This window comes from Euleptes europaea, chromosome 13 (assembly GCF_029931775.1).
Source record: "Euleptes europaea isolate rEulEur1 chromosome 13, rEulEur1.hap1, whole genome shotgun sequence".
NCBI lineage: Eukaryota > Metazoa > Chordata > Lepidosauria > Squamata > Sphaerodactylidae > Euleptes > Euleptes europaea.
In genome coordinates, this window is record NC_079324.1 from 10,565,483 (window position 1) to 10,802,031 (window position 236,549).

The following is a 236,549-nucleotide window of genomic DNA, read 5'->3' on the forward strand; positions in this document are numbered from 1 at the left end:
CTACTGCCTGGAAGTCTCAAAAGGTCTCGTGTTGGTGAGACCGAAGATGTAAAGCTAGGCTGCAGACTAACAGGCACTTAAACCAGGGGCTGATGACACATTTTGTGCTAATGCATGTCAGACCGCATTGATGCTGGGGGGTTTGCTCCAAGAGCAGAGCTTCAGCACGGGGATTTAGAGGGGAGAGCTGGCAGTGGACAGAGAGACGTTTATGCCTCATAAGCAGGAGTCTGAAACCCTACAATGAAGATGCAGCTGAAGGAGGTGATTTTGATTGGAGAAATGGCTGGGTGCGAAATTAAGGGTTAAGCACGCTTCCCCCCCCCCCCCGCCCCAGTGCTTTTCTGCTGTCCATTCTCCTCTGCCTAAAGCTGTTCTGTTTCTTTAAAAAATGACATTGGGGTACCGTTACACCCCTGAACATATATTGTGCTGTTATCCCCTTAACTGCTGGAAAGCCGAAAGCACAGAGCAGCATGAGGAAGAAAGTACTCTATTTTTCTAGTCACGGGAAGGCGAACTTCATTTTTTAAAGGGTTTTCTCTTTGTGTGCCTCTGGCATATCCCGGGAATGAAACCCGACAGGGCAGCCTGAGTCAGCTAGCCCAAAGCTGCGCGCTTGGGGTCCCTGCTGGCATGCCTCTTGGTTAACAGCTTCCGCTATGAAGCAACTTAATGGTAGACCTTAGCATGGTTTACAATCCTCTGCTGTCATTAATAAGGTAACCGTCATCTGTCGCAGCAGTCGAAGGCCACACGTTCACACCAGTCATTTCAATGGCCCCCACCCAGTTCCTGGTTCCTCTGTTCATCTATATGAATGGCTTTTCAGCTGGACCATTTCGTAGACATTTCCCTGCTGTCGAATTCTGCACATGCTTTATCCCCCATGCCGCTCGCATTCCAACCGGCTGTGCAGACAAGAGGGGAGGACAGGATGTTCATCAGGCCACACTGGGAAGTTGCTTACATACATTAGTGCCTTCAAGTTGCAACCGACTTACGGTGACCCCTGCAAGGGGCTTTCTAGGGATGTGAGAAATAGGGGTGGTTTGCCATTGCCTTCCCACCCAAGTACCAACCCTGCTTAGCTTCCGAGATCTGATGAGACCAGGCTGTACCATGCTGCCTTCCCTCCCATGGAGCAGTTCATCCCCTAGGAAATAAGGCATTTCATGTTTTAATACATACGTAAGTGCTGTCAAATCGCAACAGACTTATAGGTCATTTATGCATGGCTGTTTCATTGCGGTCACCCTGCCGATTACTTCAATTACTTCGCACATTTCCCTCGCATTTTCTGGATGATGGCTAAACGCGAATCCAGAAAACAAGGGCAAAACGTGCGGAAACATGCGAGGAGAATGAGGCAACCTCTGACAGTCAGAAAATGCATGCATAATCCAAGCAAAGCCCTGAAGTAGTTGGTAGGGTGACCGTGAGGAAACAGCCATGCATAAATGGCCATACAGACCCCAGCAAGGGCAAAGCAGAGGTGGTTTGCCAGTGCCTTTCTCTGCACAGAGCCTTCCTTGTGGGTCTCCCTTCCAAGTACCAACCCTGCTTAGCTTCTGAGATCTGATGAGACCAGGCTGTACCATGCCACGTTCCCTCCCATGAAGTAGTTTATTCCTTAGGAAATAAGGCATTTATCATTTTAATACATACGCAAGTGCTGTCAAATCACAACAGACTTATAGAGATGCCAGCAAGGGGCTTTTAAGGCAACTGAGAAGCAGAGGTGGTTTGCCATTGCCTTCTTCTGCAGAGTTTTCCTTGGAGGTCCCCCTTCCCAGTACTGACCCTGCTTAGCTACCAAGATCTGAGAAGCTCTGGTTGTACCATGCCGCCTCCCACCCCCCAATAAGTAGTTTATTCCCTAGGACAGGAATGGGGAACCTCAGGCCTGGGGGCCCTCGGGAGCGCCGGGGCCCTGCTGCGGAGGCGGGGAGCAGGGCAGCCCTCCCCGAGGGTGTTCCTGGGGCCGCAGCTTACAGGGGCGCTGCGGTGCCCTTTGGACCTCCTCTTGCCAACTGTCGGCTGTTGGTCGGCGAGGGGGGAGGGATGCTTCCCCCAAGGGTGCCCCCTACAGCTGCGGCGTGCAGGAATGCCGTGGCACATTGTAAGCCCCTCTCGCTGACTGTCGGCTGTTGAGCAGCAAGAGGCGGGGAAGAGGCCGGCGGCTCCCGGCGGCAGAGCATGCATGCGGGAGCCAATCGGGCAAATGGCCCCTGGCAGGAAAAAGGTTCCCCACTCCTGCCCTAGGAAATAAGGCATTTCCTGTTTTAACAGACACCAGCAAGGGGCTTTCAAGGCAAGTGAGAAGCAGAGGTGGTTTGCCATTACCTGCCTCTGCAGAGATTTCCTTGGTGGTCTCCCTTCCAAGTACCAACCCTGCTTAGCTTCTGAGATCTGACGAGATTGGGCTATACCATGCCGCCTTGCCTCCCTTCACATTTTAATAGGGGAAAACAATAACACGGGTTAGTGTTTAGTTGGATTGCAGCACACTGGTTAATCAAGACCTTGCCAGCACAAGCAGAGATAGCCCAATACCAGCAAGATGACACATCAGACGCTCAGTGGTGAACTGTGACATGGCCTTCTCTGCCCGGCATAATGGGAGATGCTAATGCAGACACAGCCAGAGTTATCTTTGGGTTCTGCTTTGTCATTTGTTTTTCAGGTGTAGAAAGCGTTCCTCAAGCAGCACGAATCTCTCTAGCAGTAACTTAACAAGTACTTGGATCTCTTCCCAGAAACCGCCAGGACCCTGTTCAGTTATAACAATTTTGGTATTCCAGCCTCACATAGGGAGAGAACACTCTAACCATGACACCATTGTGTGTGAATAGGATAACATGCATGTTTTTCAGTTTTGGTGTGGGCGAATGCATACCCTCAAAAATCTGGGTTTTAGACTACATGCACCGAAGCTGGACAATACACACATTTTCCTATTCACTCAAAATGGCAGCCAGATGTTTAGGGAACATTGTGCATGCTACAAACTCCCCTTACACACATTGGATTGCCAAAATTGTAATGACAAATCAGGACTGATGAGAAAGTAAACTTTTCCCCCAAAAATGTACCTCTGCAGCTGTTGGGTATCTAGTATAGAGAAAACTCTCTCAGTCTGTGATGTGATCACAGCTTATTAAGTTAGGACACCATTGACACTGACGCAAAAAAAATCACACCTAAAGTACACACTTTAATGATGCGCACAAAGATGTATACAATCCAGTAGATCAAGAAAAGGTATCTATCACTCTATTACATTGTTATCCTACCCTTTCTCCAAGGAGTTTGGAGCAGCATACATGATTCTTTCTTCCCTAGTTTATCCTCGCAACAATCCTATGAAGTAGATTAGGTTGAGAGACAGGGCAAAACGCATGGTAGCTTTAGCCTTCTTTAGTCCCTGTTTCAGCCAGGATTGAACGCACGTTCGGCGAAAATACATGTGTTCGATCCTGGCTGAATCCTGGCTGAAACAGAATAAAGGAGGCTAAAGAGACCATGCATTTTGCCCACAGTGTAGGGCCTATAGTTGCCAAGGACAAAACTTCTCTCTACAGGAAATGTTAGCAATTGCCCTGGTTAAAGACTAACAAAAATATTTTCTGGTAGGGTATGAGCTTTCGTGAGCCACAGCTCACTTCTTCAGATGCCCTGGTTAAAGACACTGGGAATCTGGGCACAGGCCTTATGTGGCTGTCCACTTCTTGATGGCCTCTACGTCAGGGGTTCCCCTGGGTGTCATGACAGGCACCTTTCCTGGTGCCTGCCAAGTGTTTTTATAAAGTGGGCCTGGCCGGATGGGCTTTTGCCCAGCAGGGCTTCTGGTTGGCCATTGGAAATCTGAATGGCTTTGCAACAGCACTGCCTGGCTGAAGATAAGCTGTGCATAAGCAAGAAAATACTGCTATACGCTATGTTCATTTAAAAAGGCGTCCTGTCAAACACAACTTCTGCCTGAAGCGTTGGAGAGTTACTATTAGAGTTATGCACAGCCTCGCTACTTGGCAATTTTTTGTGGGTGGTTCTACCTCCTCCAGCAGCCATTGTGCGGTTGGGCCCACCACCCTGTGTCAGAATTCCACAGGTACCAGCAAGCTCACAGAGATTGGGGGCCCCCACCCTACATCAGTGGCAGATGTGTGGCTCAATGGTAGAGCATCCGTTTGCATCCAGCTTCAGTCCCCGGCATCTCCATTTAAAAGGATCCGGTAGTCGGTGATATTAAAGATCTCTTCCTGAGACTCCAGAGAGCCACTGCTAGTTGGAGCGCACAGTAATGGCCCCGATAGACAAATAGCCGGACCCAGTGGAAGGCAGCTTAAGTAAGGGCACGGTTTAGCGGCAGAGCCATCTGCGTTGCGTGTAAATGGTCCCAGTTTCATTGCCAGTGTTTACAGATAAAAGGACCAGGTAGCAGGTGATGGGAAAGACCTCTGCCTGAGACCCTGGAGAGCCAAATCCAGTTAGGTAGACCACAGACTCAGTGCAAGGCAACTTCCTGTGTTCATCACGGATACAGATTAAGGGTTCTGCTAAAAAGCAGTAAGTGAAGAACAGGAACTTTTTGTGTGGGTTCTCATTATTTCTTTACCAGTCTTCTAACAGTGCATTTATTTACCTGAATGTGCCTCTGACAAAGGTGGGTAATTGTGAGGGGCAGCTCCAAGGCCCTGCGGGTAAGCCTTAATGTGGCTCTCTCCACTGGCCACATCTCCTGAGTCCAGCATCTCACTGAGCAGATTCGTGGCTTTTCAGAAAAGAGGTGGTCATTACTGTCATCATGGCAGCCACCAGGTCACATGGCTAACCTCTCCCACGAACTGAGACCGCCACCATGGGGACACATTACAAGAGTCCGGCTGTAGTACTTGGCAGAGGTTTAGGCCCGAGTTGGATACATGTTTGTTAAGGGATGCTCTTCAATGAAGCAGATGATAGGGAAGGCAGGGAAGTCGGGTTGCCAACCTCCAGGTGGGGCCTGCAAATCTCCTGGAATGCCAAATGATCTCCATACTACAGAGGTCAGTTCCCCTGCTGGAGAACATGGCGGCTCTGGAGGGTGGACCCTTTGGTATTTTACCCCACTGAGGGTCTTCCTCTTCCCAAACTGCCCTTCACAGGCTCTACCTGCAAATCTCCAGGAATTTTCCAAGCCAGAGTTGGCAACCTACAGAGAAGGCGGTTGAAAAATGTACATTGTTCGAATAATATTTTTAGTTTGACAGAATGATGAACAGCCTTTTGTCTTTGTGAAAAGTCAGGTCGGATGCCAGTTGTGTATTCATTTGTATGGTACCTTTGTAAGAAAAAACAGCATGTAGTGAGGTGGTTTCATATGAACAAAAACATACAGTCCCCTGGGTTGGCTTTTTTTAGGTGGGGGAGTGAGGGATCCACTCTTCCCAAGAGACACTCTTATAATCATTATTTATGTAACTTGTTCTATCACTTTTATAAATTAATAAATTTGAAGTTGTTCAGACAGGAAACTTTCTAACCTGTTTCATTCATATCCCTGTTTCTTGTATTTAAATGGATTGGCTGGTTCATTCCATAATTTGCTTCCAAGATGGCTGATTATTAAAACAACCATAATGGCAATTAAGCATATAAAATTGCAAAAATAATTCAACAGCAGCAACAAAAAACAGCAACAATTTCAAAGGAACAGCAGCATGAATATACCAAGAAGGCAAAAGCAGGCATGGTGTAGAGGTTAGAATGATGAGGATCTGGAAGACCCAGGGTCGAATACCCACGCTTGTTAGGTTGCCAACCTCCAGGTGGTGGCTAGATATCACCACCTGGGATTACAAGTGATCTCCAGGTGATAGAGATCAATTCCCCTGGAGAAAATGGCTGCTTTGGAATGTGGACTCTGTGGCATTATACCTCACTGTTCTCCCTCTCCTCCCCAAACCCCACCCTTCCCAGATTCCACCCCGCAAAATCCCCAGGAATTTCCCAACCTGGAACTGGCAATCCTATTGCTGGGTGACCTTCTGCCAGTCACACTTGCAAAGCCTAACATACCTTACAGGGTTGTTTTGAGGGGGCGAAAGAGGAGAGGAGAACGATGTCAACTGTTTTATGTCTCCTTTGGGGAGAAAGTTGCAGTACAAATGAAGTAAATAAATAAATAAAAACATTTTAAAAAACAGCCAGTGTAGGAAGAACCATAAAACATACTATTCTCAAGATGAGAATATCATGGGGATGAACCATGTATATCCATCCTAAGCTTCTTTTTGGGTGGGTGGGTGAAACAAGAAAAAAAATTGTTTCTCAATAAAGCAGCATGCATCAGTATCACAATTAAATTCAGGGATACCATGGGGGGGGGCGTGGATCCAACTATCCTCCAAAGAACCCTCCTCTGCCCTAAGGTGACTTTCTCCAACGTAAGTGGCTCTTCCTCTAATGGAAGAGGCCCTTAAGTCACCTTAGGCTGGAGAAAGGCCTCAAACCTGGGTTGCCAGGTCCCCCCCCCCCCGGCTACCAGCAGGGGATGGGGGATAGGGTTGCAACCTCCAGGTGGTGGCTGGCGATCTGCTATTAAAACGTATCTCCAAGTGACAGAGATCAGTTCACCTGGAGAAAATTGCCGCTTTGGCAATTGGACTATGGCATTGAAGTCCCTCCCCTCTCCAAACCCCACCTTCCTCAGGCTCCACCCCCCAATCTCTCCCCAATTTCCCAACCTGGAGCTGGCAACCCTATGGGAGGGGGAGAGGAAACCCCTGAAGATTTGGGAGGACAGGGACTTCAGTGGGGTACAATGCCCTAGAGTCCACCCTCCAAATCATCCATTTTCTTCAGGGGAACTGATCTCTGTGTTCTGGAGATGAGCTGTAATTCTGGGGGATCCCCAGGTCCCACCTGGAGGCTGGCACGCCTACCTCAGACTTTGCTCTGGGAGGATGGAGTAGAATCCACCCCAATATTGGGGACATGAGAATGCATCTCAGCAGCTTTTAAGACCAGACTCCAGCTGATTTCAGAGTCAGCTTCGCCGTCTATGACGTATTCGTCATTGTTCTGTCCCTTACTCATTCCAGCATTTGTAAAGGGCAGCTTATTTCCCGCTGTTGCAACTGGACATTTCTCATGACCTCAGCTCGCAGAGAGCTTCTAAGTTCTTCCCAGTCAGCATGTGTTGGGCATGATTTGCTAAGTCCAAATGGTTTTGTTGATGAGATCAGCTCTGAACAAAGTCACCAAACATGCCAAGATTAACAGGAGACTGAAGTTTGTGCTGACGGAGAGGGAAAGGTTAGTAGGAAATTTGTATCTAGTAATGATCAGATAAAGGGCAGTGTGTAGACAGGCCATTTTTTTCAGGCCCAAGGATGTAGGGTCCACCTCCCTGAATTTCCAACTTTTAAGACTTCACCCAGTTTATTTATTATTTATTTACAACATTTATATCCTTCCTTTCTGCCCCATCTCCCTTTCTTAAAAACGTAATCCCCTCCCCCTTTACCTTCCACTACCAAGAGACCACTATGATCTATCTAGAGTTGTCAGGTCCCTCTTTGCCACCGGTGGGAGGTTTTGGGGGCAGAGCCCGAGGAGGGCAGGGTTTGGGTAGGGGAGGGACTTCTATGCTATAGAGTCCAATTGCCAAAGCGGCCATTTTCTCCAGGTGAACTGATCTCTATCGGCTGGAGATCAGTTGTAATAGCAGGAGATATCCAGCTACCACCTGGAGGTTGGCAACCCTAGATCTATCCCTTGATAACTTCATGGTGGGAAGACTCTACCACTCTGTGTAGGATGCCTTTGAAGAGCATTTTGGAAATGGCTGGTAGCGTAGAATGCAGCAGCCAGGCTGCTAACAAGCACTGCAGAAGTAGGCATGTCAGCCTCCAATGGGACCTAGGTACCCTCCCCTCCCCCCCCCCCCCGGAATTACACCTCATCTCCAGACTACAGAGCTCAGTTCCCCTGGAGAAAAGGGATGCTTTGGGGAGTGATCTCAATGACATTGTACCCCATTGAGGTCCCTGTCCTCCCTGGGCTCCATACCAAAATCTCCAGGAGTTTCCCAAGCTGGATCTGGCAACCTTACCCCGCTGGTAGCCAGGGTAGACCTGGTCAACCTCCAGGTGGTGGCTGGAGATCTCTTCTATTAAAACTTATCTCCAGGTGACAGAGATCAGCTCACCTGGAGAAAATGGCCGCTTTGGCAATTGGACTCTATGACATTGAAGTCCCTCCCTTCTCCAAACCCCACCCTCCTCAGGTTCCATCCCCCAAGCAGAAGAGATCACAATACTAGGGTTGCCAACCCCCAGGTACTAGCTGGAGATCTCCTGCTATTACAACTGATCTTCAGCCGATAGAGATCAGTTCACCTGGAGAAAATGGCCACTTTGGCAATTGGACTCTATGGCATTGAAGTCCCTCCCCTCTCCAAACCCTGCCCTCCTCAGGCTCCACCCCAAAAACCTCCCGCCGGTGGCAAAGAGGGACCTGGCAACCCTACACAAAACAACTTCACTTAAGGAATGGCCTTGATTAGCAGAGTAGTCCTCAATACTGTTCCTTATACTGTTCCTTAATACTGTTTAAAAACGGTTTTTAAAAACCGTTGATATAGACAAGCTGAAACCTTTGCGTTAACAAGAGCAGTAACATCTATCAAAATCTGAATGCACTCATCCTAGAGATATGACAGAGCTCCATCTTTTCCCTGTTGTTTGTTTGACCAAAGCAACAGCGAGATGAAAAAAAAATGTTGCTTTGAAATTAAGCTAGGATGGGCCTTTGTAGTGAGATGAATAGCGCTCATCCTTTTCATTGCTTTCTAACATTGTAATTACATCTCTAGCAAAGAGGGAACTAGTTTACTTGAGCTTAATTATTTTGCTCAGGAAGACAATGGGCCTCTGTCGGAGGAGGCAACGGCATTTTCATTGGCTAGATTCCCTCGAATGTTCTAAGGCAGATGTGATCTGTGGCCCGGATGAGCTGCTTCACACCTCTTCCTTTCTGATCTGAGCCTCTTTGAATCTGTTCCATTTTGGTGGGAAACCTCCATCAGGGGGATGAGAACTGCTCATTAGAAGGGGTCCGGCCATGTCATTTTATGAGATGCGCATTAGGCGATGTCTCTCTTAATGAGATTTATGCTAGGAATTGCACTTTCTACTTTTATCTAGCTCACTGAGCTGCTTTTGGGGTGCTGGAATTATGAACGAGCCCCAGGTGTTGACACGTGATGCGCCATGCAAGGGTCCCATATTGACAATTAAGCAGTCCGTGGTGCAGTCACATGAAGCTGCCTTATACTGAATCCGCTCCTTAGTCCATCAAGGTCAGTACTGTCTACTCAGACTGGCAACAGCTCTCCAGGGTCTCAAGTAAAGATTTATCACATCACCTACAACCTGATCCTTTTAACTGGAGGTGCTGGGGATTGAATCTGGGACCTTCTGCATGCAAAGAAGATGCTCTTCCACTGAGCCACATAATTGACAATGACACAAATGAGGTACAGACCTATGCAGAAGACACAGAGGTCTAATTGGACAAGAAGGGTGGATAGAGGACCATCAGCTAATTTAAGACATCTTTATTTAGCTCTGTCCTCCCCCAACGGCCACCCCCAAATCTCCAGGAATTTCCCAAGCCAGAGTGGGCAATCCTCCCTGTGGGCACTTTTTAAATTTGGCCAAAAAAGTATTGGATGCCCTCACAAAATGGCTGCCACAGAGGCAGAGTTAGGGTTGCCAGTAGGGTTGCCATGTCCCCCTTCTCCTCTGGTGGGAGATTTTGGCCAGGGATCACGCGCGCTGCCACAAGAAATGTGATCCCGTCACTTCTGGTTTATTTCCAGAAGCACCGCAGCACAACGGGAAGATTTACCACTCAAACCCCCATTTGAGTGGTAAATCATCCCATCATGCTGCAGTTTTCCAGAAATAAACCAGGGCCGTGTCCGAACTTACCATTTGCGGTGCCGGCTTCCGCGGGCTTTCCTTGCATGTTCCCACTGCAACTCACCCTAAGGATTCCCAGGACGTCTCCAGAGCGCAGTTTCTCCGCGGTAAGAGGAGCCGCTGATAAGGCGAGTTAAAAAAATAAAGCGTCCTCCACACTCGGTGCCTTGAAGTGGGAACATGCAATGCGTCCTCAATCCTGCTGCCAGCCAACCCCTGCACTCGCCCCGCCTCCCTTACTAAAGCTGAACCAATCGCAACCCTTGCTTGGAGCGCCGACTGGGCATGCCTGGAAGCTTGCCGGTCTGGGATTTTCAAGTGCGGCGGGGAAAGGAGGCACAGTGGGAACAGGAATTTAAAAGCGGTCTGGATTCTTGTGTACTGGATGCGAGTAATTTGCGAGGTAAGTTGCTAGTGCGTCAACGGGCCAGAAGTGACGGGATCGCGTTGCTCGCAGCTGCACACACATGCAATCCATGCTGTCAGCCAGCAGATGGATTGGTGGGCAATTGCCTGCCATTCCAAGCCACCTGGCAACCCCCCCCCCCTTGCCTCTTGGGGGGTCTGTGAGGGCAAGCGCCCCGGGAACAAGGAAGAGGGATACCAGCGCAGGCATGGAGGAGTGTTGCTGCCGCCACGCTGCTGCACAGCTGCCAGCCAGCGGCTCGGCTGGTGCATGTGCCACCATCCAGGATGTAGCTGCCTGCCCTTCTTTGTCGCCTTTACTGTGCCTACAGCAGCTGCGCACAAGGCAAGGGGGCGGGTGAGCAGTGGCGGCATTGTGGCGACTGCCCCTGGGGACACCAGCACCTGGCTCCAGCACGTGCGCAGTACACCCCCTCTCTCCCTCCCCCCTGCCCCAGGGGCTCCTTCACTGAGCTCCGTGCCTGGATGGCTAGAGATTTCCTGGGATTGCGACTTATCTCCAGACTAGAGATCAGTTGACCTGGAGAAAATGGCCCCTTTTTAAGGTGGACTCTATGGCATTAAACCCAATTGAAGTCCCTCCCCTTCCTAAGCCCTGCCCTCTTCAGGCTCCACCTCCAAAATTCCCCAGGTATTTCCCAACCCAGAGCTGGCAACTCTAGCCTGTAGGGTTAGCACAACCCTGCTATTCAGATTCTAGAATTCAGAAACTGGCACCATCTGCAGTAAGGTTTAACCCACTCATTTGACCCTCTAAGCATTTGCAGAGCCATTTCTCTCTTTCACCCTAGACCAGCCCTCCTCAAACCTTCAGCAGACCTGGGGCCTCAGCCCAGTTGCAGGGAATGTTGGGGCAACGATAGCTCCACTATGAGGTGGAAATGGAAGCGCTTTGCCACTGAAGTCGTCAAACACAAAGCCTCTCTCGGGGCAAGAGTTTTATGTGCCAGACCCGGCCTACGCTACAAAAAGCAAAGACCAATTTCACAACATAAAAGAGCTTAATGTGTCAAGCCACTAAAAGCACAGGGTTTCCAGTACAGAGGCCCTTTTCCAGACTGGTTTATGATGAAGGAGAAACAGATTTATTACCCATTAGGCAGGAGGGGAGAAAGCCACAGCCCTAAACAAAACCAAGGGTGTGTTTTTTTAAAACCCTAGCAGCAGTTTGCTTAATTGCACATGAGCTGCCACAAGCGAATTAACCAATTTCTGCTGCAGCCGCCCAAAAGGTGACTGTTTATTTGTAGATTAACTTCTTTCTGGCTTTGATCAGGTTCCTTACAGAGATCTAAGGGGTTCCTGGCTGCTCTTCTTGCCAGCCCAGCTGCAGTTTCATGGTCCAACAAATAAAGCCATCAGTTCCCCAGAACTAAGACCCGAAGAATTAGAGAACTCCAGAGCCAGCAACAAGAAACCCACCAGACTCTTATCTTGGCTCCTCCCTCAACTTTCTGGCTGACTATAGGCTCTACTTAGGGTTGCCAACCTCCAGGTACTATCTGGAAATCTCCTGCTATTACAACTGATCTCCAGCTGATAGAGATCTGTTCACCTGGAGCAAATGGCCACTTTGGCAATTGAACTCTATGGCATTGAAGTCCCCTCCCCAAACCCCACCCTCCTCAGGCTCCGCCCCATAAACCTCCTGCCAGTGGTGAAGAGGGACCCAGCGACCCTAGCTCTACCCCTGACCTGTTAGTTTCCTACAGCCCCCACCGCTGACTCTCCAGGTTTTGTATAAGCTCTGCCTCCCCTAGCTCAGCTCAGGCAATGATTAAAGGACCAGTATTCTTTATTTGGGGGAGGGAAGGCAGCATGGTATAGCCTGATCTCGTCCGGTCTCAGAAGCTAAGCAGGGTCAATACTTGGATGGGAGACCACCAAGGAACACTGCAGAGGAAGGCGATGGCAAACCACCTCTGCTTCTTGAAAGTAGGGCTGTCGATTCGGTTCGTCCCGAACCGAAAAACAGCCGAATTTTCCCCGATTTGGCGGTTTCTAGTTCGGTTGGAACGGAATTTAAAAAAGGCAGGAAAACAACGAGCCGAATTCGGCAAGTTTGGGGCGATCACCAAATAAATTCAGCAAATTCGGGGGCTCCAAATCAGCAGCATAACCATAAAGGCATTGTCAGGCATGGGTCTGAGAAAGGAATGTTGTGGTTTCCCCAGGTGCTGGCCAAGGCCAACTTCGTGCCCTGCAAACAGTGTATTTAGACTTCTTTATGTGGAAACTCTCCTAGCCTCCTGACAGCTCCAAGGAGGGGGGTTGCCATGGGATCCAGATCTACCCAGATTTGCCCTTTGCTCTTCTATATATGCCCTGTACTGTACCCATAGCTTTTACTAGTGTCCATTTGACTCCTGACTTCTGTTACCTGTGGATTTTCTAATAAATCAGCTTTCTTTGGACTGTCTGTCTGCTGAAGTCTGTTTATGGGATTATCACGGGACTAGAGTTTACAGGCATTAAAAACACATTCGCGCCTTTCCGCAGCTCTGGGGGGGGGAAGGATTATAGGGGTTGTCTGTGTACCACGTACCCATGTCTCAAAGTGCCACCAGCATTAACACATGATAGCATTTAACAAGGATTGGGAGTTTGCTGGAATTTTTTTTTTTTAATCGAAGGCAATAAACGATGCCCCCACTCTTCTTTTCCTAAACAAAGAGAGACCCTAAAACAAGTTTGACCATCACAAGGACACAACAAGACTAAATGTTAGGAAAAACCTTGCATAAAACCTAATGACTTCTATTTGCTCATTCACGTACATGATACTGATATATTTTTTAAAGGACATTACCGAATGTTGTGACTTCTCTGGTTCAGTTCCAAAGGTGGCGTTTTTGCATGGTTTCTCAGCACTTAGGAGAGAATTGCGGTCATTTCACCATCAAAATGATTCTATTCAAAAAGGACATGAAGATTAATGTCTGTTTGGGCAGATAAAGGGTGTGAAGATGATGGCTAATTCTACATGTCACAAAAATGGTGAACTGTATACAAACAATGAACAAAGCAAAGACTCTAGCAAAGAAATTGTTCTCAGTGAATATGCATGAAAACTGAAGGCATTTGTATTTCTACATCCTCACAATAAGCAAACAATTTCACTAATCTTTCCAACTGTACCCTCATTCATAAATTTAAAAAATTAAGTTTTTATTGGCTCTGATCACATTTCTGTTAATGATAAAAGGTTCTTTTTGTTATCTATATTTGCAGGAGAGCTGCTTTTCTTCAAGCAATCAAGCCAGATTTTAAGCTTCATTTTTAGTGAAAACGTAAGTGGTCATACAAGGATTTAAATTCTGTTTAACACACAAACAAAGATTGATGCCCTGATCCAGAATTGTACACTAACAAATTCAGACAAGGAACACTTGTGTATGTTTGGGTGGGGGACATATTCATGTTAATAAAGGGAAGCCACCTGCATAAACTAAAGACCGTCCCTCTATGTCAAATAAACATGAGATTGTTAAAAGATCATCCCATGCATGGTTTGGACTTTGCTCCGAGGATCCTTCTAAAATTCATTCTGCCATCACACACACACACACACACACACACACTATGCTAAAGTTGCCACTTGTGAAATGTAAAGTGAATTTCAGGGTTCCTCCTGCTCAGGTAAAGAGCAAGATTCAAGTACAGTATTACCTTAAAGACCAACAAGATTCCCAGCATATAAGCTTTCAAGAGTCAAAGATCGCTTTGTCAGTTAGCTGGCGCTACTGGATTTGAATCTTGCTCTTCTACTGCAGATGGCTGCCCACCTGAAACTTCTGTCTCAGATGAAACATCAGAGGAATTAATGGGGTTTTATTGTATTTAGTATGTTTCCAATCTTGAAATTGTAAGTCACTTTGAGCAGCATGTGATAGGAGGGATAGTTTACTTAAATAAAAAATTTAAGTAATCCAAATACTACATCAACACCATAAATCTCTCCCTTCCCAAAAGGAACGCTTAACAGTATTATTTAAATAACTATGAATGTTGACTTGACTAACTGCTGAGATTTTTAAATGCATCACTATTTTCAATGGGTTATATTACGTCCAGATTTTTCCCCATTGTTTTTGCTTGAATTTTTATTGATGCTGAAAATGTGATTGCTACTGAAGCTTTATTATTTCTGTATGAAGGCTGGTATTTTAAATTGTTCAGATATGGCTTCTAAGTACTGTGCAAACCACCTGGGGAGCCCTTGGTCTGCAACGGAGGCCTAGAAATCAGTCTAATAATTTTAGTTATGCTAAAGCACGCCGTAATTAAGCCAGCCTCTGGGGCTAGTCATGGCAAGACCCCGTATAACCTCTACTGATGTGTGTTCTCTCTCAAGGACTTCTAACAAGAAAAATGAGATGCAATTACAAAATCATATAGAATCACGTAAACCAGTGGTTCACAGCCTTGGGTTACACATACCCCCAGGGGTACGAACCAGGACATTTAGGGGTATGCGAAAAAAATTGAATAATGGTGGTAAAAGGCATTTGAAATAACAGCAACTATATTAATTACAAACATTTTGTTAATATGAGGGGTACAATTTATGGAAATGGGCTGCCCAGGGGTACACAAGTGAAAAAATGTTGGCAACCACTGTAAACAATAAATGTTTTTATATGTATATCTATAGGAGCTCTGTGGCGCAGAGTGTTAAGCTGCAGTACTGCAGTCAAAAGCTCTGCTCACGACCTGAGTTCGATCCTGACGGAAGTCGGTTTCAGGTAGCCGGCTCAAGGTTGACTCAGCCTTCCTTCCTTCCGAGGTCGGTGAAATGAGTACCCAGCTTGCTGGGGGTAAAGGGAAGATGACTGGGGAAGGCACTGGCAAACCACCCCATTAAAACAAAGTCTGCCTTGGAAACGTCGGGATGTGACATCACCCCATGGGTCAGGAATGACCCAGTGCTTGCACAGAGGATCTTTACCTTTATAGGCATAAGGATATATTAGGGCGCAATCATACCCCTCATTCTGTTTACAGTCCACAATCCCTGCTGCTCACTGAGATAGCCTCTTGAACTGAAGTAAACCTTTAGCTCACAAGTCTTCAGTAGGGTTGCCAGGTCTTCCCAGGTAACCAGCGGAAGACTTACTCACTTGGGGGGTCCTTGCCAATGACCCAGTGAAATCACCCCCCTGCCCCCAGAAATGACATTAGTGTCTCACTGAGGACAATCTGGTATTTGGGCAAAATACCTGACATTATTTCCAGGTGCTCAGGGAGTGGCATCAACACAATGGGATGCTGCCAGTGCCAACCCAGGTTGCCCACCATTTCCCCCCTCCACCAGCCATCTGAGATAGGGTTGCCAGGTTCCTCTTCACCACTAGCAGGAGGTTTTTGGGGTGGAATCTGAGGAGGGTGGGGTTTGGGGAGGGGAGGGACTTCAATGCCATAGAGTCCTATTGCCAAAGCGGCCATTTTCTCCAGGTGAACTCATCTCTATCGGCTGGAGATCAGTTGTAATAGCAGGAGATCTCCAGCTAGTACCTGGAGGTTGGCAACCCTAATCTCAGAGGTGGTGGGAGGCACGCTCTGGCAGCAAGAGAACCAGACCCACCAGCAGGGGCTTGGCAAATCTAGTTTTCAGCCTTGGTCCCAACTTAAAACCCTGTTGCAGAATGAAACAAACCAGTGTCAGGTCCATGCTACCTACTAGAATATAGGCTCTGAACATATGCAGGCCACACAGTCCAAAGATGACAAATGACCCAGAATGAAGCAGTCACGGGTCAGACACACCATGGTCAGTGTGCCCCATCATCTTTCTATCCTTTATGATGGCAGCAGAAAATCTTGCCATTTGGAAAGTAATGAATTTGTCTATATCTTTCAGTAACACAACTAATTTCTTTTGATCTGATCTCCCTGGGAAGTGGGATATCATGGTCCGCAAAAATCTGTTACGTTCAACCTCATATCTTTGACATTGGAATGTGATGTGGGATAGATCCTCAATAGACTTTTGATCACAGGAACAGTTTCTTTTCCTATATGAGATCCCATTAAAACGGCCTTCCAAGACTGCAAGCACTAAAATATCTGAGCATGCCCTGGATTCCATTCTGTATTGAAATGCACCACAGATCTATATTAACTATCCTTGTGACAACTCTGTAAATATGTTAATTTTATTGTCCCCCCTCCCCCATACTACAGATGGGGGTAAGAGAAATTGAGAAGGCCCAGGGTTGCCACTCTCCAAGTGCGGTCTGGCAGTTTCCCAAAATAACAACTGATCTTCAGACTACAGAGATCACTTCCCATTACGGTTGCCAACCTCCAGGTGGTGCCTGGAGATCTCCCGCTATTACAACTGATCTCCAGGCAACTGAGATCAGTTCTCCTGGAGAAAATGGCTGCTATGGCATTGAAGTCCCTCCCCTCTCCAAGCCCCACTTTCTTCAGGCTTCCCTGGGTATAGGGAAAATGTAAACATTTGGGATCAGAACACAATGGAATGCCAGAGGTACACTCTACAACATTTCTGTGCAAAGCTCAAATGTCTTCACGATAGGGTTCCCAACCTCCAGGTGGGGCCCGAAGTCCTCCTAGAATTACAACTAATCTCCAGACTGCAGAGATCAGTTCCTCTGGTGAAAATGGCAGCTTCAGAGGGTAGACTCTATGGAATCACATTCCTGCTTGTGTTCCTTTCCCTCCCAAAACTGTGCCCTCCCCAGGTTCTGCCCCCAGATCTCCAGGAATGTCCCAAGTTAGAGTTGGCAACCCTAATACAAGATGGCACTTCCCTGCAAAAACAGAAAATTGCATATGCTTGATTTGAAAAGAACATCAGTCCCTCTGTAAACCAATGCAAAGAACATCAATTACAAACATCTTCTTCTGTAAATCAGTGCATCTTGAAGTTGCTTTCTTGCATATGCCTTCATTGTATATATTGTCTATTTAGAAATAAACAAATAAATAAACAGACTTAATTTTACAAAAGCATTCTGGAAAGCCAAGAGTGGAAACAGGCGGCCGATCCCTGTGTGCTGAAAATTGCCGTTACTTTCCTAAACACCCTTGTGCATTCCAGAACATTGGTTCCTCTTACGCTAAACAAAAGTAAGTATTTAATTTGGCTCTCCCTTGTTTATGTTTCTGCCACAAAAATGAAGCATAATTGGGCTTATTCAGTATTGTGTATCCTTGGCTGCATTTATGCTTCTCAGAGGAATGTAAAAAAAGAAGAAGAAGTCTGAATGTGTTTTTGTTTGTAAAGCTGAAACTATAAAAACAAGCAAAAGAAACGTCTTGCAGGGAGTCTGCAAATCAAGCAACAGTTTAAAACACTTGCTCTAGTGGAGGCAGCCAGAAAGTTCGCTGTGGAGAATACCACTCCATCCCCCCCCCCTCCAGAGGAATTCCCTTTCTGGTTCCTCTTGCCAAATATCCTCTTTCCAGCCTGAGCAGGAGTCCTTGGACAACAGCTGCCATCTTCCCACAAAGGTTTTCTCCTAATCCTCAAAAAAAATACCCCCATTCAGAATGCTGTGTACACTGCAAAAGGCAACAAAATGCAAAAGGCAACAAAATGCCTGTTCTCATCCCCAATCCCCTGTCCTCGAGAAATTGAGAAGCAGAAAAAGTGGCTTCCATAGTGATGCTCTAGAAAATTCCCTATGTCTCTATTGGCTTTACCATAGAGACTGGGGGAAATTCCTAGCGTATCACCAGGAAGTGATGTCACATCCTCCTCAAGCTCCACCCGCCACAGGCATCACCCTCAAAATCGCCTGGCATTTGCCAAAGTAGTGCTGTTAATGTTACTATACGCTGATTAGTTCCTTAGAATGAAATAGAGTCCTACATTAGGAGCACTCACAGTATATGACAGAATGGGGGCATAAGATCCTGAAGATGAATCTCTTCCTGTTGCAAATAACGGATCAATGGCTAAATGATCAGCCATGCCATTATAGTGAATACCACCAAGATGGCCCTATAGAAACATATGACTGGGCTCACTGGCTTGAATCATCTGGAGCTAACTGACACTCAGCTATAATCCACCTCCCTACTGTATAGGGTTGCCAGACACCAGGTGGTTTGGAAATCAAACTATAGGTCTAGTGCCCAGAAGTAGGGGTTACAACAGAAATTAGGCACTTATGGCAAACAAGCACAAGGCTGCTGAAACTTACACAAGAGTCAATATATTGTGAACACAAGAAACAAATACAATGGCAAAATTTAAGAACTTGTACAAATAGGGACTGAATCAAAAGAACCATTCGGTTCACAAGAGTCCTGGGTGCCGAAAGAAAGAAGATAGGCTTCCGGTAAGGTATCCTATTTCGCTGAAGCTTTTTCGATTCAGGGAATCCCACGTAGTTCAGTCATTGTCCGCAGAACATATGTTCTATAAAATGTTTCTCAATTAGCCATAGAATAAGTATAAAGGGTGAGACACATAACTGACAACATTAGAAATACAAAAAATATATATACATACCCGGGAAGTGAGGCTGGTAGCCTCTCACTGTTAGCAGATGACGGATCTATGTCATCTGCTAAAGTGCGTGTGTGCCAATGATTTAAAGAGAAACACACTTATTACATACAGCTGATATCAGAACAAGTGTAAAACAAGATATGTAATTACTACAGAAAGGATGGATAATGTTATCAATAAAAATGAAACAAGTATTCCAAAATAATACTATACAGACAGTTTTTGACTAGTTGTTAAATATTCAAAAAAGCCGATAGCAAATCTGCTGTTTCTATTAAGGTGCGTCTGTACCAGAAATTTAAAGGGGAATACACTTATTGAGTACAGCTCTGTCTGAATGGGTGTGACATTGAATATATAGCTATTACTGCAAGAAAAACAATACAATAATAAATTGAGGCTTATATTCCTACAGAATATATTTACAAGAAACTGGATAATTCAAAACCTGTTTTTAATCCGTTTGGACAAAGTGTGTCAAAAAGAAATATGAATCGGGCCTCTTGCTGGGCCAAAATACGGTCCACATCTTGTTTATGGAAAGGTTTACCTCGATATATCCAAACAACAAAAAATTGCATCTCATGATCTGCATGTTTCATCTGTTTGTAGTGATCTGTCAACGGAGCTTCCAAATTGTTGTTGCGCACACATGACCTGTGCTCACCGATCCTTGGGTTCTATAGCATTGAAGTCCTTCCCCTCTCCAAACCCCACCCTCCTCAGGCTCCACTCCCCAAATCTCCAGGTATTTTCCAACCCAGAGCTGGCAACCCTACTAAATGGTAGGGTTGCCAACTCCAGGTTGGGAAATACCTGGAGATTTGGGGGTGGAGCCTGAGGACAGAGGGGTTTAGGATGAGGAGGTACTTCAATGGGGTACAATACCATAGAGTCCACCTTCCAAAACAGCCATTTTCTCCAGGTGAATTGATCTCTGTCTCCTGGAGATCAGTTGTGCTAGCAGGAGATCTCCAGCCACTAGGGTTGCTAGGTCCCTCCTCGCCACTGGCAGGAGCTTCTTGGAGGTGAGGCTGGGGATGGTGATCAGCACCGGGGGGGGGGGAGCACATGCAGCATGATGACCTCACTTCCAGGTTTACCCCGGAAGCGCTGGCATCGTGCGGGATAATCTTGCACTGTCCTGCAAAAACTCTATGGAAACCATACAGTTTTGGAGGGAGAATGCTACAACTTCCACCCATCGACCAGCTGAAGGTCAGTGGGCAGCCCGGTTAATTGGTGGGCAATTGCCTGCCGTAACCAGGTAAATGAGAAGCCTACCAGCCACCACTTGGAGGTTGGCAACCCTACTAAGTGGAGATGGTCTTTGACTGTGGGCTGGACACTGCTGCTGTTAGTTGGATTGGTAATTGGTTGACCAACCGAACCCAAAGGGTGCTCATTAATGGCACAACTTCATCCTGGAGAGGAGTGACCAGTGGGGTACCACATAGGTCTGTCCTGGGATCGGTACTATTTAATATTTTTATAAATGACTTGGATGATGGAATAGAGAGCATGCTAATCAAATTTGCAGAGGACACCAAGTTAGGAGGGGTAGTTAATACCCCAGAGGGTAGGGTCAGAGTTCAGAATGACCTTGATAGACTGGAGAGCTGGGCCATAAGCAATAAAATGGATTTCAATAGGGTACTTCACCTAGGCAGAAACAACATGAGGCACAGGTACAGTATGGGAGATAGTTGGCTTGACAACAGTACATGTGAAAGAGATCTGGGAGTCTTAGTGGACCACAAACTGAACATGAGTCAACAGTGTGATATGGCGGCTAAGAAGGCCAATGCAATTCTAGGCTGCATGAATAGGAGTATTGTGTCTAGATCAAGGGACGATACTACCACTGTATTCTGCACTGGTCAGACCTCACTTGGAATACTGTGTCCAGTTTTGGGCTCCACAATTTAAGAAGGATGTTGACAAGTTGGAGCGTGTCCAGAGAAGGGCGACCAGAATGGTCAGAGGTCTGGAATCCATGCCCTATGAGGAGAGACTTAGCGAGTTGGGTTTGTTTAGTTTGGAGAAGAGAAGGTTGAGGGGAGACATGATAGCCATGTTTAAATATTTGAAGGGATGTCATGTTGATGAGGGAGCTAGCTTGTTCTCGGTTGCTCCAGAGACTAGGACACAGAGTAATGGATTTAAACTAAGAGAAAAGCGATTCCACCTGAACATTAGGAAGAACTTTCTGATGGTGAGGGCTGTTCGAGGGTGGAATGCGCTGCCTGGGGGCGGGGTGTGTGGAGTCCCTGTCTTTGGAGGTCTTTAAGCAGAGGCTAGCTGGCCATCTGTCGGGAGTGCTTTGATTGTGGGATCCTGCATGGCGGGGGGAGGGTTGGGGTCACTGGGGATGTGGGGGGAGGTAGTTGTTAATTTCCTGCATTGTGCAGCGGGTTAGACTAGATGACCCTGGTGGTCCCTTCCAACTCTATGATTCCATGAAGAAACAGTTGACGGGGAATCCTGGAGGGAGGCGAGGAAAGACTGACAGCCCTGCTCAATGTTTTCAGGGGTGGACTGGTCTTTTAAAATGTCCCAGGAGCAAGCTGAACCCCAGTGGCAGTACCAAGAGAGGGAAGAAGACATGGTTGGGCTCCCTCCCCCATTTTTGGTGAAGTTTTCATGCCTGCTAGTGTTCTGTTCACACAGATTGAGCGACAATTTAATATCAGCTTGTTAAAGTTTAGATGACTTGGTGCATTAATTGCAAATCTGCAGGGTATGAACATGGTGTATAAACAGAAAACTCAGACATCATAGAGTTTGTTTTCGTTTTTATTTATTTTGCAGTGTGATAGTGGAGGACCCCCTCGCCTTATAAGGTTGCCATCCTCCAGGTGGGGCTTGAGGGTCTTCCAGAATGACAACTGATCTCAGGATAGCAGAGATCAGTTCCCCTGGAGACAATGGCAGTTTCAGAGGGTAGACTGCATGGAATCACAGCCCTGCTGAGCTCCCTCCCAGCCCCAAATTCTGTCCTCCCCAAGCTCCACTCCCAAATATCCAGGAATTTCCCAAGCCAGAGTTGGCAACAGCACCCAGTGGGTACCGGCTGTTCCTAATTGGAGGCGGTATGGAGACCTAACCTTAATTTCAACTCCATGAAAGCAAAGCTGACCTTGATTGTTTATACAATGCTGCCACCTAGCAACAGACACCCAGAACAGCGCCTGCGTAAGAGATGGCAACATTCCTCTAAAGCCCAAAGCAACAGTCCATTTTTAGAACTTCTTCTTTAATTGTTCACTTCTGTCTGATGGAGGCCCTTTCTAAATTTCTGAATGTGAGGCTGGGCAGCTGCTTAGATGTAACTTCCAGTGTTCTCTGCATCCCAGAGATCATCCCTGTTTTCTCACCACCGGCGCTAGTAAATCTATGTGCCAACTTCATCCTGATTTTGTCCCTTTTCCAGTTGTTGCTAGTGGACTTTCAGGTGTACTAGTGCCAAGGCACCCATGGTATTTTCTCCATGTGTACTTACAGGCACCAGTGGGTGTCGTGCCCATCTCTACAAGCCAATGTTGCATACATGTTCTCTCTGGTTCTCATGGTCATGGTGGTACTCTGATCACACCCCCAGATGTGCATTGCTTTTATACCTGTAGTTCACTGATCCTGAAGGGCAGAGCATCAGCTTTGCAGAAGAACAAAACTCGAGTCCAGTAGCACCTTGTGCGGTGGAAAGTGCCATCAAGTCGCAACCAACTTATATAGGCAACCCTGTAGGGTTTTCAAGGTAGGAGATGAACAGGGTGGTTTGCTGTTGCCTTCCTCTGCATAGTGACCTGGGACTTCCTTGGTGGTCTCCCATCCAAGTACTAACCATGGCTGACCCTGCTCAGCTTCTGACATCTGATGAGATTGGGCCATCCAGATTAGGGCAGTAGCATATTAAAGACAAACAAACATTTCCCAGGTATAAGCTTTTGTAAGTCATAGCTTACTTCATCAGATAGCACCACCTTGGTGAGCCAAAGTCAAAGCACTTTGACTCGCAGAAAACTGCGTTGTTCTCTAAGGTGCTGTTGGACTCGAATTTCACTCTGCTGCTACCGACTAACAGCTACCCATCCGAAATTAGATTTAGAGTAGATTTGCTATGGTAAATTTACAGGGGTGGAGGGTTGTCCTCCCTTCCTGCATTTCACATCAGGCACTGCAGGGGGAGCAGTGTGGCAGGCACGTGTTCTCTTTTCTCCCTATCTGGGTGGCTTTTAGTGTTCCTTTTGTTCACACTGGCACACAAGACTGGCGTAATTAGTCTGGTTAGTGGATGAAGAAAAGAGGTGGGGGGTAGCTAGCGTCTGCTGGCATCCCATCCCTGTTTGCCTCTGAGGGTCCCAAGACACTGGGCCTTCCTGGGCCGCCTCTGCAGAGATCATTCATGCTCACAGCTGCAACAAAAAATTATGTCCCCCTTCTCTGTCTGGGGGACCACTTAGAGTAGGCAGGTGCATGTAGGGCCAGTTATTATATAGTCAGGGTCCATCTAATATTTTGCATCTGGTAACTCTTCCAAAGTTGTCAGTATGGAAAATTCTTGTGTTTGTGGTGATTGTTAATTTGGTCACGATCTGTCATGTACATACAGGGGTCACTAGAGATGCCAACCTTCAGGTGGAGCCTGGACATCTCCCAGAATTACGTCCAGTCTCCAGACTAAGGAGAGCAACTCCCCTGGAGAAAATGGCTGCTCTGAAGGTTGGACTCTATGGTATTATGCTCCACTTAAGTCCTTCCCCTCATCAAACCCCACCCACCCCAAGCTCCACCCCCACATCTCCAGGAATTTCCCAACCTGGAGTTGGCAACCCTAGGGGCACTGAGCGCTTTTTGAATGAATAAATTTATTTGTATAGGGCCACAGGCAATTACAAAACACCATCAACAAATATTACACATTATAACATAAATATGCATAATAAAAGTCAGACTATAAAATTCAAATTACAATAATTAATTTTAATTAAAATAATTAATTTTGAAAGAACAATACAAACAACCACAAACAAAATCAGTTTTACAAAACTGCTCTTGAAGAGACAGCCTTGGCCCTTATTTTCTTTGCTGCCAGGGCATACGGTGCCATTCTGTAATATATATGATCATCAACATCTGTTAGCAGAATTACCATTTTTCTTTATCAGAATAAAGGCTTAAACTAGCTAATATCCCAGTGAGAAACTTGCTCCTGGGTTATACATACATTGGGCAATCAAGTATATAATGGGCTAAATCCTCCAGCGCTGGCATACCACGAATGCATAAGCGTTTCAAAGTCTGTAAAGGTTCTCATCGTGCCAGTCTTCAAACAATCCTCTTTAAAATATTGTCGAAGGCTTTCATGGTCAGAGTTCATATTGGGATATGATTAATGAAGATGGTTAAGTCAAAAGTCTGCAAATGCTCAAAAAAGAAATCAAAGATTTGAACTGGCTAACTTACCTCCAATTAAAGTCTAAACTTAAAGAGGATTGGTTCTTGTGGGTTATCCGGGCTGTGTAACTGTGCTCTTGGTATTTTCTTTCCTGACGTTTCGCCAGCAGCTGTGGCAGGCATCTTCAGAGGAGTAACACTGAAAGACAGTGTCTCTCAGTGTCAAGTGTGTAGGAAGGGTAATATATAGTCAGAAAGGGGTTGGGTTGAGCTGAATCATTGTCCTGCAAAAAGTATCAAAGGTAATGTGCTAATCATTGTCCTGTAGGTATCAAGATAATGTGCTAATGAGGGTGTGATATGTTAATATGGAACCATTGTATCCTGAAGTGATCTGTAAATGTGTGAAATCCAAAGCTAATCTGCATGGCTATTGTTGACTGTAGTCTTTGTTAGTCTGGAGGTTTTCAGGACAGGAAACCAAGCCTTATTCATTCTTAAACTCTCTTCTTTTCTGTTAAAGTTGTGCTGAAAGACTGGACAATTCTACCAACTATTTTGTCAGATTGCACAGAGAAGCCATTGAAATTCATAAACATCAGCACAACTTTAACAGAAAAGAAGAGAGTTTAAGAATGAATAAGGCTTGGCTTCCTGTCCTGAAAACCTCCAGACTAACAAAGACTACAGTCAACAATAGCCATGTAGATTAGCTTTGGATTTCACACATTAACAGATCACTTCAGGATACAATGGTTCCATATTAACATACCACACCCTCATTAGCACATGATTAGCACATTACCTTTGATACTTTTTGCAGGACAATGATTCAGCTCAAATACAACCCCTTTCTGACTATATATTACCCTTCCTACACACTTGACACTGAGAGACACTGTCCTTCAGTGTTACTCCTCTGAAGATGCCTGTCACAGCTGCTGGCGAAACGGCAGGAAAGAAAATACCAAGAGCACGGTTACACAGCCCGGATAACCCACAAGAACCAATCCTCTTTAAGTTTAGACTTTAATTGGAGGTAAGTTAGCCAGTTCAAATCTTTGATTTCTTTTTTGAGCATTTGCAGACTTTTGACTTAACCATCTTCATTAATCATATCCCGATATGTAAGATAAGAACCACTCTTCCAGGCAAGATCTTCATAATATGCTTCAATCGATGACATTATAGATGGTGGAGAGGGACTAATTCTCTTCTTGTAGCTATCCCATACTTTTAATAATGCTGGTTTAATATCGCAGTCTTCCTGAATTTGTCTTGGAGTCTTTGGTGTTTTAGAATTCCATAAAACTTTGTGAAACCCAGACCAAAGATCGGCTCTTTCTAAAACAAGATTCCTATTTTTTGGAAATTTGATCCATTCTGAGATCCAACTCAAACAGGAAGCACGGTAATACAGCTTAAACTTAGGCAGCCCTAAGCCACCTCTTTTCTTATTGTCTTGTAGTGTTTTAAGTCGGACTCTAGGTTTCTTTCTGTTCCAGATGAATCGTTTACCTTTCTTTGCCAACCATCTATCACTTTTTCGTTTAGGGCCATTGGCAGAAATTGAAACAGAAAGTTTAATCTCGGAATCACCTTCATTTTTACAGTCGATATTCTGCCCAACCAGGAAATGTTGTCTCGACTAACAATTCAGGTCTTTTTCTATTTCTTTCTATACCATTAGATAATTTGCTTTAAAGAGTGTATTATTCTGTGATGATATAAAGATGCCTAAATATCTCACTGGGTCTTTGGTTACTTAGCATCTGGTTATCTCTTTGATTTGCGTTTGCTCTGCTTCCGTAAGATTAAAAGTTAAAATTTTAGTTTTGGCCTTATTGAGCTTGACTTTGAGACAATAATAACTAAGAATGATGATCATTTGCTTGGAAAAATTTACAAGTTGTTGCTAAGATACGAGACCGAAATGGAACAGTAAAGACGAACATGATTAAATGGATGCAGAACCTTGGAGAAATGGTCAGAATGGATACCTAGGAGAAACTATGCACAAAGGACTTGAAGTTCACCGCCAGTCAAGAAATCAGAGAAAACTGGTATAAGATGTTCTAAAGGTGGTATCTTACTCCCAATATGATACAGAAGATGAGCAACACAAAAGAAAAACAGGGAGCCTGTTGGAAGTGCCAAGCAGCTGATGGTTCTCATTTTCACCTATGGTGGACCTGTTCGAAGATGCAACAATATTGGAAAATGATTCACAGTGAGTTGCAAAAAAATGTTTCAGCAAAAATTTCAACTGACTCCCAAAACCCTGCTTCTTGGGATAATGCCACCTAAACTGTCTATACAATTAAAAGTCTTCCAGGGGTGTCTTGCACCCCTTTGAAAGTCTCATCCTACCATCTAGTACTTGTCCTGGAATTAATCTCTTCTGGATACACCCTTATAGTGGTGAATATTTATAGCCCCCCATTGTCAACAGAAAGGGAGATTGAGGACCATTGGAAAGAATTTGGGGAGACTGTAGAGGACCTCCAGCGGACCTATCCGGCTGCAATAATGCTTATTGGCGGGGATTTGAATGCTAGGATAGGCGTCTCCGATGCACACCTGCTTCCCACAATAGTAGACATAGACGAACTGGCACTTCCTCTGCCCTGGTTTCAGCGTTCGTCAAAGGATTCGAAGATCAACCAGGCAGGGAAGTGGTTAGCTGCCTTGGCACTTGCACAGAATTTTGTCTTTTGGAATGGTGTAGTCTCCCCAGATAAACCAGGGGACTTTACATGTTACACACCAAGGGGCACTAGTGCCATAGACCCTTTTCTGATTTCCCGCGAATTTTTCCCTCTGGCACAAGATCTCCATGTGGGGGAGTATATGGGGGGCGACCACCTCCCAGTACACCTCACTCTCAAAATAGACGCAGATCTGGAAAGCCGGCAGTGTGGATGGAGAAAGAAGATATAAAATGGATTAGAAGTGGTCGTAAGAATCTCCCAGTTGTATCTACGCGGGTGGCAGAAATTCAAAACATTTTAGACACCGGAAGTTCTCCTGAATCGCCTCCCTCTATGGATTCCGCATTGCCTCAATCCACACTTTACTCTGATCTACTCAATCCCTTCGTGGACTACTACACACTAGTAAGGAGAATTACAAGGGAGCATCTGACAAGAGCAAAGAACTGCCGGCAGTCAAATCTTTGGTATGATGCTGATTGTCATTTGGCCAAGAGATCCATCCAAGCTAAACCACGGTGCTACAGGCGCCTGGGGAAGCGAGAAGACCTGATGGAATTCTTCCGCCATAAAAAAGCCTACAAAGACCTAATTAAGAGGAAGAAGGAGATTGAGATCACCCAGAACTGGGAAAAGCTTGTGGCCATTGTGAAGGCTGGAGATGTGAACGCCTTTCGGGAACTTGTTAGACCGGTTCGCCAATTTGATTTATCTATGGGTATCCCCCCAATGAGATGGATGGAACATTTTTCAGCCCTGTACCGGTCCTCTGAGTGCCCAGCGGAGGAGAAGGAAACTAAGGAATTGCTGGCCTTAACACCAGACTGGCCCCAAAAACCGTGTTGGAGCAACTTAACCGAATGAAGCGAGGAAAAGCAGAGGGTCTAGATCTGATTCCCTTGGAGCTTTTTCTAGTAAACCCCGAATGGTGGGCTGCTCGTTTGGCCCCCTTCTTCTTGGATATTAACCAAACAGCTATCATTCCGGAGATTTGGAGGACAGCTACAATCGTGCCAATCCACAAAAGCGGTGATGCCAGCAACCCTGGGAAGTATAGGCCGATTAGTCTTATTGCCATCCCGTGTAAGATCTACTCAGCACTCCTCTTGGAGAGGCTACAGGATTGGCTTGACAAAGAGGCCTATCTCCACCCTGAACAGTGTGGTTTCTGTCGAGGTACCTGTACCACAGACCATTGTCTGACCTTCCTTCAGTTGGCCTCTAAGTATTCGAGTCGCCCGAGGGAATGTTTATATGTGGCCTTTATGGACCTAAGGGCTGCATTTGATTCTGTCTCCCGACATAGACTTTGGAAGAAACTGATGAACACCAGTATAGACCGCAGACTCCTGGTTTTGATTATGGCCCTTTACTCTAGAACAACTGCCTCAGTGCGGGTCGATCCCAGTGGTACACTGACAGATTCTTTCCCAGTTCAAAAGGGGGTAAGACAGGGATGCCTGCTTGCTCCCTCTCTGTTTAACATCTTTATCAACGATTTGGTACTGCATATCAAAGAGGGAGCAAAACACCCCCCGTATCTGGCCGGTCAGCCCATACCACTTTTATTATATGCGGACGATGCGGTTTTGTTGGCGACATCAGAAGTGGGGCTGAGGTCCACTATCAATCTCTTCTTGGAATATTGTGATCAAGAAGCACTCACTGTGAATTACGCCAAGTCAAAGGTACTTCGCTTTTCTGCCACCAAGAGAAGAGGCTCACAGTTTTTCAAGGTCAAAAATGGACAACTCGAATGGGTTTCCACCTTCCGCTACTTGGGCATTGTCTTCAGTTACAACCTATCTTGGTCTGCCCATCTGGACCATGTGAAGAAGACAGCAAGATCCACCACTGTAATGGTAGAGAGATTTTTTCGAACCAAGGGGGCCAAGCACATCCCGTCTGCCATTGATGTCTTTAACGCGAAGGTGGTTTCCCAGATTCTGTATGGAGCAGACATTTGGATTTCTGGCGTGGATGAGAAGCTAGACTGCCTTTTGAATAATTTTCTCAGGAGAATTACTGGAACTCCAAGGTGTGTTGCTGGGCCTCCGTATGGAATTGGCCCAACCCTCACTTGAGGCACGTGCGTGGAGGAGAGCAATTAAGCTTAGGTTTAAGTTGCCGGACGACAATCTCCTGTCCCAGGCGGGGTTTCTCCATCTTACTCTTAAGGACCCGGCCCCCAACCCCTGGCTGAATCTGTTAGCCGAAAAACTAAAAGTACTGGGATTCCCAATCTCTACTCCCTCTGCCAACCTGGTTCCATCTCATTTAGCGGCAATCTTGAAGAGATTGAAGGAGTTAGATTGGGCCAATACGGTTGGGAGGGCCAGACGTACTTGCTCCGGTCGGGTCTTGGGACTCCCCCCACCAGAGAAGCTTCCAGAGTTCCACTCTACGGTTTCAATCTTCTCACATCGTCGGGCTCTCCTTTTAGCTCGTTTAAATGCCTTTCCATCCATGGTCATGTTGGGCAGATATACCAGGATACCTTTTCCGGACCGTCTCTGCCCATGTAACATGGGCGAAATTGAAACGTTGGACCATTTGATGCTCCGCTGTCCTCGCTGGTCTCAAGATAGAGATGCTCTTATTGCTCCAATCCTCACCAGCTTGAACCTCCCTCTACATGCCTGGGTGTTGCCTTTTTTGCTTGGCGACTCAACTAATGGTGCAGCCACATCAAATGTTGCCCGCTTTTTGGCCAGAGTGTCTGCTCTTAAGAAGAAAGAACTCTCAACGCCTACCTCTGGCAACTTTTAGTCAGTTCACTCCACCCCCAGTTTATTTTAGTTAGGAATTTTACTTATTGGGCTGACACCTAATTTTTAGCATTGTTAACTTAAGATTGTATTATACTATGTATTATGCTTCCCAGCCTCCCTCGACTTCCCCTCCCTTCCTTTCTTCCTCCCTTGGTCCAAGACTGTGGTCATAGACCTAATAATAAATTATTATTATTATTTACTCACAATTAAAAGATTTATTTTAGTATGCTACAACGGCTGCAAGAGTAGTTCTTGCAAGAAGTTGGAAGCAATCAACTTTACCTGACGTGGAAGAATGGAAAGATGAAATTATGGAATACGCCACAATGGCCAAAATGACTCACATGATGAATATAACTGATAAGGAAACGTTTGATCAGTTTACTGATAAATAGAAACTGTTTTATAGATACATAGAAACTGGTGGCTGAGGAAGGGAAATACGCACAAGGAAAAACAGTGATTATGACCATTATATGTAAGCCTTTTCTGTGCTTAGTAAAGTCAAAGTTATAACAATGGGTTAACTAGTTTTATGGAACTAAAATTTTGTAGAATTGAAGTTAAAATGTTGAAAGATAGTCTGCTTACTTAGTTGGAAAAGCTGGCTCAAGGTTGACTCAGCCTTCTATCCTTCCGAGGTTGGTGAAATAAGTACCCAGCTTGCTGGGGGTAAAGGGAAGATGACTGGGGAAGGCACTGGCAAACCACCCCGCAAACAAAGTCTGCCTTGGAAACATCGGGATGTGACGTCACCCCATTGGTCAGGAATGACCTGGTGCTTGCACAGGGGACCTTTACAGATATCTATATCTATATATCTATATCTATATCCATATATAGAAGAAGAAGAAGAAGAAGAAGAAGAAGAAGAAGAAGAAGAAGAAGAAGAAGAAGAAGAAGAAGAAGAAGAAGAAGAAGAAGAAGAGTTGGTTTTTATATGCCGACTTTCTCTGCCACTTAAGGGAGAATTAAACCGGCTTACAATCACCTTCCCTTCCCCTCCCAACAACAGACACCCTGTGAGGTAGGTGAGGCTGAGAGAGAATGACTTGCCTAAGGTCACCCAGATGGCCTTGAGTGTAGGAGTGGGGAAACAAATCCAGTTCACCAGATTAGCCTCTGCCACTCATGTGGAGGAGTGGGGAATCAAACCTGGTTCTCCAGATCAGACTCCAGCGCTCCAAACCACCGTTCTTAACCACTACACTATGCTGGCTCTCTTTTTATATATATATAAAAAGGTAAAGGTCCCCTGTGGAAGCATTGGGTCATTCCTGACCCATGGGATGACGTCACATCCCGACATTTACTAGGCAGACTTTTTTTGCGGGGTGGTTTGCCAGTGCCTTCCCCAGTCATCTTCCTTTTACCCCCAGCAAGCTGGGTACTCATTTTACCGACCTCGGAAGGATGGAAGGCTGAGTCAACCTTGAGCCGGCTACCTGAAACCAACTTCTGTTGGGATCGAACTCAGGTTGTGAGCAGAGCTTGGACTGCAGTACTGCAACTTACCACTCTGCGCCACGGGGCTCTGTTGATGTGTGTGTATCTATATCTATATCTATATCTATATCTAGATAGATAGATAGATAGATAGATAGATAGATAGATAGATAGATAGATAGATAGATAGATATTATTTGCAGATGGACCTCTACCCTCTTTCCTTCTGTATCCCTATGTAAATAAATAAATAAATTTGAAAAATATATCCCTTGGCTTTTGTTTATAATGTCCCTCCAAGATGGTCGTAGGCATAGGTTCAAAGCGCAGTGACGTGAAAGCTGCTCCGAGGTTATGATTTAAAATCTTACGATAATTGTCTAAACGAACTAGATTTATCGGTTCTAGTTTTTCCCCAACGTTTTAGAACAGCAAGATGAACACGAGCCCTGAGAGAAGGTAGACCAGTTTCTGCTCACATCAGGGCAACCGAAGTCCCCTTAGGGAAGACCAGAATACGCCTTAGAAATATATTTTGAATTGTTTCTGTGTTAGATATAATGTCATCTTTCCAACCCCACACTTTGGCTCCATATAACATATGGGAGATGACCTTACTTTTAAATAATTTTAGGGCTGTGTCTATAAGAAAGCCTCCCTTTGTGAAATAAAACCTCAAAATGGACCCCACAATCCTTGTCGCAGAGGCCCTAATAGCTGCCAAATGGTAATCCCAATTTAGAGTCTCTCTAAATGTAATTCCAAGGTATTTAAAGGAACAACACTGTTGAATTGGGTTTCCAAGTATACTCCAAGAAGATATTTACCCCTTTTCCTGAAGACCACCACTTTTGATCTGCACTTTGGGTTCGTCTTTGGGTGTAGGGCATGAGCAGGTCACCAGCTCCGGGTTGGGGAAATACCTGGAGATTTGGGGGGTGGAGCCTGAGGAGGATGGGTTTTGGGAGGGGAGGGACATCAATAAGGTATAATGTCATAGGCCGTTTATGCTTGGTAATTAGCTGCGCATTCCAGGCTGAAGTGCCCCGCATATTTTTTTTATTTCTTTAATGCGACCTTTTGTATTTGTTCCACCCCCACATCGAAGCATTTCCTGAAGGAACCATAAAAAATCACCGCCGCAGCTTAGCTATGCAAATGACCATTGCTAACGGCTATGCAAACGAAGGAGCAGGTGAGTGGGGGTGGAATTTGTTTGACTTTCTCCTCTTGTATAGGGACTATTAATAGTCATGTTAAAGGTCGGATTTAAAAAATCAGCATTGAAAAAGGAGCAGAATCGACCCTGCATAAATGGACATTGAGTCTACCTTCCAAAGCCATTTTCTCTAGGTGAACTGATTTCTGTCACCTGGAGATCAGGTGTAATAGAAGGAGATCTCCAGCTATTACCTGGAGGTTGGCAACTCTAGACTTTCATAGAATCATAGAGTTGGAAGGTACCATCAGGGTCATCTAGTCCAACCCCCTGCACAATGCAGGAAATCCACAACTACCTCCCCCCCTAAACCCCCAGTGACCCCTACATGCCCAGAAGATGGCCAAGATGCACTCCCTTTCATCATTTGCTTAAGGTCATAGAATCAGCATTGCTGACAGATGGCCATCTAACCTCTGCTTAAAAAAACACCAGGGAAGGAGAGCTTACCACCTCCCGTGGTAGCCTGTTCCACTGAGGAATCGCTTTAACTGTTAGAAAATTCTTCCTAATGTCTAGATGGAAACTCTTTTGATTTAATTTCAACCCATTGGTTCTGGGGCAACAGAAAACAACTCGGCACCATCCTCTATATGACAGCCCTTCAAGTACTTGAAGATGGCTATCATATCCCCTCTCAGTCTTCTCCCCTTCAGGCTAAACATACTCAGCTCCTTCAGCCTTTCCTCATAGGACTTGGTCTCCAGACCCCTCAGCATCTTTGTTGCCCTCCTCTGGACACTTTCTTATGTTCTGGCCCACTGTCAGTGGTGCCTCAGCAATAAATGAAAAGTCTTCTTTTCCTTTGACTTGGGGCACTGGCCCCCCTGCACTTGCCACACCTAGTGCTGCCCTGGGACCAGAGGGGGAAGCTGTGGCCATTTATGCCTGGCTTTTCCCTCAAGGTCATCCCACCAAATACTTTGGGGCTTTGCCTTGATTATGCATGCATTTTCTGACTGTTAGAGGTCGCCCTGCTCTCCCTTTGAGTTTCCACACATTTTGCCCATGTTTTCTGGTTTGTGTGTAGCCAGCATCCAGAAAACCCAGGCAAAATGTGCGGAAAAGAGTGGGGAAAGCGAGGCAACCTCTGACAGTTGGAAAATGCATGCATAATCCAGCCAAAGCCCCAAAGTAGTCAGCGGGGTGACTGTGAGAAAACAGCCAAGCATAAATGGCCTGTGACTCTCAGCAAATGTCCCCACATGCAGCCCTTCTACCACATTTGCATGAACTGTGACTAGGGTTGCCAACCTCCAGGTAGTAGCAGGAGCTCTCCTGCTATTTCAACTGATCTCCAGCTGATAGAGATCAGTTCACCTGGAGAAAATGGCCACTTTGGCAATTGGACTCTATGGCATTTAAGTCCCTCCCCTCCCCAAACCCCACCCTCCTCAGGCTCCACCCCAAAAACCTCCCGCCGGTGGTGAAGAGGGGCCTGGCAGTCCTAACTGTGACCCACCCACCCAAACCCCTGACTGAATTTAGGATTTTTATCTCACTATGGCTTGGATCCAGTGGTAAATAATACAAAAGCCTCTGGGGTGACTTGTATTTTATTGATGGAACAGACTCTACCCAAGTAAGAAGGGACTTTTCCTTCCAGTGGGGGGAGGGGAGGGGAGGACTGAGGGGGCTGGGAGCAAACAGAGGGGGAAGGCCGATAGGGCCGCTTTTCCATTCAACTGTTCAAACCCTGGTGGTAGTGGAAAGTGCTGTCAAGTCGCAGCTGACTTCTGGCAACCCTGTAGGGTTTTCAAGGCAAGAGACACTCAGGGGTGGTTTGCCGTTGCCTGCCTCTGCATAGCATAGGGTTGCCAGTTCTGGGTTGGAAAATACCTGGGGCTTCAATGCCATAGAGTCCAATTGCCAAATCCACCATTTTCTCCAGGTGAATTGATCTCCATCAGCTGGAGATCAGTTGTAATAGCAGGAGATCTCCAGCTACTACCTGGAGGTTGGCAACCCTAGCATTGCAACTCTGGACTTCCTTGGTGGTTTCCCATCCAAGCACTAACCAGGGCCCACCCTGCTTAACTTCTGAGATCAGGCTAGTCTGAGACATCAAGATCAGGATGTTCAAAACCTGCACTTCCCGTTATTGTTGCTGTTATTTCACAAGAATCCATTTATACTCCAACCTCCCTAAGGGTATTCTTCCGAGCACTATTTTTGGTACAGTGCAGAGGGTTAAAGGAATATAATAATGGAATCTTAGAACTGGAAGGGGCCATACAGGCCATCTAGTCCAACCTCCTGCTCAATGCAGGATCAGCCTAAACTCACTCCTTCCTCAAGGGCAGGAATTCCTTAGTGCCCAGGCAAGCCGTGGCTCTCCTATTTTGTAAGGAGATCGACTGCACAGATCAGCTCTGATGTATTCTCCTTTCTGACAAACCCTCCATCTCTGCACAGGCCCAGCTCTCTGATATGGAAGATTATTCCTGTGCTTTATTTTCCATGATGACATGAGAGGGGTCGTAGTTCAATGGCTGAGCATATGTATTGCATGCAGAAGACCTCTGGTTCCAGGTAAATGGTACCAGGTAGCAGATATTGGGGAAGGCCTTTCTCTACTTGACAGCCACTGCTATTCCGAGTGGATGACACCAGAGCTAGACAGAACAACCTGGCAACTCCGTCGCCACGGTGCCTACCTCTGTCTTCACAGTAGCAATGAAAGCAATGCAGAGAATCCTTGCCAGGTGGAAGCAAGAGGCTGTTTCACACATTTAAAAATTTCTTTTTGGGTATCTCAGTCTCATGTGCCTTTATACATAGAAGAATCATAGAATCATATAGTTGGAAGGTACCACCAGGGTCATCTAGTCCAACCCCCTGCACAATGCAGGAAATTCACAACTACCTCCCCCCACACCCCCAGTGACCCCTACTTCATGCCCAGAAGATGGCCAAGATGCCCTCATGATTTGCCTAAGAAAGCAAAGTCACCTTCTGCACCACTGCAGAGAGAAAAACTAGATCTAAAGGTCTTAAGTAACAAGAGGGTAGGCGCTGGTAGAACATCAGGAGAAACTCCCTAATTGAAAGAGCAGTTGTAAAATGTAGCCAGTTATGGGGAGTGGGGGCTCTCTTTCACTGGAGGCCTTCAAGCAAAAACTGTCTGGCCATCGGTCAGGGATGCTCTAGCTTGGGATTTTCTGCATTAGAGGATTGGACTGGATGGCCTCTAAGGCCCCTTCCAACTCTATGATTCTATGTATTGTAAAGTTTTCATCTGAATTAAGGTAAGAGGTATATTTTGGATTCTGATGAAGGTTGCCAACTCCTGTTTTGAACATTCCTGGAGATTTGGGGGGGGTAGAGCCTGGAAAGGGTGGGCTTAAGGAAGGGGAAAGATCTCAGCAGGGTATAATGCCAAAGAGCCCTCCCTGAAATGCAGCCGTTTTCTCCAGCGGAACTGATCTCTGTCATCTGAAGATCAGTAGTAATTCCAGGGGATCTCCAGGCTCCACCTGGAGGTTGGCAACCCTAATTCTGTGGAATCCTAAACAGCATTACACCCGTCTATGTCTGTTGAAGCAAATGGCCTTAAAAGTCTATATGGACCGCAGTGTAATTTCTCAGGATTAACATTATTAATATTATCATCCTCGGGATAGGGTCTTGCCATTTTTGTCTAGTTTCTCTGGTAAAGTGCCATTTGTATTTCTTATGAGTAGAAATAATATAATTAGTAAATCCAATAACAAGCCCACCTTCAACAGGTAACTCTTGGGTGCTCTCCCCCGCGCGCCTATTTGCTCTTCAAATTTTCCTGCCTCGTTCCACTTGTGCCCAGGACTGGTGCAAGCATGACCCGTGCCCTTTTGGAATGCCGCTTTTACGAGGAACTTCGATCGCACTATATTTCCCCCCTTTTAATATACAAATCTAATGCCTCTGTGACTGACATAATGCCTTTTTTACTAAGCGGTAGGGACCCCAAGGCTACATTGTCAGCGGCAAGATTTGTTTCAGTCCTTATATCCCTCCAACACTAGATATAGGCTGCTCAAGATCAATTGATCAAGGAGCTTCTAAGGGATAAAAGGAAAAAAGGAAGGTGCAAGAATGAGGCGAACTAGGCGGCCGCCTTGGGCACAGACCTCAGAGGGGTGCAGAACTGGCCTGAGGGGCACCGTTTTTAAACAAATTAGTTTCTTGAAAAACTAATATAAATATATAGAGATAGATAGATAGATAGATAGATAGATAGATAGATAGATAGATAGATAGATAGATAGATAGATAGATAGATAGATAGATAGATAGATAGATAGATAGATAGATATTACAACAGTGCCCTGGAACAGAATTAATGATACCATCTTACACAACATTTTGCGCTTTGATGTTTTTCTACAAGACCCCTGCGTTTCAAAATTGGTTAGCAGTGGGGCAGGGTGGGGGGCAGAAGTAGTTCGCCTTGCCCAGGGCGCAAAACGACCGGGCCTTGCCCCGGCCCTCCTTTCAAGGCAACCCTTGGTTTTGCAAGGCGAGTCCTTCGGCAGGCTCTTTGGTCAGTTTCAGCCCCCGATGGCTTGGGTTGCTCAGCTGCCCGGCGCGTCCTGGGGCGGGATGGCTTGGGGCTGGCCGGAGGATGGGCGTCGCCTCTGGCCAGCAGCATCTCCCTCCCAGGCCGGGCTCCTCTCCGGGGGGAACCTGGAGGGGGCGGTGGGTGGGGAGAAGCGCCGGCCGGCTCGTGCGCTGAGCCCGGGGGAGATGATTATTTCTACTATTCTATTATTATTTCTATTATTATTTCCACTCCAGCCCTGGCTCCCTTCAGTCGCACGCCCACCGCGGCGGCGGCAGCAGCAGCAGCAGCCCCTTCTGCGCCTTTTGCTCCGCTTTCCGCCAGGCCCGGGCAGCCTGGGCTGCTTTTTGGGGGGGGGTCGGGTTTTCCCCCCCCCCTGCCCTTCTGGACCGCGGATGCCGCTGCAGGGCGAGGCGGGCGGCATGCTCCAGAGCTGCGGCTCCCTGCCGTGCGCCTTGTGCTCCTTGCTCTTCGCGTCGCCCTTCTCCTGCGCCGAGCCCCCCCAGGACAGCCGCGCCTGCAGAGCCAAGCCCCCCGGCCGGGCCAGCGGCACCGACGCCCCCCGCACCCGGATCGCCCGCCAGCCGCAGCACGGTAAGGAGGGGGGACCCTGGCGGCTCGGACGGGGGACCGGGGGGGCGCGCCTCCCTCCCTCTTAGGCAGCCCCTGCCTCCCCGTCTCCATCTTTCATCCCCTTGCCAAGTCATCCTGCGGTCCTTGTAGGTTATCCGGGCTGTGCGACCGTGGCCTTGGTCTTTTCTTTCCTGACGTTTGGCCAGCAGCTGTGGCGGGCATCTTCAGAGGAGGAACACTGAAGGACAGTGTCGAAGACACTGTCCTTCAGTGTTACCCCTCGGAAGATGCCCGCCACAGCTGCTGGCCAAACGTCAGGAAAGAAAAGACCAAGGCCACGGGGTCTTCGACACTGTCCTTCAGTGTTCCTCCTCGGAAGATGCCCGCCATAGCTGCTGGCGAAACCTCAGGAAAGAAAAGACCAAGGCCACGGTGTCTTCGACACTGTCCTTCAGTGCTCCTCCTCGGAAGATGCCTGCCACAGCTGCTGGCGAAACGTCAGGAAAGAAAAGACCAAGACCACGGTCGCACCGCCCGGATAACCTACAAGAACCAATGAGCTCTGACCGTGAAAGCCTTCGACAACATCCTACGGTCTTTGCTCCTTCCTGGAAAGGGCCCCCGCGGGTGCCAGCCTGGCGGCTCGACCAGCGTGCCAGGAATCCGGGGGGGGGGCGTGGTTGGGTCGTCGCCGTCGCCCTGATAAAATTGTGGCTGTTTGCTCCGCCGGGTGTGAGGAAGGAGGCTGACCGCATCTCTTGCCTTGCTCAGGTCCGATTGTGCGGGCCTAGTAAAAGCAGAGTTTGGGATGTGTCGCGGCGGGGTGCGTGGCCTCCCTCTGGCGTTGTCCGGCAGCTTCTTGGTGTCGTTTTAGGGCTTCTTCGTGACGCTGAATTGCAAAGAAGAGAAAAGAAGCCGGAAAATACCCACAGATCCTTTCACGCATTACATAGCAGCAAAACCAGAGTTGTCGCTTGGTGTAAACGCAACAGAAAGATGCAACAGATTCTGACTCCTGGCTGAGCACACCTGTGTGAGAAGTGTTGGCACAGCCGTGGCTATTACCATCTCCTTTCTAGTGGGTATATCTCAAGCGGATGCATGCCTGGAAAAAGTAATGTGTGAATGGGCTGTGGCTGATGCTGGTTGGGCTGCTGGCTCTCATGGGGCTAAGAGAATGGCCATCTGTCACTGGTTAGGAGATGGTCGCTCTTCAGGTTTCCAGCAAAGGTGAAGGTGCAGGAAGCAGGCAAAGGTTTGTGTGTATGTGTGGAGAAACAGAGAGAGTATGTGGGCAGCTGTGAGTTGGCTAAAGGGAAAGTACCTGGCAGGGCAAAGCAGGGTTTCTCTCACCTCTCTGACTCTGGGGAAGTGGATCTGTCCCCTTCTAGGTGGGCCTCCTTGCCTCTACTTTTCCTCTGCCTGTAGAACTGTAAGGAAAGCAAATGTCACAAAAACATATTACAAAACATCCCAAAGAAGCCAGATCCTGGAGTTTCCTAGCCCCTTAGGGAAGAGGGGAGTGAGGTTTTGCCCTGCTTCATCTACCCCACATGCTTAAAGAAATGGGAGAATTGCTGCAGTTTGCTTCAGACTGTCAGCAAAACGCTTAAATATCCCAGCTCCTTCACACACACACACACACACACACTTTTTGTCTCTCAGATCACTCCAGGCATTTAAAAATGGGATTTCGATAAGTGTGCAAAGCCCCTGTGATTGATCAGTGAGGTGAAGGATATGTTTCATGCCCCCGCCCCCAGGGTGGGGGTCTAACTGTTACTTGCTAACACAAGTAAACGGTGCCCTGACATTTTGTAAAAATGAGAAGCAGGTTTGGGAGAGTGGAAATTAGAGTGAAGAAGTAGAGAGGGGGGTGTCCTAACCCTTTCTCTACTCATCATTTCTTTGCTGCAAATCCCCACCCCCATGACACTTGGGCGCACCCCAGCACCAAAAATTGAACACACAATTTGCAATCCAGCTGTATCAAGCTGTTATAAAAGGCGCAGGCGCAAGCCAACGTTGTTTCTTTCCGATCAGTTGGCCACCTCAGCCTATCCCTGGCCTTAGGGTTTCACATCTGGAAGAAATTCTTTCTAATTAATCTTTTTTACCTGAATATATTTACTTAAATTATATTGCTTAAACAGCCAAAAGGCCACAAGCAGCATCACACTAAAATAATCCCCCAAATTAACCCTTTTTACATTAAATTACCGCTCGCAAAAATCTAGCCACTAATAATGTGACTCTTTTATCGGTACTAAATAACAACCATACCTGAATATATATTTTCACATAGTGATTTTTGACCACCACCACCCCTAAAAAGAACATCAGAAAAGATGTGGGAAGAAAATTTGATGCCTACAGAGAGAGAAAGGATTATCCTAGACCCCACCTCTCCTTTCTGAGATCCCCACATCAGTCCAAAAAGTGCCTTATTTGATAGATATTCCCTCTTCCCGAGGAACCATAAACTGTTCTTTGTGGAGAAGGTAGATTATGGGTTTACAACAGAAATCCCAACAAACTACAATTCCCAGGATTCTTTGGTGGAAAATCTGCGCCAGTTAAAATGGTATAAATCCACAGAATGAAGAAAGCACACAGGGAAATCTTGTCCCTGGCCCCTTCCAGAATGCTAGAAGGCACTCAGGGAAGTTGAATGGCAGTCAGTTCAGGACAGAGACAGGGCAGCACCTATGGTTTCCAACTCTGGTTTGGGAAATTCCTGGGGATTTGGTAGCATTGCCTGGGGCAGGAGCTCAGCAAGGATGTGACACCATAGAATCTGTCCTCCAAAGCTGCCATTTCTTCCAGGGGAACTGATCTCTGTAGTCTGGCGATCAGTAATTCTGGGAAAATTCCAGGCCCTACCTGGAGGTTGGTAACCATAGCAATATCACAATACAGCATTAATTTAGGGAATTCAACTGTGATGGTCACTGGCTTAGATGGCATTTAAAAAGGAGATAAGACAAATTCATCGAGCAAAGTCCCATTAAGAGATTAATTATGATAGCTAAATAGAACCTCCAGGTGCAGAGGCACTCTTCCTTAATATAGGATGCGAAGGACACTGATAGAGAAGGAAGCTTTTGCCTCTGTGCCCTGCTTGTATGCAATTGAGGCTCATGTCTTCAACCACTGCAGGAAACAGGATGTTTTAACACTGAGCTAATCCAACAGGGGTTTTCTTATCTAGTATAAATTTGTAACTTACATTTTTTTAAAAACCTGCAGTTTTCCTCATCTTGTGTTTGCAGAGGAGCTGTTTTATAGGTCATTTTGATGGTTGCCAGCTCTAGGTTGGGAAATACCTGGAGATTTTGGGAGTGGAGCCTGAGGAGGGCAGGGTTTGAGGAGGGGCGGGACTTCAGTGGTGTATAATACCATAGGGCCCACCCTCCAAAGCAGCCATTTTCTTCAGGTGAACTAATCTCTGTCGCCTGGAGATCACTTGTAATAGCAGGAGATCTCCAGCCACCCCCTGGAGGCTGGCAACCCTAATCGTTTTCATTTGAAGCAGTTATTGCTGGAGACTTACAATGCTTGCATAATCCTCTGTGAATGTATACACTGAGCAGGTATTGTATAGCATTCAGAGGCAGTGTTCTATTAGTTTATTTACTTCATTTACATCCGCCTTTTCCCCCGCTGGAGACCCAAAGCAGGTCACATTGTTTTCCTCTTCTCCATTTTCTCTCCTTGCAACAAACCTGTGGGGCTGAGAGGGTGCAACTGACCCAAGATCACCCGTGAGCTTTCATGGCTGAGTGGGGATTTGAACCTGGGTCTTCCAGATCCTAGTGAAACACACTAACCACTACACCACACCAGCCCTCAGTCGGAGAGCACCGTCATTTAAAGCCTGAATTGACTGATCATGGGGCAGGGCCTGTAGCTTTAGTGCACCTGATGCTTTTACTAGTGAATATTTTAAATTATTTTTGTTTTAATGTCAGCGTACTATTGTACTTTTCTCATTTTATTGTTAGCTTCCTTGGGGGCATTTTTGGCCACAAGGAACATATAAAAGCACTAAATAAGTAAAACGCAGGTCTGTTCCAGGAAGTAAAGGATACAAGAGATGTTAAGAGCCTCTTGTTGTTGTGTACCACCTAATTCGCACTGGCTGATGTCCAACGAGATCTGCTCCTGGAACAGAGCTTGCAAAGCAGATTTCCCCTGAGTCTGCTGAGCCCCCCCCCCAAAAAAAAAATTATTGGGGCCAGCAGACTCTCAGAAGAAGCAGCATAGCAGGAAAGAGGGAATCTGCAGCGGGAGGAGAATTAGCCAAAAAAAAAAAAAGGCTCATGACCTACCTGCTGTTTTAAAAGACACCATAAGGAAAAGGCTACCTGAAGAATGTAGCTGGCAAATTGGAGTGTACAGGGAGATTCTGTTTCCTCCACGCAGACACCCCCCCCCCTTGTTATTCAACAGACATGCTGGACAACGAATGAAAAGCTGTCTCGCATATCCATCAGTGTTTTACGTAGGCTGACCATCTTTGGAATTTTAAAATGGATTGGTACATTGATTCAATGAAATATACATCTTTGTCCCTGTTTAAAAACAAGTGCAATCTGTTTTTTTAAAAGAAAGATTGCCAACCTGCTTTGTGGAGGAGGGGAGAAGTGGGTTAGTGACTGCACTGGTCTGGAGCCAGTTGGTGCTATGCGCCACACAGTTTTGGCTGTGCACGGGAAAAGAAATTCTGAAGAATCCTGCACAGAGTTTGTTTCTCTTGCAAAATCTGATATGATCTTTCTGCAGTGACTCCACCCTGGATAAAGCTCTCTTTTCACTCTCCAGTTCTCTTTTTATCATATCTATCTAGCTATGTATCTTTATCTATTTATATATCTACATATAGATATACATATATATCTTTTATGTTTCCATGTTTTATAGCCCACCTTTAAGAGGGTAACTGTGTTGGTCTGCAGTAGAACAGCTAGATTTGAGTCCAGTAAAGCCCAACAAGATTTTTGGGGTATAAGCTTTTGAGAATGAGAACTCCCTTCGTCAGATATTGTCCACCTCTATCCCTAGGGGCTGGATCCACTAGAGATATTTCTTTCTGTACTGCAACCTCATACTGGCTCTGGGGTCAATTCTTCCCATGTTACACATGAGGAAACAATGAACAGAGTGAAACTGGCTTATGGGAGAACTGTGATATTCTCTAGGTTTGTTTTTAAAAAACAGGAAATAGCAACTATCCTACCCAACAGCTACTTGTAAATCAGGTGTTGACCGCTGACAGTTCTGAAGGCTTCCACAGGTGGTGCCTGGCGATCTCCCAGAATTACAACTCATCTCCAGAATACAGAGATCAGTTCCCCTGTTGGAAATGGCTGCTTTGGAGGGTGGACTGTACGGCATTGTGCCCCACTGAGGTCCCTCCCCTCTCCAAACCCAGCTGTCCCAAGACTGCACCCCCAAAACTCCAGGAATTTCCCAACCTGGACTTGGCAACCCTACCACTAGAGACAGGCAAGGAAAACGGGGGAGGGGTAGATGGTAGAGCTGGTGTCTGCCTTTGTATCTCTCCTTTTGTGGCTAATTTTCCGTGGGGTTGGAAAGAAGAAAAGGGACAGTTAGCTATCAGGAGAAATCAGAAGCAACGGAGAAAGGCAGCTCTCCAACTTTCTCTGCCTGCCCCTAAAGATAACCCCGCTTATCTTTTTTTAGCACCTGATTTCCCCGGCGATTTGAAGGAGACAAGGACTGTTAAGGAGAGAGAAGAATCCCTGGAGAAAAGTTCTTGGGGGTCATTCTACAACCCCCTCCAACCTTTCCTGCTTGTCTGAAAAGATCAGCCTAGCTTCTTTATTTTGTCTATCCTTCAGGGGTCGGGAGGGGAAGCATCAAGCACAATTAGCCATTAAAGTGAAATAAGAGAAGGCTAAAGGCAGCTGGCAACTCCACAGACTACTCCAAGTCCCCCTGAGGAGACTTCCAAATGCTCAGCAGTCTGTGCCTGCCCCGACACATGGCTCCTTTGACACATCATAAGCATATCCGGCAGCCAGACTGTGTGGCTTCTGCTGAGATGCATGGCCAGTTGGAGGGTGCCTCGACGTTCAAAGATGCAGAGCGGTTTGACATCGGGTCAGCCATAGGGTTGCCAGCCCTGGGTTGGGAAATACCTGGAGATTTGGGAGTGGAGCTTGAGGAAGGTGGGGCTAGGGGGCAGGAGGAACTTCACTGGGATATATAACGCCATAGGCTATAACCTTCCAAAGGGGCCATTTTCTCCAGGGGAACTGATCTCCATTATGATCCCAGGAGAACTCTAGCTACCACCTGGAGATTGGCACCCCTAGTCAGCAGCCACAGGTTCCTCTGGCAGGGACCTTTTTGAAGGTGTGCACTTCTGTTCTTAATTGTCTGCCACCCATAGAGTGGGTGGTCCATGCACCTGAGGCATCCCTAGAGTTGCCAAGTGCCCGGTGGTGGTGGGCAAACCCTTCCAATCCACCTGGGTGCCCGCTGACCCATGCCGCAGCACGTCACTTCTGGTTTACACCCAGAAACGCCGCATCGCAATGGGCCTTTTACCACTCAAACTGGGAGTTTGAGTTGTAAAAGGCACCCTGCGATGCGGCCCTTCTGGGTATAAACGCATCGCATCGCAAGGGGCCATTTACCCTGGAGGAAATGCCTCCTTTGGAGGGTGGGCCGCTATGCCATTATACACCACTGAGGTCCTTCCCCTTCTCAAACCCTGCTTTCCCCAGACTCCACCCCCAAATCTCCAGGAATTTCCTGACCTGGAGCTGGCAGCCCTGTGACCCAGGCCTGCCGGCCACCCATAATTAACAGCTCATCTACAAATTGTAAGCTGAGTGAACATCAGCGTTTGGCCGTGTCATAAATTTAAAGCAATAGCCTGTTTCCTAATGTCTCATCCAAGTGTTAAAAAACAACAAGGGAGAGTTCCATATCAAATACTTTCAAACTCTTTCATTGTTCCCACGGTACTTTTTAAAAATTCCTTTCTTATTAAAAAAACAAAAAAAAAAAACAGAGAAAAACCAAAGAAGATAACTTTTAAAAAAAGATATAAGTAAAGACATAAATATAACATTGGCGGTGGATCTACACATAAGTTTCTATAAATGTTTTCCAAATATCTAAAAATAAGTCCATACTCCGTTGCCATCTATGTGCCATGCATTCAAATACTGATAAGAGTTCTAAGATCCTCATTCCACTGATTTACCAGAGGTGGGCTTTTATCTTGCCAGTGTTGTAATACGAGTCTTTTAGCTGTAGTAAGGGCATGGAGAGTCCATTTTCTCCCTGACCATCAGTTAGCCTCCAAGAGACAAGCAAATAGTTTTAAAGTATACAGACATCCTCAAAAATCAATGAACAGTCTAATACAAAATTGATATGAGTAATAATTTCTTCCCAGAAAAACCAAATGACTGGACGAGCCCAAAGCGTATGTTTAAGGGACACATCCAGTAAATTACAGTGCCAACAATCAGACACTTTACTCAGTCCTTTGCTAAAGAGTTGCTGTGGTGTCCAGTATATCTTAAGCACATTTTTTACTGAATAACAGAGCAATCCGGGGGGGGGGGGAGATTTGTGCCGTGGCCAGCCACAGTGTAGCAGCGGCATAGTTGAGACACTCCCTCAGGGGATAGTTACAGGGCCCATGTTCAGATTGTGACCCGTAGTGGCAGAATCGGCGCCACGCTGTGTAGCCGTGGCACGAGGGGGTTGCGGTGGGGTTGCCCTGATGGACAGGGTCAAAACTGCCAATCACGGGGCCGCAGACAGAGGGGCAGACAGAGCTGTTGAAACAAGAATAGAGGAAGGGAAGGGCGTGGCCAGGCAGATGAGCTCCCATCCTCTCCCCGTCCCCCACCGCCCCCTTAATAGGAGCATGTAGGGGATGTGAGGCTCCTTATGGGTCCCGGACACTTAGCCGAATGGCAGCCCATCCCTGGACCGCGGAGGGTAGCGACCTGGGGTACCATGGAGGAGGAGGTGGTGGCGGGGGCTCCCCCACCACAGAGCCCCCTCCAAAGTGCCCTCCCCATCCCCAAGATCAACATGTCCAGAACTTGCCCCACTGGGCAGACCACCAGCCCCAGTCATTGGGCATCTGCCTACCTAGTGAAAGGGAGCAAGGGCAGCTGTTGCGGAGGGGTGGTGGCTACCATGACACGTCATGCTCCCACCCCTCACTGGGGCGCCCCCAGGACTAAATGGGGCCAAAGGGCCAAAGGAGACTATGAGGAGAGCGTAGGGGAACAGCGGAGGGGCACAGGCCCCAGCAGTGGCCGTAGCGGTTAGCCACCGCTTACTGGCAACCCCGCCAAGCATTGGGACACCCATGTTGTTGCGCGCAGCTGTGCACCAATCCCCATGCGACCCCTGCCTGCGGTGGAGCTGGGAGAGGGGCCAGTGGGGTGGCAGGCACAGCGGGGGGGGGGGAGAAGAAGAAGAAGAAGAGTTGGTTTTTATATGCCAACTTTCTGTACCACTTAAGGCAGAATCAAACCAGCTTACAATCAAACCTTCCCTTCCCCTCCCCACAACAGACACCCTGTGAGGTAGGTGGGGCTGAGAGAGCTGTGACTAGCCCAAGGTCACCCAGCTGGCTTCATATGGAGGAGTGCAAGAGGTCCCCCAGAAGTCGCTCCATATGTGCCTGCCCCTCTCCCCACACCCATCCTCTGCAACCTTCCCCATCTCCTAGCCTCCCACTCCACTGCCATCTGATGATGTTGAGTCTCCTGCTCTATGCCCTTGTCCTGCTCAGCCCTGCAGGGGCCACTCAGGCCAGGCCCTGCCAGCAGCACCAGCACCCACTCAACCTTTGCTGACTGTTACAAAATGGCAGAAGGGGAGAAATAGATAGGTGGCGAGCTGATACTGATTATCACTGCCACTGAAGGTAAGGTTGCTGGGTCCCTCTTCGCCACTTGTGGGACGTTTTTGGGGTGGAGAAAATGGCCGCTTTGACAATTGGACTCTGTGGCATTGAAGTCCCTCCCCTCTCCAAAACTCATCCTCCTAGGATTTCTGGGTCCCTCTTCACTACCAGCAGGACGTTTTGTGGGTGGAGCCTGAGGAGGGCGGGGACTTAAATGCCATAGAGTCCAATTGCCAAAACAGCCATTTTCTCCAGGTGAACTGATCTCTATCAGCTGGAGATCAGTTGTAATAGCAGGAGATCTCCAGCTAGTAGCTGGAGGTTGGCAACCCTAACTGAAGGGTTCGAGTCAAGTAACCCCAAGTTACTACTCAAGCTGGAGATCAGTTGTAATTTTGGAAGATCTCCAGGATACCAAGATCAGTTCCCTTGGAGAAAGTGGCTGCTTTGGAGGGTGGACTCTATGGCACTATTCCCTACTGAGGTCCCTCTCCTCACCAAACCCTGTCCTTCCCAGGCTCCACCCCCAATTATCCAGGAATTTTCCAACTCAGACTTAGCAACCCACATCCCCCCACCTTTCCCCTCATGATTCAAGCACTGAAGGTGTTATTTTATCTGACCAGATGAAATCATTCCCTGCATAATGCTTATGCTACAAATTGCACGATCTGGACTCTCTGCAACGATGAGAGGCTTAAAATGAGTGGCACTCAGTGGTTGTCATGCCCATCAATGAAAGAACGCACTCTGTGGACTTCTGTTAGCTTTCTGCAAGGAAAGCGGGAAATAACTTTGCCATTTCTGCCCACAAGAGGGCGCCAAAGTGACCGTTTTAGAGCTTCACACATAACCTGAATCAACCTCCTAGAGCCGTGTGCGGGTGAGTAAAATGCTGTCAAGTTGCAGCCAACTTATGGCGCCCCCAGCAAGGGGCTTTCAAGACAAGTGAGAAGCAGAGGTGGTGTGCCACCGCCTTCCTCTTCAGAGTCTTCCCTGGTGGCCTCTCTTCCAAGGACTGACCCTGCTTAGCTTCCAAGATCTGACAAGAGTAGGCTACACCGTACCGCCTTTCTTCCCACCCTCCTATTAGGCACTGTTAAATTTCATCCTAATGGAGTTGCTTTGATGGTTATAAATAGCCACAATGATTGCTTGAATATAAGGCGGGCTTTGATGTTTATTAGACTAATCGTATGGGCATCAGATATATTAAGCAAATGCTCAAATCCAGCAACCATTTAGCTGGTTTTCATTACTTTTATATTGCAATGAACGTTCAGTGTCACAATCAGAGGTCTTTTATGCTCGGCTGCTTCCCTCGCGGTCACCCCTCCGACGACTTCGGGTCCTTGTTTTAATTATGCATTCCGTTTGCGACCGTTGCCGCCTCTCTCTTCTCCTGCACTTCCCTGCATTTTGGCCTCGTTTTCAGGGCTCTGTTTTATCTCAAATTTGAAACTATGGGCAAAACGCAGGGAAATGCAGGGGGAGAGCGAGGCAACCTCTGACGGTTGGAGACGGCATGCATATTCAAAACAAAGACCCAAAGTCGTCGGAGGGATGACCACGAGGGAAACAGCCCTGCATAAAAGACCTGAGATTTTGTCACAAGCACTTCTCAGATTTTTGCCCATTCGAAGCTAACATGTCTGGGTGTCCCTGTGTGTGAACAGTTTGCCAAACGAAAGAACAAAATTTCTATAGGCAAAAGTAGTATAGGCAATGAAAGCATCATGGATCTCTAGGGTTGCCAGGTCCCTCTTGGCAACTGGCAAGAGGTTTTAGGGGCGGAGCCTGAGGAAGGCAGGGTTTGGGGAGGGGAGGGACTTTAATGCCATGGAGTCCAATTGACAAAGCAGCCATTTTCTCCAGGGGAACTGGTCTCTATCGGCTGGAGATCAGTTGTAATAGCAAGAGGTCTCCAGCTCGTACCTGGAGGTTGGCAACCCTGCGGATCTCAGATCAAATGACCCAGGCCTAATGTAAAAATGAATTTTTCTTACCACTCTGGACAGGTAGATGAGACAGTATGTCAGCAGAGCAGAGAACTGACTCAACACCCAGATGGTATTTATTTCTTTACTATTAGTCAAGTGGGTGGCTCTTGTTAATCATGAAAGCAGCAAAACAAGGCCACCCACAGACAAGGTAAGTTTTTGTTTTGTTTTTTTGCGTATTCAGGAAACTCCCCAGGTACACAGAAAAATACTTACATAAGTGCTGTCAAGTCACATTAAACTTATCGTGACCCTAGCAAGGGGCTTTCAAGGCACGTGAGAAGCAGAGGTGGTTTGCCACTGCTTTCCTCTGCAGAGTCTACCTTGGTGGTCTCCCATTTGAGTACTGACCCTGCTTAGCTTCCGAGATCTGACAAGATCAAGGTATAACATCCTGCCTTCCCTCCCATTCAGAAAAATATGACTTTGTAAAATAACTAAATGGAGGGAGAGGAAACCGTGATGAGGACCAAGCATTTTCCAGGAGGCGCAGAATGTTAAGTGCAGTTGAGAGTCTATTGAGGAGAAGGAAAACAGAGGGGAATGGGGACATCAGTCTGCTCAAGTTCCTGAGAGCTGAGAGCTTTAAGAATCCTGACAAAGCAGACATGAAATGGCAGGTTTGTACAGTGCAATGCTAAGAAGAGTTACACCCGTATGGGTCCATTGAAGTCAATGGGCTTAGAAGGGTGCAACTCTGCTTTGGATTGCGCTGTAAACTCATTATTGTCCCTGCAATTCCTCATGATGTAGAATGGGGAGGAGGGCAGGGTTTAACTATCCTCAGTGTTGGAGTGTGCCATGGTGCCTACGGGCACCATGTTGGGGACTACTGGCCTATGCTATCAGAACAGGTCCAGGGTATCTACTTGCCTATGGATGCCAAAAAGAGCTGTACAGGTCTCTCCAGTGTCTGGCACCCGATTGTTCTATGCATGTATCCCCAAATAGCATTTGCCAGAAGTGACATGCTACTTTTCACAGTCCGATAGTTGTTTATAACCCTTTTCTCTTCCTCCCGTACTTCTCAATAAACCTGCATCCTGGCCAGATATCCCCTGCTGGGCGTTTTTCCATTTGGCCTTTTCACATGACATGTCTAATTGGTGTTCATTGTCTCATTTTCTTTTCGACTGACATTTCATTACTGTCATTACTGTTTCCTGTACAGAAAAACTGTAGCTGAAAACTTTTTTTAAAAAAACCCCATAAGTTACCACTGAATGCATTTCATACATTGGACCATATTCAAATTGTGCCTTCCAGAAGATCGGGGCTATCATGTTTGGGAATCTGCATGAGGCCAAATGGTGTCATTACAGAAATGTCTGTATCCTTACTGAAACCACCACAATATTCTCATGAATCCTAATCCTCCCACCCCACCCCGGCATATTCAGCTGTTTCCGCATAGGAGAAGAAATTATTTACAGACGGCTATAGCACCAGAAAACTCTTGTGGTACCTTCAGGGAACTCACAGTGACTCTGGCTAGGCTCAGCGTGGGACTGCAGAGAGCCAGATTCATTATGCATGGATGAAGTTATAAAATCCACCCCAAGTTGTGACTGAATGGTAATAAGACGATGATGCGCGCACACTGCTGCAATCCAGAGCAAAAATCACCACCAGCTTTTCCCCTAAGAGTCATCTCAGCGCATATCTGCAGAATGCACCCCTTGCCAAAGCCACAAGGGCAGTCCCAGCATCAGCTCCTTTCATTTCTGCATACAAAGGCAGCTTCATTTATTACGGAGGTCTCCAGAGAACAGCAGAGAGGTTTTAATATGTCCAACTCGCTAGATTACCCAAGATCAGCTTACTGCTTCTCCATGACCAAACCCCAAATCACACAATTAGATTTCTAGCATGATACATACATAACGTCATAAGAACCACATTGGTGGAACAAGCCAGAAATTTAATTTTGCTCAGCAACCGCACATTCTGCCTCCCAGCATCCTCTTTATCTATCTATTTATTACTTTGTTTATAATTCCATTTTTCTCACAAAGACGGCAGATGGATCTCAAAAATTAGCACCCAATTATAAATGCAATGAAAACCAAACCAGCTTTTAAAAACGACAACAATCGCCCTTTCGTACAAATGCCCTCTTGAAAAGTCCCAAGTCTTTCCAACTTTGTCAGGTAAGGTCTTTGACCGGGGAGGGGCAGGGAGAACATGACAGAGGGTGTTCAGGTACGGGCAGCCATTAGGCTTGCCAGGTCTTATAGAGGCCTCCCACTGGCATCCCCATGACTACTACCGCTGCTTGGTAGGCTGGCAGGGGGAAAAAGAAGGGAGAAATCACCACTGCATTGATGCATAACATCATTTCCAGGATGAACTCGGAAGTGGCATCACACCGCTCTAGCATTCAGTACAAACAGTGGTAAAATCTAAAGTGGCTTGGGTCGAAAACACATGGCCGTGTTGTCAGGGGAATCTCCTGGGCATGTCACAAATCTCCCCTGTCAACACGCATGGCCGTCTCTGGCCTGCGTGCTTGACCCACCCAATTCCGGAACTTCCTCGTGTTTTTAAGTTCTTAATTTATCGTGACTTAAAAGCAACCCTCGCTGCAATCCCGAGAGCTTGCCAAAGCGTTAAGCATCCGGGTCGACTCCCCGCTAGCTTGCCACTACAAAAAGCAATTTCCCTGCCAGAAGAAGCCACTGGCTGGCTAGACAGTGGCAGCGGCAGCACCTTTCTGGACCCCGCACCCTCACTCTGCCCCTCCAACCGGCGCCAGCTTCAACTCACCTCACCCAGGGGACGGCAGAGCAATGGTGGCTCCTTCCGCCAGTCGCCGCTGCTTCCACCCACGGCCGGCTTCCCTTCACTCTCCCCTGCACCCACACCTCCGAACAGCTCCAAACAGCTTCTTCCCACCTCACCCAGGGGACAGCAGAGCGATGGTGGCTTCTTCTGCCAGTCATCGCCGCTGCCTCCACCCGCCTCCCCATGGCCGGCTTACCCGAAATCCACCAGTGGGACAGCATGGTGGAGGAGTGCAGAGCCATGCCGCCGCCTCCCCCCACTACTGGACCCCTCGTCCCTCTCTCTCTTCCCGGTGGCATGCCTTATCGGTCCATGCATTTAGTTTTTTGAACACATGATCGAAAGGCGTGCAACAGGGGAGGGACAAACAATTCCCAAAATGCCCATGCTTTAACAGCCATCCCTCCCCCTCCCTCCTTCCTTTAAGGGGGCCCTTTTCCTGGGGTGTTTTCCCCTCCCAGTCTCACCCTGGCCTATATACATTATACTACCTACCTGCAGTCAAAACAACAAGACAGCTCAGAAGGCCTTCAAGGAGAAGGCTAGCTAGAGCCACACAATCCTTACAAGCCTATCAGAAGATCAAATATAACAACCATTTCCAAAATACATAAATAATGAATAGAGGAAAATATAAGCTAGCAACCACTCTCATTCTTTTAGAAAACAAACTTTCCAATCTTTACTACCATATTCTAAAAATGATCAAAAGATCAAGTAGGAGGTCTCACTAGAACGTACTGTTCTCTAGCTCTGCCAAACTGTTCCTTCTCTTGGGGACTTGGACATTTCTTCCAGAGTCGGTCCAATACCAGCTGTGCTGCTGTGACGATAGATAGATACTGATAACACTCCCAAATTTGTCCAATGTTAGTGGACCGTGTTGGCCTGAAGTTGGAAGATCACTCGTCGGGGGCCACGAGTGATCACTCGTGGGGGGTGATCACTCGTGGGGGGCCACAGTGTAGCCTCAGGCAAGAAGATCTTCCAAAACAACCCCACTATTGTTGTCAAGATGAAATGGTAAACATCCCAAGAATACCACCCTTAGCTTCTCAGAAGAAGAGAAGGATACAGCTGTAATTAATAGGAATAATGGATACTGAAGGAAATAAGCAGAGGAAACAAGATATATACAGGGGTCCCCAACCTTTTTGAGCCTGCGGGCACATTTGGAATTCTGACTCAGCATGGTGGGCACAGCAACAAAATGGCTGCTGCAGGTGGCAGAGACAGCCACAAAATTATTGCCACAGCTTAACTTCTGTAACACAGGGCAGCTGCTGCCAAAGCAACATTTTTTAAAAAGCTGCACAGCCAATCAAATATCCAAATAGTCAATCAGAAGCCTTGCTGAGCAACAGCCCTACCTGGCCTGCCCACTGCCTAAAAACGTGGCAGGTGCCACGTCACCCACAGGAACCACACTGAGAACCCCTGGTGTATACCATTCATGACAAGAATCCTACATATACAAAGTGCTATGGGTCAAACATAACAGCAAACCAGGGCTTAAGTGAACCAGCTGTGTTGTTTCTCGTCTCCCCTCTCCCTCCTCATGTGCGGCAACCTAATTTGCTATTTACTCTTTCACAGCAAACTGTAATTTGCCATCATATATGAATCAGCAAACCACAGTTTGTGCTTTGCCTCCAAACCATGATTCCGAACAAAGATTAAACCAGCATTCTGGATCCTGGTTTGGAGGCAAAGCACAAAGCATCATTGGCCAATTCACATAAAAGGCGGTCTACCCAACAGGCAACATGGGCCATCCCCTGGGCACCAGACTGGGAGAGGCTATGACCACCCACAGCTCCACCCCATTGAAGGGAGTAGGGATGAGCATGCTCCTGCTACTACTTGGGCCACCCCATCTGGGACTTGGGAAGCTGGGCTTTGGCAGCAGTGGTGGATCCCACCCCCCTTGCATGGAGCGAGGGACACCCCGTGCTTGAACCCAGTGGGGGTGGTGACCGTTATTCTGGGTCTCTATAGTGGTCTTTTGCCCAGGGCCCCAGAATCACTAAGACTGCCACTGATTCACATATGACAGCAAACAATGTTTTGCCAAGGAAGCGAAAAGATCTAAATAGCTAGCCATGCACAAGAGAGGAGCACATGAGCTGAGAGATTTCTCGGGTTCATTCACTTCGCAGGTCACCATGAGATGCTCTTATGTCTGGACCAACCTATTAATGCTTCCCATTCTAATCTTTTTTATGCTTCATATCTATCAAGTCCATTTTTATCCCACCCTTCCTTTAAGGCGGTCAGGGCCTTCCCCAATTTATCGTCACAAACTGTGAGGCAGGTCAGTCTGAGTGTGGCTTGCCTGAGGTCACTCAAAAAGCTTCAGGGCAGAGCTAGCATTTCAACCTGAGTGTCCCAGATTCTAGTAGGACACTCTAACCCAGGGGTATCAAACATTAGGCCCACGGGCTGGATCGGGCCGCTTGAGAGCTCGTATCCAGCTTGCGAGCTAGCTGAAGCAGCCATTCCCCCCCACACACTCTCTCAATCTGGGCTGGCAAGGCATGGCCCAGCCCAACCAAGTGACATTTCTGCCATATCCGGGCCTCACAACAATTGAGTTTGACACCCCTGGTTATACCACACTGGCTGTTCCTATAAACTGCCTTCTCCAACCCACCAACCCACATTTCCCCTCCATTCAGGCAAAATATTTGTCAGTGCATTTCTGAAATATATAAAATATATAAAAATAGATATGAAATATATAAAAGCTAATTTGGTTAGCAAGCATTTGCTTTTATCTTTATCTTTCACTGTGTGATAAAGGATCAAACGCCAAGCCTATATCTTGGTTTTTCCTGCCATTTTGTTCTACCGTCTTCAAAGCCCTATGGCCCAATTGTTGCTTGGCACTCAATGCCAGCGTGCACATATTTTTAAGGAATGTGTTATTTTAAATGACTAATCTTTGTGAATTCATTTGCCAGTCCTTTCATAAGCAAGGATTGTAAGGAACTCTTCTCATATTCATGTAGATGTCAAATGGGTTCCCATGGGAATTTTTGTCTTATGTTCTTTCTCCACCAGTTCATAGTGGTCTAGAAATAAAATGCCAGGCTTACCTCTGGGTAAAAGGTACATCAGAATGAAAACAGCATATATTCTCTGACAATTTTACATTCTCAAAGGGGAGAGGAGGAGAGGGGAAAACAGAATTATTCTGGACAGCTTTGAAATTCATGCTTGATCTTATCAGCTAGAAACCTGTCAACAGGGCAGAAACATCTCGCTGCATTCCATCTTTATACTAACATTACATTAGTATAATTTAACATTAGCATAATATACTTTATCCCTGACCTGGATGGCCCAGGCTAGCACTATTTTGTCAGATCCCAGAAGCTAAGCAGAGTCAGCCCTGGTTAGTACTTGGATGGGAGATCACCAAGGAAGTCTAGAATTGCTACACAGAGGCAAGTAATGGCAAACCACCACTCTGTTCATCTCTTGCCTTGAAAACCTTACAGGGTTGCCATAAGTTATCTGTGACTTGATGGCATTTTTCACCAGTATAATATTCTTTCCTTGGCATTCTAGGTGTTTCACATATGTTATTGTTGCAATAACCATGACAACTCTGCTAGATAGGTCAGTATTAATTTTAGTTCCACGTTGTACGTGGAAAGCTGACGCTAAAAGAAACCTTGTTTAAGGCTCCTGACAGAGGTGAGGTTCTCAGTTTGTAGCATAGCTTCTTACCCATTACCCTAGCTGACCTCTTGGGTTCTGTCCAATGAGGACACCAGGAAACATTGGCAAGCACCACTTGGGGGAATCACTGCTGTCTGCATCTAAGCTACAGCAATGCCCTGCGCTGCAAACAGTAAACAGTTTTTTTTACAAAACTGAATGATATATATACATAGTCTCAGTAAAGATCTGCTTGGGAAATGGCTTGAACTCAAAACATCTTCAACAATGTTTATTGCCAGCCTAATTCCAAAGGGGGAGGCGTGATAGTGTAGCAAAATACAACTGAAGTTCAGAGGCACCTTAAAGATTAAAAGCAAAAGGAAACGCTTCTGCTTTACTGTATTAACAGCCGAGGTAGAGATGGAGGGGTGGAGGGGAAACAGCATGCCAGCATTTGGGGTTTATGCACATGCATTTCTATGCATGCACACTAGAGTCAAGATGCATCCATCCCCCACACAGATATTTACTATCTGGAAACCCCAGAGAAGGAGCTGAAACTGAAGAACTGTAATGCATGTGTATGCAAACTGAGGCAAGTTTAAAAAGGCATTTCTGCTAAATACAAAGGCTTGACTCCAGCCAGGTTTTCACTTGCCCAATTCACCTCCTTACTACCTCTCCCATCCTACATAGCTTTTGTCTATGAAGTTCTCACAAACCCCAACATAGCCTTTTTGATGGTCCAAGGGGTTCCCTCCTCCCTTTTTTACCAATGGAAAAGCAGGTGGGATCTAACCCATTATTAAGATAACATAAGAAAGGCCATGCTGGATCAGACCAAGGCCCATCAAGTCCAGCAGTCTGTTCACACAGTGGCCAACCAGGTGCCTCTAGGAAGCCCACAAACAAGACCGCTGTGGCAGCATTAACTTACCTGTGTTCCACAGCACCTAAGATAATAGGCAAGCGCCTCTGATCCTGGAGGGAATAGGTATGCATCATGACTAGTATCCGTTTTTACTAGTAGCCATGAATACCCCTTTCCTCCATGAACATGTCCATTCCCCTCTTAAAGCCTTCCAAGTTGGCAGCCAGCACCACATTCTGGGGCAGGGAGTTCCACAATTTAACTATGTGTTGTGTGAAGAAATACTTCCTTTTATCTGTTTTGAATCTCTCACCCTCCAACTTCAGCAGATGACCCCGCATTCTAGTATTATGAGAGAGGGAGAAAAGCTTCTCTCCATACCATGCAGAAATTTTATAGACCTCTATCACGTCTTCCCTTAACCCCCTTCTTTCGAAGCTAAACAGCCCTAAGTGTTTTAACCGCTCCTCGTAGGGCAGATAGTGTTCTGTTTGGGACAGGCAAAATAAAATAGGGACCGTTCCTGGTTAATGGGACAGTTGGTGTATAGATAGTTGTTCCATGTTTTTGATAGCTAAGCTCTGGGACAGGCAGATCTCAAGGAAGCATTTTGAGGCCCACTGTGAGACCCGAACAACCACACAGAGGAGGCTGACTACAGTTCAGTATGGTTTATAATTCTGGTCTTCCAGTGAGGATGGGTAACCCTATCCTAGCTCTGTATCAGGGGTGACTGGAGCATTCAACCACTCTTAACATATTGGTCCAGCAGAAAATGCCTGTCCATTGGAGAGGCTGCCTGTTAAGACTCTGCATGAGTCACCACTCTCAACTGGTTGTCTGATCAGGAGACAATGGTCAGAATCACAGGCACATGGCTCTTTTGACAGCAGGTAATTCTTATGTCAACACACTCTAAAACATTTTGTGTGTCTCCAAATTCAGTTTTTTCTCAATTATGGGCACAATAACATTTGGAGGAAGAGAGCTGTGCCCTCTCCTTTGGAAAAACGATACCTGTGTGAAAAGATAAAAGTGTCTTCCAGTTTGGGAGGGAGGTAGAAAGGTGGCTCGATGCCTGAGCTGTCATGGAACATCAGGCACAAAGCAGCATCACCAGTGAGCCCTGGAGTTCTGCAAGAATGCAGATGCATTCTTTTATGTGTCAATCACCTGGTAAGGCCAGTGGAGCAATTTAGGCCATTCGACAAGGGAGTTAACCAAGGGTTTGAAGCAAGGAACAGTTGTGGAATAATAAGAAGTGGAAGGCAGGGGATGGAGGCAATGAAAAGGGTCAAGTAAACATCTGTCCTTTGTAGCATTTGCATTTCTCGCTCTTCCTCCCCCACCCCACCCTTGTTTTGCTCATTAGAATTCCTCACCACTCCAACCTGTAAAGCAAACAGAAACTGAAGAAAACAAATTAAAAGGTAGTAGTTGGCTTGATGGTTTGCAATGACTTAAGGGAGCTTAATTAAAGGTCTGGTTGTTTGGATGGGTGGAAAGAGGTCATTTGGGCACCTGAGGCAGAAAATCTCAGTCTACAGTCAGTTTATTTACTTTATTTATATCCCGTCTTTCTCCCCAGTGGGGACCCAAAGTGGTGATGGTAAAATTCTTGGGTCCCATTGAGGGGTTCACAATCCAATTGTTCACTTGGAGACAGTAAAAAGTTTTAAGACAACTTGATTATGTCATGGCCAAAGAATCCTTCCTAACTACAAAGTGACAAAACATTCTTCTGAGACCCACCCCTCTGAATGCACGTACTTATACTTCATTTTACATCGCTGTTACATCGTCTCTTCTTCCACCACTAAAAGAGCATGGCAACACAATACATCCACTGAGAGCTGTGATGGTGGGGGCTGGGGGAGGACTCACCAGGCCCACCTGGAGCCATACTAGGCGATGATGCGGGGAGGGTGCAAGAAGCTGCATCGGTAGGGTTGCCAATCTCGAGGTGGCAACTGGAGATTTCCCACTGTTTTTTCAGCCGAAAGAGATCAGTTCACCTGGAGAAAATGGCCGCCTTGGCAATTGGACTCTATGGCACTGAAGTCCCTCCCCTCCCCAAACCCCACCCTCCTGAGGCTCCACCCCCAGAATCTCCAGGTATTTCCCAACCCAGAGCTGGCAACCCCATGCATCAGGCCCTGCACTGGCAGCGAGGGGGAAGAGTGATCAAGGGGCAGAAAAAGAGAGAAATGAATGGTTGTGGGTTGGGGGTCAGAAAGAAAGTGAGTGATGGGGTGGGGGGGAGAAAGACAGAGAAAGACAGAGGGAAGGGGTAGGGGGAGGAAGAGAGTGATGGAGTAGTGTGGCAGATAGAGAGCAAAAGTGAGTGGTGGGGTTGGGGAGGCAGAGAGAAAAATAGTGATGGGTAGGGGGCAGAAAGAGTGATGCGGTGAGGGCAGAAACAGAGAAGGTGACAGGTGTGGGGTAGAGAGTAAGAGAAGGGGTGGTGGGAGGGAGAAAGAGTGAGAGGCAGAGAAGTAAGGTGAGAGGGGAAGAAACAAAGGTGGGGGGAAACTCAGAAGTTTCTTGCAGGTCCCCACTTGTATATTCTAATAGCCAAGTGGGCCAAATCTGAGGATATCTAAATCCAAAGACTGGACCTATGAAGGGCCAAGATGGATCTTTCAATAAATCTAAAAAGCACTCTCCAGGTTTGCAGAAAAATACGAAATCTTTTAAAAAAAATTAATTGAGGGGTTTAAAAATCCCCCTAATGATAAAAGGAGCATCTGTAGCCTTGATAAACAGATGCCTTCAGTAGCTTTTGCTAGGCAACCACAACAGTTTTGCTAGCATTCCTTTCTGTCAGTAAAAGGCAAAGGGAGGGGGCAGGGCCCTTTCTAGGGTTGTTTTGGCTTTTGAGGGAGGATTCCTTGGGGCTAGACCAGCAGCAACTATTGGGACACTTGATACCCCAACACTTGCATGATTCACCAAGGCCCAGCTGCTTTCTACTGCTCAACAGCAGTCACCCCACAAAAGCCTGTGTGGCGTAGCAGTTAGAGTTTCAGACTAGGACAGTGATGGCGAACCTTTTAGAGACCGAGTGCCCAAACTGCAACCAAAAACCCACTTATTTATCGCCGAGTGCCAATGCGGCAATTTAACCTGAATACCACCCCCAGAGGGGGCCCAGAGGGAGAGGCTAGGGTTGCCAAGTTCCTCTTCGCCATGAGTGGGAGGTTTTTGGGGTGGCGCCTGAGGAGGGCGGGGTTTGGGGAAGGACTTCAGTGCCATAGAGTCCAATTGCCAAAGTGGCAATTTTTTCCAGGGGAACTGATCTCTATTGGTTGGAGATCACCTGTAATAGCAGATCTCCAGCTAGTACCTGGAGATTGGCAACTAGTTCCTTAGTGTTTTCTCTCTACATATCAAGACAAATGGAAAGGTGTTTGGAGGATAGTGTGTGGGCACTTCAAAGGTGGAATAGGACTGCACGCCCCTCCGCCCGCACAGACCCAGAGGGTGCCGGAGAAGCCGCTGGAGGGAAAGAAGGAAGGAAAGAAGGGAAGGGAGGGGGAAAGGGAAGGAAGGGAGGGAGAGAAAGAAAGAAAAAGAGAGAGAAAGGGAGAAAGAAATGGAGCAAGGGAGAGAAAGAAAAGGACAGAGGGAGACAGAAAAAGAAAGAGGCCATTTATGCATGGGAGGTTTTGCCTTGGATTTGCCACTCAGTGGGGCGCGGCAGCAGGCTTGTGAGAGGCGAGCAGGGTGGGGCAGAGGGCGCCTCCTTCGCACCCACCGACCAGCCATGCCCCTTTGCCCGCACAGGCCCAGAGGGCGCCGGAGAAGCCTCCGGCCATGCCGAGTGTGAGCGCTCGGCTTCTGTTCCCCGCTCTCCCACCCGCCTGGCTGGCCGCGCACGCTCCAGCGGTGGCAATGGTGGCAGCTTCTGTGGGAGAGTCCGGGGGCCACCGCCAATCATGTCGGAGGTTCCCCACCCCTGGGCTACAGCCTCCCCCATCCGGGGTGGGGCAGAGCCGGAAAGACCAGTGCCTTGGAGGAACCGTGCGTGCCGGCAGAAAGGGCTACGCGTGCCGGAAGTGGCACCCATGCCATAGGTTCGCCAACACGGGACTAGGATGTAGGAGACTCAGGTTTGAATCCCCAGTCTGCTGTGAAAACTCACTAGGTGACTTTGAACCAATCGCACACAAACAGCCTAACCTACCTCACAGGGTTGTTGTGGGGATAAAATGGAGGAGAGGGAAATGATGTAAGCTGCTTTGGGTCCCCACTGGGGAGAAAGGCAGGATACCAATGTAAATAAATAATAAAAATAGCTGAAGATGGGGGGGGGCAGATAAAAGGTAGATTGGCAGGTAGGTGTAAAGGAGTGAAGGCAGTAAGAAAAAGGGAGGATGTGGAATTTGCTAGGAGGAGGGAAAGAAGAAATAATGTGGGGGCAGGATACAAGGGAAAGTGAAGTCTCCCCGCAAGTCCTTGCAGGTTCCCCCCAGTACATATAGGCCCAGCTGTGCTGGTACCACACAACTGGACCATAATTTTCCTAGGGAAGAAAGGAGGGAAAGCTGAAAACAGGCAGATGAATGTAAGTTGGCTGGTTGATGGAAAGGAGAGAAGCAAACAGGAAAATCTCCACTCTGCCATGGAAGCTTGCTGGGTGATCTTGGGCCAGTCATAATCTGTCAGCGCCGCAACCTACTTCACCAGGTTGTTGTGAGGCTGGGGGGGGGGGGGGGAAGAATGATGTGATAATAGCTTCTAGTTCTCATTAGGGAGAAAAGGAGGTTATAATGTAGGGGTTTTTTTAAGTGCCACAAAATAATGTAGAATTTCAAAGGAAAAACAATGCCCTTTTGGAAATACTGCTAGAGAGGAAATCGAATTCTGTATTATAAATCAAACATTGCAACTAATGAATCCTTGTGCAATTGCTAAGCTAGACACCATTAAAATAAATCTTTATAGCATTTATGATCATATTGTATGGTTACTGAGGGAAATGGGAGCATCTGAACCAGATGAATAAGAACTGGCCTAGCTTCTCCATCTCTCTTTGTGCAGGTAGCTAAAAGCCTGCCCTTAAGCATCCACCAAAGGCATGAACCAAAGGGCAAGAGGCCAAGGGTCTTAGACCTTTGCTTGCAGCTTGTAGCCCTGTATCAACTACGCCTACGGAAGCTTGTAGCCCTGTATCAACTGCACCAGCCCCGTTTATCTTCACGGCTGATCTCCTGTTTTAAATTCAACTAATAGGCTCTCCAACCTCCGGGGGGGGGGGGCCTGGAAATCTCCCAGAAATACCCACAGATCTCCAGACAATAGAGATCAGTTCCCATGGAGAAAAATGGCTGCTTTGGAGGGTGGACTGTATAACGCTACACCCTGCTGAGGCCCCTCCCTTCCCCGAACCCCGACTTGCCTAGGCTCCACTCCCAAATCTCTAGGTGTTTCCCAACCTGGAAAAGGCAACCCTAACAAGTAGGAAACTCCTGAGCTGTATAGTTTTATTTAATTTTGTACTGTTTGTTTGTGTTTTAATTTGCAAGCCTGTTTAAGGATGGAAAGTGGGATTAAAATATTTAAAGAAATCAATTAATATTGTTTTATTCACGTATATACCTTTAAAAAAACAGCTTTGCATTAATCCTGCAGGCAGAAGTATGTGAACAATCAGATGGTGGGGGTATGTTTTCTTAGCCAGAAAAGTCGATTCCAAGGTCCATTTGTGTTCACGGTTCCCTTGTCAAATCAGACAGCGCCTTTGATTTCTTCTGGTGTAAAAGGAGCCCTAAAATTGCCTTTCAATGAATTGGATGAGTCAGTCCCTAATTAATGAACAATTTGCCTTGGGGTAATTCCATTAACTTCAAGGACCCAGCTCTGAAATATGAAGCTTCACTATAGTCACATTAATTTAATACCTCCGAAATTTCTTTTTGAGAATTCCTTAGCCAAGTTCTCGAAGGACAGGATCCATCTGTTCCATTTGCACTTTCTGGAAAAGTGCAAGAAACTGCAGAAAGCGGAGGGGGAAGACCCCAGACTATGGATCATTCTCAAAACATTTGCTCAGATAGTTCAGTTGGAAACTAACTACCACTACCCAGTTTTGCTTCGTGCCTCAAAATAAGAAACTGAAAAACCCATGCTGAGTCATCCTGCAGAAAATTCTCCAGACACTGTTTGAAATATACATGTGCTACACAGGAGGGAAAGAACATTGAACTCCCAGGAAGGCTGTTGAAGAGTCCAATCTGTCCCTCCTTAAAGTCAGCAGGGGTTTGCCCATTTAGTTTTCTATCTGTTGCTGTTAAATACCGGTAAGTGTGCTTATTTTTAAAGGGAAGTGGCACTTGGGTATAATCTTGGGATCGCCTTGAAAGAGATAAGTGGATTAAGCTCTCTGATTTTTCTTCCCCAAAGTTACAGTTCTAACAAGGGCTTTTCTCTTCATGATAGAGGTACCTAATTTCTATCCTTGAGCAATTTTTCCCATTGAAGTCCCCCCCCCTAAAATAGCCAAGTGTCAGCTCCCGTCACTTTGTCTTTTTACAGGACATAATGGGCTTGGGGGTGAATTTGAGGCGAACAATAAAAGCGCTAAGTACCAAGAGGAATGGCAGGATTCGCTAGTCAGGACAGGACAAACTGGGTATAAATTAAATTCATTTCTCCCCAGTGCAATGCTCCTAGGTTTAAAGAGAGCAATTTGGATGCTCATGCTGGCCTCATGTGCTACATGCGCCTTTCAGTGTTCAAGCAAAGTTGCTAGCTCAACAGGAGAAGAGGGCAGGGGGGAATAATATATGAAACTAAGCAAAATGAAAGGGCAGTATATGGATGAAGAAACTAAAGGAGCCATGAGGCTGTTTAATAAGAAGTCAAGGCAGAAAAAGACTTAATAATAATTTATCTGAGCCTACCAAGGAGAGTAGGTTGGTTTCAAATGAAAGGACCTTTAGGAGAGAGGCTGTGGCTCGGGGGAAAGCACTGTATTTTCATGCAGAAGGTCCCAGGTTCATTCCCCAGCATCTCCATTTAAAAGGGTGAGCTCAGAGATTATATTTATTTATTGATATTTTTGCAATTTTTAACCCGCCCTCCCCAGCTGAGGCCAGGCTCAGGGCAGGTACTATCATGTAAAACCATACATCAAATAACATTAAAACCAGTAAACATTTAACAATAAGCCCTATCGTTTAAAATCATTAACATCCCAAGATGGTGCCCAATTTCCACCATATAGACTGAGACAAACAGGCAGGCTACCCCTTCAGATCCATACAGAGTTTAACATAAAAGGAACGGGGGTAGGGAGGCCAGCAAAGATGATACCTACGGCTTCCCTCAATTATAAGCCTGGCAGAATAGCTCTGTCTTACCATGTTTTGCCTCAGACCCTGAGAAGCTGGCACAATTAGAATAGACAATGTTAGGTAAACCAATGACCTGACTTAGCAGATCTGTACACTTATTCCAGTATACATCCTACATGTATATGCATACATCTGTTTTAAGAAAGAGACAATGTGCCTTCAGCCAGTTGTGTGCAAAGTGCCATCAAGTTGCAGCCGACAGGCAACCCAGTAGAGTTGAACTGTCCCAAGAAGCTAAAATGACTAAACTGAAGCTACCGTACTTTGGTCCCATTTTGAGAAGACAAGAGTCACTGGAAAAGATAATCATGCTAGGAATAGTTGAAGGCAGCAGGAAAAGAGGAAGACCCAACATAAGATGGATTGACTCAATCAAGGAAGCCACAGCTTGCAGTCTGCAAGACCTGAGCAAGGCTGTTAACAATAGGACATTTTAGAGGATATTGATTCATAGAGTTGCCATAAGTCAGAAGTGACTTGATGGCACTTAACACACACACACAGTAGGGTTTTCAAGGCAAGAGACTAACGGGGTGGTTTGCCATTGCCTGCCTCTGCATAGCAACCCTGGTATTCCTTGATGGTCTCCCATCCAAATACTAACCTTGGCTAACCCTGCTTCTGAGGTCTGGTGAGATCAGGCTAGCTTGGGCAATCCAGGTCAGGGTGCCTTCAGCCGGACATTACATGTAGCATAAGAAGTACCCAACATGCATACAAAGAAAAATCATGTGTATACTGTACACAGATTGAGTTGGATCCAAACAGTTTTATCACTCCAGTTCTCCTCCATACCACAGCCCTCATCCAACACAACTTCTGTACATGCAGATTCTGTTATCCCCATGGTCAAAGGGGATCTCATCCTGAATTTGTGTACTATAATGCAGCTTCATCTGTACTAATTTTTCCAAATGTGAACACCCTAAACGTAAACACATTGGTTTCAAGCCAAAGCTCTGCAGGTGCTCCATTGCACTCATGGAGCTCCAAAAAAGTTTCCCATTCACGGCGGTGCACTTCATGATTCAGAGAGAGTACGTGACCCTTAAGTCCTGTTACGGTCCATGGAACTTAAGTGGCAACTCATGTAAACCCTATTGATTTCATATGGAGATTTATAACACATTTTCTCTGGATTAGAACCATGTGGGCATGTAGTTTTAAATGGTGAAACTTGCTAGCACATGCGCAAATACAACTCCGTTGTGAACAAAGAACTTTGGGGTTGTGGTCATTCACTTGGAAGGAAGTCAGGCTGATTTCAATGGAAACACTTCCCTCCTAGTTGTACTATGGCTTTATTGCAAAGACAAAGCACTAAAGGGCTTGGTGGTAGTGATAGCAATGGTGTGAATGAAGTCTTTGGCCATGATTGGCTGGGTTGATGTGATGTCATAGAATGTATGTCACTAGCCTGCTGTCAAACTAAAGCTGCCATCCAGTAATAGACTGATTCTGTGCAAGAAACTGGAAAGTGAATTTAGCCACGGGGGGAAATATCTTGCAGGAGGAACTGAATAGACAAGATTTGGAAAACAAATTAGGAAGGGTCTTATGGGATAGGAAAGTGAAGGGGCAGAGATCCCAGACGATGGCTAAAGGGAAGGGAGGATGGTTAACTATAGGCTGAGAAATAGTAACATGAAACAAGGGAAAGCAGGCAAGATTTGGGGCAGAAGAAGAGATGGAAAGGTGGAGAAACCTCACAGGATGCAAGGTCAGGGGAGCTGTTCTGTTTTACCGTGTTAAGTTATCCTAACATGTTATCAAGTCTTGACACAGTTCATCCAAATGCTGGCTTAGGGACTGCCACTCTTGCAAAATCCAGTAAACCTGAGGACTATGCAGAGTTGATTACTCAGCAAATGCTTACCAGGATGAATGAGAAACAACGTTGTAGGACGAGTTCTCATAGAGCCATTCAGCTGGAAAGGTGCTCTCCTCTGGCAGAAAAAGACTCCCCCAGTACACTCATGCATCAGGGAAAGGTAACTACTGCCAGAGGCAAGCACCTCTGCTAGCAGCACCGTCCTGGAGGGCAGTGAAACCCAGTGGTTAATAGAAGCCATTCGACTGAGCTATTTCTGATGTGTTTTTCCATCTGTTTGGCACCCAGCCTCATGGAATGCAGTAAGACACGTCCAAGTTGATAGGGCAAATCTGAACATCAAGGAGGCTTGAGAAAAACAGCCTGGGCTTCTCCAGGGCATTCTGCATCTGGGTAGGGTGGCCAACAATCCTGGAGGAAAATGTCCTGTCCCTTTAACGGAGGCCTCATGGGACATTATTTACCAGGTGGTCTTTACCTCCACGACATAAGCTTCAACTGCCCATTTCCCTTGTTAAAAGGAAAATGTCCTGTCCCTTAACGGAGGCCTCATGGGACATTATTTACCAGGTGTTCTTTACCTCCATGACATGCTTCACTGCCCATTTCCCCTGTTAGAAGCCATTAAACTCCTGTTAAAAGGACCGGCTTTTTTTCTTTAGTCTCTTTAGTCAACCTTTAGGGTTGCCAGGTCCCTCTTCACCACTGGCAGGAGGTTTTTGGGGCAGAGCCTGAGGAAGGCGGGGTTTGGGGAGGGGAGGGACTTCAATGCCATACCGTCCAATTGCCAAAGTGGCCATTTTCTCCAGGGGAACTGGTCTCTATCGGCTGGAGATCAGTTGTAATAGCAGGAGATCTCCAGGTAATACCTGGAGGTTGGCAACCCTAGCTACCTTAGATCTGGGCCCTCCTCTGATGTTGTCTGGGAGATTCAGCCACTTTCCTGCTTGAACTGCCACTCTCTATTTCTTTGTCAGCATACCCATTCGGAAAGATATTGGGTTTCCAGGGCTCTCTCTTTTAAAGGAGATTCATCTTGCAGAGGCGTGGGAAACCACCAGAGAAAGAAGAAGCAAAACAATATTTTCAGTCTAATTAAGGGGAATAAAAACTCCTTGAGGCAAAATTCAGCAGCAGAGCAGCATTTTCCCAAAAGCAACAGCAGGCATAACTGCTAGCTGAAATTCAGCAAATGAAGTCAGAACACCAGGTTTCATTTTTGCTAGTGAGGGTTACCAGTTCTGGGTTGGGAAATACCTGGAGATTTGGGGGGTGGGGCCTGAGAAGGGTGGGGTTTGAGGAAGGGAGAGACCTCAGGAGATTTTAATACCATACAGTCTACCCTCCAAAGCTGCCATTTTCTCCAAGGGAACTGATCTTGGTCGTCTGGAGATCAATTCTAATAGTGGGAGATCTCCAGGTCTGCCCTACTTGGAACTCCAAGAAATCGCCTGGCCATGGTGATGGTTGTACAGGTTCTCTCAGCTGGGAGGTGGAAAGGAGGCAAGAAGCAGACACCTGACAGAGCCACGTTTACTTCCATACCTGGCATGAGGCCTGTACCTCAGGGAGGCTCGCAGCTTACCAGTTCCTTCTATGGCAGCTGTTTCAAGGTGGGCACTACCTACCAATCACAAGCCCCACCAGGCAAGGGCATTGCCCCCTTAAGAATAGAATCATAGAATTGGAAGGGACCACCAGGGTCATCTAGTCCAACTCCCTGCACAATGCAGGAAATTCACAACTATTCCCCCCACACATACACACAGTGACCCCTACTCCATGCCCAGAAGATGGCCAAGATGCCCTCCCTGCCTACGGTAATAGAATCAGCATTGCTGACAGATGGCTATCTAGCCTCTACTTAAAAATCTCCAGGGAAGGAGAGCTTACCACCTCCCGAGGAAGCCTGTTCCACTGAGGAACCGCTCTGACTGTTAGAAAATTCTTCCTAATGTCTAGACAGAAACTCTTTTGATTTATTTCAACCCGTTGGTTCTGGTCCAACCTTCTGGGGCAACAGAAAACAATTCGGCACCATCCTCTATATCAGGGCTTCTTAAACTTTTTCCACTCGTGACCCCTTTTCGCCCGAGAAATTTATGCGACCCTGGGTATATAGGTATATAAAATAGGTATACAAATCAAACATTTACTAATAATAAATCATAAAGAAATTTATTTTAAAACAATTCTTTGGTATACATATAATTTTACCATTTATTAAAGACACCTTTTATTAAAGAAACCTTTTACTGTTGCCAAATTTTTCGCGACCCTCTCATTCAGTTATGCGACTCTATATGGGGTCGCGACCCACAGTTTAAGAAACTTTGCTCTATATGACAGCCCTTCAAGTACTTGCAGATGGTTTTTGGGGAGGGTTTCCTGGAACATAGGTGAGTTGCCACATTGAGGAACAATGCACAGAAGAGCCACAGGTGGCATGTCAGCCACTGAGTTTCACTGGTTTGTGTGTGTGTAAAATGCCTTCAAGTCGCAGCCAACTTATGGCGACCCCTTTTGGGGTTTTCATGGCAAGAGACTAACAGAGGTGGTTTGCCAGTGCCTTCCTCTGCACAGCAACCCTGGTATGCCTTGGTGGTCTCCCATCCAAATACTATCCAGGGCTGACCGTGCTTAGCTTCTTAGGCAAACATAATATCTAAATGCAGCCTACATGGATCCTTGACAGGATCCTGTTCTGGAACATCATGAAATCTAAGCTACTGAACTGCAGCTCTTGGCTCAGTGTGGCCATCACAGGTAGGGTTGCCAACCTCCAGGTGGTGGCTGGAGATCTCCCGCTATTACAACTGATCTCTAGGCAACAGAAATCCGTTCACTTGAAGAAAATGGCCACTTTGGCAATTGAGCCCTATGGCATTGAAGTCCCTCCCCTCCCCAAACCCCACCCCCTCAGGCTCCACCCCCAAAATATCCAGGTATTTCCCAACCCGGAACTGGCAACCCTAATCACAGGTTCTTTTAGACCTTTATCAGAAAATATTCTAATTTGGATAATTAATCACATTCTGCCTCTCTCACTTTCAAGTCCCTTTTACTGCTGCTCTCCTCTTCCTTTGCAATCACTTCGTAGCACTCAGATGTTCTGTTTCAAAAGTTGGCAGGTTCCCCCCCCCCCCGGCTCTTTTTGCAAGAAATGCAAGAAATGATTCACAATTTGTTAAACTGACAGAGGTTAAAACATTTTGGTGTCCTTTGGGGGGTGAACGTGGGGCAGCCTTGATTAAAACAATGGCACATGATTAATCAATGAATGTACTGATCACAGATTCTAATCAGGAACAAACTTTCATGAAAGCATTCACTGATGGTGGTACTGTGTACCGAAACATGACAGATCAGTTTTTTCCAAATGATCACATTGTCCATGTTAATAAAATATCTGCCTACGTTTATTTCAGAAAGGCTCTAATTCTGCATCTTAATAAAACAAGATTGCCTTCACTCACAAGACATTTGGCTGCATTAAGACGTTATGAGGTTTGTCTGTGATGGACACAAACACAGCTTGTTCTCACGCTCACATGCGCCTGTCCCTCCTCCCAGTAAACCGGAAACTTTCTGGTTTAGAAAGGTTTTCATCAAACTCTGGTTCAAGGTGTCATCTGTCAACTGAAATTATTTATTTATTTAAAACATTTATATCCTGCCTAATCCCCTTAGGAGCCAGCACGTTATGGTGGTTCAGAGCAGCAGACTCTAATCTGGTGAACTGGGTATGTTTCCTCACTCTTCCACATGAAGCCCACTAGGTGACTTTGGGCCAGTCACAGTTCTCTCTGAACTCTCCCAGTCCACACAGAGGCAGGCAATGGCAAACCACCTCTGAACATCTCTTGCCTTGAAAATCCTAGGGGGTCACCATAAGTCAGCTGTGACTTGATGGCACTTTCCACCACCAATCCCCTTAGACCTTGGGTGGCTAACTAAACAATAGCAAGCCACAAGGACACAAACAGTACAACACTAAGAACAATTTCCTGGAAGTAAGCCCCACTGAATTGACCTGGTATAGCTCGATCTCATCAGGAAGGCAATGGCAAACCCCCTCCGCTTCTCACTTGCCTTGAAAGCCCCTTGCTGGGGTTGCCATAAGTCAGCTGTGACTTGATGACACTTCATACACATACATATATAAAAAATTAATACACCAGGGAGAAAGGTTCTGCCCTTTCTCAGCTTCCTGTGCTGATTTTATACTAGGAGGGAGTTTTGTCAGAATAGTCTTAAAATTCTCAAATCCTGTTTCTTCTTTTTGTGCTGCTCTACACCTTCTCCTAAAGTCATTTCAACTAGGCCAAGCCTTGGCCTGGCTCTTTGCCCCATCCGCTTCTGGAAATTCAAAGTCGAGTCTCTTCTTCTTCTCTCTGAAGGTTTCTCATTCCAAAATCAATTATCTCCCTAGTCTGCTCTCTCAGTCTTTTTTCTATATCAAACAGAGTTCTTCCTTTCAACTCCGTCAGACCCCCTCTGTCCTTCTGGATGGAAAATTACTAGGCTCCAGAAGGTTCCCTGAGAATTCATTGATTATATGCTGTTCCTGTTGCCACAGGGGGGAAAAAGAAATCTTTTGGTCTATTGCCTACCACATATCAACATATGCATTGGCATACTGCTAGCAAGGAATCATGAACCTTAGCTAGAAAAAGTTAATCTGAAACCTTTTGAGTACCTGCAAAGGTGGTTTTCAGTGACCCTCTAAGCATTAACAGAGTACAAATTAAAACTTCATTTGCCAAAGTGGTGATTTTTACTGAGATTAGTATCATTTCACTGCAGAGCTACGGCTACAGGAGAAGGGCTCTGCAGGGCCATTTCCAATAATGTTTATTGTTATATAGGACAGCAAAAGCCAGCTGCAATTTTGGGACACACATTAGTGGAGAGAAAAGATGCCCCTCAGAACTAGGGTTTCCAACTCTGTGTTGAGAAATTCCCAGAGATTTAGGGGTAGAGCCTGGGGAGGGGAGGAAGCTTAGCAGGAATGTGATACCATAGAGCCCACTTTCCAAAGCTGCCATTTTCTCCAGGGGAACTGGTCTCTGAAGTCTGGAGATCAGTTGTAAATCCTTCAGGGACATCAGTCCTGCATTTGCAGACATAATATGTGTGTGTGTCTGCCCCATAATCCCTGTATTGGCTGGCCTCTGCTGATAGAGACTTGGGGAGGGGGACATGCAGCACAGAGATGCCTTGTATCCTCGCCTTTAATGTACAAACCCCCTCTCTGCACACAGCAACTGTCACAATGACAGACATTTTTGCTGACTGTTAAAATTTTGAGAATTATTTCGTGTTCTAGGCACGTCCATGGAAGATAGGTCTATCACAGGCTATTCACCATTGTTTGGATCCCACTGAGGAATTCTGTGGGCAGAAAGGTTTTTTTTTTTTGCTGATTTTCCCTTCCATTTGTAGAACCCCACCTGTTCCCCATGTTATTCCTGGGGATTCCCCTTCCAGCTGGAGCAGCTTTAGGAGTTGGGTATTTGGGGCTGCCGTTGGAAGAAGGAAGCAAGGGAATCCTACCCTGTGGATGGAAATCCCTTCTATCCTGTGGATCCAAGCCCTTGAATGTTTTATTGGATCTTCCATGTCCAGAGGCCTCTGAATATTAGTTGCTTTAGGGCAATCTAGGGGTGAGATCGCAGAAGCAGGCAATGGCAAACCACCTCTGAACATCTCTTGCCTTGAAAAACGTATGGGGCTGCCTAAAGTCAGCTGTGACTTGACAGCATAAAAAAATGAGGGAGATTGTTCTCTCCATGCCCATCTTGTAGGCTTTCTGCCTAGCCACTGTTGGAAACAGGATGGTGGAAGAGAGGGACATTTCGAAGGATCTGACAAGATTGTTCTCATGAGTGCTTGTCACACACACTTGTCATAATTATGACTAATGTATAATAGAACAACAGTGACGTTCTAGATCTGAGCCTTTGCCCAAATTAATGTTTTTGTTGAGATAACAATCAGTACATATCCTGAACCCTATATACAAATGGTTTAGGATACCTACATATAATGCGGAGGTGCACTGGCATCACTCAGGCACCAGTGTATCTGAAGATACACCAGCGTAGCTCCCTCTGATGCCAAGCTGGTGTAAACCCTGCACCAGCACAGCTGTGTTGATGTACGGGCCAGAAATGAGATGCATGACTTAGTCAGCATTTTAAGCCCCCCTCTGCCCACATCCTGCTCCCCCATACAGGCATAATGTTCTGATGGCAAAAACTCAAGCATGAACTCTTCCATTTAACTCAATGGGAGAGAAAAACAAAGCATCACCCCCCTCCACGCCTGCCTCCCATCACACTCACTCAGCCATGGTACAGCTTAAGATAGAAACTACGTCTGCAGTCAAACACAGCCTCCTGAGCACTACGTAAAACCCAGCCAGGTCACCTGTATCTTTGATGATACAGCACATGGCTTTTTTGCTCTGCCCTTCGGTTTTGCACACTTCAGACACACATGGGAGGCAAGTTTCAGTGACCAGGATTCTAAAGAGGGGTGTGGACATGTCCATGGAAGACAGGGCTATTTATGCTACTAGTCAAAATGAATACTAGGCATGATGCATACCTATTCTCTACAGTATCATAGGATCATGCCTATTATATTAGGTGCTGTGGAACACAGACAAGATGCTGCTGCAGTCATCTTGTCTGTGGGCTTCATACTGGTTGGCCACTGTGTGATGGACTTGATGGGCCTTGATCTGATCCAGCATGGCTTTTCTTATGTTCTTATGCACAACAAGGGAGCACTGTGCATGAACAGCCAAGGATGAGAACAAACATTGTTACAGCATATGCCAACAATCGGGAGCCAGTGAGGTATAGTAGTTAAGGTGTAAGACTAGGACCTGGGAAACCCAGGTTCAAATCCCCACCCGTGCCATAGAGGCTTGCTGAGTGACCTTGGGCCAGTCACACACTTTCAGCCCTGACCCTGGCTACTATTTGGATAGGAGACCTCCAAGGAATACCAGGGTCTTGAAGCAGAGGCAGGCAATGGCAAACCACCTATGAGCGTCTAGTGCCTTGAAAACCTTATAGGGTTGCCTAAGTCAGCTGTGACTTGACAGCAATAAATAGATAAATAAATATGGTAACAATGGTCAACTTAGAACCCTTACACATTTTCACATTTATTATTACGGCCATTGGCAAGCACACCCAAATATGAAAATGTGCCCATCTGGGGATATTTACATACATCTTGGAAGCTAAGTAGGGTTGGCCCTGGTTAATACTTGGATGGGAGATCACCAAGAAAGTCCAGGGCCACTATGCAGAGTCAGGCAATGGCTAACCTCTGTTCATCTCTTGCCTTGAAAATATTACGGGGTTGCTATAAGATGGCTGCAACTTGGAAGTACCAATGGAACCCAATGGAAGACCCAACAGAAACGTTAGAGTTCCAATGGTACTCCATATAAAGTATGGTTAAGTATTAGACCAGAAACTACCCCTATCACCCCCAGTGGGTGAATCCTAACATGTGTGATCCACCAGAAGGTGGGAAGGCATATGAACTGAAAGAGCACCCAGTGGGTGCCACTGTCTCAAATGTGTAGCTCACACCATGTGTAGAGTGCTTGAGTCAACTTGCCATGTGTTGCAACTGCTAAACATTACTCATCACGGTCCTTGTGTGTCCTCTGGCTGTTTCCAGGGAGGCCTTCAACAAGAGTAGAGGCAAGGACAGAGCCTATTCACACTGCGGTGTCAACAACCTAGTCTCTCCAGGATCAGAGGAGCATGCCTATATTAGGTGCTTTGGAAAACAGGCAGGATAATGCTGCTGCCATTGTCTTGTTTATGGGCTTCCTAGAGGCACCTGGTTGGCCACTGTATGAACAGACTGCTGGACTTGATGGACCTTGGTCTGATCCAGCCTGGCCTTTCTTATGTTCTCATCTTAACTTGCTGAGCCTACAACACAGTCAGTAGCTACAGTGACCTGTGTACATTTAGATAGTTTCAGAGGGTAGCTGTATTGGTCTGCTGTAGAACAGCCAGATTTGAGTCCAGTAGCATCTTAGAGACCAACAAATTTTTCAGGGTGTAATCTTTTGAGGCCTTGACCTGGATAGCCCAGGCTAGCTTGATCTCATCAGATTTCTGAAGCTAAGCAGGGTTGACCCTGGCAAGAATTTGGTTGGGAGACCAAGGAATACCAGGGTCATGACATGGAGGCAAGCAATGGCAAACCACCTTCAAACATCTCCTCCCTTGAAAACCCAACCAGAGGTCACCATTAAATCAGATGGAGTTTGCCATTTTCACTGCTGTTCCAAACCGACATTTTCATTGAGCTATCCACTATAAGCTCAAGATCTCTTTCAATCATGGTCTCACTCATTTCAGAACACATCAACATATATATTTAAAGTTAGGATTTTTTGTTCCAGTATACATCACCTTACCAGTTATTGAGCATGATGGTGCAAAACCTCAATTAGGCCTGAGATTCCTTCCAGGACTGGCTGGTAGTTACAACTTGAAGTGTGGACCTTGTGCTAAGCCTGTACTGTTCGATGCAATATGTAATTCTCTCCCCCCGCCCCGCATATATGGAATTTGTTTTGACAGCAGGGTCACTGGGGCTTTCCAAGTGCTCCACGACACATATTTTTCCTGTGTGGCAAGTTGGATGTGTCTTGAGGCATGGGTTCTGATCATATCTCTTTATTCTGTTTTCCTGCTGATGATCTTGTTATTCGCCGAAAGATGATCTTTGCCTTATTTCTGGCTTCCTCATTGATGAGATTCTCTTCTCTTGCTTGGATGGGTGTTTTCCTGCAGTGAACTATTGAGGAAATGACAAGAATAACTTGTTTGCTTTGTTGCTACTGCCCTTGAGTTTGGATGCCCTTGCCTTTCAAAAAGGTTGCTTCTGGGGACTTTCTTTCCCTCTTGGAAGCCAACCTTTGCCTGGGAGAGGTTGTGACCTCTCCGTGAGGGTTCCTTCTGCCCAGTGAGTTGGGGAGGCCTCTGGGTGATCTTGCTTAAATGGCCAATGCTTTTTTCTGTGCGTCCACCTGTGAAAAATGTATGTTTCTTCCCTTGTTGGGTTCCATGGGTGAATGGGAGCACGGTAACTTTATGGAGGCAGGCCAGAGTCACCATGTGTTGGTTGACTGCTTCCATATGTGGCTGATGTGGGTTTTTTTTGTTGGCCTGTGCCTCTGGATTGGTGAGTGTTGTGTGGTGAGCTCCAGTGCATTTGCAAAGTTCTTCAGAACTGGATCTTTTTGGCATTTTTCTCTGCTGAACGAGCATAGGATACGAATCACATCAGTGCCAACTAAACTGTACATTTCTTAATTAACAAATATGATTGTAGTTTCTCATGCCTTTAGGATTAAGGGGTGGCACACAACTCTGACAATATAGGATGGCGACGTACGAAGATGAAATTTTGGGGGTGTCTGAGGAACAGGAGCCTTGGAAATCGGCATAAAGGTCTACACCGGCATAAATAAATATTCCAGCCCAACTGGTTTTCGACACTTAAGCCACATATAAAGCTTCCAAGGGAGAAAATACAGATTCCAACATAAAGACAGTCCTGGGATTTAGTGAACATGCATAGGCTTGAGTCTGGAAGAAGTACATGTCTGAGGCGTCAAGGGCAGAATTCCCACGACCCTTGGCGTTCAGCCTGTCTCTCCACTGACTGCCCCACAGAGACCGCACTTATTTAAGCAGCCCACGATCGCGTGTGTGTGTGTGTGTGTGTGTGTGTGTAAAACAGGAGTCCTCCGAGGTTCTGGCTTGCTGACTCAGAGGCCGGCTTGCTTATTTATTTCTCCTCCCGCTCAAAGCCAACTCAGGTCATGTGAATTATTTAGCAGGGCCTTTTCAGCTCTCTCTCTCTCCACAAGGGGCTAGGCCCAGGTCTACCTTGCAATGCCACCTTCCCGAGGGGGAAAAAAACAAAACACACAACAAAAGCATGGGGGGGGGGTTGTTTGAGGCTGTGAAAGAGCTTCCTGACAGAGGAGACGGAGGTAGTGGAAAGATGGGGGGGGGGAGAGAAGAGAGCTGATCCAGGCGGGCTGCCATCGAGGGCTCTGCTCGCCACGTCGGGATCCCGTGAGGGACACCAGAGCAGCGGGCGACTAATGCTGCCATTTCTCTCTCTCTCTCCCCCCCCCCTTCCCCTCCACATCCATCCTTTACCGCCACCCTTTCCTTACTCCCTCGTCGTGTCCCCCCTCCCTTTTAAAACGTCCTCATAAACACCTGCTTTCGCCCTCCCCCCCCTCCCGTCCAATTCTTCCCGCTCGTCCGTTATCCCCTCCCCCCATCCCCCAACGGCTTTCCTTTCGGCCGATCTCCCCTCATCTCTTCCCGCCTTTTTCGCCCCCCGTCCTCCCTCTCTCTCTCTCTCTCTCTTTCGTCCTCTCCCCCCCCCGCCCGGTCCTGGTTCCATCCCTCCGTCCCCCCCACCCCACCCCGTCCCATCCCGTCCCGGCTGCAGGCGGAGCGGGCCCGGCAGGAGGCGGAGGAGGAGGCGGCGGAGGAGGCGGGGCGGGCGGCCGCACGTCCCCCGGCCGGCCGAGCGGCCCCCCCGCCATGGGTCGGAAGCGCTGCGTGGGGGGAGACGGCTCCAAGATGGCGGCGGGTTGCTGCGGGGTGAAGAAGCAGAAACTCTCCAGCTCCCCCCCGTCGGGCTCGGCCGGCCCGGGCGGCGGCGGCGGCTCCCACTGCGGCGGGGCGGCGGCGGGCGGCGTCGAGCCGGGGTCGCTCCCCCCGCCGGGCAGCGCCCGCCTGAACGGCCTGGGGGGGCTGGCGGGGGGCGCCGCCGGCTGCGCCCTGGCGCCGCCGCTGCCGCCCAGCTGCGGCGGGGGCCCCGGCGGCCTCTCCGGCCCGGCCGCCGCCGCGCTGCTCGCCTCGCCCGGGGCCGGGCCCGGCGGCTGCAGGAAGATGGTGGTGTCGGCCGAGATGTGCTGCTTCTGCTTCGACGTGCTCTACTGTCACCTGTACGGATACCAGCCCCCGCGGAGCCCCCGCTTCACCAACGACCCTTAGTGAGTACCGCTCCCCCGGGACCCTCTCGCCCCCCCCCATTCCACCCCACCCGCCAGGCCGTGCGGGGCTGCTTCGCCAGCCACCTCTGGCCAGGACTTCCCCCCTCCCCCTCCAGTGCCCTCACCCCCCCCCGTGCCCAATAATTACTAATAATGAGAATCGTTAGATGCAGCCCCCCCCCCTCTCTCTCTCTGCAGACTCGTTAGGCTCTGGGCAAAGTAGATCTCAGACATGCAGCTTCTCCCTCCTCCCCAACACGTCTGTGAGGATTCTCCAGCTACTTTCTGGGGGAACCCCCCCCCCTTTTGTCAGTAGTGAAGTGGATCCTGATCTATTTACAGCATTTACTTAAATGCAAGACTAGGGTTCCCCCCCCCCCCACGGGTATGCCGTTAAAAATAGAAGTGGGGGGGGGCATCTCCTATTCCCATACAAAAGGGCAAGAGTCCAGTAGTACCTTAAAGACTAACAAAAAAAATTTTCTGGTAGGGTATGAGCTTTCGTGAGCCACAGCTCACTTCTTCAGATACTAAAGCTCACACCCTACCAGAAAATATTCTTGTTAGTCTTTAAGGTGCTACTGGACTCTTGCCCTTTTCTACGACTGCAGACAGACTAACACGGCTGCCCACTGTGAATTATTCCCATACAAGTTAAAGCTCGTACCCTACCAGAAAATATTCTTGTTAGTCTTTAAGTTGCTACTGGACTCTTGCCCTTTTCTACTGCTGCAGACAGACTAACACGGCTGCCCACTGTGAATTATTCCCATACAAGTTAAAGCTCGTACCCTACCAGAAAATATTCTTGTTAGTCTTTAAGTTGCTACTGGACTCTTGCCCTTTTCTACTGCTGCAGACAGACTAACACGGCTGCCCACTGTGAATTATTCCCATACAAGTTAAAGCTCGTACCCTACCAGAAAATATTCTTGTTAGTCTTTAAGTTGCTACTGGACTCTTGCCCTTTTCTACTACTGCAGACAGACTAACACGGCTGCCCACTGTGAATTATTCCCATACAAGTTAAAGCTCGTACCCTACCAGAAAATATTCTTGTTAGTCTTTAAGGTGCTACTGGACTCTTGCCCTTTTCTACTACTGCAGACAGACTAACACGGCTGCCCACTGTGAATTATTCCCATACAAGTTAAAGCTCGTACCCTACCAGAAAATATTCTTGTTAGTCTTTAAGTTGCTACTGGACTCTTGCCCTTTTCTACTGCTGCAGACAGACTAACACGGCTACCCACTGTGAATTATTCCCATACAAGTTAAAGCTCGTACCCTACCAGAAAATATTCTTGTTAGTCTTTAAGGTGCTACTGGACTCTTGCCCTTTTCTACTACTGCAGACAGACTAACACGGCTGCCCACTGTGAATTATTCCCATACAAGTTAAAGCTCGTACCCTACCAGAAAATATTCTTGTTAGTCTTTAAGTTGCTACTGGACTCTTGCCCTTTTCTACTGCTGCAGACAGACTAACACGGCTACCCACTGTGAATTATTCCCATACAAGTTATAGCTATATCCAATAAAAAAAGTGTGTAGATCACAATGGGTAGCCCTGATGGTCTGTCTGTAGCGGTAGAAAAAGAGCAAGAGTCCAGTGGAACCTTAAAGACTAACAAAATTTCTGGCAGGGTGTGAGCTTTCCTGAGTCACAGCTCATTTCTTCAGATTTTGTGTCTCTGTGTAATAGTTTTACATTACATCCAGGGTCATCTTTTCAGGTAAATACGGTACTAAGTGTCTCCGCTGAGTTAGTGCTGTGCAAAGAATGGTTTAAAAAGATAGTTTTCCCCTATCCTTTAGAGCAGGGGTGTCGAACTCATTTGTTAGGAGGGCCGGATATGACATAAATGTCACTTGGTCGGCCGGGCCATGTGTAAATAAATAAATGCCATAAAATGTAATGCCAGATACTGGAGATTCAAACTTTATAAAGGACACAGGCAAAGTCAATTAATGTTATCGTTTCTTACTTAAAAAACAAACAAGCTTACAACAATAACATTCTTACAGTATTTTCTTTTACTTAACAGTCGTATTCTTCTGTTAAGTATGCTTGTATTTTAAGTAAAAAATAATTTCATTAATTGACTTTGCATGTGTCTTTTGTAAACTTTGTATCTAGTCCCTGACATTATTATTTTTTTATTTTAAACCTGGTTGGGGTGGCTGGCTAGTTTGGCTGGCAAGTCTGCAGCGAGCTTGACAGCCCAGATCTGAACTGCGGGGAGGGCTGCCTTGGCTGGGAAGCCTGCAGCAAACTGGCCCAGATCTGGACTAGAGGGGGACTGGCAGCCTTAACTGGTGAGCCAGCAGCCCTCTCCCAGTCCAGAAAGACAGGGAGAAAGAGAGAGAGAGAAGAGAAAGAGAAATAAAGAGGGAGAAAGAGAGACAGAAAGAGTGAAACAGGAGAGGAAGGAAGGAAAGGGAGAGGAGGAGGGAGGGAGAGCCAGAGGGAGAGAAGGAAAAGGAGAAAGACAACAGGGAAAGGCAGATGACTGGGCTCACAGGGCAGAGTGGTCCAGGAAGCCCAGAAAAGGGCGGGGAGAAGGATCCTGCTGGGCTCTTGGACTGCTCTGGCCCAGGAAAGCCCAGGGCGAGAGAGGTGGGGAACAAGGTGGAGAGCGATGGGGGGGGGAGGATCCTGCTGGGCTCCCAGGCTCCTTAGCCCAGGAAAGACCAGAGGGGGGGGGGGAGAACGAGGCAGAGAGCGAGGGGGGGGAAAGGATCCTGCTGGGCTCCCGGGTTGCTCTCAGAGCGAGGAGGAGAGTGAGGGAGAGGAAGGAAGGAAGACAACAGGGAAGGGATGGGGCAAGGCGGCTGGCTGCGCTCGTGGGGTCGGAGTGGCCCCGGGAACCCTAGAAAGGGTGGGGGGAGTGGGGGCTGGCTGCCTTGGCTCCACGGGCCGGATAAAAGCTCTCCAGGGATTGGATTCGGCCCGCGGGCCGCATGTTTGACACCCCTGCTTTAGAGTGTGTTATGAGATTTTCCAGCTTTCTCTGTTGAGCCCCCCCCCCAGGGTAAGAATAACTATGATTATTAGTTGCATCTTGAACCTTGAATGCTTCAAGTTGCTGTGTGTTGTTTTTTTAAAAATACAGCTACTTTTCTCTGTCACCTCGGAGTGTCAGTTAAACCCCCCCTATCTGTAGTCCCCTGTGTCTAATAGTGATTAAAGTGTACTGTTGTATTTTAAGGAACTCCTCACCAGGTACTACGCAAAATATGTGGGGGAAAGTTGCTTCCTCACTCCCATTTTTTGACTGGGACATCCGCTTCATCCACCTGTGCTGAGTCCCCCCCCCCCCCCACTGAATGGGACCAATGTTATTAATTATGTTCAGTACTTTTACTTTTAAGCCCTGCACAAAGCACTTTTTAAAAAGACCTTGCTTGTAAATTTTCAGCCTTTAAAAACAGCATATTGGTAAGTGGTGTGGCCCTCAGACTTGAAGGGGCTATTCAGTACACAGTGCCCTCAGACACTTAATCTCAAAACCTCTCTTTTGCCCCAGAAGATCCTGCTCTGTGGCAGAAAGATCTAATTATCTCTAGCTGATAACTCTCCTAGTGCATTCACGCTTCTCCACTCCCTGTTTTCAGGCTGCACAAACAACTTCTGATAACTATTCTGGACTCCAAAACTGCCACAATTACCTCACACCAGAGACCCTTCCCTACTTAAGTTTTTCTGTTGCAGTCTTTGGTCATTGTTTTCCCATTCCAGACCCCTCCAATAAGTCTTCCATTCTCTTTATGTAGCTGCTTCACTGAGACCACTAGTGAATATTCATCCCACCCCCAGGTCATTTGGCAGCTCCACCATTCACCAGTGGCTGGGTATCCTGCTGCTCCCAGGCCCCCTTGCATACTCCTGCAGCAGTCCTTGTGAATGCTTTCTTGCTCAGATCTTGTATGGCTGCCAGTTCCTGTAGAGGATAGTTATATATGTTATAAAACAAATGTGGGATTCCCAGTCCGTTGACACTCTGGTAATATAGGGTTTAAATATAGGGTTTAAATGGAGGGTGACTTCCAGGGAGAATCAGCAGGTACAAAGGGATTCTTAAATCTTCCACTGCTGGGCCATTTTTTGTTTTAAAGTTGAGGTCTGAGGCTGGAAGATAGCCCACCAAAGAGGGTGGTGGGTGGGAGTGGCTTTGGAAGGTAGGACAGGCATGAGAAGACAAGCATTTCCACTGAATGATTTTTCCCTACAGATTACCGTCTTCCCCACCTCCAAAGTATTATGTTAGCAGTATGGGTTAGCAGTAAGTGCACATTTGCTGACACAACATGTAGTTCTGCCTTCAGAGCAGCTGCTCTGTGACTAGATTGATCCCCCTTTCCTTCTGCATTTTTCTTTTATCTGATAAATAAATATGTAATTGTTGCTCTCTGTAGCGGGTCTTCCTCATGAAGTCTAAGTCCACAACATCCCTGGTGTGACCCTTGGTCATTTATACTGGGGGTTTCCTTAAACCAGCCTCTGTCTGCCAGTTTCATTTTAACATCTAAGTACCCCACATTTCAAAACTACTCCAGAATGCCCCGATATGGAGGAGCTAGTATAGACCTTGAGTGACTCTGCCCTTTTTCAATATTTCATTGTCCCTGCATAGTTTTCTCTATGATAGTCTCAGATTAATCTTTTCAAACAGTCTCAAGAGAGCAGTACTCTGGCATCTCCCAAATCATTGTGTGACAGTAAGAATCTTTCCTGCAGACCTTTTTGAGTTGCATATAACTTTTCAGGCTGTAGTCGTATATTTGTGAGAGAGAATGAACTCATTTGGGCTTTCTTCTCAAGCAAGCACGCATAGAATCTGACTGCCTGTCTCTCTTCATTAGCAACCCCAGTGAACATATCTACAGCCTTTCAGAGTATCACTTACACAAAGGGCAGAGTGAAGAGTCTTCTGTGTAAGGATTGGTACAACTGGGTTGCATCAACCAAGTTAGCATGTGGGGTCTCTGCAGAGACGGAGCAGGGGAACATACGACTATAATGTAATTCTGCTTCCTCAGTGGTATCAAATCAGTTTTCTTACTTCACATCACTGGATTTGGGTTAGTAGCTCTTCTCCAAACATGTCCTTCGTACAGCTACTTCTGCCTGTAAAACAGTAATGGTGGTGGTGGAAAGTGCTGTCAAGTCACAGCTGATTTATGGTGACCCAGTAGGGTTTTCAAAGCAAGAGACATTCAGAGGTGGTTTGCCATTGCCTGCCTCCGTGTGGGCTGAGAGAGTTCTGACAGAACTGTGACTAGTCCAAGGTCACCCAGCAAGATTCATGGGGAGGAGTCAGGAATTGAAACTGATCCTCCAGATTAGAGTCCACCACTCTTAACCACTACACTATACTGACTCTCAAAACCGTAATAATCTCAGTCAAAAAACTTGAGTGTTCTTCTCTACTTTTGTATCTTTACATCTTAATGAGCTCCAAAATTCTCATAATGAAGGACTGCCTTGTGCAATTTAAAAGAGAGATAGTTTCCCAGTTTTTCCCAGTGACCTCCTGTGAATTGTGAGAAGGCCATAGCTCTGCATACAGTACAAAGATCAACTGCTGGCATCTCCACAGACTGTGGGTAACAGTTCTGGGCGAGTCATCTTCAGAAAATACATCAATCCAGTTCTCATCATGGACATTCAAGATTAACATAAAAAAATTTGTTACCCTTTTTACAGCCTGTTTTACAAGCAGGGAAATTATGTCAAAGGGGTGATTTAACTCTGTTTTTCAGTATTACTTGTGGGCGATTTGGATTATTGAGCAGAAACAGGGAACCTGAGATAAGGTAGTTATTCCAGATTAATTGCTATAGAATGCCAGGTTGTGAGTTTTATGTAGCACTGGAAACTTGATAGCACTGCCACGTTTCCCCTGCATACACCAGCACCCTCAGTCAGCACTTTTTTCAACAGTGACCTTACAAGAGAATGCGGTTTTCCTTTTGTTTGTATTACAATAGCATTTATATCCCCCTCTCTGATCCAGTAACCCTTAAGCTACTCTCATTGGAACCCCATAATACTGTTAAATATAGTTGGCAGCTCCTGTTTCAGTATGAATCTTCTAAGCCATATGCCATTCCCAAATACTGCTGTATTTTATTTATGTGCCTCTTGCGCTGGAAACTCCTCCTAAGTGTGTCATCAGTTTCTGTACAGTTTCCAGCTCCCATAGATCCGTCGCTTCCCCAGTGACAGCTACGGGTGATGCAACTCGTCTCCTTCCTTTGCCCTCAAATTGCCAGGACTGTGGGTACAGATGGATGGTCACTTGAAAGGGTTCCCCATGGCAGGTCTGGCCACAGAAGGAGCTGGTAATCTGTAGGGTTTGTCCATTTGGGAAGCCTGCTGCTGCCATGCCCTCCATTTTTTCTGGATTTCAGAATCGTTTTGGCGGTATGGTAATGGCTGGGCACGTAGCATGGCTATAATATTGTACCTTTATAAACATATTTATTTAAAACATTTATGTCTTACCTTTCTAGCCCCACATGGGTCTCCTGGGTACCTCATGGTCAGCAATTTAAAACATAAATTAATGTGAATTAACCCCCATCCAGCATGATTGCCAGCTCGCTTCTGATAGAGTTTTCATGTCCAGATAGGAAATAGCTGTCAGGAAAGCTTGGCAACAGATGGGCATTTATAAGAATAGCCATACTGGATCAGATCAGAGGTCCATATAGTCCAGCATCCTGTTTTACACAGGGGTCAACAAGGTACCTACAAGAATGGCACAAAGGCCAAAGGCCGCCTCTGTTGTTGCTCCTTGGCACTGGTGCTATTAGGTTATTGCCTCCAAAAGTAGAATTTCCACTTAGTCATCATGACTAATAAACATTAATGGACCTGTTTTCCATGAACGTATTTAAATTCCATTTTATAGCCAGCTAAACTAGTAGCGGTCCCCACATCCTGTTACAGAGGGGTGGGGCTAGGGCACTGATTTAAGCATGGTCCTTGATTGTTGTTGCCTCTTCTGCATCTGTTCCATCTGATAGAAATGACTAGGGTGGGGGGAACAAGTTTGAGCTGCTCTAGTTTCACCAAAATCTTTACCATACATGCACTGTCTTCTGTAATCAGTGCTTTGTGTATATTGCAGGAGCACACCATTTAGTACTGGGCACATGATTCAGGCTCCTGGGAATCTCTGCTGGAGGGCTTCCAGGGAATTGGCCTGCTTGGCTGCCTACTGTGTAGGATGGCTGTGTAGCTCGGGGGGGGGAAAGGAAAGGTCCCGTCAGGCATGGGGACTGTCACCATGGTGTTCCCAGTAGAGTAGGGTTTAGTGGCTGTGGAATACTCAGGGTAGGGGGGCAGGGCAGAGCAATAAGCCCCAGTATCCGGCACATTTGATTAACTTGCAAACATTATTCCTGGTGAGTACCAGATAACAAAGCTTTTACTGTATATAGGTTGCAACAGTAAAGTGTGGGGGGAAAAGGCTTTGGCGCAGAATATCCATCCCCTTGCCAGAATTTTCCTATTGTCAAAATACAGTTTAGTTGGCTTTAGTTCATTTGACTTTAAAAGGGGATTATGTCAACATAGGCAGAAAAATACCTTGGGCGCTCTCCCTGCTTTTGCAGATTCCTAAATATCCAGTTCCTCCCCTCCTTATCAGTTCTTATGACTGTACCATGTGTTCCTGTAGATGAGAAAAAACCTAAACTTCAAACCTCCGTTTGAAAACCTGCAGATGGAACTAAGTGACTGAAAACCTGCAGATGGAACTGGTTCTCCCTCTTACTTTTGTTACTGCTTTTTAATATATATAAAATCTTAGCACAACAGCAGAGGCCTCCCTTATATCTCAGTAAGACAGTGTGAACTGTCCTCGCAGCACTGGCAGGTTAGCTGGTTGGCGTCTTGTCTCCAAACAGTCTCCTTTTCCTTTAGTTTGGAGAACAAAATGTGTTACTAGGCAGGCACTAATTTGTCTCTTGTTGGCTCTTTGATTTCTAAGGAAATCCCATGCTCATCTCAAGAATCACACTTGAGCTGCTCAGCTTGGCATGTGGATCATCATGGTTCATGGTTTTGTCCTTCATGCTAAGGTCTATCGTACAGTTGTCACCTCCTGTGGAGCTCTGTTTCACTGCAAATGGGGACAGATTTTCCTCCCCTTAACATGTATTTTAGATTCTTTTCAGAGGAAATCCCTGTTCTGATATCATAATCTCTAATGCACATCTTTTGTATTGCCCTGTCCTTTTTCGATAGCGATATGCATGCACTATTCTATTAATGAAATATCATTCCTGCACTATGCTTGGTCTTTGTGTCACCCGGGAAACCTTCTCCATTCCATAGATTTTCATGGTATTTTTGCTTTAGTATCTCCTGGTAGTAATTATCTGCTCAGTCTATTTTATACTATGCAAAAGTTTCTGGGTGGTATACATGGGCCTCCATTTTATCTTCAGAAGAACCCTGTGATGTTGTTAGACTGAGAGCAAGTGACTGGCCTCATAACTCATGCAGTTTAATGGCTGAGTAGGGATTTGAACCCAGATCTTCCCAGCCTTAGTCTGGCACTGTATCAATTGCACCACACCTTTTCATAATCTGATCCATGTCTGCTGCCACTTCTGATTCTCAGTCAGTTCTGCTGTTGAGGATATCAGTAATGTATGTTTATCTGCCAGATTGGCCATCTCTGTTGTATGGCTGCAGTAACTGGTATTCCTTGTTTGTCATGCCGTCGAAATATGTTGGCCTTTTTCACTTCTGCCTGTCCTTTCTTAGTGTTTGTATATGCAAGACATGGGGACTTCCAGCTGTTGCCCTGTTTCTTCAAACACTGTTGTCCGGGTTTTCTTTTATGATCGTCCCTTGTGTGTGTAAAGTGCCTTCAAGTCGCACCTGACTTATGGCGACCCCTTTTGGGGTTTTCATGGCCAGTGCCTTCCTCTGCACAGCACTATAAATAACACAAATGTTACATAGTATCAGTCTACCCCTGTATGTGTTTCTGGACGGCACCTTTTGATTACACTCTTGGCAGGATACTTGAGGACTTCAAAACAGGTTTTTGCTGATGAATCACACCACCAAATACCTACTTCATGTTCTTAATTGTTATATTATCAATAGAATACTTAATAGTTGAAGGTATGCATTTTTTTTCAAGGACAGGATGACTTTTTCTGCTGCTGTCCAGACGTTGTTTGCATAGTTAAGGAGTCTACTATCACTACCAGATACTGTAATATTCTTCATACTGTGTTTATGTTCTGGAAGCCCGCAATACTGAAGTGGATGGGTTCCCTCTTCTGGTCCAAGTTGAATTTAGATGATAACTTTCACATGCTTACATTCTGGAGGGGAGCTCTGCATTGGGGAGGGGAGGGTTTTTTTCCATATACTATTGCATGAGATGAAATTGGACTCATCTGCATCTTAGTTACAGTTCTGCTATGCTTGGAGTAGGACTTAATTTTTAAATCAGATCCAGTATATATGCTACCTTTCAGTCCCTTTGCAAACATGCTCATTGGCTCTAGAAAACTGCTCATAGTATTGAATCCTAAGAGCTCAGTGTCTTCTGACTTCAATCATCTTCATAGGCACCAGCTTTTATAAAGGCTCAATGTTCTTGAAACTCTAGCCAGTTCTCGTTGAGGCTGTATTGCTGTAGCATCATGTGTGTGTTGAATTCTGTTTTAAATGCATGTTTTATTTATATACTTAATTTCTACCCCACCTTTCTCCCCAGTGGAGACCCATAGTGGCTTACATTGTTCTCTTCTGCATTTTATCTTTAAAACATCCCTGTTACGTAAGTTAGGCTGAGTTATATGACTGGCCCAAGGTTGCCCAGGAAACCTCTGTGGCACAGTGGGATTTGAACCTGGGTCTCCCAGATCATACAGTGGCACTCTAACCACTACACCATGCTGGCTGTCTCTTATACAGGCCACCATTGTGATTTTGGGATTATGTAGGAATGAATAGGAACAGATATTCAAGACCCTGTTTCAGTAATGGTCTTGTGGATTCTCTCTTTCTCTCCCCCCCCCCCTTTGCTATTTTTATTTTATGTAGAACTTTCTTCCCAGGAACAGGACTGAGTGACTGCAATTTCTTTGCAGTTTTTCAAGTCTGAACCCATTTAAATTAATGGGTTTAGACTTGAGTAACTCTGCATTGTGAATTTGTAGCATTGCCTGTTTGTGTCCTGCACGTACATTCATATACTCAGTGAGAATCTGTTTCTCATTGGTGTCTTAAATCTGTGACTCAATAAAGCATCAGATGAGAAAATTATTAGTTTTTCATTCCAAAGGGAAAGCCATTTTAATGTGTTGTGCCAAAACACAGAGTCCTGAGGCTTAAAGATTAGCACATGCTGTTATGGTAAATGCTTTTGTTGGCTGGAGCATACTTTGGGGGTTACTGCACTTTGTATTCCCAGCGATGTATTAAGAGTTTGAAAACGTTGTAAAAAACATTGCTTTAAAAGGGTTTTTGGATACCACGGTTTATAAATGGTTGGAAGACGTCTTCACAGCTAAAGGGGCCAAACAAAGTGTGAACAGTATTTTTTATAACATTTTCAAACTCTTAATACATCACTGGGAATACAAGTGCGGTAACAGCCTTTGTCAGAAGTATTAGCTAGTGAATATTTAGTATCATCTCATTGTTTCATTAATACAACAGAAATTATTTCCGCCCACAGTTGAATTTGTGGCTAGTACGCAATTTTGAATTTCCTTCTGTAAGTTGTTCAGGGATTCCTCCATGGAATACTCAATCTGCAAGTTTTAAGAGCTGAACATTTTAATGTAAAATACAAGTATCTTGTTTGGATGTTTGCTGTACAGTAATTTCAGGTCATCTTCATGGGAACCAAGTTAAGGTTTTTTGCATAGCGGGAACATGTTTAAACCAGTATAGATTGTGCAAAAGTTGGGTTGACTTTTCATTGAATGTATGGCATAGAGATATTTAAGGAATAGGGTTGCCAGTTGTGGGGTGGGAAATACCTGGAGATTTTTGGGATGGAGCCTGAGGAGGGTGGAGTTTGGAAGGGGAGAGACCTCAAGTGGGGTATAATGCCATAGAGTCCACCTTCCAAAGCAGCCATTTTCTCCAGGAGAACTGGTCTCTGTTGCCTGGAGACCAGCTGTAATTCCAAGAGATCCCCAGCCACCACCTGAAGGTTAGTAATCAAAAACTGGCTCCAAGTACACAAGGAAGGCAAGGAATCAAAATAATGCACTTGTATGGCTAACAATAAAAGCTCAGACTCAAACTGAAATGCAATTAGGTCTATTCAAAGGAACAACCTTAATTATAAGAATAAATACGTGCTCAAAGAGCAAAAGACAAAAATCAAACAAAATTCACAGTTACAGTATCCCAAAGGTAAGTATAAGTATACAATTTCTCTAAAAGGTAAGTCGAGGTATAATAGGCCAAAAGTCCAAACATCCAACTGGTAAATATGCACAGGCAACGGAGTAGTTATAAACCGCAATGGGCTTCCGGTAAAGTCTCCATTTCATATTCTTTTTCAAGCTTCAAATGTTTCCGTGTGCCAATAACCCTTATGGGAAAAGAAGCTTGTAAGCTTGCAATTCAATATGGACAGCTTTGGTAAAGCGTCTCAAAGCTTTACCAAAGCTGTCCATATTGAATTGCAAGCTTACAAGCTTCTTTTCCCATAAGGGTTATTGGCACACGGAAACATTTGAAGCTTGAAAAAGAATATGAAATGGGGACTTTACCGGAAGCCCATTGCGGTTTATAACTACTCCGTTGCCTGTGCATACTTACCAGTTGGATGTTTGGACTTTTGACCACCTGAAGGTTGGCAACCCTATTAAGGGACTGTACAATAATTATGAAAATGTAAAGTTGGCTTACTTTTACCGCCATCATTTCATCTTAATGGTCATCGAGCTCAGTGGTTTCCAACCTTTTTGGTATGGTGATGCATAAGTCCAAATTTACTTGTTACCTTGACCCACTTGAAATAACTCTGCAAAAGCCTGAGGCCCACTTTCATAGGCTTCATAGTCCACTTTTGGGTGAGGACTCACAGGCTGGGAAACGCTGTTCTAGCTGAACTGTTCAAGGCAGTGAGGGAACCTTGCAGCCTTCTTTCTTCCAGATGTCTCAGCAGCTGGCTGTGACATTTTTGCTAGGCTCTTTGAGAATCAAATTGCTTGTCTCTGATCTGAATGCTACTGTTATGGCAGGGTCTGGACCTACAGTACCTTAATACTCCTTTTAGTCACTTCTGCTTGAATAGATTTCTGTTGCCTAGGATGCAGACAAAAGTCTTGGACCACTTATAGTATCTATCCTCGCTTGTTACAGCTAGAATAAGAAAACTAGCCCTTTTGTTAACGGCACAGGTAAATTTAATTTCTGGGGGTAAGATGCTGGCTGCCTTAGTATAAGAAGTGGAACATGTGGTGGGTATAGTCTTTGTTTTAAAAACTGAAGTCCTCACTAGATCCAAACTGTCTTGGAAATTATTGGCCAGCACCTACTTTACCACTTACAAGCAAGATACATTCCCAAGTGATCCTAAACTCATTTTTCTGGATCCTTTTCTACATGGGTTTGGAGCTGTCTAGAACTGTTTTGGTAGTTGACTTGTATTCAGGGATTAGCAGGAGAAGTGTGACCCTGGTGGTCTTCGTGGTCTGCAAGATGGTTAACTGAAGGTGTTGTTTGGTCTCCTGTAGCACTTGAGAGTGATCAGACAGATGCTACTTTGCTGTTATGAATTTTGTTTCGAAGCACACCCTTGGATGACTTTGTTCAGCCTAATGGTGGCCAACTTGTGAAATTTTTTAAGGCGCTGTACTGTAGCTCTTGCCTAATATCAATATGAAAGTGATGGCTGGTTCATATGCAAATTTGGAGAGGCGTACTGTCAATAAGATGACAGCTGACCATATATGGAACGAGAAATGCCTGATGGTCAAGCTGGATTCAGAAAAGGAAGAGGCACTAGAGGTCATATTGCAAATGTATGTTGTTTACTGGAGCATACGAGAGAATTTCGAAAGAACATCAGCTTGTGTTTCATAGATTACAGCAAAGCTTTTGACTGTGTGGATCATGAAAAGCTATAGCCGGTTTTAAAGGAAATGGGTGTGCCACAATATTTGATTGTTTTGATGCGCAACCTGTACTCTGGACAAGAGGCCACGGTTAGGACAGAATATGGAGAAACAGAATGGTTTCCAATTGGCAAAAGAGTTAGACAAGGATGTATTTTATCTCCCTATCTCTTTAATCTGCATGCAGAACATATAATTAGGAAAGCTGTATTAGATTTAGATGAAGGTGGAGTGGAAATTGGGGGGAGAAACATTAACAATTTGAGATATGCCGATGATACTACATTACTGGCAAAAAATAGCGAAGACTTGAAACGAGTACTCCTGAAAGTTAAAGGAGAAAGTGCCAAAGCAGGACTACAGCGGAACATCAAGAAGACAAAAGTAATGACTATAGGAGAATTACTCAACTTTAAGGTTGACAATGAGGAAATTGAAATTGTTCAAGACTTTCTATTCCTTGGTTCCATCATCAACCAAAAGGGAGACTGCAGCCAAGAAATCAGAAGGAGATTGAGACTCGGAAGGGCAGCCATGAAGGAGCTAGAAAAGATTCTGAAGTGTAAGGATGTATCACTGGCCACCAAGATCAAGTTAATTCATGCCATTGTATTCCCTGTTACTGTACGGGTGTGAAAGGTGAACAATGAAGAAAGCTGATAGAAAGCAAGTAGATTCCTTTGAAATGTGGTGTTGGACGAGAGTGTTACAGCTATCATGGACTGCCAAAAAAACAAATCAGTGGGATCAAATCAAGCCTGAACTGACCCTAGAAGCTAAAATGACTAAACTGAGGCTATCATATTTTGGTCACGTTATGAGAAGACAAGAGTCACTGGAAAAGACAATCATGCTAGGAAAGGTTAAAGGCAGCAGGAAAAGAGGAAGATCCAACAAGTGATGGATTGACTATAAAGAAAGCCACAGCCCTCAGTTTGCAAGACCTAAGCGAGATTATTAAAGATAGGACGTTTTGGAGGACATTGATTCATAAGGTCGCCATGAGTTGGAAGCGACTTGACAGCACTTAACACACACACACAGCTGACTCTATTTAATATGGATCTTGGAGCAGCTGTGTTCTGTATCAATGCCTACAGGCTGTTTTGGACTAGATGATTTTTAATGATCTTAGATAATTGAGTCAAAATGAAAATAATGGCTGGTTGGGCCATGTGATGGGGGTGATATCTGTGTTGAAAGGGGTCATATTCACTTAAAGACTCAGGTTCTCAGTCTGAGGATGTTCTCTTTTCCCTGCTGTTTTGCCCCTGGATGATCAGGTGGCATTTCAGACAAGGTGCTTTCTAGTAATGTGATAAGCTAAAACTGGGTCTCCACTGGCGAACACAAGTTCATCAGTTGCTAATCATGCATTAGTAACATCATGGATTGGCTACCGTCATTTTCCGTGGCATGGAGCTTCCCTTGAAGATAGTTTGAATGGTCCAAAATGAAAGTACTTGGATTGTGATGGAAGGGGCTCCAGGACAGACATTGTGGTTATTCTGTGGGAGTTGCGCTAGCATCGTATGACTTGGAGTGTTCAGTTCAAAGTGGTTATTATTATTTGTAATGTCATTAACAACATGGGGTTAGTGTGCCTTTTTGGAGTTTCTCCCCTCTTGAGAGCCCCTCCGGTGAAGGTTCTGAGCCAGCCTGTTGTTTCTAGGGGCATGAGGCCAAAAATAGGCATATTTTGTGGGGGTTCATCTGTTTGTGTTGGCTTTGGATATTTTCTTTTGTACCACCTTGGAAAAATACTTTAGGAAAAGCAATATACTAATGTAACAACAAAGCATATTGCTGAAAGTCAGACAAATTACTACAAAAGTGAGGTAGCAAGCAAGTATATTTAGTAATGCTTTATTTTAAATGTTAGAAAGGAGTTTATCTGGTATGATGTATCCAAGTATGCAGCAGAAATGGGAAACTGTTTGTTCATTTAAAGAAGTACCGTATATACTCGCGTATAAGCCGAGTTTTTCAGCCCAAAAAATGGGCTGAAAAAGCTGGCCTCGGCTTATACGTGGGTCAATACAGTAGAGGGGGGGGAGAAGGGGGGGAAACTTGCCGCTGGGCCCGCACTGCTTCCTGCCGCCGGGAGCAACCTTGGGCAGCCGCCTGCAGCTGCAGGAAGACTGCCATGGCCTGTGGCGCCGCTTCCCGCCGCCGGGAGCAACCTTGGGCAGCCTCCTGCAGCTGCAGGAAGGCTGCCCCGGGCCACGCCGCCGCTTCCCGTCGCCGGGAGCAACCTTGGGCAGCCTCCTGCAGCTGCAGGAAGGCTGCCCCGGGTCACGCCGCCGCTTCCCGTTGCCGGGAGCAACCTTGGGCAGCCGCCTGCAGCTGCAGGAAGGCTGCCCCGGGCCGCGCCGGGCCGCGCCGCCACCGGGAGCAACCTTGGGCAGCCTCCTGCAGCTGCTGGAAGGCTGCCCTGGCCCGCGCCGGGCCACGCCGCCGCTTCCCGCCGCCGCTTCCCGCCGCTGGGAGCAACCTTGGGCAGCCGCCTGCAGCTGAAGGAAGGCTGCCCCGGGCCGTGCCGCCGCCGGACCCTCGCCGTTTGCCAGAGAGCCCTGTAAGGTAAGCCTGCGGGGGGGGGGGTTATAAGCCGACCCTCGGCTTATACTCGGGTGCCTAATTTTTCCCCATTTTGGGTGAGAAATTAGGCACCTCGGCTTATATGCGGGTCGGCTTATACATGGGTATATACGGTAGTAACAAACAGTGTAACACCCTTGTTCAGCTTCCAAGCGGCTAACAGGGAAGAGCTGCACAGAATTTCTGCTTTCTGTTGCTAAAGCTTTTGATTGGTGTAATAGGAGTAATAGACAAGAGTCACTGGAAAATACAGTCATGCTAGGAAAAGTTGAGGGCAGCAGGAAAAGAGGACGACCCAACAAGAGATGGATGGACTCAATAAAGGAAGCCACAGCCCTCAGTTTGCAAGATCTGAGCAAGGCTGTCAAAGATAGGACATTTTGGAGGACACTGATTCATAGGGTCGTCATGAGTCGGAAGCGACTTGACGGCACTTAACACAAACAATAGGAGTAAAAATAATCATTTTGGTATTTGGGTTGGCATGATTGTAAACTATATTTTGTGAGATAGGAAGGATTGTAAAAGTCTTGCATTCATACATTCACCCCTCCACCCCCAGCTTTTGGTTCTCTTCAGTTTTCTTTTACTCTGTTTAAACTTGCCTAAGAAATAGCAAACCCATATAGTAAATGCTCCTCTGATCTCTTGCACCTTCCAGCCTGTCTTCTTTCAAACATTTCAAACTACTCTGATAGCGATCTTGGGTATATTGCTGCAAAGCTGCTTTAAGCTAACCATAGGCTTGTATTCTGCATTGTTTGCATATGACGTCACTGGCTAATACAAAGGAACATGTCTCTTACCTATTGCACTGTTTACTTGCTTGCTGGTTTGGGTATCCGTCTTTCTCTGTCCGGCTCTTTGTCTCAGCTGAGCACTGTTTCTAGGAATGGCTGAAGTTGCTTATGTTACTGTTGACAAACTTTCTTCACTACTTTGGATTTCTTTCTTTTTCTTTTCTTTTTTTTGCCACCCCTTATGGTTTTCAAGGCAAGAGACATTCAGAGGTTGTTTGCCATGGCCTGACTATGCACAGCGACCCTGGTATTCCTTGGTGGTCTCCCATCCAATTACTAACCAGGGCCGACCTTGCTTAGCTTCTGAGATCTGACAAGATCAGTCTAGCCTGGGCTATCCAGGTCAGATCAGATTTCTTTAGTCTTATAGAATTGTGTTTTTGGGAAGCCAGATGTCCAAAGAGATGGTGATAAAATAAAACATAATTGTCCATAGCGCCTGCTGATGCCTTTTCTGGAGCCCGCCAAGTGTTTTTATGAAGGGGGTGGGGCCCGGTAGGGCTTTTGCCCAGCAAGGCTTCTGATTGACTGTTGGAGATTTGATTGGCTATGCAGAGTTTTAAAAATGTTGCTTTGGCAGCAGCTGCTGCCAATGCCAACACAGCGCAAGGATCTACACTCGGCTACTGAAGTTAAGCTGTGGCAATCATTTTGTGGCTGGCCCCACCTCCTGTGGCAGCCATTTTGTGTCAGCCATTTTGTGCTGCACCCACCATACTGTGTCAGAATTCCAAATGTGCCTGCAGACTCAAAGAGTTTGGGGACCCCTGGTCCAGGGTGCATCATGTTTTGTTTTGCCATTACTAATAAAAGTAATTGTAAATAAACATTTCAATAAATATTTCAATAGTTTTCAGACCACTTAGAAGGCTGTGTGACTGTGTTCTCTGGCTTGGTTCAGATTATCGTTGAAATCACAGTAGGAGGAAACATATCAAGGCATGCATGTGCTTTCTCTTTGTTTGCTGTTCAGTGCTCCAGCTGTAGTTTGTAATGACATCTGAATTGTGAAATACGGTTTTTGATTCTGGTTTGGAGGGCAAACTCTTACTGTAGTTCGCTGATTTGGATATCATGGCAAACTGTAGTTAGCACTAAACAGGAATTGGGGTGGGAAGCCATGCATGAGAGGGGAGGAGGGAGTGTGAGCCTTTAGCTCTCCATATTCCTCAAAGTCTTAGAACTTATAATTGAATCCACCAACATGTAGTTTATCCTTGAAAAGCTGCTATGTGATGTCTCCAATTTGGATGGGGGCTGTGGCAGTGAAGAAGATGGGCACAACTAATTCCCCAGCACTTTTTCCCTGATTCCACGTTGCCCCTCTCTGCCAATCTGTTATAAGTCCCAGTAGGGAGAACTGAGAGATGGTTTAGTGGTTATGGTAATTCATAGTGGGTAGCCGTGTTTGTCTGCAGTAGTAGAAAAGGGCAAGAGTCCAGTAGCACCTTAAAGACTAACAAAAATATTTTCTGGTAGGGTATGAGCTTTCGTGAGCCACAGCTCACTTCTTCAGATACAGCTAGAATGTGAATCTTAAAGACAGATGGATTCACATTCTAGCTGTATCTGAAGAAGTGAGCTGTGGCTCACGAAAGCTCATACCCTACCAGAAAATATTTTTGTTAGTCTTTAAGGTGCTACTGGACTCTTGCCCTTTTCTACCAGTGGTTAAGGTGTCAGACTAGTACCTGGGAAACCCAGTTTCAAATCCCCACTCATGCCTTGGAAGCTTGCTGGATGACCTTGGGCCAGTCACACACTCTCAGCCCCAAACCTGGCTAGTATTTGGATGGGAGACCTCCAAGGAATACCAGGATTGTGATTCAGAGGCAGGCAATGGCAAACCTCCTCCCAAAGTCTCTTTCCTTGAAAACCCTAGGGAGCTGCCATACACCAGCTGTGTCTTGATGGCAAAAAGAAAAAAAGGGGGGGGAGAATAGATGGATAAATCATGCCTGTTTTTTCCCTGCTGGAGCTAACAGTATAACCAAAAAGCTAACAGTGTGGCAGAAAGAGCTGGCTATCTCCCTTCCCCCAGTGCCAAGACCGTACTTTTTAAAGCTAAACTATCCATTGAGGGTTCCAGTCATGGATGGCCAATGTTCCATCTAGTCTGGCCCTCAATTGAACCTGTGATAATGTTGTGTTACACGCGTTCCCAAAATTTGGGGCACAGATTGGTCAGTATGCACAGCATCCATTCATCCAGTGCATCATTCACAGGGTTCCTGAAGAAACCTTAGAGAATGGAAGAGCATGTAATTTATTCTAATTCTTAATTCATAAGCAGCCTTTCCAAAGTGGTTCCTTGTACAAGATTAATTAGTATTGCCAACTTTATCCAATAAAACACACAAGCTGCAATAATAAAAGCTGTCAAATGGATGGTAGCAGTATGTAGTTTGATACTCCTTAAGTTATCTACTTTAGTAGTATTAAAAGGTCTTCCTTGGCTCCCAGTCTGCCTTGGTATGGTTCATAGGTTGACCTGCACAGCTGAAGGGCTGTCTTCTCCCACCTGAACCAGCCCAATAGTTAAAATATTTACCACAGGCTGTGCTTTACTCCCATCCCCATCTAGCTACTAGAGATAAGCATCATGTTCATGAAACCTGGAGGGATGTGTGACTTTCCCATCTTTTTCAAAGTCAGTTTAACTTTGCCTTCGGTAAGTGGTTGTGGTGAGATAATGCTGCTTTCATTGTTAAGTTCTCTTAAATGGTATGTTCAAATTTTTATGGTTTATCTGGTTAAGTTGGCTGCCATAAGCAGCTTTTATGCATTCTTACTTTGATACTATTTTATATTTTTCATTTTATTTTTTAAAATTTCTATCCGCCCTTTCCGGCCAAGGCTAGGCTCAGGGAGGGTAACAACTATAAAATTCCAATTGCATATACATCTCATGAAAACATTTACAACAATAAAATATAATAGATTCAAAAATATTAAAACTGTAGATGGCCCACAATTTTTTCAACACCTGCTGTGTTAAACAGGCAGACAGGCCACACACACCCACGCAATTGTACTTAGTATCTTTTGGGAGGGGGTAAGCCACCTTGAATTCTGGTTGATAGGCAGGATATCCATTTTTTAAAACAAATCTTCATGCGCAATAATGATTGAAAGTTGCCTCTGATCTCTTAAAGGAGAGTGGCTTATTACTTAATATATTTAAAGTGTCTGTCAGAAGTAAGGGTCTTTAATCAGTGCCATTGTGTTCATACAAAGTTATCATATAATTTTTCTCAAATGTAAAAGATTTTACAAAATTGCTTTGTTCCCTTTTTGCAATTTGTATATGAGTTGAGATGGCATTAAAAAGCACCTTCTCCAAATGTTTTAAGTGCCGCACTTAAGGGATTCCGTTGTCTACCGCCTGTACTCTCAGCAGGGAATTCCTGCACTCTCAAAAGAGAGATTGGTGAATGTGACTTGGTGTTGAGCTGGGAACGGGGATGGTGGAGTATCAGAAAGTTGAAGGGGTTGTGGAATGAAGGTTGTGGAATCAGATCATTATTTTGAATTGGCTGAAGTTCTCAGAGCAAACAGATTAGCAGCCCATTCCTGAAGGGGTGGTGGTGGTTAGGTGGTGCCCAGAGGTAGCGCAGAGCAGCTTGCTGTCAGTGCAGCAAACCGGGGGGAAAGGCAATTTAGAAGAGGCCTGTGGAACTCCCCATGGAGTTGCACAGGGCTGCGCCGTAATTTTGCAGGCATAACTGAATGCCTGCAAAATGGTGCGTTCCTGGTCCGGGAGGGCTTAGGAAGCTGCCTAAGGGAAGCTCCACCCCTGGGACCACCTTGGGAATGCCCCCATGGACTCCGGTGTGGGGAGATACACTGGGGAAAACACTGGTGGCATCCGGGGTGTGTGTAAGTCGCCCTATGATGGCGTCCATGCCAGTTTGCGCTGCGCAAGTGGCACAGACGCTGGCGTAGGGGTCACAGTGACTCCTATGCGGCTTTGTCCCCCTCTTCAGAAATGGGCTATTCATCTGTTCGCTTCCTCTCCTTTAAATTTGTAACTTTTCGCTACAGATCCGTAATCATTCTAACTAAAATCCCAGATAACTGATTAACGGCACTGAAATAATACTGAATGGGATTACTTTAATAATTTACACCCAACACATTGAGGAAGCAAAGCCACCACTACCTTTACTGGAATTGTGTGTGTTAAGGTGATTTTGATATTGGATAAATTGATTGCTGCTCCCTGTCCCATGTGGTTCATGGTACAGTACAAAGTGACTGTACTTAGCTAAGCTGTCTAATTCAGTGTTCCATATTGTATTTTGCTAGTCTTAATTTTTTTTAGAAGTGTTAAAGTAGCAAACCTTAACTAGGAGAGTAAGCTGACAGGTGTTTAGTGTCTGCATATCTCTGCTGTGGTCTGTTTGGAAAGCAATCTGTAAGGAAGAGTTTAAACAATGTAGGAAGCTCCCACAATACATAAACTTGATAAAAGTTAATTTCTGCAGATGTACATGAAGCACCATTTGGCAAGAGTTTCAGCACAGCAAGGCTATATTTGTTTTCAGGATTGAGATGCCTTCAGATTCCGCTCTTCCATCTGCAGATTTAGTCCAGTGTTTGCACTGGCCATTTGATGATTGAATAAGGCAATTCTAGTCAACAGTGTGGAGAAGGCTGACTGCTCTTTTCTATTCTGTAGTGAGGTTGCTTAATATTAAAAGGGAAAACATTTTTTCCTGATTTTTTTTTTTTTTAGACTTGTGGGTAATTTTAAAAAGTGAGAACAATGTCCTTTTGCCTTAATTCTTTCCTATGCTCTTTTTATCTCTTTCCACTTGGTAGAATACTGTCAAATGCTGTGTGTTTATGGCTTTAATGTAGGATAATACAATTCTCTCTGTATATAGAACCTGCAGCATTCTGTGACTGATCCCATTGTCCTCCTGGCAACGTATGCAACTTCTGCCCTTATGGTTGAATTGGATTGCATGCTTGCATCGCACATCGGTAGTGCCTGTGTGTTGCTAATGTGCCACATTATCATCCCATCTGCCTTAGCCACATGGATGGGAATTGCATATGTCAGCAGGAGTGATATGGGAGGTATCACAAGACAGCAACCAGGGTGGATTTGATTTAAATCATGATTTAAATCACTAGTCAGTAAGGCTAGATTTAAGTCATGGTTTTCATTCTTGCTGGTATAATCTTAATATTTACAACCAGATGAATGTTTCACTTTTAGAATAATAACTTTTCAGATTAGATTTACAGTTACATCAAAAAATCACTGATTTGGTTGTACTATTAGAAATACATAGTTCACCTCGTAACAATTTCATAATTTTCTATTTCCAGTTTCATTCAGGCCACCCTAGGACTTGCATTTCTTTGTTGCAGTGTTTGCATTTTGCACGCATGCATGCCTTACCCATAGGTAAAAGAATTTCATTAAAATATTCCCAAACTGGGCCTCTTTTGTGGCTGTTTCCGCATGAATCACTTACAACAGTTTTTCCTCTTGGTTGATCTGCGAGGCTTGGAAACACATTCAATTATTTTGTCTGCATGTCTCTTCTTTTGCTGTTGTATTTCCCAAGAAAGTTTTACCCTGACTACACTTCCCTAAAAAGAACGATTTTTTTCTCCTGGGGAGCATGGCGTCATTCATGATGTTGCGGATGTGCTGGATGCTCCCGCCTTCGCCCTTTTTTTGTTTTTGCACATGCACTCTAGTGATGGTATACAGTGATTGGTTGCTGCCTCACTGAATTCCTTTTTTGAATTGGTGCCTCCACTGTTTTATGAGAATCTTGCAGTTGAACGCCATTTTGAGTGCACGTTGGCGAATCACTGCATTTGCTTGGCAAATGTAGCCACAGCATTTTTTGCTGATATCGGTGATGCATGTGATGCTTTTGCTTCACATTAACTTTCACACTGACTACGAGGGGGTTTCTGGGAAAGTTTGAGGAATGGTGATTCTCTAGGGCACATGTTCTAATCCACCATTATGCATTTGAAAAGGTCAGTTTACTCAAAATAAATGGCCTGTTCCAAACTGCAATCCACCATGCAACAGATGGCACATATGCATGCCCCCTCCCCAAAAACAATCAGAGCACATCTGTCCACTGTGCTATTAAATTTGCACTATGGATGGATGGTAACCTTTAGAGTTCATTATTAAGCATTTCTCTTTCATCCATCTCCAAGGAAAACAAGAAAGAAACAAGCTGTAGGAATGGGTAGAGCAGGAATGCTCAACGACAAATGCATTGCAAATTGATGGTGTGCCGTACTCCCCCCCATCACAGTCTGATTTAAAAAAAAGGTGGTTGTGTCTCCCATGAAATGCAACAAGCAACGGTAGGCACAAATAGGAAACAGAAACATCAGGACACCGTGCAAATCGCCCTCTTTTAAACACAGCAACGGGGAGGGTTATTCTGATGCTCCAGCGTTCCTTCACTAGTCTAAATGCATTAAATTTAAAAAATCCTGGGGAAAGGGTGGCAGGAGGAGAGAGGAGGGGAGGGGAAGTGGGCAACACAGTGGGTGTGGACAACGAAGGGGCAGACAAATGAAGAGCATTTTAAACATGTTCGTGCCCTCAAGGGAATACCTCTTTGATTCAGAGAGAAAGGAAACATGGTTATGGAAAACATGGAGATAAAATGATGGCAAAAACATGGAGATAAAATAATGTGCAGATCTATTCCACTCCAAACAATCTTCTATTCATTGAACGTCTTGAAATTTAGCATTTAAGATGTAAGGGGTTGATTCTGTGTACATAGATTTACAAAGGAGCAATGGGATTAAGGTCTTTTTCTCAACTCTGTATGTTTTATAACATTTTTGCTGTGAAGAAGAGGCACATTATCTCTGCAGACACAAATTTACAGTTTTCAGTATTGTAAAACCAAGCATCTGTGAGAATATCTTCTAGATAGAAAAATTGCACAAAATAATCTTACAGAAACCTCTGTAAGAGCATGACATTGTGAATGGATTAATGGAATTCATTTACCAAAAAAATTAAAACATTGCATGAATATACAGCTTCGTGCTACATAATTAAAAACTAATCCTTAATTCATGATGAATAACCTTTGGACTATAATGTATCTTAAATAGAAAACTATTTAAACTATCTTTAGATAGATTTTTTCCCCAAAAAGCATTTTATTAAAAATACCATTTAAATTAAAAAAATTATATTTTTAAAAACTGATTAAAAAAAAAAACCACAGTGATTTTTATCCACCCTGGCTGCAGCTGTACAGTTGTGGGAAATGATTGAAGTAGGCCTGAGTCATGGAATGTTTCTACATTCAACTTCAGAGTTACTTTAAATGGGCTTTAAATAATACTGGATTTGTACATTTTATGTGGGGGGAAACTGAATGTTGTAGAGTTTTAAAGTCTGTGCTGAACTGGTCTTTTGACTGCAATAAATGATTGATATGATATATACTTTAAATGGGCTACAAATGTATTATGTAGTCCTTCTGATGGAGGTCTAGAGGTAATCCAGCAGTTACACAATCTACTCTGTTTTGACTTCAGATCCTGTATGTTGGTTCCTTCAATCACCTGCTCATCTGGCCCCTTTTTCACTGGCGCAGGTCAAAAGTCACCCACGGATTATGAGTGTCCGATCAAAGTCTCCAGTCTCTCAACCTGCTTGGGATCTTATTGCTGGCAGTGTCAAGAATGCTCGGCTTCATCTCTGCATACAAATCATGAACGCACTGTTTGGTGACATCACACAGTGTGCTGTGGGGGCTGGTATTACTCATTTCTTTGACATAACCCTTCTCAAAGTTGAATTGTATCTGTGCTGGCGCCAGGCTGGCACATGACTAAAGTACTTCCCAGCCCTCTTCTGCATTGCTGTGTCCATTCTTGCACGGTTAGAGTCCTGCAGATGATGATGATGAAGAAGAGTTGGTTTTAATACTCTGCCTTTCTCTACCTTTAAGGAGTCTCAAAGTGGTTTACAATTGCCTACCCTTCCTCTCCCCACAACAGGCACCTTGTGAGGTAGGTGGGGCTGAGAGAGTTCGGAGAGAACTGTGACAGGCCCAGGATCACCCAGCAGGCTTCATGTGGAGGAGTGGGGAATCCAACCTGGTTCTCCAGATTAGAGTCCACCGCTCTTAACCACTATACCACATTGGCTCTCACGACTGGATGTTCACTTTCAAATAGCGTGCCTCTCAAATGCTGCTAGAAACCATCCCTTCCTGAACTTGATCTTTTAAACACCCATTAATCTCACACCAGGGCTGCAATTTAATTACCTCCTCTAAGGCAAACTGCACCGCACCCAAACAGGTGTAGCAGCTGATACTAATCTTGCTTCGGGCCTCTCCAGGAGACTGAAGCCCAAGATTAAGATCTTACCTATTATGCTGGTTATAAATTTCTAAACTTCAATTAAGACCAGAGAGCTTCCTTGCTCCTATAATCTTCTTGGTAAGACTTTCCCAGAGATGCATCCATTGATGATTTAAAGCCTTAGGGATGGGCAAGTCTTGGATGAGAGGAGACAGTCTTGTGGCTGAGACATGTATGATGGCAGTCTGGGATAAGCGGCTTTCATCTCTTTCTTCCACTTTGCCTTTGAGAATGATGTAGGGTGAATTGCGCTGACGATTGTTTCCGCAGTGAACATTAATTAACTATCTCTCTTTGTTGATGTGATTCCATGTAATGTCTAAAAGTACCTCATATGTTCACAGCATAATTTAACATAATAGAAAACTTTAGGCGATGGGTTGAATATCCAGCTTTGCAATGCTGAGGCTCAGAAACAGATTAAACGAAGTGCAGAAATAAAATGTGTGATTTTTGTACCTTTTTTATTTTAGAATAGTTCAAATACAATGTGGAAATGTTCTGAAAATAAATTATTTAGTTCCCACTCTGAGGGAAGGCCATCTTGCAGCTTGGGTTATTCTCGCCTATTGCTAGGGGAGGCAGAACTAATTTTCTATTTCCTCTCTCCTGGGCGGGAATAGCCTGGGCTTTCAGTTTTCCTCCTGCCTTGCTGGGGAGAGCATGTAGTCAGCAGAGCTCTGCTTCTCTGTTCCTTTAGGCTAGCTTAGGGAAAATTTCTCCTTTTCTACTCTATATTTCTATCTGTATCCTTATACCCCACCAAAAAAGGGTTCCCTTGCCAGAATATTTTCAGCAGGTGGTTAAAACTGAGTGGGATAAGCCCACCATTAATAGACAGATCCCTGCAGCTACAAAAAAGCTTTACCGCATGTCATCTGCAGCCATGGAGCGCTTCAAGCTACCAGTGGTTGATGCTCCTGTGGCTGCGCTGCAGTCCCCGGAACTCCCAGCAGAGGATGGGCTGGGCTGCATAAAGGACCCATTAGATTGGAAGATCTATTTTCTATCCAGAAAGGTCCATGAAGCTGCTACCTTAACACTGCAGGCCAACACTACTGCAGCAATCATTGCACAGGCATCCCACGCCTGGGCAAAGAAGTTATCCCAACTGCTGGGGACAGATCAGAGAGTGACAGAGGGAGTGGACAGAGTCCTCAAGGCCTCTGCCTTTCCAGCTGATGCCTCCCTGGATGCTCTCTCCTTTTCAGCCACTGCAAATGCAGCCATCCACAGTCGGTACAAATGCAGCCATCCACAGGGCTCTTTGGCTAAGAGCCTGGCCCTTTGACATCAAAGCAAAAACGCCCCTTCTTGCATACCCTCTGCAGGGAGGTAAACTCTCCTGAGAAAGATTGGATAATACGGTAATAGAGTCAAAAGATAAAAAACGCATCATGCCCAAACCACAGAGAAAGGATCCCAAACCCTTTCAATAGTCCTTTTACTCCTATCGTGCCTTGCCAAGATTTAGACAGGATCAAAGACTTATCTCCTGGTCGGGCAACCTCCAGTCCTTTTGCCGCCCAAACAGATTCTCAAGTTCCTTCCAAAACCAACAATTCCGGGGGAACAAAGGGGACAAATTCCCCAAGATGGGCAAGCAGTGACGCCATCACTGCACCTGTGGGAGGAAGGTTGCAGTTCTTCCTTCCATGATGGAGGCTTTCACAGCCAGATGCCTGAGCGATGCAAGTTATAGAACAGGGGTACCAAATAGAATTAAAAGTCACACCAAAAGATCACTTTGTCCCATCACCAACATCCCACTCCACTGCCAAGCATTCAAGGACCAATGGCCCACCTACTGCAAATAGGAGCTATCGAGGAGGTGCCCACGGTGGAGCACCAAACCGGTATTTATTCAATCTTCTTCACTGTCCCCAAGAAGAACAGGGACTGGAGGGCCATTCTAGACCTGAAGTGCCTAAACAGGTCCGTGCAGACCAGACACTTCAGAATGGAAACCCTCTCCTCAATCATAGAGGCATTGCAACACGGTGCATACATGACCTCTATAGACTTACAAGAGGCATATCTACATGTCCCGATCCATCCAACTCATCGAAAGTATCTGAGATTTGCCTACGTGTGCCTTCATCTTCAGTTCAGGGCCCTCCCATTTGGCTTGGGGTCAGCCCTCAGGGTATTCTCAAAGGTACTAGTGACCCTGGTGGCAGTACTGCGAAAGGAAGGGATATAACTGCATCCCTATCTGGACGACCTACTAATTTGTGCCCAGTCCAGAAAGCAGTCACTGTCCCACACTTACAGAGTGATGCAAGTTCTAGAGGAACATGGATACATCATAAATCGGGGGGAAGGTCAACTAGAACCATTGCAAGGCATCTCCCACTTAGGGGTGATCATAGACACCCCCTTCGACCTCCTGATCCTCTCAGAGGACAAAATAGAAAGGATCACCAACATGGCAAGATCCATATCCAAGGCCCGCCAGTCCCGACTAATGGCATTGGCCCGCCTGCAGGGACTTATGATATCCTGCATCCCTGCGGTGCTGTAGGCCCGTTTTCAGTCAAGGCCACTTCAGTGGCTACTCCGCCCCTTCCAAAATCACATAGCTCGCAAAAACGACAGAGCAGTGTCCGTACCTCCTCTGGTCCGAAGAAGCCTCCTTTGGTGGGCTCGACCTACCAACCCCCGAAAAGGACTGTTGTTCATCCTGTGTGTGTGTGTGTGTGTGTGTGTGTGTGTGTGTTAAGTGCCGTCAAGTCACTTCCAACTCATGGCGACCCTATTAATGAAAGTCCTCCAAAATGTCCTATCTTTGACAGCCTTGCTCATCCTACCACAGCCCATTCAGGTGTTTACAGATGCGTCTCTGGAAGGTTGGGGAGCCACAGCAGAGAAGCACATTGTCCAGGGGTCCAGGTCTCCAGTGGAAAGGGGTCAACACATCAACCTGTTAGAACTCAGGACGGTGTACCTAGCGCTCAGACATTTCCACCACATCATATGCAATAGATTTATCCTCATCAGAATGGACAATGTGGTGGCAAAGGCCCACCTAAACAAACAGGGTGGGTCCAGGTCATCGACACTACACCAGGAGGCCAGCAAGATACTTACCTGGGCAGAGAGAAACCTGGTCATCCGAGCCGAGCATATCCAGGGCACGCAGAATGTCGAGGCGGACTGGTTGAGCCGTCGCACCATCGACAAGGGGTCATGGACTCTGTGCCCACATGTTTTTCAGATGATCCTGGACAGTTTGGCCCCCTTCAAGTTGACCTGTTTGCCTCGTCGCAGAACAACCAACTTCCTCACTTCTACTCCTGTTTTCACCATCCTCAAGCGGAACATATAGACGCTCTGCTGGCTCACGGGCACGCTCTATGCCTTCCCTCATAAGAACATAAGAAAGGTCCTGCTGGATCAGACCAAGGCCCATGTAAGCTCTAGCCCTGCTGCAAACCTATAAACAGATTTCAGCAGATGGCAAATCCACGAAAGCAGTTTTATTGGTTAGAATCGACAGGTTTCAGAAGCCATATTCAAAAGGACACTAGTAAGGGTTAAAGGCAAGGCACATAGCATATATGGGAGAGCAAAAGGAGATAACCGGTTACCCAGGCAACCCCCCCCTCCAACAGGCAAGAAGGAGCACTTGGCGATTCCCACAGTATGGGAATCTATGAAGACTAAACACGGGGCTTAGACTGGCCTTGGACAGAATAGCACAACAGCATCTGGAAGCAGCACAACAACACTACCACATACCATCCTCATGGCCTGCTCCTGACAGCCCATCAAATCCAGCAGTCTGTTCACACAGTGGCCAACCAGGTGCCTTTAGGAAGCCACAAACAAGATGACTGCAGCAGCAGCATCCTACCTGTGTTCCACCACACCCAAAATAATAGGCATTCTCCTCTGTTACTAGAGAGATTAGGTATGCAGCATGACCAGTATCCATTCTAACTAATAGCCATGAATACCGCTCTCCTCCATGAATATGTCCACTCCCCTCTTAAAGCCCTCCAAGCTGGCAGCCATCACCACATCCTGGGGCAGGGAGTTCCACAATTTAACTATGCGTTGTGTGAAAAAATACTTCCTTTTATCTGTTTTGAATCTCTCGCCCTCCATTTTTAGCAGATGACCCCGTGTTCTAGTATTATGGGAGAGGGAGAAAAACGTCTCCCTGTCCACTCTCTCCAAACCATGCATAATTTTATAGACCTCTATCACGTCTCCCCTTAGCTGCCTTCTTTCCAAGCTAAACAGCCCTAAGCGTCCTAACCGCTCCCCATAAGACAGTTGCTCTAGTCCCCTAATCATTTTGGTTGCTCTTTTCTGCACCTTCTCAAGCTCTGTAATATCCTTTTTTAGGTGTGACCAGAACTGTACACAGTATTCCAAGTGTGGTCTCACCCTCCTCTACCTATCCTGCTGAGAGTTTTCAGAAAAATCTGAGAGCAGAGGGCGACGGTGATCCTGATAGCGCCGGACTGGCCAAGAAGACCCTGATGTGCGGCACTGACATCCATGTCTATCCAGAGGTCTTGGAGGCTTCCATGTCCCTCCAACATTCTACAACAGGGCCCAATTGTACACTCCAGCTCTGGGTGGTACAAGCTAACTGCATGGGCATTGAGAGGTGATGCCTAGCGGGCATTGGTTTGAATGAGCAAGTCATCACTACCATATTAGAAGCTAGAAAACCATCGACCAGGAGGATCTATGACTATACATGGAAAGCGTTTGTCAGATGGTGCAGAAGGAAAGGCATAGACCCCTTGACCATCGCCCTTCCTCAGCTACTTGATTTCCTACGGGATGGTGCAAATCAGCGGCTCAGACCAGCCACATTGCGCAAACAGGTGGCTGCCATAGCCACGGTCATACCATTCCTAGACGGCATTCCTATATTGGGCCACCCACAGGTCAAGGCATTCTTTAAGGGAGTCACTCAATCAAACCCACCAGTAATCCATAGATTTCCGATCTGGCAACTTAATGTAGTTCTTACAGCCCTAACCAAGCATCCATTCAAACCTTTGAAAGAGATCCTGCTTTGCTTTCTCTCTGTGAAGGTTATTTTTCTCACTGCCATCACTTTGGCTAGGAAAATCTCTGAACTAGGGGCCCTGTCCATTCATAAAGACCTCTGTGTTTTTCACAGAGATAAGGTGGTACTTCGACCTGACCCAACCTTCATCCCCAAAGTGAATACGCTCTTCCATAAACAGGAGCTTCACCTCCCGTCCTTTTCCCCATATCCTATCACTCCCAAACAAAGAGAGTGGCACTCTCTAGATGTGCGTAGGGCTATCGGGACCTACATCAACCACACGGCCCCCTTCAGAAATTCAGAATCCCTATTCATCTCCATGTCAGCACTGAACCGAGGTCGCAAAATGTCTCGACCCTCGATAAGTAGGGCGGTTAAGCAGTGCATCATAGAAGCCTACACAGCATGTAAGCTCCCAGTGCCAGAGGGCATTACTGCCCATTCCATACGAAGTGCCGCCACCACTGCGGCTTACAATAACAAAGCATCCATAGATGAAATTTGTAAAGCAGCCACCTGGTCCTCGATCTCCACTTGTGTACGGCATTACAAAATTAACACCCTTGCCTCCGCTGATGCGGTTTTCAGTAGAAGAGTACTCCAACATGTCATCGAAGTGAAAGATCAAATCCCACCTGGGACCTAGCTCTTGGACGTCCCAAGCTGCAAGATGGCCTTCCCTCAGAGCGGGAACGGAGCCTTGTTTACTCACCGAGAGGGTTCCTTCAGCTCTGAGGTAGAAGGCCATCTTGCCCACCCGAACAGAACCTGGGTGGCACACTTATCAGGGACCTTAAAAGTCCAACTCAATTATTTTAACACAGTTCTCCATGTTCTGGAGTTTGTTAACTCAGTTCAGTATTCTTGTTACTACTGTTATCTGTTGTTATCTGTGTTACCTGTTTTTTATACCTCCTGTCTCAAGTAGCTTGTTAGTAGTCAACTGGAAGCCTGGGCTATTCCCGTCCAGGAGACAGGAAATAAAAAATTAGTCCTGCCTCCCCTTGCAATAGGCGAGAATAACCCAAGCTGGCCTTCTACCTCAGAGTGGAAGAAACCCTTTTGGTGAGTAAACAAGGCTCCGTTCTCCAGACATTTTAACCTTTCCAAAAGTGCCTGTGAGGAAACTGACAGTTCTAGATTCAGCGCGTTTTGGATTCTATCCTGTAAATAAGGACAGGGGATATAAATTTGATTAGGATAAAAAGGGTTATTGAACATCTGCCTCTTTCGAAGCCAGCTATTTGTTCTGCTAAATGAAAGGCAGCGTGCACAGAATGAGATGTCAGGGTCTGTGGTGATGACTTGCAAAGAGTTCATAAATAAATGCATAAATGAATGCTGCTCTAGTAAGCTCCATTTTCACCTTTTCTATACACCTTTTCTGTATAGAAAAGTCCTCTGATATTTGAGGTGTTGGAGAAGGTGAGGAATTGATCCTTTTTTCTTTCTTTTTTTGATCCAGCTCCCTTACTGTTTTCCCGCATGCACATGCCAGCACTGAAGATGTCAGCCATAGTAGAGCAAAGATGTATCTGATCTATTTATTTAGTACTTCATCATGGTCTTCTTCAGGCCCAGGAATTATTCCTTCCCCCGAAATCCTCCTCCAAAGCCCTGGGGGGGGGGGTACAGTCCCCCCCCCCAACCTGGCTTTCAAGTTTGTTTTTGGGTTTATTTATTTATTTACCTTCATTTATACCCCAGCTTTCTCCCTAGTGGGGACCAAAGGTGGCTTACATAATTCTCTTCTCCTCCATTTTGTCCTCAGCAACCTTGTGAGGTAGGGTAGGTTGAGAGTGTGTGACTGGCCCAAGATCACCAGCAAGTTTCCATGGGCAGAGTAGAGATTCATACCTGGTTCTCCCATATCCTAGTCCCAACACTCTAACCAATCCATCATGCTGGCACTGGGAACGGTGCTGCATCAGATCTTATTATTTCTCCCTCAGTTGGATCTCTTGATGACAGTCCTTGTCTACGGTGGCCATCATCCTATAGTTACAAATGACAGCCATTTGTTTATACAGGAAAAAGTAAAAGCATGTACTTGGGGGTACCGTTGGGGCAACTCTACCTGCCTCTGGCAGTCTTAATCTCTGGAGTGAAACGGGGGTTCTTATTTCTGTCAGCTGCATCCCAGATTAGTTGGTTTATTTTGCTCAGTAGAATCTACGAGGAAACTTTGGAAACCAAAGCCAGGTGCTACTTGCATAAACCTGCCATGAATGCAGCTTGGTTACACTGGAGCTGTGGTCCCCCTTCATTTCCCCCTGCATTCACCTCCAAGCTAAAGACTGCCTTTTCTGTGTTATTTGAGTTTACATTTCCTTAATGACAGAACTGCTCCCATTCTTGCCCTTGTTTGTCTTCATGCGTGCTTCATACTGAGCATAAAAATTAATCCTTTAATTGATTTGGCGAGATGTACTATGTATCCTATTACAGTTTGTGCACTAGGTTTTTAGCTTTTTTGACAGAATACAATCCAGAGTGTTTAACTGCCATAAGGACACACTGGTTGTCTAAACACTTAAAAAGAGTTTGCATCAGAATGGGCAGTCCTAACTCATTAATGGATTTAAGTCTCTGGCCAGTCTCTGGCTCTCCTCTCTGATGGTCTGTTCCTGTATTGTTATAGATCTCTTGAAGTGGAAAATAGTGTGTTAGAACCAGCATGAACTCCACTTGAACGTAGACTTTGGGGGTTACCGCACTTTGTATTCCCAGCGATGTATTAAGAGTTTGAAAATGTTATAAAAAACATCGCTTTAAAAGAGTTTTTGGATACCACGGCTAAAAAATGGTTGGAAGACGTCTTCACAGCTAAAGGGGCCAAACAAAGTGCGAACAGTATTTTTTATAACATTTTCAAACTCTTAATACATCAGTGGGAATACATTGAAAGTGTGAACAGAATTTTTTATAACGTTTCCAAACTCTTGATACATCACTGGGAATACCTAGTGCGGTAACAGCTTCGGTTTCTCTTTCATTGCTGTCTTTTCTGGAACTTGCTGTTAATGTTCTTGTTGGGTGTACTATTAATGTCAAAGATGTTCAGCAGCAGATGGAGCTTTCGTCTACCTTAAACTGAAAGCAATACTAAAAATGAGTACATTCACCATTTTATTTTTAGTGGGTTAATATCTAGCATAAGCATTCTGTCATGCTTGAAATCAGTAGCATCTAGTTGTTAAGAGACCCAGTGCAGTAGAGTGATTCCAGTTAGTTCCTCAGCCTCCCCCACCCCCAGTCTCTCTAGATGACCTTGAGCCAGTTGCATCTCTTAGCCTAATCTATTTTACATTGTCACTGTGTGTGGAGGGGCCATTGTCACCCCGAGATCCTTGGAGGAAGAATGGGATTAAAATAAAATAAATTTTTCCTCTTGCAGATAGTTTTATTTGAGAACTCAAAGATGGCTTTTCCGTTAGGAGCATAATAAAAGCATTGTTATATCAACGGCCCGTGTAATTCAGCATCCTGTTTAACAGGGACAAACAGCCAGAGGGAGGAGGGAGTGATTTTTACCCCTCACCGCTGCTGCCTCCCAACCCACATGGTTATTCTATGCAGGTAACAATAATAATAGTAGCTAAGCCACACTAAACGTTTAAACGAAGTACACAATACGTGGCTGCAGGGCAATAGATCAAGAACTATTTACATAATCTCAGCAATTCATTAAGACATATAAGTACTAATTAAAGAGACACATATATTGCTAGTCCCCCAGAATTCCATGAAGGTACCATGGCCCCTGGAATAAAGTTTCCTGGGGCTGGAAATGGCTGCTGGTGGAGTACAAAGTTTAGGAAGCCCTCAGTACCCTCCACTGACAGATCATGGCATCCAACCCAGTGAACATGGTGAACATACCCTTGAAAATACATTGTGTGTGTCTACAGTATTCATAGGAATTATTAGTTTTTAAGGCTGTAGATTACATACAAATCTTCATTGCTACCCTCTGTGAGTAAGAATGCCTTGTCTTAAAAAGCATTTCACTCCCTGAAAAAGAAAATATTTCATAGGATTTTTAAAAGTACATCTCAACATCTCCAATTTTTCCATTAGAAAAATGGGAGGGGGAGTCCCTCCAGTTGATCTGTGTTTTTCCTGGGCCTTCATGCCTCTTCCAAGAGTAGAGCTGTTGTCTAGATACATCACAAATCTGCAGTGCTTATACAGCTTGTGGTACCTGTGCTGAACTTTGGCCATACGTATACTTCCTTTGCTTTTGAAGGTGTTGAATTTTGTGGACGCTTTCAGGACTGGAAGTTGAAAACCAGCTTTGGATTCTAGATGGTGATTTGGCATCTGGTACTTTTGTAGTCTAAATTATGTATTTCTTGCCCCAAAGCTCAAGTTTTTGCACTGCCATCACTGCATATTCATGTTATCTCCCCATAATGTCAAGGATTCCTGGATGAAGTAAATAAGTAAATTGTTTTGATCCTTTCCAGCCTGGTTTCAGGCCTGGTTATGAGACTGAAATAGCCTTGGTCACCCTGGTGGATGACCTGTTACAGGAGATAGACAAAGGGACTGTGACCCTGTTGATTAGTGGCTTTCAGTACCATCAGTCATGGTATGCTTCTGGACTACTTTTTGAGATTGGGACTAAGAGACACCATTTTTCTGCGGTTTTGGTCATACCTCGAAGGTATGTTTCAGAAGGTGGTGCTGGAGGACTATTGCTTCATTTTTAAACAACAAAGTTGTAAGAGTAGGTGTACCCTAATGTTCCAGGATAAAAATCAGAAGGAAGAACTGATCAGCAATTTGTTCACATTTATAGAAACTGTACCTAAAATTAGTAGAAAAGAGCAAGAGTCCAGTAGCACCTTAAAGACTAACAAAAATATTTTCTGGCAGGGTATGAGCTTTTACAGCTCACTTCTTCAAAAAGCTCATACCCTGTCAGAAAATATTTTTGTTAGTCTTTAAGGTGCTACTGGACTCTTGTTCTTTTCTACTACTGCAGACAGACTAACACTGTGATGTACCTAAAATTGTAACTATTAATCATAATTGTAAAAGCTAATTCAGTTATTTTACAAAGGGGTAACTGTTGTGCATTTAATTAGTGGAAGGATCAAACCTATTTGATTTGAAAGCTCACCCCCGAAAATATTAACAAATTAAAAACCTTTCATTTGACAATAACATATCCAAAAAAATGTTGGTTTCTTAATTTACCAGCCTGAATAAAATGGGAGTCCAGGGCCTCTGTAGATGACCCTCTTGATATACACAGCATAGATCACCTGAATTTTAGCCCATGGGATGATTTGCAAATCCTTTGGTATGGTGGGAACCCCATAATAAATGAACAGAGTCATTTATATTGCTTACAGCCCATTCCTGAGCTCTTGGCCGGAAAGAACTCAGGAGGAGCGCACATGGCCATGCTGGCATTTGGGCTGCTTGCGCCAGCACCCGGACCATTGCACTGCCGTAAGAGGCAGGAATGCCGGCGTTGGGGTGCTCACGCTGGCCTCCCTGTGCTGCTGAGGCAGTGCGGCCCAGGGACGCTGGCTTGGACTCCCGCCGGCATCCCACCAGCACAAAGCCCCACACTGGTGTTCTGAGGGGCGGAGCTGCCAGTAGGCAGCTTCCTGACCCCTTTCGGGCCAGGAACACCCCCTCCGAAACAGCGTTGCTGTGCCAGCTTTTTGCTGCCGCAGCCTCGCTGTTTTCAATGGGGCCAAATCCCCATTTTCCCAAAATAAAAACTTAAAAGGCTTTTTTAAGCCTTTGAGCAGCCGGGGAATGGCTTTGGAGGTGCCATGGCAGCGCCTTGGCTACGCTATCTCCGGCCGCCAAAAAGCTCAAGAATGGGCTGTTAGTTTCAGCAGTCAGACTGTTTTACATTGAATGCAGCCCACTTTACTCACAGTTGAATTGAATTTTAAGAGCTCATAGCATTCAGCCTTCATTTACAATGACTTTTTAATAAATAGTAATAGATTGGCTGTAATTGAATGTTTTAATTTAACAAAATGATCAGTTTTTATTCTGATATTTTTAATGTGATTTCAGAATTTTATGCTTTGTTTGTTGAACTGAAAATTTCCCCTGCAAGTGTTTACTGCTTGGACTGAAATACAAAGTGAGTTTAGAACCATGATCTTTTGTCTCTGCTGTATATATTCTTTTTGTTCATGGAAGAGTATAACAAAAACTCATTTTCCAAAGATGGGTCTACTTGAAGCTTCAATAAAAGCCATCTGTGAAATGTAGCATTCCTGTAACTTTCTCTGAGTTATTATACAGGCTGCATCCTTCATTTTGAACTGAACTGCTTTCTTGCTGCATTATGAATATCTGTATAGTTGTCAAATAATTTTAACTGGATTATTTTTCCCCATTTGCTGTTCTTGTTAGGTGACATGACTAAATGTGACATCTGGTAAAAAAAATGCTAGGAGAAACATTGGTGTCAGGTGTTCAGCAAATATATGCTGAACCCTTTAAAATGTGGTGAAAATTACTTGTTAGTAGTTCTGATGCTTTGAATGTTGCATGATCAAATTTTAAGGTTAATAGTGTGGGCACATGCACGCACACTTGCTTTTTGCAGCAACAGTATTTAAATTTTCTCCTGATCTCGTCAGATCTCAGAAGCTAAGCAGGGTCAGCCCTGGTTAGTATTTGGATGGGAGACCACCAAGGAAGTCCAGGGTTGCTGTACAGAGGAAGGCACTGGCAAACCACCTCTGTTAGTCTCTTGCCTTGAAAACTCCATAAGGGGTCGCCATAAGTCGGCTGCGACTTGACGGCACTTTACACACACACACAGTGTGGGCACATGCACACACACTTGCTTTTTGCAGCAACAGTATTTAAATTTTCTTCTTGGAATGGTTTGGGGACAGACTAGGGTTGTGCAAAAAAATGTCAGTAAATTTCGACTTCGAGTTTATTGGGCCTGATTTTTTATTTTATTTTTTGTAAACCTGAAATAAACCAAATACCCATACTGGTAAATTTCAGTATCCGGCTTATTTTCAGGTTTACCGAAAAATTTGGGCCCATTATAGTCTATGGGAATTTTTTTCAAAGCTGGGGAGGCATTTTTGTAGTTACAGTCCCCAGATTTGCAGCATGGCTGCAAGAGACTCTCCGTAGACAGTCACAAAGATTTGGTGAACTTTGAGACGGGGGTCCAATTTTATGGGCCCGCAAAGGGTTCGCCCCATCCTCCAGGCATTTGTGAGCCAAGCTGTCCATCGGTTTTCAGGTTCAAAAGTTCACTGTTGCTGAGGACTGATGGAAAGAGTGATTGCCTGGCTGGCACCTCAAAGTCTGGGGGCTGCCTTTGTTTCTGGGTCACTTTGCATGATATCCATGCAAATTAGCTTCCAAACAGAGGAAAAAGGCTTAAATGCAAGAGAAATAAGTTACAGAAAACATTCCTTTTGGTGGCAAATGACATCCTGTGAACATACGGCCCCCGGGCCTGAGGTTCCCCATCCCTGCCCTATGGGGTCACCATAAGTCAGCTGTAACTTGACGGCAAAAAAATAATAAGAAAGGTTGACATAAGCATATTTATTAAGGACAACAGCTTTGGTTCATCACAGCTCTTTTTTCATTTTAAAGCTATTTTTGTAGCATTGTAAGCCACCTTGGGTACCAATATTTGTGGAAAAGTGGGTTATAAATACTCTAAATGAATCTTAGACATTTCAGGACAAGGTGCAGCAGCTGCGGCTTTCAGTGACAGCTGTACAGCTCCTGTGATATCCAGCTGCAGTCTTAGTCATGGCTGTTGTCCTCACAAAAACTAGTAGTAGTTTGTGTTCTCTTGCATCTTTCTTGTTTCTTTCCAGAACCGGTGCAAATTTCCTAGAGTTGGTACAGTTTTCCTAATTCTTGCGTTAGAAGAATTCCTGCAATAAGTGTAGATTTTGTATCCTGTGTAAAATAAGATCAGATTGCATAACAGACCACAGTTTCAATGCGGGTTTACTTGATTTGAGTGTAACTGTGTACTTGGGGGTTGTGTATGTAATGGCACATGCTGGTGCTTGCAGTTATTCTTGGCTGCTAGCAATAAATGGTGCAAAGTTTGTCTTCTAGTATGTTTTTATACCTTAAAGATTAAGCAGTCTTTTGTGAGCATATGCCAGTCATGGTTACCTTGCAAATATAAAATATTCACTGTACTTTGTTTAATGACTATGGAAGATAGGGCCAGCATTTAAGCAACACTTCTGTTTGTTTAAAGGGATCAAATGAATTACCAGATTGACAGTTCTGGTCACTGCTGTATAATTTATCAGCCTAAAACAGGGATGGGGAACGTCTGGCCCGGGAGCCATATGTGGCCCCCGAGGACATTTTCAGGGCCCAGCCGCGGAGGCGCAACACAATGCGGCCCTCCCCGAGGATGTTCCTGGGGCTGCGGCGCCCTTTGGACCACCTCTCGTCGACTGTTGGTCGGCAAGAGGAGGGGGAGGGACGCTTCCCCCAAGGCTGCCCCCTACAGTCGCGGCATGCAGGAACGCCGTGGCACACTGTAAGCCCCTCTCGCCGCCTGTCAAGCGGCGAGGGAGGGGGAGAGGCCATGGCTGCCCGCGGCAGAACATGCGCGCGGGAGCCGATCGGGCTTAGAGGCCTTTTGTGGACTCAGGGTGGGAGGGCGTGGAGGCTGGGGCCCGGTCGCGTGGGGCTGTGTGTGCTGCTGTGTGTGTGTGTGGGGGGGGGGGAGGCGGGCAGCCTGGGGCTCGGTTGTGTGGGGCCAGTGTGTGCGGGTGTGTTTGTGGGGGGGGGAGGCTTTTCTTTCTTCCTTTTTTTCTGTCACTCTTCCTCCTTTCTCCCCCTCTCTCCCTCGTCTCTTTCTTTGTCTCTTTCCGTCCTTTTCTCCCCCTCTATTTCTGTTTTCCTTCCTTCCTCCCTCCCTTCCTTCCCTGAGGATCGGCTGCGGGCTGCGCCCCTCTGGCGCCTCGTTTGCTCGGGGCCCACCACTGGCTGCCCTCCCGCCTGGGTGGGGGGAGCAGGGGTGCCCTCCAGGCCTTCTCTGCATGGCCTCCCCTGTGCTTGGCAACCTCCAGGTGGTGGCTGGAGACCTGGCAACCCTAGCCTCTCCCCCCCACGCCAGGAGATCTACACCTGGTTATTGCCCCCGAATGATGTTATAAATGAGCAAATGGCCCTTGGCAGGAAAAAAGTTCCCCACCCCTGGCCTAAAACAACCAAGTTACCTTATACCAAGTGAAGACATCAGTCCAGCTAGCTCAGTAATTTTGGCAGTGGCTGGCAGCGGCTCTCCAGGGCCCTGGAGCTGGTTGGAATTGAACTCAGGACCACTTTCATGTAAAGCGTGTGCTCTGTTGCTGAACTGTGATCCCTCCGAAATTATGAAAGCAGAGAGGTAAAGTGAATTATGGCAGGGGTAGATTGTACAGTGAGTTCTAAACTATGTTCTTTTTATGGAAGGGCGTTAGTGAGGGGAAATTGAGACCACTGTGCAAGAATGGAGGCCTGGATGGAAATTAATATGCAAAACTGAAACAGTGAAGGGGAAAGGCCATTCATGAAAGAGAAGTGTTCCAGTTCCTCCAATTAGAGCAGACCAAACACATCTTGCCAGCAACTACCTCAGCTGCTTGCCTAAGGCTGCAATCCCCGGTCAGTTGGGAGTAGATGTCTAATAAGCTGCATTTGGCTTGCTGCCTTAGATGAAGAAGAAGAGTTGGTATTTATACCCTGCTTTTCTCTACTTTTAAGAAGTCTCAAAGCGGCTTACAATCGCCTTCCCTTCCTCTCTCCACAGCAGTCACCTTGTGAGGTAGATGGGGCTGAGAGAGTTTGGAGAGAACTGTGACTAGTTCAAGGTCACCCAGCTGGCTTCATGTGTAGGAGTGGGGAAACAAACCTGGTTCACCAGATTAGAGTCCACTGCTCTTAACTACTACACTACACCAGCTCTCTTACAAGCTATGCAGGTTTGAACAGTAGATGCCATTTTTCCGTGTTAGGCATTATAGTTTTTTTAATAATTTTAAAAACTCCTTCAGTACGCATTGTAGTAGGATTGCTGTTGACCATAAAGGCAGGATTGACTAAACTCTTCTCTAAGAAAGTAGTCAGCTAACTGACGAAAGGCGATCCCTTTGCCTCATCAGATTTAGCCTTGTTGATAAGATCAGTGGCTAGAAGGCAGCAGCTAGGACTCAGCACCCTTATTTATTTATTTACACCATTTATATCCCAACTTTTCTCCCCAGTAGGGACCCAAAGCAGATACATCATTCTCCTCTCCTCCGTTGTATCTTCACAACCACCACCTTGTGAGGCAGGTTAGGCAGAGAGGTTAGCCGTCCCAACATCACATAGTGAGCTTTCATGGCAGAACAGGGATTTGAACCTGGGACTCCCAGATTCTAGTCCAGCACTCTAGCCACACCACCACACTGGCTTTCTGGGGTGTCTCTGCCATGATCTTGGGTGGACCGTGTGTGTGTGTGTGTGAAGTGCCGTCAAGTCGCAGCTGACTTATTCCTTTCCTTCTTGCTCCTATGACCCATAGGTCCTGAGCAGTTTTTTCTTAGAGGAAAATATGATAGATATTTGGCCACAGCCAGTGTTATATTTGGATCTCTATCCATCAGCAAAAAGGGGACTATTTTGTTTCTTGTTATGGGGGCAGGAATTCTCACCAGTATGGGGGTAATCCATTTATCTCGGTGTTTAACGAGGGAGCATTCCATCATCTTATGAGATAATGTGTCTATTTTCTTCGTATTGCATGGGCAAAGTCTGTCAGAATATGGTAGATTTCTGTAACTACTGTTTAATACTGCTGAGGTTGCAGCATTTAAATGGGCGAGCATAAAGGCTCTTCAGAAGGAAGGGACTGTCAGGTGTAAAAGTATAATGGAGTTAGCAAAGGGGGAGGAATGCCAAATAATTGAGTGGAACATACTCTCCAGGCACACATTGTGGTGCTATAGTGGTCTAACTTATGGTGACCCCATCAAGGGGCTTTCAAGGCAAGTGAGAAGCAGTGGGCCATTGCTTTACTCTGCAGAGCCTTCCTTGGTGATATCTCTTCCAGGTACTGACCCTGCTTAGCTTCCAAGATCTGGCAAGATCGGGCTATACCCATGTGCCTTCGCTCTTTGGACAAAGTCCAATAGGCCATGGTGTGATCCTGGTCTCCAGTAGCACCTGTCATACACAGCCTAAATAAGTACAGCTGTTGCCCACTGTCACATTCTGTGGCTCCTGAAGCAACAATATTTGTTGCATTTGTGTTTTATATTGGTATAATAGCTTGTGTACACCACTCATTACCACAGATGTGAAAAATATGAAAGGGAAAAAGGGCAGATACAGTTGCTTTGCAGCACTTCTAAAGTACATAGTGATGAGACATATACATAATAATATGGGCACAACCACTTGGAACTTCCTCTGCATGGCACTCACTTGGCACAATGATCCATTAATAGATGTACAGTGTGCAGAGTGTCTTTCCAGCGCCGCCCCCCAACCCGCATAGCTTGATTCTGTGCTGCCACCAAGCATTCCTGGCAGCAGCTTTCAGTAATGTGGGGACAAATCACTCAGGGGAGGGGGGAGGCAGCATAGTAGGCTGGCATGCATGGAAGACTGTTTGCAATAAGGTGCCACGTGGAGAGAGCTGCACTAAGTCTCTGTAATTGTTTGTGAGAAGTAGGAGCTCAGAATTTCTGTTAAAGAGGGAGCTCACTTACACATAAAATCCGGCCAAAACCAGGATGAATGATACTGTGGTTTCTGCTTGTCACACCGTTCTATTTATATAATTTTGTCATCTTATATTGACTTTTTAAAAAAAGATAAATCTCTAAATGGCTTACAGTAATTGCAACCATAAAACATTGTGTGTGAGATGTCCGTCAAGTATTCTTTTTTTGTCCTTTTGGTTTTGTCATGAAGTATAATTTGCCCAGAAACTTGCCCTCAATTTTAGCATAAAACTGATCAGAGATTTTCTGATCTAATTCATCCTATCAACAGTGGAAAACAAAAACCGGAACATTGTCCAGACTCCAATAATTCATTTGGCTTACATTCAGTTTGCAAAGGGAGGATTACTATTTCATCCTTTGTGTTAATTTTTTTTAACAGCTTTGTTGTTAGAAATTCAAATATTTTAAATGAATCTTTTAAGTGTGGGGTTCTGGCATAGTTTTTGGAGGAGGTCAGTCTTATGGTAGATGAGAGCAGAAGGGGGTGACATTCATTGAGATTGACCAGTGCTTGTAGCAACACCGGAGTTGGGGAAAACCCTCATCCTGCTTGGTAGGCATGATTTTGACAGGCAGGAGTGAAAATTTGGGATCTCTTTGATATACTAGCACCTCTCTATTGGCTGTGTAGGTTCTGGTGGGCTGTTGCTGCCAGAACCCAAGACCCAGATTGGTTAAGGCCTTTTTACGCAAGTGGGAGGGAGGACAGAACAGGAACTGTTCCATCTATGAATTAGTCTACAGCATAGTTGTGTAGCCTGTATATTCTCTAGAATTATGCCAGTGAAGTGTTTATTTAAGAAATAAATGATTGCCCTTGCTGTGGCCAGTGTTACCAAAATAGCCTTGGTTTTATGCTCCTCCTAGCACCAAACTGGTAAGAGGACAAAGATCAGGAGGTGGTGGTGGCGGCCTTCCAAAGGGAAAGGCTCTCAGCCCTGCTTGAGAGGGGTTAGGGAGCAGTGAGGGATTCCCTGCTGGGAAGAGTGAGTTTTCCTCAGCCAAAACGACTCCTCCATCCCCAGCTTCAGAGTGGGGTTGGGCCTCCTTCACTTGCCCACGTGCTGTTCATCAGAGCCAGGAGTAAGGGTAGCCTGTTGTGTTCTGTGGTAGAAGTGTTTAAAGTCTGTCTGAAAATCTTCTCAATTTAACTACGTTGGACTCCTTTCACAAAGTCTGAAAGAAGGTGGCCAGTCTATTTAATTCTGACCGTTTCTGTGGGGAAATGGATAGGCAGGTTCCAGGATATAAGAGAATACCATATTTTCCTCTGGGGAAAAATTGAAATATGTGTAACATTTACTTTCCTCTCAGAGCATTTCTTTCCTGCATCCCAAGCAATGCAAGCATAAGCTCCTGCCATTGTGTTACGACTCTAAACATATCTTACTGCAACAACAGCATCATTTATAACTTAAGCATATAAAATTTTACTGTATGCATATTTATGGAATTTAAAAATAAAGTGCCTACGTTTTCTATAAACAGAATTTCAAAATATACTCTGTAGTTGAGGGAGAGCTGCAGACTGGTGTACCCTATTCTGTTTCAGCACATGTTTCTTAAATTTTGCCATTTGTGATGGGGAGAGACAAATTGGAAATTAGAAAACAAATTTTGTAGTAAGCAAAAGGATTGTTTCCAGACGGAAACAATCTTGTACAGTCACAATGGTACAACCAGCTATTTGATATCAAGTTAAACTTTATAACATTATTTCAGAGGGGCAGCCGTGTTGGTCTGCAGTAGAACAGTTAGATTTGAGTCCAGTAGCACCTCAGAGACCAACAAGATTTTTTGGGTATAAGCTTTGAGAGTGAAAGCTCCCTGCGTCAGACATAGGTAGAAATGGAGATCTCGGAGTGCTTTTATCCTAGTCAGAAGGTGGGAAGTGTATTGTAAAGAAGGAACTCAGGCACAGTGCATATTGTAATCAGTTTGAGCAGAGCAGAGGGAAAATGAGTGGGGGCAGAAAATCAGCAGCTGTAATGAGATACAGCTGAATGAATTCTATGTCCCTATTCATCTCTGGGGCGGGAGGTCCGTTGTTCTGAACTTGTGAATAAACTCAAGTTCAGCAGTCTCGCCTCCCATGAAATTTCTTTGTTTTAGGACTGCCACTCTTAAGTTAGCAATGGAATGACTTGGAAGATTTACCGTATATACCCGTGTATAAGCCGACCCGCGTATAAGCCGAGGTGCCTAATTTCTCCCCAAAAATGGGGAAAAATTAGGCACCTGCGTATAAGCCGAGGGTCGGCTTATAACCCCTCCCCACCCCTGCAGGCTTACCTGACGGGCTCCTGGCGGCGAAAAGCGGCGCAGGTCCGGCGGGGGTGGCCTTCCTGCAACTGCAGGAGGCCGCCCCCAGGCCACTCCCAGAGGCGGGAAGCGGCGCAGGGACGGCGGCGCGGCCTCCCTGCGGCCGCACGAGTGTTCTGGTGGCCGCTCCCGGCCGGAGAAAGGCGCGCGGGCCCGGCGGTGGCGGTAAGTTCCCCCCTCCCTCCCCCCTCTACCGTATTGACCCGCGTATAAGCCAAGTTCGGCTTTTTCAGCCCTTTTTTTTGGGCTAAAAAACTCGGCTTATACGCGAGTATATACGGTAACTGTACACCTGTAGTTTTTTTAGTGTTGCAGTTTCTGATGTCGGATTTATGTCCATTCTTTTGCATAGGGACTGACCTGTTTGTCCAAGTAAAAGGGCGTTGCTTACATTTGATGGCATATATAACGTTGTAATATAACCAACTGAATAAACCTGAGATGGTATGGCTGGTGCTGTTATATCTAGTTATTGTGATGTCAGAATGGATATGGAATTGGCATCTTGGTTTGTTGCAGGCCCTAGTCCCAGAGTCTGTGTCCATATTTGGAAAGGTATTGCTGTGGGTGAGATGTTCAAGGTTAGGAGGAAGTCTATAAGCAAGAAAAGGTTTGCCTCCCAATTCCTGTGAGAAAGGAGTACCATTGTCCAGCTTAGATTATAGGTTGTTAACGATTCATTGAACTTGGTTTGAGCTGAGAACTATATGTGACTGGCCCCAGATTATCCAGCTGGTTTGAGCTGTCTGTGACCACCACAGGTATCTGAAGAAGTGAGCTGTGACTCACAAAAGCTCATACCCTATCATAAATTTTGTTAATCTTTAAGATGCTATTGGACTCTTGCTCTTTTCTACTGCTACAGACAGACTAACATGGTTACCCATCATGAGCTGTGATCACCACTGGTGTTCTGTTGTTTCGTTTGGGTCTGTCTTGGTATCATTCTGGCTTTGTTGATCTGTTTCCTTACTAAATCAAGTGGGTATCGTAATTCCAAGAATATTTGTTGTAGGTCCTCAGTGCTTCTATTGGAGCTGTTCAATAATGTATTATCAAACTCATTATAATGTATGAATTGGTGCCATAATCACATTTAAACAATAAATAGCATACCATAGGAATTATTATCTAATGCTGTAAATCTTTGCATAAAAATTTCCAGGCTATGCATTTTGAATGAGTAAAAAATCTTGTCTTGAGAAGCATTTTATTCCTTCCAAAATAGATTTTTTTCAGTGTTCCTCAAAAATTTCCCAGTGAATAAAAGTCGTTGGGGGGAGGAGGAGAATGAATTTTTTTCTTTTTTAGACTTTGCTTGTCTGTTAATGACAAATGTTAGGCTTCTTTTGCCATTCCATTTGCATCTAGTACGTTCTGGAATTCTATCCATTTTGGGGTATTTTATGAGGACTTGAAAATCCATATTCTTCCTCTAGATATGCAGAAGCCTAGTTCAGATGTCATGGACAGACATCATGGTTTTCATAGTCACACTTCTACTCTCCAGCGTTTACTCACATGTAACAGTTCTTCAGGTTCTCTGCATCACACATATGGGATCTCGTGTTCATGCACAGAGCCTTGGAACCTATAAAGGCTATAAAACTTTGCGCATGAGCCTCCCTACCCACAATGGCCACTCTTCGCACATGCCTGGAGAGCGTGGAGCGCTCTCCTGTCAGTTCTTCCTTAATCACTGCAGCAGCTGCCTCTAGCAGGACCTTCTCATATCAGTTTCTATTAAGTTTGCCTCCGTACTAAGGGTAGAAATCCCCTTCAGGGCAGGCCATGCTTTCTGATTGTATCTTAAAGGTTTGTTGACCATATAATACACTTGTTGTTTATTATGATTTGGAAGCCAATTATGGCTTGTGATAAAGATTGTTTGCCTGTTTTGCACATCATGATGAATGATAAAAGGAAGCCTTTCCATTTGTAGAGTTAAAATGCCAATTGTCTAGGCAGGTGCTGAATGAAAATTACCTCCCTGAAATAGAGCTGTAGCTCTGAGCTGATGGATGTGACAACATATTAAATTAGCCTATTCAGTACCCTACAATAGTTAGACTAGTAGTGTATAGAAATTAACACATCATGGCAGCTGGAAAACTTCAAGAGTCTGGTTGCCTTGATGCCTAATGGTCACTGAAGACTCTTTAAAAAAAAATTAAAATAGCTTTTCTGCTTTATAGCTATCATCTGAAATTGTGGTGACTTTTCTAGTCCTGGTCGCCTAAGGTGGTTGCTAGAATTGTAAATTCTGAAAGAGACCAATGAGATGGGAAACCCATTTTATGTATTCTATCATGTTCCAAGTTTAAGATATTGTCTCTTAGAAAAGAATGAAAAAGAAGATATTTTGACCTACCAAGTGGCTATCTGCATAGCTCCAGCCTGAGTTTATTATTTTTATTAATTTATTTATATCCTGCCTTTCTGTTCAAAAGAATGCTGAAGGCAGCTAATAAATATGAAACATCATGTTATAATATAGACCTAAAGTAATAGTCAGTCAAAATTTATTTTGAAACAAAATTATTTCCAGAAGATGAACAGTTAAAATAAAATAATGTGGCAAATATAAGACATATATAAGTAATACACTGTTAAAAAAGCAGTGTCAGCTTTCAAGTTTGTTCGCTTCACAGGCAGGTAGCTGGGGATGGGGATGGGAAAGGAGAAAAGCTCGTCCGAGGTGGCAAGGTCTCCCCAGGCAAACGCAGAGCCTCCAGGATGCAGCTTCCTCCTTTTACAGGCATCAGCAGTCATGGGGTGGGGCTGAGCAGGTGGGAAAGCTCAGCCTGGGCAGCAAGGTTTCCCCCAGGCAAAAAGTTCTGTTTCTTGCACCTGCTTATATGTAAGACTAGATCACTTTTTCTACCTGATAAAGACCCAGGACACATCATGGGCAGGTAGGGAACATGCTTTTAGGGTAAGAGAGTTTTAGTCCTGTCTCCTGTTTGACCCCTCCCACTGTTATAGCTGCTGCCCCCCCCCAGCCCGGTACTTCTACTTCCTAGTTATTTCCCCCCATGAACTGCCATAATTTCTCTACTCTGATAAGCATAGGGCAATTCTCCATTGGTCTGGAGAAGCAGCCCTGATTTCATCATGAGTGGGTCCAGATCTGATACTGTTCCAACTTGCCAAACTGATGACTGCAGCTTGCTGTGCTAGGGATGTAGATAAGGAATGCTTTGCTTCTGCATATCCCAATGAAGGAGCTAGGTTTGGAGGATAGGAATAGAGGAAACATACTCTGGCTTCTTCCTCTGCTTCCAAAATGTTACTTATAGCAAAAACACGCTTATGCAAAACTTCATCAATGCATCGTTTCCACAATCCTTGCCTTCTCTATTTGTAGGGAAGCAAGTTGCTTTTGTACCAGCCCTTATGATCCTATATAGATCGTTCCTACTTTCGATTGTTAGATATCCTGCTCCACTTTGGTACAGTGGCCATATAGAACATCTCGATAGTCTTCAAGTTAATTTTTTAGAAGCTTGCTGGGTATTCCGTGATGTGTCTCCTCCTCTACTATACAGTTAGAACTGGGACTCCCAAAATTATCATTATTATATATCAATCTGCCATTAAATTTCCCTCTTTGAGCCATCAACAGCTCCTGACATGTTTCAGTTGTTAATCTCAGATATCTCTGTGTCCACCTGGACTAGTAGGGTAGACAAAAGATTTTCCCTTCCAATAGAGCAGTGGTTCCCAAACTTTTCAGGCCACTGCCCCCTTGGTACCACAAACTCAACTACAGCGCCCCCTACTCTATCCAACAACACAGTTGAAGGGGGCCACCTCTAGTGCCTCCCTGCTGCCCCCTTGCTTCTTAGTGCCCCCCTAGGTAATCCCACTGCCCCCCAGGGGGTGGTACTGCCCACTTTGGGAACCACTGCAATAGAGCAACTGAAAGCTGCAAGGAATAGTGCTAGGAAAGCAAGCTGTAAACAATTGCAAAATAAGATGTTAAATGAGGATTGGTCCTTCATGTTTAAGGACACAAATTGTAAATGTTCACCTCGCTTCTTCCAGATACCCTTCAACAGAACTTTCTCCTTGCCAGATTATTTCCACTGGTTAGAAATTCATAAATTCAGATGAGCTTTCTTATTAGCAGGATGTAATGCCCTAGACTCAGCCAAGACACAAGGGGCGATACAATAAAATTATTGCAGAAGAACGAAAATGCCCATTTTGTCCAGATCAAATAGATTCCCTAGCCCACATTGTTTTAGCATGTCCACAAAATAATATTGCACGAAATAAATATATCACTCCCTGGATGAAACAGCTAAAGACACTTTCTGAGAAGCAGATACTGTGATATCTGTTGTCAAATAGATCGGTCAATTGCGTGAGAGACGTGGCAACGTTTCTCTTTATAGTGTCAAGGAAAAATTAAATTTCATTTCCCCTTTTGAAAGTGTGAAGTGGTTGATGGATAGCAGTTGGCTGTTAAATCTAGGGAAAGGAAAGAAGGATCTTGTGGAGGAGAGGGGTTGTTCTATGACTTGGGATGTCCCAGGGAGAGGAAAGAAAAGAGTACCGGTGTATCTTTCTAATGTTTTGCTCACCTTGGAGCTAGATTCTGTTTCTCTGTTATGCTAGACTGTGGCTGCTGGGAGCTGGCTTTTCTAAGGATTGATATAGATTCTCAGTTGTCCTGGAATGCACCTAAATGTGGCTGTTAGGTCAATATCTAGTCAACCAGTTCATTTGGATGGAGATAATTCATTAGTGAGTGTTTTCTAAAAATGACTGCATTATTGGCACCTGCATCGAGTGTGGCCAGCTGCATTCACAGTCTCCCAGAGCCCTTGCTGGTGGAAGCGTGACAATTCCTAAATCATCTTTTGCTCTCGTGGTTGCAAGCTGATTTACTAAAATATCTTGGCAGTCTCTTTTTACAGTACTTTCAATGACATTGCACAGAAGTAGGTCACTGGTACAGTTTATGGAATTTGTTGTAAAACATTAACAAGGAGGAAGGCCTCCGGCCCAGCTACTAGCTCTGCAGGGATAAAGTGCTCTATCATAGAATGGCTCTGGGAACATCTGGAACTTTTCAGTAGCTTCGGTTTCTTACCATGTTTGTCCTCACCTTTAAATAGCAACTATAATGATGCATTTCAAAATGTATGCAAAACATGAATCTTTAGAATTATCAGTATGAAAGAAGGAAAATACTTTTTTAAAAATCCAGTTAGGGTTTTATTTACATATATACCCATGTATAAGCCGACCCGCGTATAAGCCGAGGTGCCTAATTTCTCCCCAAAATGGGGAAAAATTAGGCACCCGCTCATAAGCCGAGGGTCGGCTTATAACCCCTCCCCCCCCCCCCCGCAGACTTACCTTCTGGGCTCCTGGCGGCAGGAAGTGGCGCGGCCCGGCAGGGGCGGTGGAGCAGCCTCCCTGCGGCCGCAGGGGGCCTTTGGAGGCCGCTCCCGGCCTGGAAAAGGCAGCGGGGGCGGCGGAGCGGCCTCCCTGCGGCTGCAGGAGGCCTTTGGAGGCCGCTCCCGGCCGGGAGAAAGCGACGGTGGTAAGTTCCCCCCTCCCTCCTCCCTCCTCCCTCTACCGTATTGACCCGCGTATAAGCCGAGTTCGGCTTTTTCAGCCCTTTTTTTGGGCTGAAAAACTCGGCTTATACGCGAGTATATACGGTACTCTCTTGTGTTGCAACAAAAGATAAATGTGTTGGTGTGATCCCAGTCTTGAGAAGGTGAAATAAGTTTAGTAATCTTGGACAGAGATGGAGGAATGTATTTCAGAAATGTATTATTCCAATAAGGGGAAAGGATTTCCTAATACAGGTAGAGTATCCCTTATTTGGACATCCCACATCAGGACCCATCCAAAAACCGGACTCTTGGAGCTGGCATGCAGGCAGATCCATGCTGCGTACTTTCAGTGTTTCCTCTCACCTAAAAAAAATAAATACAGTATACACTGCATCACAGATGGAGACTGAAAGCCTGCCATTGTTTGTTTGTTGTTGCTCTTGTTTAATAGCTGATACAGGTATTCTGGTGAGAAAGTTACAATTTTGCTTTCTGATGGTTCAATGTACACAAAATTAGTAAAAATATTATTTAAAATTACATTCAGTCTATGTGTATAAAGTGTATATGAAATATAAATGAATTTGGGTCCTATCCCCAAGATATCTCATTATGTATATGCAAAAATTCCAAAATATTCCAGTATATGGAAAGATCTGAAATACGAACCACTTCTAGTCCCAAGCAGTCTGGATAAGGGATACTCAACCTGTACTCAGTGGTTCCCAAACTGTGTTCTGGAATCTTTTCTGTAATTCTTCAACCAACGTGGCTTTTCAGCCACTGCCAGTCATGCCCTAAAATGCGCTGGCACTTGGGAATGTTTGCTGTGTGGGGATTATAATTTTTGACTAGGACTAGTCTAAGGAGACCTAGTTTCAGACCACTGAGTCATGAAGTTCACTGAGTGACTTGGAGTCAGTCATCCTTTTTATTGTAACCTATCTCACAGGATTGTTGTGAGGATAAAATGGAGGATTAGAGAATCATCTAGGTAAAGGTAAAGGTCCCCTGTGCATTCCTGACCCATGGGGTAACGTCACATCCCAACGTTTACGAGGCAGACTTTGTTTTTATGGTGTTTTTACCAGCACTGTTGAGAAGGATTATGTTAATACCCGTAGTTGGTGTATTGTCTGTGTTCAGGTCATTGTCATCCATCATACAAGACTGAAATTTGCCATATTTATTAATTTTTTAAATAAAAAATGTTATGCCACTTCTCCAATAACCTGCCTAAGGTGGCTTACAAAACGTTGAACTCTGAACAGAGTTTCTTTGTACACTTCAACAGGTTAGTTTGCTCACAGTGAACAGTATGTATTTTGCTAAGAATGGCCTTTGCTTGTGTTTCAGGAAGCTAACCGTGGTTTTGACTCTGACCTGATTGTGTTTTCTTTGTATAGGCTTGCATGCATTTAGCATAAATCTTAACTTTTTCCCATTTCTCACGTAGAAAATCTTTGGCAGCATGCAACTTTTGGGTTGGAGAGCAAAGACTTTCTGGTGAGACAGTTACAAACATACCGTGACAAGGGATTTTTAACAGAGGATTTAAATCAGCATGTCCCGAACTTTGGGTTGCTGAGGCGCATTTCGGTCTCATACCTGAAAATGTTTACATTAGTGTGAAAGAACTACTTGCAAGTAAAAACTATCTGCTCACAGACCTTCTCTGTGTTTCTGCATGAGTTCTATACTGGGCGTGCCCTGGCAGAAGCTGATTAGAATCATGTGTGCCAAGCAACAAATCTCATGTGGCAATGCAGTGGGATATCTACTGGGATGAGTACCGTTGGCTCGCTGGTGTCTGTTTTCAATATATTTCCTGTGGCACAGAACTTGGGAATTACTGGATTCCGCAGTCTAAATTATTGATAATATTAAACAGAAGTCCACTGGCATCTTAAAGGCTAACAAAATTTGTTCCAACATAAGCTTTTGAGAGTCTGTCTATGTATAGGATGGAGTGAGCTCTGACTCACAAGAACTTATGCAAGAATCAGATTTGTTAGTCTAGAAGGAGCCACAGGACTTCTGTTTTATTTTGCTGTGTTAGGTTAATGTAATTATTGTAATAACTATTTGCAATCTTTGTTATTAGCAGTAATTATGAACTCTCTGAAAAAATATAACCTTTCTTTTGAGAAAAGGACCTGCAGAAATGCTGGGAGGAGGGGGAGTTGTTCAGCCCTGCCCAGGTTTCCAGATAGATGTGTGTGTTTCTGTTTTTCTCCCATTGTTGTGGTGGCTAAGTCAGAGGTTCCCTAGTTTGTCCATCCTTTGTTGTGATTCCTCTGTGTAGAGGCATATATATGGATTCCAAATCTTATTATGTCTTGGTGTAGTCATGTTTGTTTCATGGCAGGGTGACAGATGTCTTGGATGAGATCAGGGTTTTTAAAACTTGGAACTCTAGATACAATTACTACATAGAAAACAAAACTGGGAAACAAACCACATGAGCTTGCAGTATCCAGTGCAGGGGTCCCCAGCGTGGTGCCTGTGGGCGCCATGGTTCCCACCAACCCCTTTTCTGGTGCCCACCAAGTGTTTTTAGAAAGCAGGTGGGGCTAGGTAAGGCTTTTGCACAGCACGACTTCTAATTGACTATTGGAGATTTGATTGGCTGAGCATATTTTTTTAAAAAGTTGCTTTAGCAGCAGCTGCCACCACAACACAAGGATCTACACTGTGCTGCTGAAGTTAAGCTGTGGCAATCATTTTGTGGCTGTCTCCACCTCCTGCAGTAGCCATTCTGTAGCAGCCATTTTGTTGCTGTTGTGTCAGAATTTCAAATGTGCCTGCATGCTCAAAAAAGGTTGGGGACCCCTGTTCCAGTAGATATCCTTGTTTTAGAGTAATTCATCCCTCCTCCGATTAGAAACTGGAGTGATCTCTTTGGAGTCCAGTATGTGGATCCGAGCACTTAACTATTGGCTAAAACTCATATTCAACCCTATTGGTCTAACCCCTCTGATTCTAGCTGATAATTACTGCTCAACTTGACAAAGTGCAATAGAAAAGATGCTCCAGAAACATGGCCTCTCTTCTCAAGCCATTTTGCCATTGGGACACCAAAAAGCCAAGGAAACAATCAAACAGAGACTCCTGGACCATGCCCTTCAATCAGATAGGGCTCAGATTCATAAATATTCAGCCATCAAATCTTTCCACCCGGCAGACTACCTTGGATTCCTGGAAGTATCCAAATATCGAAGGGCCTTTACTCTTGCGCGTTACCTTCAGTTCTCCTGGAAGGCAGGTATCTCCATACTCCCTTTCATCAACGACTATGCACATGCAAAACAGAGAAAGTGGAAACAATAGAACATGTTCTGCTGCAATGTCCCTTCTACAACGACATAAGATCGCAGTACATTCTCCCCATATTGTCATCCTTTCCTGGTAGAACGGAAGAAGCTAAAGTTTCCCTTCTTTTAGCAGACTCCTCTCGGGAGATAACCATTCAAGTAGCCAAATTCTGCCTCCGGTCTAGTGGGATTCATAAATGGTTAACTGAAAACATTTCCCAGTAGGAGATCTTTCCTCCTCTTCTTCAAATCATCCTTGCAGAATCATCAACTTTTATTATTTTATTTTATTATTTTAACCTAACTTTGATTTTTACCTAGAGCTGATATTGTATCGAAATAAAACTTGACTTGACTTGAGTAATTCAGAACACTTTTAGATTGGTGCAATGTAACAAGCCTTGTGTATTAACATCAAAAAATAAGTTAACAGGGAGCAAGAAGATAGTGAGGTGCTGGCTATGTAGGCCGCATGTAATACTGACCATTTACATAGTAATTCTGGTGTTCAAACTGCTTCACATATATTGTTTTATGATTCTTATAACCCTGTAAAGTAGGCCAGTATTGTCTCCATTTTTGCAGCTAGGGACTAAAAGGGTTTAATCAAGCCATTCTGTCTATTAAGTTTGTGGCTAAGGTGAGATTTGAACTAGCATTTGCAGTTACAAAGGCCAGGGTGGGGGCCTTTTTTGAAAGCCTCCATTCTTTGGGGATGCGTTACATTCTTTTTAGGAAAGGGTTTACTTACAATTTGCTGAGAACTGCAGAATGAAAATGTGTGTGTAGGGCAGTCTACAGCATTTGCTAATGATTTTTAATTATCCTGTGTGTACTATAGATGTACACAACACTCATATCCAAGATATAGTGCTGTATCTAGTGGGTGCTCCATTCTTCACAATTGCTTGTGAATTGCTGCTTGCCTTCCTCTGGTCATTTTGATCTGCTTTGCATATTAAAAGCCAGTATCTGAATCTGCTACATGTGCTTGCAGTTTATTTATGAAGTATACAACATCAGAAAGGGGAGAGAGTGTTGGTAGAATGTGGTGTGGAACAGCAGTTTGTTTCTGCACCATTATTTAAATGTACACATGTATATTACCTTTTCTCCCTTCTGACCTGACTTCCTGTTTGATGTGACTGTTGTCTTCATCTCTCCAGTTTCTTTTTGGGGCATTCTGACTGTTAACCAGTTACTGAAGGTATAGGATCCTTGCTAGGAAAAATATAAGCAAAGTTTCCAGATTGTCCTTAGCCCGGTATTTTTGGTATTATATATGTGGATATATATGCCGATGAGGACTACAGGCGAAAAGATATTTGTTTATTTTTATTTTTGTGTGTGTGATTTATAACCCACCTTCCCCAGCCGAACTGTGGAAACCAAATGAGTTTGTTCATGTTGTTTTTATTTAAGAACTTGTGTCCTGCTTCTTCATAGCATGAACCAGCTAACTGGGTTAATTATATCCAGGTAATACAATAATAAATCCCATAAATTACTACTGAAAGTACAGCCCCTCCATGAGTACCATAATGTAATACTTACTCCTAGAACAAATACTTTCCCCCAACTTTTTATGATCAGCTTGGAAGTCTAAAATGCAGAATGGCCACAGAATTCCAGCCCAGGATGAGCCTCAGCTAATTTCAGTTTCCAGAAACAGAATAAGCTTGCACAACTTTCTAAATTTTGTTGAAGAAGTCTCTCTACTTCCTCTGGCAGGCCATTCCACAAAGTGGGTGTTAACAGAGAACAGAAGGGATAACCAGCAGATAATGCTGTGCCAATCTCAATTTGTATATGCGCACATATTGGGGGAAATGGTGCCTCCCCCCGTGCTTTGTTGTCTCTACCAACAGCATCCCCATTTTGCCTGGATTCAACAGTTTGTTACATTTATCTACTTGCCCATAATCTCAAAGCACTAGTTTAGGGTGGAGATTACTGCATCTGGAGGTTTAGATGAAGAGGGCGTTTAGCTGGATGTCATCAGCAAATTCCAAGCAATCTCATTCAGTGGCCTCATGTATCTTAAAGCATGGGTGACAGTGCTGATCCTTACTGGATACCACAGGACAATTCCTAGGATTCTGACTATGCAAAATTAGCATGATCAAAAGTTAGACAAATCTAGCAAAAATGGGACCTGAGCTCATTGCAGTAAACCAAGATGTTTAGTCTGGATTGTTAAATGGGGGGGGGGGTGTCTATAAACCTCCTTTAGGGCATCTTGTTCCCCACACTTGAACAAGAAAAATGAAGAGAAAGGTAGAAAGAAATGACAGGTGCATTCTAAAGGTCTGCAGGTAGTATTCTGCATAACAGCTTGCCCTAAACTTGCAGACTTTTTAATGAGGACAATACAGGAATGTTTTTGTGTGCAGTTTGGTGCAGTGCATCATGACTTACATTCTAGATAGTTTCTATTAAGTTGGATGAGTGCTCAGAAGAGCATTGGCTATTCTTTCCTTTCCCGTTCCCCTCTTCTTCCTTGTATGAGCTTTTTGGGGTCAGTACTGTATTTTTGACACACACATTTACAGCGATATGTGCAGTGAACCTTGAGGCTTGTTCACAGTAACATTTCACAGGCACAGTTTGATTCTTAAACCATGGCAGCTGACTCATTTGGATTACTGTCAGAATTCCCATAACGCTTTATTTCTTTTCTCCCCCTAAAACAGCCCACTCTTTGTAACTTGGAAGATTGGTCGAGACAAACGATTACGTGGATGTATAGGTACCTTTTCTGCCATGAACCTGCATTCAGGACTCAGGGAGTACACGATTACTAGGTAAGGTTTTGGTTCTCATTATGGAGGCTTTCCATTTGTGAATGAGCATTTATCTCTGTTACACAGCTAAAACTGGTCAGCCAGAATTTTGTAAACATTTGACAGGCAACAAGCTTTTCTCAATTGTTGGTGCCACAGACTTGTGTCACCCAAATTTGTAACTGGATTCTTTTTGAAGTCCTAAAATACTCTCTGGCTACTTATTGGTACCTGACTTCTGTCATAGCATTTTTATCCAAAAAGCAGACCACTGTAGATATTAAAATTTAGCATGAGAGCAGAATATGAAAAGGCAAAAAACAAAACAATGTGTATTTGTGTGAATTTTGGGTTGATGTGTTCAAAATTCTAAAACATCAGGTATTCTCACCTCTTCTCCAGCAGGTGCTACCAATCAGCTGTAATTAAATTAATCCTACAGATTCCCATTGCATGTTATTCTTCAGCTACACGCTGCTTTTGAGTGGGATTCTGCTAGACTAGGGAGGTAAGTGCTAACCCTTCACTTCCCTGGCAACTAATGTTACCCTGTGATTTACACCTAGACTGACTCATTTTAGTGTTGTCTTTGTTTCTAGTGTTGAGGTCAGTCAATAAATAAAGTAGTGGAATTAGTAACTGGACTTCCATTTAGTCATCTCTGGATTTTGAAGTGTATCTCCAGAGGATGGTTGCACCAGATCAGGGATGGGTATTTTTGAGGGCTGCCTCATTCTCCAGGTGGTGGTCCAGGGTCTAGATGTGTATTCTGCTGCACCACCTGACTTATTCTGACACTAATCTCTGAACTGATTTTAGTCTAAACGAATTATATACATCTCTTTGCATTTCTGAGTAGCTGTAGAACTGGGCATCCATAACCTATACAACTGAGAGAGGTGTAGCGTTAGTGTGGAATGTCTATTGCCACCTTTGCAAACACATTTTTTTTCTCCCACGCATTGATTAAAATTTGGTTGTGCTGCCGAGGCCATACAGAAAATAACCCTGATCTTATGAAGAAGGACAGGATGTATAATAGGTAGGAAGGTATGCTCATCCCATAGACCACATGTTGGCCATCCTTCGACTAGGTGTCTCTGACATTGATTGGATTGCAGCCCTTTAAATTGGAACAGTATTGGAACAGGCAAAGCAAGGAGCAAAGACTGTTCATCCTTTTAATTCTGGAGCTGAAGAGCAATGCTGGAAGATTCCCCAGGAATACAGTTGCTTGGCGCCTAGAAATTTTGTTTTGGGTGCCTTGGAATCGGAAATATTTCTCAGGGCTGGCATCTAATATGTAATGGTGGCTCCTAGCAATCTGAAGTATTTTTTTCCAGTTCTGGTGAAGGACAGGTTCATTCTATAACGTTCAAAAAATGGACATTCCTTTGTTGTTAGATCCTTGTAGTCCTGCTAATATTTGTTGCTGTCGTAGCAGGGCATCCTGACCTGACCCTGGATAAGAGTAACTGATTAATGAAAGATCACATTTAAGCTAACCAAGATGGATTTTGCTACTTTCAGTTCCTTATAAAGTGGCCTTTCACGGGTAACATTTAGATGTCTGTTGCTCTGAACTTCATATGCCCCATGGGAGAAAGTTTGCAAGGAGGACTTTTACAGCTCTCAGATATGTATTAAAGTTGTGTTGCTGTATCACTATGCCAGTTTGAGATGGAGGATAAATACTCATGAGTAATAATGCGTTGAAAAAGTAGCTCATCTGTTTTGGGTTTGCTGCTGTAAGATTGTAGCTCAAAAGAACATGGCTGGATGCAGATGTCACGGTAAATTGGTTTATAAACCGCAGTTTGATCAAACTCTGGTTAATTGTGACATCCAATAGCACATGGTCCAGCAAAACCATGGTTTATTGACAGGTACTACACCAAGATTTGTAGCTGGTTTGTTAACCACTGTGTATACTAACTGTGTATTTTTCTAATATCTAAATTCACAAACCATAGTTTGAGTAGTGTAGTCTTGTCATAATGTCTATGCCATTAAAGGTTTATGGAATGGAATGGAATGAGTAGTGTAGTCATTTGTGACTACCTGGCCACAAAGGATGTCCATATAGGAAGAATGTGGGAAAGACGCAAGAAATGGACAAACAAATATTTAAATATAGTCAGTGTTTGTCACCCAGGTCTGATAGACTAATCAGAAGTTGTGGCATAAACCACATTTTTTTTTAGACATCTGAATTCCACCGTACTGTCCTTCCAAGCAGGGGTAAATAAGAGCAAGTTACCTGCTGGCTGTTTCCCTGACCTGACATCAATGAGAACCTGTGTTTTTTCCATTGTAGCTCCCACTCTGGAATGGGCTCCCTGGGGATGTGAATGGAGAGCCCTCCATGAGTTTTAAGGAGGTTCTGCAAGTGCTTTTAATGGGGTGTAAGCTGTGCAGGCATGCAGGGCATTACTGGAGATTTTATTATATTCCATATGTTTTTAGTTTGGATTTGTAAGCCACCTTGAACCACGCAGGACAGGCAGGATATAAACATTTTAATAAGGAAGAGAAGTATTGCGCAAGAATTGCCTTGTCACAGGGCCATTTAGTTTTGCATTCTGTTTCTAATAGCAGCAGGTCAGCTTGAAAAGTTCACAGGCAGATCAGATTTGAAATGTCCATCCCAGGTTCCTTGCTCTCAGCATCTGATGATCAAATAAATACTGAAGTCTTAGACCCCATTCTTTGCTGTTGTCTAACAGCTGTTGTTGAGACCTATTGCCCATGAATTTGCATAATCAATTCTAAAGCTATCTTCGCTAGTCATCACAAAGTCTTCTGGTAATGAATTCTGCAAGCTTAATTAGCATTAAATGTTAGTCTTTCTCGCTCTAGGTAAGAAGGGCGTCTTCATTCTGGGTTATTTTCCTTATTTGCTAGGGAAGGCAGGATTCAACAAAAATGTAGGCCTTCCGGTTCCCCGGGGGAAATGACCCCCTCCCATCGGAATGCCTCAGTTTTGTTTCCTGCCTTGTCAGGGAAGGAGGTTTCTGGCGGGCTCCGCCATTTTTTCACTGACTCTTTAGCAATTTAAACAGGGAAGTATTCCCATTTTCTAAAGATTTTTCCCCTCTGTGTTTTCCCTCTTCTTACCTCTTGTTCTTATTTAGTCTGTGTCCGTTTTTTGTCCTTTGTTGTCGTGTGGGAAGGGCCCTGAGGGTTGGAGGTAGCCTTTTTCCCGCCTAAAGAAAATGGCGGCTCCCGGCCAGGACGAATTTATTTCGTCCAGGGATTTGGACCCGGGTCTCCTTACCGCGGCGGCACCAAGCCGCGGGGAATCCCCAAGCCGCGGGGAACCCTCTAATCCCTCTAAGGGAGCCAACCCCAAGCGAAGGAAAAAACCGGACCCAGCGCAGCAACCTAAGAAGAAGAAGAAAGACCCAGGCGCGGCTGCTAGCCGGTCACCTGCTGCACCCGCCGCTACCTCTGTGGCAGAGCGGGTGAAACTAGGCGCGGCTGCTAGCCGGACGCCAGGCGCGGCTGCTAGCCGAACGCCAATTGTCTCGGAGGCTTTCGACTGCTCCGCGGACCCGCCGGGGGCGGCGGGGCCCCTTTTGACTGCCGCGGCTTCTAGCCACGTCCTCCTTGGCGGCGGCGAGGTTCCCCACAGACCGCTGACTCCGCAGCAGGGATCTGCCATTGGTAACGTACCAGCGGTCGCGGGGGCTTCAGATGGAGGGGGGCTGGCTGCTTTAAGGGCAGAACTCACCGAGCTCATTAGGAGCGTTTTTGTGGACGGCTTATTGGCAGCTCAAGCGACCCCTACACCTTCCATTAGAGGCACAGAGGATTGTCAGGATCCCCTGGAGGGACCCAGTACTATCCACAGTCACAAGGGGCCTGGGAACGAGAAGGCTATTAGCAGCCAATCCTCTGACCAACCCAGACAGACAGTAGTCATGCAGCCCCAATCTTCCCCAGATTCCTCAGAGGATGAGAACGGGGAGGATGATGAGGACTCCCCCCTAGAGGAGGATCCCCCAAAGCCGGAGGAGAAACAGCTCAGGCTTTTTTCTCAGGAGGATTTCCCCTCCCTTTTAACTAAGACCTTAGAGGCCTTGGACCTGTCTGAATCACAGGATCCCCAAGCCTCTGACAAACTCAAGGGATCAAAGGAATTTTTCCACAGACATACCAACCCTTCTCGAGTGATTCCAGTTCCAGAATACTTCATGTCATTAATTACTGCTGAATGGGAAAAACCATTAGCAGGTAGACAGACTCCGGCTATAGCTAAAAAATTCTACGATTTGGCACCTGCCTCGGCCCAATTGCTTCAGCCCCCAGTGGTAGAGGCTCCTGTCTGTGCCTTACATTCCAATGATGTTGTGGCCAGGGATGGCATGGGATCTATCAGAGATCCTCTTGATAGGAAGGCTGAGGTCTCACTCAAGCGGGCCCATGAAGCATCTGCCCTAGCCATCAGCGCCTCGGTAACATCGGCATTAGTATCCAGGGCAGCTATAGTCTGGACACGCAAATTACGGCAACTCATCCCCGAGGGAAATAGGAAGGCCCAGGAAGGGGTGTCCAGGATTTTAAGGGCAGTCACTTTTCTGGCTGACTCCTCTTTAGATACCCTTTCATTTTCAGCCAGGGCCATCGCCACTCAACTGGCTTCTAGGAGAGCCCTCTGGATCAGACCTTGGCAAGTGGACCATCATTCTAAGGCCGACCTTATGGGGTTCCCTTACCAAGGGAAGAGGCTCTTTGGTGATCAGCTTGACCCTATCTTAGTAGAGACTAGGGACAAAAAGAAGGCGCTCCCCAAGAGCTATAAGCGAGACCAAAAAACTTTCTCTCGTCCCTTTCGCTCCTCCCACACCCTCAACAGATTTCGTGGCGAACAACGAAGGGGTTCTTGGAACTCTTTTCGGGGTTCCTTTCGAAGGGGAGGCCGTTACTCCAGGTCCCAGCGTTTCACCCAGCCCTCCGACAGAGCGGGGTATGGACCTCAACAGTCCAAGCAATGACGCCTCCGTCGGTCCGGTGGGGGGCCGTCTCACCCGCTTCCTGGCGGCATGGAGGTCATCCCAGGCGGATCATTGGGTGTCCTCAATTGTCGATCAAGGATACCTGATAGAGTTTCGCAAGACCCCACCTTCAAGGTTCATGTCCAAAACACAACCATTAGGCAAGGAAAAATTGAGCCGCACTCAAGAAGCAATACGCCATTTGTTAGACATACAGGCCATAGAGCCCGTCGAGTTCTCAGAGCGCTGCTCGGGGGTGTATTCCGTGTTTTTCACGGTTCCAAAGAAAAACGGGGACTGGAGAGCCATCCTGAACCTCAAATGGGTGAACAAGTTCGTCATCTACAAAAGGTTCAGGATGGAAACTCTAAAATCCATCTCAGAGTCCTTAACTCCTCGAGCCTTCCTGACCTCGGTGGATCTCACCGAGGCGTATCTCCATGTCCCCATCCACCAGAATCACAGGAAGTTCCTACGCTTCTCCTGCCAGGACGACCATTATCAGTTTCGGGCTCTACCGTTCGGCTTAACATCTGCGCCGAGGGTCTTTTCCAAGATTCTAGTGACCCTCATGGTAGAGGCCCGCAAACTGGGAGTCCAGGTACACCCGTACCTGGACGACATCCTCATATCCTCTCCTACGCAGGAGCTGAGTCGGATCCACACCAACATCGTACTCAAGATCTTGCAGGCTCATGGCTTCCTGATCAATTGGAGCAAAAGTCAACTGATTCCTTCACAGAAGCTGACACATCTAGGTGTCGTCATCGACACTACGACCAGCTCTTTCATCCTCACGTCAGAGAAGGTACAATCCATCTCTTCTCTCGCCAGACAGGCAGCATCTGCTCCATCATTTCGCCTCATGGCATTAGCCAAGCTCCAAGGGCACATGATCTCGTGCATCCCGTCAGTGCCATGGGCTCGGTTTCGGGCGAGACCGTTACAATGGTTCCTCCGCCCTTTCCAGAAGGACATTGCCAAGAAAACGCACAAGTTCCTCAGGCTATCGAACTCGGTCCGAGCGAGCCTGACTTGGTGGACGATTCCCGACAATCTATCTCGGGGGCTGCAGTACATCCACGAAGCTCCCGTACAACTGTTCACGGACGCCAGTCTGACGGGATGGGGAGCGACTCTGCACGGTCAACCAGCTCAGGGTCTCTGGGAACCCAATCATCTCAGGAAAAGCATCAACTTCCTGGAGATAACAGCTATTTGGAAAGCCATCTTATACTTCGGTCCTCAGCTAGTGGGAACACACCTTCTCATAAGGACGGACAACATAGTCGCGAAGGCGCATGTAAACAAACAGGGGGGCTCCAAGTCGTCCTCCCTACACAAGCAGGCCTCCAGAATCTTAGAGTGGGCAGAGTCCCATTTGGCTTCGATATCGGCCGAACACATACAGGGAGTCCAGAACATTCAGGCCGACTGGCTCAGCAGACAACACCTCGACGAGGCCGAGTGGTCCCTGCACCCGGAAATATTCCACCAAATCACCATCAGATTCGGGGTCCCACAGGTGGATTTGTTTGCAACTCCAGCCAACTCCCAGCTCAAGAGGTTTTACTCCAGGTATCACCAAACCGGAGCAGAGAAAATAGATGCCCTCTTGTCCCCGTGGCCAACCGGTCTACTCTACGCTTTTCCACCTCTGCCTCTCATTCCCAGGGTAATCAGACGTATTCGGACTCTCCAAGCCACGATACTACTGGTAACTCCGGACTGGCCCAGACGGCCATGGTATCCGGCATTACAACAGATGTCCATCCAACCTCCCTGGCGACTTCCGTCCAGACACGACCTCTTAACCCAAGGTCCGATCTGCCACCCGGACCCCGGGTGGTATCGACTAACCGTATGGCACTTGAAAGGAGAGACCTCATAGATCAGGGATACAATTCTGGCATCGTAGATACCATCTTGGCTTCTCGGAAGCCAGCCACTCAACGAATATACGGAGCTACTTGGAAGGTTTTCGCCATGTGGTGCCACCGTAACGCCAAGGATCCTCTAAAACCTAGGGTGGCGGACATTTTAGCCTTTCTTCAAGATGGAAGAAAGCTCGGCCTCAAAGTTTCCACCATGAGACGTCAGCTGGCCGCAATAGCCACCCTAGTCCCTAGAGTGGCAAGATACCCTTTGTCAAAACACCCTCATATCAGCGCCTTTCTTAGAGGGGTTAAGCTGTCATCCCCGGCGGTGGTTCATAGGTTCCCTTCCTGGAATTTACGCACCGTGTTACAAGCCTTGACTAAGTCACCGTTTGAGCCTCTCAGAAAGGTCGATCTCAAGTGGGTCCGCATGAAGGCTCTTTTCCTTACCGCCGTCACCTCGGCCAGGAGGGTGTCAGAGCTCGGAGCTCTCTCTGTACGGCCGGAGCTGTGTGTTTTCCATAAGAACAGGGTGGTTCTTCGGACAGATCCCACCTTTATACCAAAGGTTCACACACGTTTTCACCTCGAGCAGGAGATTGTTCTCCCTACCTTTTTCCCAAACCCTTCCAACCAAAGGGAAAGGGAGTGGCACTCCTTGGATGTAAAAAGAGCCCTACGCATCTACATCCGAAGGACTCAACAGATTAGGAAATCAGAGCACCTCTTTATTTCCTTGACGGCTCCTAACAAAGGCGGAGCTATGTCCCGGGCGGCTATTAGCAGTAACATCAAGGCCTGTATTTTCCAAGCCTATAAAAACTCCGGCATAAGAACTCCGTCCACCATTACGGCACACTCTGTTAGGAGCGCAGCCACCACTATGGCCTTCAGACATAGGGTGTCGCTGGAACAAATATGCAAGGCCGCTACTTGGTCTTCCTTGTCGACTTTTTCTAGACACTACAAGGTGGATACCTTCTCCACAGATTCCTCTGCTTTCGGCCTGGGAGTGCTTCAGGCAGTGCAGGAGGACTAACTCCCCACCCTAATTCATTAACAGCTCTGGTAGGTCCCAGAATGAAGACGCCCTTCTTACCTAGAGCGAGAAAGAGCCTTGGTTCACTTACCGTGAAGGCTTCTTCTGCTCGTAGGTAAGAAGGGCGTCTTCCCCTCCCTAGTTCCTACCAGAAGCACACCGAAATTTAAAAAAAAAAAAAATTAAATAAAAAAATAGGGGAGGGTGTCCTGAGTAAAATTGTTCATGTTAACCTTTTAAGGTGTTTTCGTTTCCAGTCGTTTGCTCCTCTCGTTACCTTATCTGTTGAAGGGGAAAAATGTTTCTTTCAAAATTAAAATCGTGATAGTTTTTTCGATGATTAATGTTAAGCTTTTCAACTACTGAGGCATTCCGATGGGAGGGGGTCATTTCCCCCGGGGAACCGGAAGGCCTACATTTTTGTTGAATCCTGCCTTCCCTAGCAAATAAGGAAAATAACCCAGAATGAAGACGCCCTTCTTACCTACGAGCAGAAGAAGCCTTCACGGTAAGTGAACCAAGGCTCTTTCACATATATCCAGCATTTGTTCGAGGGAGATGATCCATCCCCCTGATGATCGTGTTGTCCTTTTTTGTGCGCATCTGAGCTCCACGGTCTCCCAATCTGATACAAGGCAACCAATTTTGCACACAGTATTCCAAATGCGAATACAACCTAAGTATTGCATTACGGTACTAGAACGGTTGCTATGCTATTTTCAGTCTTCTTCATAATAATACTTCATTGAATTTTCCCTTTTTACTGCCCTCTCACAGTGAAGCAATATATTTTTCAGAGAGCCTTCTGTTATGTCTCCAAAATCTTTCTTGAATAATTCCTGCCAGATTTACATTCCATTCATGCATAGGTATTTATTTACTTTGAAATTCATTTCCGATTCTTTCACCTACTTACCTAGCCTGAAGAGATGCTTATGCTGTTATCAGCAAGCTTGGCTGCTTGATTATTCAGCTCTGACGCTATTCATAGGTTGTCAATAGCAGGCTCAGTTCCACCAGGACCAGTGGGTGGAACATCACTTTTTTTTCTTCTATATTAAACACCGATAATTATTTCAGTTTTCATATTCGGGCCTTTAAGCCAGATATTGATCCATGTAGGGACTTGTACTCATCCCACAGTTGCTAAGACAGCCAGTGATAGAGCAGCCATGATGATCACATAGAAATCTTTAATGCTAGCTAAGATGCAGAGTTTGAGTAGAGACTAGGGCATGATCAACCCCAGGGGTGTCAAACATAAGGACCATGGGCCGAATCCGGCCCCTTGAGAGCTCTTATCTGACCCGTGAGTCAGTCAAGGCAGCCACCCCTTCCCCTCTTGATCTGGGCTGGGGAGGCATGGCCTGGCCTGACCATGTAACAAATGAGTTCGATACCTCTGATCGTACCCAATCTATGAGACTGCCACTCAGTTAATGTTGCAGCTGTGGCGTTAAGTTTCTAGCAGCTGTGATGTTAAGTTTCCACCAGCCAAATAACTGTCATAACACCTAGGTTGCCGAAGCCTTTGATAAGGGAACATCATACATTTAAAAAAACAAATCCAAGTAAATATGCCTGTTAAACCAACTTGATCTATATGCTTATTGGTGGTGTAACATGCCATCAAGTCATGGGCAACTTACGGCAACCCCATAGGGTTTTCAAGGCAACAAACCTTCAGAGGCGGTTTGCCATTGCCTGCCTCTGCATAGCAACCCTGGATTTCCTGGGTGGTCTCCAATCCAAGTAGTAACCAGGCTTGACTCTGCTTAGCTTCTGAGATCTGATGAGATTAGGCTAGCCTGAGATGTCCAGGTCAGGATATATGCTTATTGGCATCATCAAAATATAAAAAGCCAGAAAAGGCTGTCACTTGAGAAACAGTGCTGAAAATTGTTATTTCAATAAAGTGTTTCTTCTACATATTTAACTGTTCTATATCAGTATCTGCCCCACTTTCCTTTACTTGCTGCTGCCTTGAAATGTCTTGAATCTCTTCTTTGTCCATCTTCCAGTTCGTTGAGGAGGTCATTGATTTAATTAGTTAGCAACAGTTAATTTTGTTTTTGCTATCAAGTTGCAACCGACTTAGTGTGACCGCGTAGGGTTTTCAGAGCAAGAGAGTTCAGAGGTGTTTTGCCATTGCTTGCCTCTGTGTAGCAACCCTGGTATTCCTTGGTGGTCTCCCTTCCAAATACTAACCAGGGCTGACCCTGCTTAGCTTCGGAGATCTGATGAAATTAGGCTAGTCTGGGTTATCCAGGTCAGGGCAGTAACAGCAACAGCTAATAGCAATATTGTATTTGAGTTCTTTCAGGTGAATGTCAGCTGGCCTCCAGGACTTCGTTAATTCTTAAATTTGTCTCATTTCTAAAGTTTCATCCCTTGTCACCTCTATCCAACACATTTTTTCAGATGCCTTGTTAAAACAAAATGATCCTGAGGCAGCTATTTTAAATTTCACCTGTTGACTAGTTGTTGGGAATTCATTCAGTTTCTGTCATTTCCCTCTTGTCTTTCTCTGTTCCATTGACACTTTAGTCTTATGGCCACATCACTTCTCTGGATAGTTTCATTATTCTGAGATAGCTAAACTATATTAATAGTTCATATTTGCTTTACAAATTCCTTCTTGAGTTATTTTACTCTAAATTTAGCTGATTGTGTTGCTTTTTGATTTTCTTCTTGGGATGAGACTTCCTTCTGCCTCCTAAAGGATGTACTATATAAAGATGTACACTTTAATAGACTATCCTGTAAAAAACCTTACACATATTCCATTCTGGGGTATAGTCATACCTCGAGGCTATTTTCCATTATGTCGGAGTAGAAAAGTTCCCACAAAAACATTTTTGGTGGCAGAAGCCATTGTGCTTGACAATACTGAAGCATCCAGAGCTTGAAAACACACTAGGACAGGTGGAAGAATGTTGCTTCTGCATGGATTATTCACTCCTCCTCCTTTTCATATTGAAGAACTCACACCAGTGTGGTTCTTTTACAAAGCTATAATACTTTTTTTTAAATTGAAACCCACCCACCCCATGTTTGGAACCTAAGATATTAAACAATTAACACAAACTCCCATGAATTTTACAGGAAACATCTACAATTAATAATTTCTAATGTATTTGTATTTTGAGGAATCTCTCTCTTTCTCTCTATGGTGAGCTAAATATTCTCCTAGTTATCAGGAGGGATCATCAAGTTGTCAAGAAGAGCTGAATCTCTCTAAAGGATTTAAAATGCTTCCCTGGCTTAGTGCTATCTTTAAAAAAAAATGGGGTGTTGTTGTTTTTTTACTCCAATAAAATAGGCTTGAGGTGAAAACGTATTCCAGTGGCAAAACACATAGATTTCTGGAGTTGCTTTGGATCTCAGGTACTATTTTGCTTACAGAAAGCAAACTGTAAGTGTTTACTGGCTGTACTTAGGGGAACGTTGCCGCCTGGTAAGAAATCTCCTAAGAGGATAAAGTTGTACAGCCACTTCTCTGCATTCTGGCAAGAGAAATGCAACAAGAGTAAGAAACTCATTCCAGGCCTGGTTCCAGGGTTTTAATCAGTGGGTTATGTTTCTCTAGTGGTTCCTGGGGTGCTGCTGACTTAACTACGGGGAAGGCTCCTCCTCCAGGATGCAGGCTGGGGCGTGAGCTTTTTCCTGTTACTCTGTTAGGAGGGGCTTCCATTCTAGGCCAGTTCGGCCCAGTCTGGCTATCAGACAGGACCTCCTGGGCCTCACAGATTGAGCAGATTCCAGAACTACAGCCGAAAATTGTTTTCTTTTCTCCTTTTCCTCTCTCTCCCATCCCCTTCCCCCATCCCTGAAGCCAAGAGGAAACCATACTCCGCTGGGAGCGGTCTCCCTCCTCCAGGGTCTCCCATGTGCCCTAGAAGGGCAGAAAATGCCCCAGCTCTCCATCCCAGCTATGACTAGCCGGGCTGGGAAAAGAACAGTTGCAGGGGCAATCTTTGCCTCGTTTGCATCAACTGCAACCTAATGAGCTTTGACCAAGCTACCAGAGCTTCAGCAGTAGCAGACTCAGCCAGGTTCAGAAAAACCAAGCTGACACTCACCTACATCCTGTTGGCCAGGACGAGGTGGAGATACATGGAGGCAGCAATCAGCTGCAAATGCACTTATGGAGCTGGAGTGGGGCTTGACCTACCTCTCCTCCCCAGCGATACAGCCTGGCCCTCAGAAGCCATGTGAGTTTGCTGTTGGCAGGAGCAGGGGGAAATGGTGACTCTGGCAGGATTAGCTACCTCCCCACACAGAGAAGAGATTACACTTCCCCACTTCCTCAGGGAATAAAGCCCACCCAGGGAAAGAAAGGGGGGGGGAGACTTCTCTTCCAGACCTATCTTGGGAAGGTGCCCATGCTAATCTCTGAATTTGAATCGGTAAAGGAGAAGTCAAAGGAGGTACAGTCGTCTGTTGCCTCCGCCTTTTCCCACCCTCTTGAGGGCCACATGGCAGGCATAGAAAATGCAAGCATAAATCTAAGAGTACCAGCTGTTCCAGGTCCCGTTTGACCTCATTTAGAAGCAGACAGGCCAATCTCTGTTTTTTGTCTAGAACAGGGTCGCCATCTTATCTGCACAGGAAAAGTAAGAGGCCAAGTCACAAGAGGGTAGAATGCCGCAGATAATGTAGCCTTCATTAGACTCAGAATGTGTCATTTCAGAGCACTCTGATTCCTCCTTTCAGAAAGAGGAAGGTGAACTATTGGAGGAAAAGCCCATGGACCCATCTACTCAGGCCAGGCTCTTCCCTCAGAAGTTACTCTGTAAACTACTACCTAAGGTCCTGAAGAAAATTCAAGAGGAAGCCAAGGCTTAAGTAAAACAGGAGAACTCTCATCCCTCAGGTTCCAGCAGGGCCTTCGTGCAGGGAAACATTAGATCTGGGGACCTTCCCTTTCCATCAGTTTTCAGCAATGTGGTGAAACTGCAGTGGAACAGTCCAGCTAAAGCCAAGTCTAATTCTGATGTTGAGAAAGCTCTTGAGGATGACTTGAAGAAAATTTCATTAATGGCAGTGTTCGTAGAGGATGCCTCCTTAGTTGTCATCCTGTACTTTGGCCACTAACATGGCAGCTCATTGTAATACTTGGCTATACTGGGAAGCAGATGCACCACCTCATACCTGACTGGCTAGTGGTCCTTTCATGAGAGGCAAACTGTTTGGGAATCCTTGGGAAAACATTTAGGGGAATACAAAGACAAGAAGAGGGTGCTTCCAGCTAGAAGGAGAGGAACAATGCCAAGAAGTTTTGTTCCTTTCAGGACAACAAGCCAAATTTCAGACAGAGTTCATACAAAAGCTACTGGAATAAATGGCAGCAATCCAGAAGTGGAACAACGTTCGATAAGCACACAGCCTTCTCTAAAACAGGAAGAAAGAAGGAAGCCACAGCATGACATCAGGGGACCGGCCTCAAGATAGGAGGTCAGCTCCAGCAGTTTTCATGTATATGGCAGGCCGTGGTGCCAAACTGCTGGGTGTTGGAAATGATCTCCCATGACTACACATTGGATCTCCTGGACCTCCTGATCATCTGAAGGAACACATTAAACCAGGTACCACATAACCAATACCTCTCCAAAAAAACATCAGCTACTGCTACAACCCATCCAGCATTCTTTGGGCACACAGTCCATTGAGCCTGTTCCAGAAGACCAGCAAATGACTATTTTATGGTTCTTGTTTCATAAAATTTCATTTAGGAGCTTGGCCAGGCCCTGTCTGCATCCAGGAGGGTGGACCCTTCCCAGTAGTTAATACTGCAGCATCCTTGTACCATCGAGGAGGGAAATTCATGATAAACGAATCAAGTGTTCCAGTACCTTCTTTGGTTCAGTGAGCAACAGAGAAATGCATAGCATGATAGCAGACCTTTTCTGAACTTCCAAAAATAGGTATTCCATTTAATTTCTCCCCCCCCCCCCGATTTTAAGAACAGCATTGCCAAATTGAAAGTGAATAGGTCGATCTTAAGGTATTGCTTGGGGAGGCATCTCTGGTAACGTAACTTAAGCACAATAATGTGTTATGAACAAATTTACCCATGAGAGAGTAATTTTTTTAAAACACCTTGATCTTCTGTGCACTCAAGCTGGGGGCCCCCATGACGACTCACTACTAGTTGGGGTAAACTATTTGGAAATTAACTTCTACACACCCAGTTAACTCCCTTCAGGCTTCTTTAAGCCCTCAGGGGATTGAAAAGGGCTATTTTCCCTGTTTTCTCTCTCATCTCTCTCCCTCCTCCCCCAATTAACTGACTTTTCAACATTCTGTGCCTCCTGGAGTATGCTCATTGGGCCATTTTTTTGAGAGTTTTTTTCCTTTTCATTAATGTACAAATCTTTATTTTTCTGCTTCCACAATTGGTGTGGGCTGCCAACTTTGTTAATAGGCAGAATAATGATTTTACAGATGGGGTGGTAAGTCTGAGAGATAAGCAGTTGTCCCAGGGCCACATACAGAACTGACTTATGTGTATTTACTCAGAAGTAAATCCCACTATGTTCAACAGAACCTACTCTCAGATAAGTGTGTATAGGACTGCAGTCTTACTGATTTCATTGAAGAGTTGAGATTCAAATTGAGGACATTGTGGATTATAGCTCAGGCAGAGTCAGCTAGTGGTACAGGTTCAGGCTGATCTGAAGGCTATGTGATGACTGTTTTTTCAGAACCACACCCAAAAATAATATCGATCATTCATATTCTGTTCTTAGTGTGTTTCTGACTCTATCATTTTTATATGATATTTTTTCAATTCAAGCACTGATACATCATCTGATACACTAAAAGGTTGTAGCTTCATAGACTCAATAGGTTTCTGAGAGGTAGCTAATGTCTTTTAATTTAATACAAGTGGAGGATCCATAAGGACTCGAGAAGAGTCTCATCCCTCTAGCCTGCTGGTCCTCCCACCTGTATCTTTGCTTTCACTCCCTTCTTACAGCCACTGCTTCCCCCCCCCCCCGCCATGTCCTTTCCTGCCTTCCCATTCTCCCCCCTCCCAACTTATCTCAAGTTTGAAAATGAAAGTACACGGACAACATCAATGATTTTCTTCGTTCTACATCAGTGGTGTTGTCTCCAGATGCTCAGGCAGTCCAAAATTGTTGCCAAGATATTGCAAGGTAATCTCAAGAGATTCTAAACTTTACCATTTTATTATACCCCTCCAACTTGGTAGAAACATTTCCCCTTTCTGTGCCTGTTTCCATTTTGTGAATTTATTGATCCACATTCTAGGGCCATGTTCAGAATTAGATCTAATGAAAATTGTTCCGATACTACTTACAGGCAAACTTAATTGTTCAAATACTACTTACCGACAGCATTTTTCTCTTTAAAAAGGTCATCAGGAAAGGTTCCGTAGTTGATGTGCTTCAGACATCATTAATTCTCATTTGCTTCTCTCTCATGTTGCCCTTTGATAGTAAAGCATAAATAGTGGAATTGCCGACTTCAGAACTAGGTTACTGTGCTAATTTTGTTTAAGGGGATGAACCAGTTGCACCAGTGCAGAACGCTCTCGCCTCATTCATGGAGCTAAAAATTGGGATGTGGTGAAAAGCAGGTTCTTCTAAAATTAATAGGTACAGAATTCTCTCAGTGGTTGTACTTGCAGCATGTTCAATATGATGTGCAATTGAGTCCTCAGCTGGCCACAGTTGCTCAGGTTGCTTAGAAGGGATGAGAATACCCACCATGAAGAACGTTTCTAACTAAACTTCTGATACAAAGTTCACTTTTCTTGATGTGGTAGTGTCTGGGCACTACTTTTGCTCAACTTCATGAACATAATAGATTGAAATGTTATAAAGTTATAGGACATGCTATATGCTAATAGGATGGGGGGAATGTTGTGTCTGAAGTATACTGAAGCATTTATTGTGCTGACAGAGTATTTGGGCTGAATAAAATACCGTGGCAGGCTGAATGTATGATTTGAGTAAACCAACTGAATGCGTGAAGTATAGCAATCTAGATTATGAAAAATTGCCTTGTGTTTTGCAGCTTCTTCAAGAATTTACTGACCTTGGAAGCAGTTTACTACATCATTTCAGAACAGGTTGATAAATTATTTTTCACATATTGGTCAGCAATAATTTTTAAGGTCCTCTGGTTGAGGCTGTTGCTTTTATTTTGGGGCCTAGGGTTGAAATCTGAGCCCTGTGGCTCTCCCAGTGACACTCAAAATGGTGACTGAGTGTCTCCCTGCAAGCCCCCCCCCCCCTAGCCCCCTCATATCTCCACTTCTCAGAACTCTCCTAATTGTAAAACGGGGAGATGCTATGGCTCGGTGGTAGAACATCTACTTGCTGTGCAGGAGGCTCCAGGTCCAATCCCCGGCATATTCAGTTGAAAGCATCAAGTAGTAGGTGAAAGACCTCTGCTTGAAACCCTGTCACTGGCAGTCTGAGTGACCCTGATGGACCAATGATCTGATTCAGCATAAGGCACCTTCATGCACAATAGGGAGAGGTTAGGCACTAGACCACTAGCAGCAAGGCACCAGAATTCCTGGAAAACATAGTTCCCAGAATTCTAATGGCAATAGAAATTATCCTGGGAGTTGTAGATTTCCAAGGGCACAACAGATTCTAGTAAGTATCTCCACTTAGATGCCTCTTTCTTCTATGGCCTGGGAAGCCTGAATGGGAAAAAAAAGAAGGATAAACTATATGACAAGGAGGGATGGTGTTAGGCAGCTTATTTCTCACTGGCCCCAGTATACATGCGGGCTTGAGTATGGCTGCAAATTGATTTGGTGGGCCAAGTACTTAATTCACGCTCTGAACCCCCCCCCCAAGTCAGTGCCATCACTAATTTTTGTGTTATCAAGGAAGTCTTTTAAAGAAAGTGTTCAGTGACTAAGTGCTAAAAGATTTAGCTAACTGCATTGTTGGAGACCGTTCATATATGTTAACTCAGTGGTACTCACTGTGCCCCTCGCAGAGAGCCATATTCACAATTATCACCATGCAAAAGAGCCACAGGGGGAGGGGCTGTGGCTCAGTGGTAGACCATCTGCTTGACATGCAGAAAGTCCCAGGTTCAATCCCCGGCATCTCCAGTTAAAGGGGCTAGGCAAGTAGGTGATGTGAAAGACCTCTACCTGAGACCCTGGAGAGCCACTGCCAGTCTGAGTAGACAATACTGATTTGATGGACCAAGGTTCTGATGCAGTATAAGGCAGCTTGATGTGTTCAACACATTTACTTCCATTCCTAGCATGAGGCTTGGACCTCAGGGAGGCTGGCAGCTTTTCTGTTTGTCTGGTGGTGGGCTGTTTTAAGATGGGAACACCTGCCAACCACAGTCCCTCCTTCTGGGCCCACTGCCCAGAAACATAGGCTAAGTGCTAGATTGGGGATTGGTGCAAAGAAGAGCCACTGAGCAACTATCACTTTGTTAACTGAAAAACAGAATTTTTAAGATACCAGAGCACAAAATTCCAGACCATGCAGCAACAGCAGTGTAGAACTGTATTTCTCTCTCTGATTCTTCTTGTTTACGCTACAGGTCTCAAACCAGTGCTCTGGAAAGTAATGAAGTAAGCACAGAATTTGTACCCATGCTTCTGAAAATGTCCGTATATTTTATGCTGTTAAAGTAACATGCAGTTTGAAAAATAAAATTAGGTACTACATTGCTTTTGAAATGTGAAAGAAATCAAACATTTAAAAATATAATCATCCAATGCCTTGTTGTTCTTGACTAGTTGTCATGTTGGATCCTCATGAGGATTCTTCCTGCCCCACCTCCCCCGTGTGTGGGGGGGTAGCAGTGCATTCATCACTGTTCTTGGTCTTCCAGGCCTTGTCAGTTCTGTTCAGGAAATGTAACCTGTGCTTCCTGTTCAGTGCTCATATTTGAATAAAAACATTTGGAGAGGCAGCACAGTTTGATTTTCCAACAAATAGCAGAAAGCATAAATGTATAATGGTGTGTTTCACAAGAATTTTGAAGTAAGCAGGCTTGTGATGTTTTTGCGGTGTTTAGCAAAATAAGTTATCTTATTCTGGCGTCTCTAAAATGCAGTAAATCTGTTCATGTTCATTGTACAGCTTTCTTACTCCTATGATGCTGGTTGTGTAACTAATCTTTGAAATGTGTTTCTTTGTAAATTGTAGTGTACATTTTGGTATATCCCGATGTCAACTATTGTGTTTGGTTGTCTTGCCATTTTTGTATTTCCTGATTTAAATGTCCATTGCATATGTTAGCTTTTAGAAGCCTTTATTAAGTAGGCTGGGTTATATAGAAGCAGTTGAAATACAATTTATGGCCAACTATTGGCTGGTAAACTATGCATTTTGTGCAGATTTCTTCAATGCCATCAGAGGCTAGAAATCATTTATGAACATTTCTGAGTCATAATCAATAAATATTAAAGCTTTACTTTTTAGTAATAAAACAGTTTTGTAGCTGTGTGTGGGGCAGACAGAGGAATAAGGGCCCTAGGAAATGATCTGCCCTCCCCCCTCAAAAAAAGGGAGGGAAGGAGAACAAGCCTTCCCCCCCCCCCCGGCCCATGTGGTGAGGCTTGACTGGCACACTATTCACTGTGCTAGGTGACTGGAGCACAGGTGCATCTCTCATCTCTCCAGGCGAGGCTAGTCTTCTGTCCTGTTCTTTGCTGTGCCTGGTGGGGCAGTATCAAGCCAGGCACCTCTTCCCCCATCCCTCACAGGGCAGTGGTTGCTGGCTTGAAGCAGTAGTGGAACGTGCCTTTATTTAAAATATTTTTATGCTGCCTTTCCACCCAGATAGGTTCCCAAAGAGGCAAGCACAAAAATATTTGCACATAAAAGTAGCATTTAAAATAATATATATATACATAAAATAGTTCAATAAACACACATCACTGAACTTAGGGAGGCCAGTAACAGTCATTGGGGGAATGCTGAACAAAAAAAAATATTCACCCGCTGACGGAAGACAACAATAGAGCTTGCTCTACAGAACAGTACCCCTAGGGAGAGTTCCAAAGTTTTGGCATCATGACTAAGAAGGTCCTTTCTTGGGTTGCCGCCTGTCTAGTCTCTGATGGCAAGGGCACCTGAAGCAGGGCCTCCAAAGATGACAGGTAGGTGTATATGTGAGAAGGCGGTCCTTAAAAGTATGCTGGCCCCAAGCCATGTAAGGCTTTAATGGTCAATACCAGCACATTGAATTGAGCCCAGAAACAAATTGGGAGTCAATGTAGATGGAAAAAGACTGGAGTGATATGGTCCCTATGACCCACTCCAGTCAACACTTTGGCCGTAGCATTCTGTACCACCTGTATCTTCTGGACAGTCTTCAAGGGCAGCCTCACATAGAGCATATTGCAGTAATCTAATTTGGATGCTGCCAGGGCATTGAGCACAGGGGCAAGAACTTTTCCCACCAGCTGAAGCTGGTGAAAGGCACACTTGGCCACTGCCACCACCTGTTTTAACAAGAGGCTGGGGTATAGGATCATCCCCAAACAATGAACCTGCTTCTTTAGGAGAAGCCCAACGTCATCCACAGTGGGGTATATCCCTGTGTCAAACTGTCCCCCCACAAATATCACCTCTGTTTTGTCGGGACTAAGTTTGTTAGCCCTCATCCATTCCAAAATGGCTTTTATGCACCCTGTTTCCACAGCCTCCCCGGGATCTCCTGGAAACTTGAGATAGACCTGAGTGTCATCTGCATACTCCAACCAATACCAAAAACCTTTAACGGCATAAAATATACAAGTCAGACTATAAAAATATTGCAGAAGCCAAACGATTACAGTTATAGAACAGCCCTCATCTCTGTGTTTTATCAAAACACACTTTTATAACACTGTGCAAGAATTTGACCACTTTCACCATTATACTGGAAGAACTATTACTCAGGAGAAAGGACACCTTAGCAGAATCAGAGTCCCGTCTTGTTTGCCAAGATGGAAGTTAAAAATTTGGATCGAGTTTCTGCATAGTAAGGACAGTAAAATAGTGTGTGAGAGATAGTTTCAATACAACTCCTCCCACAGGGGCAGGTCCTAGCAGAATGAGGTAGATTTTGAAGTCTCCCGTACAGAATTGCAGATGGCAAGACATTGAATCTATCGAGGGAGAAAGCTCTGCATTGCCGCGGGGCTTGCAGAGCAAAGAAATGTGGGGTCAAAGATCCTCAGGCTAAGGGGGGAGCAAGTTTTATTTGCAGCACTATTAAGATTTTGGTGTTCAATCTCCAGAAGTCTACGTTTTATCATTTGGAACACATCTGTGGCCAAGAGCAAGAGAAGCAAATTGAAAGGTAGACCAACCAATCTAATTTTTTCCTCAATATAAAATAGCCAATTAAAAAATTTAAAATCTGCAAGCATTTTGTAAGTAATACTGGATGGGTTAGAATTATAATGTAGCCAAAGCCAATATTTTAGTTATAATCCAAGCGCTGGTTACGAGTAGTCTCTGACTAGGTTCCAAACAGAGCTGCGTAAGGTACATAGTTAGGCATTCCCAACATTTTGCGAAGAAAAATGGCAACTCAACCAACATCTCCAGATGACCTCTCCCAGCAGCTTTATGTAGATGTTGAAAGTGTGAAGGACAAGATTGAACTTTGTAGAACCCCGTACCCTAAGGGGCAGAGTAGTAGTGCCGCAGCCCCACACTCTGAAACCTGTCTTAGAGGTAGGACTGAAACCACTGCAGAACACGCTTCCTAGTCCAAACTCGAAAAGCAGTCCAGATCGATGGTACCAAAGTTGCCTAGAGGTCCAGAAGAATTAACAGGATCATCTTCCCCCCTCCATCTCCTGGCACATGTCATCTACTAGGGCATCCAAGGCCATTTCAGTCCAATAATCAGGCCTGAAACCAGATTGGAACTGATCCAAAGCAATCTATACAAGCCAAAACAATATCTGCTTTTCAACACCAGACTGCAGTGCAGACATTTTTTCCTTCTATTAACCTCCTCCACAATTGCTTCCTTTTCAGTTCTATAGTAATTTCTAATACCAGTGTACCCAGTTGGGGAGGAGGCATATGGTGCAACTAGAGGCTCGGTTTATAGCCCACAAATAATAGTTTTAATACTCTCAAGCATAGCACCAAGCTTTAAACACTCCCCATTCATCCTGGGAGACTGGATGCGGACCTTAGAAGTGGGAGAGGAATGTAAATGTAGAAAATGTGATATGTTCCAATGGGACTTAAAAAAAATATTAACCTAAATATTGGCTGATAGTAGAAATGGCAGCATAATTCTGTCTGACGCACAGGAAGAAGGCAGTGTGGGAAGGAAGGGCGTGTGGGCTATTTAGCGGTGAGTATGAGTCATGTGATCGGCAAGACCCAAGGGCCAAGAAGACGTACTTGAGGATTGGGTTGATGCAAAGGCAGGCATATGGGGCAGTGCTATATACAGCAAATTGCTGGGGTGGAAGGCTGTAGATGAGTTGCTTCGGCAAAGATATGACTGCCTTCCAGTCTGGTAGCGTTTCTTTGCAGGCGACTGTAATTATTTGTGTCTGTAAAAGCCAGTTCTGGAGTTCCGTCCTAACCATCCAACATTCTGTCACACTCTAGGATTATCAAGAAACAGAATCCAAGGCCAGGTTATGCAGATTGGTTCTCGGCTGTTCTCATTGAGTTCTTTGGGACAAAAGCAAATGGGTTGACAGGAGGCAAAAGTTGCTTCTTATTCTAGGACACTTACCTTAAGAAGAAGAAAAGTTGGTTTTTATACTCTGCTTTTTCTCTACCTTTAAGGAGTTTCAAAGAGGCTTACAATCCCCTTCCTCTCCCCACAACAGACACCTTGTGAGGTAGGTGGGGCTGAGAGAGTTCGGAGAGAACCGTGACTGGCCCAAGGTCACCCAGCAGGCTTAGTGTGTAGGAGCGGGGAATCAAACCCACTTCTCCAGATTAGAGTTTGCCACTCTTAATCACTACATCATGCTGGTTCTAACAGGCGCCCCTGTATGTGTGAGGGAGAGGAAGCAGGAGAAGGCAGCGTAATAGTAGTGGGGGAGAAACAATACATTTTATGCTCCCCACCCCTTTTTAACAAAAAGAGCAGTCTGATATGGAAAGAAGTGTGTGTGTGTGTGTGTGTGTGTGTGTGTATATTTATTTATTTATTTATTTATTTATTTGCTAGGGGTCCTCAACCTTGAGTCTGTGGGTACGTCTGGAATTTTGAGGGTGGAGAGTGAGAACATTAACAAAATGGCTGCCGGGGTCCTGGGGCCAATCAAAATTTTGGTAGGTTGTAAGCCAGAGAAGACACACTGATAACTTCCTCCATTTTCTTAATCACTTCCTGCTCCAGTAAGGTGGCAGAAAGTGAGGACTAGCTGTTTGCTTTGGGGGGCGCGGGGAAGCAAGTAGGTGCCAGGAAGACTATTAGTGGCACCACATCACTACCCTTTGCCCTGGCAGTGAGGATATTGCTAATTGGCAGTTAAGGCATTTTCTTTTTATTTGAATTGGGCTCATTAAGTTCCTTTTAATTGCCGAGCCTCTGTGGGCACGCGCGGAGCCGTCGCGTCTGCCTAGGGCTGTGCTGTGTTGCGGTGCTCCTCCCCAAGCCTGCGCTGTGCTGTGTTGCGGTGCTCCTCCCCAAGCCTGCGCTGGCGCCCTCCCTCTCCTTGCACCCGGGGCAAGCCCCTCCCTCTCTCTCAGCTGAGCTGCCGGCCACAGGTCAGCTGTTTGTCGGCTGCAGCTCAGCTGTTTGTTGGGGCCCAGCCTGTCTTCAGTTTGGACAGGGAGGCTGTGGCGGAGCACCTTGCCACGCCCCCCTCCTCTCAGCTGAGCTGCAGCTCAGCTGTTTGTTGGGGCCCCACCGGTCTTCAGTTTGGGGGCCCCGCCCATCTTCAATTTCTTCCATTCTGCTTTCCTAGGTAGGTATTACCACATTGATTGCTCTGCCTTTTTTCTTTTTATCCCTGCTTACTTTGTCAGCTTCTCATCATCCCTTACCATCCAACTGACTCTCTTCACCCCATTCCAACTGCCTTTTCAAACATCAGCATTATTTTTCCCCCTTACAGAATGTTAAGCGCTGTGCTGACTCACCTATATATCTAATTCTGAACTTGGTCCCAGGGTGCAGCTGTTTTAAAAAGGCCCTTTAGAGACAACAAGGTACTGACTTCTCAGCTGAACCCTCCCCTCCACACCAGGTACAATTATCTCCTAGCAAGGAAAGAAGACAGAAAAAAATTGTCTACCAGGAACAATAGCCACCCAGTTGGGGAGGATGTTTTTAATTGGGAAAATGAAGAAAGTTAATATCCTCCCAGCCCAGTGTGGTCTGTCCCTATGGCTGCATTTTAGGGTGAAAAAACCATGTGGAGATCTAGTAATGGATCTTCAACCTAATGTGTAGTTTGGCCTTTAGTCCTCTTGGTTTCAGGCTGAGAGCTAAATAGAAGAAAATACTTTTCTCCCCTTGAAATCTATGGAATTACTTGAGGAGCTGGGGGTGGGGGACATGGTTCAACGGTAGAACACCTGCTTTGCAGTGAGTAGACAGTACTGACCTTGATAGACAAAGGTCCATGAAGCTTCAGGTGTCCCATGGGGCTGGTACTACAGTGGCTTTGTTCTCAGACGTGGGCCAGATCTTTGACCCTCCTGTCATGCCAGGATGTATCTCTGTCTGTCTACCTAGCTTCCCCCAAGCCTCATTTCTAGAAGAAATTTCCAACTCTTTCTAGAACTAATCATCTGACAGCTGCCAGTTTTCAAATTTCACTGTGCATAGCAAAACATGGTAAGCCCCTCTCTGATAGGGATATTATCAAAACAGCCATGTTGTCTGGGAGTAATTCCCTTTTTCATGATTTCCCAAACAAGGATAAAATTATTCAACGCATCTTTGAGATGCCACTTAGCAGAAATACTGTTAAAGATCGAGTCTAGCGCATGGCAAGTGATGTTAGTCAGCAGCTCACCACTGACTTACAAAAGGCAGCCTTTTACTCCATGTGCTTGGATGAAAGCACAGATATAAATAATCATGCAAGGCTAGCAGTAATTTTGTGTTATGCTGTTGGTGACATCATGAGAGAAGAGCTGGTGAAACTGGTGTCTTTGCCTAAAAGAACGCAAGGGATAGATATCTACAAGGCTTTTTTGTCACAAGACATAAGACCAGAAAAAGTGGTTTCAATTACTAGTGATGGGGCACCTTCTATGGTGGGGGCAACATCTGGTTTCATACAATTCTTTGTTAAAGAAACAAAACATCAAGTCATTCAGTTCCATTGCATTATACATCAAGAAGCTCTTTGTGCCAGGGACAGCAGCAAAAAATTTGATGATGTCCTCAAAGATGTCACAAAAATGGTGAATTACATCATGGCTCGTGCTCTGAATTGTCGACAGTTTCAAGCACTTCTTGAGGAGGTTCAGGCACAGTATAATTGTCTACTTATGTACAATAATGTCTGGTGGCTGAGCAGAGGACGAGTCCTGGAGAGATTTGTAGCCTGCTTGGATGAAATTAGGCTGTTTATGAATGAAAAAGGGCAGGAATATCCACAGCTCTCTGATATGGCCTGGCTTACCAACCTCATGTTTTTTACAGATTTTACACAACACTTCAATGTACTGAACAAACAACTACAAGGCGTAGGGAAAACAGCAGAAAGGATGTTTTGTGATATCAAAACATTTGAGAGAAAACTGCAGGTTTTTGAAAGAGACCTTGAAAGTGGGCAGCTGAAAACTAAAAATGCATTTAGAAAATTCTACAACATTTGCAGACAATCCTACAAGCCATCAGGAAATCTACAAGGAATTTTCTAGTATTGTAGCAGCTGCACAGGTGAATTTTAGCAACAGATTTTTACAGTTTCGTAAGATGGAGACAACCCTGTGTTTTCTTACTTCTCCAGATAAAGCCAAATTTGAAGAACTTGATCTTTCCTGCCTACACTGGTTAGATTTAGAAAATCTGGAAATGGAGCTAATAGAATTTCAAGAAAGCTCTATCTGGAAAAATAAATTCTATGACCTGCGTGAAACACTTGAGAAGACAGAAGGGTGACAAAGGATAGCACAGTTAGTTCTGAAAATGAAATCTTTAAAGTGTGGAATTCTCTGCCAAATAATTTTAAGTCAATAAAAGCACTTGGGATTGCTTTCCTTACTTTGTTTGGATCATCTTATGCTTGTGAGCAGCTGTTTTCAGCTTTGAATTATATCAAATCTGACACCAGAAACAGACTAACAGATGACCTGAGTGCTGCATGTGTTGCTCTCAAACGTACAAAGTATGAGCCAAGGGTGGACAAATTATCAGCATGCACACAACAGCAAAAATCACATTAATTGTTCAAAAGCATGCCAAATGCAAACTTTTACCTTCAATAAAAAGTTGTTTGTATCATTGAAAGCTCTGTTATTGTGTTTTTCTTTTTAAGGCAAAAGATGTTAACGTATGAGTTGTTTTTTCTAAACTAAAACCTCAGTATTCAGGTTAAATTGCCGCATTGGCACTCGGCGATAAATAAGTGGGTTTTGGGTTGCAGTTTGGGCACTCGGTCTCTTAAAGGTCCACCATCACTGATCTAATCAGTGGTTTAGCTAATGCATGGGCAGTGGGTCTCAGTATTATGGGTCAACCCTGGGCTGCCTTCCCTGGGTTTCCCCACATTCTTCCATGGGTCATCTGGAAGGCTTGAAGTAATTAGTTGATCAGAATAGGGGAGGACAGAGAAATCCTCTCTAAACCCTTCCCTTGATCTTGTGCTCAAGTATAGATGCCATGTTCTCTGCATCAGAGGTAGCAGAGATGGCAAAAGCTGTGAGATAGAAAACTCAAGGCGGATTACAGTGAATATATTTAAAACCAATAAATAAAATGTCCATAAAACAATGTTAAAAGCAGCATCCCAACTTTAGAAAATTGCCAGCGAGACAAGATGTTCTCATTCTTGTACGAGCTGCGAGCTACCAAGGGCAATTTGTACAGGTCTCTATGTGCCTGAGCTCAATACAGCACGCATGTGGCAGATTGCTTTGTGTAGTTGGCAGCCATGCTGGTGGCAGTTCTGTGCCAAACATGGCTCCTTCATACCACCCTTTTAGCGAGACTTAGATGAAGTGGAGGAGCTAGAGGATGGAAGCACTTGAACATTTTTAGGGACATCAAAATTGTAAGGAATTTTGAAGTCATGGCCTTCTGCCGTCTCCTTGGCCTTTATAGTCAGACCCAATATTGTTGTTGCCAGCAGAACGTTTCCTCCTAGCTTCGCCACCTGCTACTGTTGGGTAGCAAAAAATGCTACACCAAAACAATGGGAAACTTGTCGCATAAAAGCCAGCCACCCACTTTCATGCAAATGTTTTATCTTAATTTTGTTTGAGAAAATAATGTATGGGCTGCTTTTATCTTAGAAATGTCCCGAAAGCAATATGCAGGTAAACAAGAATTCTGAAATCAATTTAAAACAAAGTTAAAATGCAATAAGATGATGATTTAGAGACCACCATGCACCGCAAAGCAAAAAAGCCCCAAATTGTTAAAAGGAAGCAAGACAGAAGAACAAATGAGCTGTCAGGCTTTGGAGAATAAAAAGGCCTTAATCTGGTGCTGGCGGGAAAAAACAGCAATGTACGCACATCCTGCTTTTGTATTTCATAAATGGGGTGCCATTACTGAAAAGGCCCTTACCACTGAAAAGCGTTTGGATATATTATAGCGCCTCAATCACTACATACCAATCCATGGCTATTTTCTTTATAAGGATACTCCCCATTTTTCAATATCAGTTGATCCATGATGGAATGACTGAGGGATCCTAAAAATTGTACAAAGGAAACACGCAATAGTGTTCTTTAAATTACCTTTTCTTCCCCTTTTTCCCTCTCTGAGGTATCAGTTCACTCATACCCCTGACTTATTGTAACCCCAGCAAGGGGCTTTCAAGACAAGTGAGGAGCCGAGGTGGTTTGCCATTGCCTTCCTTTGCAGTCTTCCGTGGTGTTCTCTCATCCAAGTACCTACCCTGCTTAGCTTCTGAGATCTGACAAGATTGGTCTGTACCATACCATTCTACATCTCCCCTTTTACCTTTATGTTCACACACAAACACTCCAGCCAGATTAATCACATACAATCTTTCTTGAGGCATTCAGTAAGGAGATACAGAACTAGCATTGCCAAGGGCAGGAGATTTCAACTTTTCCAGACCAAAACCCACCTTGAACCTTCAAGCATGTGACCGCAGGTATGACGCAAGAGTCGCATGACAGGAAAAGGAGGATCCAAAGTCTCTGTTCATTGTCAGTCCTTCGTGCAGCCCCACATATGGGACTGTGCAGGCGCAGGCCAGCCTCTCGGTGGAAGATTTCTTTAGACTCCTAGAAACAGAGGGGGTGCCCCTCCCCTCCTGTGCGAGCGCGGCGGTTCCTTCCCGCCCAAACCACCTCGTGATCCGATGGGAGGGGCACCCCTTCCTCCCTCAGTTCCTTTTTCGCCGCCGTTTGGTGTAGAAGTGTTAGAAGTGACCTCCTATTTGTGAGTTTTCCTGAAAATACTTACGTGGTCTGAGGCAGTTCATCTGGCCTAGATCGGATTATTCTTACTGCCATGATGGCAGCTAAACCTCCCTTTAAAAAGTGTTCTGGATGTGACTTGAAAATGCCCCACTCTGACGAGCATGAACTTTGCCTCCTCTGCCTGGGGCATTCCGTACAAAGCTGCATTATCTGTAAAAAATTCACCAGCGCAGCACGGGAGGACAGAGCATTTCGATTAAAGGCTGCCCTGTGGGAAAAATCCTTGGAGGCCGCTGCCAAACAAACCACATCGGCGCTCTCCACTCCGACCCTCCCCTCAGCTGATCGATCGGGGGCGGCGTCGGTTAGCTCCTCAAAGAGCGCAGCCTCGGCCCCAGCGAAAAGCTCGGCTCCCTCTGCAAGTGCCGCTGCTCAGGTCCTGACGTTGGAGCCGGAGGGCTCTGCAGCTCCTGACATGCGCTCGGTTTCAAACAGACTGACACCGTCGGATGCATCGGCCCCGACCGACGCTCCGCCTCCTGGCTCGGTTCCAGCTCACTTAACCCTTTCTCAACCTGGCTCGGGCTCAGGTCAGATGTCTGCAGACCCGAGGCCTCCTGCCCCAAGCTCATTATCGGGGAGAAAACGAAAGAGTTCCTCTGTCCCACCGGAGCCTTCCTCCCCTAAGAAACTGAAGCACAAGGATAAATCTGATAGGAAAAAGAAAAGCTCCACTGCTAAGACAACACGGGCTGTTACACCCCCCCTCCTAAAACTCTGTCGGTGGGGTCGCCTGTTCATTCAATATTTGATCAGGACTTGCTGTATCCATCGCCTGAGGGTTTTGAATCCCACTCAGTTTCTCCTGCACCTAACCTTCACTGGCAGTGTTACCAACAACCACAGCAAATGCTTATCTCCCCTGCTGACATCCCTGGTTGGATTGAGTTCTGCAGGGCCAGAAGCTTGGATATATCTGGCCAGCCTGTTCTGCAAGCACTACCTGCCCAGCTTGGTCCCCCTATCCTTTGGCCTGAGCCCCAGCGCTATGTTCCTCCCCTGGACCCTTATGACCCTATGGAGGGAACTTCTGAGATGAATACAGTGTCTGATGCCACTCTTGAATCATCACCTGATGATATAGCTGGCGACCATGATAGCACCCCATTTACTGAGGACTCTAGAATTAGGGCAGACCAAATGCTCAGGATTGCTGCAGCCCTGGATCTTGATGTAACCGCTGTGGATAACAAGCCAAAGGATAAAATCTTGAGCAGACTCCATGCTGGCTCTGCTGATATGGTGCTTTTTCCTGTGTTAGAGGGCCTTCAGGATATTCAGGTCCCTATTTTTTCTAAGCCTGCCTCTGCCCCTCCTACTACGAGGAGGGTAGATAACTCCTATAGGGTCAAGCCTGATTCATGCTCATTTTTAACAAACCATCCTCCTCCTTCTTCCATTGTTACCAAAGAGATGCAGTCGAAGCATAAGATTGGCCACCAGGCCTCTCCTTCCGACAAAGAAAGTAAACGTCTCGATACCTTGGGTAGAAAGGTGTATTCCTCGGCAGCTCTCAATTTTCGGATAGCCAATTACCAGACCATTCTGGGTGGCTATCAGTTGTTTATGTGGGAGAAGATATCTTTACATCTGAATGACATTCCTGAGGAGCCCAGAAAAGCCATTCAACAAGTACAAGCTGAAGCCATGAAGGTCTCGCTACAGGAGATTGCAGCAGGTAAACACGCCGCTGACACCTCGACACGTACCTTAGCATCCGCCATCACGATTCGAAGACACTCTTAGCTCAGGAACACTGCTCTCCCAATTGACACCAGGGCTAGAGTTGAGGATTTGCCCTTTGAAGGTGAGACTCTTTTTTCTTCCTCAACCAACGAATTCCTAAAGGAGAAGAAGACGGACCGACAAACCTCCAGGTCATAAGAAGTCCTCCCCGCTACTGCTAATAACAGGGATCGCTTCCAACCTCAGAGGAGGCAGAATTATTACCCATCTTACTACAGGCCTCCATAGCAGCAGCAACAACAGCAGCAACCGTATCCTCGACAATAGTACCAACCCCGAGGGAGTGGGAGGAGACCTAATACCTTCGGAGGCAATAAAAACCGAGCTGCTTCCGCACCTCCCCCTCAGAAGGATATGCACCACCAAGGTCGCAAATTCTGACTCTCACAAGTCCAGGAGGAAGACCTATTTTTCCTGGACAGATTACATCCGTACCTACCACAGTGGCAGGCTATCTGCCAAGAAGAGTGGGTCCTAAAAATTGTTATGATGGGTTGGAGTTTAGAAGTTTGCCCCCATTGCGCCCTCCTTTCGAAGCCATTGATAATCCAATGGAGGAGGTGGCATCTCAGTTAGAGGAGTTGCTCGCCAAAGGGGCGGTTCAGAGTGTTGCTTCCTCTTCCCAAGAGTGGGGTTTTTACTCCAGATTTTTTCTTGTAGATAAAAAGGATGGAGGCCGCAGGCCTATTTTGGATCTCAGAGATTTGAATAAATTCTTATTTGTTTCACGTTTCCGAATGGTGTCGCTTCCAAATGTTATGGAGTTACTGGCCCGAGAGGCATGGTTTGTGGTTATGGACTTAAAGGATGCTTATTTCCATATTTCCATCCATTATAGCCACAGAAGGTACTTGAGGTTCAGAAAGGGTTCCAACATCTACGAGTACACTGCCCTCCCTTTTGGGTTGGCCACAGCTCCCCGTGTCTTCACTAAGACTATGGCCGTGGTGATGGCTCATCTTAGGACCCTGGGTTGCAGTATTTTTCCCTATCTAGACGACTGGCTGATTGTAGCCGCGTCTCCTGAGGTACTAGAAGGTCAAGTCGAACTAGTCTTATCCACCTGTAAGCGGTTGGGCCTCACCATAAATTGGAAGAAATCCCACCTCATCCCTGCCCAGAGAGCTTCCTTTATTGGAAGGCTCTTGGACTCCCACCAGGCCCTTGGTTTGCTCCCTGTGGAGAGGGCTACCTCTATCAAGAAATTGGTTCATTCCTTTCAGAGGGTGCGTTGGCAGACCGTCAGGTCTATTCAAAGGCTGCTAGGGCTGATGACCTCTACCACAGCAGTGGTCCTGAATGCTAGGCTCCACATGAGACCTTTGCAGTTGTGGTTTCTCGGTGTTTTCCGGCCTACGTTACATGCACCCTTCCACCATTTTTTGATCCCCCGAGTGATAATTAGGTCTCTGAATTGGTGGTTGGTTGATGCTCACCTGTTCAGTGGTATTCCCTTCGGGTACTGGTCTCATGAAATGACCTTAACCACTGATGCATCCCTACATGGATGCCCATTGTGAGGGTCATACTGTTCAGGGGTTGTGGACGGGGCCACAGTCCGCCTTCCATATTAATATGTTAGAGTTAATTGCTGTACGTCTGGCCCTTACCTCTTTTTCAGATGTGGTCCGTGGTCACAGGGTACTCCTCCAGTCGGACAATATGAGTACCGTTTTTTACATCAACAAACAAGGGGGCACTGGTTCCAGGTCCCTTTGCGAAGAAGTCATCAGAGTGTGGGATGTGGCCATTTCCAACGGAGTCACCATCAGGGCAATCCATATCGCAGGGGTGGCAAATACATGGGCAGACAGTCTCAGCAGAGATTATGGGACCAATCACGAATGGTCTATTCAGGACAAATACCTTGTGCCGATATTTACAAGGTGGGGTTACCCGGATGTGGACCTATTCGCAACCCGAGAATCCACAAAGGCGACTCATTTCTGCTCTCTGGCAGGGAACGACGACATCTCCCTGGGAGACGCATTCCAGATCAGCTGGTCCCATCGGTTCTGTTACGTGTTCCCCCCCTTCCCGCTGTTACCCAGAGTGTTGGGCAAGATTGTGGCAGACAACGCTCTTTGTATTCTTATTGCCCCCAGTTGGCCCAGACAAATCTGGTACCCGGAGTTAGTCAGACTGGCCAGTCCCAATGTCATTCCCCTCCCTCAGGCCCCGGATCTTCTGGTGTGGGCAGGTGTATGGCATCAAGACATACCCAGACTTCACCTAACAGCATGGCTGGTCGATGCACAGGGTATACCTTAAGCAGGGAAGTTCAAGAGTTCCTGGTACAGGCTAGGAAACCCTCCACCAGAGATTCCTATGCTAGGAAGTGGATGCAATTTCAGACGTTGGTCTCAAGAAAGGGTTCTCTACCGTTTAGCTGCCCTCTAATGTTAATTCTTGAGTTTTTACTTATGTTAGCACATAAGGGCTTAGCGGTATCTTCGGTGAAGGTGTTTCTGGCCGCGATATTCGCTTACCATGACCCTATTGAGGGGTCAACTGTTTTTTCTCCTTTATGAAGGGGCTGTTACATGTTTTTCCCCCTGTTCCGGTCTTGGTTCCCCAATGGTCTCTCCAGTTGGTCCTCATGGAGATGACCAGACCCCCTTTCAAGCCCATGAGTATGTGCCCTGTTTCCTTTTTGTCCAGGAAAGTGACCTTTTTAGTGGGCATTACTTCAACCAGACGAGTGAGTGAATTGGCTGCTTTGAGGTCAGACCCACCTTTCCTGAAGGTTTTCCTTCACCCCAGTTTGGAATTCTTACCCAAGGTTGTTTCTAAGTTTCATATGGCACAGTCGATTACGTTACCTATGTTTTTTCCTAACCCCTCGTCCGTTGCTGAAAAAACTTTACACACTCTAGATGTTAAGAGAGCTATCCTTTATTATTTAGACAGAACTAAGCATTTTAGAATTGATAAGTCTCTGTTTATCTGTTATGCGGGTCCCAAGAAGGGAAAGTCTGCTTCTTCCCAGACGTTATCTAGGTGGGTCGTGGCTGCTATCCGATCAGCATATGAAGCTTCGGGTGAAGAATGTCCGCTGAACATCAAAGCACATTCCACAAGGGCCACAGGTGCATCGGCTGCTTTTCACAGGAGGGTTCCTCTCCTAGACATCTGCAAAGCAGCGGCATGGTCGGATGCTGACACCTTCGTCCGCCATTATGCACTGGACCTGCAAGCGAGAAAGGAGGCAGATGTTGGAAAGGCAGTGCTGCAGTCGCTATTCCAATAGTGCGCCTCCCACCTCCAGTATCGTGAGTAGCTCGCTAAAATCCCATATGTGGGGCTGCACGAAGGACTGACAATGAAAACAGAGTTACCTGTAACTGGTGTTCATTGAAGTCTTCGTGCAGACACACATCCCTCCCTCCATCCCCGCTGTGGCTCACTATTGTTTTTCTTTTACTTCAGGAGTACACGGCGGCGCACAAGAACTGAGGGAGGAGGGGGTGCCCCTCCCATCGGATCACGTGGTGGTTTAGGCGGGAAGGAACCGCCGCGCTCGCACAGGAAGGGAGGGGCACCCCCTCTGTTTCTAGGAGGCTAGAGAAATCTTCCACCAAGAGGCTGGCCTGCACAGTCCCATATGTGTGTCTGCACGAAGACTTCAATGAACACCAGTTACAGGTAACTCTTCTTTCCTTTACTTGCTAAACAAAAGATTCCACCATTGAGTAACCTTGTCTTGCTGGTTCTCTCTTTACTTTCTACGTAGGGGCCTGAGCAGCAGGTCTTTCTGAAAAGCAGCAAAAATAGCAGGTGTATGTGCAGCTCAGCAGCTGGGCTCCACAGCCCACCTGAGGGTTCTGTCCCACATCTTGAATAGCACTGGCTTATAGAGAAGCATCCATTTTCCACTCCAGTGCTTCACTGTTGCTAAAAGTGGATGGGAAAGGAAACAGGGCAGTCTGAAGAATGACCTCCTGTGCCTGAAGTTCTGGCTTAGGACTCAGACTTACAGAGCAATCCTGAGTGGGGGAGCGATTGGGAGGCAGCCAGAGGTGGCGCATCTGTGTCACCTCCAGAGTGGCTTGCTGCCAGTGCAGCATGCCAAAATAAAGATAGAATTTTGCCCCAAAATACCATGAAACTCCCCATTGAGTTCCACAGGGCTGCGCCATGAATTTTGCAGGCATATTTTGACACCTGCAAAATGGTACTTTTGAAGCTCGAAAGGGGTTAAGAAGCTGCCTACAGGCAGCTCTGCTCCCAGGCACACTCCCAGAATGCCCCCCAGGACGCCAGTGCAGGGAGAAACATCAAGGAAATGCAGGCGGGAGGGAGCACTGGTGCCCGAGTGCCACACGGCCACCGGCGTCCCAGGGGATAGCATATTTGCCCTGGCGCTGTTATCCATGCTGCTTTATCCCATGATGAAGTGGCACTACCAGTGAGGTTATGCTGGTCCTATGAAGCTTTGCGCCCCCTCCCCCCTTTAGGAATTCATGGTTAGTCATGTATTTCCATGACTTAGCCTGAGCTCATTGGCAAAAATACCTAAGATTTTTAGTACAGTTTCAGCAATATTGATCTAGGAACTCCCCCCCCCCCCCCCGGTCAGGCTTCAGCAAATGCACGGCGTTTCAGGCAATAGAACTCAAATCCAGGCAGAGCAGCGATTCAAGAATTTATTCCGAAAGTCAGTGATTTCAGTAAGGAGACGAGCAAGGCTAGAATACATGACAGGGGGAGTGTGGATACATTTATAGGGCTGATACAATAGGGTTACAGGAACAAAGAGACAATGTAGTCGTTTCCTGCCGGTAACGACTTAAGTAAAACTGAAACAGAAACAATTATGAACAGTCAGTGGAGGAGATGGCCGAGCTCTTGGCTTTGTGCGCGGGACCCGATATCAGATCGAAGATTTACACGTTCGGGTCCCAATGCAATTGTAAATCTCTGGCCGGAGCTCGTGTGCAAAACTGGGGGGGGGGAGGAGTGCACAAAGAACTCCATTTTGTTTGCGGGGAAACCATCTTGTTTGAGGACGGAGCTGTCAGAAGCCCTATCTGACATTCCGCCTCTCCAAAGACCCCCTCCCCGGGTTCCCAGGCTTGCCGGGACAACTCCGATGGAACTCGGTGATCAGAGAGGGAGCGTTCATGTGTTCTGCCACAACCCACTCATCGTGACTCGAGTTCAAATGTTTCCAGTGTACCAGGTACTCCAGCAGACCCCTCTGCAGCCTGGAGTCCAGGACCCTAGAAATTTCAAAATGCTGTTCCCCCTGCACCATGATAAGTGTTGCCTCTGGGGGTTCGGGTTGCCAATCAGGGGCGGGAGAAAAGGGTTTCAGGAGGCTAACGTGAAACACAGGGTGTACCCCCTGCAGAGTCTTGGGGAGGTCCAGTTCAGCAGTGACCTCATTGATTACCCGGGATATGGTAAACGGACCCACGTACTTTTGGCAAAGCTTTCTACAAGGATGCAGACTTTAAGTTCTTGGTGGAAAGGTACACCTTTTCCCCGACCACAAGATCCTACTGAGGCGCTCTGTGTTTGTCGGCCTGCGCCTTGTACCGTTCCTTAGCCTGGTCCAATTGTTTGACAAGTCCCGGCCAAGTATTCCTGACGGTGTTAGACCATGCTGACACCTCCGGAGGGTCGCCCCCCGGCGGGAGTGGGACCGCCCCCCAAAGGGTCGAATTCCATCCCAAAGACAGACTTAAAGGGGCTCTGCCCAGTAGCAGAGTGCACAGAGTTGTTATAGGCGTACTCCGCCAGGGGCAACAGGTCGACCCAGTTATCCTGGTGATAATTGGTGAAGCAGCGCAAGTAGCATTCAACAACAGCATTCACCCTCCCCATCTGCCCATCTGTCTGGGGGTGATAGGCTGATGATAAACTCTGTTTTACCTCAACAATTCCCAAAAACGCTTGTCAGAATTTAGACAGGAACACCGAGCCTCTGTCGCTCACGATCTTCCGAGGAAAACCGTGCAGACGGAAGATCTGTTGAACAAACAGGCGGGCCAACTTGTGGGCTGAGGGCAACCCCTCGCACGGAATAAGGTGGATCTGCTTAGAAAACAGATCTGTGATGACCCAAAGCACGGTTTTCCCCTGGCTAGGGGGAAGATTGGTTACAAAGTCCATACCAATCACCCGCCAGGGAGCCTCCGGAGTCTCCAGGGGTTTCAGCAGTCCAGGGGGCTTTCCCATGAGACGTTTATTGGTAGCACACGTTGGGCAGGACCTTACGAAACCATCTATGTCCTGGCGCATCTCTGGCCACCAAAAGCGCCGCCGTACCAGGTATAGGGTCTTAATGAACCCAAAGTGACCCCCCGTCTTGGAGCTGTGGCTCCATTCTAGCACTTCCCGGCGCAGCTTCTGGGGAACATAAGTCTTTCCTTCCGGGGTCCCAGTCTCCTCCACCCCAAGGGGACCCTCCCCTCATTCCTTGCGAAGAACCTCCTCCCCCCTGGTCTTTACGGCAGAGGGCAGATCTCCAGAAACCCCCTGGGAGCAGGGGGAATCGTGAGTCTCCCTCCGCAGGAGGGCCGGGGGAGGCGGAGAACCCGCCGCCCGGGTCTGGGCCCGGGTCCGGACTCCCCGGGGGGAGAGGCATCGGGTGCTCCTTCTTGCTGGAGGTCCGGTACAGGCGGGGTAACCGCCGCCCGGGTCTGGGCCCGGCTCTGAACCTTTAGGGGCCGGGTGGCACCGCTCGTGCCGCCTTGCCGAAGAACCAGGGCAGGTGAGGGGTGCGCCGCTCGGGCTTGGGCCTGGGTTAGAACTCCCGCGCTTGCCCCCTCTGGGTCCAAGCCCAGGTGTTCTGGGATAAAAAGGGATCCAAGCAGCCGCTCTACTCTGCAGTCGTACTGCGGCATGCAGGAGAGACCGTCCGCCAGGCAATTCTCCCTCCCGGGAAGGAATCTGGTGAAGCGGAATCTAGAAAAGAAATCCGCCCACCTCAGCTGTTTGGCCGAGAGTTTCCTCTGCCCCAGGATGGCCTCGAGGTTCCGGTGGTCCGTCCAAACCTCAAACGGTACCACCGCCCCGTCCAAGAACTGCCGCCAGACCGTGAGGGCGTGTTTAATTGTCATGGCCTCCTTCTCCCCTATCGGCCAGTTGAGTTCGGCCCCAGAGAACTTCTTGGAAAAATAGGCGCAGGGTCTGAGCCTCCCCTGAGCGTCCCTCTGCAAGAGTGCTCCCCCCATCGCCCTGTCGGAAGTGTCCACTTGCAGGGTAAAAGGTTGGGAACAGTCGGGGTGAGCCAAAACGGGTCCGGTAGTAAACCGGCTCTTAAGCAGGTCAAATGCCGCCTGGCATCGATCATCCCACGCCACCTGATAGTTAGTAGCCGTGGCCACCTGACCCCTCCCCTTTGTCTTAAGGAGGTCCATGATCGGGAGGGCTATCTCGGCAAAATCTGGGATGAATCCCCGATAGAAATTTGCAAAACCCAAAAATTGCTGAACCTGCTTACGGGTTCGGGGGGGTTCCCAGTCTCGAACCGCTTGGACCTTCTCGGGGTCCATGATTAACCAGTTGGGAGACACTACAAACCCAAGGAAAGCAAGCTTGTCCTGATTAAAGGCACACTTGGACAGTTTGGAGTATAGGTGGTGCTCCCTCAGTCGGTGCAGTACCTCCCGCACCAACTTCCAGTGTTCCTCCGGATCCCGAGAATAGATTAAAATGTCATCCAAGTACACGATAACCCCCCGAAACAATAAATCATGTAAAATTTCGTTGATGAGTTGCATGAAGCAGGACGGAGCTCCAGACAACCCGAACGGCATCACGCTAAACTCAAAAAGACCAAAACAACATGAGAAGGCTGTTTTCGCCTCGTCCCCCTCCTTAATCCGGACCCTGTAATAGGCTTCCACCAGGTCCAGTTTCGAAAATATCCTGCCTTCCTGTAACTGACTGAGGAGGTCAGGGATGAGGGGAATGGGATACGCATTCTTTTCAGTCACTGCATTGAGACCCCTATAGTCTACACACAACCGGAGGTCCGAAGTCCCCTTCTTCTTTACAAAGAAGCAGGGTGAGGAGAATGCAGCCTTGGATGGACGGATGAACCCCCTAGCCAGATTCTTGTCCAGAAACTCCCGCAACACAGTCTTTTCCAGGGGGCTCATGGGGTAAACCCGGTCCTTGGAGGGCTTCATGTCCGCAGTGAGCTCAATGACACAGTCCGTAGTGCGGTGAGGGGGTAGCAAGTCACAGTCCTTCCCCTCAAAGACATCCGCAAAGTCCTGATATTCCGCGGGCAGTATCACGGGGGTTGCTGTCGCCGCAGTCACCCTCCCCCCACCGGCATTGTGGAGACTCAAAAACCACTTGACGCTGCGCCCAGTCAATGCTGGGGTTGTGGCCCGCCAGCCAGTTGCTTCCCAGAACCACTGGGTAAGCGATCCCAGGAGCAATGGTAAGGCTGATCTGCTCCCAGTGATCTCCCACTCCCAACAACACTGGGTCAGAGCGCAAATGAACGGTGCCCCCCTGTAGGTCAATCCGTCCATCTGGCGGAAGCGCAGGGGGTGATCCAACTCCACTGCCCCCAACTGCAATCGGTCAAACACACCCTGGTCTATTAAAGTCCTGGAACAGCCAGAGTCCAAAATGCCCACTACTTCAATTGGATCCCCTCCCCGGGGATTTTTTAACACCGCTGGCACCAGTAGAGTCAAAGCCGGGGTCAAAGCCGGTTGCGTTTCACAAGTAGTGAGTCCGGCCAACAGGCTAGTCAACAGTTGTAAATCCTCAGCTGCCAAACGAATATCTTCCACCAACCGGTCAAGGGTTTGGAGGTCTTGGCAGGCGCGGGAAAGGGAACGCCACTGAGCTCGAACAAGTCCAGTCAAGCGGTTGACCTCTGCGTCGATTCGATTTAGCTCAGCTATAACGTCCCGTACAAGTTTGGGGTCGTCAGTCGCCGTTCCCAATGGAAGGGACCACGGATGGAAGCCTTCCAGGGCTCCCAGCAGGAACCTGCTACCCGGGGATCAGATCCACCGGGCCCGGGGCGAGCCACACAGGGCTCCAGCCACGGTTAGATCACTCGGAGAGCACTGCCGTTGCTCACATCCGAGTGGCAGGCGAACCCTCCGAGCTCCAGCCTGACAGATGAAAGAAAAGTATGATTGCTGTCTTAATGTCAGCACTTGTCCTATTGAGAACCACAAACCACAGCAGGAGACGAAAATGTCCAAGGAAGTTGGTTTATTGGTAGCATAGGTAAGCAGAGCAAAGGAACCTAAGACAGCAATGGAGGAAACTGGCTTGCACTTGATAATATAAAAGCATTGAAAAAAGCACTCAACAGTACAGTACAGTTTCAGGAGATTACAGATTACAAACAGTACAGAGGCGCTGCTGTTCCCACGGACTTCTGTCAGCTTCAAAGAGACTAAGAATGCAAAACAATCCTTGAAGGCGAGTTGGTGAGAAAACTAAACTAAACTGAAATACAGGCCTGACACCTGGTCACTCACCCAGGTCGGAACTGGCTCGTTCTCTTGCAAACTAGCCTCCTGTGCCGGTTCACTCACAGGAAGCTTCCTTCGTTTTTTGATGGTGAGAAATCTCTGGAACAGCAGCGATGTTCACACAGGACAGGCTCCAGGTCCGCGCTTAAAGCCGCGGTTCCGTGCCAGGTGGGTGTTCCCTCCGTCTTCTTCAGGTCCGGATCTTGGTGGCCTGTCAGAGCTTTCTTGTCTGTCGCCTGCCTAGGCTATCCATTGGTGCACTTGGCTTTGAAGTGTCCCATCCTTCCACAAGGACCCCTCTCTGAAGCGGCGTGCTCTCTCGTCCGGGAACCGGCCTCGATTCCCTTCGCCTCAGTGTACCTCCGTCGCAGTGTTCCGCTTGGTCGGGCCTCTGGAGGGGGGTTCCTTCCCCATGCGATCCTTGGCGAACTGCAGGGTCAGCTTGCAGTGTTCTACTTGCCCTGCCAGCCGGATCCAGCCCTCCACAGTGTCAGGGTCTCCCAGAGTCAGGCAGCCGTCCAACACTTCCCAGCACAGTCCCTTGCGAAAGTGTTGGACTTTGGTGGCTTCGCTCCACTCTCGCACTTTGCACGCCAGGGACTGGAACTCCTGGGCATATTCTAGCACAGACCGGGACCCCTGCCTCAATCTGCGCATGGCAATCTTGGCCCCCTCTGCCCGGTGAGGGTCTTCAAACCGGCAGTGCGGGCTTTCCAGGAAATCATTGAGGGAGCGCAAAAGTCCAGGGTTAACTTCTGTTGCTGCCACTGCCCACTCTACTGCCTCCTTCTTCAGAAGCCTGATGGCGTACCACACCCGGGCCTCTTCGGAAGGAAAAGTCTCACGCTGATCATTCATGAAGTCAGAAAGTTGCAGTAGAAAGTGGGGTAACTGGGCGCAGGTCCCATCAAAGGAGATCTGCAGGTCCCGGACGACTGTGCGTGGAAAATGAATGTGGGGGGGGGGGTAGTTGCAACGCCGATGGACGATCGGAGTCCTCGCACTGTCCCTGCTAGAGCCGTCATCTCCCTCTGCAGGGCTCCCAGCTGGGCCTGAAGGTTCCGATTCTCCTGGGTCAGGTCGTGGTTCCGCTCCTGTAGAAGACGGTGTTCCTCCTCCCAGGGGCAAGGGGTTGAGGTGGTTGGTGCCTGGTCTCGAAGCGGTGTCTCCCTCCCGGAGTACCAGTCATCCAGCGGGCCTCGGTACAGGTGATCGAAGCTTGGGGTTGCTGTCAGTCGGTGGACGTACTGTCCTGTGCGGAGTTCGTTTAGCGGCGCCCCCTCGGCAAGTTCTGCGGGGCACTACGCCGGGGCCGTTTTCTCCTGGAGCGGGCCGGCTTTCTCTGGGGCTGCTTCCTCCCGGAGTAGCACCTCTTTCTTCCGTTCTGACTGGCAGATACGCTCATACCGCCGGATCAGTTTGGCGGATCGGGACAACATAGAAAACATCTTTTCAAAAACAAACTGTTCAAAAATTAAAAAAGGGGATTCCAGCCTAATGTCAGGCTTCAGCAAATGCACTGCGTTTCAGGCAATAGAACTCAAATCCAGGCAGAGCAGCGATTCAAGAATTTATTCCGAACGTCAGTGATTTCAGTAAGGAGACGAGCAAGGCTGGAATACATGACAGGGGGAGTGTGGATACATTTATAGGGCTGATACAATAGGGTTACAGGAACAAAGAGACAATGTAGTCGTTGCCTGCCGGCAATGACTTAAGTAAAACTGAGAAACAATTATGAACAGTCAGTGGAGGAGATGGCCGAGCTCTTGGCTTTGTGCGCGAGACCCGATATCAGATCGAAGATTTACACGGGCGGGTCCCAATACAATTGTAAATCTCTGGCCAGAGCTCATGTGCAAAACGGGAGGGGGGGAGGAGTGCATGGAGAACTCCATTTTGTTTGCGGGGAAACCATCTTGTTTGAGGACGGAGCTGTCAGAAGCCCTATCTGACACCCCCCCCCCATACCTTCATTCATTTTTAACAAGTTTGTGGCACAGTTTGGTGGAGTTGACAAGGTTGGTTGCCCCTTTCAGTAGTTATACCAAAAGGCTGGCTTAGGCCTGTCTTTCTCAGTTTGAAGATAGGAATCCTGTTCCGTACCTCTTTTACACACTCTGTTGATTTACCCTGTTAATTTTTACACTAGCCCAAGGTCACCCAGCTGGCTTCATGTGTAGGGGTGGGGAAACCAACCTGGTTCACCAGATCAGACTCCTCTGCTCCAAACCACCGCTCTTAACCACTACCACGCAGGTGCTTCCTCTGGCTACTGAAACTGTTTGGCAGCCAAGAAAAGCATGTATACGCTGGTTACAGAATCAGGCTTGCCAACTGTCTGGAGAAAAAAATGCCCTGTCTCTTTAATAGAGACTTAATAGGATGGGTTTAATCTCCATTCTATTAAAAGTTTCAGCTGCCCATTTCTGTACATTATGCCTCTATTAAAGGGACAGGACATTTTTCTCCAGGCTTGTTGGCAATCCTATGTAGAATTGACTGATGGTAGAGAAGTGGGAGGGGAAGTCACCCCCACTGCCATGCACAAATGCCCAGCATTTTTGGAGGCTGTTGTCAGTTGTAGCCCATTAACCCCCCATCAGAGTTTTGAGAACTCTGTCAGACTTTTTTATATAGAAAAAAATGAGATTGCATTCATATTAACAAAACAACAACAGAGAAAGGATAGATCTTCAGTTACATTATGTGAATACGAAATATGTTTATAAATTGATGAACTTTACATGTGTGACTAGGTCTATCTGCTGTCCTGGCCAATAGCAGAGTAGATGCGCGTGTTGGAGAAGGTGGCCGGAGGCTGTGCTCTATCTCTGCAAATTGTCATCTTGTTGATTTTAAATTATTGTAAAAAAGAATGCAACTTCACCCTTCAGTGAAAGAACAGCAGATACCATAAACAAACATAGATACACATGCTGGGGTATTGTGAAAATGAAGATTTAGATTTTAATGAATGTACTTGAAACTAGAACATGCTTCTGGAAGTGTTAGAGAAGTTTAAGAGAGACTTGTTTGGGAGATTTTTTTCTATAATTATTCTTGCCCAGGCTGCAGACCCAGTTTTCCCCTGCCCTGTGCTGATTTTTTGTGCTTTTGCGTTTGTTGTATGATTTCTGTCCCATCTGGCAGCCGTTGCACTGTTAACATATCTGCCAGTTCCAAATACAGTATGCAGGAAACTCAAGTGTTTTTCTTTCCTTTTTGGCCTCGCCAAATGTATAGCAGAGTTCAGAATGTTGTGCCATTCAGAGGTTTAGATTTTTAATTTTTAGAGGCATTTTTATTCCCGACTCCCAAAGGTAGACATTGTGTTTTATTAAAAACAAACCATATTATTTCCCTCCCTTATTAGTATTTGATCCTTTCTCACCAATCTGTTGTATACTGAACTGCTTCTCAAAACAAGATCATAAATATGACCTCTTTGCCAGCTTTTTTGTTCCTGCAAAAAAATGGGAACCAGAGAAGCTGCCTGTTCTTTGGAGAGCAGCCCTCTTCTTTACATTGTGCTATAAAAGAAACTGTTGGCTTGGGTGTGCTCGATAGAGCTAAATTATTGCTGCTGGGGTTTCGCTAAGGAAATATTGATGTCCCCATAACAAGAATTCCCACGCCGCCTGTTATCTGCCTCAACCAGCAAAAACCTGGCAGTGGAAAAATCAATGGACATTAATGAACGTGGGCTACCTTCATTCTGCCAAACCACAGGGAGTAGTTGAGCCTTTCCCAAACAGAGCCATGTTGGAGGAAAAGAGTTTTGGGGAAGTCCCCAACAAATGTCTTTCTGCCCTGGACCAAAATACCGCAATGCCAGCAACTGTGCTCATTCTGGGTGGGTGTGGTGTTCACTAGTGGGTGACAATCAAAGCAAAAATCTTCTGGCCATCCTGTAAGCAGCTGCAGTTCTGGTAGGGCACTGTGCCATCACCCAGAACATGTGGGATTGTGTCAAATCTTTGTGGGTTTCCTTACCTTGGTGCCATGCCCTGTAAGTTCCTTCCTAGGCCAGTTTTTACATTCAGCAGAATTGAGAGGTAGAAGTTGTTCAGTATTGTACCATGTCAGGGTGCAGGTGGGAGATGGCATTTGAACCCTTTCCTATGGGAGACGGATACTCCCTGCATGTAGAAACATTAGGGCATCAAGGAGAAGGGTTCAGCTCTGGAAGCCTAACCAAACTTGATTCCTAGCCCCCCCCCCCAAAAAAGTTCAGAGAAGTTTTTTAAAAGGGGGCTGAACCTGCATTTAACCTCTCTTGATTGCCTTGGTCTGGAACTGAACCCTAGTTGTTCATCCCCCCGGCCGCCATTCAGGGACATGGTTTAAGTTCAAAGCAGATGATTTAAAATAAGACCAAGGCTAATGGTGCAAAATAAGGTAAAAATGTATTTTATTACTGCTAAAATTCCCTACGAGTTTTGCCCGACAGGCTTCCTCAGGGGAATCTGTTAGTCTTGCAGCAGTTTTTCAATGAAGAGTTTAAGATCTGACACTTATTTTTTATCTCCTGTGACTGGAGCAGCCTTTTTATTTCTCCTTGGGTTCAAAGCACTTGATTCTGAATTCCTGTTCAGGCTGTTTTTAGGCAGCAAATTTGTTTGCTGCCTAAATTTAATTTAGGCAGCCAAATGCAAACATGCAGACTCCAGTGGCTTGGGAAACAGGAGCTGCAAGCAGCCGCGGGACCCAAAGCCTGGCTTGGGTGTCCAGGCGGCTGCTCCCGCCAACTTCTCCTCCCCTCTCCAGAGTGTAGAACAGTCGCAACAGCCCCAAAGTTCGCCGAACGGTAATGTACCCGCTCCCGGGAACACTCAGGAGGGAGGGAGAGCTTTTTCTATAGAGGATATGGAGGCTGTGATTGAAAGGGTGTTAGACCGCAGGCAAGCTAACCAAGCTGCACACCTCCAAGCTTCTGCCACACAATTCTACAGGGGGCAAGGCACTTCTCCTTCTCACTCCCTGAATATCGAACCCTGCTGCAGCCAGTCCAGGACCTTTGGCCCCTGGCCCACCAAGGCTGCCTTGAAGGCACCCAGTGGGAATTCTCATGGACAGTTGGGGGATGCCAACTCCACCTATTCCTCCAAAGGGGATGGTAGGTAGGAAGGCGAATATGATTCTGACACAGAGGTGAACATTGCACCAGGGGAGGAACAACCTAGGCTCTTCTCCCCTGAAGATTACCAATTTTTGCTGTCTAAAGCCCTAGTGGCCTTGGAGCTTTCTGAACAACCTGCTCCCAAGACAGATGACCCTGTGCCCAAAGTTTGGCCCATTGGTACAAAAGATTATTTCCCTCAGGGCACTCCCCAAAGCAAAAAAGTCTCTTTGCCAGACTATTTTGTCAGACTCATTAGGGCTGAGTGGGAGAGACCTACTCAAAACAGGCAATTCCCAGCATCGGTCAAAAAGCTGTACGAAATGTCACCCCCTGCCATAGAGCTTCTCAGCCTACCGGTGGTGGACACTCCTGTGGCTTCTCTTCAAACCCGACGGGCTCTCTGAGGAGGGGGTGGGTACTATAAAGGACCAATTTGACAGGAAAATGGAGTTCCTGTCCGGAAAGGTTCACGAGTCCACAGCCCTCACCATTCAGGCTACTGCTACAGCAGCCATTATAGCCCGGGACTCCATAGCATGGGCAAAAAAGATCTCCCAGTTGATCTCTGGAGCTGATAGGAGAGTGTCCGATGGCATGGAAAAGATTATTAAGGCCTCATCCTTCTTTGCTGATGCCTCCCTGGACGCACTTTCTTTCTCAGCCAGATCCATGTCCTCAAATGCTGCGATCCGCAGGGCACTTTGGCTCAGAACCTGGCAGGTGGACACCAAGTTCAAGTCAGTTCCCCTATCCTACCCTCTTCAGGAGAGAAAACTGTTTGGCGAACGTCTGGACAAGATGTTGGCAGAGAATAAGGACAAGAAGCGAACCATGCCTGAGTCCTCCAAGAAAGAAACAAAAGGCTTTTCTCATTCCTTTCGTTCCTCACAAACCCTCCAGCGTTTTAGACTGGACCAGAGACGCCCCTCCTGGTCCAGCAACAATACTCAGCAGTTCCGAAGACAGGGACGATACAACCGCCCCTTCCAACAATCCCAATTCAGAGGAGACAACAGCCAAGCAGTGACTGCAGCTCTGTCCCTGTGGGCGGAAGGCTTCAACGCTTCTACCCACAGTGGGCAGGCACCCAGACGGATGCCTGGGTGCTACAGTTGATACAGGATGGCTACAAGATTGAATTCCTTTCCACACCCCCGGACTGCTTCATCCCATCTCCAAGATCACACTCCGACACAAAACATCTGCGAACGGTGGATGCCATAAACCATCTGCTGGACATCAGAGCAGTGGAAAAGGTTCCTCAGCAAGACCGGTACACCGGGGTGTACTCAACCTTCTTCACGGTACCAAAAAAGAATGGGGATTGGAGGGCCATACTCGATCTAAAATTCCTCAACAGGTATGTGCCCACTAGACATTTCAGGATGGAGACTCTTCATTCCATCATAGAAGCTTTAAAACACGGCTCATTCATGACGTCCATCGACCTAACAGAGGCATACCTCCACGTGCCAATTCACCTATTACATCAAAGGTACCTCAGATTTGCATACAACAGGATTCACCTGCAGTTCAAGGCTCTTCCCTTTGGTCTGGGGTCTGCGCCCCGAGTCTTCACCAAGGTTTTAGTGACCCTCATAGCAGAGCTTCATCGGGAAGGGATACAAGTCCATCCGTATCTCAACGACATTCTGGTCTTTGCTCCCTCACAACAACAGTCGCTATCGCACACCAACAGGGTCATCCAGACCCTGGAGGACCATGGGTACCTGCTAAACTTCGACAAGAGTGTTCTACTACCGTCACAGACCATCCTACACCTGGGAGTCATCATCAACACCGATGCAGATACCATCTACCTCCCAGAGGACAAAGTTGCCAAGGTCTCCCTTCTTGCCAGTCAACTGTCCAAGGCCCAACACTCGCACCTTCTCACCCTCGCAAGCCTACAGGGATTGATGATATCCTACATTCCGGCCATTCCCTGGGCTCGCCTTAATGCGCGGCCACTACAGTGGATGTTGAGACCATACCAATCTCTCATAGCCAGAAAGATCAACAAGATCATTCCCTTGAACCAGTCAACCAGGACAAGCCTCAAATGGTGGAGTCGGCCACCCAATTTACGGAAGGGCAAGCTGTTCATACTGCCAGAGCCGGAACAGATATTCACGGATGCATCCCTACAGGGCTGGGGGGCCACCTTAGGAAAGGAGGTGATCCTGGGCATGTGGACCCCGGAAGAGAAGAAGCGACACATAAACTACCTAGAACTCACAGCAGTACACATGGCCCTGCTCCATTTCCAATGTCACGTCCAGTTCAAGTATATACTTATTCAGACACAACATATCGACAAAGGCCCACCTCAACAAGCAGGGTGGGTCCAGATTGACCTTTCTTCACCAAGAGGCCGAAAGGATTCTCAGATGGGCCAAGAAGAACCTTCTCCATATCCAAACAGAACACATTCAGGGAATCCAGAACATCCAGGCCGATTGGCTGAGCTGACAGCCTTTCATTTCATTTCATTTCATTTCATTAACCTTTATTGGCATACCAAAAGACAGAGATAAAACAACAATATGCCTCCAAAGGACAATAAATATAAATTATAAGTCGGGTTAATAAAACTTTTCTTGTTCTTTAAGAACTCCTGTAAGAAATTCAGCCACGGTAGCCGTAATTTTAGGATCATGATCACTCAAGAGAAATTTGCATTTCACTTCATTACTCCTGTATCTCTTGTACTGGAGCAAAGTAAATAGCAGTTTATCCTGCAGAGTCACATAGAAGGGGCCATCTAAAAGGATGTGGTCAACTGTATCCAACAAATTTAAACCGCATGTGCATAAGCGTTCATGTGTAGGGATCTGAAGGTATCGGCCTAAGAGCATCCTAAAAGGGAATGTGTTAACCCTAGCTAATAGAAAAGCGCGGCGTTGAGAAGGTATCTCTAGGTTATCTAGATACCTAGCCATTTTACCCGATCCATTATTAAGGCCTACGGCCGCAGGAAACAGATGGGGGGCAGAGGAGCTGACAGACGTTAGATGAAGGGGAGTGGTCCCTATGTCAGATGGTTTTTCAGACGATCAACCAGAGAGTGGGCCCACTCCTAGTGGACCTCTTCGCGTCAGGGCAGAACCACCAACTCCCCAGATTCTTCTCTCGGTTCTATCACCCCGAGGCGGAACAGGTAGATGCCCTGCTGGCCCCGTGGCCATCAGGAACTCTATATGCCTTCCCTCCACTTCCCATACTTCCGAGGGGGATCAGAAAGATTCAGCTGGAAAGGGCTTTGGTGGTCCTCATTGCCCCAGACTGGCACGTTGCCCTTGGTACTCTGATCTCATGGCAATGTCGACACAGAGACCCTGGCGTCTACCAGCTCTCCCCAACCTACTCCAGCAGGGGCCCATTACACATCCCAACTCTGCATGGTTCAAGCTCGACCCGTGGACATTGAGAGGCTAACGCTAACTTGCCTGGGGCTGAATGAAGAGGTGATTGCCACAATCATTGAAGCTAGGCGTCCGTCCACTCGAAGGATCTACAAATACACCTGGAGGACATTCGTCAGATGGTGCCGTAGAAAGTACACGGACCTTTTGCCTTCACTATTGGCCTTTTTACAGGATGGAGTAAAACAAAACCTCAAGACAAACACCTTGCGTAAACAAGTCTCCACCATTGCTACAGTGGTCCCATCTCTCGACGGCCATTCCCTAGCATCCCTTCCCCAGATCAAGGCCTTCCTCAAAGGGGTGTCCCAGACACACCCTACTCCAGTTCATCACTTCCCCACGTGGAGCCTTAACCTGGTTCTTCGTGCCTTAACTAAACAACCTTTCGAGCCCCTGAGAGAAGTCCCTCGCCAATTCTTGGGCATGAAGACCATTTTCCTCACCGCCGTCACGTCAGCGAGGAGAATTTCAGAATTGGGAGCCCTATCCATCAAAAGAGTTGTGCCTTTTCGAAAAAGACAAAGTGGTACTTCGTTTGGACCCTTCCTTCATCCCTAAAGTCAATTTCTTCTTCCACAGGAACCAAGAAATATACCTGCCATCTTTTTGCCCCTTTTGCAACGCGACAGAAAGGGAATGGCACACACTAGACGTCCGTAGGGCTATCAGAATATATATCAATAGGACAGCAGCCTTCAGATCGTCAGACTCCCTTTTTATCTCTGTTTCGGCCCCAAACAAAGGTCATCGTCTATCCAGACCGTCTCTAAGCCGTGCAGTCAAACGCTGCATTTCTGAGGCCTATAACAGCAGGAAGATCCCGGTGCCAGTTGATCTCACTGCCCACTCAGTCCGAAGCGCAGCCACTACAGCAGCAGCAAACAGACAGGCATCAGTAGACGAAATCTGCAGAGCGGCCACCTGGTCATCAGCTTCCACCTTTATTCGTCACTACCGTATTAACACCTATGCTTCTGCAGATGCGGCCTTTGGGAGAAGGGTCCTGCAACATGTGGTCGAAGAGGGGGGGAAATTAACTCCCACCCAAGAAAGTACATAAGCTCTTGGACATCCCAAGCTTCAAGATGCCCTTTTTGCCTGGAGCGGGAATGTAGCCCTGTTACTCACCGAGAGGGCTCTTTCCGCTCCAAGGTAAAAAGGGCATCTTGCCCCACCCGTTGAGGGGCAGGTTGTACATAACCTGGGCTAAATCAATTATTTAAAATTTTCCCTTTGGGTCACCCTCTTGCCTGTCTAGACCACAGATCACAGATCACTGCCCTTGATAATATAGGGAGCATGTCGCCCTCCTACACTAGTATCTCTAATCCGGTATTCTGAATACTCCGGACCTTTGATTACATAATATCCTTCCATACTACACTATGTTTGTGCTTTTATGTGTGGTTATGGTGTTAAATGTTGAACTGTTCCATACCTTGTTGGGTCATGGTTTTCAATGTTCTTTCTCTAGTTTTTTATTCCTGTCTCTAGCAACCGGCTTCTTGGAAAACGGGAAGTTGGAGGCTTTCCCGCTCAGGAGACAGGAAATGAGTTTTTAATCCTGCCTCCCCGAGCAAAGGGCGAGAAAACCCAAGCTTCAAGATGCCCTCTTTACCTCGGAGCGGAAAGAGCCCTCTCGGTGAGTAATAGGGCTACAATCCCAGTTAGTGAGGGGGGAGTAATAATTCCAGTTAACCCACACATCTGCATTTATATATCACAGGTTGTGGGAGTTTGTTTCTAATTAGAATTTCTTCACTGTGCATGATACATGCTCAAGAGTCCACCAGCACACTGGGTTTGTGCATGTTGTAATAGTGATTAAGCTTGCTGTATAAGTGCAGTAAGAGCCAGCATGGTGTAGTGGTTAAGAGCAGTGGACTCTGGAGAACTGGATACCAGAATGTACTTGTTACAAGTAGATTTGCAGTAGTATTGATACTTTGCTTATATATTGTTTATTCCAAAAATGGGATCCATTTCAGCACAAGAGTTTCCATCTGAACCGGGATTGTATTGCTTGCCATTGAACTCCTTGGGCATGGCATAACTCATGTTGTAAAAAAAGAATGGTTGTGGGATCGCAGCAAAAAAAAAAAAAAAAGGGCCAGGGAGTCCTGTCTCGTGAGTTCTATTCTTGGCTGCGTCCCTGACTCACTGTGCTCATCTAAAAGGCAGTATGTGACTTACCCTCTCTGGCTGTTACAGTAAAATGGAAATTCTCCGGTCTTTTTCTGGTCACCAGAAAAAGTTCTGTCACCAGCATGGAGATTATTAAAATTCTTACTTTCACTTCAGTAGCCCTCTCTGCCAATTGACAGGATCTGTGTATTCGTTGAGAGTCCAGTTGACTGCAACTGCTTTTCAGTCCGAATTCAATTATGTGAGCTGATTTTTTTTAACAAGAGGGTAATTGATTTTTTTTAACAAGAGGGTTATTGATTTTGATAGACACTAGCCTGTATACCACCGTTCTGTCTAGTAAAGTTTGAGGCCTTCCTCCAGCCTAAGTGCAAGCACTAAGGGACTTTTTCCTCCAGGAGACGAACCACTTCCATTGGAAGGTGATAGATTTTGTTTCGTATATCAAAATCTGGTAATTTAGCAGAGGTGCACAGAGCTATTGTGCGCAGCCAAAGCCCATCCAATCTCTGAAGCCTTTTACCTATTCAAACTAATATACTCCGTTTATTATAGGAACACCATTTCTGGTTAGGATAGGTAAAATATAGTTTTCTAATCTAGTCTAACTAACTAGGATGGAGGGAGATACAGGACCTACGTCCTTCCGTCGTGGTGGCAAGATGGAGAAGTGTGCATGTGTGTGGAGTGGAGGTGTGGAAGAAACAGGAAGGAAGTGATTACCTAGCAATCTACACATCAAAGGATTGTGTCAGAGCAGTAAAGAAAGGATGCCCAATGCCATGACCCCTCTAGCTCTCTTACTCTCTAGTCTAGTCTAGTCTGAAGTCTGCAGTTAAGAGACAGCACAAAGCCCTTCACTTCCAACAGAAGAAGGATTCTTAGACTTTTCTGAGCAGGGTGATAGGGTATAGGCCACTGGTTTTGGATTGGGCAAGCTATGTGCACAGACTGATAGTGTGCAAAATCACAGTCTGTTGGAAGCTTAAACTCTTAACCTGTGTGATGAATTAATGGGACAGGACATCCCCTACCAGACTCCCCTTAAAAAAAAAAAACCAATAATAACCATCAGTGTAAAGGCAACTTGGATTGAGAGCCAGTGTGGTCTAGCAGTCAGGGTGCCAGACTAGGATCTGGGTGACCCAGGTTTGAATTTCCACTCTGCCATGGAAGCTTGCTGGGTGACCCTGGGCCAGTCACTCTCTCTCGGCCTCATCTACCTCACAGGGCTGTTGTGAGGATAAATGTGGAGGAGTGGAGAATGATGTGAGCAGCTTTGGCTACCTCTTGGGAAGAAAGGCTTGGTAAATAAATACATAAAATTGAGGACACCACACCAGGGGGGAGGGTTCAACTTTTCCTCCATGTTGTTTTCTTGATTTAAGTTGCCTTCCTCAATTATACTCTTTGCCCCATGGGAAATGTACAGATATTGTACTTTCATGTTTTCCTCTGTTGGCAAATAACACCTCTAGAAGGGAAGTATAATTTGGAAAAACTGCATGGGGGAGAGTTTAAACTATCTCAGGGGTCCCAAACCTTTTTGAGCTTGAGGGCACCTTTGGAATTTTGAGAGGGGGTGGCGAGCGTTACCTTGAAATGGCTGCTTCAGGAAGTGGAACCAAACAGAAAATGGCTGGTCCTGGAGGTGGGGCCAAACACCATACCTCCTTCCTTGCTTTGCAAAAGAATAATAGAAGGGAAGTAAAAAAGAAATTAAGGAACTCCTGGGGAGGGGAGCGGGGGAGAAAAAGAAGGGGTTGGATGAAAGAAGGCAGGCCTGAAGGAGGAATGGAACCACAAACCCAGGTGCTTACCGATTCTCCTGATCTTCCACTGGCTGTGGCTGCTCTTGCAGCCATGGAAAACCCTTGACTGAGGGTAGCCAATAAAACACCCTGCTTGACAAGCGCCTCACCCACATTCTGAAAAGCTTGGTGAGTAGCAGGGAAGTACCGGTGGGTGCCCTGTCGCTCACGAGCACCATGTTGGGGAACGCTGCTCCGCTCACTCTCCAGAATCTTGGACCCATTCCAAACCAGGAGGGTTGCTATTAACTTAAATTTTTAAATCTGTCGCTCTGACCGTGGATCTTCCGCTGTCTCATCTAGTTGTGGTTTATCACAGAGTTGTGAAAGATGGTATCCACAGGGGGTCGAAGCAGTGTCTAATTCTCCATTTCCTTGCCTGCTGCTGTTTAGAATGTTTCCTTGTCCACATTCAGAATTATGTTACATTTCCCACCCCCCAGTCTGCTTCTGAAAACTAAAGTTATTTTAAGTCCTTGTACTGCCAGGTTTCCCCCCCCCCCCCCCATATATCTTGTTTCTAGTGTGCCATCTTTAGCTACTTTGGGGGCTCTGGTTTTTTGTGTTTTAGATACTTATGACACATCTAAAATTAGTTTGTGAACATCTAGCATTGTCTGCCTATGTTCTCTTATGTACAGAACACATTTCAGAATGCTCAATGAAAACCTATCTCATGCTGTTCCTGGTAATTATGTTTATAAATAAATTTAAGCTCATAGTTACTTTTTGCAGTCTCACAGGCACATTTCAAACTGTCTCATTGGTCAGAGCACACTTTGAGGTAGTGAAGGACCAAAGTAGACATAACATGTTTTGTTCTTATTAAAAAAAAAAAAAAGTGGGACAATATCCACCCCAGTTTTGGTACATAGTTGCAGCACTTTTTAAAAGGTAACAAATAAGAGTCCAAGTACTTTTCACCATTGAAATTCTCTGGCCTTCATGTTTCTGAAGGTATTAAAAGACTGGCAGCTATTTGGAGCACGAAGGCGTTGGCTACTCCCCCAGCAATATCTGATTAAAATAGTAGTTGCAGATGGACCCCAGCAGAAATAGCGCCCTTGAAGTTCAGGCCAGCTGTCTGATTTGAGAGCCTCCCTGGTTTTTGTACTGAGTTGGCTTCTGTGATATTTGCAGTAAAACCTGCTGCTTACTTGCATTACAAAATGTTAAGGTTGTCCCCTGTGCAAGCATCAGGTTCCATCCTGGAGCTGGCAACCCTGTTTTTGAAAGAGTCTTTGACCCTCTTAAAGAGGAGTAGATTTGCTGTGGCATAAGTTTCAATGGAATAAAGCCCAATAAGAACATAAGAAAGGCCCTGCTGGATCAGACCAAGGCCCATCAAGTCCTGCAGTCTGTTCACACAGTGGCCAACCAGGTGCCTCTAGGAAGCCCACAAACAAGACGACTGCAGCAGCACCATCCTGCCTGTGTTCCACCGCACCCAAAATAATAGGCATGCTCCTCTAATACTACAGAGCATAGGTATGCAGCATGACTAATATCCATTCTAACTAACAGCCATGAATACCCCTCTCCTCCATGAATATGTCCACTCCCCTCTTAAAACCCTCCAAGCTGGCAGCCATCACCACATCCTGGGGCAGGGAGTTCCACAATTTAACTATGCGTTGTGTGAAAAAATACTTCTTTTTATCTGTTTTGAATCTCTCACCCTCCAGCTTTAGCAGATGACCCCGTGTTCTAGCATTATGGGAGAGGGAGGAAAGCTTCTCCCTGTCCACTCTCTCCAAACATTCATAATTTTATAGACCTCTATCATGTCTCCCCTCAGCCGCCTTCTTTCCAAGCTAAACAGCCCTAAGTGTCTTAACCGCTCCCCATAGGACAGTTGCTCTAGTCCCCTAATCATTTTGGTTGCTCTTTTCTGCACCTTCTCAAGCTCTGTAATATCCTTTTTTAGGTGTGGTGACCAGAACTGTACACAGTATTCCAAGTGTGGTCTCACCATAGATTTGTACAAGGGCAGTATGATAGCAGCAGTTTTATTCTCTATTCCTCGTCTAATTATAGCCAGCATGGAATTTGCCTTTTTACAGCAGCTGCACACTGGGTTGACATCTTCATTGAACTATCCACTACCACCCCAAGATCCCTTTCTTGGTCTGTTGCTGCCAGCACAGATCCCATCAGTGTATATGTGAAGTTGGGATTTTTTGCCCCAGTATGCATCACTTTACACTTAGTCACATTGAATCTCATTTTCCATTTTAATGCCCATTCTTCCAGTATGCAGAGATCCTTCTGGAGCTCTTTACAGTCTGAATTTGTTTTAACCACCCTAAATAATTTGGTGTCATGTGCAAACTTGGCTACTTCACTGTTTAACCCCAACTCCAGGTAATTGATGAACAGGTTGAAAAGCACCAGTCCCAACACAGATCCCTGAGACACCCCACTGCTCACATCCCGCCATTGTGAGAACTGATCATTGATTCCTACTCTCTGCTTCCTATTTTTCAGCCAGCTCTCAATCCATAAGAGGACTTGTCCTCTTATCCCATGACTATGAAGTTTGCTTAGCAGTATATTGTCGAAGGCTTTCACGGTCAGAGTTCATTGGTTCTTGTAGGTTATCCGGGCTGTGTAACCGTGGTCTTGGAATGAATAAGGCTTGGCTTCCTGTCCTAAAAACCTCCAGACTAACAAAGACTATAGTCAACAATAGCCATGGAGATTAGCTTTGGACTTCACACATTAACAGATCACTTCAGGATACAATGGTTCCATATTAACATACCCCACCGTCATTAGCACATTATCTTGATACTTACAGGACAATGATTAGCACATTACTTTTGCAGGACAATGACTCAGCTCAAACCCAACCCCTTTCTGACTATATCTTCCTACACACTTGACACTGAGAGACATTGTCCTTCAGTGTTACTACTCTGAAGATGCCTGCCACAGTTGCTGGCGAAACGTCAGGAAAGAAAATTCCAAGACCACGGTTACACAGCCCGGATAACCTACAAGAACCAATTTGCTTAGCAGTCTTTGGTGGGGGACTTTGTCAAAAGCTTTTTGGAAATCCAAATACACAATATCCACAGGCTCATTCCTGTCCACATGCTTATTGACTCTTTCAAAAAAACTCTAATAGGTTAGTGAGACAGGACCTACCCTTACAGAAGCCATGTTGGGTTTTGCCCAGCAGACCTTGCCCTTCTATGTGCTTGACAATTCTATCTTTAATAATGCTTTCCATTAATTTACCCGGAATAGACGTTAAGCTAACTGGCCTGATTTCCTGGGACCCCCCTGGAACCTTTTTTAAAAATGGGTGTTACATTGGCCATGTTCCAGTCCTGTGGTACAGAGGCTGATCGAGGGACATATTACATATCTTCGTTAGAAGTAATAAGTAATAAGAATAAGGCATATTGTTATCTGGGTATAAAGGTAAAGGTTGTTCCCTGTGCAAGCACTGGGTCATTACTGACCCATGGGGTGATGTCACATCATGACGTTTACTAAGCAGATTATGTTTATGGGGTGGTTTGCCATTGCCTTCCCAAAGTGTCTACACTTCACCCCCAGCAAGCTGGGTACTCATTTTACTGACCTCGGAAGGATGGAAGGCTGAGTCAACCTTGAGCCGGCTACCTGAAACAGACTTCCGTCGGGATGGAACTCAAGTTATGAGCAGAGCTTTGACTGCATTACTGCAGCTTACCACTCTGCACCTTATGCTTACTTGCATAAGGTTGAACATAAAGCTATTGCTTGGCAGTTGGCGAGACGTCAGGGGAACACAGAGCCAAAATGCTCAGTGTGGGAGGTGAGCCTTTCCAAGGATGTATCGAGAAGTAGTTATAGGTAGGGTTACCAACTCTGGGGTTGAAATTCCTGGAGATCTGGAGGTGGGGATCTCTAGTGAGCTAACCAGCCCAAGTTCTGATGTCCAAGCATGCAAGTGTCAGATATGCATATGAATTCCAGCTCGGCAGCTTCTCACCTTGGAAACTCTTCTCTTACTGCAGTCTTGGTGTCTACTATTGAGTGTTGGGGGTTTAAAATGCTTCCCTTTTGGTTTATGAGTGTTTTGAATTTTTATTGTCTTATTTGTGTCCATTAAACTGTAGCCTGTTTATATCACCCTCACAGCTTTTGTTTACGTGACATTTATTTGAGCAGTTTCCTCAGCATTACAGGGCCCATGAATGTCCCTTTGCATGTAATCAGTTTTGTGTCACACACTATCTCATGAATTTGATAAAGGTGAAGCAGTTTTGTATATTAGAACTGTGCATAAAACTGTGCAAGAGCTTTATGCTAAATCCCTCATTAAAAACAACACTAATGTCAACAAGCATTTTCAAAACATGTAGGACTAATGAGATATTCCCCTCTACACATGTGGACTTCATACAGACAGCAAAGTTGGTGACTTTTTTTTTCTGAACAGCATTTCTCCACCCTGGGAAGGTGAATCAGTTCTCACTCTTAGGAATGAGAACAAGAAAACAATTCTTTCTCATTCAGATATGAGAGCCAGGAATATGTGTCAGTTATGTGACAAAATTGCATCCTTCCTGGAACCAACAGTTTTTCCACCATAGAGAATATATCAGCCATCAAAGTGTACCAGACCATGCTGTTGGTGTTTGTGTACTCACTTGAAAGCTGTCAGGAGCAAAAGCATTTTATAATCAATTTGCATTTTTGCAAGAGTTGTCACTGATGGATTTTGGAGAGGAGCCAGTGTGGTGTAGTGGATAAGAGCAGCTGACTCTAACCTGGAGAACTGGGTTCAATTCCCCGCTCTTCCACATAAAGCCTGCTGGATGACCTTGGGCCAGTCATAGTTCTCTCAGAACTCCCTCAACCCACACAGAGGCAGGCAGTGGCAAACCACCTCTGAATGTCCCTTGCCTTGAAAACCCTATGAGGTCGCCATAAGGCAGCTGTGACTTGAGGGCACTTCCCACCACCAACAACTATGTATAACTTGTGGATGGGCAAGTGGAAGAGCTAACAACACAAAAAAACTCATACCTAATCATACTCGATCAGACTTGCAGAGCAAAGCATAGATTTTCTGTTCATATGAATACCCATTATGAGCATTTTAAAGAGAAATTAACACGCACATTGCAAGTAAACCAAATAAAAATACAGCTCTTCCTTTGTTACAGTATCACAGAAAAAAGTTACCCATAGCAGTAGGAAATACTGGAAACTACAGTTGTTAACTGCTGACCTAGGAAATTTTAAACAGGGTTGGTTTGGTTTTTTCTTTTGAATTTTAATTGATTATTGTTACCTAACTTTTTAATTTATTCAAAGCATCTATAAACTAGCCTTTTTTGGAGATACCATGGAAACACTTGATTTCACATTATCTGCATTTGTTCATATGAGATGATCGTTCTTCTCTTTGCTTTAACTGCAGGTTTTTCATATGTGTGTGTGTGTGTGTGTGTAATGTGTTAATTCCAGCTGTCCATGTAAATTCATAGCAAAATGAAATAGGATTAAAGATTTGGCAAGAAAAAGAAAAAGATTTTGAAAGCATTTTTGTTTTATTTTGAGGGGAGGGCATTTGGGGGGATTCGTTTTGCAAGATGGAAAAATGTGTTGAACACTATATCTTTCTAACTGTTTTTGGTGATATGTTTTTCAGTGCATACTGGACTGAGATGGGGTTGGGCCTGTCTTACCTCTTAGCACCCATAAAATTAGCAGAATAGAGATGGTTTATAAACTGTTATGAATCCATCAAGAACGTGAGGGCTGCCAATGCTTTGGGATAAGTGTTTTTATTCAACACAAGCTGAACAAAAAGCCAGCTTGCACATTTCATTATTTAATTGTGCCAGCCTGCAGTAGGGAAGCTTTATTCACACAATTTGGTGTTTATTTTCTCCAGACTAAATGCTCCCTTCTGACTCCTACATTTCAATCACCAGTTGATTTCTCACAACTAGACCCTACCTTGCTGAAGTCAGGACATTTTCTTTCAGTACTTAGCAATTAGTCTTTTCTGTAAACTGTATTGATCCCAGTTTCAAATCAATATGGTTTATTGTGCTCAAGGAAAGACTTTTCTGAATGTAAAATGTCATCTGAAACCCTCACCCGGGTGGCCCAGGCTAGCCTGATCCCATCAGATCTTGGAGCTAAGCAAGATCAGCCCTGGTTAGTACTTGTTTGGGAGACCACCAAGGAAGCCCAAGGTTGCTTCACGGAGGCAGGCAATTGCCGACCACTTCTGTTCGTCTCCTGACTTGAAAACCCTATGGGGGTCACCATAATTTGACTGAGGCTTAACAGCACTTTCCACCACCACCAAAATGCCGTCTTGTGTGATCTTTCATAGGTGCAGCATAGGAGCCACTTCCTCATACTGATTTCCATTCCTGTGTTGCCAAGGAACAATGCATGTGAGAGAGAACACAGCACGGGTGGGGAGTCAATTGTATAGTAAAGGCCCATTCAGTTGGGCCCACCAACATGGTTGCATCATTCTCATGTGCTTCCTTGCAGCATGGGATCATACCACAAAGAAGTACTTCCCATACTGCTGGCCATATGTGTGTAACAACAACCTCACTGCTTAGAGGCCAGTTTTAATTGGGGAGACCCACAGGCAACAACAATACAGAGAAAAGATAACTAGTGGCATGTACTTATAGTAAATAAGCAAGATGATGTTATTGAAGTGCCTTTGTGCAGTCTTTCATTTTTAGAACAATTTTCTGCCTAGCTTAATGGATCTGTAATCTGTAACCAAGGGATCACTGCAATGAAACCACACTTTTCAGAATAGTATTTTCTCTCTCTGAGCTCAGGGGACATCTTCAGCGATGGGTGTTTCCGTTCCTATGCTCAGGGAGAGGCAGGATCTCAAACTTGTAACTTCCCGCCCTTGTCCTGCAACGCCCCCTAACTTCCAGGTCTACTCCTGCCTCATAGGGAGAAGCTGTGTCGAGAGCGAGCTCTTGAGCTAGGCTTCTTTTCTAACCAGATAGAATTACACCCACATGTCGCCTCTTTTCTAAAAGGGGTGTCATACCTTTCACCTCCGACTATCCACAGATTCCCTGCATGGCGCCTCAACCTGGTGCTGAATGTGCTGACTAGACCTCCCTTTGAGCCATTAAGAGAGGTCCCACTTTCCTTTCTGAACACAAAGGTGCTTTTTCTCGTGGCGGTGACGTCAGTGAGAAGAGTTTCAGAACTGGGAGCGCTGTCATCAAGGGACAGTCTATGCATCTTTCATGCTGACAAGGTCGTGCTTCGACTAGATCCAGCCTTCATGCCTAAAGTGAACACGCCTTTTCATAGACAGCAGGAGCTCATCCTACCATCCTTTTGTCCAAAGCCACAGCATCCAAGGGAAAAGAACTGGCATTCCTTGGATCTATGGAGAGCCATTCGAGTTTATCTCAAGCGCACTAAGTCGTTCAGAAGGAACCCCTGTTTGTCTCCATCTCACCTCCAAACAAAGGACTCAAGTTGTCTAATGCCTCCATCAGTAGGTGTATACGCCAGTGCATACACTTATGTTACCAACACTCGGGCACCCCATGCCCGCAGGGGATTACGGCATGCTCAGTTTGCGAAGTGGCAGCCTCGGCGGCCTTCAACGGGCAAGCTTAGGCGTCAGAGATCTGCAGAGCAGCCACTTGGTCAAGTCTCTCCACATTCATAAGGCACTACAAGATCAACGCATACGCCTCAGCAGATGCGGCCTTTGGGAGACGAGTGTTACAAGTGGTACGAAGCAGTGATCCCACCCAGATGGAGCAGCTTTAGAAGATCCTATCGCTGAAGATGTCCCCTGAGCTCAGAGAGAGAATGGAGCCTTGGCTTACCTGTGAGGGCTCCTTCTTCTCTGAGGGAAGGGGACATCTTGCCCACCCAGGGCAAAGAAAGAAAAAAAAAACAGACGATCAGTTCCACTATAGAACCTGAGAAGTGATTGCCTCATCATCTGACCAATATAGGTTCCCATTATAATCAACTAACACTTTTGTCTTGTATTGCATGTATGTTTTACATGTTAGGCCTCGTCTACAAGTTGTTTTGTAGTCCTGTGTTGGCGAGCCAGCAAGTTTTCCTGCTTATATGTGTTCTGTTTGATATGTTATGTGCTTCCTGTCTTTTACCTGCTTTGGAAGTCCTCGAATTGGAAGTTAGGGGGCGTTGCAGGACAAGGGCGGGAAGTTACAAGTTTGAGATCCTGCCTCTCCCTGAGCATAGGAACGGAAACACCCATCTCTGAAGATGTCCCCTTCCCTCAGAGAAGATGGAGCCCTCACAGGTAAGCCAAGGCTCCGTTCCACTGCACAGTTGCAGCCTGAATCTGGATAAATGGTGCTAAACAGTTTATACAGTACATATAGTAGCCCTGACTCTCCTTGTTTTATTAGAGTTTGGAAGATAAGCAGGGTCAGTTCTTGGATGGGAGACCACCAAGGAAGACTGGGCTGCTCTGCAGAGGAAGGCAATGACAAACACCTCTGCTTGACTCTTGCCTTGAAAGCCCGATGAGGTCGAACTTAACGGGGTCGCCATGAGTCAACTGCAACTCAACGGCACACTTTACCTTTTATACAGAAGTATTTCTAGTGATGTTTGTGTTTTCTTATCCTTCCAGGAGGGAAAAAAACTTGTAATAAAAGTGTGGGATCATTTAGACAATTAATGAAGTCATGCTGTGAAAAAGTTTAAATGTTGGGGTGTTTTTATTCAGGTGCTGTTGCCTTATCACAAAATAATAATTTGGTGTATGATCCTCGTCATTGCTGATTTGTTTGGTAGTCAGAGAAGAAAAATGGTGTGGAGACCGCATGTGCCACTGTGCATGGTGTGGGCTTTCTAAATCCATTGCAGCCACGTGAAGAAAGGTAGAATGACTGGCAATCTTGGTTACAGTTTTAATTGGAACCAACCTTGAAAACTGTTTGTGGGCTGCAAATGGGATCAGGCACGGAGCTGGGAGAAGGAGTACCAGGGCAAGGGGGAAGGGAGGGGGCACTGGAGCCAGGCGCTGGTGGCCCCAGGGGTGGAGAGAAACATGCCGGCTGGGGCCCGAGTGGCCACCCCCACAGAAAGAAACAGAGAGCAGTGGGCGGTGCAAGCTAAGGGCGAGCGGGCGGCGCGCACACTAGCTGGGTTGCAGGCGGGCAGCTGCACCCATGCTGCAGAGCTGTGGTGCTCCTTCTCCCCATGCCCACACTGGTGCCCTCCCTCTCCTTGTACCTGTGGCAGGCACCTCTGCCAGACTCCCCCCCCCCCCCAAGATCCAGCCCTGGCTGGTATATGTAACAGTTGGCTTCCTGAATGAGACTAACCACTTGAAAAACATTACACCAGTGTAGTAGTTCAGAGTCTGTGTTTTGTAGACGTTCCTGAATATGTTGGGGTTTATTGGTTGGAATTCTGAGATCCACACAACTAGCTCTATGTGCTCTTGGGGGGAGGGGGTTTGCTTAAATTTTCTTGTCATGTTGCACAGCATGTTTTTTTTAAGGGTACACCTAAAGTGCAGTCTAGTCATTACTGAAGTCTTGACTGGGATAGGCCCAATATACTGCCCCACATTCTATCACAGCTGCTACAGTCCAGTCCTCAGTGACCCATTGGTGAGAACCCACAGAAAATAAGCATGCTTGTGGCTGTCCTCTAATTTGTCATTTAGAATGAGCAAGCACATATCTTCTGCTCGATCAAAAGTGATGCTGAGTGGCTGAGGAGCCACCAGTGGCTCTTTGACATGATACCAATCGCACCTGCTCCATGTTTCAGGAAAGTGGTCAAGGCCCTTGCGTGATGGGGCTTGTGATTGGTAGGTAGTGCCCACCTTGAAATAGCTGCCGCAGAGGTAAGATGCAAGCCTCCCTGATGCGCAGGCTTCATCACATGGAAGTAAATGTGATTCTTTAAGTGGATGGTAATTGTGAATGCAGAGAAAAACCCCTGATTTCGAGAAATGGTTGGCAACAGAGGGACTGAAATGATCACGAAGCTCTTGGACATTTAGAAGTTTATAGTTTACTGGAGGACCACGTAGTTGGGCTGACTGAGCTGGTCAACCATTACTGCCTGAGGACAGCGGGCCAGATGCCTGGCACTGGAGTTCTTTGGCAGCGAGTTGTAGTTTCAAGGCCATCTGTTAGCCCACACGCTTGTTGCCGCTTCTAAGATGTCAGTGCATGTCTGCTTTAGGAAACTACGGCATAGGTAAATTGGAGATGGAAGGCCATGAAATGGCACTACTTACATTTACCACACAGATAACCATTTCTGGTGGTGTGGGGAAGAATACCATCGGTGTCGCCGTTGCATCCTGTATCACCAGGGCCCACCCTGTGAGGCTTTAGGATGCAGGGGACCTGGTAGCACCCCCTGTGGTCAAAACCATACTAGTGGACAACATCACCTCAAAGCAGACCTCCCCTGTCCCTCCCAACCCAACAAACAAAGCAGTTTCTCTCAGTCAAGTAATTCAGTTCAGGAGAAAGGAATGGGTTTCTCGTCCAAAGAGCTGTGAAAAAGCCCCGTCAAACTTTGCATTTTGCTAAATCTGAAGGCGTCTGCTCCTATTGCTGTCGCTAGCATTTCTATGATAAACTTGCTGTTTGGGCTGTTGTCTGGTCACAGCTGTTACAATACTGTGGCGCTCTAGTGCTGCTGAGACCCAAGGAGGAAAGCCCATGGAGACAGCTGTGAGAGACCCCTGCGGCTGGCTTGCATCCAGCTGATTAGCACAGCGTCAGTATAATTAGAGCTGTTTTGAACTCTAATGTTGCTGCAAGCCATTGAGGCAGTTGGAGAAACAGAGCGGGGATTTTATTGGGAAGCGGCAGTTTTCACAGCTTGGTTAAAAAAACAAAAGCACTTGTGTCAAATGGGATTCATCTGGCACACAGACTCTGCAGCTATCAGAGAAGTGTCCTGGTAAAAATATTGACTATTGAGATGGAGGCTGCAGCTCTAAGCATAATTATTTGGATATCCCATCCACCCCTTATACCAAAGAAAGGGTGGTCAGATTCTTCCATAATGCTGTCCTTAATTGCAACCACTTGACAATATTAATTCCCTGCAGCTGAGGGAAATGTCAACTCCCAGGTTTCAATTTTGCTTTGGTCTAATTTTGACTCTCATGAGCCCTCTCGATCATATTAATGGAAAAGTGGGATACAAATCTAAAATCTTAAATGAGTTGCCTCTACTTCACTTTCCATTCTGCCTGTCTTCTGGTTTTACATGGAGAATTTCTTTCATATTGAAAATGGTGCATATTCAGTTTGTCAATATTCACTGCAGATTTTAATTCCTTTTGTTCGTGCGATATTTTTATCACTTAGATTAACCATACACATGAGTAATCGTATGCATTCGGCAGTTCTGTGAAAGTGTGTTTATATGATGACTATCTGATTTTTTTTAAAGGGTAAGGATGTATGTATATGCTTTCTGTAAGGAAAACAGATTACAAGGTTTATTGGGTTTTAAATGCAATAGAAATTGTGTTAACATGTGAACTACCTAGGCAGGCTTTTCCCTTAATGCTTAATTTCCTTTAAGCATTAATTTGATCTTGCACATAACTGTTTGAGGAGTTCTTTTTTAATTGTCTGATGTTTTTCATTTGCACATTTTGTGAATGTTATCTGAATGGGTAAAAAGTAACTTATACCACAGGAAATAGAGAAAACACAACGTGGATAAAAGGAATGGAAACCTGCAGTACAGCTGATTGCACATGTGCAGCAGCAACCTTTATAAGTATCAGAAATCCCAAACGAATGGCCAAAAGGAAACCGTGTTAAATTCGGAAGGATGAAACCCCACTTCCAAGTAACATGTAGAATTGAGTTTTAAGGAAGAGAATGGCCCCAATGTGAGAACTGTTTAAGGGGCAACTTTGACTGTAATATTCCTTTGAGTTTTCATCATGCGTCAAAACATCTTGGTAACCTTTTCTTTTGTGTTATGCTGGGGATTGTAATCCTCCCAAGACTTAAAGGGATGGGAACCTCCTAGCAAGTCATCATCTTCCAGTATGATATGTGATAATATGGACAGTGTTTTACAACAAACCTAATCTGCCGCAATAACATTTCTCCCTACAGGGACAAATTGGGCGCCAAAGTCAGAACTAGAGGATGGCAGTGTACTAGAATGTTTTAATGTTTCAATTTTTGTAATTAAACGTCTATATATATTAGCTATGTTGGTAGCTGCACTGAGCCCGGCCTGGCCGGGGGAGAGCGGAGTATAAATAAAAGGTATTACTATTTATTTATTTTTTTGTACTTTGTGATCTTCAAGCAAGACTTTCCCTATTGGTCACAGATGAAGACTTGGGGAAACCAATGTCTTAATGCTCTAGCTCAGTGGTGCTCAGTTGGTAGCTTGCAGAGAGCCCCATTCACAGTTACTGTCAGTGAAAAGAGGCACATGATGACTGTATGCCCTGTGCACCACCCCACTGAACAAAAACATGAGATAGAACTGTTAATATAAAATATATGAACACTAACCCTTTAAATTAGCAGATTACGTCTGAGCCTGTAGCATTGTCTCTCTCCACCACCGTTGAACCTTAGCCAGCCCGTGTGTATTCGGAGTGATGGGAAGGGCTTCCCTCTTCATCTCGTGGCCTCCTTGCAGTCCCACATGGGAACTGTGCATGTGCAGGCTGGCCTGCGCATGTGCAGTTCCCATGTGGGACTGCAAGGAGGACCACTTGATGAACAACAGTTACAGGTAAGCAACACTGTTTTCTCACTGTCTCTTCAGAATGAGGGACAAGGTTTCCAAAGAAGAGCAAGTTGGTCATGGAGAAAACACACACACACTCATGCCAGCCTGCTCTGTTTCTGGGCAGATGCCATGGTGGTTGTACTCGCTGTTCCCTGGGCCCAGCATGCTCTCCTCAACAGCCAGCCTGGTGGTGGGATGGAGAGAATAGAGGCTACGGGAAAGAGTTGTTGGACACGATGGGCCCCCTGTCATTTCATCCCTGGCACAGGGCCTGCAGCTTTCTCATCTATTCCCTGTGGCAGCAGCTGTTTCAAGGTAGAAACCACCTGCCAACCCAACCCAGCTACGCAGGGCAATGACCTTGTGTACTTTCCTGGCATGTGGAGCAGGTGCCACACTGGGGAACGGTGCCCAGAAGAGCCACAGGTGTTTCCTGAGCCACTGACTGAGCACCAGTGCTCTTGCCGGAAGCATGTCTGTACGTGTGTGTGGAGGGAGGACTGTGCTCGCAGACAGAACCAGCTCACGTAAAAACTTTGTTGCATTTGATTTCCTCCAAGATTGAAGCAGTTTTGGTGGTTCATTTTCAGTCTTTGGTGCAGCCTCACATATGGAACTGCGTCTGCGCGCAGGCCTGCCACCGGAAACTTTTATTAGCCTCAGGCCTCTAATTGGGGATGCCCCTCCCCCTGGCAGGCGGGCAGGCTTCCCGCCGAAACCACCGTGTGCTCCTGGGCGGGGCATCCCTTCCTTCCTCAGTTCCTTCTTTGCCGCCGCCGAGAACGGAGCTTTTTCTAGACCTCAGAGCATTTCATCGTCTTCGGAGTTACTTTCATTTTCGTGAGTCTTCATTTCGGGCTGCCGTTCAGGACTTCCTGACCAGCCCGGTCTCCTTCTATCTAAGTCGACTCGTTTCAGAAGAGGGAAAAGTTTTTTCTGTGCCTCGTTTCCCTTGGCCGCGTGCTGAGGGCCGGTATGGCTCCCAAAACGCCCTTTAAGCTCTGCCCCAAGTGCTCAACTAAAATTCCGCACACAGACCAACACAATCTGTGCCTACTATGCTTGGTCGAGGGACACACTGTTTCGGCATGCAATATATGCCAAAAAAATTCAACCCGGGCTCGTAACGCCCTTGCCGACTGGTTGAATGCAGAGCTGTGGAAGAAGGCCCTGATGGCCCATCTCCCTCTGCCGGTTCCAGTAAGCTGCAAGATGCACAATCAGTCTGCTCGGGCCCAATCTCGCCGGCTCGGATCCGAAACGATCGGATCCATCCTCGAAGTCAGATCTGACGCATGTCTCTAAGAAGCACAAGAGCAAGTCTAAGCACAGAGACAAGCCTAGCGACTCAAGCCGACCTCACTCTACATCAGCTACGCCCGCTCTAACGACCTCAGATCCGACAATCTTAGAGTCGGATCCACCCCTGGTACAGAGGACCCCGTCGTTTCACTCGGGCTCCCCACTCCACTGCTTCTTTGACATGGACCCGGATCCGTTGGAAGAACCCCATCTATCTTCAGATCCAACCCCTTCGGATCTGAAGAGAATCCTGCAACCGTATTCGACCCCTACTACACAACCGACCATCTCCCCAGCACTGGTACAAGACTGGATCAAATTTTGCAGATTCAAACAGATCAGCCTGCAGGGCAAGTCTCTTACTCCCAACACCCCACAGGTGCCTTCACCCTTCATTCCTCTCACCCAACGGAGCCCTAGAGGGGACTCAGAGCCTGAAGATTCAGAGGCACGGGCCTCAGTGGACAGCTCAGAGGGCGTCTCAGAACCTTCCCCTGACGAGTTAGTAGGGGATACCAAGGCAGTCTCCCCCTCAGAAGATTTAAGGCTGAGGACTGAACAAATGATCTGGATGGCAAAGGCATTGGACATAAATATCACCACCTCAGACAACAAGCCCAAGGACAAGATCCTCAGTTGTCTGTAACCTGACTCTCCAGGCATTGCAGCCTTCCCTATTCTTGAGGGCCTAACCAACGTTACCAAATCAGTATGGAAAAAACCAGCTTCCGTCCCACCATCGACTAAGATCGTGAATCTCTATAGAGTCAAACCGGACTCGGCAGAGTTCCTGACAGTCCACCCTCCCCCATCATCTATAGTTATGGGGGAAATGCAGGCCAGGCAAAGACAAGGCCAGCACTCCACCCCTGCAGATAAAGAGAGCAGGAGAATGGACCACCTGGGCCGGAGAGCGTATACTTCCTCGGCTTTAAGCTTTCATATTGCCAACTACCAGACAATCATGGGAGGCTACCAACTTTTCCTCTGGGAAAAAGCCACTCCCCATCTGGATCTGTTACCTGAAGAGTCTAAGGCCGCCATGAAACTAATTCAAGCAGAGGCAACCCGTTTGTCCAAGCAGGAAATCAGTGCAGGCAAGCATGCCGCAGAGATTGCGGCCAGGTCCATGGCCACGGCAGTCACCTTGAGACGCCACTCCTGGTTACGCACCACTGCTCATCCTCTAGACACAAGAGCCCAAATCGAGGACCTTCCATTTGAGGGCGATACACTCTTCTCGTCAGGCACAACCGAATTCTTGACAAATATCAAGAAAGATCGCCAGACAGCAAAATCACTTGGCATCACCCCCTCTTTTCCCACCCAAAGAGAGAGGTTCCAACCCCGCCACCAGAGCTTCGGGGCACCCTTTTACAGAGGCCAACGGCACCAGAGGTACCAGCCGTATCCTCCACAAGGGAAGTTTCACCAACTACCAAACCAACCAGGGCAGTGCAAGCCTAATTATAAGCAAAGGCCCACCAATAGCCCCCAGCACAAGGATCAAAGGCAGCCCGCCCAGAGATTCTGACTGTCGGAGCAAGCCACTCAAGAGGAATTTCCTTTCCTAGAGAGACTGGCCAGATTTGCTGAAGTTTGGCGTTGTATTTGTTCAGACTCTTGGGTTCTTAGAGTCGTTTTGGAGGGCTACTGCCTGGAATTCAAGGCTCAGCCCAGATGTTTTCCCGCTAGTTTGGCACAGGACAACCCCTTCCCAGAGTTTGCTCCCTAGTTGCAAGAGCTCTTGCTGAAGGGCGCTGTTGAAAGAGCTTCCCCAACTTGTTTTGGTTTTTTCTCCAGCATTTTTATGGTGGAGAAAAGGGATGGGGGCTCCAGACCCATTATTGACCTGAGAGTCCTTAATAAATGTTTACGGATTTCAAAGTTCCGTATGGTTTCGTTACCTTCTGTGATGGAACTCATTACCCCCAATACGTGGTTTGCAGTATTAGACCTTAAAGACGCATACTTTCATGTGTCCATACACCCCACTCACAGAAAGTACCTTATGTTCCATTATGGGGAAGAGGTTTTTCACTATACGGTCCTTCCCTTCGGTCTCGCTACAGCCCCGCAAGTCTTTACAAAGTGTATGGCTGTAGTCATGTCATACTTCAGGAGTAAGGGGTGTAGCATATTTCCGTATCTAGATGACTGGTTCGTCACAGCCGACAGTCCAGCTACACTGTCTTCCCATCTTGAGCTAGTGCTGTCCACATGTGAAAAGCTGGGCCTCATGGTCAACCTCACAAAGTCTAAGCTGACACCTTCCCTGAAGGCTCAGTTTATAGGGGCAATTCTGGATTCCAATAAGGGGAAGGCTTTCCTCCCCCAGAAAAGCAATCAGACGCATGATTGAACATTTCATACGGTGTAGACATCAACCAGTCATCTCCATCCAGAGGTTGTTAGGCCTTATGGCCTCCACGACAGCTGTCACCCCCTTCGCTAGATTACAGATGAGGGGGCTTCAGAATTGGTTTCTTTAATCATTTGACTACTCTCGGCAGTCAGTGGTGGCTCTCAGAGTCCAACCTCCTACTGGGTATGCGTTTCAGGTACTGGAACCCTAGGTTCACCCTCACTACAGACGCCTCCCTGGAGGGGTGGGGTGGCCACTGTGAGGGTATGTCAATACAGGGCAGATGGGAGACCAAGGAGTTATCCTTGCATATCAATATGTTGGAGTTACGGGCTGTACGTTATGCACTTACCTCCTTTGCAGATATCCTACGGGGGTCCAGAACTCTCCTTCAATCCGACAAAACCTCAACGGTGTATTACATCAACAAGCAGGGGGGCACCGGCTCCATCCCGCTGTGTTTGAGAGTCTGGAAAGTGGCCCTCTCAAACGACATTCATCTAAAGGCCATACACATAGAAGCTTCACACAACACGTGGGCGGACACCTTCCGCAGGTTTCTCACAAATCACGAGTGGGAACTCCAAGAGGTTTTCCTGCATCCAATATTTCAGGAGTGGAGGGTCAACCTGTTTGCCACCAGAGGGAACAAGAAGGCAGAGAGATTTTGCTCCCTGGCAGGGAACGACCCGGGATCCCTAGGGGATGCCTTTCAGATTACCTGGTTGGGCACCCTTTTTTACGCCTTCCCCCCTTTTCCGCTGGCGAGAGTTCTGGGGAAGATCAGAGCAGACTACACTTCATGCATTTTAATAGCACCCCTGTGGCCCGCCAGATTTGGTTCATGGAACTGGTACAGCTGGCAGGACGGGACTACAGAGCTTTCCCAAAGGATCCGGGGTTGCTCTGGTGTTGGGCACCCTCAGTCACCACGATGTGGACAGACTACATTTAGCAGCGTGGAGGATAGAGCCCAACCGGAAGTGGGTCTCTCCTCCCCAGTGAAAAAGGGTATACTCCAAGCCAGAAAACCCTCCACACGCTACTCTTATGACAGAAAGTGGGAGAGGTTTGATAGATGGTCCAAAGCACGGGGGCTGTCTCCCTTTCTTTGCCCTCTCCCCCGTATTCTAGATTACCTGCTGGAGTTAACCAAAACAGGTCTCACAGTTTCCTCCGGGTACATTTAGCTGCAATTTCAGCTTTTCATGATAGATTGGAGGGTTACACCGCTTTCTCACACCCTCTGTCCAAACGCTTCCTAAAGGGGCTCAATAACTTGTTTGCTCCGACGCCCAGGCTGATCCCACAGTGGTCCCTTTCCTTGGTGCTAGCCAAGCTCATGCTGCCTCCATTTGAACCCTTGGCCCATGTATATCTGTCTTTGCTTTCGGCCAAAGTGGCATTCCTGGTAGCTGTCACTTCCACCAGAAGGTTTGGAGAACTGGCAGCCCTTAGAGTTGATAGCCCATTCCTAAAGGTGTATAATGAGAGGGTAGTCTTACACCCCAGCCTCAAGTTTAAGCCCAAGGTGGTCTCCAGTTTTCATATGTCCCAAGATGTGGTACTCCGGTCTTTTTCCCAAACCCGACTTCACCAGCTGAGAAGACCCTTCACACTCTAGATATCAAGAGGGCCCTCTTGTATTACATCGACAGAACAAAGCACTTTAGGAAATCAAAAGCTCTCTTTATTTGCTACCAAGGCCCCAAGAAAGGGAAGTCCGCATCCCCTCAGTCAATAGCTAGATGGGTTGTTTCGACAGTAAGGTCTGCTTACAAGGAAGTGAACAAGACACGTCCATTACAAGTCAGGGCCCACTCCACCAGGGCCCAGGGCTCTTCCGCTGCTCTTCACAGAAAGGTTCCTATCCGTGACATCTGTAAGGCGGCGACGTGGTCGAGCGAGGACACGTTCATCAGGCACTACGCCTTAGACCTGCAGGCAAGAAAGGATGCTGAAGTGGGAAAGGCGGGCCTCCAGACGTTGTTCTCCTAGATCGACACGCACCTCCAGATGTGAGTAGCTTGTTAAAATCCCATATGTGGGGCTGCACCGAAGACTGAAAATGAAAACAGAGTTGCACTTACCTGTAACTGCTGTTCATTGAGGTCTTCGGTGCAGACACACATCCCTCCCTCCAACCCCGCTGTCGACCTACAAAAAAAAAAAAAAGACAACATAAGAGATAAAAGAACAGATCAAGTTCTATGGCAAGATTCACCACAGTGACAAGTAGGGGCCAATTGGCCGCTGATTGGTAAGGGTTGGCGGCAGGCGAGGAACTGAGGAGGGAGGGGATGCCCCGCCCAGGAGCACATGGTGGTTTTGGCAGGAAGCTGGCCCGCCTGCCGGGGGGAGGGGCATCCCCAATTAGAGGCCTGAGGCTAATAAAAGTTTCCGGTGGCAGGCCTGCACAGTCCCATATGTGTGTCTGCACCGAAGACCTCAATGAACAGCAGTTACAGGTAAGTGCAACTCTGTTTTCCTTTGGTTGACATTTCTGTGACCAAATCTATGGGAGATTATGGTGGAAACAAATATCCAGCATTCAGCAGAATGTTAAATATTTTTAAATGAATATTTTACCTTTGAGATTTCACAGCTTTAGACTTACAGTCTTCTCACAATAGTTGAGATCACAGCAGGTACCACAGGCATCTCTTAAGCTGGTAGTTGCCAGATACTAAATTCCATGGCGTGCTGCCAGCCATACTATCAAATTTTGAAACGCAGTGTAATTGGTTTTCAAATACAGGTATCAAATAATCTGGGACTATTTAGCAAATGTCTGGGGAATATTTAACATTACTGTTCGCAAAGAAAAATTCTTGGGAGGAAAGTTTTATCCCTCAGATAAGTGCTTATTTTACAAATGTTCTGTTCTTCTAGCTTCTGCTGCGTCCATCTTCCAAATATTCCCGGCACTAGCCTTTCCGATTCACCTTTACTTTAAAAAAACTCTACTGTTACTTGACGTTTAGCCTTTCTTCCTTGAGCTTTGTACAAGTTCTCTAGCCTGGCCAGAGAGTGGCACAGCTGCGGATTAACTCAGAAACTCACCAGTCTCATCTCTCGGTCATGAACCTTGTGCTGCCCACGTTTGAGCCATAACTGGGAAGGCCCTCAGGGCTTACTGCAATTTTTATAGCAACCTTTAAAAAAAATTCACATTTTACTTATCCTCGAAATAACATATGTTCCACTGTGGATTTTGGTGAGCACCAAGATATTTCTTTCTCCCCCAATGTTTTTTTGTTTGGCAGCAGGTACCTTGCCGTTTGGCCTGCCAGTTCATAAGTAACGGTGAGATTTCTGTCTGTATCCAGGAGGAGTGGAGTTGGGGAGAGGATGCTGTTTGATGAGCTGGGGTGTGTTTGGCTTCCCCATTAACTGACTGCCCAAGAAGTCCAGAACAGCTTTGGTATCAGAACTGCCGGGAGTGTTTTGCCGAGGCCCAGCGGCCTCTGTGGCCTTTCTTAGCTCTTCCGATCTACGGGTTCACGCTGCAACGTCACGGTTGTTTCTTTTTGTTTTTCCCAGTGCCCTTAAAGATAGCCGATTCCCCCCAATGACGAGGGAGGAGCTGCCACGACTTTTCTGCTCAGTGTCTCTACTTACTAACTTTGAAGATGTCTGTGATTACATGGACTGGGAGGTAAGGAATCTCGGATGTTTTCCATCAAGTCACTGCTTCACTGAACCCCATTTCTCAGTTGCCCATTCTCATTACAAACAAAAAAAGAAAGATGGGAAAGCTTAGCACAGGGAGTTCAGTAGTGTCTTGGGGGATCTCGTCTTAGATTAGGGTCTGGGTTTGTGCCGCAAATGCAGCGGGAAGGTTCTCCAAGGCCCCTGCTTAGTTCGAGTAGGAATGGAGTGTATTGCTCTTTCTAGAACAGCCAGACAATTAACTCCCAAAGCTGTATCTGACTGTGGCAGAATTTCACTCCTTTCCCTTGGCCAGCCTTCACCCCAAAACTCACACCTGCTCCCTTCGCTCTTTCTGGTTCTGAGTGTGCTTTGCTGCTTCATTGTTTAAAGAAAATTTATCTGCCACCTCTCCACAGATGTACTCAAGGCCGCTTCAGGTTGTATTGGGGGGGGGGCACTCATATAATGGAATAGTCCTCCATACAAAATATTTCCCTGCACGTAGAAATAAAAGTGTTCATGATGAAGGCTTTAGCTAAGCTAGTCTTCTGTGCACAGAAAGCTTTTTTTATGAAGGACTGTTCCATCATGCCAGACCCGACCTGCAGTCTGAAGTGGTATAACCCCCACTGCCTCTAATGTGGTATAGCCCCTGCCTGAATACTAGGCCTGAGATAGAGCTTTGAGTGACTGTATCTGAAACCTTTGTTAGCAAAAATGGTGCAGGTCCCGCAGCAGGAGCCACATAAAAGCTCCTTTGTCCCTTCTAACTCGTATATATTATGTATACAGCAACACCCACATGAGCAGTTATCGTTAAAAACCACACACAGCTCTTTGTGCGAGCCTGAAAGCTTGCAGGACAAGAACAATTGTCAGCGTCATTAAAATCTCCTTATTGCAACAAGCAGTTTAGAGTGGGTGCCAAGATCTATTCTGGGGGGGAAAGCATCTCTTGCAACAATGGCGGCGATGTGATCGTCACAGAATGCCACATAAATTCCAGCAACCTGCTCTGACATTCATCCAAGGAACCCTAATGCGGGATTTGGGGTTTCTGAATAAATTAACATTAAGAGTGGGGTGGGGTTTCTTGTCACGCGAGTTAAAAATGTGTAGCCTCTCTAGCAGTTGCTTTCACTGATAAGGGCACAGATTATGTTTACGTGGCTTTCATGAGGACACCTTTCTACAGCATGAGCCTTGGGAAGAGGCAGTTGTACGACAGTTGTTAACGCAGAGGAGAATAAGGCTCATCATGGATCATATAGAGTGCCAAGGGCTTCTCATTGCTCGAAGCTTTATTCTGTGGGTGCCAATTCCCCCTTTGTTGTCCTATTTGAAGGGAAAAAAGCAGACCTTTGAATGTCAAAAGTCTGCTGCTTTGTGTATGTTGACAATGGGGCTTTCTCATCCCTCCAGAAATCTCCGAGCTGTTTCCAAAACTACAAAATTAGAAATGTCCTGCTCAGTTGTATCGCAGTGTTTGCGTGTTGATACCAGTAAATGGCCTTTCGCATGAAGCTTTGCAGGCTGTGAATTTGCTGTTCCATGTGAGTGACCTCTTGCCTTCCCAGCTGCAATTTAGTCAGTTTTTTTGTGCTCAAATAAAAATGTGCGAAAGACCTAAAAATCATTTAAATAAGAATTATTAATAGCAGCAAAACTGGGAACGGACATGACTGAGAACTATTTCTTCAATGTTTACTACCCTAACAATTTATAGGTTGTAGAGAGAGTACAATGCAATATTGCGTTAAGGCCATTAACTTCTCAGAACACACACTTCAGCTTTTTGGAATAGTCACAATATGGCTTCACCTCTCATTTTAAAAAGGTATTATATTCTGCCGTATAACATTTTAAATAAGTAGAAGGTCCTGTAATTAAGGTATTGAAGCTTGGCTTTCTCTGTAACTTATAACACTTTGCCAAATGCCTGCAGTGTGTATAGCAGCTGAATATTCCCCACAAACATTGGACCTCTGGGAACATAGGGGCTTTAGAGATTATTGTTCAGCGTAGTAAAGAACAGCCAACTTTCTATATAATTTGCAATCCTAGTGAATTGAAAACAGGCTAAATCCCTACTCTTGTATTCAGTGCATTTGTTTGTAGGGAAAGTTATTATCTATTTTAGCATTTCTCAAACTGGGGTTGGGGACCCCGGGTGTCCACAGGGTACTTCAGGGGGTCCATGTGGCCTTCGTAAAGACAGAGGGCTAGTTTGTATTTTCCCATTTCTGTGAGCTTCTCTGAAAGGTTTCTGGGGGGGCCTCCCCACCTTCATTGAGCCAGCTTCTGACTAATGGTTATTCACCAATAAGGAAGTTGTTTGCTGCCTCTGTCAAACAGTCACATCCAATCAAGAGGTGAGATTAATCAGAAACTGGGTGATGGCCGTGTGAGTTGTGGCCCTAGACAATCAGCTACATGTTGAGACTGACAACATGTAGCTGATAGTATAATGACAATGCAAACATTCCACTCAAACTTTGCTTTGAAGTGTAACTGATCTGGTTCTCATTATACTGCTCTAAGGATGCAGGAGTGGGGGGCATGCACAACTTACCACACTGTTTCAAAGGGGGCTGTCTGTCATGTGCAGGCACCACTGACTGAGGATGGGGAATTGGGGATCCAGGAAGATTTTAACATCAAAATGGGGTCCCCAGTTGCTTCAGTTTGAGAACCAATGTTCTGTTTGGTTCTGGAATGTTACTGCTCTTCCATTGGGGGATACTGAATGGTTTTGGAGGAAGTGGTTAGTTGAGGATGTCCAGGTGAAACATCACATTATTTTGCCAAATGCATGTTCACAAATGTGTTCCTAGAAGTAACACAAAAGCAGAAGGGAGGGCTTTTGTTGGGAAGAACTGGCAGGTGCAAGAAAGGATTAGCTGCCCCCCCCCCATCTACCTTATTGAGAAAAACATAGGGTAGAACAGGCCCCCCCCCCAATCTTTTCCAGCTTGCTGCCTTTGCAATTCTGACACTGGATGGTGGGCCACAGTCACAAAATGGCTACTAGAAGGGGCAGAGGCCAGTCACGAGATTTCAAGAAGTGAGATCGTGTACAACTCTTGATAGTAACTCTTCAACATTTCAGGCAGAAGCTCTGTTTAACAGGATGCCTTTGAAAATGAACAGATTGTTTAAAATATTTTCTAGCATACACACAGCTTATCTTCTGTTACACCGTGAAGATCTTTGTGCTGTGGTGGCAGCTGCTGCTGAATCAACTTTTTAAAAATATGCACAGCTGATCTGATCTCCAGTGGCCAGTCAGAAGCCAGGCTGGGCAAAAGCCCCTCCTGGTCCTGCCCACTTTCTAAAAACATTTGGCTGGTGCCACTTTGGGGAACCCTGGGATAGAAATTTTGAGTAGCCCTGCCCTAAATTTACTGGGAGTTTAGAAGAAGAAAAAAAAATGGGAAGCCAAATTCTACAAGTCCATTGCAGTAGAATGAATTATGCAGATTGCACATGTGATGCAAATGTTGATTTCCTCAAATTTTGCATATTAAATCTACATATCTCTTAACAGTAACAAAAATGAGAACATTTTGTTACCACTTAGTGGTAGTGCTTGGTGTCCATCCCCGTCCCCCCGTCCCCAGCTTGGTTAGGTATTTTTTCCTAATAGCAGTAGTGGGGGAATGCAGGCGAGGGATTCAAGAAAGATTGGCATTCAAAAGTTAGGCAGAGGGAATACAAACAAGTCCTTCCCAGAAGCTTCTTCTGCTGTACCCCACTCCACCTCTTCATCCAAAGGATGATTCTTTGCTGTTAAAATAATGTTTCTAAGGGTCTTTAAAGCAGCAGAACGGGTTTGGTGGAACTTGGAAAGATTTTGTATATCCCCCTCTACCCCTTAGGTTACGGCTGCATATGTAATTTTAGATAAAATATTAAGGGAGTCGATGAATTTTACTGAAATGTTAATCCTTAAAAGAATGATGCGTCACTGTATTTGTCCTTACAGTGAGACAGCTTATATCATCCATGTTTCTTTTAAGGGAACTGCAGTTATGCAATGTGAATGGCAAAAAGTCATTTCAAGATGGCTAGAATATGACCTAAAGAGAGAATGTGGGTCTTCCATCTGGTATAACTGCTCATTTCCAGATCATCCCGAAAGGCCATCAGCCCGGTTAGGAGACCTTACTTCTGTAGGTATGCTGTTGATGATCTTGTGGGAGCTAATTCAGCAATTTGCTGATGAATGCAAACAAATTCCAAATTAAAGACGCTTAGATGGCTGACCGTGCTGCAATGGCTTGAACGGCAAGCTGAGATTGAAGATCCGGCGCACAGATGTGTGCGCGCTCAAATGTAGACAGATTGAACTTCCTCCCACTAAAATATTTCTCCCAGCTGAAGAAAGTATCCTGACAGTTGTTGCACAAAGTGGGAGATTCTCTTTTCTGTAGAGATTTCAGGTGTGGAAACAAGAATAGAGAGATGAGTGAATTGGCTGCCATTAGCTCCCATATGGTTTTTCAAATTGCCGCCATTTTCACCTGTTGTTATATATAATTTGCACGTTTCCCAGCTACTTGCCACCGAGTAACATGAGACCATAGAGACCATAGTTGGAGGCCTTTCATTTGTCCATTCATAGCATGATTCTGTGTGTCTCGCACTACTCATTAGTTCATGCTACCCTGGGAGACTCTAATGAGGACTGGGCACTTTGTTTCTGCACATCTTTAGCAGTGTCTTACCCCCATAACCCTGGCCCCTGAGCTATGAGAGCTTCTTTAGCAAACGCAGTTGTTGCCTTGAAGTTAAATGTATTTTGAAAAGGGTAAACTGCCCTCTGCCAGCAGCCCTGATGGTTCAGATTGTGAGGAGAAAAGTCCAACCTAAGTGGCTCTGGGAATGTGGCCACATGAAACTAATATGCAGCCCAGTATATCAGCCCATTAATACAGCCTCCCCTTTGTGAGGATGTTGTGATGATCAGTGGCCCCTATTCCATCTGTGGAAGTGCCCGGTCAGACATCCTTCACCTGGCTGTGGAATTCCAAAGCCTGCTCTGCCCAGAGCACTTTACTAACATCTGAACTGGTCCACAGATACATTAAGTTCCAAGCCTGCCTTTTCACAGCAGCTGGTTTACTCGGAGATTGCTTTTGTATCCCTAGCCCTCTGCCTTTCTTATATCCCTTGGGAATACAGTTTTTTCCCCCTCTTTCCCTTAGTAGCATTACCAAAAGCTTTCCCCTCTACCTTAGTTTGTTCCTTCTTGAAATACAAAGTGTTCTTTCCTAGCATGACTCTGCAACTCTTTCCTCTTTTGCTTTTCTTCCTTTGTCTTTCTGCTTTCAGTTCTTGGGAGGATATAGCCTTGTAGAGTATCTTTTCATGTGCCATTGGGACAACTGTATTTACTTAGCTGACTATGTAGCTGAGTATCTGTACCTCAGGTTTTGCTTGGCTGCCGAGACGTATCTTGGGAAAACCTAAACTCCTAGGGATAGAAGATTTTTGCTGGGCCTAGATCTGAAACCAGTGAATTGCTGCCTCCTGTCTAGGTCAATATATTAGAAAGATGAATTTAAGCAATTGATGCATTGTATGAAATGTTGGCAAGAACCATGTTGATTGTACTGCTCCATCTTTCCCTGAATTGCTTCCATTTCCCCTTTAATTAATTGTCACAAATATTTTTCTTATCACAAAGCAGTGCAGACAGTTTGATGGAAGCATCAAGATGTTGACATGGATTTAATTACAGAAAGCCACCATTTATTTAGACTCTCAGAAAGTCACTGTGCAATATTAGATTTTGCCAAGGGAGAGTCAGTCAGCCTTTCAATCCATAAACTGCTAAATTGTATCCCAGCAATTAGCAGTGGTCATACTTTAGTTTTTGTACTAGATCTGTATTGAATTACACACTCGGTTCTTAATCTTGGCTGCTAGTTCACAAGCTTTAAAAGTAGGCTAGACAAATTCATGGGGATAGTTCTATCATGGCTAAACAAAACCTTGATGTTCACAGGCAGTTTATCTCTGAATACCAGATGCTGGGGACAGAGGCCGCAGCAGGAGGATGCTGTTGTCTTTGTTTCCTTACACCGTGGGATTCTTGGAGGTATCTGGTCAGCCACTGAGAGAACCGGGATGCTGGACTAGATAGAACTTTGGTCTGATCCAAGAGGGCTTTTCTTATGTCCTTAAATGTTTTTCAGAAGGAATCTAAATGATTGAGGAAAGCAGAACTCTTCCTACCTGGGGTAAAAGTGTACAAGATGAACCACCAGGGAACAGATCTGGGAAGATGGTCTAAATTGTAACACTTTTGGAAGGGAAGGATCACAGTAGTTAAAATGGTGGCTCTTCTTAGCAATTCCTCTAATTATTCCAAATCTCATGATAAATAAAATCCAACCTGTATGCACTCGGTGTATATGAGTTTACCAACAACCTCAGATTAAAACAGATATTTTACAGTAATTTAAAACTGGAGTTTAGCTGTTCCTAATTTTAACAGATACCATTGTTCAGCTGTTTTGGATGGGAGACCTCCAAGCAATACCAGGATCATGATGCAGAGGCGGGCAATGGCAGACCACCTCCAAACATCTCTTTCCCTTGAAAACCCTAGGGGGTCACTATGAGTCAGCTGTGACTTGACAGCAAAAATTTATGCTCAATTTGGGATAAGTACAGAAAATAATGCCTGATATATCTCCCTTGATATCTACTGTCTGATCATGATTTTAAAGAAGCCAGAGCATCAGGCTGACTTGATATTTAATTAAGTACTAATTAGATCGGCCAGAGGTGATGTAAAAGATGGCCAGATTTTATTTTTCACAGTTACGTCCTAGAATTGACCTTCAAAAGCTTTGTTTTTCAGTGCTTGCACATTAAAAGTTGGATACAATAACTTCCCCTCAGCAACTTCATATAATCTGTCTAGGAATCTGACTTCTTTTGAACAGATAATACAAGATCCTCCTTCTACTCAAGGTTTATTGTCCAGAATCTACGCAGTATTGAAGGAACTAGAAAATATGAATCCAAATGGGAATGAGATTTACAGACTCAGGTTTCAAATTTTGATTGGGGGAGAGAGAGATGCATTTCTCTTAAACATCTAATATATATGGCTTCTTAGGAGACTTATCAAGATATTATACAGATGATATTATATACCAGAAAAATGTAAAATATGCTTTAAAATGTGAGTGATCTTTGTTGACGCTATGAGAAAGAGACAGGAATATACTGAAAGTTCAACGTAATGCAGGTCTATTGGAAACAAATAATAATAAGGAAAATTCTGGGATATGTGATTCCTTTGGGCCCTCTTTTGATGCTACTAGGATATCTGAAAGTCAGAATGAAAGCACTGCATAGGTAGTTGACAATTTGTAGCAGTTGCCATCAGTAGCTATGTGGGAATGTAGAGGCTGGAAATATATGCTTAACAAGCTACAAGTAAACCATTGTGGAAGCAAAATATTGGAGAATATGTAATATTTAGAGAGAGAAAAATATTTATTCCAAAATTTCTCCAGGGACCTGCTTGAGGCAAGGGTGGTATCTGTTTGCCCAGTACTAGTAAAAGGTTAAACTGAAAGAAATAGTAGAAATGGAAATCTGAATTATATTTGATGTATCTATTTTTGTTTTGGTTTTTATATTTGGTTTTCAAATTTCGTAATGTTAGATGCAGTTGTTTGGGAGGTTTTATGTATATAAATAATAAGAGAAAATAAAATTTTGAGGGGGGAGATATGTTAAAAGAATACAATGTCTAGTGATACAGAGGTGCAGAATTTTGTGTTTAAATGAAGAATTCAACACCCTGAGAATGTTAGCCTTCATAGATTTGAAGGTTAGTTAGTTTGATTCAAGCAAACCTTTGCAGCTTGTAAGGAAGACCAGGAAATTTGTGAACCAAGCCCGATAAAAAACTGGGAGTCGGTGGAGGTATGGGTGTGTCAAGAGGAGGTCAAGGGAGTCAACAGGATTTGCAGTGGTAGGAGTCTGGGAAGTTCAGAGCTCTCTGTGTAGCTTTCCATGTTAGGGATGCCAGCCTCCAGGTGGGACCTGGGGATCCCCTGGAATTACAGCTAATCTCCAGACCACAGAGATCAATTCCCCTGGAGGAAATGCATGCTATGGCATTATACCCCACTGAAGTCCCTGTCCTCCCCAGGCTCCATCCTCAAATCTCTAGGAGTTTCCCAACCTGGCTCTGACAACTCTATCCACTGCTGGTGGCCAGGGAAGAGGACTTGGCAACCATACTCTGCGACCACCCTGTGACTAGCGGAAGCAGTATTAACAACAAGTTAATTTGGTTGTGTTTGCATACTGTGTGCAGAATTCAGCTTCTCTTGATGCAGATCCAATCATGCATCTCCCATATAATGTTTAGTTTGTCCCTTGGGGTCTAAATAGACACAGAAAAGAAGAGCTGTATATTCAGCACCTTTAAAGGCCAACTGGATTTCCAGGGTCAACGCTTTCAAGAGTCAACGCTCCCTTTGTCAGATATAGAGCTTTGACTCTTGAAAGCTTATATATACCCTGGAAATCTAGTTGGCCTTAAAGGTGCTGTTGGACTTGGATCTTGCTGTTCTATTGGAGACCAACACAGCTACCCAGCTAAATCTGTATTCAGATCCAGATATTCCTCTGTTGTGTTATGATTCTTGAGAGGTGACTCAAGGATGGGAGTGGGGCGAGAGTTGAAGCAAATAGGACTAAAACGGAGCCAGTTGGTGCATAGGATTTTGGCATCCCGAGATAGCTTTTGGAAAAGCTCTAGTAGATGGATAGATACACGGTAACAATCATCAGAATGGCGCAGAGCCCATCTGCCTCTTTTAGCATGTATGCTGTGAGCTGGTTTCCTATTACAGCAAGTTCATGAGACATGCCTCTACGGGAGTCTTTTCAAAAGCCATTCCATGAAAGCAAAACAGTATCAAAACTGGGCGATCCCTGCATTAGATGGACCAGTCAGGTTTCCAGAAAAGTAATTTGATGCTTTTTTATTGTACTTGCTTGAACTAATTAGCATATTTAGCTCATACACATTCATTTTATGTTTGAGAACATATAGAATGAAACCCTTGGTAATCTCTCATGTGTTTATTTGTTTGTTTTTGGTGGATTTGTACCCCACCTTTCATTACCAAATGTACATGGTGGTGAACCTTAAAAGTATGCAATAATTAATATCATCAATGTGAATAGATCTGTGTCAAAGAATGCCGCCTCAGAGCCACAGCCCCAAGGAGCACCTTGTGGTTATTTCAGAAGGCAGGCAACCAGTTTTAACACAAACCCCGAGCCAAGGTCGCTCAGCTTGCTTGGTAGCTGCCACCACTCTTGTGAGGAGCACCCCAGTCTGCCCCCTTCACGGTTGCACAACCGAAGAGACCGACCCTGCAAGGAAACACACCTGCAAGGTGGGCTGCAAACACAGAAGTCTGATTAAGTAAGCATGTCGTTTTAACACAGGCCCACTAGCTTGAAGCCCTTGAAGTTAAGAAGCCAGTCAGGAATTATGGTTTAGCAATTTATTAAGGTTCGTACTAGGTTCCAGTTAAACATGTACATAAGCATAGCAAAATAAAACAAGAAAGCTAAAGCAAATATCTGACTACACAGTAGGAGTTTGGCATAGCAGAGTTTTTGGTACACAAAACAAGTTAACAGTTTACTTCCCATCCCCATGGGTTTCACCAGTCTCAGCATTCAGAATCACATCCAGAGTACAGAGCGATCACAGTCCTTCCTGGAGAGTAAAGGGAACATGGTGATAGATCTCTGTGCGGGTTAGCACGCTGAGAACTACACAACCACTAGCCAAAAGACACGAGTTGTTATCCTTGGGGACCCAGATTGGGGCATTAGCCAATCTGACTCCACCACGGCTATGGCCAGGTGGTGCTCATTTTGCTGAGCAAGCACTTTACACTTTCCTCTTGGAATGTGATTGTGCCGAATGGCAGCCGTCCATCCATCACCCCTTAATTGCTCTCCGGCCTTGAAGCCGGAAAGAAGGATGGTTTTGCCTTCCTCCCAGCTGGAGGTTATCTCAGAGGGGTGAAGCATTCTCAGGACTTCACAAACACCCCTTGCATACCAAAGCTTTCTGGAATAGAAACCAAGCAGGCCTGAATTCAGGCCTGAACCAAAGAATTGATCATACAAGGAATTGTGGGTGAGCACAATTCCCTGACAATCTGTTACAACAATAAAATACTAAAACTAGAGGTAGAACAATGTGGAAGTCAGTGGAACCACAGACATCAGTGGTTAAATTCCTGTCAGTCCTAAGTTTGGAGGGAATTCCAAAACCGGGGTGCCACAGCTGAAAAGGGCCTCTCTTCATCAGCCTTCTGGTCTTACAGATAAATGTGTGACAATGTGGTTAAACTCTTTTCTTGTATATTGGCATATGCACCTATCCCAGGGGTAGATATAATTCATTCAGTAATTTCAGTAGAGGTGTCTTATTCAGAGCGATTTAGCATTTTATTGACAGGTGTTTGGACTCCACTCACTGATTCATTTATAGGGGTATCAGGCCTGCTAGGTTTCTAGCACATGATTTAGACACCTTCATGACTAGTACTGTAGCTAAGAGCCCATTCCTGAGTGGGGGGGGGGATTCTCTGGCAGCTGGAGGAGGCACAGAAAAAGAAAGACTTTATTTCAAAAACCCGGTGGAACTCCCCATAGAGTTCCACAGGACCATGCCACGATTTTGCAGGTGTATCTTGCCGGCTGCCAGATGACGCTTTTAGGGGCTGAAAGGGGTTAGGAAGCTGCCTAAAGGCAGCTCCTCCCCTAGGAATGCCCCGGAAAAACCTCCCAGGACGCTGGCGGAGCATTTGCACCACCCATACGCCTCCGGGGAGGCAGCGCGGGCACAGGAGTCTCACGCTGCTGTGCGGCACCCCGGGGCCACTATATGTCACCCTACACTGACGCCCATGCCAATTTGCATGGCGCAAGTTGCCACTGGTTCCTATGCGGCTCCACCACCACCCCCTTAGGAATGGGCTGAAAGTGTTGATTCTGCTGATTTTCATCATGGTCATGCTTTGAGATTACAGCCACCAAGCGTTAACATCTCTGTGCAACCTTATAGCTAGCATCAAAGGAATCCAGTTCCCATTTAAAAGTTGTTGTTTTTCAGGGCACATTCCCAAAAGTAGCACACTGAGCATTTTTAAACTCTTGCAACAATAGGGTTGTCATGAATGCCAGCAAGCAAGTCGATTGACCAGTCAGATATGGCCAAATGTTTACTTATTATGTTGTCCAGTATTCCTCGAATCAGATAATTGTGTTCTAGAGGTGGCAGCTGATGTTTTTGAAAATTTGTTTTGGAGAAGTTTGTTGGCAAGGATGGGGGTGGAGGAAGCAGACCTCCTTCTGGCCACCTGCTAAAAATGCAGGCGTCTCCAAACAAGAATGTCAGCAGTCCTCATTAGACAAGGCTGCTCCCAAGGGCCACTCCCATGCTGCTTGCCCCAGGATCTCCATTATGCTGCTTTGTCTTCATTTTTTTCTGTGGTTGTAGCTGTAGACTTCCTTTGGTGTTCGAAATAAAAGACAAAGGAAAAAACCATGCAAATTTACAGAAACCTTAGTTAATATTGTTAAAAGTTATACTTTATTACACTTTTTCTCAATGATAGTAAACAATTATGTTTTTATATAGTAGTAGTAGTAATAAATTTTATTTATATCCCGCTCTCCCATGACAAAGCCGGGCTCAGGGTGGCTACCCTCAGTATATATAAATTAGCATAGCCATTAATGTCGATAATTGAAATATTTTTTGTTCTAATAAAGTTGATGCTTTGAAACTTCTTGACCAATATTGACAAGTCAATTGTTCAGATCTGTTTTGACCGTTCAAATGGCTATTTTTAGTTGTCGTGCAGAGAGAGAGAGAGCATGTTAAGATCTGCAACCTCTGTCTGTCCTCAATGGTGGCAGTTCTGCTCTTGTGGAAAGTGCTTCTGCTGATTTACAGATCCTGCCCTTAGCCCTCCTTGATTCTAAAGGCAAGCCAAGTGGAAACGCTAGGATTCGTTTAGGTTCAGTAATGCCTCCTATAATGCCATAAATACATTCCTGGAAAGAGCTCTGTGTGAAACAGTGCTAGAGGAAATAATGAGAACACTGCTCTATTGAAGATGTGTTCACAGCATCTCCTTGGCTTATGCATGAGGGGCATATGTGGGCCGACTGGAGCAGACAGCAGCTGTCAGCTCCCAGGCTGGAGTGATCCCTGAAGCATCTCTGGGTTGCCTTCCACATTGAAGGCTTTCTGCTGGGAGGGCTTGCTGAAGCCTTTTTGATTCACCTGTTTCTCAGCTGCCAGGTTTGCTGTGGGTGGGAGGTGACCAGGCCACCCATGGCGGTGTCGCACCACTTCCTGGCCACCTCCCACCCATCAGCAAGGCCTTTTGAGGACCTGAGGAGCTTCAGGATTGAGGCCGTAGTCTTGGTTCACACGAGCCTTTTAGAGGCTTCTGATAGGGCCGGGAGGTGGCCGCCCCACCCTGCTGTGGCACCACCCTGCTTCCCGGCCTCCTCCCGCTCACACCAGGTACAAGATGTGCGCAGCTGAGGAACGAGGCTTCGATAGAGGAGCTGCTGGGCTGGCCGGGAATGCCACCACAGCTCTCCCAGAAAGAAAAGCGACCACGGAAGGTCATCTGGACAGGCTTCCTAGAACCCTCCGCTTGAGAGCTCAACGGTAGTCCGGCCTGCTCCCCCATCCGGGCTGAAAACCGCTGTGACAAAACAGTGCCGAAAGGAAACAGCTCTGTACAAGATTTTCCTGTATTTTTAACTTTGCCAGAGCATAACTGTCATTGCGTAGTTCGTATGGCCATACTCTTTGGACAAGTGAGACAGGAAAGCTGTAGAAATCCCACAGATGGAAAACTCTTTCCCAGGCCAGAATCTAAATGAACTGCTTTAAATGAGCCAGATCTTAAGCGACTCTTCAGTTGAATAATTCATTGGGTATTACATTAATATACTTGCCTGGCCGTGCATTCTTTATTTCACAGTTTGCCCTGGTTGGTCTGCCTCTTTGCAGTAGCGATGTTGTAGTTCTTCAGAGCAAGCTCCTGCCTCCCAGATAGTCATATTGATTAACTTGGCCATCACAGTGCAGAATTCTTAGGGGATGGTGATCAGCAGAAAACATTGCACAGGTGTAAAGACTGAAAACAAAAATAGGAACCAGCCTCTCGAAACCAGCAGTATTACATTATAAAGCAGTCTGCTTGTTATGGGCAGTCTTTAAGGAAGAAACATAGAGTTTGTTTTGGCAGGCAATAAAAACCACATTGCACTTACCTGTAACTATTGTTCACCGATTGGTCCTCTGTGCAGTCCCACATGGAATCCAGACAGTTTTTGTTGCTCTGTGCACAGCACTAACTGATTTTGGTGCAGCAGTACATGGGGAAACTTCATGTGGATTCAGATGTTTGTAGAATCAGCCTCAGTTGCGGGAGCCCATTCATCTGCTATGCTAATATTAACTCCGAAAATGTCTCTCCCACCTTTCAGTCATGAATGTGGTAACTCAGGGTGGCAAACTGAAGGTGTGCTATGCTCCGGCTACCTCTGTTGATAGTGTGGCATTGAAAATGGCCTTGGGTCTGTATTGCACTTCGCATTATATCTGCCTTTGCTCACTTGATGTTGGGCCGGATTGTTCTGTTCCATAGCATCAAATCTCCAGCTTCTACTCATCTAACCCACCACGGATGAGACTTCAGGGTGTTTTTTTTTTTTTATCCAAGCCAATTTATTAAACTGAACTAACATCATGAGAAGCCAAACAACGTTAGTGCCTGTGCAAGCTGTGTTTATAGATGGAAAGGCAGGATACAAATGTTCAAAATAAATAAAAATTAATACCTGTACAAAAAAAGTTGCCCAGTAAGATGCAGCCTGATGTCTCTGAGGCACTGGCTCCAGTTCTGAAAGCACCTGTAAAAACCATGGCATTTCCACAAGAAACTTGATTCCAGTTATGTATGGTTGAGCTTTCAAGAGCGGATTTTAAGGAAGGAGTTGTCATTGTCCCCTCTCTGAGCACCCTGGGACCAAGCAGCTTTAACTTCTCAATGCCAAGAAAGACACGGGCTACTGATTTTTTTTTTAAGTTCAATTCTCTCTAGATTAACTGAAAAATAGCCACTTTTTCAAAACTTCTCAGATCTTGTGTCCATTGTGGCATCTGGCAGTGCCATCCTAATAAGTAGAGCAATACCATTAGAAGGCCATTGACTTCAGCCCTGCTTAGGACGGCACGGTAAATCTCCAGGTGATCCAGGCACGCTGCCTGCCTTCCATGGCTCTCCCAACCACCTGCTCTTGCATCAGGTTTGTTTGGGCTGCCGACTGCCTGAGCACTTGGATGTTTCTCAGGCTGTTTAGGCAAGTGAATGAGCGCATAATTATCCGGTTGCCATGTGATCAGCTGAAAGAGTCCCTCGTTAGGCTTCCAGTCCAGTCAGCTCTGCCAGGCAGGCTGGTCACGGGCATAAAGTGGAGGTAGTTTATCTGGCATTAATGCCCTGTGGCGCAGAGTGTTAAGCTGCAGTACTGTAGTCAAAAGTGCTGTTCACGACCTGAGTTCCATCCCGACGGAAGTCGGTTTCAGGTAGCCGGCTCAAGGTTGACTCAGCCTTCCATCCTTCTGAGGTCGGTGAAATGAGTGCCCAGCTTGCTGGGGGTAAAGGGAAGATGACTGGGGAAGGCACTGGCAAACCACCCTATAAAAACAAAGTCTGCCTTGGAAACGTCGGGATGTGACATCACCCCATGGGTCAGAAATGACCCGGTGCTTGCACAGGGGTCTTTATCTTTAAGTCCTCACTATCACAAATTGCATCAGCTTCAGTAGCCTCAGCAGTTGTCTCGATCGCCCCTTCCCCCCACCCCACCCACCCCAAGTGCCTCAGCCTTTTTTATTACAACGGAACTGGTGCAAAGAGGAAGGGGCCCGGGGCCTTTCCGCGGCTGCTGTTGGTGAAACTGGCAGAGTCGCTGATTTGGCACTTCATCCTTCGTGGGAATAAGGTTCCTTCTCCTTGGCTTCCCCATTCAAAGAAACTTAAATGAGTATGAGATTTTTTTTAAAAGCACTGATATAGAAAAGACTGCCATCAAAAATTGGGAAGAGCTTTTTTTTTTAAGGAAAATCAAAATGCAAAATTGACTTTTTGAGGATTTATATTGCTAACCATCTCTTGTTTTCTTTTTTTTTTTAATGTACTAATAAAGCTGCCCATTTCTTTCAGGTGGGTGTACATGGCATTAGAATAGAATTCATCAATGAAAAAGGATCAAAACGCACCGCCACCTACTTACCGGAGGTTGCAAAGGAGCAAGGTCATTGTTGCACTTTATCTCATATGATCTGGTGAAGGATTTAAACATACCTAGGAACTTAAAATGCAATATGTGACCTTGCGCTGATGTCAGATGATGGAGCGATGCTTTAATTGTAAGGGATGACTCTTATCTCAATGCCACTTTATGTATCCGTAGACAATAAGTCCCTTTATGCAGCAGACTTCTGTAACTTGCAGCGATATAGTCTTATGCTACAATCAGTGCAAAACGGCAACTGTAGCGGGTGACAGGAAGTTGTTCTCTTAGTTGTAGCGGCTCAGAGCAGCTCTTCGCTACTTTAATATCAGTAAAATGGTAAAATCTTTTAAATTAGCAATGGGCTTATCCTTTGTGGCCGTATTTTCATTGCTGTTTCCCCCCCTTCTCAGGCTGTTTCTGTTGGTACTTAACCTGTATGTGGTTTGACTGATGTACTGTTTTGGGAGTGGGTGGGAGGCAGTTGCCTGTGGGTCTCCGTACACTTTATGGTTTGGATCCTTCCAGGTTTTCTGCTGGTGCAAAAGGGAAGGACCTATTTTGACCCCTGAAAAGGCTATGCTAGAGATTATGGGCAAAAAAGAATCCACCACAATGTGGAAGGGAATTGGTTGAGACCACCTGTTTTTCCTTTTCTACCAGTAGAAAAGCCAGTGGTACCCACCCCGTGGTTTTAAAGTCATTCATTTTAAATGTGCAATGGGATCAAACAAGTGTTAGGAAGCTATTGTCGAATAGGAAGCTATGTTTCTAATTCAGGTCAAAATGGGCTCCAGCTATCTTTCCGAGTGTACACTTGGCATGTGATGTGTGGAAAGACCCTGTGGCTACTGGGCCAGTAGGATAAGAAGCCACACACTTATGTTCAGGTATCCTACTCCCTTCCTAGCAGAGCAAGAACCCTCTTAAAGGCAGCATCATGCCCGTTTGGGAGTGGCCCCATACATGCCATGCTGTACCAAAGGCACTGGCCCGTTGACTCCTTCGGGAAAGCTCTGTAAATGTTGTCATTAATTTGTTACACTTGATGAAGCTGCTGAAGTCTGTCTACTGGTGTTCTTCTCTTCCAGTTTCAAAGCCATTGTTTTCATTGTCCATTATTTGATTTTTGTTTATTCAGTGATTTGCTTTAGCTGCATTTTTGTGTCTCTGTTGCGGAGTTTTGAACAGTTCACTAAGTGTGACCCTCAAGTTCTTTGTGTATAGTGGAAATCACCACTTGAAAGCTTGGGGTCTTCTAAGCTACCATGGTTTCTTGAGATGTCAGGTTCGCTTCATTTACAAAGCGAATATTACAAATATTAAAAAGAGTGGAAAATCTTAAACTGTGGATCCTCCTAAATGATCCCTCATTTGCAAGCCAAGTTAAAATCAGCAGTGGCCGAGCAGCAGTTGTGCTTGGTTGGATTTTATTCTTCTTAAGCAACATTTATTTTCTGTGCATTGCTATGGTCTGGCACCTTTTAACAACCATGGGTAACTTCATGTTTGTACCATTCTTCATTTATAGCAGTGTCCAGTAGATGGTTTACTTTTAGTATCAAGGTTCTGTGTTCAGATGCCAGGTGCCTCCCGTCAATTGCCATGCCCATGCACTCCCTTCCCCCTCCCCTCACACGCAGAGCACAAGTGACTTCGGAGGCCTCAGATGGTTTTGCCATAAAGTCCAAATGTCGGCACCTTGGCAAACTGGAGTTCATTTTGTCCCACAAACTCTGATTCTAAACCAGGATTAAAACACAGTTTAGACCCCTGGTTTGTGGGGAGAAAACAAGCTGCAGTTTGCCCAGGTACCTGCATTGGGCAAGTAGGATAAATTGGTGTCCAGTTGAAGGATTTGCATTGCAAGGAGGAGGAGGAGGGAGCGTGTGATCACAGCAACAAGCCAAGCTTGTCCCCATCTTGAACAAACAGTGACATCTGAAGACAGCCTTGCTGCTACCTGCAAATAAACCTTGGAAGTGGGGCATTGGGGCACAGGTAAACATTGGCATTGACAGGGAAACTATTTTGGATGATGGCACTTGGAGATTTTCTAGTTTCAATCAATCATCTTGCAATATTGGCATTAAAAACCTGGGTTCCATGTGATTCTAAGCATTTGCATAAATATGTAGTATTTGAGAGGAGTCAACGCTTTTATGTGTAAATGGAGGTTGATTTTTTTTTTTTTTTTTACAAAAGCTAGGAAGTAGAATTGTGTGTGCTTCCTAATTGCACACCAGAACACAGGAGAAAACAGTCCTGTTTTCTTCTAGCAAGAGCCTCTTCCAAGAAACAGAAAAGGAAGACCATTTGCGTTTCAAATACTTAGGCCTGAAGAAGGGGAGGTTGCAGCAGTGGTTTTTGCCATCGAATTTGAACGTGTGGTGTATGTGTTCTAATACCTTCTTTTTCTAATGCATCTCAACAGGATGGGACCATATTCAGACCATAGATTCCTTATTGAGGAAAGGAGGCTACAAAGCTCCAATTACAAATGATTTCAGGAAAACTATAAAACTGACCAGGTAGGTGGCCATTTGACACGCAAGGTCTGCTCTTGATGTATTCTGCTGTCTTTGTGTTGCCCAAACTGGTTTCTGTAGCTCCACCCCAGACATCTGCACTATTATGAGCTTCTATTCCGGTAACAGACGCTTTACAAGATCCTCCTCTCTTTGAGGCTGGCCTCTTCTTCTCAGGGGATGTTCGCACCTGCTGTTGAACCTAATGGGAAACCTTTAATGTTCGTGCTCCTAATGGTCAAAAGACACTCTCCCCCTCAAAGACTGCAGTGCCGTATCAGAGGACCACCCTGCGTCGTTGAGGCTGGATCAGCCAGCTGGACTCCAGGGCCAAGGTCGCAGATGAGCTGCCAGCAGTGTGGAGTTTTAAATTCATGAGAGATGTTCCATGGGGACCTGCTTGCTCCTTCCCCCCGTCCTGAAAAACAACCAGATGGGCGTGCTGTCGAGTTGCAGCTGACTCACAGCAACCCCTTCCACAGGGTGTTCCATGCAGAAGAGGAGCAGAGCTGGTTTGCCACTGCCTTCCTCACCGTAGCTACCCCAGTCGTCTTTGGCAGTCTCCCAGCCGGCTACTGACTGTGGCCCTCCCTGCCGAGTTCCCCAGCCCTGACGAGCTCAGGCCAAGCGAGACTATTTGGGCTGATGAAAAGCAGAAGTGAAATCACTAGGATGGATTAGGCTTCCTAAAGGAAAGGGAAGGGGCTTTAGATGTCTTTTATTTCTGCCCTATAAGTAATTGCCTCCACAGTCCTACGCAAGTCCACACCGGGATGAAACAGACCTCACCAGATTCAGTCAGCCCTTGTTCATTTAAGTCTTCAGGGAAACTTTAAAATGTGGAGTATGGCTATGATTGGGAAAGAGAAGCTTGTCCTGCTTGGGGCTTTCCTGTCCTTTCTTTTTTTTTTTAAAGGACTAAATATGCCCGGAGATCCAGTAGTCTGTGACCTTTAAAACTGTTCCAGATGCTGGAGAGGCAGGAAGCCTGTGTGTCCTTTGCCTCGGGCATTATCCAGCCTTGGGGAGATTGTGGCCTCCATCTCCTGGAGTCCACCCATAGTCACATCAGAATGTGCAGATGCTGCCCAGAGCCAAGGCCCACACTTCCTAAGCAATGCCTGAAGCAGGACAGGACTCTGTCAGCTGCTTAGATCAGAAACAAAATGAATGTGTGCAGTGCTGCTTCCCCACATCTCTGCAGGTCAGTGGTTTACCATGACAGGATTGAGTTGGTTGTGCTCCCTTTTGTGGGGAAACTGGGTAGCAACAGTTAAGGGAAAGCATTTTCTTTAGGAAAGAGTGTGGTAGGTGCTGGCGCTCCTTAACCCTACTGATTGGCCAGTGTTGGCAAAAAAAAAACTTACTGGGTTGAATGTGATGCCAGCTGAGAAGAACAAGTAGGAACTGAGTGGACGGAGTATTCCCCAGACCCATGGACGTAATTTTCCATGGCGTTTTCTTGCTAGTCTCCTCTGTCTGCTGCCACTTTTTTTATTTGTGGTACCACGTTCTTTAAGGTAGGCCAGGGGTCCCCTAACATTTTGAGCCTGTGCGCACCTTAAGTCCCACCTGACCCCACCCACTTTCTAAAAACACTTGGTGTCCTCTAGGAAAGGTCCTGGTAGCCACCATGGCACTCACGGGCATCATGTTGAGGACCCCTGGTTTAGGCTCTGGGAAGTGAATTTAGAGATGGAGTTTTGTACAAGAAATGCACAGCCAGTGCTTGCATTCTTTCTTTTAAACCTCAGTCTTTCCCCAAGCATCCCATAGTGCAAGGAGAGTCCTTTCTTGCATCAGTGTGGAAGACAATCAGCTGCAAGCATGGCTCGCAGGAAACATAAGCATAGACTGTGGCTTTTTGGAGAGACTGAACGATTTTAAGAGCAAAGCACCAGGTTCGTGTTTCTGTATCCCAGTTTGGCCTGTGAGTTTGGAACGAACGGGGCTTTTGAGAGAGAGAGAAAGAGAGAAGTCAGCAGCTGTGCCTTCAGGGCACTTGCTTATACCACAAACGCTGTCATTTTCTTGAGTGGTTTTCACAAAATTGTTCAACTCTTACCTCTGCTCTAGGGTGGCTTTCGCTTTGTGCTCGTCTGCCAAGCAAAATGGATCTGGTTGGAGAGGAAGTTCTGTTAGTTTCACAGTCAGTTTGTGAGTGAGGTTAAGGATGCAAACCTGAAATGGCTTAGTTTGCAGATTAATCAACCAAAATGTTTGATTAATTGATGGGGCCCAGTTTTATTTTTATTATTATTATTCATTAAGTTTATACCCCACCCTCCCCGGCACTGTTGGGCTCAGGGCGGCTTCCAACAAAATGAATATGGTAGCCATAAAAATACATATAAACACATCAATATTAAAATATACAGTTTAGAACTTTAAAACTAAAAAAGACGCCCAATTTAAACATGGATGGCACCTGAACTACATAACTGGCTCATATAAAAATAACCTCACCAAGGAGGTTGGCCGGAGGTGGAAGTCAGCCAGAGCAAGGGGCCCACTGGCTGAAGGCCAGGAAGGCAGCAGCAGTGGGGATGAGGAAGGAACAAAAAGGGAAAAGAGGACCAAAAGGGTAGGACGAGGGAATGGGAGGGAAGGAAAGGGAGGGGAGGGGCAGGGAGGCCAACCAGTCTACATAGCTATTGCTGTCCTCAGCCATATGCCTGGTGGAACATCTCCGTCTTACATGCCCTGTGGAACTGAGCTAAGTCCCGCAGGGCCCGGGTGTCACTCGACAGAGAGTTCCATCAGGCTGGGGCCAGAGCCAAAAAAAAACCTGGCCCCGGTTGAGGACAAACAGGTGGTTCTAGGGCCAAGGATTACCAGCACGTTATTTTCAGCCAAGTGCAACGCTCTGTGGGGGATGTATCGGGAGAGGCGATCTCACAGATAATGATGGTCCCAGACCGTTCAGGGCTTTAAAGGTAAATATTAGAACCTTGAACCTGATCTGGTACTCAATCTCAAGCCAGTGCAGCTAGCGGAGCACAGGTTGTATATGTGCTCTTAAAGGGGTCCCGTAAGGCCCCTTGCCACCACATTCTGGACCAGTTGAAGTTTTCAGAGCAACTTCAAGGGTAGCCCTAGGTAGAGCGAATTCCAGTAGTCCGGTCTAGAGGTGACCATTGCATGGATCACTGTAGCTAGGTCAGAATAGGTCAGATAGGGAACCAGCTGTCGGGCTTGGCGGAGGTAGAAAAATGCCGACCGAGCCATATTTGTGACATGGTCCTCCAATGAAAGAGAGGCATCCAGTGTCACCCAGATACCCACTGCATCCCATCAAGAGTAGGGAGCTGAATTTTCCTACCCAAGCCTTCCTGATCAAGCCACAGGACCACCATCTTTGATGGGTTCAATTTCAGGGGGCTCTGTTTCAACCAACCAGCCACAGCCTCCAGGACAGCTTTTCCGGGACAGTGTCCATCCATCCATCCATTACAGAGCTGTGTGTCATCTGCATATTGATGGCAAACCAGCCCGAAGTTCCTGGACGAGGGGGCGTATGTAGATGTTAAAGAGCATTGGGAAGAGGATCGCTCCCAATCAGATGGCCTGCAAGTTAAGGACAACCTTGTTTGGATGAAGGAGTGCTATTTTGGTTCTGGGATGGGGAAAAAAGATGTGTTCATTTTCTCAAAGGAGTAAGTCCATAGTCAGGGTGCTCTTGGACCCAGGCTGACTACTGGATAAGCAGGTGGCAGCTGTGGCCCAGAGAGCCTTTAACCAGCTTTGACTGGGTAGCCAGCTGCAGCCTTTCCTGGACAGAAAAGATCTGGCCACATCTAAATTAGATTACTGCAATGCTCTCTACACAGGGCTGCCTTTGAAAAGTGTTTGGAAACTACAGTTGGTACAGAACACTGCAGGTAAGAGATTGACTGGAGTGGGTCGTAGGAACCATATCACTCCAGCCTTGGCCCACCAATGTGGGCTTCCAGTTTGTTTCTGGGCACAATTCAAGGTCCTGGTCTTGACCTTCAAAGCCCTATATGGTTTGAGACCAACATACCTGAAGGACCGTCTAATCCCTTTATGAACCTGCCCGACTGTTAAGATCATCTTCGGAGGCTCTGCTTTGGGTGTCCCCCACCTTTTGAGATTTAGCTAGGTGGCAAACCAGGTAGAGGGCCTTCTTGGTCATGGCACCAAAGTTCTGGAATTCTGTTCCCAGAGAGACCTTCTGTTGTCCAGCTAGGACTGGGAAGAGTCCGGTCCCCACTTGGCCATGAAACTCACTGGGTAGCCCTTGGCCAGTCATGCTCTCTCAGTCTATCCTCCCTCACAGGGTTACTGTGAGGAAATAATGAAGGAGGAGGGGCCTGTATAATACTCTACTCTGAGTTCCTGGGAGAAAGAACAGGATAAAAGTGTGATGAAGTTTCATCTTCTGCCACTCCTTGCCCTTGCTTGACCTGAACTTAAGATTTTGAAAGCGCCAGGAGTTTCATTTAGAAATTGTGTTGCCGTTTGGCACCCTTCCAGTCAGTGTGAGGAGACCCACGCCCCAGTTTCTGTATTCGGTGAATCACATCTGGGACTTGAGTTCTGACCGGTCCTTCCTATCCAGTGGAAATAAAGACATAGCTGCACTCCTGCCAGAATTTGCATTTATCTGGAAGCAGAAAGGCTATAATTAATTCCTTTCTCCTTGGCCAGTGGGCTAGATATTTTGTGTTTCATAGTCCCAGTACTCATAGCGTCCTATATTTCCCTTTTACTGCCTCTAATCTGGTGTGTCATTAATCTGTTGCACAGCCCAGTGTATACATCTCATCACTAATTAGTACAACTCATATCACTTATTCAGAATTATAAGTTCACGCTCGAACTTTAATTATTGACTATAGGAATCGAGCCTCTGCAATATATTTTTTAGAAATCATCAGTTCAGTTTGGGTACAGTAATCAGAGGTAAAGAGCTTCACTTCCTCCTGGGTCTAAGAATCAGTGGGTCGGATGTGATGGAGAATTGCCCCAGAGCGTCCTCCGCTGGCCTATTCTACACAAGCACCCAAAGTGTTCGAGCAGAACATTTCCCAAGAAAGACCAAAGCAGCCTGCTGCACAAACCCTTCCAAGGGTGGCTCTAAGAACTGTGCTTCCAGGTTGTTGATTACTTTGGAGCAAATCATTATGGGGTTACAAACAAACATGCCATGTGCAGAATGTATAAGCAGTCTGTGGTGTATTCTTCTCACTAAAAACAATGCAGAACTAACTGGAATCCTCCTCGTTGTGGTTTTTCCTTTCCGTTTCAATGCAAGTATAGTCTGTTCCTTAACGGGAGACATCCCGCGCTGTCATTTTAGAGAGCCAGAGCATCACTCCTTTTCTTTAACCCTGTCTCCTGTCTCTCTTGTGCCCCTTTTAGGTACCGTAGTGAGAAGATGACCATGAGCTACACGGAATACCTTGCCCACCGCCAGCATCATCACTTCCAGAACGGCATTGGGCACCCCCTTCCATCATACAACCATTATTCCTGACACTGAGCCGCATGACCAGTCCCTGGACCTCTCAGCTGACCTCTTCCCAGGAGACCCCGCCCCCTCTTGGTCTAGTTATCTCTATTACTGTACCATTTTATGATGATAGTTTCCGTTGCCAGGATGACGCTTCTCCGTGGCAGGTTAAGTTCATCATGGCAACGGGTGGAAATGCTACATCATTACAAAGAGCCCTTCATTCTCTTGTTTTTAATTATTGAGTCACTGTGGGGTTTTTTAATTTTTAATTAATTTGCAGCATATAGAACTCGGGATCTTTTTTTATATATAAAATTTTAAATTTCTACTTCATTAACATTGAATGATATCAATCAAGGTTTTCTGTGAGACTGTGGATGAAAGGAAAGAAGAGACTGGACTACCGAACAAAAGCATAAAAAGCTTTCCATAAAATAAAACATATCAGATTTAGATAAGAAACCAGACTTGAAGGGGGTCTAAGTAGGGCTAGCCATGCAGTTCCTTAGCAGTCCCATAAAACAAGTAAAAAGTCATTTGTTTCAGGTAGGTAGATACATGAGCTTTAGGGCCTATCCTATTAGGCACAGGCAGGACGATAGGTAAGTTTGATTATGTATTGAGAGACTGATCATGGGAAGAATTTCATTGCAGATGAAGGTAGGGGTCCTTGTTCCGCTGACTTTGGCAGGATGTTTCCCATAGAATCAGTGGAACGAAAACCTCACCCCAAGTGCCTGATCTGGGACAGGAAGGAGCGCCATTTTCACCCCTTCACATCCCACGGGGTTGAAGAGTGTAACGTCTCCTTCTCTGGCTCAGACTACAACTGGAGGGCACAGATCCATCACCTGCTGTTCTGCACTGCTCTCGTTTTCAGCAGGGGGTTTGGGCATGAGTAGGATTTGACTCATTTGCACCAACAAGGTTTTGTTCCAAGCACCGATGCCTTTCTGAGGCTTCTGAGAAGGGAGTTACTGTCATAGCCAAAGTGATTGGGTTGTAGCAGTTGTTATGTGATGAAGTCAGTGGATTTAGGTATTAGTGCCTTTGACAAAGATGCAAGTTTCCTAAAAAAAAAATCATAGGAAGATCTGCATGGCAGCAAAAACATAAGAAGTCTAGGCCCAACTCCAGTCTCTGCTGGAACACTGATGGGAACATGGGGCTTTTTTGAGAATCGAATTCAGCAGCTTTCTTTCTGCCCATTTTTGATTGCATTACATTTAGTCCAGTTCAATTAATTTGGTGTTTTAAGAAGTAGTGCTAACATTTTTTGGCTTTCAAGTATGGTCTGTTACATAGAAATAGTACAGAGCAGAAGTACCAGTACTTTGAAACAGGCTGGCTTTCTGAGCTGTGGAAGCAGTGGAGTGAGATACTGTCCTGATCAGATTCTCTTAACAGCTGTAGTAATGGGGCTCTGAGACAGGGAGGTATTCATGCCGTTGGAATTTCTAAATCGCTTGGGACACCCCTTCTTTCCTGGGCTTCTAGAATTCCCACTGCGTCAGAGGGTAGTGAAGTGCATGCTCCAGAGAATACTAAATCTTGTCCCTTACTTAAAAGACCCCCTTCACCTTGGATGAGCCAAATATGTTTGGCAGAAGTCCCCGCATATTTCTTGCAAGAGGTGTGACGCTTACGTGCATACACATAAGTGAATAAACACGCTGAACCACACATTCTCATAAATGGCAAGCAGCTAGTTAAGAATTCTCTACCACTTTTCCATTTCAAGAGGTAATTGGATGTTCACTTATTGTTCGTACATACAGGCAGGCAGGCAGAGCTGTTCTCACAGGAATCATTGTCATTCCTTCATCCACAGCATTTAGATGTCCAAATATTAACTTTCTGTTTTGATGCCTTAATCTTAAATGAACAGAAGGCCTGAAAATACAAGTAGCCAACAGATGTCTGGAAGACATTGTGGGGGGGGGGGGGGTTAGGGGAGAAAGAACCGGCCATAGCTTCTATTGAAGCTGTTCAGTATGTTATGTTTCCACTTGGAGAATTGGAAAGTGGATTCGCCTTGAAGCAAAAGCTGTCAACCAGTGGCTACCTGATGGCAACTTTTCGTTTTTGCCCTTAAAGGGGGAACTTGAGCACAAGCTGAAAAAATATTCTCTGCTGCAAACATTTGAAAAAATTCAGCCAGGGCCACCCAATCCTGTATCCTCCATTATCTCATTACAGCTGTGCTTCTGGGTGAGCTCATTGTTAGAAGTTTTTTTTAAAAAAGATTATATATATATATAAATATATGTGTATTTAAAGGTGCTAATCAACCTTGAGCAGGTCACGTGACTGGTCATGCGGACTCTAAAATCATATCAGATTTTTTAAAAAAATCCTCAATATATGCAGATGTTATACAGAATTTCTTACCAGTGTAATAATGATATACTGATTAAATAAAATATCCTGCAGGGTTTGAAGGACGAGGTCAGCAATACTTCCCATCGTGGCTTGGGGGAGGGGAAAAAAAGAATCATTTTGTCTCCTTTTTGTACACAGCATAATGCACAATCTGTTTTTGTCTATCTCTCAGTAGCTGTTGATTTGGGGGGGGGGGAACAATAGTTCAAAGGGGTTATACAAACTGGAAAGGTGTGCTTTAAAAAAAAAATGAAAACCCTCCAGCCCCTTCTGAAACTGTTTTGCATGTTCATTTATAAAAAGCTCTTACTGATATGTTATGAGACAGGAGCTTTGGGGCAGCAGAAGCTTCAGAGGTCTGAGTTTTGTTTTATTTTTTAACATATATGGATGAATCAGTTTCTCAGCGACGTGTTTTTCCTGGCACCTACCTCTCAGTATGGAAGTGCCGTATGTAATTGTCAGCTTAGTCGTACAAAATACTTCACAGGAATATAACAGGTCTGTTTATCCAAATCAAGAAATGAGATTTTGAAAAGTTTTTTTGTTTTTTGCCATTTGAATTTCTAAATAGGCAAATTTAAAATTTGGGCCTTTCATAATAGTTTGAGACACAAGACAGACTCTCATCTTCCTCCTCTTGATCGCTAAGCTTTGGACAAGCATGGATCAGTTTTTTGCCTTATTTCATTCCAAAAGGCGCTTCAGTTCTAGCTTTAAAGTTTGTTTTCTGCTCCCACGTGGCACGGCTGGTTGCAGAACAGGTTGCTCCGGCTGAGCAAGAGGAGCCTCCCGGTAGCTGGAGTTCCGCACAGTGCTGTGTGTTGTGCTCACACCACCTGGCTGTGGGGCTGCAATGGGGGGGGGCGCCTGTACCTACCGTGTCAGCGGGGAAGCGGTTGGCCCGCCCCAGCACACCCTGGCGTTTGTATCTCACCCTCTTTACTTGTCTACAACTGTGCGGGGTATGGAAACTGTTGTCTGGAGTAGATTACATCTCTTGTGTGTTGGATCGAACCAAAGAAGCCTCCAGCCAAGCCCACATGCTGCTCCTGAAAAGCCTGCCTTCCAGTCCTTCCAAAGTCTCTGCAGGATGAAATGGGTTAACTTTTTTATTTTTGTACAGTTTCTAACTGATTTTTGCTAGTGATGTTAATTGAATTAAGTTCGAGGAGCCGATGCAAAAACTCCTCCATGGAAATAAAACTGGTGACTTTTATGTTTAAATAAAATAATATAGAAACCCAAAGTGTGCCTCTCAGATTTTAAAGGGTTTCTGGTTACATTTCTTAAGACCAGCAATGATTCTTTATATACAAAGATATGTTTTCCTTGTTTTTTATTACTGTTTCAGAAGAAAAAAAATACTTCCTTTGCTCTGGATCCAGTAACTGTGCTGGTACATGAAATGCACTGAGAAAAACAAACTTTTGTAACAACTTATGACTGTTTTTGTATATCCAAGTTGATTCTTTTCAAAAAGATTTGGATCTAGTTTCTAAGTTATTTTAGTGTTTTATATGTTACAAAAAATGTTCACCAGCATAATGAGTTATCTTCAATGCCAAGGTGACACAGAACTGGGCCGCCGGCTACCTGGTGTAGTTCCAAGGCCCCTATTTTTTTCCTTCTTTAGTAACTTGACTGTTGATTACAATTTTAACACAGATTACCACAAACCCCCATTAAAACTAGATCCTTATTCCTTCCATGTTTATTTGCTATTAGTGTGAAGAAACTGTTGATAAAATGGGCATTTTATACTTATGGCTTAAAAAAGGTAAAAATGAGGAAAAAGCAAAAAAAAAATCTAGAAGGTAATTTGTGGGTCTGTGAGATATGGCTGTGGAAAGATATTGTAGTAGTTTTAACACTATTGTCATTACCTTTTAACTCATTTACCCAATAAAAATAAGGAAAAAGAATCACAGCTGCCTGTACTTAATGCTTTCCTTTAGTGTTTGCCCTGATATGTTGCAGTGAGAATGAACGGGCTGGACTGTTCAGTCCCCTTCCCCCCGGCCATTAACCCAGAAGAAGATAACGGTGTAGAGATTCCTTCCATCACTAGAACTTATTTTGGAAGTCAGGTTCCAGGCCCTTTTATAGTTTCAACATATGCTAATATGAACTGAAACTGCAAACAAGAGTTTTGTTTGAAGTAGGTTTGGAAGTATAAACTACTAGTGCCAAGATGTCAGACCGTACCGTTTTCATGCTCCACATCCAGCACCTACGCAGCTGCCTGTGCCACCATACAGGATGCAAGAGGGTTCCTGCGTGGCATCTGTGAACCAACACTCTACTTGGTGTTTTTTTTGTTCTGTAGATCTGGTCTCTGAGACACATTTTCTAGTATCAGATGATGGAGAAGACAGAAATGAGCACGTCCTTTGTTACTAAAAGGCATTTTTAAAAAACCTACTGCAAGCAAGGGTGGGTGAAAGAGGACCTGGCAGGGAGAGTTGCATTAATCACTCCTAATAATGTCAGGTGTCCATAGCAGCTATACGCATATCTTAGTTAAGCTGGTGGTGGTAAGGGGCTCTTTTTAAGCATTTCTCCAGGAATGACTGACAACAATCTGCAAAGCTGTTGAAGACTGAGGTCCATATGAGCCTAATGGTGGTGGCACAATACAGGCCGCCCCAAAAGTGATCCCCTGTATTATGCTTCAGAGATGGAACTGTGGTGGGCGCTGCAACTGCACAGTGATTTGCTTGCCTGGAGCAAAGGCTAAGTATGTTCTCTCTAGCAGCAAGCCCACCAGGGGTGCATATTGGCAATAGCAGAAAGTGTAATTGTTATGTCAGAGGGGCAAAATGACCATTAATAGCAGGAGGTTTAAGTCCAGGCCCTCCAAAATGAAACCAGTTTACTGGTGCTTAGCAACAAAAATGTTCCAGAGCAGCTTTTTCAGAGCACAGAGAGGTCAATAAGCTAGATTGATGATAGGAGGAAAAGGCTTCCTCACAGGATCACTAAAGCTAGAGATGCCAGGCTGAAAGGTAACTTCATACTTATCTTAATACTATTACCTGCCAGACCAAAACTCTGGGATCTCAAGATGAGAAGAGCAACTAACAGAGAATGTTGCATAATAACAGGTGAGTTCAACTGCCCTCACACTGACTAGGAAATGCTTCAGGTAATGAGAGGCAAAATTTTGATACACTGCAAATGACCATACCTTGGAACAGTAAGTCATGAAGGCAGATGAGAGTGGGAAGTGACCCTGGACTTGTTGAACTGTGCAAGTGGAGTTGCGCTTACCAGGACTGATGATCACAGTGCCAGTTAGTTCTGCCTTGAGGTGAATAGACAATTGCCCAGAATGCCCAACACACCAATTTATTTTAGAAGAGGAAACTTCAGGAAGATGAGCAACCAAAGCTGCCCTGTAAGTACCCAGATAAGCAACTGTCCAACTAGTTCTGCTTGTCCCTAGGGATGGGAAGCTTGTTGTTTCCATAGAACTCCCCTTCAGGCCACTTAAAACACAATTGGAATTTCGGCAACCTACAACAGGAGCTTGCTGCATTGCTGTTCAAAGGAAAAATGGCCAGTGAGCACATTTGAAGGCCTGAGGGGGCTCAGACCACTCCGCGTCTTGGTTAGATGTTTAGCCATCCTCTGCCTGCCCTCCAAGGGGATGGCTACTTTGATCCATAGCACAGAACACTTAAGTGATTCTCCTGGCCAGCAGCAAGTTTGTTCTTTTTCAACTAATACACTAACACGTACGTACTCAAAGAGCAGAATTTTATTTATAGAGATGAGACATTGGAGACTGAATTACAAAAAAAAATCCCAAATACACAAAATTCTCTTGAAAATGTTGCCTGATAACCAGGGTACAGTCAAAAATTTACCATACTACAAGTGACTGGGAAAAGCATCCACGTTGCTCTGGAAGAGAAAAGAGGAAGAGTTGCCAGTTTCAAAACTCCATTGTGGATCATCATACATGGCGGCAGACAGGCAAGTTGGAAGATTGAATGAGCTTTACTAAAACAAACCAATACTGAGAAGAAATGCACAACAAAACAGCAATACTATTTGAAAAGTTAAGACAACTGCTTGGCTTTTACCAAAACTGCAAACAGGAAGAAATGTGCATCTATCCGAGGACACTTCTGGGAAACAGCAGGTGGCTACCAGCAAGTTCCATCGAGTGGGGGGAGGGGGATTCAACATGTGTCTCCCTCATTTTGATCCGAGTTAGCAGGGATATATTAGCAACCCCACAACACCACTGAGAAACAAGCAAGATCATGCCTCTGGAATTTCCTCTTTATCCCCTGCTTTGAGAAACAAAACCCCACGAATACCATTACTACAGAAAAGATAAATGGCACGATGTAGCTTAGTTTTACCCCACCCCACCATGGAACCAAAAATGTAGAGAAAATCAGGGTGAGTATACAGAGCACAGACGGCATAAAATCAAGTACACAATGAGCAAGGAGCCGATTCTGAAAGAGGAACCAGGGAAAGGCTTTACAAAACACCAGATTTATCAAATATACAGAAATATCAAACGCCTGATGTAGGCTACAGGAGGACAGTAATAGTTATACTGAGGTACTCTAAAACATTAAAGTGCACAAACAGATTGTTCCCACCACTCTTTTACAAAAGACGGGTCCTGCTGTACGGAACCCAGGCCTAAGGAGTTGTAATAAAGCCCTGGACGGAGCATGGTCAGAGATCTGGCCTGAAAGATCAGACACAGGAGTTGCTATAAACTGAGTGCATACTGATACTACCACAGGTTAAACCAGATAGATGAAATTCCATGACGTGAGGGGTAGCATTCAGCTTCAGCACTAGGTTTACCTGTCCTGTTGCTTTTTCCAGGTCTGGAACTTGAAACAGGAAATATCCCTCCCTCTGCATTTTTGTCCTGGTTGGAACACTTTCCAGAAGGCATTTCTTAAACTGGCTAAGCTTAGGCTATGCTGTGGGGTAGCACAGAGACAGCATCACTTCGTATAAATAATCTTGCTTTTCTAGAGGGTGACTTCAGGCTCTCATCATAAAGCCAATTAGTTTTTAATGCCTACATTTTTAAAATGAGTGGTTAGATTACTAAAAAATTTGCCAAGTGTTATTTTTAAAAGAGGGTAAGACTTTATGCTTTCGAGATTTAAAATCCCAAGAAATCTCCATTTGTAGAATTCTAACTTAAAACACAAGTCCATTTGGGGGATGCCTTCAGTGCAGGCATTATCTTGGTTGAATGCTGAATAGGTTTGCCAATTTCCAGCCAGCTCCAGGACTGGCAAAAGGAGACGTAGCTTATCTACAAATGAGTATGTTGGAAGTGTTTATCCTACATCGATCTACTCCAGAATAGTAACTTCAACTCACAATATACAAGCGGATGAAGGATAGAATGCAGGGCATTGATAGTTACCCCTGTGGAGAGGCTGAAGTTAGTCCATCAAAGCACCTGGAATCTTAAGCAACACCAAGGTGTTGGGGGGCGGGGGAGACAGAAACTGCTCGACACAGGCAAACACTTCCTAGTAAATAATGGAGGCCATTTGCAGCTCACGTGCCAACACAGTTGAATGATACTGTCAATTTGGTAATACTAAGTGAATTTTTAAGTGAGTCAAGACTATTAGAAATACCACTTTTGATTTCATGACCTGCCCTGGGGGTGGGGGTGGGGGAGGTAGACAGGCCTGAACTATATATTTGAAATTCTTCAGTGCATTTGTATAGAATTCCCCAACGGGAAAACAGTAGGAAGGAATACGTGGCACTGCCAGGAAAAGGAAATCGCTTAAAGAGCGTTCCAAGTGCTTGGCATTGAGGCCAGGAAGCCCCAACATACATATTTGTTAAATAGGCTGAGAAAGTAAGGCAGTGAGCTTAGAGCTTGTGGAAAGTGACATGGTAGAGACCTGCATGGCAGGGGCAGCTGTCAAGCAAGCCATTCCAGGCGATTCGCTCAAACCGTAGAACACAATGAAGGTTATGGTGACAGGGGGATATTTCTAGAAAACACAGGAAGATCAGCTTGATCACCCCTTCAGCTTCACTGACCCAATCAAAGAATCCCACCCTTGATAATTCAATGCATTTTTGAAGTTCAAGATATTCAGTTTTAAAATATTCAAGGTTTTTGTACTTTTGGGCTTATACTGCTGAATGAAAGAAAATCCTGAAGTGTTTTCTAATGTGGTGGATGGGAACTCTACTCTCACACACACACCCCATCGCCACCACCCCAGTCCCTGAAGATGCAAGGTATTAAAGCTCTATTGTTTAGCGAGGCATTTTGTTGCCAGTTTACTCCCAAAACAGCATATGTGCTTAAACAGAGATGTATATGTTAAGATTATTATCTCCCATCACAGCTCTCCCCGAAAGAGAAAACACAGATGAGATGTACAGGGATGAAATGTTGCGCTAGGCTGCAAAACAGAAGCTCATCATTGTGTGATCAAGTGCCATTTTGTCAGTTTGTGGCAGTAAAGAGCATTCACAGTATAATGTCCACAGAATTCCTCACCGGGCCACAAGCCGAGATGGTCCAAAGAAGGGGTTTATGAATCCAAAAACAGAAGACCAGGCAACTCTTCTATTGATGCCAATTCACAAATAAATTCAAGTTTTGGTAACGGGATAGAAATACTCAGAAATGCCCTTTGTCATCCCTTCTCCCCTATCACTCCCTCACCCCAGCATCTTCCCCTGTTAGCGAGATGAGCTGTAACGTTGACCTTTAAGGCAAGATCTCTCTTCTTGAGGTATCACTGGCTGCATGGTGCAGAACATGTCCCATTTGATCAATTTGCCCACAGGAATTATGGCAGTTGTGACAGCTGATATTTTCACAACTAAGGAAATGTAACCTAAGGCATATGGAGAGGGAGAGGGGGGGAAAGAATCACACATTTCTGCAAGGACAGTCCAAAACCAGGTGAGCATCTCTTTCAGAGGGCTCAAGATTTCACTGTTCTCCCTTTAACCATGCTAACTCTCACACAGAATATAAGCCTATTTAATTCTTCACAAGAGATTCTGCTTCCACTTTTGGCATCTCTACTCAACCAGAACAACCTGAACAGTGCTGTGGTTCCTCAGGGAAGTAGATAATGTTGCTGAGTAGGCACCATGGGGCAGCCATGTGAAAGCTGTCATTAACTTGAAAATATGCTTCAGTTTGCAAAAGGGTATAATTTGATCTAAGCTAAGCTGGCAGTCTAAAAGGACAATTATTCCTATTCAAATGTTGCTCCCAGCAGAGACAAAATGCACCATAATTTAAGTCCCAGCTTTGATAGATGCCAAATTCAGCATCATGTTTTTTCTCCAGCTCAGTTAGAAGAGCAATCCCTGGACTATCAAATATGGTGGGATTTGAGCACACTGGAGCAGTGGAAAAAGTCCACTTCCAGAGAGTACCTTCTCCCTCTTGTTCCCCACTTTTTCAACCAACTTTGATAGAGCAGAATCTTGCTAATTTATACTGATGGATCAGGAGACACCTCCTCCTCCCCGAAACAAGACAACTGCAATAATGGCTGTGGGTAAAATGAAGCCATGGGAAAAAAGCAATATCTGCCCTGTGCAAGCAATCAGTGCCCGCTATGCGGAACCGAATGCCCTTCCTATTCATTTTACTTCCTATACTTTAAATTGGCAAATTTAAACACACACACAGGATAGCTAGTAAAAATAATCATAGTAAAGGAGGCCCTTTACTGGGTCCCAAGAGGTGAGGAAACACTGAAATTCTTCAGGCTAAAAA

General features: G+C 45.7%; 1 protein-coding gene across 2 annotated transcripts; it reads left to right on the plus strand.

Moving 5' to 3' along the window:
- The first annotated feature begins 75,574 nt into the window (after positions 1–75,574).
- AMMECR1 (AMMECR nuclear protein 1) lies at positions 75,575–226,647 on the plus strand. 2 transcript variants are annotated; one of them, XM_056859351.1, is made up of 6 exons: positions 75,575–76,037; positions 131,636–131,746; positions 202,889–203,003; positions 218,323–218,413; positions 220,827–220,923; positions 226,306–226,647. In XM_056859351.1, the coding sequence occupies exons 1-6, from the start codon at positions 75,583–75,585 to the stop codon at positions 226,418–226,420; spliced, it is 984 nt and encodes a 327-aa protein (XP_056715329.1). In that variant the 5' UTR covers positions 75,575–75,582; the 3' UTR covers positions 226,421–226,647. The 2 variants fall into 2 exon arrangements, with proteins under 2 accessions (XP_056715329.1, XP_056715330.1); XM_056859352.1 differs by lacking the exon at positions 131,636–131,746.
- Positions 226,648–236,549: the final 9,902 nt, after the last annotated feature.

Excerpts from the sequence above, each read along its gene's own strand:
- AMMECR1 (XM_056859351.1), top strand. The coding sequence starts at position 75,583 with ATGGGTCGGAAGCGCTGCGTGGGGGGAGACGGCTCCAAGATGGCGGCG. Across the intron at positions 76,038-131,635 it reads CGCTTCACCAACGACCCTTA|CCCACTCTTTGTAACTTGGA; the intron begins GTGAGTACCGCT and ends CCCCTAAAACAG. Across the intron at positions 131,747-202,888 it reads AGGGAGTACACGATTACTAG|TGCCCTTAAAGATAGCCGAT; the intron begins GTAAGGTTTTGG and ends TGTTTTTCCCAG.